Raw genomic sequence first — 246,406 nt, 5'->3', positions numbered from 1 at the left:
AATCCCTGGCCATTTCTCAATGTCGAGTACACCTGCTGCAGAGCCACTATTTCAAGTATACTACGTCATCGAGTGGCGCCGAATGCCTGGGCATTTAAACTGTCCTTCGGCGCCACTCGATGACGTAGTATCTGAAATAGTGGCTCTGCAGCAGGTGTCTCTACATTGAGAAACGGCCCCTGACTTTGATTCACACTCAGACATGGAGGGAAAGTAAACCAGTACTTTTTTACTTTAACTTTACGTGGTATTTTTATTCTTCATTTTATTGATTTAAAAATGTATTTCTCTACTATTGCTGTTAAAGAAATAATGAAAACTATATTTTATTTATGTAAAAAGTAACTTCAAGTGTCAAATTAATGTTGCGCAAAAAGGTCAAATATTTCCCTCTGAGCAAAGTAGAAGTATAAGTGTCAGAACATGTAATACTCACTAAAGTACAAGTACTCATAAGGACAGTTCAGTGTACATGTACTTGAATACAGTTCAGTACGGACATAGCTTAACTGAACTCACACACACACATGCAAAAAATAGTTTGAGAAGGACACACACTTCCTCCTTTAGTGGTGACACTTCTCCCCACAGCCCTGGTATTAAAATGTGTCCAGAGATATATTGGATAATGTGTGATAAAGAAATAAATCACACAGAAGCTTCAGCGTGACAACGGTGCTGTTCTCCATCCATTCTGCCATCATAACGTGTCACGAGCGACTCATTCAAAGTATCTGAGAGTTTGATTAAGTCACAGCGCTCAGCTCGATGCTCCTCGCTTTAATGTACGGCTATTAATCAGCCTATTGTGGATGTAAGTGTGTGGTGTGTGTGGTGTGTTGTGTGTGTGTGTGTGTGTGTTGTTGTGTGTGTGTGTGTGTGTGTGGGTGTGTGTGTGTGTGTGTGTGTGTGTTGGTATCGACTGCTTTAAATCCAACTAATTCACCATCAAACCTGTCATAGTGCTGATGCTGGAGACGTGGTTTGGTGAAAGATGGACTTTCAGAGATCATTGGTGTGTGTGTGTGGTGTGTGTGTGTGTGTGTGGTGTGTGTGTGTTGTGTGTGTGTGTGTGTTTTTGGTGTGTGGTGTGTGTGTGGTATAGGGGTCAAGAGTCAAGGGAATTGAAGCCGATGTTCAGGGAAGCACAAAGCTCAAGATCAAGCGTCGCTCGTCCCTCAGATGGGCTTGTTGTAATCCCAACGACATCAAAAACCTCAATGCATCCATCCATTTATCTCACACACTCTCTCTCTCTCTCACACACACACACACACACACACACACACACACACACACACACACACACACACACACACACACACACACCACCACTCCTCCCTCTTTCATGCACCTCACTCCACCGTCACACCCGTGTCTGCTGCCCGCTCACCTCAAGTGTGTGAGGCAAGAAGCCCCCCTTAAGCGATTGCGTTTAATAAATTTATTATGTGCGGGGAGCTAATCCTCGAGGGTAATCTCTCCCTGTAGTCCTAAAGGAAAGCTGGATTACTCACTTGCTATAATCCCAATGAAATTGTTAGGATTTAGCTTGCGCTGCACAGCAGATGGCAACAGGCTTTTTCCTTCAACCTTGGATGCTTTAACCCCTCAATTTCTACATGCAACAACCTCCCAAATCCTCAGGGTAGTCTTGGTAAAAACAAAAAAACAAACCAGCGGGGAAAAACATCCGAGACATTTTGAGAAAACAAAGATGGGGTCAAGATTTCTGTTAGTGTGATTGATAGGCCTTTAAAGAGTCCTCTCCTGCTGATGTTCAGGTGTATATCAGTATGTAATGTCTCTACTTTAAAGAGTCCTCTCCTGCTGATGTTCAGGAGTATATCAGTATGTAATGTCTCTACTTTAAAGAGTCCTCTCCTGCTGATGTTCAGGAGTATATCAGTATGTAATGTCTCTACTTTAAAGAGTCCTCTCCTGCTGATGTTCAGGTGTATATCAGTATGTAGTGTCTCTACTTTAATGAGTCCTCTCCTGCTGATGTTCAGATGGTATCAGTGTGTAGTGTCTCTACTTTAAAGAGTCCTCTCCTGCTGATGTTCAGATGTATATCAGTATGTAGTGTCTCTACTTTAAAGAGTACTCTCTGCTGATGTTCAGGTGTATATCAGTATGTAGTGTCTCTACTTTAAAGAGTCCTCTCCTGCTGATGTTCAGGTGTATATCAGTATGTAGTGTCTCTACTTTAAAGAGTCCTCTCCTGCTGATGTTCAGGTGTATATCAGTATGTCGTGTCTCTACTTTAAAGAGTCCTCTCCTGCTGATGTTCAGGTATATCAGTATGTAGTGTCTCTACTTTAAAGAGTCCTCTCCTGCTGATGTTCAGGTGTATATCAGTATGTAGTGTCTCTACTTTAAAGAGTCCTCTCCTGCTGATGTTCAGGTGTATATCAGTGTCGTGTCTCTACTTTAAAGAGTCCTCTCCTGCTGATGTTCAGGTGTATATCAGTATGTAGTGTCTCTACTTTAAAGAGTCCTCTCCTGCTGATGTTCAGGTGTATCAGTATGTAGTGTCTCTACTTAAAGAGTCCTCTCCTGCTGATGTTCAGGTGTATATCAGTATGTAGGGTCTCTACTTTAAAGAGTTCATCTCCTGCTGATGTTCAGGTGTATATCAGTATGTAGTGTCTCTAGCTTTAAAGAGTCCTCTCCTGCTGATGTTCAGGTGTATATCCGTATGTAGTGTCTCTACTTTAAAGAGTCCTCTCCTGCTGATGTTCAGGTTGTATATCAGTATGTAGTGTCTCTACTTTAAAGAGTCCTCTCCTGCTGATGTTCAGGTGTATATCAGTAATGTAGGTGTGTCTCTACTTTAAGAGTCCTCTCCTGCTGATGTTCAGGTGTATATCAGTAATGTAGTGTCTCTACTTTAAAGAGTCCTCTCCTGCTGATGGAGAGGACTCTTTAAAGTTTCCCATAGTGATGTCACTATGTTCCTGAACTTTGAGATTTCAGCCTTGCAGACCATTCACATGCACTAACATCTAGAGACACCACTACAGGAAAGGGAAACGCCCCAAAACGCAGAAAAGGGCCTCTTTAAAAAAAACAGATTCCTCGACACATGATGGTAGCATATAAAAGCAAAGAGTCTTTATCAAAAATAATTTTATTGATTCAGACAGAAGCAGTGGAGCCCGCAGTGTTTTGAGACGAGCCAAAAAGCGAATCCTGCTTATTCTAATCCCCGTCCTGTGAACACAAACATCCACAGCATGTGATGTCATGTATTAAAAAATGGGACACAGTGTAAATGAACCAGAAAACCAACGAGAAGCAGCGGAAAAGTCACAGTATTCAACGACGTGAAGAAACCCTCAAGAAACTGTAACAACCCCACAAAGCATTTACAGACTTTTTAAACATCTGATTATTAAATGAAATGCACTCACTTTAAACTCAATGCATGAAAAATGAACACAAAATTAATTGGAGGGAAAACGGTTCATCTGTAATTTAAGATGCAACAGCAGATTTTTTAAATCAAATAATAAAAAAATGAAGTTAAGTGTAAATATAAAAAATATGATTTAAAAAAATAATAATAATTTGGTTGTATGAAAGTACTCTAGGCACATTTTCACCATACTTTGGGATAATACAAAATATCTATAAATCAAATGAATCATTAGTACAACACACACATTAGTTGCATTGACTTCCTTCAAATTCCCCAAAAGCAATTAATCTCATTTTGGGTTTAATTGTATCCTTCATCAGTGGATCAGCTCGCATCCAACGCATGGAAATAAACATTAATACTCACACATTTCCACATTTGAGCTCCAGAGGCCATTGAATTATTAAATTGGAAGTTAATCTCTTAATTTCTCCTCCTCTTGTACGACGTTCAGTATAAACACGCTGCAGGGGAGAGTTAAGTGGACCACTTAAGATCTCCTTAATCTGAACACACCCCCTTACAGTTACCCTTAAGACAGCGGTGGATGAAAAGTAAGTAATACCACACTGTAGAAATAAAGTCCTGCATTCAAAATGTGATTTAAGCAGAAGAACAAAAGTGTTAGCGTCCAGATATACCAGAAAGTACTCGTTATCCAGATATATGATATATTGTATCACTGTTATTATTAATGCTGCAGCTGGTTAACGTGGCGCTAACTTTTTCTACTGCCAGAAGACTTTCCTTTTGCCGCTGCTTTCAAATAAATCAAAAAGTCTTATTCTTGTATTTTAGACCTTTGTTATTCTACTTGATCTAATTGTATTCCCTTGACTGTTGTACTTTACCGTAATGCTCATAATTGTATTTGTTGTTTTAGATGAAGCACTTTCCTTGTGTTTATATGTGCCATATAAATAAACTAAATCCATAATAATACCATGTTTTTCTTTTAATATGAACCTGCATATTCACTTTTGTGGTAAGATAAATGCAGTGGGGTAAAGAAGAACGATATTTGTCTCTGATTTGCAGTGGAGTAAAGCATATTTTGCATATATTTCTGTATAACACTCCCTATTTTTACATCTGCACAGCTCTCCACTTTAAAGTCTGTATTTTGTATATTAAATTGTTTTATTTTTACATCTTCTTCTTATAATCGTTCTATTTGTGATCCTTCTCTTACCACTAATTATGTGTGCAGGTATACACAAAATAAAAGTCATTATCTCTGGAAATCTTCTTTGCAATAATCCTGGTTCTGATTCCTAAACTGGGAATACTCCCTCAAAAGAGAGCGCAGTACGTGAGAAAAAGTACTTTCCACCACTGCCTCATCACTGCTGATTGTTAAGGATGAATGTTTCAACTCTCCTATCTTCATGTCATGGACACTTTAACCCTCCGCAGCTTGTGGCGGTTCTTGAAGAACAGGTACATGGTGAGGAGGCACATGGAGGACAGGAAGTAGAGGATGACACACAGGCTGATGTCCACTGTGGAGAACCCGATGCTTATCGTTGAAATCCATCGTCCCCCATGACTCCTCTCCGCCTCCTCTCTGACGTTGAAACGCCCCGTCAGTTCCCTCTTTCTCCTCCGATCCACATCCGGCTCAAAGTCCTCCTCCACGGGCTGAAACGCCGCCATGCCGAGACCGAAAAGAGGCTCCTGGTCCTCCTCGTTCCTCTGTAAGGAGCGGCGTTTGACCCGGTTGAGGCCAGAGCTTTGACCCTGAAGTGCTGATTCACAAAGGAGTCCAGATCCACGATGTCCTCCGGCAGCTCCCGCATCCTCATCCCCACGATGCTGGCTCCCCTGCGCCGCCGCACTGCTCAAAGACAAATAAGTCAACTTTATTGTCAATCTTTCAGTTTGTGTGTACAGACCATAGACTGTATATATAAATGGACGTAGTGTCCTTGACGTCACCCATCGGGTTGCGTTCCGATAATCCAAAAATCAGCTCCTAAATTCTAACCCAATCTCCTATTCCTTGACCTCTGAGTGAAATGTCACGGGGTTAAGGGATAGTGGATAGGAGGATTCAAAAGGACTTAGGAGAAGAGACCGCGGTACTTTAGAGAATCGAATGCACTTTCACTATCCGACGTGTTTCTGATGCGCCAGCGGACGTCCTGAATGTGCGTCTGCTGCTGTGGGGAAACTATGGAAACTACAGTTCTCTATACAGCGGACTACAACATGGATGTTCAATAAGAACGAGGGACTCCTGTGAACTCATCTAGAGACTCTGTGCTCTGACGCTGCTGCTTTATGCTTTATGAACGGGGACAACAGAGAAACAGATTCTTCAGGACCAAAGCTGGAATTGAAATAAAAAAGGAAAGTGAACCTTCTGCTCGTCCCCCTCTCCCTCCGGTCCTCATTAATACAAATGATCCCAATACGTATGATTGATGAAAAGATCTTAAATCAATACAGATGTATTTATTATAAACGTTAGTCCTTAACATCTATCACTGTGTATATCACCATTCAAACATCTTTTAAAAGTTGAACAAACCACACAGCTCAGTAAAGACTGTGAAATGTTGACTTTATTTGATCATTTCAGTAAAAACTAACGTTCATATTTCTCTCTTTGATTATAATACTGATGAACGTCCAAAACAAAGCACTTTGGCAACTTACCACATACGTTTTAAAATGCTTAATAAGCACCGTAACTTTCATGATATCATTTCTCCGTCATAATCGGTTGTTTCCGTGAACTAGTGATGTGTCGGTCGCGAACGAGCCGGCTCGAAGAGCCGGCTCTTTTAAGTGAACGACGGGAGCCGGCTCTCGCCCGCGAACGAGCCGGTTTTTTTTGTTTTGTTGCGGAGGGATCTAGATCGGATTGAAGGCACATTATGCAATGTGCACTGTGCACATTATCCCGCTTATTACATGGCCACATTCTCAACAAAGTAACGACATGACTCCCAATATTAATTTAAATGCTTTTATGGATTTAGAAAATGATTTTATTGATTTAAAAAATAGTTTTATGTATTGATTTAAATTGACATGCATCCGCTAAGAAAAGTAGTCCGTTGTTACTGTTTGAACTAACGTAGCAACGGCAGGAACTGCTTCGATAGTGTTTTTGAGGAGCTTTTTTATTACAGATTTGAAAACATCGTTGCTTGCTTTAAAAGTAGCACACTTCATGATGTCAGACCTTGGAAAGTATCTAGATATCCTGCCCTAATGCCAAAGTAACTGGCAACTGAATATGTGTCGCCGTTTGATGTCTATGTCTGGACCGCTGCGTAAAAAGGAGGGTTTCTGCCCCGTTACTTCTCTTCTTACTTCGATAAGAATAAAACACGGAGGACGGAGATCTCTTTTTCTCCCCCTCTTCTGACAGCCCAGCAGCTGATCTCAAAGCACGCTCCCCTCTCCTACAGGGGGGCGTGGTCAGCTGCAGCTCACAGAATCAGCCCTCTGCAAAAATAGCCCTGCAAAGAGCAAATAGAGCGAAATGAGGCATGGCTAAAATGCAGGATCTTTTATATAGGTCGATACAGTAGCCCCTTTTTTAAAATAGTTTTTATAGGTGTTGCCATCTGTTTTGTGTAGCGTGGTTCTACAAGCAAGTCAATGCATTCATTGGGTGGTATCGGAGAGTTACACGGGTCTGTAAATGCAATGAAAACAATTGGCCACAGCAAATCATTTATATTAAACATGTAATTTTTACTTTTGAATACTTCAGTACAAAGGTTGTATTAAATAATTTAAGTGATATATGTGTACACATATAATTAGTCAAAACAGGGCTACATTTGATTTAATTAAAAGGTATAATATGTGGTAAACTGAAGAGCCGTTTGGGAGCCGAAAGAGCCGGCTCTTCTTGGTGAGCCGAGCCAAATAATCCGGCTCACCAAGAAGAGCCGGAATTCCCATCACTACCGTGAACGGCCGACTGTTGAGTGACGGCAAATGCTGCGGCTGCAATGCATTGTGGGGCAGCATTTTCTCCTCTCCTTTCGGTAAGGGAGGTCCAGTGGTTCCTAAGCTAAAGGAGGTTATAAAGGAAGTTTGAAACCTCCTTTCCTTTCATTTGGAGAATTGGAACGGCACTTATCATGGCTGCCAGTGACGTACTTCCGGGTCATTTCACTTGGTTAGGAAGGTTCCTAAACTAAATGGACTATTGGAATGGGCCCTCGGAATCTGCAGAGTTGCCGAGAAACCCTTGGTAGGCGGAGTCGGCCTCTAACGGCTCGACTGTGACGTCAGAGTCTAATCCCGCCTGCTCCAAATAAGGGCAAAGAGGCGGAGCCGAGGCGGGACCTGCTGCCTCCGAACTGGAAGTAAACAGAGCTAGCTCAGGCTAAGAAGCTAAGCTAACATGAAATACATGCATACCAAGTTACTGCTAACAGTGTAGTTCCCCTATATAAACGTTACATTCATAATCAAATGAGACAATCTGCAAGAGAATTAGCTATATTTTGTTATTCTTAATGCTTGTCATTCACACGTTGAGAAAAGACGGACTCCTCCGCCCGGACCTAACGGAGCCGCAGGGGGCTAGCTCCGGGACGCCGGCTGGAGCTAGCCCCCTGCGGCTCCGTTAGCTCCGGCGGCCACCACTGGGATAATTGGGTCCCCTATTAACATTTGCTCCCGTTTAGCATTATGGGCGTCATAGCCATAGACTATAAAAGTCTTACCCAAGGCTGAATCATAAACTAAAATGTATATGTATGCATAAAGGGTTACGTCCTTAGCTGGCTAATAAGTAGCAAGCTAAGCTACCAAGCACACAAACACCTGCGAACGGGGTTAACATGTATAATATTATCATTTTAGACTTCTTGGAAGTTCTGTTAGTACATTCAAGCGCACAGCACGACATTTTAATTGTCTGGTATTTGTAACAATATTCCCTAAAAGGCACGATCACCACGAACACGGCTAAAGGGTCAAGTACAGTAATTACAACTAACTAACGTTGTAGCCTCTATGGTTGTAGCCTAGCAGAGTGGACAAGTTGCTGTTAGCTGACAGTGAAGCATGTACGTGTCCATCAAAGTGACCACGCCCTAATTTATGCAAAAGCTTTAAGGCTTAATATTAATTAACCAGATGAGTTGAGAAAAAATGCACCCCCCACACAGTAGTCATGAAGGGGGAATCTAACTATACAGAGAATATGGTTTTTTGAACCACGATGTAAACATGTTTATTTCTGCTGTAAAGTTGGGCATTTTAACATGGGGGTCTATGGAAATTGCTCCCTTCTGCAGCCTGCTCCTACTGGCCACTAGATGAACTGCAGTTTGAGGCACTTCCTTATTGGCCTCCCGGCTCTTCCCCAGAGTTTGCCGCTTGGTACAGACAGAGAGATCGAAAATACCGTTTCCCACAATCCAGAGGAATACAAAATACAAATATATATATACCTACATATACACTAGTGTTTCCCAACCCAATCTTTTTCAAAATATTATGATTTGTGTGGAGACATTTCATTATTAAGATTTTTTTTTTCTTGAACCTCTTTTCCTTTCTCTTTCTTGATCCTCCTTAGCAATGGTCATTACAGTCCTTGACAGCGGTCTGTTCTACTGGATTAACAACGTGTCACATGTTCTGAATTGACCGATCAGAACTTTATTTAGCTCCGTATTAGGCGCATTCACACCGCAGTACTTTTCCCACAAAGGTTCATGAGAACTTAGTTCATGAGAACTCTTTAGTTCTCATGAACTAAGTACAGATCGCGTTCACACCGGAATAAGTCCCTGAGGGTGGATTAGGCAAATGAAGCCGCTGACGTCACTTCTTCTTCTTCTGCTTTGGGTTTACTGGCAGGCCGCAAACCACTTCACGGCGTATACTGCCACCCGGAGTCCCCGGCCGGAAGTCCCCGGAGTTGGGGAAGGCTTCAGTAGAAGCTGCTGGGACTCCCAGCAGCTTCTACTGAAGCCTTCCGAGTAAATCGCCAGAACGCCGACACCTCCTCATCTCCACCGCTCCCATGTTTTATTTTGTGTTGCCATAAGTTAGTCTCTCTGCGTTTCTGCACTGGGTTAATGCTAATGCTAATAATGCTAATGCGAGGATAATAAAATGGTGGCTTCACAAAACTTTTTGGGAGTTTTACGGGGCGTGGTTTGCAATCCGCCCAGCCAATCAGACACAGGAACCTTTTTCTCCCACGAAAGTACCTGCTCTCTAGAAGGGACGGAAAAGGGGGTGAAAAGGTTCTCATGAACTAATTTAGTTCCGGCTCTTTTTGGTGTGAATGCGACAAAAGAGTTCTCATGAACTAAGTTCTCATGAACCTTTGTGGGAAAAGTACTGCGATGTGAATGCGCCTATTGTTTATGGTTGAATGTGGGCCGCAAACATTTCTTAGATTCTTAAGTGAGTTGAAAAAGGTTGGGGATCGCTGATATACACAATCAACAGACACATATATATATATAGGTATACGGCCTCACATTTAACCAAGGGCGTTGTCTCCTGTGGTGCTTCCTCCTCCTCTTCCTCATCCTCTTCCTCTTCCTCTTCCTCCTGCTGTTGGGTGGGCTGTGGAGGAAGAGGATTCGGGATGGAGTCCAGCGCCTCCCTGGTTTTCCTCTCCAGATGTTTCAGAGCCTCTAACGTTCGCTGACGACTCTCGTGTTTCTCCCGCTGGTTTTTCAGGACCTGGCTTTCGTCTTCGAGGTAATCTGACAGGGCGAGGGGAGGAAAGACACGGGGTATTATTTAGAAAATCATCAAAATAACATGCTTTACTAATTATCTTCAGTTCATCTGAAATCATTAGTGAACGCTAATTCAGTACAAACTCTTTACCGCATATTGAAATAAAAATGGGATTTAATTGTAAAACTCGGAACAAAATGATGTAGAAATAACTACATGCTGATACTGGTTAGTACAAACTATGACTTAATGCTTTGACAAGTAACAGCGGGCGGAAAAAGTTTAAAATGTGTGTTTTCTGAATGGAGTTGGGATGGATCAGGCTAAGCTAACATGTAGCTTCTCCGTCCACAATCACAACAACGTCATACAGACAGAAATAAAGCAGTGACTGTGTTCACCATGCCGCAAACAGTCTGTAGTTTGTACATTTATTTTCTCCAGTTTCTGAACAGATATGAGGAGCTGTGAGCTCTGTGTGCTAACGGCTAACAGCTAACGGCTAACAGCTAACGGCTAACGGCTGCTGTTTGGTTTTCTGATCCAACGTCAGTGACAGCGAGCTCAGACTCTCAACGCTGATGGGCATTAAGATCAGATAAGATGAAACTTTATTTATCCCCTGGGGAAATTCAGGCGTTAATAGCAGCAACGAGTTAAACAGATTAAACACTGGATTCAAAGGAAGGTACAAATAAAGATAAAATAGAATACAAAATAATAATACAGCAAACATAGAGTGATAAAGTGAAGAAGTAACTATTAATACAAGATATCACAGTAAAAAGTTGTGCATTTGTATGAACATGTTAAATATATTTACATAAGTGTGCAGGTTAAAGTCTTGTAAAACGGTGCAGGTGTTATGTTTGAACATTCCTGGTTACTATTTGCGAGAAGACACATCGTGACATGAGGTGAACTCTCGCCAGCGTGAATTCGCGTCTATCCGCCTATTTGCATTGACTTTACATGCAATCAAAGCTCCTTTAAGCAGGACACATGTCTGACGACCAGGGTAAAACACGCTGTGGTTTGTCGGTAAGTGGACCTGATCAGATTAACTAAATATAATCAAATCAAATCAAGTTTTATTTATATAGCACATTTATAAACGATTTTTGGTGGAGCCAAAGTGCTGTACATAAAATAAAAATAGCCTACAGTAGAGACACTTTACAGCAAATACAACAGCACAGATTGTTCAGAATATCAGTATGAGAAAAACGACACCCTCTATCCTTAGACCCTCTGTCCTTAGACCCTCTGTCCTTAGACCCTCTGTCCTTAGACCCTCTGACCTTAGACCCTCTGTCCTTAGACCCTCTGTCCTTAGACCCTCACATCGTACAAGGAAAAACTTCCAGAGAAAACCCACAGTTTAAGGGGAACATGGGAGAAACCTCAGGGAGAGCAACAGAGGAGGGATCCCTCTCCCAGGACGGACAGACGTGCAATAGATGCCGTGTGTAAATTGAAGAGATAATACATTTTACAGCATATAGATGTTAGCTACAATCCTGTGGAAGCTATCAGGGAAGCAGCATGGCGAGACCCAAGGCAGGACCGCAGAGACAGGTTCACCACTACAATGACCTTTGTGCTCTTCATTAAATAAACCGTGGTGTTGATCTGCACCTGTGAGGATGCTGCTGGAGGAGAAGTGAGCCAGCAGGAAGGGCAGCACCTGGTCCTGGATCCACCGGTGCTCCCCGTTCTCCTTCAGTGAGTGGCAGCCTGGGACACATCTCGGGAGACGGCCACTGGATCTTTGGGAAGTTCGGGTCTTCACTCAACGCACCTGCAGGGACAAACACCGGAAGGTAAAGGTAATGTAGGGTCCTTTCTTAAAATAGTTTTCTATCTGTGTTTTTCATTTTTGTTTTACTTTTATGTTTCCACCACAACATCAAATCAAATTCCTCGTACGTGTCAACCTACCTGGTAATAAACCTGTTTTTGATTCTGATCACGAGAACATCAAGCACACAAACACATGGGGTTTAAAGGATGGTGAAGGGTCAGGGTGAAGCTACGTTTCTTTTTCAGGAACAAGTCCTGTTTCTCGCTTGAGGCCAGGAAGAGGTCTGTGACCTTTTGACCTGTGCTGGACTATGGGGATCTGATCTAGATGAATGCCAGTGGCGAACCGTGTCTATCACAACTGGACCTTCTGTAGACACAGACACCCCCCGCCCCCCCTCCGCAGCATTTTAATGTCCGTCTTTTCACTGAATTGTCGTCTTGAAAATGGTACTCACAACAATTCCGCAACAACTTCCTCTTCACCTGTTGCACTTGTCATTTCAACGTTAAAAACAATAAAACGGCATGAATTGCTTCGTCGCATTCATCTAGATCCTCTGTCTCGAGCCAGTTAACTAGCGGGCCTTCTAGAATACCTGGAACCGAGGGAAACTCTGAAAGAATACGCCCATTGGCTACAAATCAATATCTGATTGGTTGATCAAACTGTCAGTCCAAACGTACGCTCTCATTCAGTGCAACGGCTAGGGCCTTCGATCAAGGATGTAGAATACCTTGTTGAAGGATATTCTACCCAGAGACCCAGAACAAGATCTGATTGGTTGCAGGGCTCAACGCTAACTTTTAAAAGTGGTTGCCCGGCTGGCAACCAGGCATCAGCTTTTGGTTGCCAAAACGGAAAATACGGTTGCCATTTTTAGTCACCTTGTATTTTAAATAATTAAGATACTATACAGTTATACATCAATTTAATAATGAAAATGTGACTGAAAGGAATGTTCGAATACTTTACAATAAGTAATTAACACAATTAATTGAAACTAAAGTGGTAGTAAACTGGTGCACCCTCAATTGCTGGTATACAAAATACCAGTAGTGCAGCTGTTGTCATGTTCTTCACAGATCCCTCACAAATGAATTGAGCAAGTCACTAGTTTCTTGGTCATCCGTTGTCTTCCTTTCAAATGTGGGTTTTCCTGACCTTTATGCTGACCCCCACCATAGATCCATTGGCCCTTCAGCATTGAAGTCTTGATTGTGGTTCTGTCATTGGCCAGACTATTACATTTCTAATGTTAAATAAATTAAAACCATTCACAGTTAAGAATTAGATATTAATTATTAATGCTGTAAATTACCTTTAATATGTCTAACTATATTTAAAATGTGTTACCTTTTTATAGAAGTGATTATAATTGTATGCCAATAGTGTCCTATGGTAAAGTTTCGTTTAGCACTTTTATTTTGGTAGTAATAAGATCGGGACTCTTATTTTGAAGGAACTTTTACCGGAAGTGAATGGAAAACGGAGCAGAATGTTTCGCCTCCCAAGACTTTACACATTTCCTCTTTGCTTTCGTTCGGGTTCACCTTGCGCTTTATCAGTTGAATCACTTTGAACATTCGTTTGAGATATTTACGGGAACTTTTTACCGCACAGTCAAACAACTTAATTTGCTTCACCATTTTTTGTAAAACAAACACACGGCGCACCGCGCACGCGAGTAAATCGCTTTCTGGCTCCGTAATCACACCAATGCACGTGCAACTTAAGTATCATGTTCCGACTGGTCACAACAATAATTAAATATCACTCTTAATACAACAAATAATTAACATTGATCTATTTTGGGGTGCACATTTAGCTGTTTGCTGTCCTTATTTATTTATGTTAAAAACTGGTTGCCACTGATGGCAACCAAAGGCCAAGAAGTGGTTGACATTTTTACTGAATGGTTGCCAATGGCCGTTACTGTCGAGCCCTGGGTTGCTTTCTTTTCTAACACAAAACCACTGAAATGCGTAGAGCATGGTCCGAGAAGGACAAACAAATCAACGTAACACTGTAATATTACAGATCAACAACACGGATACGATTCTCATTTATTCATTTTATTTATAGGCTATAATTAAATCGATTTTTGTTTTGTTTTATCTGAGTGTTCCAGGATATTCTCTGAATACCTTGAAGGCCCTGACGGTTCGCCACTGATGAATGCACCTGCCCATTGCCTGATCAAGTTAGATGCCGCCTATCACAGTGCTCTGAGATTTGTTACTAACTGTAAAGCATTAACTCATCACTGTACCCTGTATGCCAGGGCAGGTCTGCCTTCACTCACTGTACGGAGGCTCAGTCACTGGTAGGCTACATGTTCATCTACAAAGCCCTGTAAATGTCGTTAGGTATGTACATTGTAAATCCCTGTATCTATGTTGTATGATGTCCTTTTTGTTTTCCTGTTGTTTTTCTGTCTTCATGTGGAACCTACTTGCAGCAGGTCTCCCTTGAAAAAGAGATCGATGATCTCAATGGGATTCACCTGCTTAAATAAAGGTTTGAAATGAAAATGGACTGTGATCATAAAAAGTAGTCAAATATATGAATGCACATGTCAGGTGTTTTTGTCCCCTCATGCAGACTTTACTTTAGCACATACACCGTGTTGTGCAGGGTTTCTGCAAAAACACGATGACACCAGACGACAGTAGTATATTATTATGACCTAAATAGAGCCATTAGGAGACATACTGTCCAAAGAGCAGCATGAGAGTTAGCTAATCTCCATCTGTGGCAGGAACACACATCACAGATCAACACACATTAAATACATCTCCTATCATAACAAATAAAACAGATCAAATACATTTGCCAATTTAATATAAGTAAATAAGGGAATGATGTAAGGTTATGCAATATCTGTGACTTTACAAAGACATGGTTTTGGATGACTGGTTTTCTTGCAAATAAACACCCGTCTTTTTCTTCATATATCCAGAAATTATTCAATTATCAGCTTTAGAGGAGCTCTTTACCGCTCTGAGCACAGGAGTTCAAACTAAAGGGGCCGATCTCTTCCACTGATACCACTTTCTCACTCACTGATCACCAACTACATTATGATATATATATATATATATATATATATATATATATATATATATATATATATATATATATATATATATAACAAGGTCAGAGAGAGTTGCATGTGTCCATATTCATGCAGATCATAAAGCGCACAGTCAGCGGCTTTCTCTCATTGTTGTTTCTTTTATTTTTTGTGTGTGTGTGTGTGTGTGTGTGTGGGTGTGTGTGTGTGTGTGTGTGTGTGTGTGTGTGTTGACTGGAGGATGTAAGTGCTCTGAGGACTCGGTGCAATCTGAGCTGAACCCATTTGATCTTGTCACAGAGATCGTAAAAACTAAGTGTCCATATGCATATGTGTATGTATGTGTTTAAGTGTGTATATGTAAATCATCTGTCTGTGTTTGTGTGCAGGTAATCTAGGGATTGATGTGTGTGTGTGTGTGTGTGTGTGTGTGTGTGTGTGTGTGTGTGGGAGTGTATGACAGGGTCTAACAATGATCAATGGGCTTCTGGGATGTCCCAGTGGGAGGGGTGGTGAGATAATAGATGTGGCCAAAGTGGACAGCTTCCCCACACACACTGACACACACACACACACAGTTTTGTGCGGCAGACCTCCACCACCTGTCTTGTCGCTTCACACGCTTTCAAAGCAAAGTCCAATCTCCAAATTGAACATGAGAGCAGCAGAAACCTCGCAGGGGAGCTGCCCCGCTAATGAATTAAACTTTCTCCTTTAACATGTTTTCTTTCATGTACCCGCCCCTCACACACACATACACAAAAACACACACACACGAAATCCATGCAAACACAGAAGAACTGGCAGATGTACAAGAAAACCCAGGTATTTATATGAATATACCTGAAAAAACGCAAGTTGTATTGTCATATAAATACTTGAGTGTAATGGTGCGTTTCCACTGCAGCGGGTAGCTCGCTTTAAGCGTGCCGAGCCGTGCGGGGCCCGTTTTTGGTTGCGTTTCAACTTGGCCTAGTTTTGGCCCGGGGCTACTTTTTCACCTTTTTTCTGGCCCGACTAAATCGTGGTTCTAGGGCCAGGAACAACCAGGCTGAGTCGGGCTGAGTATGCTAAACTAGAGAGAGAATCGCTGGCAAGGGGCTACAACTACAACAAGATGAACATATTTGACCGTGAATTAATTGTAATACACGTTTCAAAATGATGCCGAAGTAACAACATACTGATACCGGTTAGTAAAAACCATGAATTAATGCTTTGAGTCTGCAGACAGACGGCAGGCGAAAAACCCTTTTAAAATGCGTGTTTTCTAAATGTAGCTTGGCTAAGCTAACGTTATATATGCTCCGACCGTCCACACTCACAACAACGGCCTATACAGACATAAATAAACCAGCGACTGTATTCTCCATGACACAGGCAGTCTGTGGTTTGTACTTGTTTAACTTTTGTCTAGTTTCTGAACAGATATGAGGAGCTGTGAGCTCTGAGTGCTAACAGCTAACGGCTGTGTTGTTTTTCTGGGGCTCTCATTGAAGATGACGTCACGGCTCCGCCTACACTGCGTTACTATAGTAACTACCCCAGTTCCTAAACTGTAATGGAAGCGCAGCATTAAAGTGAGCCGGGCCTAATAAGGCCTAACCAAACCGAGCGAGGCCGAACGAGGCCTGCAGTGGAAACGCGCCATAATAGTAGACCATCTTCTATCCTCAAATATATCGGTAGAAAGGACACTTTAGGTTTTAAGGGTCGAGTAGACACATTCTTCTCTTGGTTTTTTACATCTGTGGCTTTGAGTGTTTTAAAGTATTGCAAGTGAAAGTGTTTGTCCTCTGCTCTAAAGTCAAAACTGCTCCACTAAATGGAAATATGCTCAAATATTGTGGGTCAACCCGTGAGAAACTGTGCATCAAGCAGTGCTGCAGATAATTAAATAAACCAGGGAGATCTTTCAAAAGTGCTTTAGTATAAGTGTAGCTTAGTGTCTCAAATGCTTTCTGTTTAAAATGTAGTGATTAAAGTGACTAAAAAAGCTGGGAGGAAGTTTCTCAATTGTCAATTTGAGTCAAAGACATAATGAAATACTAAAATCGATCCAGTGTTTGAAATTCGGTGGTAAATTCCTTCGCTGGAAATGGAAAATTCAAGTTGCTAACAGGCTTTTTTGTAAATATATGGACCCAGACGAATGAATAGGGAAGTCTTGGTGCTTGTTTCTAGCTTTAACAGATTGTTACAACTATCTGCTGCAGTAAGCCTACCAACATATTAAAGAGCTTCAAGGCAACTTGTCACACTTAACGCTAATCTCAACCTGAACATCAGCAGAATAACCCCCTTAAAGGGTCTTGATCATATTGTCTTCGCTTGTTATTAATATTTATATATGTGTCCTTGTTGATGTTGAAACTGCTGTGATGCAAGAAACATTTCTGACTTGATCTGACAATAAAGTATTATCGTATGGTATCGTAAAATACTCTTACACACTCTGCACAAATACCACAAGGACACACACAGGGCAGCTTCTAGTAATACATGGTCACACCAACAGTCACCATTGTGTGTGTGTGTGTGTGTGTGTGTGTGTGTGTGTGTGTGTGTGTGTGTGTGTGTGTGTGAAACGGCAGCAGCAGGTCTGTCACTTTACAGCACTGTCAATGTACATCCTCCTCCTCTTCTTCACCGCTCAAGATTAATCTCAGTCATATGCATGTGTGTATGTACTCTGCATACTTTACATACACACACACACACACACACACACACACACACACACACACACACACACAACACACACACACACAACACACACACACACACACACACACACACACACACACACACACACACACACACACACACACACACACACACACACACACACACACACACACACACACACACACACACACACACACACACACACACACACACACACCACTGATGCCTTCCTTATTCTAATCAGCGTGCCACGTTAGCAGCCAGGGTGACTTTAGCCATAGCGGCCATATTGAGATTGCCACAGCGGGCTGTCAGAGGATGTCATCGCCGCGGCTCATACATATTCATCAGGTATAAATATGTATTGTTCAGCGCGTCGAACGAGCTTCCTCAGCACTAATTCAGTAAGTGAGGATCACCTGCAGCGCATACTGAGCTGCTGGGAGTGATGTCATTTAAACAAACGAGACTAAACATGAACTCTGATTGTTGTTTGACAGATTTAAAGGAACCTATTCTACTTTAAAGAGTCCTCCTCTGCTGATGTTCAGGTGTATATCAGTATGTAGTGTCTCTACTTTAAAGAGTCCTCCTCTGCTGATGTTCAGGTGTATATCAGTATGTAGTGTCTCTACTTTAAAGAGTCCTCTCCTGCTGATGTTCAGGAGTATATCAGTATGAAGTGTCTCTACTTTAAAGAGTCCTCTCCTGCTGATGTTCAGGTGTATATCAGTATGTAGTGTCTCTACTTTAAAGAGTCCTCTCCTGCTGATGTTCAGGAGTATATCAGTATGAAGTGTCTCTACTTTAAAGAGTCCTCTCCTGCTGATGTTCAGGTGTATATCAGTATGTAGTGTCTCTACTTTAAAGAGTCCTCTCCTGCTGATGTTCAGGTGTATATCAGTATGTAGTGTCTCTACTTTAAAGAGTCCTCTCCTGCTGATGTGCAGGTGTATATCAGTATGTAGTGTCTCTACTTTAAAGAGTCCTCTCCTGCTGATGTTCAGGTGTATATCAGTATGTAGTGTCTCTACTTTAAAGAGTCCTCTCCTGCTGATGTTCAGGTGTATATCAGTATGTAGTGTCTCTACTTTAAAGAGTCCTCCTCTGCTGATGTTCAGGTGTATATCAGTATGTAGTGTCTCTACTTTAAAGAGTCCTCTCCTGCTGATGTTCAGGAGTATATCAGTATGTAGTGTCTCTACTTTAAAGAGTCCTCTCCTGCTAATGTGCAGGTGTATATCAGTATGTAGTGTCTCTACTTTAAAGAGTCCTCTCCTGCTGATGTTCAGGTGTATATCAGTATGTAGTGTCTCTACTTTAAAGAGTACTCTCCTGCTGATGTTCAGGTGTATATCAGTATGTAGTGTCTCTACTTTAAAGAGTCCTCTCCTGCTGATGTTCAGGAGTATATCAGTATGTAGTGTCTCTACTTTAAAGAGTCCTCTCCTGCTGATGTTCAGGAGTATATCAGTATGTAGTGTCTCTACTTTAAAGAGTCCTCTCCTGCTGATGTTCAGGAGTATATCAGTATGAAGTGTCTCTACTTTAAAGAGTCCTCTCCTGCTGATGTTCAGGTGTATATCAGTATGTAGTGTCTCTACTTTAAAGAGTCCTCTCCTGCTGATGTCCAGGTGTATATCAGTGTGTAGTGTCTCTACTTTAAAGAGTGCTCTCCTGCTGATGTTCAGGTGTATATCAGTATGTAGTGTCTCTACTTTAAAGAGTCCTCTCCTGCTGATGTTCAGGTGTATATCAGTATGTAGTGTCTCTACTTTAAAGAGTCCTCTCCTGCTGATGTTCAGGTGTATATCAGTATGTAGTGTCTCTACTTTAAAGAGTCCTCTCCTGCTGATGTGCAGGTGTATATCAGTATGTAGTGTCTCTACTTTAAAGAGTCCTCTCCTGCTGATGTTCAGGAGTATATCAGTATGTAGTGTCTCTACTTTAAAGAGTCCTCTCCTGCTGATGTTCAGGAGTATATCAGTATGTAGTGTCTCTACTTTAAAGAGTCCTCTCCTGCTGATGTTCAGGAGTATATCAGTATGTAGTGTCTCTACTTTAAAGAGTCCTCTCCTGCTGATGTTCAGGAGTATATCAGTATGTAGTGTCTCTACTTTAAAGAGTCCTCTCCTGCTGATGTTCAGGAGTATATCAGTATGTAGTGTCTCTACTTTAAAGAGTCCTCTCCTGCTGATGTTCAGGAGTATATCAGTATGAAGTGTCTCTACTTTAAAGAGTCCTCTCCTGCTGATGTTCAGGTGTATATCAGTATGTAGTGTCTCTACTTTAAAGAGTCCTCTCCTGCTGATGTTCAGGTGTATATCAGTATGTAGTGTCTCTACTTTAAAGAGTCCTCTCCTGCTGATGTGCAGGTGTATATCAGTATGTAGTGTCTCTACTTTAAAGAGTCCTCTCCTGCTGATGTTCAGGAGTATATCAGTATGTAGTGTCTCTACTTTAAAGAGTCCTCTCCTGCTGATGTTCAGGAGTATATCAGTATGTAGTGTCTCTACTTTAAAGAGTCCTCTCCTGCTGATGTTCAGGTGTATATCAGTATGTAGTGTCTCTACTTTAAAGAGTCCTCTCCTGCTGATGTTCAGGAGTATATCAGTATGTAGTGTCTCTACTTTAAAGAGTCCTCTCCTGCTGATGTTCAGGAGTATATCAGTATGTAGTGTCTCTACTTTAAAGAGTCCTCTCCTGCTGATGTCACTAAGTTCCTGAAGTAATGCTAATGAACAGGATTCTGAGTCTGAGATCTTCTTATAAACAGCAGTGTGCCGTTTCTCTCCTGCATGAGGAAATACTCACACTCTGTACAGCTGTGTGTGTGTGTGTGTGTGTGTGTGTGTGTGTGTGTGTGTGTGTGTGTGTGTGTGTGTGTGTGTGTGTGTGTGTGTGTGTGTGTGTGTGTGTGTGTGTGCAGTAATGTGAATCGCCTGTTGACGAGCAGCAACAGGACTCGGGCCTCTTTGTTGGTAAATTAATTGTTGGGCTGCTTTTACAAATCGCTGCTCTTTCATGCATGGCTGCTCCTGAAAGGGAGGAGGGGGGAGGGGGCTGCTAAAGAGCCCCTCTTTAGTAAAAGAGAGGAGGGGGGAGAGTGTGTTTGGAGTGTGTGTTTGGAGTGTGTGTTCTCCTGGGGGAGACGCCGCCTCTCATTCCTCCCTCTCTCTCTCCTCAAGACTCACCCGACTTATCCCCTGTGGGACTCCCCCACCATGACTCACCCCCCCCCCCCTCCTTTCTGCCACACGCCACAACTTGACCCATGCTTGGGAAGCCTGTGTGTGTGTGTGGGGGGGGGTGCGTGTGTGTGTGGGGGGGGTGCGTGTGTGTGTGGGAGGGGGAGCGTGTGTGTCATGGTGTTTGCCACCTGCTGTCACACAATACCTTGGGAATTGTCTGTGTGTGTTTCTGCGTGTGTCTCCATGTGTGTGTGTGTGTGTGTGTGTGTGTGTGTGTGTGTGTGTGTGTGTGTGTGTGTGTGTGTGTGTGTGTGTGTGTGTGTGTGTGTGTGTGTGTGTGTGTATGTTTGCAGGGCTCGACATTATAAATGGCCCGCTGGCCCGGAAGCACTATTTAGACACCCCGGGCAGCATAACGTTCTTTCCACTTGCCCGCTCGGCCACTAAAAATATTGCTTAAAATAAACAGTAAGACATCAAATCACATTGTCCTGTGGTAGAGGTATTTAGTTAAATAGTTTCGTTTATTAACGCGACAACATAGCGTTTCGTGAGGCGGTTGTCGTTGTTGGGTGAAAAGCAAACAGCTGTTTGCTGCAGAGTATAGTGCAGCGCGAGCAGGCTCCCGTGCGCTACAGACTTTCGCCCCACCACCTAACCATTTGCCAAACATGTTTTAATACCAGCGGTAACCGGCCAAGCGCCGGGCAAAAAACAATCTTCAAATAAAAGAAAGTCACCGGAGGAGTTAAAGGAGAGTGACAGGGAGCATGAGAAGAAGAGGGAGAGAACGTTGGCTTCTATATGATGATATCAACAAGGTCTTTAGTCGGCTGTACATCCATGCCGACCTCTGACAAGTGAGCGAAGAGTAGAACATATAAAGGTATATTGGCTTTAGGGAAATGTCCCAGCAGTTTAGGATAAGGAAGGTTCTAATCTATTACATGTCTAACTCCTGATGACAGGAAGGCAGAAAGTGTATTATACAAATAATAATACTCTTAGCAGAAATGTCACCCTCCTTTTCTTCTTTAACAATGACAGCAATATAATAATTTTAATAAACCAAATATGAACAATTGAGGGAAATAGGAAGAACTGACGATTCAAATGTTGTAGAAAAGTAGTAATGTGTTTGTGCATAAATTACTATTACAACAAATGTGTTCATTTCTTCATTATTAGAGTCGATTTTTTTGACCCTTAATTTCTACCCCTGTGTGTGTGTGTGTGTGTGTGTGTGTGTGTGTGTGTGTGTGTGTGTGTGTGTGTGTGTGTGTGTGTGTGTGTGTGTGTGTGTGTGTGTGTTAGATCCAGTGTCTGGCTTATATATAATTTTTTTCTACTGATGTTTTATACAGTTTTATCAAAATTGTTAGTTTTCTGTTTGTTTCGGTGTGTGTGTGTGTGTGTGTGTGTGTGTGTGTGTGTGTGTGTGTGTGTGTGTGTGTGTGTTAGATCCAGTGTCTGGCTTATATATAATTTTTTTCTACTGATGTTTTATACAGTTTTATCAAAATTGTTAGTTTTCTGTTTGTTTCGGTGTGTGTGTGTGTGTGTGTGTGTGTGTGTGTGTGTGTGTGTGTGTGTGTGTGTGTGTGTGTGTGTGTGTGTGTGTGTGTGTGTGGTGTGTGTGTGTGTGTGTGTGTGTTAGATCCAGTGTCTGGCTTATATATAATTTTTTTCTACTGATGTTTTATACAGTTTTATCAAAATTGTTAGTTTTCTGTTTGTTTCGGTGTGTGTGTGTGTGTGTGTGTGTGTGTGTGTGTGTGTGTGTGTGTGTGTGTGTGTGTGTGTGTGTGTGTGTGTGTGTGTGTTAGATCCAGTGTCTGGCTTATATATAATTTTTTTCTACTGATGTTTTATACAGTTTTATCAAAATTGTTAGTTTTCTGTTTGTTTCGGTGTGTGTGTGTGTGTGTGTGTGTGTGTGTGTGTGTGTGTGTGTGTGTGTGTGTGTGTGTGTGTGTGTGTGTGTCTGTGTGTGGGCTGATTCCTGGGGGAGCCATCCTACAGGAGGCTGTGATACGACTTGTCAAGCGCAGGATATGAGTCCCTGGAGACGGGGGAGTCGGAGGGAGAGCGAGGGAAGACGGATGATGGAGGCGGAGGGTCTGAATGTGTGTGAGCGTCGGGGGACTCGGGGGTCCCTGCTGTTCGGGACACAAGCTGTCCAGCAGTCAGAGGAGGGGGCCGTCAACACAAACAAAAGACAGTGATTTAACAAAGTGGGCTGTTAATGACGGCGCCTCATGAAGTCATATGAACACAGACGGGGGGGGGACGGGGGCTGTTTAACGCTGATACAGGAAACAGAAACTTTCAACGCAAAGAAAAGTAAGAAAATGAAGGAGAAACTGTTCGGATGCAAAACAGAAAGGTGTGAACAGACCATCAGACTGTTAAACACCTGCACTTTTGAAAGAACATCCAGAACATTCATCTGTTTGCAACTTATATCAATATTCCAATTACTGTATATAGACTGTTCTATTATCAGTTGTATTACTCGGAAGAATGTTGCAGAGAAGGCAACACCAGAGCATGTTTACTCTAATGAGTGATGGACGGCCTGTTTTGGATTTTTATGTTGCTGTTTAAATTGTGCTGGTTCCGTTTTTTTGTTTTGTTGCTGTTATTAAAGTTTTGGAGCTTAACCCGACCGACTAGGCCAGTGTTTGTGAACGGACAAATAGAGCCCCGTCACTGTTCATTGTCATAACTGCACTGTAGCTAAGCACAAAGGACAATAAAAGCCTTGAAATATGAATTGTTTTTCATGGCCACTCAAAGTGAATAAGTGTGTGATTATTCTGCAACTGGATGAAGAGGATATCAAGAGAGCCCTCTGAAAGACGCAGATCATCAGCAAAGTGTTCTGATGCTTAAATACAGATGCAAAGATATTAGTTTTTGTACAGTTTAGAAAACAACTTTCGTTATATACTCTATCTTCATGTACTTTGCATTTAGGCTGCAAAACTCAATCATATTTATTGGCAATTCATCCGGCTATTATCTTCAAACAGTCACAAAGCCATAGATATTACATTCTGTAGGAGCCACATGTGAGGTCTCTGTTTCTCACTCATTATCGGTAGTGTTCACTTAGGGCTGGGTGCCCCTTTCACACCAACGCGTTTTCAGCGCCGGAGCCTGAAAAGTACCGTTTTTTCCTGTTCACACCGCAGCGGCGCCGCCTCTTAGCTCCGGAATCCGGTTCACTTCCAGCTCCAAAAAATTGTCGGTCTAGAAGCAAGAGCTTCGGAGCTAAGAGGCGGCGTCGCTTACGTCTCTCTTAGTCGAGGCGTGCAGGAAACTAAACCCACCTCCCCTGAACATGGGTCGACTGTCATGCCTGCCTACAAGCAGTAGTGCTTATAAACACACTTTATAAAGTCAGGCAACACTAACCAGGCTTCGTGTGATTCTGTTTATTTGTACCTTACTTTGACCATCCGTTCACTGTCATTGATCATTGTGGAGAGAGGCAGACGTGTTGTTTTGTATTATAGCAGCTATCGGATGGAATCAATACATGGGCTGCACAGGTTGTCGTGTCCGACTATCACAAGTAGAATCATAATAAAAATACGCCGGTAAAATGTGCGTGTAGAAAACGGTTTATGCCACAATAGGATAGCAATAGCAAGTAGTCAGTTTAGCTTCGGTTGCTATGCTAACATCACCCATTTTATACCAGAGACACTTTCATAACAGCGTTGTGATACCAAACAGCGTCAATTCAGACTGACACACATTCACTTAGGCTAAGGGGAACTGGGGATATGTTTCAGCTGCTTGTGTGAGTCGGACAGTGAATACTTTAGAGCGGCCGCTGCAGTGTGAGCTAACCGGGAGCTAACGGAGGAGAATAAACTCCCGTGGAAGAGCAGCCAACACTGCAGCGGTCGGTAAATGCTGCAGAAACACATTAATAAACAATGAACCACGGCACTCTGGAGAAAAGCATAAGGTTGGAGAAGTCGTTATTCAATTTAATCTGGCTTCAACACGATCATCGACCCGACGCAGTTCCCCGTTGTTGTTGTTGTTGTTGTTGTGAGCGCCGTAACGCCGTTGGGGAGCAAATCAGCGATGTAAACGGTGACATAATGACGCAGCAGCGGCAGCACCCGTCGGGCTCTGGGCGGTGTGAACAGAGCGGGAGCAGAAAAGGGAAACCGGAGCTGAACCAGAAAAGCTCTAGCTCGGAGCTAGAAAGGGGAAAGCGCTGGTGTGAAAGCCGCATGTGGTGCTTCTGCATGGACGGAGAGAAATGAATCTGAAACCAAAGTTACTTTTTTATTGAAGAATGAGAAGCTGTTTAATACTCAGTAGAGACGGATGTGCACCAGTGGGATCTGCTATAAAAGAGGAACTTTGTACACTTATATATAAAGTGTGGACTTAAGGAATTTGAGGGGAATATCTGATGCAAATACACCTTTAGCATGACCTACGAAAAGTTAGTTAGCGGGGCATTCCAATGGATGTTTTAAGGTTATTTGTATAGTTACATTTGGTTTAAATACTTGTCTTTAGCATCTCTCTTTTTAATACTAAATTGTTTCTTAAAAATACTTACTTTTTAATATCCTTAGGCTATATATTTTTTTTTTTTACCTACTTTTCAACTTTTGTTGTTGATTGTTTACGTTCGTACCACATTGACTCTTCAAAGACACACACATTTAATTGTAATTTCTTAAAGTTATAACTGTATTGCATTTTGTTTCTGTAACAATACCTATCTTTAAAATGCAAATCAAAGATAAGGAAATAAATCACAGAGTGGCGTGAAGGGGTGGGATTTGGGGGAATACGTCTTGACGTCTTGAGGATATGTGAATACAAAGTTTGATGAATAACAAGTGTGTGAGGCGTTGGAGGTCAGAGAGGGTGTGGGAGAGAACCAGGGTGAGGAGGAGGAGGAGGAGGAGGAGGAGGAGGAGGATGTGGGGGTCAGGAGGCAGAAGCAGATGATACTCTGAGGACTAAGACGGGGGGACAGCTGGTGTCTGATCTGGGGATACATCCTTACATCCTCACCCCTCCTCACCCCCTCTTAGTCCTATTATGAAGACCAACTGACCGTGAGAGGAAACGGAACATCGACAATAAAAGGTTCTTAAGGTGTGGAAAAAAGAGGAGTGAGGAAAGGATGAAAAGGTGAAGGATTGAAGGACAGTACTTGAGTAAATCATGTACTTAGTTACTTCCCATCTCTGTTGCTAAGTACCTAAGAGGAGTGAGGAAAGAGGAAAGGATGTGTTAAAGAAACACGTGAGTTGTCTGACTGAAATGGGGCGAGCACTTATACTGCATTCATACATAACGCCCCTTGCTGCTCTACAACCAACCAAGCAGAGTCTCCTTAATATGCCGCTCTATTGAACCTGCCTGATCTCTCTCTATGCTTTGCTTGCTGCTGCTATTGCTGCAGCTACTTCCACGTCGCTGCTGCTTGCTGCCCCACCACCACCCCAGCTGCCCCCCCCCCAGCTTCCACCCCCAGCTTCCACCCCAGCTTCCACCTCCAGCTTCCACCCCAGCTTCCACCCCCAGCTTCCACCCCGGCTTCCACCCCAGCTTCCACCCCAGCTTCCACCCCCAGCTTCCACCCCTGCTTCCACCCCAGCTTCCACCCCTGCTTCCACCCCAACTTCCACCCCCAGCTTCCACCCCAGCTTCCACCCCAGCTTCCACCCCCAGCTTCCACCCCTGCTTCCACCCCAGCTTCCACCCCTGCTTCCACCCCAACTTCCACCCCCAGCTTCCACCCCCAACTTCCACCCCCAGCTTCCACCCCTGCTTCCACCCCAGCTTCCACCCCAGCTTCCACCCCAGCTTCCACCCCCAGCTTCCACCCCAGCTTCCACCCCAGCTTCCACCCCTGCTTCCACCCCCAGCTTCCACCCCGGCTTCCACCCCAGCTTCCACCCCAGCTTCCACCCCAGCTTCCACCCCAGCTTCCACCCCAGCTTCCACCCCAGCTTGCACCCCAGCTTCCACCCCAACTTCCACCCCAGCTTCCACCCCAGCTTCCACCCCCAGCTTCCACCCCAGCTTCCACCCCAGCTTCCACCCCAACTTCCACCCCAGCTTCCACCCCAGCTTCCACCCCAGCTTCCACCCCCAGCTTCCACCCCGGCTTCCACCCCAGCTTCCACCCCAACTTCCACCCCAGCTTCCACCCCAGCTTCCACCCCAGCTTCACCCCAGCTTCCACCCCAGCTTCCACCACCCCACCTTCCACCCCAGCTTTCACCCCAGCTTCCACCCCAACTTCCACCCCAGCTTCCACCACCCCGGCTTCCACCCCAGCTTCCACCCCCAGCTTCCACCACCCCAGCTTCCACCACCCCGGCTTCCACCCCAGCTTCCACCCCAGCTTCCACACCAATACCACCCCAGCTTCCACCCCAGCTTCCACCCCAGCTTCCACCCCAGCTTCCACCCCAGCTTCCTCCCCAGCTTCCTCCCCAGCTTCCTCCTCAGCTTCCACCACCCCAGCTTCCACCCCAGCTTCCACCACCCCGGCTTCCACCCCAGCTTCCACCACCCCGGCTTCCACCCCAGCTTCCTCCCCAGCTTCCACCCCAGCTTCCACACCAATACCACCCCAGCTTCCACCCCAGCTTCCACCCCAGCTTCCACCCCAATACCACCCCAGCTTCCACCCCAGCTTCCTCCCCAGCTTCCTCCCCAGCTTCCACCCCAGCTTCCACCCCAGCTTCCACCACCCCGGCTTCCACCCCAGCTTCCACCCCAGCTTCCACCCCAGCTTCCTCCCCAGCTTCCTCCCCAGCTTCCACCCCAGCTTCCACCCCAGCTTCCACCCCAGCTTCCACCCCAGCTTCCACCCCAACTACCACCCCAGCTTCCTCCCCAGCTTCCACCCCGGCTTCCACCCCAGCTTCCACCCCAGCTTCCACCCCCAGCTTCCTCCCCAGCTTCCACCCCAGCTTCCACCCCCAGCTTCCACCCCAGCTCCACCCCAGCTTCCACCTGTAGCCTCGGGGGTTAGTTATCTAATCATCACTCATGGTGCTATGTATATCTGTGGAGTGATGAGGCCCGAGCCGAGACGCCAAACTCAACTATACGATGCTTCTAATAAACATGTTGAAGAAACACGTGAGTTGTCTGACTGAACTTTCATAAAGCACGCTATCTTATCTTTCAACTGGGGGCTGCAACTCACAAATACGTTAACCAACGATTCATTAATCATCTTTTTTCAAAAATCATTTTCCAGTGTTTCCGTCTATAAATTGCCAAAGGATAATAAAAAAATGCCAACCATAATTTCTAGGAAACCAGGTTAACTTCTTCCAATTGCTTGGTTTGAGATATGAACGATGATGCTGATCAGGTAATAATAATACAAGATACAATTTGCATAGCGCCTTTCAAGGGACCCAAGGCCGCTTTACATGGTGAACAAACAAACAAACGATGTTAGTCAGTATTTCTGGGCCCAGTGACGTCACGCCACGGACTGACGGAAATCTTAGTACCGCCGTTTGGCCACTATGACTATTTTCCTCAGAGTCCAGAGCACTTCCTGGGGGCTTGGCTGTGACGGGTTAGGGGTCAAAGGCCATGGTGAACAGGTGAGTTTTTGATGGTGCCTCCTACCTGCCACTCTGTTGTTGACGCGGTTGTGTCTGGACCACAGCCACAGGACGGCGGCTGAGAACGTGTTCACCTCCGACAGACTCTCCGTCGCCATGGTCTGAAAGTGCTCGGCACAATCCCTGCAGCCGAAGAAGCTGTGCACGTAGTTTCTCATCGCACTTAGCACCTCCTGGGGGTCTGGAGGGGAATCACAGGGTATTTTGTTAAGCACCAGTTATAAGGTCACAATGAGGAATGTGGCTTTAAAAGTAAAACAAAAAGATCTTAAACTCCTTCTATTTCCTGATATTGTTACTTTATATGAGTTTGGTTTAATGTCTTTGGTAAAAGTGCTGCAGTAATTACATATTTGTGTAGGCCAACCCCAAAGTAAGCATAGAACCAGTTCCTTCCACAAAAAGGTGAATGGGATTTTCCCCTAGGATTTTAGATTACCACAGAAATAAAATCTCATGACTTCACTTCACCACCGCTAACCTAAAGGCGGCTAATGTTGAGCTATAAAGGAACTACAGCACGGTCACATGACTTCACGTCACTACCGCTAAGCTAAAGGAGGCTAATGTTGGGCTACAAAGGAACTACAGCACGGTCACATGACTTCGCGTCACTACCGCTAAGCTAAAGGTGGCTAATGTTGGGCTACAAAGGAACTACAGCACGGTCACATGACTTCACGTCACTACCGCTAAGCTAAAGGTGGCTAATGTTAGGCTACAAAGGAACTACAGCACGGTCACATGACTTTGCGTCACTACCGCTAAGCTAAAGGTGGCTAATGTTGGGCTATAAAGGAACTACAGCACGGTCACATGACTTCACGGCACCACCGCTAAGCTAAAGGCGGCTAATGTTGGGCTATAAAGGAACTACATGCACGGTCACATGACTTCACCTCACCACCGCTAAGCTAAAGGTGGCTAATGTTGGGCTATAAAGGAACTACAGCACGGTCAGATGACTTCACGTCACCACCGCTAAGCTAAAGGCGGCTAATGTTGGGCTATAAAGGAACTACAGCACGGTCACATGACTTCACGTCACCACCGCTAAGCTAAAGGCGGCTAATGTTGGGCTATAAAGGAACTACAGCACGGTCATATGACTTCACTTCACCACCGCTAAGCTAAAGGCGGCTAATGTTGGGCTATAAAGGAACTACAGCACGGTCACATGACTTCACATCACCACCGCTAAGCTAAAGGAGGCTAATGTTGGGCTATAAAGGAACTACAGCACGGTCACATGACTTCACTTCACCACCGCTAAGCTAAAGGCGGCTAATGTTGGGCTATAAAGGAACTACAGCACGATCACATGACTTCACATCACCACCGCTAAGCTAAAGGAGGCTAATGTTGGGCTATAAAGGAACTACAGCACGGTCACATTACTTCACTTCACCACCGCTAAGCTAAAGGCGGCTAATGTTGGGCTATAAAGGAACTACAGCACGGTCACATGACTTCACGTCACCACCGCTAAGCTAAAGGAGGCTAATGTTGGGCTAAAGGAACTACAGCAAGGTCACATGACTTCACGTCACCACCGCTAAGCTAAAGGCGGCTAATGTTGGGCTACAAAGGAACTACAGCACGGTCACATGACTTCGCGTCACTACCGCTAAGCTAAAGGTGGCTAATGTTGGGCTACAAAGGAACTACAGCACGGTCACATGACTTCACGTCACTACCGCTAAGCTAAAGGTGGCTATTGTTGGGCTACAAAGGAACTACAGCACGGTCACATGACTTTGCGTCACTACCGCTAAGCTAAAGGCGGCTAATGTTGGGCTATAAAGGAACTACAGCACGGTCACATGACTTCACGTCACCACCGCTAAGCTAAAGGTGGCTAATGTTGGGCTATAAAGGAACTACAGCACGGTCACATGACTTCACGTCACCACCGCTAAGCTAAAGGAGGATAATGTTGGGCTAAAGGAACTACAGCAAGGTCACATGACTTCACGTCACCACCACTAAGCTAAAGGCGGCTAATGTTGGGCTATAAAGGAACTACAGCACGGTCACATGACTTCACGTCACCACCGCTAAGCTAAATGGGGCTAACGTTGGGCATGATTACGTTTAGTCGTCTCATTTAGACTCTTGTTAGCAACCCTTTAATTCTCCAGTGGGGTATTTACTGACATATTTTATGTCATAGAACAAAACTTTAAAATCTCTTCAGCTCGTGTTAACCACAGACCTTATTTCATGCATCTATCCAAAACCTATGCAACCTTTTACTTTGAGATGAGGGAACCAGAAGTGGCAAAAGCTGAATGATCTCAATCCTGCAGCACTCAATATTAGAGTTAACATTTTTTGAGGAAAAAACAACATGATTAGAAGAGTTCCCATCGATGCCTCATCTCCTGGATTACCTCCTCTCATCAAATAGAAACCAGTCATTATCTCCTATATAAAGCACAATCACCTGCTCTTGTAAATCTGTCTGGTTTCTAAAGTGTTCTGTTAACCTGCGCTGTACCATGAAAGCTCATTAAAGCCGCTGAGGCTCCGCAGCTTCCTGGATTCCCACGGTAATGTGGGCCAGGAGTCACCGAGAGCTGGGTTAACCCCATATTGAGATGAATTATCTGTTCCAATGGGATAACCCAATCTGGAGATTAAACCCAGTTAACCCTGTGTGTGAATGGTGGCCATGCTGTTGTCTCAGGGCTGCAACAGTCCACTAACATATTTTCCTTGAGCTGTTTGCTTTTGTTGTGGTTTAGCAGGACTGTAGGGAAAATACTGAATGTCCTCTTTCAACATGAGAGTAGCATGCTAACAACGGTATCCCAACTGTAGCTGTGAACATGACAGGATGTATGATTACCTAGAAGAGCATCAGGACTGTTTGAGGCATATGATAGCTATGTGATTAACATGATGATTCAGCCTCTATGGAGAGAGACATCAAGCATGTTCATTTCTGACGTGGAGCTAATCTGAAGTAAACATTGAATACTGCTTTCTATTCCTCCATCTTGTGACTGTGTAACTCCCTCTCTTGGATATCAGCATGTGAAGGACACTGTTCAGGAACTAGTTGATGCTCTGTATGTGATGACTCCTTCCATTCTGGAGAGGATCACAGATACATGGATCCTGAGGTTCAAGCTCAAGCCGGGGACCAGGGATATTTTTCTAACATGGACCTTTCACATGAACCGAGCTCAAAGTGGGAGTGTGCGTGTGCTCTTTGCGGTAATATGGATGTGTTAAAAGTGTGTTCACACCGTTAATAATGTGTGCAGCGTGTGTATATGAATGAATGCTTTATGTGTATGGTCATTTATGTACAGTTTGTGTGTATTTGCACATTAAGCTGGTGGTCTGTGGGGGGCCAGATGGACGCCCCTTTTTTGGCCGGTCCATCTGCAGGTCACATGACGGTCCGTAAACCTCGGGATTAACCTCTGTGTGTGTGTGTGTGTGTGTGTGTGTGTGTGTGTGTGTGTGTGTGTGTGCGTGTGTTGAGGGGAGATTAACATCCCTGCCTCCAGTCTTCTGTCTGTTTTATTAACCACTCACATTCCCCTAATCTAACATAAACCCTTTTCACACAGTCACAATTAGGCTCAATTTGAGCTGTGACAAAATGACAAAACAAGCGGGAAAAAAAAGTGAAAAATAATTATGGTAAAAACATCCTGTGTGTGTGTGTGTGTGTGTTTGTGTGTGATGTGTAAATAAGGTCAGTTTGAAAGAAAAGTAGTCAAAAATCCTGAGCTAATTTGTTTACAAAGCATCGTCCACTTTTTAACGGCCTTTTAAATGAATAAATAAAAAATCTAATTGTATTTTTTAATTTTAGTATCTGTTTGTGTGTGTGTGTGTGTGTGTGTGTGTGTGTGTGTGTGTGTGTGTGTGTGTGTGTGTGTGTGTGTGTGTGTGTGTGTGTGTGTGTGTGTGTCTGTGTGTGTGTGTGTGTGTGTGTGTGTGTGTGTGTGTGTGTGTGTGTGTGTGTGTACCTGTGCCTCCTGTTTCCTTGGCCCGGACGGTGAGGACGTGGAACAGAGTCCAGATCCCACAGGGATAGCGTCTCAGGTGGGGAACAGACCCCTGGCAGCCCACCCACCTCTCACCTTCAGGCAGAGCAGTGTCTAAAGACTGAGGCACACACACACACACACACACACACACACACACACACACACACACACACACACACACACACACATTAGTGACGGAGGGGAAGAGGGACACAAAGACAGAGCTTAACGGATCAGTGTGGAGCTATTCTGTATTTGTCTGATCGTCAACAACTCCCAAGAAAAGAGCAGCGAGTTGATTCCTATTGTGTGAGTCAGCAAAGAGGAGCGGAGGAGGGTCTGCTCTCACGTTTACTTTCTTTGTTTGTCCGCAGGATTACAGGAAAACTACCGGTTCATGAAACTTAGTGAAAGGATGAAACATGGGAATAAGCTGTTAAAGGGGCCCTATTATACCCTAGGTGTGTGTGCATGTAAATGGTCTGTGTCTCAATTTAATCCCAATATGAAAGTAATGTAACCTGATTACTTTCTGTTACTGTTGGATTACCTCAACATCAAATGCAATGCCAATAAATAAAAGGATCAGAAATGATTTTATTGATGGTAAAACCTGCCTTTCATGAAGCAGATTCAGCCTACACTGAAACACATGAGCACAGACTACAGTTTCAAAAAGCAGGAATGAAATCTGAGCTGATCAACACACACAGTTAAGCTCACACACACTACTTCATGAACATGTAGGTTCACCTGCTGAATTAAAAACAGAACAGATGAAGCAAAGAAAGTGAAAACCATGAAGCAGATTCAGGCAGAGGAGATAGATTCACACTGAAGGTATTAGAGAACAGAACAGCTCAGAGAGAGAGAACATCTGATGCTTTACAACAAACACTGTATGCTTTTTCTAGGTTTTTACTAACATTGTAATGCTGCTAGAAATCCACATTTGTAGACAGGTAACAGTAATCTGATTACTTTGTATGTATGTAAGGGAATGCAGCTACCTTCTTTTGTATCCATTACTCCCTTAACTCTGTATACAGCCCGTGTTTAGTACCTCTTTATTCCCACAGACAGCGTTGGGAAGTTGGAAAGTATTAACAGAGACGTGAACACATTAACCCTTTTGGCCTTTTCGTGCAATTTGTTGACAATTATAAAAACGCAGGGGCAGCTTTCTCCTTTAAATGAGCCTCTGGAAGTCCATCCTCTCCCAACCTGTTCAACTTAATGAAATCGGCTCCTAGTTTTCCTGATCAATAACAAGTCGATGTCAGGTTAATGGCTCAGCGCTCCGCTAATGAACCAAGCTATCCAGATCTCTATCCAGCAGCCACAGTTGAATCCAATAACATATTTTCTCTGACATAAAGTCGTTTCTCTCGCCGCATTGCATCGCCACCGCCGCTGTGATTGACAGGGTTACTCACATGTCAATAGTAAAGATTTGGTGTGTGTGTGTTTGTGTGTGTGAGTTCATTTCCTCTGAGGCCGAAGTCTATTCATACCTTCCCATTGATTCATTGATCCATTGATTTGCCTGCTAAAAGCTAATGATGTAAGTAAGTGACTCTTTCAATTTGCAGTGGGGGGGGCGGGACTAGAGGCATGCAGGCTGCGGTCCACACACACACACACACACACACACACACACACACACATACACACACACACACACACACACACACACACACACACACACACACACACACACACACACACACACACACACACACACACACACACACACACACACACACACACACACACACACACACACACACACACACACACACACACACACACACACACACACACACACACACACACACACACACAATGGCAACTGTTGATGACAATTTACTACTAGATGCTGCCCAGACCGATTCTTGAATCCTATAAACGCCAACAACTAGAAGACAGACTAAGAAAGTGCCACGACTACTTAACCTTTTGACTTCAAAACAATAAGTCCACTGCCTCATTGGTCATTCATTTCCTGTTTTAAGTCACATTCCCGCACCACTCGATTGTAAATGTATCTAAACATCTCAGTGTTGACTCACCTGGTCTTTGTTATCCAGCCACTCTCTGAAGGTCTGGTAGGAAATCTCGTTTTCAGTGTGGTTCTGCAGTCGAGTGTTCACAGACTTCAGGAGGTTCATCACCACCAGACGGCCCGGAAAGAACTGCAGAACAACAGAGAACAGTGAAAACAGGAGGTACATTTAAGGAATTACAATGAAATAAGTGGCAATTTAGAAGCAGGTGAGATGCAAGAAGGAATGAAGCCAATGATATGAGACTAGATATTGTCTTATCCTCAAACAATTGTCCAAATGAACACAAACCCTTAAACCCATTGCATTTTGTAGTGGATTGAAACACAGGGACGTTACACACACTATTCTTTGTAATGCTGAAAATATGGGTTGAACTCTCTGAATGTACAAAACACTCACTTGGAATAACTGGACTTTTCCCAACACTGTATATTTTACATTCACAAGTATATCTTATCTTTATGACTTGTTAACGACACATGAAGTTGTTATCGTGCACATTCAGAGGTGGGAAGTAGTGGAGTACAAATACTTAGTTACTGTACTTAAGTACATTTTCCTGTTATCAGTACTTTACTCCACTACTTATTTTTCTGACGACTTTTTATTTTGACTTCTTACATGTTACATTACATTGCATTTAGCTGACGCTTTTATCCAAAGCGACTCACAATAAGTACATTCGACCAGGAAGACACAACCTTGAAGAAAACAGAATCATATAAGTACATCAGGTTTCATAGAGCCAAACATTTCAAGTGCTACTCAACTGGCTTTAGATAAGCCAGTCCTTTGTTAGTATATAAGTGCATTGTTAGTAATTCTATCGCTCGAAGTGGAGTCGAAAGAGATGAGTTTTCAGTCTGCGCCGGAAGGAACACAAATACCTGTACTTTCTACTTCTTACATGTTGAACACAAATACCTGTACTTTCTACTTCTTACATGTTGAACACAAATACCTGTACTTTCTACTTCTTACATGTTGAACACAAATACCTGTACTTTCTACTTCTTACACTTTGAACACAAATACCTGTACTTTCTACTTCTTACATGTTGAACTCAAATACCTGTACTTTCTACTTCTTACATGTTGAACTCAAATACCTGTACTTTCTACTTCTTACATGTTGAACACAAATACCTGTACTTTCTATTTCTTACACTTTGAACACAAATACCTGTACTTTCTACTTCTTACATGTTGAACTCAAATACCTGTACTTTCTACTTCTTACATGTTGAACTCAAATACCTGTACTTTCTACTTCTTACATGTTGAACTCAAATACCTATACTTTCTACTTCTTACATGTTGAACACAAATACCTGTACTTTCTACTTCTTACATGTTGAACTCAAATACCTGTACTTTCTACTTCTTACATGTTGAACACAAACACCTGTACTTTCTACTTCTTACATGTTGAACACAAATACCTGTACTTTCTACTTCTTACATGTTGAACTCAAATACCTGTACTTTCTACTTCTTACATGTTGAACACAAATACCTGTACTTTCTACTTCTTACATGTTGAACTCAAATACCTGTACTTTATACTTCTTACATGTTGAACTCAAATACCTGTACTTTATACTTCTCTCATTTTCCAAACAGCTGGTTCCTTTAGTCTGAATGTGTGTTTGATGCGTGATCATTATTCTTTAGAGTCATTGCGTGCCTATTGATTTGAACACGATCCGTGTATCCATCATTTCCTGGTCTTCTCTAAAGAAGAGGGACCAATGGAAACGTTGTCATGTTGCCGTTGTTCAGCATGGAAACATTCATTAGCTAACAATGACATTATTGTTCTATTAATATAAAGGGAGGTCAGGTACTCTTTAAAGCAGCTGCTAGTTATGGGTACTTTTTACTGAAGTACATTTCAAAGCCTCTTTACTTTTACTTGAGTAAAGAAGTTTAGTCAGTACTTCTACTTTCACCAGAGTATTTTTTAAACACGAGTATCTGTACTTCTACTTGAGTAAAGGATGTGTGTACATGTTAGCGTAGCCTCGAGCTAACTGTACACAGAAGCTGTGGTTTGAGTGTTTTCCCGGGAGAGAAACTGTGTAAATGTGACAGCAGCCGCACTAAGCCTCAGCCTTCATTAAGACCACTTTCCTAAGCCACTAACAACCACTTATCCAGAGTCTCTCTCCTCCTGATGTGTGTTTACATCCTGTCAGAGCTGCACCACCATGGAAACAACCACAACGGAAAGGAAACACCACGCTGAGGAAATCCAGTGATGACAGAGTGACACACACACACACACACACACACACACACACACACACACACACACACACACACACACACACACACACACACACACACACACACACACACACACACACACACACACACACACACACACACACACACACACACACACACACACACACACACACACACACACACACACACACACACACACACACACACACACACACACACACACACACACACACACACACACACAAAACAGCTGATGTCTGAGGAGTAAAGCGCTTTAATGCATCGGTTAATGTGCCTCCTATTCTTACTGTAAGCCTGTCTGTGCAGCCGTTTATGATAATGATGATAATGGTGGCACTTCTCAGAAATACAGACGGGCAAACACACGACGTCCATGGTTACTTCTGTTTACGTCTGCAGATACTGGAACGATCATTTCCTTAGTGATCTGTGGATTAACCACTCAGTCTGATTGGAAAATTAGAAAATGTAAAATCTAGATTCTACTTGAACTCAACTAGGACACAAGTAAACTTACTTTTGTTGTGTTTATTTATTTAATTTTAACAATATTTAGCAGGTAATTTTATGAGGATTCCCTTTGTTTTACACCCTTCAAACAACAGAGCAAGGTAAAGCATAACTCTTACTATTTCTTTTTAAGTCAGAGTCTAAGTGCATGGGGGTGAAAGATTTCTACAAAGTGAATCTGAGAATGAAAAAAAAGAGCGCAGACGGCAGAGAGTTCACGTCATCCAACATGTGATGACCTGTTTTGTTTTGCATCAATGAGTCTTTTTAAATTGTCACACACACACACACACACACACACACACACACACACACACACACACACACACACACACACACACACACACACACACACACACACACACACACACACACACACACACACACACACACACACACACACACACACACACACACACACACACACACACACACACACACGTCTGTTCATCACCCTCTAACTGGATCTGTGTGTTACACCGACCACTTAACCAGACTCACTGATTTGCTTAACCTTTGTCCCAGAGGCCTTTTAGAGAGGACTCTTTAAAGTAGAGACACTACATACTGATATACACCTGGACATCAGCAGGAGAGGACTCTTTAAAGTAGAGACACTACATACTGATATACACCTGAACATCAGCAGGAGAGGAATCTTTAAAGTAGAGACACTACATACTGATATACACCTGAACATCAGCAGGAGAGGACTCTTTAAAGTAGAGACACTACATACTGATATACACCTGAACATCAGCAGGAGAGGACTCTTTAAAGTAGAGACACTACATACTGATATACACCTGAACATCAGCAGGAGAGGACTCTTTAAAGTAGAGACACTTCATACTGATATACACCTGAACATCAGCAGGAGAGGACTCTTTAAAGGAGAGACACTACATACTGATATACACCTGAACATCAGCAGGAGGACTCTTTAAAGTAGAGACACTACATACTGATATACACCTGAACATCAGCAGGAGAGGACTCTTTAAAGTAGAGACACTACATACTGATATACACCTGAACATCAGCAGGAGAGAACTCTTTAAAGTAGAGACACTACATACTGATATACACCTGAACATCAGCAGGAGAGGACTCTTTAAAGTAGAGACACTACATACTGATATACACCTGAACATCAGCAGGAGAGGACTCTTTAAAGTAGAGACACTACATACTGATATACACCTGAACATCAGCAGGAGAGGACTCTTTAAAGTAGAGACACTACATACTGATATACACCTGAACATCAGCAGGAGAGAACTCTTTAAAGTAGAGACACTACATACTGATATACACCTGAACATCAGCAGGAGAGGACTCTTTAAAGTAGAGACACTAAAAAGGAGACATAAAGCATGGAGACATGTCCCAGTAGAGACACTAATCGACTGAATATATCTCAGTAGACTTCACGGAGATGTGCACACACACTAAGGGATGTGTTTGAGGCTCAGACAAAGGCCTCTGTTGCTGCTGGAGAGAGATATAATTGGTTTATGTCTGGATCTGAGGTCCGGGTGGCGAGCGCTCAGTAAAGCTCATTAAGAGCCGTATGAATTTAACCAGGAGAGAAACGCAGGTGTTTCCTCACTTAAAGGGTTTACTGCAGCGTCACCACAGCAACAGTATTCATGAGTCGCTCTGTTTCAACAACACGGATTTCTTCTGTTGAACTCTTTGGATTTGATCGTGGATGGAGCACAATGTCAATCAATATGCCAAATATTATCACTGATTTTAAGAAGAATTATGTGTCAAAAACTGTGACAGATGATGAAAGAAAGACGGTTGAAGTGACAGCGTACACTTTCAGGTGACTATGGGAGAATATAGACTTCATTTAGGAGTGTTAAAGTAGAAAAGTACAGCAAACAGTCTCTACAAAACAGTTTCTACATTTGTTAAGAAGATTGCTGTTGCCTTTTACTGAATCAAATAACTTTTCACATAAAAAGCAGCATTTTTGTCACTTTTTACTTCTATGTTATACCTACTTTAGCTTGATTTTATTTCTATTTTGATCATAATAAGTGTTTAAAAGGGCTAAAAGTGGCTCCAAATTATAGTTTTTTACTATAAGCCTCATCCACTCTCATCCCAAATCCCCTTTACTCTGCTCTTTAAGGATAATTGTGTTATTTAAATGTGATTTTACAATGTTGTTCTTTTGTCTTGATTGATTTGAATCTTGTTTTTGAACTGCCTTGGTGTTAAAATGTGCTATAAATAAACACTGCCATCACTTAAACAACAAAAAGAAACCCTCCTGGAAACAAGACGTTATAATATCCAATTCAAATGAAATAAACCTTTAAATGATTATATAACATACGTAAGAGTCCATAATGGGAACACTGTCTGTAAACACACACACACACACACACACACACACACACATACATACACACACACACGCACACACACACACTCCTGCCCCCCGCCCCAGTTGGACCATGACAATCCCCTTCACCCAGCAATATGTCACCCTGATCCGATTAGTATCAGGAGCACTTGAGAAACCTCTCGTGGTGGAGAGGGAGGGAGGAAGACCCTCAGTAATGCTCTATGGGGGGGGGAGGAAGACCCTCAGTAATACTCTATGAGAGGGGGGGGGGGGGGGGGGCATGAGCCAAAGAGAGGAAAACACAGCCTGTTTTCTACTGTCACTGAGTGGACATTTTCTATAAGAATTGGACATTATTAGGACAGTAATTGATCCATAAAGACAGGTTTCCGCTGAGAAAAGCATTCCTCTCATCTGTTTTGGTCTACAACCGTGTCATGTTTCTATGTTTATTATTGTCCCTTTTTAATTTTGTGTATGTATGAAGTATATACATATTTGTAAATATTTGTAGTCTTGGAGACGGTGGGAAACAGCAGTTTGGTCTTCCTGTTTATACCACACACACAGAAATTGCTGACTGACTTTTGATCATAATTGGAATGATGTATATTGACTTGAGTATGAATTGAAAGTTGTTGTACTTTACCTGACTATATTCATGTTATGGTACTTCATACTTTTGCTCCACTACTTTTTAGATTTAGGAACAGTAATTAGGGCCGTCAAATATATTCATAGTCGACAAATAGCCAATACAATTTTTTTCCACAAATAAATTCGCTTCTAATGAAAGTACTCGCTCTGATTGGCTCTGACACATTGTAAGTGATAGTCTAAGGGGCGGGACATCTTTAAGCGGTTGACCAATCACAACAGAGCCGGCCAGCTAACCAATCAGAGCAGACTGGGCTCTGGTTTCAGACAGAGGGTGAAAAGAGGTGCTGCAGCACAGGCAGTATGAGAACAATAAAGAGCTTTTTGAACATTAAAGCATGGAGACACATCCCAGTAGATACACTAAAGGGGCCCCTTTAAAGAAAAACACAACAGAGTTCTTCTTCCACCTCTGGTATTAGTTGTATGTTAACTTTATGTCCTGAGTGGTGGCGTGATAATGGTGAATCCTAACCTCCCCCCCTCTCTTAATTCTTTGTTTTATTCCCGGCCCCTCTGGGCTTCTTTCAAGAAAAGCAGGATGGAGGTAATCCTTAAAAACCTCGCTGTAATGCTCTCATGCTTCCCAAGAAACACTGTTTTAATCCTCATATGCATGTAAGGCTCCATAAATCCGGCTTCAGCCTGACAAGACAGTAAATCTAGTAATATTATGAGCGGGGGCAACAACAACAACACGAAATAATAGAAGAAGAAAAAAAACAACAACCCCCATGTTTACATGTTGGGACGGAGATGCAATGATGGGAGGATTGTGGATTGGAAACAAACAAACAATTTGTGGAATTAATATTCTTGGACATTATTTTTTTAGGTCAGGATAAAACATATTAATATACATGAAGAACATGAATTCATTCGCACACAGATATTGCTTGTCCTTAAGATGCACACGAAACAGGTCATGAAGAGGATATTTAAAAGCGTCTGTTTTGATATTTAAGTCACTTTTCAGCAAAAATGGCAACCAATACCTAGCTCTAGCTTCTTAAATGTGAAATGTCCATGTTTTTCTTCTTGTTTTTCATTAAGTAAACGCAATTTTTGGACCAAAATCAATTATCCGGTCAGTGTGCTACTTAGCTAGCTAATGTTAGCTATCTATCTTATAAGCTAACTAGCTAACATACTGGCTACCAGACGTTAGATATCCATCTATCAAACTAGTGAACGTTAGCCAACTATTTAACAAGCTAACTAGCTATATATCCAACTAATTAGCAAGCTTACATTAGCTACATAACTAACAAGCAAACTACTGAATGTTAGCCAACTATTTAACAAGCTAACTAGCTATATATCCAACTAGTTAGCAAGCAATATATTATCTACATACTGTAACTAAGAAGCAAACTACTGAATGTTAGCTTACTATTTAACAAGCTAACTAGCTTTATATCCAACTAGTTAGCATGCGTACGTTAGCTACATAACTAACTAGCAAACTACTGAATGTTAGCTTACTATTTAACAAGCTAACTAGCTTTATATCCAACTAGTTAGCAAGCGTACGTTAGCTACATAACTAACAAGCAAACTACTGAATGTTAGCTTTCTATTTAACAAGCTAACTAGCTATATATTCAACTAGTTAGCAAGCTTACCTTAGCTTCACAACTACAAGCTAACTCTTGAATGTTAGCTAACTATTTAACAAGCTAACTAGCTACACTACTTTACATTAACGTCGCTATATCTAACAAGCAAATCTCTGATAACAGTTCATTAAAAGCTTAAACACAGTTATTTAGGCAAGTTAAAGGTTGATAAAGCAGATAATGCTATGCAAGTAAAAGCAAGTAAGCTCTAAAGAGAGGTACCAACATAAAATAAGACAATGTGGAAACCCTAGAGCAGACGAAGCATAAGGTAGAACACTATGATTAAATTAATCAAGAAAATAAGTGTCAGCCTTATACATAAATAACTATATAATAAAACTTTAGACTTTATTATTTTGACATAAGACTCCCCTTTTCCCCTTTTTATGTTTATGGCTCACTTAAGTAGGTCAAATTACTGAACACACACACGCACACAAACACAACACCACCCATGCTAATACACTTGTATGCTAATGCATTCTCCACTAATTATTCCAATTAGTAAAAATGGAAAGTGTGTCATGATGGAGGAAGTGTGTCAGCGCTGTGAAGTGATGACACACTCACTGAGGTCCGGACAACGTGAGTCACTCTAATCTCATCACATGACACACACACACACACACACACACACACACACACACACACACACACACACACACACACACACACACACACACACACACACACACACACACACACACACACACACACACACACACACACACACACACACACACACACACACACACACACACACACACACACACACAACACACAACACAACACACACACACACACACACACACACACACACACACACAGTTCAGGTGTCAGATATTTGCATATGACGTCAATGATCAAAGAACATTGACGTCATTTCTTATCAATCAGTCATTCGAATAAAGATGAAAACAACAGCAGAGGAAAAATGGTTCTTCTTCTAATCCGTCAATATATTTAGTTTTCTGATCATTTGCACATGAGATATAATATCAAATGTGTTTGTTACTGTATGTGCCGACAATCTCAACATTTAAAAGACAACAAATACAATGTCTCTCTTGTTTCTCATCCTGGGAAGTACCTCATTTATTACGTTCCCCAAAACTCTAGGATATAAGGGTAATAACTCAAACTGAGGAAAAAACAATGTGAAAACTGAATTGTAAAACCGAAATATGTTGTTTAGTAACTTCAGAATAAAGGCTCAGCAGCTGATTCTAAAGGCAAATTAAGAAAACGTTTCCCAAAGAACAGAAAACAGAAAGCAGCACATCCAGACACCACAAAAACACAACAACTGGTTGAATTACCCGACAAAGACAGAGAGAAAAGTGTAGATTTTCATTCGAAGATTGTCTCAAAAAACGGTGTGTGTAAAAAGCCGATCCACAAACACAGATTTGAGATCCACAAAAACAAACTGGATTCACACATTTACCTGTGTTTATTTGTAAATTCATGATTCTCAGATGTTCTTATTATATGTGGAATCCATTTGTGTATTTGCAGATGAGATTAATATTTGCAAAATATTTTGAAATCACTCAAACAAACGACAACACGACGCTCACACTGACGCCTCCTCTGCTGCACAAAGCCAGGCTACAAACCACCAGTGGGACCTGCAGCTGCTGTGGACCAAACAAACTGGGGCTAATGACACACACACACACCTACACACACAGATACACACACGCACACACACACACACACACAGACACACACACACACACACACACCTACACACACAGACACACACACACACAGACACACACACACACACACACACACACACACACAGACACACACACAGACACACACACACACACACAGACACACACACACACAGACCTACACACACAGACACACACACGCACACACACACACACACACACACAGACACACACACACACCAGACAGACAGACAGACAGACACGCACACACACACAGACAGACACTCACACACACAGACACACACACACACAGACACACACACACAGCGGCTTGCTACAACGCCTCCCCAGAGAGAGAGATATAATCAGAGAGAGTCTGGCACACTTCAGAGCATGTGGTCAGAAATATGGAATGAAAGCAGAAGCTGATAAATCAAACAAACATGGAGAAAAATTCAATACAAAGAGTAATTTGGAATAAAGTAGTAAAGGTAAAAAGTAAACTACAAAGAAACTGAAGGAACGATGAAGGGAAGACTGGTCGTTTTTAAGCAATCACAGTTGAGCGGCACATTTGCAAGAATTTACAGAAATGAGGAAGAAGAGGAAGAGGAATAGTGTGTCAGCCACGCTTCAATCCCCCGGAGATCAAACATGAAGAGGGTCAACAACACCCAGGAGAGAGAGAGTGTGTGTGCTGCGGAAGTCAATGGCATCCACTCCTACATTCAATAATATGTGTGTGTGTGTGTATGTGTCATCAAAAAATGAACAGGGGACATTGGCTAAATACTGTAATGGAGTCTGAAAGAATAAAAACATGTTTATTTCTCACGCTTTTTTCCAATTTTCCAAAGAAATGGATGTTGAGCTTCCATTAATTTGACTTGTAATGATACATGTGCTGGTATTTATATTTGATAGATTTGTACTTTCATAGGTGTTATAATGCTTAGTGTGATAGAGACTATGTCATGACTTGTTATGTGTGTACCTGCTCAAGGACTGGAAATGAGCTCATGACTCTAGTATCTCTTCTCTCTTTGATATTAATGTATTTTAATGTGTGTGTTTCCTTGTTTAATAAAGACACAGTAATGATGTGTTAGAGGGCTGTTTGAGCTACATGCTGAAACACTCAGGTCCACACATCACTCATTCTGCTGTCTCACTCCATCTAGTGGTGACCTGCCGTAACTGCAGCACTCTCAGAACTTTAAAGGTCCCATGGCATGGCCATTTCTACTGATCATAATTCCATTGTTGAGGTCTACTAAAATAGATTTAAATTGTTCAATGTTCCAAACTCACATTGGTTTCTCACAGCATCTCTGTATAGTCTGTGTATTCACTCTCTGTCCTACACGGCTTGTTGGAGCTCCTGCCCCCCCCCTCCCTGTGAGCCCAGTGTGCTCTGATTGGTCGGGACGTTGCAGAGGCTCGTTGCTGCGAGGAGCGGACAGGATTCCGGGTCGGCGATACAGAGAGAACAAGCTAAACTCACCCTGAGCACGCAAACACTCACAGCCGAAGTAAAAACAATAAGTGTGGCTTGATATTGAGAAAGAAAAAGGTTTCTAACGCTGTGAGAATGGGTCTGTGGAGAGCATTCCTCCACCATCCCAACTCGTCTATTACCAGCGTTCAGGGAGCTCTATGCAAGTCAATGGGACTCCCTGTTAGTTAGCCAAGCGATCCTGGTGTGTGAGGAGCTCCAAGGATTGGTCCATTTGGGCCAATCCGGTCATTTGTTGTTGATCTGGGTTTTCACACGTCACAGAACCCAGGAAGCAAACAATGGAAAAGGAGAATTGTCCAACGAGGCGTTCTGGGGCAGCACAGACAGGTCTTCTCTGTGTTAGAGGTTTACTCGCTACAGAGTGCACTTTGAGGGTTTGTGACTCTGCAGAGCGTTTACATGCAGAACAACCTTCATAACACAAGGGGACGGGTGATAACCGGAAAAGCATGACATGGGACCTTTAAATATGTTTTGTATTTATCAAATGTACAATATATGAAATGTTTGAAAGCTCCTGCAATAGCTGTGGTACAAACAGTCTTTGTGGCCTACGTTTTGAATATCTTTTAGAGTTAGAAGGGAGATTTAGAAAGTGTTTGAGATAGATATACATGTAAATGTAAATGATTGTATTCTGGGATATTATTCTTACACACACAGGTACAAACACAGCTCACAATAATACAAACATGATTGGATGAAGGGAGTAAATAGTCATGAAAAGACAAAGTACATCGTATAATAAAAAAGTAAAACATATCTAAATTGTCATAGTATGTCATATATACATAAAACAAAAAAAGGTCATTTCATAAAAACGCTTTAAAATAGTTATGTCAAAGTATTTCATGTCATAAAAAATGGAATGTGTGTGTGTGTGTGTTCCTAGTTGTCTTACCTTAGTCAGTACAGATATGTATTTCCTCAGAGAGCTCAGGGCATCTTCTCTGATGTGTGTGTGTGTGTGTGTGTGTGTGTGTGTGTGTGTGTGTGTGTGTGTGTGTGATCCTCTCTCTCTTACCTTAGTCAGTACAGAGATGTATTTCCTCAGAGAGGTCAGCTCCTCTCCTCTGATGAGTGTGTGAGCAGCGAGCTCCACCCTCAGAGAGTAATGCATCGCTGACTCCAGATCAGCCATGTACATTCTGGACCTGACACACACACACACACACACACACACACACACACACACACACACACACACACACACACACACACACACACACACACACACACACACACACACACACACACACACACACACACACACACACACACACACACACACACACACACACACACACACACACACACACACACACACACACACACACACACACACACACACACACACACACACACACACACACACACACACACACACACACAACACACACACACACACACACACACACACACACACACACACACACACACACACACACACACACACACACACACACACACCATGTCAGCAGGTGATCCAGATGAGAGAAGGGCAGTTTTTGCAGTGTGTAGATGAACCCCTCTTCAATGGTCACACAGCACACACAGTGACATGTGTTCTCTGCTTTTAACCCATCCTAGCACCAGGAGTCTAGTACTAGGAGCAGTGGGCAGCTATTGTACAGCGCCCGGGGAGCAATGGGAGTGGGGGGGAAGGGGGTGTCCGGTGCCTCACCACGGCAGGGCAGGAGGTGAACTGGGACCTCTCCAAGTAGCAATCCACACTCCATATTTAGGTCTGGTCGGGGACTTGAACCGGCGACCCTACAGCTCACAGTCCAAGCCCCTACTGACTGAGCCACTGCCGTGAGTGTGTGTGAGTGTGTGTGTGAGTGTGTGTGTGTGTGTGTCCTCACCTGTTGAAGGGTCTCCATGGCTCCTCGGTGTTGTTCCTCAGAACTGCCACATCTACCGGAGGAGGCTTCCCTGAACGCACCACCCCCGGCAGCCTCTGGAGGGCGTAGGAGTAGAAAACACGAGCCTCCATGTTCCTGAGGGAATAGACATTTATTTATTAGGATAAACCCCTTGAGATGCACCATCTCGTTTTCAAGGGGGTCCCGACAAAAACAACATGTTACAGACATACATGAACAAAATGACAGAAAGCAAAGCATGACAAACCACGTACCGTCTGTTAAGTACAATTCATGAAGTAATAAAATCAATCATTACAATTTGATACACAGTAGTGTCTAATAGATCAGTTTCATCAAGAGCAGAGCAGCTGAAAGTGAGATGATAATGCATGCTTAAATATACCCAATAATATATAATAATAATGATAATAAGGATGTGGTTTATGTTCACACCACCACACCCCAAAGCAAATTCCTTGTATGTGTAAACTGGGAATAAACTTGATTCTGATCATTTATTTTATATTAAATGTATCATATTAATTGTACTTGTTTTAGTTAATGAAATAATTATTTAGCTTTGGGCACCTCGTGATTATGTATGAATTGAACACATATGTATTTGTACGCGTTTGTATATAGGTACATTTTAATATAGTAAATAAAATGCATTTTAGCTGGAGCAGGATGGTAATAAGGAGGATGGATACTAGCCCAGTACTGTATTACACGTGTGTGTGTGTGTGTGTGTGTGTGTGTGTGTGTGTGTGTGTGTCTGCAAGCGTGTGTTTTGAGTGGGAGTCTACAGATGTGTATAGAGAGTCATTCATCCAGCATCGAGGGCAGGCATCAAATGCATTCACCTGGGACCTGCACACATTACATGCATGACGGATATGAGACACACACACACACACACACACGATCAATCAGACATTCAGCGATGATGGGAGGCCATCTGTCGCCGTGCGGCCGCCTCTTGTTTGGCAGGTGAAGCCGGGAAAAGCAATGGCTTTGTTTTCATGCAAGAATTAAAAAAGCTCCCCTCTGTACAGTGATGGAGATGAGGGGGGCTGAAGAGGAGGGGGTGAATAAATAAATCAGCAATAAATCATTTCCTTTTTGCATTTGTCAACTAAAAAGAGTCCTCTTTGCATGCCAAGTTATTGAAACAGCCAAACAAAGAGGCGGGAACAGCGGTGGATTTGCAGGCTTTATGACGGAGAATAATGGGAGCGTTCTGATGCTCTGATCCCATTAAGAGGCCAGATGTTTGAAGGTATTCCCGTGAATAGGGTTCAGGTAATGAGAAGGGATAAAAAGCTAAGATGTCGTGAGTGGAACAAAAGGATGTTTGTGGATTTCAAATCAAGCTGAATGGAAATTACTGTAAAAAGCTTGATACATGCAAACATATTGATATATACGAGGTAGAGAACATAAAAGATGTATACATCAGCATCTCCCTGGTCCAATGGGATTTCTCCATGTGATTTTGGATTATTGCAGAAAATAATCTCAACGTTTATGATATTTACACGTTTTGTTCAGCAGGATAATCTCCACATATTAACACCACTTTATGATTTCTGAAGTAAAAAGCTAATGTTGGGCTATAAAGGAACTCCAGCACGGTCACATGACTTCACGTCACCACCGCTAAGCTAAAGGCGGCTAATGTTGGGCTATAAAGGAACTACAGCACGGTCACATGACTTCACGTCACCACCGCTAAGCTAAAGGTGGCTAATGTTGGGTTATAAAGGAACTCCAGCACGGTCACATGACTTCACCTCACCACCGCTAAGCTAAAGGTGGCTAATGTTGGGTTATAAAGGAACTCCAGCACGGTCACATGACTTCACCTCACCACCGCTAAGCTAAAGGTGGCTAATGTTGGGCTATAAAGGAACTCCAGCACGGTCACATGACTTCACGTCACCACCGCTAAGCTAAAGGTGGCTAATGTTGGGCTATAAAGGAACTCCAGCACGGTCACATGACCTCACGTCACCACCGCTAAGCTAAAGGTGGCTAATGTTGGGCTATAGAGGAACTACAGCACGGTCACATGACTTCACCTCACCACCGCTAAGCTAAAGGAGGCTAATGTTGGGCTATAAAGGAACTACAGTACGGTCACATGACTTCACGTCACCACCGCTAAGCTAAAGGAGGCTAATGTTGGGCGTGATGACGCTTAAGGCCCGGACACACCAAGCCGATTTCGGCCGTCGATAGATGTCTGGCCGTCGATGAGCGTCCTGTCGCTAGTGATGTTACGTATTGCGCCGAGGCTTTGGAGCGTGTATCGAGTAATCCCCGAAGCTTTTTGTGAAGCTTATATCGAGGCTTGTAGCGTTTTGAGCCAGTGACGTCACCGATGACAAACGAAGCCTCGCTGCCAGTCGATACCACGTGACTGCTTCAGGAAGTGCTTTAGATCAGTTGAACCACAACGCTCATATTACCCATGGATGTGTAATAAGAACGATATTACCCTTCCTGTACCCGGGCCCGGTGACACGATGAAATCAAGAGAGCTCAGACCCTCACCTATAGAGGTCGGAACATGTCATCAGTATAAATGAATAAAAGCATAAATAAAAGTAGGAATAAAAACATCAATAAATAAATAAATGAATAAATACAGGAATAAGTACTCTCCAGTGTTTTCAACTAGATTCAGTGTGTGTGCTGTGGCTCAGCCGGAAAGCAGGTGACTCACACCTGCAGGGTCCCTGGTTCAACGACTCGTCAATACGTCTTTTTGTTTGTTTATAAAAGCTACAGCTAAATGAGATAATGTAGTTAATAAATATTTGATATGGTTTAGCCTTTCTCAGGCTACAACATGGTTAAGCTTACGAATATTATTAAGGCTACCTATGGAGTTAGCCAGATGTGTGTCAATTACTGTTCATGGTCATTTGAAAACAAATGCCGGTGTCGGACAGACACAAACACAGAGCTGAGCAGAGCACACACACACATCATGCGCCTTGGTGATCTCCTTCACATCTCCTTCATAAAACTAATAAAAGGGGGAGTAATCGGGCAGTTCGATGTGTGTAGAGATGTGTGTAGAGGTGTGTGTAGAAGTGTGTGTGGTTAACACCTAGTAGCCTGAACTCGCTGTTCTGATGAAGGTAAACACAGCGAAGGCGGTGCGTAAAAAGGCACCGCTCTCGGCGCGCTGGTGCTGCACTTCTCAGAGGCGGAGTTATACGTCCCGCTGCCTCCTGATGCTGCCTGCAGCCCTTTCATGAAGTGAAGGAGGTTTTCCTTCAAACAGCTGCGGGCAGCAGATACCGTGAGAGTCCCGGACACAAATTCATAGATCAAAGCAGACTGGTTTACTCTCCTGTTCTGCCAATTCGGTGCTTAAACAAAGGCAAGGCAAGTCTATTCATATAGCACTTTCCAACACAAGGCAATTCAAAGTGCTTTACAAAAAAATGAAAGACATTAAGAAAATGGCATTTAAAATCAGTCATTAAAAAGAAAAGCTATAAAATAAACATATAGCTCTACACCCCTGGCCGACATGTCCTTAAAATGAAGTCTGAGTTTGAAATATATCTCAAATAATGTATGCACTGCCATTTCCCCACATAAACATAACAGTCTGCAATGAAACGGTTGTCTCCTGTGCTCCTCTTCCTACTTGGAGCACCGGTAACTTTCTCGTGCGAACAAGAGGCTGAGACCAGGCTGAGCCGCCGAATCCCTCGGAACATCATAAAAGCCATTTTCAACGGTTTCCTGGTGAAAGATTAACTAGGCTACTGGATGAAATAATATGACTGGTATAGGTGCAAAAATTAAACACTTTTTGAAAAAAACATTATGATAAAAATATTTTTATATATTTATAATTCTGCAAATATTACGATAAACTCACAGCTATTTCGCGGCCCGGCAGTAACACCTCCGCGGCCCGGTACCGGTCCGCGGACCGGGGGTTGGGAACCCCTGAGATAGAGCACACTGTTGAGATGTCCAATCTGCCTGTTTTACACACTTTGACCAACAGGGGGGTTTGTGTTCAGATGAAGCCGACCTCCCGACTGAACATGGGGAATCGGGAGCGGAGGTTGTCGGCAAAATAAATCACTCTGATTGGCTGTTCAGCTTAGCGAATCAGTGCATGAGAAGCGAAACGGAAGTGAGGTACGCAAACAAACGAAGGAACTTATTTTACATCATGGCGATCTGGAATGAAGAAACCGAAGACCAACTCATCAGCTTGATCCAGGAGAGGCCAGCTCTGTTCGACATCACAGAGAAGCGGTACGCGAGCCGAGCAGCGAAAAGCGGACTCTGGCGAGAGATCGCAACTCAACTTGGTTTCCCAGGTAACAGTCTCTTGTTTCTCTTTAGCAGAAACCTACAGTGACGTTAACGTGAAATATAATTAGTTATTTCAACCTTGCGTTGTGTTGTTATTTGTTGCTAGCTGTTGCTACTTGTTTGGCACTGCATGTAGAGATGAATTGGACATGCTAACGAGCCACAATGCTTAAATGGTTTGTGTGCTTCAGAGAAAGAGCTCAGGATGAAGTGGGATTCTCTGCGAACCCAGCACACCCGGTACAGGAGACTTGCACCTTCGGGTAGCTGTGGAGCACCAACGACGGGCAGACAGCAGTGGATCCTGACCAGGCTGCAGTTTCTCGAGCCCTACACCAGGAGGAGAGAGAGTACTTCAAACCTCACCGTCACGGTAACTATTTGATTTGTTGAGTAAAGATAAGTGTGTCTTGCTTCTTTCATTTAGAAACATGAATGTTGCAGCTGGTAAAGGAGGAGCTGATTGAAAGACATTACATACAGCTGGGTAGCTTATGAATTCACCATGGGACCAATAACGTTTTTATCTTAACCTAGAATAATACATGATCAAATATTTCTTGATTATATTTTGTATTGTTCTGAATCTTCAAAGTGACTAAAGTTATCAAATAAATGTAGCACAGTATAAAGTACACTGAGTGGAGCAGGACAGTACTTAAGTAAATGCACTTTGTTACTGTCTACCGCTGTTCAAGATTGAAATGTACATTTGCAAGACGGTTTCTGCCCCTCTTTCCACATGTAGCCTTTCATACTGATGGTGGCTCCTTCTCCCATTATCTTCCACAATCTGTCTAGAAGTGTTTTAGCATCTGAATAGAGCCACCACAATTCATCTAATGTGCCTTCCACACTTGACCACACCCGAACGAATGGCACACACATTTCAGGGTATTGTTTTGTTATGAATGCTTAGTAAACAGTTTTAAGAATCCATGGTATTAAATCCAACTAATTGTGAATTTATTTTTAAATGTTAAGGAACCTCCGGTGGCTGCAGAACCCCCCCCCGATGGCACCAGCAGTGAAACCTGGACCAGCACCCCTGAGGAGCCCTTCCTCTTTGAGGCTGAGTCAAGGCCCCGCACTCCCCTGGCAGAACCCACCATCTGTGGAACAGAGTCCGCACCGGCACCGCTCAGAGAGGGGCCAAGCACACTCAGACACTTAGGCACTCCAAGGCCTCGGGTGAAGCGCAGCCGGAAGATGCTGGATGAGTCCGCCAGTGAGGCGTCAGAAACGTTGATGCGTACGATGGGCAGGACCCTGGAACATTTAACTTCCACGGGTGAACATAATGACGACATCGCGGCCTACTCAAAAACCTTTGAACACAGACTGCGGCAGGTGCCACAGGATCGGCTGCCACACTTCCTGCATGACGTGGACAATAGCTTCTTCAAGTATTTAACGGGTGTTTTCCCTCTGGGTGATTGGAGTGATGAGTTCCTTCAACATTTGAAACTGAACGGGGAAAAGCCGAGCACAAATGTATCCACATGATGTTTGTCAATTTCAAAGATAATTTTGCAAGTAAAAAAATAAAACTGAAGTAACACTTTGTTTGTGTGAAACCGCTCAATGACCTACATCTCCCGTCTCGCTCCACACACCCAGACGGCCGTCACGTTGGAACATTTCACTCCTTTCTCTCAGAACGAGGCGGAAAGTATTAAAAGAGGTGGAAATCACTCCCAGTCTGGGCACGTTGAGAGCTGTGCATACACACAAGGGGAGTTAGTCGGTTCCTAAGAGCCAGCATGCGGGACCGGGACTCTGGGATCTGTAGTCTTTCTAGTTGCGTATTTTTCATAGTCTTATATTTCAACAGTTTTACGACAGACTTTTTTGACATGGAAATTATTTGTTAAGATTGACAAACATGTGTAATTTGTGTAATATCACGCAGTCTGTCTTCCGGTTGTTGCCTCTTTTGAATGACGAATACACACTACCGCCGCCTGCTGGTAAGGACATGTATTGCCACTCACGCATGCGCAGTGCGTACGTGCTTCCTTGCCGTCGAATGAAGTCTTTGCGGTGTGTTCCAGTGCGACTGTTTGGCCAGGACGCAGGAGACGTGAGGCGACACCACAGTCGGGTCCGTCTTTGGTGTCCGGACCTTTAGTCGTCTCGTTTAGACACTTGTTAGCAACCTCTGTTTTTAAATTCACCAGTGGGGCATTTACTGACGTATTATTGCCTTTCCCCTCTTAGTAAATATTGATATATTCTCCAAATCTCCCAGCCCTAGTTGCATTTCAAACGTCTTGCTAACTGATGGATAAAACTAATCGACAGCAGGAACAATGCAGTGTGTGCAGTCCGGTCCCCACAGATAACAACGGGCAGTCTGTCATTGTGCTTTGTTTGTCAGTGGGAGGCTAATGGCTGGTTTCTGTAACACAGCTCAACCACACTGACCTCATGTGTGTGTGTGTGTGTGTACATTGTGGGTTTGTCTTGTTAAGGGAGGTTCAAAGTTAGGGTGAAAAGCAGTGTGAACCAACTAGAGCATGTGATTCCTGGAGACATTGCGGTGTGAATGTTGTGTGCTGAAAAGCTGACGTTGATATGAAATGCTGGCTATGACGTGTAACGGAGCGTCCACACAGCAGCGTGCGTTGACGCTTGGAGGTGGGCGTGTCTGAAGCTTGGGGATTTTTTGCGACCAATCACAAGAATCTCCCGCCCCCGACATACAAAGCAATAGCAATGTTAAAACGAAGTAAACTGGATATAAAATCCCCAAACAGGCGAAAACCTACCAGTTCCACCCACTGTCTCTGCCACCTCCCTCCATGCCTCGCTCCTCTGGTTTGTATCCCGGTAGATGAACAGAGACTGATCATACAGCACCGGGTGATTCTCTACCGCTATAATGAATTTTCCCTCCATTTTTTGGAATATGAGGAAATGACCTGCGTAGTCTCTCCCAGCATACACGCGGTTTGATTGGCTAGCGCTTGTACTGGCAGATTTGCATAAACGGGATTTCATTGGCTGACGCCTCCGTCGAGGCGTCAAAAGTTGAACATTGCTCAACTTTTGAAGCGAGCAACGCTCCACGTCGCTTCCCACAATGCAGTTCGGCTAAAAGTGACGTCACCCCATTCAAAGTGAACGGGCAGAAGCGTTGGAAGCTTCAACGCACGCCGCTGTGTGGACGGGCCGTAAGAAGAAAGTGAACATTTGGATAATGTTATAATCAGAAGAAGGCCTCTTTACCACGCTCCAAACTAAGTGTAATATTCAAAAGGGTCTTCATCTGAAAGGATTTCTAAGTTGTGTAAAAGGAATAATGTCAGAAAGATGTGGAAGTTTGAATGAGGTTTCTGAGTAAGTATGAAGTCTAGAGGGCTGAATGTTTTAATGTTTGAACGTAATTTACACCAAATAAAAAGCGAGTCTGCACAGCTTCATACCCCTGTGTCTTTCACGGGGAAACCCTGTTTAATTTCATGTTGTGTCCTGCTCCCCCTCACAGGTGTTTTCTGGGTAATTAGACCTCAGCTCAGGTGGAAGTTTTGGCAGAGCTACGCTGAAATAAAAAAACTCAGCAAATCTCATTAAGCAAACACAATAATGAGGGTGTAACCTCTCACACCCTGATGACCCATCCAGATCAAAATCATCATTTTACTCATGTGGTGAGGACTCTTTAAAGTAGAGACACTACATACTGATATACACCTGAACATCAGCAGGAGAGGACTCTTTAAAGTAGAGACACTACATACTGATATACACCTGAACATCAGCAGGAGAGGACTCTTTAAAGTAGAGACACTACATACTGATATACACCTGAAAATCAGCAGGAGAGGACTCTTTAAAGTAGAGACACTACATACTGATATACACCTGAACATCAGCAGGAGAGGACTCTTTAAAGTAGAGACACTACATACTGATATACACCTGAACATCAGCAGGAGAGGACTCTTTAAAGTAGAGACACTACATACTGATATACACCTGAACATCAGCAGGAGAGGACTCTTTACAGTAGAGAGACTACATACTGATATACACCTGAACATCAGCAGGAGAGGACTCTTTAAAGTAGAGACACTACATACTGATATACACCTGAACATCAGCAGGAGAGGACTCTTTAAAGTAGAGACACTACATACTGATATACACCTGAACATCAGCAGGAGAGGACTCTTTACAGTAGAGAGACTACATACTGATATACACCTGAACATCAGCAGGAGAGGACTCTTTAAAGTAGAGACACTACATACTGATATACACCTGAACATCAGCAGGAGAGGACTCTTTAAAGTAGAGACACTACATACTGATATACACCTGAACATCAGCAAGAGAGGACTCTTTAAAGTAGAAACACTACATACTGATATACACCTGAACATCAGCAGGAGAGGACTCTTTAAAGTAGAGACACTACATACTGATATACACCTGAACATCAGCAGGAGAGGACTCTTTAAAGTAGAGACACTACATACTGATATACACCTGAACATCAGCAGGCGAGGACTCTTTAAAGTAGAGACACTACATACTGATATACACCTGAACATCAGCAGGAGAGGACTCTTTAAAGTAGAGACACTACATACTGATATACAACTGAACATCAGCAGGAGAGGACTCTTTAAAGTAGAGACACTACATACTGATATACACCTGAACATCAGCAAGAGAGGACTCTTTAAAGTAGAAACACTACATACTGATATACACCTGAACATCAGCAGGAGAGGACTCTTTAAAGTAGAGACACTACATACTGATATACACCTGAACATCAGCAAGAGAGGACTCTTTAAAGTAGAGACACTACATACTGATATACACCTGAACATCAGCAGGAGAGGACTCTTTAAAGTAGAGACACTACATACTGATATACACCTGAACATCATCAGGCGAGGACTCTTTAAAGTAGAGACACTACATACTGATATACACCTGAACATCAGCAGGAGAGGACTCTTTAAAGTAGAGACACTACATACTTGATATACACCTGAACATCAGCAGGATGAGGACTCTTTAAGTAGAGAGACTACATACTGATATACACCTGAACATCAGCAGGAGAGGACTCTTTAAAGTAGAGACACTACATACTGATATACACCTGAACATCAGCAGGAGAGGACTCTTTAAAGGAGAGACACTACATACTGATATACACCTGAACATCAGCAGGAGAGGACTCTTTAAAGTAGAGACCCACTCTTTAAAGTAGAGACACTACATACTGATATACACCTGAACATCAGCAGGAGAGGACTCTTTAAAGTAGAGACACTACATACTGATATACACCTGAACATCAGCAGGAGAGGACTCTTTAAAGTAGAGACACTACATACTGATATACACCTGAACATCAGCAGGAGAGGACTCTTTAAAGTAGAGGACACTACATACTGATATACAACTGAACATCAGCAGGAGAGGACTCTTAAAGTAGAGGACACTACATACTGATATACACCTGAACATCAGCAGGAGAGGACTCTTTAAAGTAGAGACACTACATACTGATATACACCTGAACATTAGCAGGAGAGGACTCTTTAAAGTAGAGACACTACATACTGATATACACCTGAACATCAGCAGGAGAGGACTCTTTAAAGTAGAGACACTACATACTGATATACACCTGAACATCAACAGGAGAGGACTCTTTAAAGTAGAGGCACTACATACTGATATACACCTGAACATCAACAGGAGAGGACTCTTTAAAGTAGAGACACTACGTACTGATATACACCTGAACATCAACAGGAGAGGACTCTTTAAAGTAGAGACACTACGTACTGATATACACCTGAACATCAGCAGGAGAGGACTCTTTAAAGTAGAGACACTACGTACTGATATACACCTGAACATCAACAGGAGAGGACTCTTTAAAGTAGAGACACTACATACTGATATACACCTGAACATCAACAGGAGAGGACTCTTTAAAGTAGAGGCACTACATACTGATATACACCTGAACATCAGCAGGAGAGGACTCTTTAAAGTAGAGACACTACGTACTGATATACACCTGAACATCAACAGGAGAGGACTCTTTAAAGTAGAGACACTACGTACTGATATACACCTTAACATCAACAGGAGAGGACTCTTTAAAGTAGAGGCACTACATACTGATATACACCTGAACATCAGCAGGAGAGGACTATTTAAAGTAGAGACACTACGTACTGATATACACCTGAACATCAACAGGAGAGGACTCTTTAAAGTAGAGGCACTACATACTGATATACACCTGAACATCAACAGGAGAGGACTCTTTAAAGTCTGCAGAGATACTCACACTCTGAGTCTGGAGAAGTTCCCTCCAGCAGAGTAAAAGTAGCACGAGGGAAACTCCGTCACTTCCAGTTTTTTCACCAGAGTCTCCTCAGAACTCAGGACTCTGCGCACCGCCACGTTCTCAAACTGCAGCAGGTCAAGGGTCACCTGCACACACACACACACACACACACACACACACACACACACACACACACACACACACACACACACACACACACACACACACACACACACACACACACACACACACACACACACACACACACACACACACACACACACACACACACACACACACACACACACACACACACACACACACACACACACCACACACACACACACACACACACACACACACACACACACACACACACACATAATAAGAGTTAGACTTTTGTTTCAAAACTGTGGCTCAAATATCCCAGAGAAAGAAGGTGCTTTTATTTAAGCAGAAATGGTGGAAAACAAACTACCTGGAGTTCCACACCAAAACTAAAAATGATACGAAGATAATGTTTGGTGTATACTGGAGCCTTATTATACTTTTTGTTACAACTCTTATTAAAAGTATAACTGAGAGTGTAAAAAAATACAATACATTATATTCCCAAACAATACACACTTATATGTTTTAATTATTTTTATATAGTCTTAATTCTATGAAGTTTATCACACACTTTCATTTTAAACTAATCCACCAAATGGACATTTAGACATCTTTTTAAATGTGTTCTTGTAAACACGCACATTTCTCTTAGTTCAAACTGATTCACTCAAATAACTCAGGACACAGTCGAAGAGTTTGATGCTTTAACATGATATCTTATTTATGCAGTTTTTATATTTCCTAAATGTCTCACCTCTCGGCCGACGTAGGACTTGGAGTCCTCGAAGATGAGCGCCAGGTGCTGGACGTTGTTCGTCTCGAAGAAGCTGTCGATCTCGGCCTGGCTGGAAAATAAAGAGAAACCCGGGAGTTAAATAAAGATCTGTGGATTAAATGACAAAATTCCCCAAATATTCTATCAGCAACTGGTCCTTCAGGGGTCGGAAAGAAATATGAAATTAGAATTAAATATTTAAAGGTCACCTATCGTGCTATTTGTAGGCAATAGCATAGGTCTTAGATATATACAAATATATTAAAAACATGTCTATGAAGTGTTTTGCTCCAAACAGATCATTCTAGCCACGCCTCTTATCCCTCTGTTTCACTTCCTGTTTCTAAAGTGCTGATTTTGGGGATAAAGCTTTAAAGAGGAGGGGTCTGAGCTCATGCAGCTACTGTCTAAACCAGTGGTTCTCAAACTTTTTTCAATAATGAACCCCCTTTGAAAAAAATATTCAGCCAAGTCCCCCTGATCAGCGCAAACAAAGCCTATATAAAGAGGTACAGCACAGCGATGCACCATCAGAGTCTGAGTTATTAAAACAACAACCTTGTAACTGAGAAACACTTAAATGCTACATTTAAAATGTTTACAATCCATCACTAAATTCATGGCAAACCAATTTTAACATCAAGCAATAACACTGAGACGACATTAGTTGCTTTGAACTGATCTGTTTAATAAGTTGTACTTAATGTAGTGAGAAACATGGGCTTGAGCTTCACTGAGGATCTGTGTCATTCTGACAGCGAGGCTAACTGCAGTTATTACACTTGAAATATGTGTAACTGTTAATATAAAACCCACACTGCTCAAACTTCCTTACTTTTCCTAAAATTGGTGTATTTATTTATTTAGGGGCGTGGGGAAGAGAAAAATATATGAGCATTTTATGAGCATGGGATTTTGACCCCTCATATAAACATATGCATAATGCTGCGCTATACTTTGCGGCCACACACCGTTGCCAAGCAACGCTTATTGTTTAGGTCCTTTGACACGCAGGCAGTCATATCATTAACTAGAACTAGCTAGATCTGATGGATTTGAACATAAACGCGAGTGAAGTCTAACCGGACACGAGAGAGAGAGAGATCAGATCAGCTGCTGCTGACGGAGAACACGCAGCTCTGCATGATCACAGCTCCGTCGCTGTGACGGACCGGTGAGCGGAGCAAAATACACTAAGAGTTAGACCGAACACACTTAGCTAGTTTATCTACTCTGGAACTAGCTAAACTAGTTATACATGTATGTATTCTTTACTGTCGGGTCACTCATTACAGGTTCAGCGAGCTGCACGAGACTGACGGGCTGTCAGGAGAGGGAGAGGAGAAGAGAGCACCCTGTTTATTTTCCCCATGTTATTATCCAGAGTTTCTGTAAACTTTTGAATAAAGTATTTCATCTACTATTAGTAGTTTGTGTAAATGCATTAATCACGTTTTTTTTTTCATTAACATAAAATAAATCTCACGTACCCCCTGCAGTACTCCAACGTACCCCTAGGGGTCCGCGTACCCCCATTTGAGAACCACTGGTCTAAACTAAATGCTGCCGTGATGAAATGCCATATCATGGATGATCAAGGATTCTCTCTGAAACAGTCTGGAGCTCAAAGGCTTTCTCTCTTGCCGGTTATACCACAAGGTGAGTTCCTTTTTACTTCCTGCTTCTTCACACACATGCTCTCCAGTACAGGTTAGCTCTGAGTGTTAGCGATGCTAATGTAAACACCGACCATATTACGTCTAAAACAGTCGGGCATTGTTTCTGATAGCAACGTTTCTGATTGGGCCGTGGGTCCACATTTCAGATATTACGTCATATCGGACGCAAATCTGGATCAGCTCCGTTGTTCCCCGTTTTTAGAGATTTGGGTACGGAGGAAAAGAGAGAGGGTTTTATTTGAATTTTGCACGATAGGAGACCTTTAAATGTTTTTTTTGTATTGACTTTTTATCTCAGTTTCATTGTATTGTATATTGACAGTTTTTTAAGTGCTTTTTTGTTTACATTTCCATTCAGCTGGATCTACATAGCAAACAAAAAAATGTTTTTATACAAATTTAAATAAATAAATAAAAGAACGGAAGATAAAAAAAACAAAAAAGTCATTACAAAATATCAACAGAAAAAAATGTCAAAAATATACAAAAATAAGCAGAATATGTATTTATTTTAAATAAATCTATGAAAATGAAATAAGATTATTACAAAAATAATAATAACTAAAGGGAAAGGTGTAAAGCATGATATGAAGGAGAAGCAACCTCTTTATTCTGAGAGGAACTAAAACACTTTCACTTGAAATAGAAAAAAGAGGAATCATCTGGACTTCCTGTTTCCTGTTCCTGCAGCAGCTGATAAACTGTGAGCAGAGTTAAAGATGATACTGGTGACAGTGTGAAGGCAGAGCAGAGGCCGAGCAGCGAACACATTTCATTCATTTACTTTTAATGAACAATACAACAGCTAATGGTGAGCTCAACGATGGGATTAAGGAGAGCACAAGACTGCATTAAGGAGATATAAATACACTGTATCTAAAAGTACAATTCACATAGCCATGGGATTCATGTGTTAGAAACTACAGGTTCATAAAATGATCAATAATGTATTTGTTTACAACTTCCCACTAGAAAATACACAACTGCAGACGATTTGGAAACAACTACTTATTGTGATCATTTTGACCAATATTGAAATAGCGATTTAGACGGAGTGATCATTTGTGTAATATTAATTAAAGATCGAGGAACGTTTCAATCAATGTTGAGTACGTTTAAAGAGGCCCTACTCAACTAGCACAACAAGAAGGAGAATAAATTAACTGCTAAAGAAAATTCACATTGACATCTAATGAGTGACAGTGTGTGTGTGTGTGTGTGTGGTGTGTGTGTGTGTGTGTGTGTGTGTGTGTGTGTGTGTGTGTGTGTGTGTGTGTGTGTGTGTGTGTGTGTGTGTGTGTTCTGTGTAAATGTGGAAGGCCCGAGCAAACCTGTTGTGATTCTACAATATTCATAATCCAATGGAAAAATCCCATTGTCTTTTTGTGGCGGGATCCCTTGTGATGCTTCCTTCTGGGTCAGCCAGCAAAAATACAGCTAATATATTAATACAAAAAAGATAGTTACTGAGCTTTATTCTGGGACAGGAATGATTTAATGTATTTTAAATGTTAAAGGTGGGGTAGGTAATTTTGGAGAAACCAGCTCGAGTGCGCTAGAATTTGAAAATACACAGCCGGAACAAATCTGCCACTTCCTCACAGAGCCCCGCCTCCAACACACACATGACCAATGAGGGCACGAGATAAGTTTGTGCCCAGATGGAAGGCTGACAGGCAGGTAGGCCATCCAGTTACTTTAGCCGGCCCGGCTCAGATGATTGGTCGTGCTTTTTACAGCGCCACGGCTTCCAGAGGTGACATTTTTTTGTTTGGATTTGTTGTCAAAGCACTTCAGATATTCATTGCTATCGGGATGTTAAGAGCATTCCATGGAATATAACAACAAGTGTATCTCGAGCCGGTTTCTCAAACTTACCCCACCTTTAAATGTACTTGTTTGAATGTATCATTTCTTATGATGTGTGGAGAGCTGAACGTAAGAGTCCCATTGTACAGTGCAATGGCCTGTTATACTGTATATAACAATGAAATATGTGTGTGTGTGTGTGTGTGTGTGTGTGTGTACCTGGTGGGCTCCAGGGGGGGGCAGGCGGGGGGCCAGGGCTCCTGATGGTTCTCCAGTTTGTCGATGACTCTGTGACGGAGCGTGGCCACATCGTGAGAGGAGGCTGGAGGTCAAAGAGCAACGAGAACAAATATGTTGATTTTCTATATTTTACTTAATTCAAAGATACCTGAGCAACTTCACAAATGTGTGTGTGTCCAGTGTGTGTGTGTGTGTGTGTGTGTGTGTGTGTGTGTGTGTGTGTGTGTGTGTGTGTGTGTGTGTGTGTGTTTGAGTGTGTCTTGTCAAACATTGATAATCCAATTATAAAATAGAAATGTGAATGTCAAATACAAATGAAATAAATAAAACAAAATGACATATATATGGGTCAGTAAATGTGTGTGTTGTATTGTGTTGTGTGTGTGTGTGTGTGTGTGTGTGTTAGTGTGTGTGTGTGTTACCTTTGAAAGCCTTTCCTGTGGAGTCAGCTTTGGAGTAAGCGTGGAAGAACTGCAGAGAGAGAGAGAGACATTTTCATTTCAAACCTTTATTTAATCAGGTGAATCCCATTGAGATCATCGATGTCTTTTTCAAGGGAGACCTGCTGGTGACATGGGTACAGGAAGTGGAGAGAGGAAGAGGAGGATGAGGAGGAAGAGGAGGAAGAACCGTGTTGGGAGGTTTAGGGGGGGGTCAACCAGTGGCAGATGTTAGAGCTTCGTTGTTCAGACAGAAGGATCCTTGTTTCTCTGAAACTCTCTCCGCTGACTCTGCAGATAAATGATGTGTTTCTGCTGACCGTGCACAAATCACTCAGCTGGGTTAAATAAACACCTTAAATAAATCTTTCATATCTAAAAATGACTTATTAACCCTTTAATAGCGTATGTGCTAATCTAAATCAAACATAACGCATCAGAGTTTAAGACAGAGGTCTCGACCTGTTGGAGGAACACTGTGGACATTCCTGATGTCCTTTCAGATACTAGTTACTTTAAGTGTTGCACTAAGATAAGATAAGATAAGATAAGATAAGATGGACTTGTATTAATCCCCCGTGGGGAAATTGTTTCTCTGCATGTGACCCATCCTAGTGTTAGGAGCAGTGTGCTGCCATTTTGAACGGCGCCCGGGGAACTAAGCACTAAAAGCTCTCGTGTTTACCTAAGGCCTCAGCTGTTTATCTGAGTCTTTGTTTACCCTCTGCGGCTCTTCGGGCTTCAATACGGGAGGCATGAAGGGAAAACCCAGCGCTGTGTGTGTTCCTGTGTAGATATAATAACAACGTATACCCTGTGTGTGAGTGTGAGAGTGTGTGTGTGTGTACCTTTACGGTGGGATACGCTCTGATGCCGTAGCCCAGGTTAATAAAATGCTCAATAATATATTTGTTGACGACTTCCCACTAGAAAATACACACCTGCAGACGATTTGGAAACAACAACTTAGTGCGATTATTTTAGACCGATATTGCGATGTGATCATTTTTGTAACATTAATAAAAAATCCACGAACTGTCCCAATCTTTTAACGTTCCATTTCATGTTGAGTACGTTTAAAGAGGCCCTACTCTACGAGCACCACACAAAGGAGAATAAGGCCCCTTTAAATCAACTGTTAAAGAAAACACACTACAGACAGTATTGACGACTGACTGACTGACTGACTGAGTGACTGACTGAGTGACTGACTGAGTGACTGAGTGACTGACTGAGTGAGTGACTGACTGACTGAGTGACTGAGTGACTGACTGAGTGACTGACTGACTGACTGAGTGACTGAGTGACTGACTGAGTGACTGACTGACTGACTGAGTGACTGAGTGACTGAGGGACTGAGTGACTGACTGAGTGACTGACTGAGTGACTGACTGAGTGACTGACTGAGTGACTGACTAACTGAGTGACTGAGTGACTGAGTGACTGAGTGAGTGACTGACTGACTGACTGACTGACTGACTGAGTGAGTGACTGAGTGACTGACTGAGTGACTGAGTGACTGACTGACTGAGTGAGTGAGTGAGTGAGTGACTGAGTGACTGACTGAGTGACTGAGTGACTGAGTGACTGACTGACTGACTGACTGAGTGACTGACTGAGTGACTGAGTGAGTGAGTGACTGACTGAGTGACTGAGTGAGTGAGTGACTGACTGACTGACTGAGTGACTGAGTGAGTGACTGACTGAGTGACTGACTGAGTGACTGAGTGACTGAGTGAGTGACTGAGTGACTGAGTGACTGACTGAGTGAGTGACTGAGTGACTGAGTGACTTAGTGACTGAGGGACTGACTGAGTGAGTGACTGAGTGACTGACTGAGTGACTGAGTGACTGAGTGAGTGACTGAGTGACTGACTGACTGACTGACTGAGTGACTGAGTGACTGAGTGACTGACTGACTGACTGAGTGAGTGACTGACTGACTGAGTGACTGACTGAGTGAGTGACTGAGTGACTGAGTGACTTAGTGACTGAGGGACTGACTGAGTGACTGACTGAGTGACTGAGTGACTGAGTGAGTGACTGAGTGACTGACTGACTGACTGACTGAGTGACTGAGTGACTGAGTGACTGACTGACTGACTGAGTGAGTGACTGAGTGACTGACTGACTGAGTGACTGACTGAGTGAGTGACTGAGTGACTGAGTGACTGACTGACTGAGTGACTGACTGAGTGAGTGACTGAGTGACTGAGTGACTTAGTGACTGACTGACTGACTGAGTGACTGACTGACTGAGTGACTGACTGAGTGACTGACTGACTGACTGACTGACTGAGTGACTGACTGACTGAGTGACTGACTTAGTGACTGACTGACTGACTGAGTGACTGAGTGACTGACTGACTGACTGAGTGACTGAGTGAGTGACTTAGTGACTGACTGAGTGACTGACTGAGTGACTTAGTGACTGACTGAGTGACTGACTGAGTGACTGACTGAGTGACTGAGTGACTGAGTGACTGACTGAGTGACTGACTGAGTGACTGACTGAGTGACTGAGTGACTGAGTGACTGAGTGACTGACTGAGTGACTGACTGACTGAGTGAGTGACTGAGTGACTGAGTGACTTAGTGACTGAGTGACTTAGTGACTTAGTGACTGAGTGACTGAGTGACTGACTGAGTGATGAGTGACTGACTGAGTGACTGAGTGACTGAGTGACTGAGTGACTGAGTGACTGAGTGACTGACTGACTGACTGAATGACTGAGTGACTGAGTGTGTGTGTGTGTGTGTGTGTGTGTGTGTGTGTGTGTGTGTGTGTGTGTGTACCTTCACGGTGGGATACACTCTGATGCTGTATCCGGCGCACAGCTTCCGGTTCTCCTCGGCAGCGCAGTCGACCGCCGCCAGCGCCACCGCCGGCTTCCACTCTGCATCACACACAGCACAGGAAATACTTCAATACATTTATTATGAATATAAACTCATCACAATGATGGGGTGTGTGGGGGGGGGGGGGGGGGTCTTGTGGGGTCTATGCACTTCAGTATATCAACACAACAGAGGCTGACCATCATGGTTTCCTAATATTCTGAGTGATTGATATATTATGGAAGGGGCTACTTAACAGATTACCATTGCTTGCTTCTCTTGGCCGGTGACTAATGACCTCTTGCTAATGTACCCAGCTGTTCTGGGTTTCATTCTCATCTGCATGAGAACTGTGAGAGGAGCTGTTTCTATTTATCAGAGCGTGATCTAATGACTGTGTTTGTATTATAAAAGCTCTCCATGGTCACAGCCTGCAGCCCAAAGAAATACCACAGAGCCGCGAGGAAGAGGAGGAGGAGGAGGAGGAAGAGGAGGATAATTATATTATTTAATTAAGAGGTGGGCAAAGTGTCTGAGGCCTCACACACTCATGGAGTACACACACATTCTTCAGTAAACAACATCTTATTGATATTATTTTCTCTTGTATTTATTTGCATTTGATGTTGAGGTAATGCAAAAGTAACAGAAAGTAATCAGATTACTTTTACATTGTGATACTCAGATTAGATGACATGTATACAGGTACCTAGTAATTGTAATGGAATACATTTATAAAGTAACTCTGACAACCCTGTTTATTAAACTGGCTCTCAGAGGTGTAAAGTAACTAAGTACTACTGTAGGTACAATTTTGAGGTACTTGTACTTCATTTGAGTATGTTAACATAATGCTACTGTGTACTTCTACTCCACTACAGCTCAGAGGTAAATGGTGTACTTTTCCTCCACTACATGTATGTAATACCTTTAGTTACTTCACAGATCTGGATGAATGATGTGAAATCTAATCAAGTGTTGAATCAGACTTTAGTTCCACCTGGAGTAAATCCACAAGCTACCCTGCAGTATACAAAGTCATTCAAACTAGCTGCACCTTTACCAGCTTTGAGAACACTTTCATGATCAATCATTATAAAACATATCATATATATTATTCTGAAATGAACCAATCTGCACAACGACTACTTTTACTGTCGTTACTTTCACTATATTTTGACGAGAATACTTTTCTACTTTTACTTGAGGAACATTTTGAATGCAGGACTTTTACTGTAACAGAGTATTCCTACACTCTGGTACTTCTACTTTTACTCAAGTACAAGATCTGAGTACTTTTACTTTTACTCAAGTACAAGATCTGAGTACTTCTACTTTTACTACAAGATCTGAGTACTTCTACTTTTACTCAAGATCTGAGTACTTCTACCTCAGTAAAGACAGTACTTCTACTTCAGTAAAGACAGTACTTCAGTAAAGACAGTACTTCAGTAAAGACAGTACTTCTACCTCAGTAAAGGGTAAAGACAGTACTTCTACTTCAGTAAAGACAGTACTTCAGTAAAGACAGTACTTCAGTAAAGACAGTACTTCTACCTCAGTAAAGGGTAAAGACAGTACTTCTACCTCAGTAAAGACAGTACTTCAGTAAAGACAGTACTTCAGTAAAGACAGTACTTCTACCTCAGTAAAGAGTAAAGACAGTACTTCTTCCTCAGTAAAGAGTAAAGACAGTACTTCTACCTCAGTAAAGAGTAAAGACAGTACTTCTACCTCAGTAAAGACAGTACAGGCAGTACTTCTACCTCAGTAAAGACAGTACAGGCAGCACTTCTACCTCAGTAAAGACAGTAAAGACAGTACTTCTACCTCAGTAAAGACAGTACAGGCAGTACTTGTACTTCAGTAAACACAGTACTTGTTCCTCCACTCTGCTGGCTCTAACTCTACGTGACTCCCAGCAGCTCCTCAGCTATGATGTCCCAAGATCTGAGTATTTGTACTTTTACCCAAGATCTGAGTACTTCTCAAGTACTTTAACTTCAGTACTGACAGTACTTCCTCCACCTCTCCGTGCCTCCCGCAGCTTCTCACCTCTGATGTCCCTCGCCAGGCTCCGGTACACCGGGGAGAAGGCGATGCAGTGGCCGCACCATGACGCGTAGAACTCGGTCAGCACGGCGGCGGTAGAGTTCACCAGAACCGGCTCCACGTTCTGCGGACTGAGCACGAAGATCTGGTCCGAGGGGGTGTAGAGTCCCGCGTGCACCGGGGAGCAGAGCACGAGCAGGCAGCAGCACCACCGGGAGATCTGGACCATCTCTCCGGGGAACCGGGACGTGGCACGGCCGCCAAGCCGCGCCATCTTCCCGTTAGAAGCTGCAGGAAACCGGGGGAGAAGTGTTCACCTCCTCCGTGTCACAGAACCACACACACGGTAACACACAACTTCTTTTGTTTTTTCTGAGTCTGTTTCCCTTTTCGGTGACCCAGCTGAATGGGTCCTCCCCCTTTAACAACACACACCTCCCTTATTAGAGCACACACACACACACACACACACACACACACACACACACACACACACACACACACACACACACACACACACACACACACACACACACACACACACACACACACACACACACACACACACACACACACACACACACACACACACACACACACACACACACACACACACACACACACACACACACACACACACACACACACAGGGGGGTCACTTGTTTCTTTACTTATAATAAAATAAAAACAAATAATAAATTAATGTTATTTACATGCAACATCCTAGCTATTTGTTATAGTAACTTTATTTTATATTATATGTGTATTCCTGTATTTCAATGCGCCTAGCTTTTAGCTTCTTAAAAATAAATCTTAACATTCATGTTGTTTTGTAAGAAAATAGCAATTACAGGTATTTCAATGTCTTGTTCACCTGATTATACCATGTTGTTCGTACAAGAAAAAATACATATGACAAATAATAATTGTACATAAAGCTATTAGTTTATTGTGAATATCTCAATGCCGGTAGGGTTAAATAATAATTATAATACATAGCTAATTGTCGTTTGATATGATCTGAATGTTGTGTGTACATGTTAATACAAAAAACCCCTCCAGACGAAAAGCAGAATGAAGTCAGCGTTCCTTTAGAAACAATGAAAGCTTTATTTACAAGTTCATTTAGTTACCAAATATATAATTTGCACATATTTGCAAAGTAAACAGTGTGTATCTTACAACAGGTTACAGTAACAGACAGAATATTTACACCCATCAAAGAATTGTACAAGTCTTCAAGTGCACTTCGCGCGCACTCGCAAAACATTATTATAAATATTAATTAACATTTCATAACAGACCGGTGTTCATTTGATAATCAAAGAATTTGTGCCTTTTTTTTTTATTAAACTCCATTAAAGGTTTTTTTCTGAATCTACAGCAGAAGTGTGATCTGATTGGTCCACACAAACAGGACCGAGTACTGCATAGATACACCGAGACCCCCCCCATTTACAATCAGTTCAACAGGACCATCCTACGGGGGGCTGGCATTAAAGCGTTTGAGGAACATACAGACGGAGAGGTCGCCGTCACATGGTTTTGGTCTTTTTCTACATTCTAGTCTGTTCACCAGCTCAGAGGGTCCAGAACATGTCGAGTACCCCGACGTTTTATGTTAGAAATGTATAGAAGGGGTCACAGCACATAGAAAGTGCCGGATGCTAACTAATTAGCATAGGTTGTGTTATTAAGCATTAGTTACAATTAAAGCCTATGTGGACAATAGTTTGAGCAAGTTATGTTCTGAGTTATGAGGATGTTTTGAAGTCCATTTCTGACATTTTCAGGATTAAAAAATGATAGTTTTAACCAGATTACGCCCATATGTGTACTCTGAGGAATGCATTTGATACATTCTGGGTCGATTTGAAGGATTTAGGGGACTCTGGATCATCTGGATGTGATAATGTTCATCTTGTGCTTTCTATATCCAACACCACTCATGGTAGTCAACTCACAGAAAGCACAAATATGGATACTTTCTAGTTAAAACTGTAATTTCTGATCCTGAAAATGTCAGAAATGGACTCGGCATCCTCAATAACCTCCAAAACAACTCCAAATCGGCCAAGCCATTTCTTAAATAATGTCTGCATTAATGCTAATTGTGCAAACTTCCCAACATGTGCAGGTTCGTCCGGCAGTTCCTATGTGCTGGAGACCCTACTCTACATTTATAACATAACACTTTGGGGTCTTCAACATCTCCAGGTTCACTAAGCTGGAAACTAGACTACGATATCATTTACAGTTTGAACAAACACTTCAGTAACTCTTAAAACATCGACGGTAGAAAAAGACAGTCAGGTTAAGGTCACTTAAGCAGCAGGACTCAAATAAGCCCTTGGACTCAAAGTGTGTGTGTGTGTGTGTGTGTCAACAATCTAGTTCCTGATAGTTAAAGTCAACACAATGACTCAACTGTGTCTATATGCACAGATGCCAGGGAGACGTGGCTCAGTGACAGTGAGTCAGCCATTTAGTTAGAAATAGGAAGTTTGATATAAGGCAGAAACTGAGGAGTTGGCAAAGCGGTGAGAATGGGAGAATACATTCAAAGGAAAACAGGTCCATAGTTTGTACTCCAAACGAGAGGCACTTGAACTGAAGGTAGACGTTCTGACGGCTGGTCGATGCATTAAACCATGTTCTCTGGGCAGATGTTCACCAGAGCGACTGATGAGGAAACAAAGAGGTTTTTTATCAGTAGGACGAGTAAAGATACAATCCAGCATTCCAGATCTGTCCTGTGATGCGATTCGAAAAAGATACGTCGGTGTTTGTGTCCCACTTTCATACTATATACCTCGTATTTAGTGCTTTACATACACAAAACGCAGAATACGTATATTACATTCCAATATATATCAGCTAAAGTATGTTATGTAATGTAATATACTTATTCTGAGTTTTCTGCATTTAAAAACACCAGCATGGAAACTGAAATGACTCGATATTTGGAAGTGCTTGCCCCGAAACACATTTGTAATTATAATAACGTCATAAAAAAGGCAAATAATTAAAGAGGCCCTATTTCTGCTCTGATTGGTTAGCTGGACCGGCTTTGTTGTGATTGGTCAACGTGCTTAGAGATGTCCCGCCCCTTAGCGCTAGCCAATAGGAGTGCGAGTGTTACGAAGGGATGTGTTCAGGAAACCCCCAACAGGGACAATAGGGCCTCTTAAACAACCTTTTCTTCATTTGGCTTCCTGTACGAGACGTTTTCTAGAACAGGTGGATGTGTAGGAGGAAAGTGGGACACGATTAGAGTCACACAGAACTATTGAAACAGCTTCGTCCCCTCTTTAATCAGGTCTTCTTTAAACGTCCTATTTCATATATTGCTGTGTTCACATTCACGTTTGTGCTTTTTTTACAATTTCATTAGATATTGTTGTCAAGATAATTTACAATTCAACCTGAATCCTCCAATCGAACCAATACATAACGTAACTATGGAGGAAAAGTGTTCCTCGTTGAATACCGTCTGTTTGAGATCTCCTGCAGCACATTGGATTTCAAATGTATAAAGTGAAAGTGCTGACAATCTTTTTTTTTTATAAATAGCCGAATCAGTTCAAGCCAAAATGAGGAGAAACACGTCCAATTAAGCATTTTCTAGTACCTCAAAACCAGTAAAAAGTCTCAAACAATCGAGAAGTAAAGACGGCTGTAACGTCCGAGTCTTATAGAGATCATATTTTAATTTAATTGACTCTTTAATAAAAAGATTCTGGATGTAAAAACCCTGTAATCACAGTTTCAACTCGTCAAGGAGTACACCGTATATTCTCTGCTACTCTATTACAATTTGTGAATCCATATATACAGTATTTATATATATTTATAGTTACTTACAGATTCAACACAACCTACTTTAGTTCCAGGTGGTTTTATATCACCCGCCCCTTTGGAACGGTCCGTTTAGCAGCATTGATGGACGTTACATACGGTGTACAAATGGTACAGTCCATCAAATGGTACAGTCCATCAAAAATGGTACAATCCATCAAATGGTACAGTCCATCAAAATGGTACAGTCCATCAAATGGTACAGTCCATCAAAATGGTACAGTCCATCAAATGGTACAGTCCATCAAATGGTACAGTCCATCAAATGGTACAGTCCATCAAATGGTACAGTCCATCAAAATGGTACAGTCCATCAGAAACATTTTCTTATTCTCCAGCCGGCGCTCGAAAAAAGGAGGCGAGACGAAGTGTGTGTTCAGGTTACAGAAGTGTGTGTGTTATAGATTATTAAAAAAAGTTAGCTGAAGGAAAATCCAGACGTTTATCTGAGAGGTAACGAGGGGTCGAAGGCATCCGAGGGTCGCTGTTGGCACGTCAGCTGGTGGAAGACGGGAAATGGCGGGAAACAGAAAGAGGTTGAAGTTCTTTAAATCAGTCAGGAAGAGGATGGCTGTTGTAGTTCTTAGTCTGTCAGGAGAGGGATGGGGTTGTAGTTCTTAGTCTGTCAGGAGAGGGATGGGGGTTGTAGTTCTTAGTCTGTCAGGAGAGGGATGGGGGTTGTAGTTCTTAGTCTGTCAGGAGAGGGTTGTAGTTCTTAGTCTGTCAGGAGAGGGATGGGGTTGTAGTTCTTAGTCTGTCAGGAGAGGGATGGGGGTTGTAGTTCTTAGTCTGTCAGGAGAGGGTTGTAGTTCTTAGTCTGTCAGGAGAGGGATGGGGTTGTAGTTCTTAGTCTGTCAGGAGAGGGTGGAGCTTGTAGTTCTTAGTCTGTCAGGAGAGGGATGGGAGTTGTAGTTCTTAGTCTGTCAGGAGAGGGATGGGAGTTGTAGTTCTTAGTCTGTCAGGAGAGGGGTGGGGGTTGTAGTTCTTAGTCTGTCAGGAGGAAGATGGAGCTTGTAGTTCTTAGTCTGTCAGGAGAGGGTGGAGCTTGTAGTTCTTAGTCTGTCAGGAGGAAGATGGAGCTTGTAGTTCTTAGTCTGTCAGGAGGAAGATGGAGCTTGTAGTTCTTAGTCTGTCAGGAGGAAGATGGAGCTTGTAGTTCTTAGTCTGTCAGGAGGAAGATGGAGCTTGTAGTTCTTAGTCTGTCAGGAGAGGGTGGAGCTTGTAGTTCTTAGTCTGTCAGGAGGAAGATGGAGCTTGTAGTTCTTAGTCTGTCAGGAGAGGGTGGAGCTTGTAGTTCTTAGTCTGTCAGGAGGAAGATGGAGCTTGGAGTTTCGGGTTGTTTTCTCTCTTGGCCCGCTTGTCGTAGATGAGCGTCAGTGTGTTGGCAGTGTCTTTCAGCAGAGCGTCGAAGATGCTGTCGGCAAGCTGCATCTTCACAAACAGCTCGTCTTCGTCGTAGTTCACCCACTGAGCCTCCTCCTCGTGGAGCTCCTGGACCTGGAGGACACACAGGATTTGATATATTTAATAAAGTAATAAAGACAGTCTATATACAAATCGATCTAAAATGCAGGAACAGAGCCACTTCTTCCTCAGAGGATAGAGAACAGAGCTCACAGTCACACTATAAAGTAGAGAGAATATCCAACTAGTCCCACCCTTAAATTCTCTTAGGCATCATCTAAAAATCCCCACCATTAAACCATAAAACCCTGCAGTCCTTTAATAATTTGCAAATCCACCTTTTGCCCTTCCTGAAATGTCAATCCTAAACAACAACAATCTCTTTTAAACAAATATTGGACTAAAACTACAATGTAACCGAGTAAAAGGCAATCACAGTATAAAACATAATCTATATATATATATGACTTAAATGATTATATGAACATTTGACACGACAAAGAGTTAGATTTTAGCAGCCAAATAGGGCTCATGATAAAGAAGTGGGAACCGATGATTGTGCAGTTTTTGACACATGGACACACTGAGCGGTGGCGAGCCGTCAGGGCCTGAGAAAGAAAGAAATCCTTCGAATCCGCCTGTTCAGTTTCTGTTTGAGTGTGAAGGGTTAAATGAAAGAAGCTCGTCTCTGCGAGGTGAAGCTAGGAGCTGATTGGTTGTCCTGCTGTAAATTCACAGAGGGCCCCGCTATAGCAACTGAACGAGAGAGTAATGTCAAATGACAGTACAATTGACCAATCATATCTTCCCTCTAAATGGGTGGGCTTTATTATCGCGGACTTTATGACAAGTTCCGCCCGCTGTGAAGTCTATGCAAGTGTTATAACAACAACGGGTCAAGCTAGGCGGAAGTAGCTAATTAGCATAAGTTCGTTCAAGTTACAATGATACACTGGAGTGGCAAAGGATGACCCGCCATCAAGTGCTTCATCCAAAAGGACAGGAGGATGGACTTTGTGTTTCAGTGATTTGATCATCAAAGGTAGGCCTAAGTCATTTTCAATGTGGGCCGCCGTGCCGACTTCATTCATTTGTAGTTGTTACTTGGCTGTGGGAGCCCTGTCATGATAGGTGTTTAGATACATGGTGTTGTTTTGTGTGGTAGATCAGGGGTTCCCAACCTTTTTGTGGAGGGGGGCGCACAAAAGCGGTAATTGAAGTTTAAAAGTCTCAAAAAAGCTACAACTACTGTCACAAACTGGATGAATGTGAAGTATTGTGTGAAAGGAGGATGAAAGCGTAATGAAGGAGCACTATTGGAGTGACTTTGATGGTTATTGGACTCGGGATTAATTCATTTGGATTCCCGCTGAATGAAGAAATTAAAGGACGGCGGAAGTGGAAACAATTCACAAAGGGATTAAACTGTTTAAAACACATGCTCAAAGTAAGCCGGATTTTGCCGATGTGTTTATGTGGATTCAAAAGTCGTAAATAATCTACAAAATGTAGGAGACCGATCTGATCGGAGCAACTGACAAATAATCCAACTGAAACCGGCATGGACAATGACTATGTTTTAAAAATACGCTTATCCAGAAAAGCCTGGTTTGGACACTTTACTGGCAGAAGAAACATTTCTATTAAAGAAACAATTATACATTTCTGTCTTTTTATGCCTTTAATAGCTACTAACTTGAATTTTTATTAAAATTAATTAATCAATTATTTTTTATATTTTATTGTAATGTAGAGGCTTTTAGTGACAATCATGTATTGCCTTACAATTATATGTTTTTATAAAAAATAAATAAAAAATAAAAAAAAAATTAAAGAAAGTCTAAATATGATATTTGGCCTCAAATCATCTGAGGCCTGGCGCCCCCCCTGCGATATTTTCGCCCCCCAGGTTGGGAACCACTGTGGTAGAGGGTCGTTGTCGGTTGTCATTGATGTGTTTTGCACCCCGGGCCGTTGTTTTGATATTTCGCTGAAGTATACGCTGTGACGTAATAACTATTTTTTTTTAGGGAAGGGGGGGGTCAGAGGGCCTAGGTATAAAAGTCGCGGCTCGCCACTGAGGTAAAGACTAGCTATCCGAGCTAAGGTATTGTAAAAGAAGATTTAATAAGGAATACATGACCATGATCTGGAGTGTGTTAAACACCTGCTGTACATCTGTTCTGCTGACGTAAAGATGTAACCCTTGATATGAAACACAACAGTTTAACGGTGAGACGTACCAGAATGTGATCGACTCGGTCTCGCTTCTTTTTGCCAAACTTGAGCATCTTCTGCCAGTCGGTCTTCAGGCTGTGATCTTTGCTCAGACCGTACACTTTCAGGACCTCTGCTGAGATGAACTCCTGGAATAAAAACACACAAAGTCATCAGGTGTGTGAAAGGTGTTACTGCATTTACATGTATATCAAGACTAACAAGACTTTATGACTGCAATCCAAGGTGAAGTATCTCTCGAGCAGCTTGGTAACACCTCCAGTTAGTTTGAAGATAACTTTAAGTAGTCAGGGTGTTTCTGTGTCTCTCCGTGTTGGTGTTGGGTGTCCCACCTGGATCTTGTTGAGGTCTCCTGAGCTTTTGACTCTGTGGAAGAAGGAGGATCTGACTCTCCGTGGTTTGACCCACTGAGGCTGATCGGAGCTCGGTTCCTCGTTGTAAATCTCCTGAAGCATCTCCCACGTCAGGTCGAACACCGCCTGGGGAGGACAGAGAGAAAAGGGTGATTAAATATGTAGTATAAACTTAGCAAATGGATTAGGCAAGGCAAGTTTATTTATATAGCATCTTTCAACACAAGGCAATTCAAAGTGCTTTACAACAATGAAAGACATGAAGAGCATTAAGAAATAGTACAACAGAAACATTTGTTTGTTCCAGATGTTTAGTTCAGGGGACAGAAAGCAGAGCAGAAGACCAGGGAGATCTGGATGGTTCATCATGTACAGGGTCTATGCAGGAATCCTGAAGTCAAATGTAAAACCTTTTAAGACCTTTTTTAAGACCCTTTCCAGACATTTTAAGACCTCATCGCAACTTCGAGTTCTAACCGGTTACATTGGCGACACACTTTACCTCACATTGACTATATTGATTGTAAGATAGCACAACTAAACAGAGTGCAGACAGACGACTGAAGCCTCCTCTCCATGAACTTCAACCTCTCTGTGAAGGTCAGGTTTAATGCAGTATGCTGCTTTGTTGCTTCTGTACTCTGTGCTCTTTCATTCCAGTCAAACCATTAGAAACCATTAGAAACCAGTATTTGACCAATAAACAAAACTATTGACAAAACTTTGAGCTATGAAATATATGAAACTTTGGTGAGCTTCAGCGGGGTAATGCCATATAGGAGCTCCCTCACAAATACCCAGGGGTTAAATTGGGCTGGGGCTGTCCGGGGCTAAGCCCGGCTGTTACAGCCGCTGCTACCTTGTGCCCTTAACTCTGGTTGTGTGTAGATGTAAATGAGCTGTGCAGTTCCTCTGCTATCATTGGCCGTCCCGACCTCTCAACATCCGCGGGGATTGGACAGACGTCACCCAATCCCTGCTCGCTTCTGCCACGTCATCCGGGGGAGGAGTATAAAGGCTGGGCACGGACACCATTCGGGAGGCTCTGTATTGTGTGACAGATGCCTCAACCCTCTCATTGTGACAAAGCCTTCGTTCTGTGATTCTGTTAGCAGTGTGTTTTGTGTGCTTCGCTCGACTGCTTAGCAGTGTGTTGTAGCATTTTGTGAGTATTGCTTAGACCCAGGTGATTAGCGCCTGTAGATCAGCATTCTTGTGTGTATTGCTTAGACCCAGGTGATTAGCGCCTGTAGATCAGCATTCTTGTGTGTATTGCTTAGACCCAGGTGATCAGCGCCTGTAGATCAGCATTCTTGTGTGTATTGCTTAGACCCAGGTGATTAGCGCCTGTAGATCAGCATTCTTGTGTGTATTGCTTAGACCCAGGTGATAGGCGCCTGTAGATCAGCATTCTTGTGGGTATTGCTTAGACCCAGGTGGTTAGCGCCTGTAGATCAGCATTCTTGTGGGTATTGCTTAGACCCAGGTGGTTAGCGCCTGTAGATCAGCATTCTTGTGTGTATTGCTTAGACCCAGGTGGTTAGCATCTGTAGACCCGCACCAGCTGTGTTCTTCCACAGTCCGTTTTGTTTATTGTTTTGTTTCCACTTTAGAAGTGAGATTTTCTTTCCTTTTGTATAGCGGGGCAACTCTCTTTTGGAGACCCCTTTTGTTGGATAGTGACAGCTTGACCCGTTGTTGGGCCAAGCTGTTTGTGTAGCCTACATCATTTTACTTACTTGCAGTAACAATTAAACCACCGGTAACGTATACCAATTCCAATCTGGTCGTGTCGTGTCCTTTTGGTCCTACTAGCCCAATTGGGAACGTAACACCGGCACATAGGACGATGCTCATCACCCTCACACATTTATCATATGTTTACAAAAAACGATATATATGTTAAGACTTTTCTCGTTCTTAATATAGACTATATTTAGGGTCGATATGTGTTGACCTTACTTTAAAATAGCAGATCTCTGTGACCGGATATAGTTTGGCTTAGACCCCGGCTCCACGAGGACGCATACAGTAAAACGCATACGCAAAAAAGTCTTCCGTTCACTTCACACGCATTCGATTCATTAACGTGTCCGTTCAGACTAGACCGCTGGAAATGCTGGAAACGCTGTAGTACATATGCCAGGCCTGTAAGTGGCGCTGCTGCCGCCACAAAATACACCAAAAGCAGCGAAGAAGACCCCGGAGCATGGTGGTCATCCCTTCTGTTTATTCTCCGCGGTGGACGGCGTGTTCTCCTGCTGTATATCTCTCAGGTATACAGCAGCTGTATATCTCCCCCCCCCCCCCCCCCCAACAGAGCGGAGCAAGGCAACGAAACTTGTAATAAGAAGCAGCATTTTATGGCACGCTATGCATGGGGCCACCTTGAGGGGGTTTCCCGACATGTTGTTTCAGTAAATTAAAGGGTGTTTCATGTTGTCGTTGCTGTGGACCTTCTTAATACCTTGGAAAATGCCGTTTAATACTTTTTAATACTTTTTAATAGCCTTAATTTTCGCTAAATTGATTTATCAACTTTTAATACTTTTTAAGACCCCGCGGACACCCTGATATAGCATCACTCCGATCCTTTCTGCCCTGCACTGGCTCCCTATCCATCTCAGAACCCAATTCAAGGTATTGGTTTTTACTAGGGACGCTCCGATCGATCGGTCACCGATCGAGATCGGCCGATACTCACTCTCCACCGATCGATCGGTGCTCTCTAAACATGCCGATCGCGAGAGCCGATCGCATGACGTAAAATACATGACACTTTTCTCTGTGTGCGGCAAAACAAGCTCGCCAAAGTGGCTTCACCGGTCTGGCATTATTTTAAGGTGTCCGAAAAAGACAGTAAAATAGTGGTATGCAACGAGTGTGTGAAGCAGAAATCCTGCAGCTCCGCCCGCCGGACCGGTGAGCGGAACACACACTGAGTGTTAGACCTAACTCACTTAGCTATTTGATCTACCTCTGGAACAAGCTAAACTAGTTATACATATATTTATGCTTCACTTTCGGGTCACTCATTACTGGATCAGTGAGCTGCATGAGATACAGACAGGCTGTCAGGAGAGGGAGAGAGAGGGGGAGAGAGAGGGGGAGAGAGAGGGGGAGAGAGAGGGGGAGAGAGCTTCCGCTCATTTCTCCCGTGTTATTCTCCAAAGTGAATGTAAACTTGAATAATGTACATCATTTGAATGTAATAATTAAGTTGATTGTTGTTCGTGGAAGCTCTAGTGAATGAGCCCCATTAACTGAGTTTAAACATCACTTTAAATGGAAGATTTAAAGTGATGTTTAAATCTTCCATTTAGGCCCCGCCCACTCGATCGGATCGGCGATCGGTATTGGCCGATACTGATTCCGGCCCCAAAATTGGCGATCGTAGCATCCCTAGTTTTTACATATAGAGCTGTCCATGGCCAAGCCCCTAGCCTCCATTAACGACCTTATCCACCCTCACAGGACGACCCGGGCCCTGAGGTCCTCTGAGCAAGGCCTCCTAAGGGACACTAATGGCGCGTTTCCACTGCAGCGGGTAGCTCGCTTTAAGCGTGCCGAGCGGGGCCCGTTTTTGGTTGCGTTTCAACTTGGCCTAGTTTTGGCACGGGGCTACTTTTTCACCTTTTTTCTGGCCCGACTAAATCGTGGTTCTAGGGCCAGGAACAACCAGGGCTGAGTCGGGCTGAGTATGCTAAACTAGAGAGAGAATCGCTGGCAGGGGGCTACAACTACAACAAGATGAACATATTTGACCGTGATTTAATTGTAATACACGTTTCAAAATGATGCCGAAGTAACAACATACTGATACCGGTTAGTAAAAACCATGAATTAATGCTTTGACAAGTCTGCAGACAGACAGCAGAGAAACACCTTTTTAAAATGCGTGCTTTCTAAATGGAGCTTGGCTAAGCTAACGTTATATATGCTCCGACCGTCCACACTCACAACAACGGCCTATACCGACATAAATAAACCAGCGACTGTATTCTCCATGACACAGGCAGTCTGTGGTTTGTACTTGTTTAACTTCTGTCTAGTTTCTGAACAGATATGAGGAGCTGTGAGCTCTGAGTGCTAACAGCTAACGGCTGTGTTGTTTTTCTGGGGCTCTCATTGAAGATGACAGTCACGGCTCCGCCTACACTGCGTTACTATAGTAACTGCCCCAGTTCCTAAACTGTAATGGAAGCGTGCAGTGGAAACGCGCCATAAGAGCCTCTGCCTCAATAGAGATTTTTAAGGGGCAGCTAAAGACTCACCTTTTCCGACAGGCCTTTGGGGCGTCAGAGGAGGCGAGTTAGTAGCTGTTTTTCATTGGTGTTTTATCCTATGTTTTACTTGCTGTGTTTTATGCTTTTTTCTACATTTTATGAATTGTGTATTGTGTACTGCAGGGCTATTCAATTGGCGGCCCACGGACCAAATCCGGCCCCGGGGTGATATTTACTGGCCCTTTGAGTATAATGTTAAAAAGTAATCATCAAATTATTATTATTTTTAAGATTTGTATTGAGTGCCTTTATTCCAGAGAGGGTGTTACATTGAGAGATAGAGGGGAAGACATTGCCTGAAAACTTGTGCGGGCTCGGGTTTCGAACCCACCTACTAGCTACTGTAGTGACAAACTGTCCTTTATTGCATCTCTGCGTGAACGGTTAGATAATTTCTCCTAAATTAAATCAAATGATATGATGTTGATGGTTAAATCAGCTTCACATGTCGGCCTACTGAGTTCTGAACTTGCCATTTAGATCTATAAAGGCCTTGGGGCTATGTTGTTTGATTGCATTAAACACAATATATGCGCTCCACTATGCTGTTGTAGTATTTACTGTATCTGAAGCTCTTAATATGATTGCTCATATTTCAAGCCATCTTTTTCCCGGCCCCTTGCTTTGGATCGTTTTCATCAACCGGCCCCATTCCAAACTAATTGAATAGCCCTGGTATACTGTAAAGCACTACATTCATGTTGTGAAGGGTGCTATATAAATAAAGTTTTACTTACTTACCAGAAATGTATTTTGGGCCTAAAGCATTCAATGCTTTATCAACCAGTATCTTTGACCTTTAAACCACTTTTCTAGGCTGTTTAAATTAAACTGAGCCTGAAGCTGCAGGAGACACTCAGGTTGAGTTATCCCATGTTAGGGGAGCATTAAGAGTTACATCATTGTCAAAGTGTCAGGAGTATTTACTTCCTTAAAGGTGTTTTTCGCCTTTAAAGCAAAGCGCTTGACAACAGAGGAAACATCCTGAACTAGAGTCAGTGTGTCGGCAGCAGAGGGACATGTCTGCTATAGCTGGTAGATATTCTTGAAATATCAACGTGCTAATCAGAGAGGAATCTGCTGGATAATGGAAACTGGTCTGGCCTTCGACCTCAGAGTAAGAGCTGCAGTTCAGCTTTTTCCACTGCATGGTACTGAATGGCTCTCTGCTGCTTCACTCACTCTAGTCAATACTGCTGCTGGTTTATAACGCACTGAATGGTTAAGGGCCAAAATACATTTCTGCTCTGCTGCTAACTGATGAACCATCCAGATCTCTCAGGTCTTCTTGCTCTGCTTTCTGTCCCCAGAGAACAGAACTAAACCTGGAGAAGTTCAGTTATTATGCTCCAAATATCTGGAACAAACTCCCAGAAACCTGCAGGTCCGCTCCAACTCTGACTACTTTTAAATCCAGGCTGAAGACTTTTCTTTTTGTCGCTGCTTTTAATTGAACTATTCACATCTTAGACTGCACTGTAACTTTCTTTTATTATCTTAGCTTTTGAATGACTGTTTTTAAATGCCATTTTGTTAATGTCTTTCATTTTTGTAAAGCACTTTGAATTGCCTTGTGTCGAAAGGTGCTATATAAATAAACTTGCCTTGCCTTAAAGGTGACATAGCATGCTTTTCTGGTTAGTACCCGTCCCCTTGTGTTATGAAGGTTTTTCTGCATGTAAACGGTCTGCAGAGTCAAAACCCTCAAAGTGCACCCTGTAGCGAGTAAAACTCTAACACAGAAAATACCTCCCCAAAACGCCTCGTTGGAGAAACGTCACTGTCCATTTGATTCAATGATGTCAACCGTACCCGGAACGAAATGGACCAATCCGTGGAGCCGCTACGTTACGTCCGCGGAGCCGTTACGTTAAGCCCCCGCTGATTGGTCCAAATTGACCAATCCACGGACTTCCTTACACACTCAGTGCAGGCAGCTCTGCTGATCTCTCCTCCCGGGCTGCAGGCTGATAACAGACAGTTGGGATCGCGGCGAAATTCTCTCTGCAGACCCGTTCTCTCTGCAGACCCATTCTCTCTGCAGACCCGTTCTCTCCGCGGACCCATTCTCTCCGCGGACCCGTTCTCTCCGCGGACCCGTTCTCTCCGCGGACCCGTTCTCTCCGCGGACCCGTTCTCTCCGCAGACCCGTTCTCTCCGCAGACCCGTTCTCTCCGCAGACCCGTTCTCTCCGCAGACCCGTTCTCTCCGCAGACCCGTTCTCACCGCAGACCCGTTCTCTCTACAGACCCGTTCTCTCTGCAGACCCATTCTCTCTGCAGACCCATTCTCTCTGCTGACCCATTCTCACTGCAGACCCATTCTCTCTACAGACCCATTCTCTCTGCAGACCCATTCTCTCTGCAGACCCATTCTCTCTGCTGACCCATTCTCACTGCAGACCCATTCTCTCTGCTGACCCATTCTCTCTGCAGACCCATTCTCTCTACAGACCCGTTCTCTCTACAGACCCGTTCTCTCTGCAGACCCGTTCTCACTGCAGACCCATTCTCTCTGCAGACCCATTCTCTCTGCTGACCCATTCTCACTGCAGACCCATTCTCTCTGCTGACCCATTCTCTCTGCAGACCCGTTCTCTCTACAGACCCGTTCTCTCTGCAGACCCGTTCTCTCTGCAGACCCGTTCTCTCTGCAGACCCGTTCTCTCTACAGACCCGTTCTCTCTACAGACCCGTTCTCTCTGCTGACCCATTCTCTCTGCAGACCCATTCTCTCTACAGACCCGTTCTCTCTACAGACCCGTTCTCTCTGCTGACCCATTCTCACTGCAGACCCATTCTCTCTGCTGACCCATTCTCTCTGCTGACCCGTTCTCTCTGCAGACCCGTTCTCTCTACAGACCCGTTCTCTCTGCAGACCCGTTCTCACTGCAGACCCGTTCTCTCTGCAGACCCATTCTCTCTGCAGACCCATTCTCTCTGCAGACCCGTTCTCTCTGCTGACCCATTCTCTCTGCAGACCCGTTCTCTCTACAGACCCGTTCTCTCTGCAGACCCGTTCTCACTGCAGACCCGTTCTCTCTGCTGACCCATTCTCTCTGCAGACCCGTTCTCTCTACAGACCCGTTCTCTCTGCAGACCCGTTCTCACTGCAGACCCGTTCTCACTGCAGACCCGTTCTCTCTGCAGACCCATTCTCTCTGCAGACCCATTCTCTCTGCAGACCCATTCTCTCTGCAGACCCGTTCTCTCTGCAGACCCATTCTCTCTGCAGACCCATTCTCTCTGCAGACCCGTTCTCTCTACAGACCCGTTCTCTCTACAGACCCGTTCTCACTGCAGACCCGTTCTCTCTGCAGACCCATTCTCTCTGCTGACCCATTCTCTCTGCAGACCCGTTCTCTCTACAGACCCGTTCTCACTGCAGACCCGTTCTCTCTGCAGACCCGTTCTCTCTGCAGACCCATTCTCTCTGCAGACCCATTCTCTCTGCAGACCCATTCTCTCTGCAGACCCATTCTCTCTGCAGACCCATTCTCTCTGCAGACCCATTCTCTCTGCTGACCCATTCTCTCTGCTGACCCGTTCTCTCTGCAGACCCGTTCTCTCTGCAGACCCGTTCTCTCTGCAGACCCGTTCTCTCTACAGACCCGTTCTCTCTGCAGACCCGTTCTCTCTGCAGACCCGTTCTCTCTGCAGACCCGTTCTCTCTGCTGACCCATTCTCTCTGCAGACCCGTTCTCTCTGCAGACCCGTTCTCTCTGCAGACCCATTCTCTCTGCAGACCCATTCTCTCTACAGACCCATTCTCTCTGCAGACCCATTCTCTCTGCAGACCCATTCTCTCTGGAGACCCATTCTCTCTGCAGACCCGTTCTCTCTGCAGACCCATTCTCTCTGGAGACCCATTCTCTCTGCAGACCCATTCTCTCTGGAGACCCATTCTCTCTGGAGACCCATTCTCTCTGCAGACCCATTCTCTCTGCAGACCCATTCTCTCTGCAGACCCATTCTCTCTGGAGACCCATTCTCTCTGCAGACCCATTCTCTCTGCAGACCCATTCTCTCTGCAGACCCGTTCTCTCTGCAGTCCCATTCTCTCTGCAGACCCATTCTCTCTGCAGACCCGTTCTCTCTACAGACCCGTTCTCTCTGCAGACCCGTTCTCTCTGCAGACCCATTCTCTCTGGAGACCCATTCTCTCTGCAGACCCGTTCTCTCTGCAGACCCATTCTCTCTGCAGACCCATTCTCTCTGCAGACCCGTTCTCTCTGCAGACCCGTTCTCTCTACAGACCCATTCTCTCTGCAGACCCATTCTCTCTGCGTTTATCAACCTTTTTCTTACTCAATATCAAGCCACACTTATTGTTTTTACTTCGGCTGTGACTTTGTGTGTCAGGGTTCATACACTTTTTCACAATGATTTTCAATGACTTCTCAATGACCTTTACCTAATTTTCCATGTCCAAAAAAAATGACCACTGAAAATGGTTTATTTGAACATGGAACAGGAAAATAAGGTCTGCATATGAAACATGTTGTGCCTATCTAAAACAAATCAAATAGTAGGCTTACTAGCTTCTACACGCTAAAGCAACTGTAGTCAGGGATGCAAAGTCATCAGGTATGAAAAAGGTGACAAGGATCCGAGCCCCCGACCCCACGGAATATCGGCTTTAAAATAAAATGAGGAATAACAGGATGTTAGCAGTCAGAACAACTAAAGCAGCAGTGTTAATAATAACAGAAACGCTAAAGAGTCACATCTAATAGAAATATATAAAAGCATTTATTTTAATTGTGTAGCAGTCAGTTTATAATTCTGGCAGCACTGTTGAGCATTTTGAAAATGTATTTTCATGCCTCTGTGCAAGGCTTAGTCTTTCTATCTTTATAGCCACTGGTGTAAAGTAACTAAGTTCATAAACTCAACACACTTTTTAGTGTCAGGATGGAACCGTTGTCTTTTTCCTCTGCAAACAATCTACCTACGGGTACAAATAAATAACCTGAACCTGAAGGTACATGGTGTACTTCGACTCCACTACAGTTCAGAGGTACATGGTGTACTTCGACTCCACTACAGTTCAGAGGTACATGGTGTACTTCTACTCACTACAGTTCAGAGGTACATGGTGTACTTCTACTCCTCTACAGTTCAGAGGTACATGGTGTACTTCTACTCCACTACAGTTCAGAGGTACATGGTGTACTTCTACTCCACTACAGTTCAGAGGTACATGGTGTACTTCTACTCCACTACAGTTCAGAGGTACATGGTGTACTTCTACTCCACTACAGTTCAGAGGTACATGGTGTACTTCTACTCCTCTACTGTTCAGAGGTACATGGTGTACTTCGACTCCACTACAGTTCAGAGGTACATGGTGTACTTCTACTCCTCTACAGTTCAGAGGTACATGGTGTACTTCTACTCCTCTACAGTTCAGAGGTACATGGTGTACTTCGACTCCACTACAGTTCAGAGGTACATGGTGTACTTCTCCTCCACTACATGTATTTAATACCTTTAGTTACTTCACAGATGTGGATGAATGATGTGAAATCTAATCAAGTGTTGAATCAGACTTTAGTTCCACCTGGAGTAAATCCACCAGCTACCCTGCAGTATACAAAGTCCTTCAAACTAGCTGCACCTTCACCAGCTTTGAGAACACTTTCATGATCAATCATTATAAAACATATCATATACACTGAACAAAAATATAAATGCAACACTTTTGTTTTTGCTCCCATTTTTCATGAGATGAACTCAAAGATCTAAAACATTTTCTATATTCACAAAATAACCATTTCTCTCAAATATTGTTCACAAATCTGAAAGAATCTGTGATAGTGAGCACTTCTCCTTTGCCGAGATAATCCATCCCACCTCACAGGTGTGGCATATCAAGATGCTGATTAGACAGCATGGTTATTGCACAGGTGTGCCTTAGGCTGGCCACAATAAAAGGCCACTCTGAAACGTGCAGTTTTGCTTTATTGGGGGGGTCTGGGGGGGTCCGAAAACCAGGCAGTATCTGGTGTGACCACCATTTGCCTCACGCAGTGCAACACATCTCCTTCGCATAGAGTTCATCAGGTTGTTGATTGTGGCCTGTGGAATGTTGGTCCACTCCTCTTCAATGGCTGTGCCAAGTTGCTGGATATTGGCAGAAACTGGAACACGCTGTCGTATACGCCGATCCAGAGCATCCCAAACATGCTCAATGGGTGACATGTCCGGTGAGTATGCTGGCCATGCAATAACCGGGATGTTTTCAGCCTCCAGGAATTGTGTACAGATCCTTGCAACATGGGGCCGTGCATTATCATGCTGCAACATGAGGTGATGGTCGTGGATGAATGGCACAACAATGGGCCTCAGGATCTCGTCACGGTATCTCTGTGCATTCACAATGCCATCAATAAAATGCACCTGTGTTCGTCGTCCATAACCTACGCCTGCCCATACCATAACCCCACCACCACCACGGGCCAATCGATTCACAACATTGACATCAGAAAACATGATTATTGCACAGGTGTGCCTTAGGCTGGCCACAATAAAAGGCCACTCTGAAACGTGCAGTTTTGCTTTATTGGGGGGGTCTGGGGGGGGTCCGAAAACCAGTCAGTATCTGGTGTGAGGGGTAGGGGTAGGGTAATGTTGTGAATCGAGTGGCCTGTGTTCGTCGTCCATAACATACGCCTGCCCATACCATAACCCCACCACCACCATGGGCCACTCGATTCACAACACACAAACCGCTCACCCACACAACGCCACACACGCTGTCTGCCATCTGCCCTGAACAGTGAAAACCGGGATTCATCCGTGAAGAGAACACCTCTCCAACGTGCCAGACGCCATCGAATGTGAGCATTTGCCCACTCAAGTCGGTTACGACGACGAACCGGAGTCAGGTTGAGACCCCGATGAGGACGACGAGCATGCAGATGAGCTTCCCTGAGATGGTTTCTGACAGTTTGTGCAGAAATTCTTTGGTTATGCAAACCAATTGTTGCAGCAGCTGTCCGAGTGGCTGGTCTCAGACGATCTTGGAGGTGAACATGCTGGATGTGGAAGTCCTGGGCTGGTGTGGTTACACGTGGTCTGCGGTTGTGAGGCCGGTTGGATGTACTGCCAAATTCTCTGAAACGCCTTTGGAGACGGCTTATGGTAGAGAAATGAACATTCAATTCACGGGCAACAGCTCTGGTGGACATTCCTGCTGTCAGCATGCCAATTGCACGCTCCCTCAAAACTTGCGACATCTGTGGCATTGTGCTGTGTGATAAAACTGAACATTTTAGAGTGGCCTTTTATTGTGGCCAGCCTAAGGCACACCTGTGCAATAATCATGCTGTCTAATCAGCATCTTGATATGCCACACCTGTGAGGTGGGATGGATTATCTCGGCAAAGGAGAAGTGCTCACTATCACAGATTTTTTCAGATTAGTGAACAATATTTGAGAGAAATGGTTATTTTGTGTTGATAGAAAATGTTTTAGATCTTTGAGTTCATCTCATGAGAAATGGGAGCAAAAACAAAAGTGTTGCATTTATATTTTTGTTCAGTGTATATTATTCTGAAATGGACCAATCTGCACAACGACTACTTTTACTGTCGCTACTTTCACTATATTTTGATGAGAATACTTTTCTACTTTCACTTGAGGAACATTTTGAATGCAGGACTTTTACTGAAACAGAGTATTCCTACACTCTGGTACTTCTACTTTTACTCAAGTACAAGATCTGAGTACTTCTACTTTTACTCAAGTGCAAGATCTGAGTACTTCTACTTTTACTCAAGTGCAAGATCTGAGTACTTCTACTTTTACTAAAGTACAAGATGTGAGTACTTCTACTTTTATTAAGTACAAGATCTGAGTAGCCTACTTCTACTAAAGTATAAGATCTGAGTACTTCTACTTTTAATCAAGTACAAGATCTATACTTATACCACCTCTGTTTATAGCCTATGAAAAAAACTATTCGAAAACGAAGGCTAAAGCTAACGTTAGCAGACAGTGACAATGTATGCTAGCTAGCTAGCTCAACGATTCCTTAAATAATATTGCGACAGAAAAACGTTCCAGTTCACATCACGCTCTGCCGCTCTGCTCTGAACACCTGAACGGCCCGTTCTAACAGCTGTTCACCAGCGGCTCAGTCTGTGCCGCAGTGACTCCGCACAGTTAACGAACGCACCGTAGATAATGTAGCTGACCCTCATCCCGGAGCAGCAGAGTTCAGCCGACAGGCAGGAAGACTCGAGCACACAGCTCGCGCTTCATATATTAAAAAATAACACCATGCGCGTCATGATGGCACAGAACAGCTCGCGACCGCAGATTATTTCAGCGATTAGATTAAATGTAAATTATATTTGACGCAACTTTAGTTACATTTCCATGACTTTGGGAAAAATATTGTTTTCCATAACTTTTCCAGGGCCTGGAATTTGCATTTTCAATTTCAATTTCCATGACTTTTCCAGGTTTTCAATGACCGTACGAACCCTGGTGTGTGCTCAGGGTGAGTTTGGCTGTGTTTGGCTGTGTATCGCTAAACAAGGAAATCACACCTCCACGGAGCTCAGCGCGATTCACAACGTCCCGACTGGTCCCGACCAATCGGAGCACACTGGGCTCACAGCGAGGGGGGGGGGCAAGAGCTGCAACGAGCCGTTTAGTGGAGAGAGTGAATACACGTACTTTACAGAGATGCTGTATGCGAAACCAATGTGAGTTTGGAAAATTGCACAGTATAAATCTATTCTAGTAGACCTCAACTATGGAATTATGATCAGTGGAAATGGCCATGACATGTGACCTTTAAGTTTTCCTTTAAGAATAGTATCCGGTACATTCGTTTGGTAGAATCTCAGTCGAGGTTTTAATAGAACCCAGGCGTATATATTCATCACTAGTGCAACATTCTGCTGATATTAAATAACTCAACCCAGAGTTAAAGAGGCCCTATTCTGCTTCCTGTAGTGTGTTCTATAGATTTCTAGTGCATGTAAATGGTCTGCAGAGGCTAAAATCCCTGTGTTCCTCCAGAGGGAGTTTTCTCTCCCACAGATTTTCGCCAGTAGTCGAGGATGTTCTCTTTAAGCTTACTGATTGGGGTATACCGTATTGACCCGAATATAAGACGAGTTTCTTTCCCTAATCTGAAAAAAGGGGTCGTCTTATATTCGGGGTCTAGACTTTTTGATGTAATTACACAGTCACAACAACAGATGATGTTGTGAGTGTTTCCCCAAGCGAGACACCGTCTTAAAGTACGGTAACAGTATCAGGAGAGATAGAGATGGAGAGACACAGGGAACAACTGGAACAGAGTGGATTAAAAGTAGGCGAGTTAATAAACAAGAGAGGCGAAGTTACGAGAGAGCATCATAAATGGGTTCAAGAAATGCTGCGTATCAAATGCCATGGATGGCAGCTGGGAAGACGTGATGTGAGAGGAGACGCAGCTGAATGAGGAGACGTCTGATGGGACGAATAGACGGCACATTTGAGCACAATGTGTGTTATCATTATTTTCAACAAGATTTGGTCTTCAAAAAGGTATTTTTCCAAAAACGAGTCTTGAAAAAGAGGGGTCGTCTTATATTCGGGTCGTTACGGTAATACACATTGCATTTCTCTGTGGGCTAAATATGATGTTTTTGTGAGTTCCTCACCTTTCTGTAGCTGTGGATGCAGACTGCCTCCTGCTCCTGGCTGCCGGCCTCCTTCCTCCCCAGATACTCCTGCGAGGGTTGGGGGGTGGGCATCTGAGCGAGGCTCCGTGCCCCCCCCTCCCTCCCCAGGCCAGAGCTCTCCCAGATCTCCTGCGTGGCGACGTGCACCATCTTCTCCACCTGATTCAAGATGCAAAGGTTTTAACGTCACATGTTGATGTGGAAGAGACATGAAGAAGAGGGGACACATGTTGATATAGAAGAGACATGAAGAAGAGGGGACACATGTTGATGTAGAAGAGACATGAAGAAGAGGGGACACATGTTGATGTAGAAGAGACATGGAGAAGAGGGGACACATGTTGATGTAGAAGAGACATGAAGAAGAGGGGACACATGCTGATGTAGAAGAGACATGAAGAAGAGGGGACACATGTTGATGTAGAAGAGACATGAAGACGAGGGGACACATGTTGATGTAGAAGAGACATGAAGAAGAGGGGACACATGTTGATGTAGAAGAGACATGAAGACGAGGGGACACATGTTGATGTAGAAGAGACATGAAGAAGAGGGGACACATGTTGATGTAGAAGAGACATGGAGAAGAGGGGACACATGTTGATGTAGAAGAGACATGAAGACGAGGGGACACATGTTGATGTAGAAGAGACATGAAGAAGAGGGGACACATGTTGATGTAGAAGAGACATGAAGAAGAGGGGACACATGTTGATGTAGAAGAGACATGGAGAAGAGGGGACACATGTTGATGTAGAAGAGGGGACACATGTTGATGTAGAAGAGACATGAAGAAGAGGGGACACATGTTGATGTAGAAGAGACATGAAGAAGAGGGGACACATGTTGATGTCGAAGAGACATGAAGAAGAGGAGACACATGTTGATGTAGAAGAGACATGAAGAAGAGGGGACACATGGTGATGTAGAAGAGACTTGAAGACGAGGGGACACATGTTGATGTAGAAGAGACATGAAGAAGAGGGGACACATGTTGATGTAGAAGAGACATGAAGACGAGGGGACACATGTTGATGTAGAAGAGACATGAAGAAGAGGGGACACATGTTGATGTAGAAGAGACATGGAGAAGAGGGGACACATGTTGATGTAGAAGAGACATGAAGACGAGGGGACACATGTTGATGTAGAAGAGACATGAAGAAGAGGGGACACATGTTGATGTAGAAGAGACAAGAAGAAGAGGAGACACATGTTGATGTAGAAGAGACATGAAGAAGGGGATTTTGCATAATAGGTGACCTTTAAGACAAAATCAAATACGGTTTAAAAACTGTTCCTCACCTCGGTGGCGGAGTGAGGAACCACCATGGCGGGTTGCTCGGGGAGTTTTGGAGGCAGAGGGAGAGGAAGCTCAGGTCTGGGGGGGATCTTAACCTGCTGCTCCCCCCCTGAGGATGAGATAAAACCCCCCAGGGATGATGAAAACCTCCCCAGCCTCTCCTCCTCCTCGTCCTCCTCCTCGTCTTCCTCCCTCCGTTTGATTCTCTGCTGCTCTCTGCGGGAGCTGAGGCCAAAGTCCTCATCGAACCAGTCCTGGTCGTCGCCCAGATCCTCCAGAAGTCCACGGCTTAACTCCAGCTCCGCCAGGCGCTTCACCAGCTCCTCCTGCCCGCTGACCCCCAGGATCGGACTCTCCTGTGGGGAAGGACGTAGAAAGAAAAACATTAAAACCATGCTCACTTTATAACAAGATCATTTAGAGCAGGGGTGTCAAACTCAATTTCATCGTGGGCCACATTCGCATAAAGGTTGCACTCAAAGGGCCGGTTGTAACTATATAAATATATAATGTATACATCAAATAATGTATTACATTATTGCCTCTGAATTGGATTATTATCGGATAGGAACATAACTTAGTAATTAACTACGTCTGAAAGCAGAAGTCCAGGGCAAATAATTGCAAGTCTCTTCAGTGCGCATGTCACAAAACAAGATGCATTGTGGGACATGTAGTTTATGGGCAACCTGCTTCTGTAAAGTGGCATGTAACCGTATAATAAACATATTGTATTCTTTGCAAGCTCTTGCGGGGCCACATGAAATGAAGTCGCGGGCCTTGAGTTTGAGACCCCTGATTTAGAAGATCCTTCTCTTGTGGTGCAAACAAATTGCTATTAAGCAACCAGTCAAGCCAACATTAACTACACTGTAATCTGAGTTTTCCAATTTCAACTGTATTGTAATATTATCTTTTAACTGTACTATGTATTATCTTATTGACCTGTACTTAAACGGTGGGGTTGGTAAGAATGGAGAAACCAGCTCGAGTGCGCTACAATTTGAAAATATGCAACCGAAAAAAATTCCAGACTTCCTCACAGAGCCCCTCCTCCAACACACGAACGCACACATGACCAATGAGGGCACGAGATGAGTGTGTGCACAGATGGGAGGCTGACAGGCAGGTAGGCCATCCAGTTACTTTAGCCGGGCCGGCTCAGATGACATTTATTTATGTATTATTGTCAAAGCATTTAATGTATTCATTGCTATCGGGATGTTAAGAGCATTCCATGGAATATAACAAAACGTGTTTCTGAAGGGAATGACCTACCCCACCTTTAAATCGTGTTTTCTAATTGTGTGTGTGATGGAGATGATGCAATGTTGTTCGTGGTTGTTGGTTGTTGTGAACCTGCCTGAGGACTGCAGGTGGAAATTAGCTATTAGCTCAAATCTGGCATAAATAATATCTTCTCTTTTCTGAGATGAATGTATTTGTATGCATGGTCCTCTTTCAACGTGTGAGAACAAGTCCGGTTTTAAATCTTGGTTTCACTTTAATGACAATATGTGGTTTGCTTACTGCACATATTTTATATTTGATTGCACTCTATTTCAATGTAAATTACTGCTTTATGTTATTCTCTATTTTTTTAATGTAATTATAGTGTTATTAAAATAGTTCTCTGTGTTTTTATTTATTTACTTTTACGCGCTGCACGATATTGAAAAAAAACTGACATTTTGATATTTTTTCCTGCGAAATGAAAAAATACAGGAATTGAAGAAAAGACAGTTTTTTTTGTCCGCAAACCTTTCTTGAACTTTAATGCTATACAATTAGTATACGGACAAAAAAAAAAGTATTTTCTTATATCAAACAAAACAATAACAACGACTAAAGCAATCCATTCACTGCCAGAGAGCCTCAAACACTCTCATATGTTTCTTAATGCTCTTAATGTCTTTAACTGGCCTTGTGCTGAAAGATGCTCTATAAATAAACTTGTCTTGCCGTAGAATATCTAGCCACAACGTGTGAGAATAATCTTGGTTTCACACTCTAAAGATGTGTCTTTCTTGCTGACGGCGTTTCCAGCACCAAATCCAATAAAGAGTGCGGACGCAGAGAGCTGGACTTTGTCTGAGCACACATCAGAAAACGAGGCTTCTTCAGGTCAAATCAACACGTTCTGTTTGTCAGGGACTTCAGAACGGCATGACTGGCTGGAGTCTCTACATCAGGGGTTCCCAACCTTTTTTCCCTAGAGCCCCCCCAAATGACTCCTGTTGGAAGTTGCGCCCCCCCACACACACAAGGGGGGGGGCGCAACAGCGGTAATTGAAGTTTAAAAGTCTCAAAAAGCTACAACTACTGTCACAAACTGGATGAATGTGAAGTATTGTGTTAAAGGAGGATGAAAGCGTAATCAAGGAGCACTATTGGAGTGACTTTGATGGTTATTGGACTCAGGATTCATTCATTTGGATTCCCGCTGTATGAAGACATTAAAGGACGGCGGAAGTGGAAACAATTCACAAAGGCATTAAACTGTTTAAAACACATGCTCAAAGTAAGCCGGATTTTGCCGATGTGTTTCTGTTGATTCAAAAGTCGTACATAATCAAAATGGAGGAGACCGATCTGATCGGAGCGACTGTGACAAATAATCCAACTGAAACCGGCATGGACAATGACTATGTTTTAAACATGCGCTTATCCAGAAAAGCCTGGTTTGGACGGTTTACGCACAGAAGAAACATTTCTATTAAAAAAAGAATTATGCATTTCTGTCTTGTTATGCCTTTAATACTAACTTGAAGTATAAAAAAAAAAAAAAAAGTCTAAATATGGCCTCAAATCATCTGAGGCCTGGCGCCCCTCCTGCGACCTTGGGGGGGCGCGCCCCTCCTGCGACCTTGGGGGGGCGCGCACCCCAGGTTGGGAACCACTGCTCTACATCATCATAATAATAATTCCACAGTTTCGGAAGATTGGAAAAAGTGGAAGAGATATTATTTGTTTGCGTTGCTGGAATAAAAAAACAGCCATTTTGTTTCTCTTTTCGCTCTGATTGTGTTCCTTAGAGGATTATGGACGCGTGATATATATATTTTTAGATCTGACCTAAAGCGATTTTTCTAAGATTCATGTTTTTCTCAGAATTCTGAAAATATATATTATTTTCTGAATTCTGACTTTTTTCTCATAACTCAAAATATAACTAAATGTTTGTCAGATCTAAAAAATAAAACATTTTATTTGATATATTTGGTCTTTTTGTTCCATTTATACACATTATTTGATCTCTAAATTGCATTATGGTATTAATAATGGACTTAGACTCAGAGCCTTTAGATTCTGACTTTGTTGTTGTCCTGTCGCAGTCCATTTTTTGTTTTGTTTTATTCATTTATTTTGTCTTTTTTTATCCTGTCGGACTCAAATCACACTGTTGTCATCCTAACTTGTTTGCCAACTGCTATTGCGTTGTCTGTCTGGCTGTTTGTTGATTAAAAACTAAAATAAAAAGTTATTATTGGTCTTAATCCTCTTCCACAGTTGTGTGTCATCATACGGACAAAATCTATAAAGATGGATAACTGTATAGCGCGATATTAAAGTGTGCAAACTGTAATATTAATTCTCCAAATTAAGAATACAACAATTGTTTTACACTATAACCTTAAATTAAATGTATATAACATGTTTTATTTGACTAAACTGAGTATCTGAGTACTGAATATAACTTTACTACAGTCACTTTAAGACGTTAAGATGCATTTGTTTTGTGTTTTCTGTATTGCTAGCTGAGCCAAATGAGCCTTTTCTGGAAACCTAATGGACACTAAAGTAATCTGAATGACACATTTGAGGTTTACAAATGAATACAACAATTTAGTTTTACATGTAAAGCACTATCACCTAATTTCAATGTAGACTCAATTATTTATTTGACTACAACTGAGCATCTAAGGACTGAATACAACGTTACTGCAGCCACTTTAGTCATTTTAAGATGCATTCTTTGTGTGTTTTATGTTTTATACTGTGTACGAGTTGTTTTATTTGCAAAATGAGCCTTTCCAGTAAATATAGTGGACACTAAAGTCATCTGAATGACGCATGTGGGGTTTCTGCTCACTCACATGTTGTTACGCGTCTTATTAGTAGAATGGTACAATATGTGTATATTTAATGATAACGTCAGAATCAGATGTTCACACTCACAGGTTGGTTGCACAGCTCTGGAGACGTCATCTCCTCTTTCTCTGAAGGCAGGAAGAAGGGCAGCCCGTCCTTCTGTTGAACAGATGGGAACCACTCCTCCTCCTCTTCATCAACACCTTCCTCTCCGTTCATCTGATTGGAGGCGTCTATCTTTTGCTCTTTAGCCCTTTTAATTTCAGCAAACTGCGCCACCGTGTCCGTCATGAAGTTGTTGAGGAGCTGGTCTGCGACCGAGTCCAGTAACGCTTTCTGTTTCCCCTCCTCAGACACTTTCACCTCACGTGAGTCGACCCTCCTCTCTCTCCGCACGGGGGGCGATCTCCTTTCTCTCCGCACGGGGGGAGATCTCCTCTCTCTCCACACGGGGGGCGATCTCCTTTCTCTCCGCACGGGGGGAGATCTCCTTTCTCTCCACACGGGGGGAGATCTCCTCTCTCTCCACACGGGGGGCGATCTCCTTCTGGTTCTGCTTCCCCAGGTCGATATCAGAGATGAGGAGGGTGGTGGGTGCATCTTCAAAATGCAGCATAATGTCCGTGCCATTAGAAATAGGATGCTTGGATTCTTTGACATTATTGTTCGATATGTCCGTAACTCTTTTATCTCCGGAGTTATTGAAATCATTAGATGTTGGTTCATTTTCATTCCTCTTTTCGGAGTCCCGCCCCCCCTTTTTTGTTTCTTTATCCCCTTTCTCCGACAGAGGGTCACAGAAGGAGTCCTCGTCCTCCGTGGTGTCGGCGTAGATCTCAAACTTGTCCGGCAGGTGTGAGATTTTGTCCGGAGGAGCGAAGATGCCGTGGCTTTTGTCGCATTCGAAGTAAACCACGTCGTCGTAGGTGCCGTTGTTGCTCCCTTCGGATTTATCTAACTCCACGCCGGCCCAATAACCGTTAGCAAAGCTGGTCGGCCCTTTGAACCTCAGCGTTCCCGGCTGAACACCGCCGACAAGAACTCGATCCCCGATATTAAAGCTAAGCATTTCATCTCTAACGGGAGAGGGAGGCGAGTGGAGAAGTTTGGATTCTTCTGCGTTGTTCTGAAAATCCAGCAGTCTCGCAGAATGACGGCTCGCTCCACTCGTCCCCGAACGGTGACTCAGATCTTCAGATACTTCCTCCTCCACTTCCTCCTCGTCCTTTCTGGAGATCTGAGAAGCAGGTTTGGAGTCGTGATCCCTAGGAGAAGAATCCACTGAAGACTCAAAGTCATCGTGATAAGCGTCTGCTCTGGGAGACGAGCCTTCCACGTCTTTAATGGAGAAGGAGTCACTGGATGCAGATCTATCGTTTAGATTGAGTTCCTCTGCAGCTGAATTATTATTAGAGGTGATGATGTTAGATTTCTCAGCTTCAGATGCTTCCCTCGTCTTTAACTCTTTGTCTTCCTCTAGGGTCACAGATGCTTTGGAGACGAGGAGACGCTCAGACGGTTGATCCTCAAACGTTGAGCTCACTTTCACCTCCGGCTCATGATAGGATCTCTGAGGGCTGCCGTGCACCGGGGTGGGAGTCACAGTCGGGGGATCTTCATCAGACAACTCTTCAGGAACTGAGGAGGGTCTGCTGAGGTCAGGCTGAGGGACGGCATCTGTCGCAACGGGAAGAAATCACAGTATTATTAATATTGGAATGTCTTTGTAAAAGGGTTACGGTACGTCCACACAGCAGTTTTAAAAAAATCTTGAAAATCTTGGAGCTGGGCGTGTCTGAAAGCTTGGGGATTTTTTGCGAGCAACACGACCAACAACCAATCACATGAATCTCCCGCCCCCGACATACAAAGCAAAAAACCCCGGGGATTTTATGCGAGCAATATATATATATATAAACTCCCCAAACAGGTGAAAACCTACCAGTTTCACCCACTGTCTCTGCCACCTCCCTCCATGCCTGGTTCCTCCGGTTTGTATCCCGTTAATAGTTCTGGTCGTAAAGAACCGGGTGATTTGCTACCGTAACTTCTCGTTTGGAATATGAGGAAATGAACTGCGGTCTGGCTCTCCCTGCTTACACGCGGTTTGATTGGCTAGCGCTTCTACTGTCAGATTTGCATAAACGGGATTTGATTGGCTGACGCTTCCAGCTCAGCTTCAAAAGTTGAACATTGCTCAACTTTTGAATCCTGGAAATCCTGGAAATCTTCGCTTCGCTCCCCCACAATGCAGTTCGGCGAAAAGCGAGGCAAAGTGACGTCATCCCCATTCAAAGTCAATGTGCAGAGAAGCGGTGGAAGATTTGTTTAAAGCTGCTGTGTGGACGTACCGTCAGAGCATTATTTTAGGAGGGGGTTCCAGAGATAATACCCCTTGTCCACCCGTAGGACCGCCATTGGATTCGTTTTGATTCTGAAATCGTTTTGTCTTTTAAGAAAAGCTTGTTAGCAAACTGCTCCTCATTATGATCAACAAGCAGCAGCTTCTTGTTCACAGAAATCCATCTATTGCAATGGTTAGGTTAACTTTATGCTGCTGTGACGAACTGGGATCAATAAACGTAGATCTGATCCAACACATTTTCAAGCTAGCAGCTTCGAGGAAGAGGATGTTTTTTACTTGAATGAGGAAAAGTCAGGCGTAAGAAAGTGTGTGTGTGTGTGTATTTCCTGAGAAAACACACACGAGAAAACAAACACACCCGTGGTACATTTCTATTACAGAAATGCCTCTGCCGTTAAATAGCTCCGTTCCTCACTCGTCATCGTACGGCGATTATATTTTTTAATCTGAAATCAAATCCCTTCCGTTTTTAATATCATTCCTTATTTGAAGGAGACGTCGGGATTGCAAGGAGACGCTGAACCCTGTCGTTATAAGCTTCCAGAATGTATTTATCGTCTGAATTTGGCGATAACATTTTGACATTCTGAAAGCTAAGACTTTGTTTGTTTAAAATCAACCAAAACCCCCAAATTACCAAAACAGTTTTTGACGTAAATCCACGATAATCTCGGAATAAGCCGTTAGGAAATACGACTGCTTTCAACAGCGCGGGTCTCATATATTAGTTATGATGATTATATAACTCACTGTGATCCAATGAAGCCTCAATGTGCGTCCTTCCAGAGATGGTGCCGGTTTCACACCTGAGAGAGAAGCGTTTAATTGAACACCCACGTGATATTACAGTAATAGACATGTTGTTGTGTTTCCAGGTGCTTCTGTTACCTGTCAGCAGGTGTTGTGATGCTCGTCTGCTCTGCGACTGAATCTCTGATCTGGGAGTTATCAGGCGTTGAGTCCGGCTTCTTGTTCAGCTCTGCTTTAGTTTTCTCTATGAAGTTGTTGTAGCTCTGAAAGGAAAACGGGAGAATCAAAGTTAATCAAATCTTTATTTATAAAACACTTTTCATACACAACAGGTATTTCCCTCTTCACAGGTAACACATAGCTTTGTGACGGGAAAGAACACTTCGTGGAAATGCAGAATCATAACATTTTTTATAAATACAAAATAATAATAAAAATGAAAAAAACTATTATACAATTATAATAATACAAATAATTAAAAATATGTACATTAATAATTTAAAAAAATGAATAAAACTAATTAAATTAGAATAAAAAAAGATATAAATTAATAATAAAAAAAGAAATAAAACAAGAATTAAAATTATACTAAAATATTAATAATACAAAAATAAATCCATAAATAATAATTTTTAAAAATCCATAAATTAATAATAATAATTAAAAAAAATAAAAAAAATAATTACATTATTATAATAAAAAAATATATATATGTGAATAATCCGAAAAAAGGAAGAAAATAAAGAGATCAATTAGAATGAAAAATAAAGAAATAAAATCTAAAATAATAATAATTAAAAAAAGGAATAAAACAATATTAAAATGAGAATAAAATGCAATTCAAAAATCTGCTTATAATACACACACACCCCCCCCACACACCCCCCCACACACACAAACCTCCAGCTGCTTCAGCAGGCTGGCCTCCTGCGCCTTCAGGTGCTCTTTGTGTCTCTTCTTCTGCTCCTTCTTCAGCTGGTAGGCCATAAACTTCCTCTTCCTCACTTCCTCCTTCAGACCCCGGATTCGGCTCTCTATGTCACTCTGGTCTGAAATGTGCTCTGGAGGAAGGTCTTGATCAAAAAGAGAGAGAAAGAAATCACAGTGAGAATGTGAGAGCAGAGGCAGATCTGTGATTAGGAAAAGTAATCCAACTCTGTGCCGACTCGAACTCAAACCCAGTTCTTAAGAGCTTACAGGACGTTTGATTAGTTGCACGATGCTTTGGCTCGTACACGATGAAGTAGGTATCACAAAGATTTGAAAACAATACTTTTGTGACCTGCTCAGTCACTTCAACACCCAGAGACATTCTGACTAGGGATGGGAATTTGAAAGCAAATGTATATTCGAATATTCGACCCCCCAAAAAACGGTTAACCGGTTAACCGAAATGTACATATCCTATAAAAAGGGGCGGTTTTGGCGCAGTGGTTAGAGCGTTGGTCATCAGATCAAGGGGCGTTGGTGAACTCCAGTTCGAATCCCGCCTCGGCCGCCACTGCGTCAGGCCGTTGTGTCCTTGACACTTTACCCGCATTTGCTCCTGTGGGTAATGTCCGCCGTAATGACTCTTACATGTCTAATATGTGTAATGTGTGTAAAGCGCTTTGAGCACCTGTAAAAGCGCTCTAATAAAAAATGTAATGCATTATTATTAAAAAAAAAAAAGTTGGGTAAAAAAAAAAAATTCCCCAAATTTTTTTCCAACATTTTTTTTCAATAACTTTTGGAAAAAAATAAATACATGTTCAAATAAGTATAGAAACCAAGTCAAATTAGTCAAATGTATTGAACTGGTGATCACAGTTTGACAGCTATAGGCTTTCATGTGCGGAGGCGATTCACAATCAGGCCAGCTGTAGAGAAGACCCTCTCAGCTGGAACGGAGGTTGCGGGTATAGCAAGGTATAGCATGTATAAGTTTAATTTGGCATAGTTTGACCTCTACACCGCACTCACTAACCTGGTCCAAATATTTCCACACATTACTCCTTTTTGACGCCATGTCTGTTGTGTAGGACTCTTCTTAGAGTGTAAATAATTACCGGACTATGACTGGTAAAATATGTTGAATACCGGCAAAACTAAATCTCTCCTGTCAAAATGTCTATGTACTTTGCCGTCACACACGGTGCCAAGCAGCGCTTGTGTTGTCAGGGGGCGGGGGAGCACGCTCATGAACTGTTAGCGCCGGAACCTCGCAACGGCTGCGGAGCGCATTTGGGCATAAGATGAGGTTTGAGTCTGCGTGATCTGTGTGTAGGGAGAGGCAGCAGCCATATCATTAGCTAGAACTAGCTAAATCTGATGGATTTGGACATAAACGCGAGTGAAGTCTAACCGGACGCGAGAGAGAGAGATCAGCACCTGCAGCTCTGCCCGCTGTGAGGGACCGGTGAGCGGAGCAAAACACACCTTTAGACCTAACACACTTAGCTATGGCAATGTCGTGTACATTGAATTATTCAATTTGATAATATGTAATCAACTTAGGCATCTCTCCCAACAAAAAATAATAAATAAAAAAATTAATAATTATTCGAATACCTGAATAATTTTGAATATTCGTTCCCATCCCTAATTCTGACTAGGGATCGCCAATTTTGGGGCCGATCGCCGGAATCAGTATCCGATCCAATCGAGTGGGCGGGGCCTATGGGGATCTTCCATTTCAAGTGATGTTTAAAACTCAGTTTAATGGGCTCATTCACTAGCGCTTCCAATCTATCTATATCTATATCTATATCTATATCTATATCTCTCTCTCTCCAGAGGTAGATCAAATAGCTAAGTGTGTTAGGTCTAACTCTTACAGCCCGTCCACACAACCAATCACATGAATCTCCCGCCCCTGACACACAAGCAGCTGTTTCCCACAATGCAGTTCGGCGAAAAGTGACATCACCCGGTGAATGGTGAAAATGTATTTATGTAAAGTTTGATATTCTGAAGGCCGAGATTTTGTTTATTACCAAAATGACCAAAACTAAATTCACGATTGTTTCTGAATGCGCTGTTACGATATCTGACTGATTCCAATAGAGCGGGTCTCCTTTTTCTACAGTACTCTGCAGAACTGTATTTCCTCATGCAGTAACTGACTCTTTTGTAAAGTGTTCTCTCCTCCAACATCACACAGCTAAGCAGGTTAGGAATCAGCCAAGTGCTTCCATAATGTATTCCTGGCAGCATTACATTATGCTGGACTACACAGCGCCAGCAATACAGCTGCATCACATCTTTTACCATCTCTGAGAGGTATAATACACCGCTCAGATACAACACTTCCTGTCTCTGTGTGTGTGTGTGTGTGTGTGTGTGTGTGTGTGTGTGTGTGTGTGTGTGTGTGTGTGTGTGTGTGTGTGTGTGTGTACAGTCTATGCTTTAACTGCTTCTCTGAGAAATACCTGGAGGTATAGTACACCCCTCAGATACAACACTTCCTGTCTCTGTGTGTGTGTGTGTGTGTGTGTGTGTGTGTGTGTGTGTGTGTGTGTGTGTGTGTGTGTGTGCGTGCACAGTCTATGCTTTAACTGCTTCTCTGAGAAATACCTGGAGGTATAGTACACCCCTCAGATATAACACTTTCAGTCTGTGTCTCTGTGCGTGTGCGTGTGTGTGTGTGTGTGTGTGTGTGTGTGTGTGTGTGTGTGTGTGTGTGTGTGTGTGTGTGTGTGTGTGTGTGTGCCTGTGCATGTGTGTGTGTGTAACTCACCAGTCCGGTTGGAGGCTCGGAGCTGCATCTTGCTGCCGTGTGAAGGAGAGGCTGCGGGGGCGAGGCTTCCTCTCAGAGACTGGAGAGAGGAGGAGGAAGAGGAGGAGAGAGGAAGAGAAGAGACATTAGGATATAACAACACAGTCACATGGACTATTACAACCATCCCTTAATTAATATTTGATGTGCAACATAAACTAGCAAATGCATCGTCCCCGGTATAACATGATGGACTATTAATAACCCACACAGCATCATATATGAGTTTTATTGAATGAATTTGACTGAAGTTCGTCCACGTCAGAGTTTCAATCCTGGCAATTAGTCATTTCAAAGACGATTGATATCCTAATTAGTATTTAAGCTATTTGTTTTTTACAGTGTTTTGTAAAAATCATGGTAAATACTTTCCAATATCGACCAAAGTAGGTTTCTTTGCGACATGGCGGCATCACAGACTCAGGCCATAAGACCACTAAACTCCTGCTACCTGCTCCTACTTATTCCAACACATTTAAACAATACGCCATAATACTGAATACTCTGGTAATATAACTAGTATCTCTCTTTTAGCGAGGCTGTACCCAAAGAAATGGATGTAAACACTGCATTATATTCACAGTCTGCGTACCTGTCTGCTGGGAGAGGTGAAGTCCTGGCTGTAGTTTGCAGGGCTGTTCTGCACGGAGGTTCCTGAAGGAGTTTCAGGGTTTGAAGCAGGTGGATCTGAAGCTGGACTTCCTGTCTGTGGTCCCTCCGTGTGGACGCTGGAGTCAGGAGTCACTGAGGAACAGTCCTCACTCACATACTCTGAAAACACAAGAAACAAGAAAATATTAAGCTCTCTCTTCTCTGTAAGCTGTTCTGTTCTCTCTATACGCCTACTGCCTGAATCTGCTTTTTTCACAATCATTTAAAATTCCCCATTTTTTCTAAATTCAGACTTTTTTTACTTAAAATTTCTATATTTTTTACAAATTCCTGACTATTTCATAATTCTCACTTTTTTACAAAAATAAAATGATTGATAAAAAGTTCTGACTTTTTCAAAAAAAATCGGATTTATTTTTCAAAATGGTCACTTTTTTTAAAATTATTGACTTTTTACATATTTCTAACTTTTTAGAAAATATTTCAGTTTTTTGATAAAAATGTCACTTTTGGAAAAATTCCTGACTATTTTCATAATTATCACTTTTTTAGAAAAATCAACATTTTTAGAAAAAGTGTTCACTTTTAAAATGTCCGACTTTTTACATATTTCTAACTTTTTTGAATGTTTGGTATCAGCTGTTCTCTCTGTAAGTTCTGTAGGATAATACTTTGAGTGTGAATCGATACGCCTACTGCCTGAATCTGCTTTATGGAATCTATTTTATTTTGTTTACACGTGGCCCTAATCATCTTATTTTAAAAATTCCCCAAATCCAGTTATTTTCCTCAAAATTATCAAAATTTCTCAAAATTCTGACTTTTTTCTTTCTCAAATTTCGGTAATTATTTTTTATTTCTGATTATTTTCATAATTCTCTCATTTTATAAAATCTGAGTCGATCAGATGTTATCTCTTCTCTGTAAGCTGTTCTGTTCTCTAAGCCAGGGGTTCCCAAAGTGGGGGTCGCGAGATGATTACAAAATCAAAATTGATAATTAAAAACAATTTATTAATTATTTTTTTATCATTTATAATAACGTGTGCATAGACATTTGTCAGGGGCGGACTGGCCATCTGTAGAATTTCCCCGCAGCGAGGCCCCCCACCCTGTTGACAAATCCCCCCCCCCCCACGTTGACAGGGGTCGCCAGTCTCTGGCACTGTTATTTTGGGGGTCGTGGGCTGAAAGGTTTGGGAACCCCTGCTCTAAGCTAATACTTTAAGAGTGAATCTAAACTTTACACGTGGCCCTTAACATCTTCTTTTAAAAATTCCACAAATCCAGTTTTTTTTCTTCAAGATTCTCAAATTTGTTCAAATTCTGACTATTTTCACAATTCTCACTTTTTTACAAAAATAAAATGTTTGAAAAAAAGTTCTGAGTTTTTCAAAAAATTCGGATTTATTTTTCAAAATTATCACTTTTTAAATTCCTGACTTTTTACATATTTCTAACTGCTTTGAAAAATGTTCTCTTCTCTATAAGCCGTACTGTTCTGTTCTCTAATACCTTGAGTGTCATGAAAGGCAGGTTTTCCTATAAATAAAATCATTTCTGATCCTAAATATCTTGGTTTCTTATTTTCTAAGGTCACAATGTTCTGTTGTCAGAGGTGGAAAGTGAATTTACTTAAAGGGGACCTATCATGCAAAATGCACTTGTGTACGTCTTGTATACATGAATATGTGTCCCCACAACCCTCTCTTTTCCTCCGTACCCAAATCTCTAAAAACGGGGCTGCAACGGATCTGATACAGATTTGAAATTGTTCTGACGTCAGAAACGGGGAGCTCCGCCTATATGGGCAACTCTCCACCTATCAGGGGAATGAGAGACCGCTCGAAAGCGCTGGAGACGCTGTAGTACATATGCCAGGCCTGTAAGTGGCGCTGTAGCCACAGAATCAGCCTTTGCAAAAACAGGGCTGGAAAAGAGCAAATAGAGCGAAATGAGGCACGGCTAAAATGCAGGATCTGTTTGGTATTTTGAAAAAAAAACTTCACAGGCATGTTTTATATAGGTATGGCCCTACAATATATGTTTCAAATATAGCATGATAGGTCCACTTTAAGTTCACATTTGAGGTACTTTACCTGAGTTCTTTCATTTTATGCTTCTACTCCAACATATTTTGGAAGCAAATGTTGTACTTTTTTAGATATATATTTCATGATATTTAAAAAAGGGCTTTTTCTGCAATGACTGTCACTCTGAACATATTCCTCATCGAACCTAAATACTAGTACTATTCTCGATACAGTACTTTTTTAAGGTTGTAATGAATCCATTTCTAAAGACACCCTGCTGTGTTCACCTTTCTCGCTGTCAGTCCTGGGCTCTGAGCTCTGACGGAGACTCGGGCTGATGTCATAAACCTCGTTCTCCCGACTCTCCGCCCCGTCTCGAGATGTTGTTCTGTCCCACAAAGCCAGCGCCTCCTTCTCCATCCTCCTGACCTCGGCCTCCTCTCGATCCAGGCGCTGTTTCCACTGCAGCAGCTCCTCCGCATGGTGCCGCCTCTGCATCAGCACCTGCTCTCGCTTCGTCAGGAACCTAAAAAGGTGGAGGTCAGAATGAAGGAGGGAAGGTAATGAGGAGGTGAGGAAGTGAAAAAGACGAGGGGTGATTGGTGAAGGAGGCAGTGAAGAGAGAGAGGAGAAGTAGGAGATTTAGCATAAGGGATGTTTAAATGTGACATCGCTGAAGCAAGCAGACCCGAAACACCTGGAGACACACACACACACACACACACACACACACACACACACACACACACACACACACACACACACACACACACACACACACACACACACACACACACACACACACACCACACACACACACACACACACACACACACACACACACACACACACACACACGTCAGGTTCATGCGTCAGACTGAAACCCAGGAACACACACCTCAAACATATGAGTTTCACAAGATAGGAAAGGTTTAAAAAGGCAGTTACATCTGTATGAATGTCTCTTTGATAAACACAATGGAGCAGATCTATTCAGTTCATATCTATAGTGATGTTTTAGTCTGTTCTTACTACGTCAGCAGCTGGAAGCTAATAACAAACATGTCATCTGTTTATTACAAGATGCATACACCAACAAGCTCTACAGCCTGTTGTGATAAATTAATGATGATTACATGTTGACATTAATTTAATGCAGTTCAATTGTTTTTTGGAGTTTTTGATAAATTTGTGGAAAAATGTCATCCGATGGTTTACTGTGCTTTTGCAGCATAAATATATAACATTACTCGTGATACATTTGATTACAAAATGTAAATAATAACAGGGGAAAGAAGGTATATAACTATAATATACAACAATTAGGTTTGACTGAGGGATAAGCAATAATACAGATGTGTTCTTTTTATTTTGGTAATTAGAACTTCTCAAGCGAAATTGTATTTCAATATTTTGAAAGGCGCTTTATAAATGAAATGTATTATTATTTATTTGTTTAATTAAAAGTAATTACTGTTATTAATATTGCTTTAAAAAGGTGTCTTTTTTTTGTACTATTTACAATATATTTCTCTTTCTTTTGGACACCCAGGCTGTGCAGAGTGTCTGCCTGGAACAGCGTAGCAGGTATCGGTATCTAGACTTAAATAATAACAATATGAGTGCATTAGTCATTAGTATTGACTTCCATTTACTGTAAACCCCTGACCAATGAGGGCAGGAAGCCTTAAACACAGCCACTCTTTTGTCTTGCAATGCAAACATCATCTGTAATCCTAAAATCCAACTTACCCCGAGTCTCTTATAAATACATATATCTCTGGTGAGGTGTAATGTGCTCCCCCACAGCTCTGGGTGCCGTTACACTGCAGTATTATTTAGCCCTGATTTGATTTAAAGGCCTTTCTCTTGACCCTAATGTTTACTGATGACAGGACAGATACAGAGGAGACGGACAGAGGGTCTTTTAGTGCCTTCCCAAACTCCATTACAGCCACTGGCCATCTGTACTTGTTATCCAATTCTGTGCAACAGTTACCTAATAAAGAGTTAGTTAAGATGGACTGGGCTCATTGAAGAGATGGAGCACTCTGTCTGCTCCGTGTGGTTCAATCTGAAAACATTCTGTATCAATGAGCAGCCGCAATATGAAGGACGTAAAGAGAGATGCACCGCAGCATTCATTAGAAGAAGAAAGGAGGGGAGAAGAGTCACAGATGGAACACCACAAAAACCAGAGACATCCCAGCGCTGAGTCTGAGATTCCCATCCAACAAGGAAGGCTCCTATCGAAATAGACGTAACCTTTAACCTTCAGGAGATCAAATGTCACCCAGAGTGTTTAATGCATCAGGTAGGGCTGCAGCGTTGAGAACAAATAACTTATTCATTTTTAAACATTATTCAAATTAAGGATTGAAAAATACATTAAAATGGTAATTGTGCGATTATTTTAAAGGGGCCCTTTTACGTCTTTTCACCCTCTGTCTGAAACCAGAGCCCAGTCTGCTCTGATTGGTTAGCTGGCCGGCTCTGTTGTGATTGGTCAACCTGCTTAGAGATGTCCCGCCCCTCAGCCTATCACTTACAATCTGTTGGAGCGCTAGCCCAACAATAGCACGAGTGTTCCATAGTGATGTCACTATGTTTGTGGACTTTTTTTGCTTTGGGATTTTAGCCTTTAGAGACCGTTTACATTCACAAAAACCAATGGAAAACACTACAGGAGAGGGAAACACCCCAAAGAGGAGAATAGGGCCTCTTCAAAGACAATCTGTGCCAAACAAGGGCTTTTAATTCAGTCTGTAGAATACTGTTCCTACACAGCTCCAACAAACTGAATTGGATATTGCACTAGTCCATATTGCGATTTAGATATCATTTTAATTAATTGGGCAACCCTACCTTGAATATTTGATTTAACAGGCTGTTTTATTTTGTTCAAAGTCACCCAAAACCAGAATGCTTTGCAGACAGTACAGGCAATACATATAGCCTAAAAAATATGTTTTAAATGTTGGGGTAAGGCCAGTTAAGCATGTTGCCTTCTTCTCCATTTTCTATCTGAAATTAAATGTATATTGCTTATTAAACGTCTGTTGTATCTGATGATAATTATTGTTGTTAAAAGGTACGTTTATTTGACAAAAGGCAGCCTTCCTTTGGCCCTTTAAGCTTTCACTCAAACTCCTCCCCCAACTTCCTGGAAACAAACCCAATCAGTCAACAATCACCATCCCACCCCTAAAGGTCCCAGTGCCAGTGGGTGAACACAAGCATGTTCCATGGGGTGGGGGGAGGGGGTTATTAGGTGGAGGTGCTGGGATAGAGGTAGAGAGCTCTGTACAGTACCTGACCAAATGGTTGTAGATAAAAATCTGGAATTTAGGGTGGAGGTTGGGAAGACAGACACTGAGGGAGGCCCAGTGGTGAGCCGTGAACACAGAGAAGAAGCAGTGGACAGGAGAGCAGAGTCTACAACACACACAGTCACAGGAGACACACACACATGGGCATGGAGACACACAACACACACAATGTGAGAGGAGGGAGAAACATTAAGAACACAAAGAGGGAACAGACACGTAGGGAGGAGGGAGAGAGAAGAGTGATATGAGCAAAGGTGAGCTGATACGCCCAATGTGTTCTGCTTTTAATATGGATATGTATAGAGTGGTGCAGGGAGGACATGTTATCGTAGGACAACCCGGAAGTTAGCATAGTAAGGACTCTCGACAAAAAATGTTCCCCCATAATTGCAGAAACTAATCTCTGTGCCGAACAAACGTTTATGAAACATACAGCAGGATAATCTCCAAATATTAACACCACCTTATGATTTCTGAAGTAAAAAGTTAGGATATAAAAGGAACTACAGCACGGTCACATGACTTCACGTCTCCACCGCTAAGCTAAAGGAGGCTAATGTTGGGCTATAAAGGAACTACAGCACGGTCACATGACTTCACGTCACCACCGCTAAGCTAAAGGAGGCTAATGTTGGGCTATAAAGGAACTACAGCACGGTCACATGACTTCACGTCACCACCGCTAAGCTAAAGGAGGCTAATGTTGGGCTATAAAGGAACTACAGCACGGTCACATGACTTCACGTCACCACCGCTAAGCTAAAGGTGGCTAATGTTGGGCTATAAAGGAACTACAGCACGGTCACATGACTTCACGTCACCACCGCTAAGCTAAAGGTGGCTAATGTTGGGCTATAAAGGAACTACAGCACGGTCACATGACTTCACGTCACCACCGCTAAGCTAAAGGTGGCTAATGTTGGGCTATAAAGGAACTACAGCACGGTCACATGACTTCACGTCACCACCGCTAAGCTAAAGGTGGCTAATGTTGGGCTATAAAGGAACTACAGCACGGTCACATGACTTCACGTCACCACCGCTAAGCTAAAGGTGGCTAATGTTGGGCTATAAAGGAACTTCAGCACGGTCACATGACTTCACATCACCACCGCTAAGCTAAAGGTGGCTAATGTTGGGCTATAAAGGAACTTCAGCACGGTCACATGACTTCACATCACCACCGCTAAGCTAAAGGTGGCTAATGTTGGGCTATAAAGGAACTACAGCACGGTCACATGACTTCATGTCACCACCGCTAAGCTAAAGGTGGCTAATGTTGGGCTATAAAGGAACCACAGCACGGTCACATGACTTCACGTCACCACCGCTAAGCTAAAGGTGGCTAATGTTGGGCTATAAAGGAACTACAGTACGGTCAAATGACTTCACATCACCACCGCTAAACTAAAGGTGGCTAATGTTGGGCTATAAAGGAACTACAGCACGGTCACATGACTTCACGTCACCACCGCTAAGCTAAAGGTGGCTAATGTTGGGCTATAAAGGATCCACAGCACGGTCACATGACTTCACGTCACCACCGCTAAGCTAAAGGTGGCTAATGTTGGGCGTGAAGATGTTTAGTCGTCTCCTTTAGACACTTGTTAGCAACCTTCGTTTTTAAATCCACCAGTGGGGTATTTACTGACGTATTTTATGTCTTAGCACAAAAAGTGTAAATCTCTTCAGCTTGAGTTAACCACAGACCTTATTTCAGGATAACAACCATTCAGAAAACCATTGACCTCCAGACCAGGGGACAGGAAGTGGTAAAACGCTGATTAATGTCCGGGTTTTAGGACTCATTCCTGCACCACTCTATTAGGAGATCATGAATATTTGAGCTAGCATGAGGGCATCAAGCATAGGGGGTTGGTTATCCCACTGATCACTGCCAAACCTGTTTATTGAGGGGGTTAAAAGTTTTCAGTCGTTTTTTGAACAAAATACAATGCAGGGATTACAATTTGTTAGTGTTACGTCAAGACAAATATATATCGTACATGTTTGCTTCGATTAACAGCAGGACAGTGGTAATAAAGACTGAAAGAGGATAGCCCAGAAGCATTTTAGTTTGATAAAAAAGCAAGCAAGCACAAGAGCATGCTCTGACACAAATATCTGTTTTTGAGTTTCTGTTTAACTTCGACATTCCTTAGGTCTAGATTTGTTCGAAGTGCTACCATCGAGGGTCTGTGATCTGTTGCCAAGTTATAAATCCTAAATAAATAAATCCTAAAGCCCAGAACAATTGACCCACTTGTTGGAGCTGCGCTGGCACGAGAGGCTCTGCAGCACCTGAGCTGTGAGAGGGTAACAGTTTGCACAGGAACCACCTGCACATGAAGCTACTCGTCGAGGGGAAATGAGTGCAATGAAAATGATTGAATGCACAGCCAATGTTTTTCTTATCTGGAAAATAACGGTGCCTTTGACATGTCAAGTTTCAGTTCCAACGATTGCGTCTTTCAATATTTTTACTTTCATTTTGTTCCAGATCTATATAGTCTTTTAAAAGGTTGGATTTAATAGTTTCTGATGTTGTTGCTTTACTTTATGTTTCAACAAATATTCCTACAAAGGGTTACAGGTTAAAAACTCAAGTTAATGGGACGGGCTTTGGATCAAAGGGAGAACAACATGGAGCATGCTTCTCTTCCCATCCACACAATCCAGCAGAAGAAAGATGGCATGCACTGATTAGTCTTCATTAGTTTAGTTGCCTGTTAAAGTAAAGACTCTATGTTTGGGATTTTAGCGTTTCGGACCCGTTGGACTGAATACATAGAAATTGCACTTTTTAACGAGGCAATATTCCCTACTTACTGCGGGCTACAGTGAGTGTTAACTGTGCAGAAGTGTTATGGAAGAACTGAGTCCTTAAAGAGCATGCTACTTTGGTTATTCTGCTGCTCCTTCACTCAGCAATAATCACACCTTCATATGTTCATTAAACTCTGCTCTTTATTTCTCACCATGCATGAGTGCCTGTGTGTCTTTATCTTTATGTGTATTGATAGAGGATGCTAGCTGTCCTTGTTTTGCCTTTTATCTGCGGTGTCACTTCTTCTGTAAAACTCTGAATCATTTCCCAGATGCGGGACATGGAAAGGATTTCTGATTCTGAAATTCTGTGTGAACATATAATATGTGTTTAAAGTTAATTGAATCAGGACCAAGACAAAATCAAAACTGAAAGAGTTGGAAAATATTCTTATAAGCACAGAAGGAGCTGACATTAAGCGTAAAGACAGCACCACAGGGCTGGAGTTAAAAACACTTATGATGAAGCATGACTTGAGATAATTCACCTCTCAAACCAGAACAGAGAAAAAACCAAATAACTGTTTAAAAATAAGAGAGTTTACTTCTCGTCCGTGTGGGAGCGCATCTTCTTGAGCTTCTGCATGATGCTGCTGGTCTCACTTCCAGAGATGGAGAGCGGGGGGGAGGGGCTGCGTCTCATGTTGGGGGAGGCTGACTCTGAGAGGGGGGTCTCTGACACGGGGGTCTCCTGGAGGGAAGGAAAACACAGAATTATGCATGTATACATATATTGGTGTATGTGTATATGAGTACGTACCAGAGTTTCCGTTAGTTTCCGGACTTTGACCGGTAAAATATGCTGAAGACCAGCAAATCTAAATCTCTCCGTTAAAAATAATTTCCCCTTAACACAATCAGTTGCGCCACTTATGTGACAGACAAGAAGAGTCAATTCTAATGTCTAACACTTAATGTGGAGAAAGAGATGTCCTGTATGGGTTGATTGTGCGTTGATCTGTTGGTAATGCCTCGGGGCTCCGGCCTCACCCGGTTGCATAGTGACGCTTGTTGTTTAGGTGTCTTTTAATAAGCAGGTAGTCATATCATTAACTAGAACTAGCTGGATCTGATCGATATGGATATAAGACGGGAAAGAGAGATCAGCTGCTGCTGACGAGTCGACACGCAGCTCTGCATGATCACATGCAGCGGTGAGCGGAGCAACACACACTTCAGGTTAGAATATCGCGAGCTGCATGATACTGACGGGCTGTCAGGAGAGAGAGAGAGCTCCGTTTATTATTCCCGTGTTATTGTAAATTACTGTTCACTTTTGAATAATGTAGTTAATCTAAATCTACTATAATTAGTTTAATATCGAATCATATAAATTTGTTTTAAAGCTCGATAAATAACAAAGAAGACCTTTGACCGGCACTTTTCTCATTTTGTCCGGAAGATTTCAACTTTAACGGACATTTTGGCGGAAACTCTGGTACGTACATGTATATATATGTATGTGTATGTGCTTGTATATATATGTATGTGTATGTGCTTGTATATATATGTATGTGTATGTGCTTGTATATATATGTATGTGTATGTGCTTGTATATATATGTGTGTGTGTTTAAGTTGATACATGTGTAGATATTTGTAATTTCAAACGACCCCTATGTACTTTTTCGTTTTTATTTTACCAATTTTGTTCGGGTCTCTAGAAATATATGATTTGCAAAACTGTACTTTTAATAAAAATGTGACCGCAAATAAATAAAGAATAAAAAGAAAAGGCAGAATTAGAGAGAAGCCAATAAAAGAAAGTTAAGAAGAATAATGCAACATCATCTACAATGTGTTTTTTTCCCCTTAATTTAATTAATTTGACTTTATTTAAAATACCTTATTGTTATATTTGCTCAAACTGTCACTATATACTGCCACGAGAGTCATGAGGAAAAGGCTTGTTACTGGACTTATAATGCTCACACTGTACATTCTATATTTATATTTGATTGAATATCCCATATCTCCTGGAGGGAATGAAAACGCAGATAAGGCATTAAAATAAAGATAAGAGGAGCAATGCAACTTTGAGCAGCTTTCCTCTCACTGATCCTGCTGCAATGTTTGTTGTTTGTTTGTCATGTATTGTGTCTCGATGTTTGTCTGTTGATGTTACACGTGGAGCTGCTGTGATGCCAGGAGCATTTCAGACTCGATCGGACCATGGATGTATAATAAGAACTGGATACAGCGTGGGAGGCGGGGCCTCGTTCATTCCTATGAGAGCTGCTCATGAAGACAAAATGGCCCAACTTTTGAGAGAGCGAAACGTCACGAAAGTATTCATATAATCCTATAATCCGTTGTTATTGTGCGTCCATGGGTAAAGGTAAAACTCATGTAGTGCTGAACACGTCACATGAACGTGCCGGGCGGCGCGGTCCCGTGGGTTGGATGCGCGTTCATAATGCAGAGGAAAATAACTCAGAATAACGTTATTAGCACATTTTACAACTTGAGGACCGAATGTTTTTAATGAGGGCTATACAAACGTTCATACTGGGTAGTTTATTTAGTTTAAAAACAATTATCCAACGAGTTACAGACGTCTCTTTCCCAATGTTAGTCAATGGGAAAAAGTGTTTCTGGGCCCAGCGACTGATACGGAAGTGTAGTACCGCCGTTTGGCCACTACGAATATTTCCCTCAGAGTCCGGCGCACCTCCTGGGGGCTTGGAACGGACCAATAAAGTATTATCGTATAAATCAAACTGTGGCCCTTTAAAGTGATCCCTGTGGAGGAGATTAGTGACTCACAGGTGGAGTTTCCCCCCCGGCGCTCTTCAGACGCTCCTTCAGGCGGAGGGTGGAGTTTCTCATCCGCTCGATCTCCTCCTGCTGCTTCAGCAACAGCTGCCGCTCCTTCCTGGCCGCTTTGTTGGCCTCCTGAAGCCTCTTGATCTCAGCCTGGGAACAAACACACAGAGATGGGTGGTGAGTAAAGTAACGGTTAATGTGGATGAGACCCCGCTCTGTCAAAATCAGTCGTAACGGCTAATTCTGAGATAAACAAGCATTTATGTCAAAAACTTGTTGGGTTTTGGTGGATTTTAACCAAAAAAAGTCCTTTGAACAAACGATACAACAAAAAATGTGTTTCATAGGAAAATGGATGAAGACCATCGTCTCAATTGTGACCCTGAGTGTTTCTCAATGTCGAGGAAGGATGCTCCAGAGCCACTATTTCAAGGATCATCATCGAGTCCCGTCGAAGGACTGTTCCAATGTCCAGGATCCTTGGAATTTTACCGAGGACTGAATCCTTCGTTGCGGGACATTTCGCGGATGCACATGTGTACCTTCCGGTCTTAAAAATCCCCACAATGCTTTGCGCACGGACCAATTTCCAAAATCTTTAGCGGAAAATGTAAGGCAGGGCCTCTCATATGACGCACACCTGCTAGCCTGTTCCACTCTTCGTTCTCCGAATTAAAGGAAGGATTCTTGCCTAGCCTCTGAAGGACCTGACTCGGAGGACATGTCCTACCAAGGAAGCGTCCTCGACATTGAGAAACACCCTCGAATGGACCTGACTCGGAAGACATGGAAACACCCTCTGATGGACCTGACTCGGAAGACATGTCCTACCAAGGAAGCGTCCTCGACATTGAGAGACACCCTCTGATGGACCTGACACGGAAGACATGGAAACACCCTCTGATGGACCTGACTCGGAAGACATGGAAACATCCTCTGATGGACCTGACTCGGAAGACATGTCCTACCAAGGAAGCGTCCTCGAAATATGTATTTTATTATAAAATAAAATAAATAAAATAAATAAAATAAATAAAATAAATAAAATAAATAAAATAAATAAAATAAATAAAATAAATAAAATAAATAAAATAAATAAAATAAATAAAATAAATAAAATAAATAAAATAAATAAAATAAATAAAATAAATAAAATAAATAAAATAAATTAAAACAATAAAATAAATGTAATGTGTTTTATAGAGCAGGTCCCATGAGTCAGGATAACTCCGCCCCCTCACCTGCTCCTGCTGCAGCTTCATCAGGAGGCCCCTCTGCTTCTTCCTGATTGGAGGCATCTTGTCGTCCTCTCCTTTGTCCCTCAGTCTCTTCTTCTGGTGCTCCAGCCAGGCCAGCTCAGCTTTGGTCTTCTCTTTGACGGCCTTCTGTCGGAGGTGCAGCAGCGAGCTCTGGTGCTGCAGACGCACCTCCTCGTCCTTCATGTACTGACGCACCATGTCCATCGTGAACTGAGAGAAGCTGTCCTGCCCGCCCGCGAACGACATGCTGGTGTCCTGAGGCTGCAGGGGAACGAGGGAGAAAGATAGACGTTAGATCGTTATACGATACCATAATACTTTATTTGTATTTTATTTATTTAATTTTTTAATTGATCTATTTTAATTTTTTTAATTTATTTATTTATTTTATTTATTTATTTAATTTATTTATTTAATTTAATTTATTTGTATTTATTTAATTTTACTTTATTTATTTAATGGTCAGATCAAGTCTGAAATGTGACATCACAGCAGCTCCATGTGTAACATCAACATGGACACATATCAAGACACACTTTGCTTTATTTTAAAGTATGCCTGTACCTCTCTGCCCTCTCACCTTTAACATGTGTTGAACCCCTGAAACCACTGTGGCGTTGTGATTGGCTCCGTCATCCTCTGACTCATCGTGGGGGCGGGGCTTCTTCTCCATGGTTCCCCTGCGGTGCGCCTCAGACGGCAGCAGAGAGCGAAACGAGCGCTCCTCGATCTCGTCCTCCGTCATCGACTCGTCAAACTTCAGAGAGTATTCCGTTGCCACGGACGTAGTGTCTCCTGGAGGACAGAAATATAATAAACTCAAGAGTTATTTTAGGTACAAGGCATCTTCGTATCTGCCACTACGTTAGTTTGCACTACTCAATACTACTCGCAGAGACACATCCTTTACTCAAGTAGAAGTACACACATCCTTTACTCAAGTAGAAGTACAGATACTCGTGTTTAAAAATACTCTGGTGAAAGTAGAAGTACTGACTAAACTTCTTTACTCAAGTGAAAGTAAAGAGGCTTTGAAATGTACTTCAGTAAAAAGTACCCATAACTAGCAGCTGCTTTAAAGAGTACCTGACCTCCCTTTATATTAATAGAACAATAATGTCATTGTTAGCTAATGAATGTTTCCATGCTGAACAACGGCAACATGACAACGTTTCCATTGGTCCCTCTTCTTTAGAGAAGACCAGGAAATGATGGATACACGGATCGTGTTCAAATCAATAGGCACGCTATAGAGTGCCACAGTGACGCGTCCTAAAACCCGGAAGTAAACTCTTTCCGGTTCCTTCGTCAAAAACACAATGGGATCTCTCCATAGGATTTAGGAAAATAGCTTGAAATCAGGTCTGTGGTTGAAACACATTTAAGAGACGGATCACGTTTTGTTCAGTCGGATAATCTCCACATGTCTACCCTACTTTTATAATTTTCTAATCATAAATCTAGTCGCCAGAAGCTAAATGCTAACGTTATGCTATAAAGGAACTACAGCAGGGTCGCTGCTTCAACGTCACGCCGACTTCAGATCCATATTCAAACATACAGATTATAAATGGAACGAGTTGAAGCGTTTGTTTGAACAGTCTGCAGGAGGCAGGGACTTGCTTTCAAGCAGAACAGAAACTAACTTAGAGGAGTGTTCACGTGTTCGGCGTAATGACGCACAACGGCCTCCACGACTTCTGTAGTCCTATTCAGCCACTTGGTAACAACCATCGTTTCTCAGACACGTCAACTCTTCAGAAATCACCAGTGGGGTCACTGCTGATGATTTAATGTCCTAGAACAAAACGTGATCCGTCTCTTCAATGAGTCTCAACCACAGACCTTAGTTCAGATAGTTTCCAGAACCCTATGGAGAGATTGCTTTTTGTCGAAGGAACCGGAAGTGGTGACATGCTAACTTACTTCCGGGTTTTAGGACGCGTCACTGCGGCACTCTATGACTCTAAAGAATAATGATCACCCCACCAAACACACATTCAAACTAAAGGAACCAGCCTGTGTTCAACATGTAAGAAGTAGAAAGTACAGGTATTTGAGTTCAACATGTAAGAAGTCAAAGTACAAAGTAGTAACGAAGTATTTGTACTCCACTCCTTCCCACCTCTGTGTTGTATATTTGTCGAATGAAAAATAAAGAGATTCTTTTTTTCAATAAAAACATATATAAACCTTTGTTATCCACTGCAGAGGGGATGCTGTCGCTGCAGAGAGAATCATTGGCTGCTTTTTGAACTTCTTCCTCGATGGAGCTGCTGCCTTCCTCCTTCCTCGTCTCCTTCCTCCTCTTCCCTTCTCTGGCATCTTTCTTCGTCCGGTCTCTGGTCTCAAACGCGGCGTGTGAAGGGCTGTGGTGGCTGCTGGAGTCCGCTCCACTGATGGAAAAGAGGCAGACTTTAGTGCCTGTTCAGATTTCTCTGGAGGAACTAAAGCTAAAGGAGATGTGAGACTGGTACCTGATGTTGGGTCTTCTGAAGGACAGAGAGTCAGAGGGACTGAGGCTGTTCAGGGAGGACAGCGTCTCCTCCGGCCTGGTCCTTCTGTTGGAAACCTCACTACTGAAGCTGTGAGAGGATGCAAAAGAGATGTGAATGATACAGTGTTTATTATGAGCCCAGTATGCAGGGTTCTTTAAGCTTAAAGACATTATGCTAATGTTCATGTCAACCTTTTGGCTTTTTTTTCCAGACCATTTACATGCACAAAATAAACTTATATAACACACTACAGGGACAAAAGGCCTCAAGATTTAAATGTGTTTAAATCTTACTAAGAATGAAAAGTAAAAATCACTCATTCCTAATATCTCTTACAAAAAGGAAATACAGGATCTATATACCCACACACATGCTTGACCATTTTGAGGAACAGAAATCCCTCCGATCCTCCAAGGGGCATTTTATTAAATAGATTTAATGTAAGAAAACATAAGAAAATAACCCTTAATAAAATCCTTCTTGGCATGTTGATGTTAAGCTTATATCATTAAATGCTTTAAAGACTTTTTAAGCATATGTGCGACCCCGAGTGTAAAAGATCAAGAACGTTCACAATATTAAAAACATTACCATCACTACAAAACTCTCTGCTATATAAATGTGGAATATTATTAATAATGTTCTACAATAACGTGCAATTACATGCCACTACGTTTGTATGCACTGTTCAACACTGCTCGTCAGTTTTTTACATTAATGATGATGTGTTTCTTGTAGTTATTTAATTGTTATTTTTTCCGCACTGTTAGTGTACAGTTTAATTATTATGCTGTTGTGTTTATTGTATCTTTGTAACTCTGGCACAAGCATTTCCTTCGGGATGAATAAAATCCACTCTTATCTTAACAGGTGTTTTTACCTGTCGGACTCGTTTCTGTCGTGTCGCTGCTTTGAGTAGGAGCTCTGCTGTTCTTCCCGCTCGTCCAACATGGAGGAGTCAGAAACATCACGAGGGGCCAAAACTCCAGATATCTGCGAGCGCGCCAACTCTGCCATCTGACGAGAACACAGTACATACATCAGATGGTTTATCTTAAAGGTGGGGTAGGTAAGAGTGGAGAAACCAGCTCGAGTGCTCTAGAATTTGAAAACACGCAGCCGAAAGAAATCTGCCCCTTCCTCACAGAGCCCCTCCTCTAACGCGCACATGACCAATGAGGGCACGAGATGAGTTTGTGCACAGATGGAAGGCTGACAGGCAGGTAGGCCGTCCAGTTACTTTAGCCGGCTCAGATGATTGGTCGAGCTTTTCACAGCGCCACGGCTTCCACTGATGACATGTTTGTATGTATTTATTGTCAAAGTATTTAATGTATTCATTGCTGTCGGGATGTTTAGAGCATTCCATGGAATATAACAAGTGTTTCTGAAGTGAATTACACACCCCACCTTTAACGAGTATATAATAAAATCCAGTTCATTCAATCTGCTGAGATGTTAAAAGAGCTTTGTTTTAGAGATTGATTTCATATTTAAAATAAATATTTCTGTGCTTAGTCTGTCGGTTTATTTTGTCAAATATTCGTAAATAAGGCAACAGTGCCAGTGTACTGTTTGCTTCATTTATTTTTAATAACTATAGCAAGTTGTCTAAAGCATCTTTCTTGTCTTCAAAGGTTTTTCACCTAAAAGACCAATTCAGCAACTAAATGGAAATGTGTTTCAAGTTAACTGCTCAAAGTAAAAGACTGAAAAAGTAACAGTTGCTGTTTTTAATATTATCCAGACGCTCTTTGAGCTTAAGCTTATTTTAAACGTTGATAAATACTAAGGTAATGCTATTTTCAAAAGGCAAAAAGACACCGGAGACCGCTTTGGATATTGTTACTATGCAAGGACAAGTACTTGAAGTGGTTGCCTGTTATAAATACCTTGGTATCTGGCTTGATGATAGAGTGCCACAGTGACGCGTCCTAAAACCCGGAAGTAAGTTACCATGTTACCACTTCCTTCGCCAAAAAGCAATCTCTCCAGAGGGTTCTGGAAACTATCTGGAACTAAGGTCTGTGGTTGAGACACATTGAAGAGACGGGTCACGTTTTGTTCTACCACATTAAATCATCAGCAGTGACCCCGCTGGTGATTTCTGAAGAGTTGACGTGTCTGAAAAACGATGGTTGTTACCAAGTGGCTGAATAGGACTACAGAAGTTGTGGAGGCCGTTGTACGTCATTACGCCGAACACGTGAACACTCCTCTAAGTTAGTTTCTGTTCTGCTTGAAAGCAAGTCCCTGCCTCCTGCAGAGTGTTCAAACAAACGCTTCAACTCGTTCCATCTAGAATCTGTGTGTTTGAATATGGATCTGAAGTCGGCGTGACGTTGAAGCAGCGACCCTGCTGTAGTTCCTTTATAGCATAACGTTAGCATTTAGCTTCTTGCGACTAGATTTATGATTAGAAAATTATAAAGTAGGGTAGACATGTGGAGATTATCCTCTGAACAAAACGTGACCCGTCTCTTCAATGTGTTTCAACCACAGACCTTATTTCCAGCTATTTTCCTAAATCCTATGGAGAGATTGCATTGCGTTTTTGACGAAGGAACCGGAAGGAGTTTACCGGGTTTTAGGATGCGTCACTCTATTGTCTCTCTTTTAAACCTCAGGTCAATAATCTGCTTAGAAAGCTGAGGGTGAAGCTACGTTTCTTTTTCAGGAACAAGTCCTGTTTCTCGCTTGAGGCCAGGAAGAGGTCTGTGACCTTTTGACCTGTGCTGGACTATGGGGATCTGATCTTTATGAATGCACCTGCCCATTGCCTGATCAAGTTAGATGCCGCCTATCACAGCGCACTGAGATTTGTTACTAACTGTAAAGTATTGACTCATCACTGCACCCTGTATGCCAGGGCAGGTCTGCCTGTACGGAGGCTCAGTCACTGGTACGTGTTCATCTACAACGCCATGTTAGGTAAACTCCCTTCTTACATCTGCTCTCTGACCACACGGAGAGCTGAAAGTAGCTATTGTTTTGTTAAATGTGCCAAGTGCTAGGACTGTCTTAGGGACGAAAGCTTTTAAGTGCGCAGCTCCTCTAACTTGGAACAGTCTGCAAAAATAATGGAAACTGAGCAGTTTGGTTCCACTGCATGTTTTTAAAGCTCGGATAGATGCTATGTAGGGATGCTCCGATCGATATCGGCCGATACTCACTCTCTACCGATCGATCGGTGCTCTCTAAAAATGACGATCACGAGAGCCAATCGCATGACATGTATATAGACTTTTTGCACTACTTTGTATTTGTGTATTTTATTATATATGTTGCATTGTTGGAGGAGCTCAGGTCAGAAGAATTTCATTGCCATTTCTACACTGAAGCTGCTGAGCATATGACGATAAAACCTTTGAATCTTGAATTGAATTACGCCTTCCTCCTCTGCAGTCATTGTGTTCCCTTTACTGAAACTCAAAAATCAATCAGGAACACAATAGGGGTATTTATTGATCTAAAAAAAAGCCCTTGATACCATAGATCAGGGCTATTCAATTGGCGGCCCGCGGGCCAACTCCGGCCCCGGGGTGATATTTACAGGCCTTTTGAGTATAATGTTAAAAAGTAGTCTAATTATTATTTTTTAAGATTTGCTTTTGTGGGCCAGAGTGCCTTTATTCCAGAGAGGGTGTTACATTAGGCGCTTTCACACCAAGTACTTTGCCGTACTTAATTCATGTGAACTCTTTAGTTCTGATGAACTAAGAGCCGATCGCGTTCACACCGGAATAAGTTCCCTGAGGGAGGATTAGGCAAATGAAGCCGCTGACGTCACTTCTTCTTCTTCTGCTTTGGGTTTACTGGCAGGCCGCAAACCACTTTACGGCGTATACTGCCGCCCAAAGTCCCCGGCCGGAAGTCCCCGGAGTTGGGGACTGGCTTCAGTAGAAGCTGCTGGGAGTCCCAGCAGCTTCTACTGAAGCCTTCCGAGTAAATCGCCAGAACACCGACACCTCCTCATCTCCACCGCTCCCATGTTTTATTTTGTGTTGCCATAAGTTAGTCTCTCTCCGTTGGTGCGCTGGGCTAATGCTAATGCTAATAATGCGAGGATAATAAAATGGCGGCTTCACAAAACTTTTTGGGAGTTTTACGGGGCGTGGTTTGCAATCCGCCCAGCCAATCAGACATAGGAACCTTTTTCTCCCCAGGAAAGTCCCTGCTCTCTAGCAGGGACGGAAAAGGGGGTGAAAAGGTTCTCATGAACTAAGTTCTAGTTCCGGATTTTTTTGGTGTGAACGAGACATTTTCGGAACTATATCGGAACTATACTGGAAAAAGTACTCCGGTGTGAAAGCGCCTATTGAGAGACAGAGGGGAAGACATTGCCTGAAAACTTGTGCGGGCTCGGGTTTCGAACCCACCTACTAGCTACTGTAGTGACAAACTGTCCTTTATTGCATCTCTGCGTGAACGGTTAGATAATTTCACCTAAATGAAATTATGTTGATGGTTAAATCAGCTTCACATGTCGGCCTACTGAGTTCTGAGCCATCTAGATCTATAAAGGCCTTGGGGCTATGTTGTTTGATTTCATTAAACACAATATATGCACTCCACTATGCTGTTGTAGTATTTACTGTATCTGAAGCTCTTAATATGATTGCTCATATTTCAAGCCATCTTTTTCCCGGCCCCTTGCTTTGGATCATTTTCATCAACCGGCCCCATTCCAAACTAATTGAATAGCCCTGCGATAGATCATAACATCCTGATATCTAAATTGCACACTTACGGAATGAGAAGAATAGCTCAGAACTGAATAGGAAGTTATTTGAAGAATAGACAACAGTATGTACAATTTCATGGTAATACGTCTAATTATATGAAGATTAAATGTGGAGTCCCACAAGGTTCAGTTTAGGGTCCAAAACTCTTTCATTTGTCTATTAATGACATTTGTGACACCTCAAAGTTACTTCAATTTGCCTTGTTTGCTGATGACACACGTTTTTTCAGTTCAGTGGACGATTGAACTATTTGGGCAGAAAGTATTACAAAAGAAATCAGCTGTTGTTCCCGGATGGAGCCCCAGAGGGACGCTCACCTCTCGGATGTGTCGGGCGGTGTCGGCCGTGTACCGCGCCGCCTCCGCCTGATGACTCATCATCTCTTTAGCCGCCTCCTGGAGACCCTCCAACGTGTCCTTCTGATTCGACGCCAAGTTCTCCTGCAGTTGATGAGCCTAGATTGAAAAGCAGCACAGCACAGATTAAAGATAAAATAAAATGATATCCATGAATGAAAATGAACATAAATACATATTTGGGTCATATATACATAAAATATACATTACATGAATGTGTGCCGGTTAAGGGAGGACAAGTTGGAGAGGAAACTGACTGATGAAATTTGTATGTATGAGTGTGTGTGTCTCTGTGTGTGTGTGTGTGTGTGTGTGTGTGTGTGTGTGTGTGTGTGTGTGTGAGGTGTATGTATGTATGACTGAGTGAGAGAGTGTGTGTGTGAGAGGTGTGTGTATGTATAACTGAGTGTGTGTGTGTGTGTGAGTGTGTATGTATGTATGACTGAGTGAGTGAGACTGTGTGTGTGTGTGTGAGGTGTATGTATGACTGAGTGAGAGAGTGTGTGTGAGAGAGGTGTGTGTATGTATGACTGTGAGTGTGTGAGTGTGTCTGTGTGTGAGAGGTGTGTGTATGTATGACTGTGTGTGTGTGAGTGTGTCTGTGTGTGAGAGGTGTGTGTATGTATGACTGTGAGTGAGTGTTTGTGTGTGAGAGGTGTGTGTATGTATGACTGTGAGTGTGTGAGTGTGTCTGTGTGTGAGAGGTGTGTGTATGTATGACTGTGTGTGAGTGTGTCTGTTTCTGTGTGTGTGCATGTGTGTGTGTTACCCTGGCCACTCTCTGTCTGTTCTCCTCCAGCTGTAGTTGCGTCTCCAGCGCTTCTCTCTCAGCTTTGATCTTCAGTTCGTAGAGGTCACGATCGTGAGCCAGCTGCCGTGCCTGAAGGGTCAAAGGTCAGAGAGCAGGTCAGTTCAGAGCGTCAAGATTCAAGGCTTTTATTGTCATTAGCTACAGTGTAGAAATGTCAATGAAAATCTTAGGTCAAAGATCACCTCTAACAGTGCAACACATATAGAAACAAACGTTCTATTTCAGAGCATCGATACAGACATACGTCACTGAAGTGCATGAGAGTTATTCATACTTTCTGTACTGTTTTTATTCTTCTCATGTTGAGTATATTGTACGCTGCACAGTTGAAGGGACTTTGCATTTTCATTGCCAACAACTCCACTGTAGCTATTGTGCAGATGACAATACAACCTTTGAATATTGAATGTACAGAATCCACACACTACAGGAAAGGGGAAACACCGAAAAAGCACAGAGAACTTCGGACGTGCTAAAACTCTTTTTTGTAGTGCTGTACGACACAATTATTTGATTTGATTTATTTCGAATGTGTAAAACAATAATACAAAAGAATTACAAGTATAATGAAATTTAACATGAGAATTATATATAAACAAATGATCTACTTAATTACACACCCGAAAAGGGGTGGGAAGAAGTGTACACTTATTTAATCCCACCCCTTCTCCCAAATACTACATTAACAAAGAAATATATTTGTTATTGAAAAACAAAAACATAAAATAAATAAACAGATAAATAGACAAACAAATACATAAAAGAGCTAAATGGTAATCAAGAAAAGATAAAATAACAAACCAAATGAATAAACCGTAAACACCCAGTTATGATTAAACTACTCCTCCTACTAAATTACTCTCAGCATCGAACCCCTTCCTCACCTTGAGCATCTGGGCCAATGAGACGCTCTCCTGCTGAGCCATGGACACTCCCATCACCCGCTCCACGTCTCCCAGCTGACGCACCGACTCCTCCATGGTCTCCAGGTGATGAAGCTCTGCGGCCATTCGCTGCTGAAGGACAGCAGGGGAGTACTGCAGGTCACCTGGGAGAGGAGAGGGTACAAGTACACACATCCTTTACTCAGGTAGAAGTACACACATCCTTTACTCAGGTAGAAGTACACACATCCTTTACTCAGGTAGAAGTACACACATCCTTTACTCAGGTAGAAGTATACACATCCTTTACTCAGGTAGAAGTACACACATCCTTTACTCAGGTAGAAGTACACACGTCCTTTACTCAAGTAGAAGTACACACATCCTTTACTCAGGTAGAAGTACACACATCCTTTACTCAGGTAGAAGTACACACATCCTTTACTCAAGTAGAAGTACACACATCCTTTACTCAAGTAAAAGTACACACATCCTTTACTCAAGTAGAAGTACACACATCCTTTACTCAAGCAGAAGTACAGATACTCGTGTTTAAAAGTACTCTGGTGAAAGTAGAAGTACTGACTAAACTTCTTTCCTCAAGTGAAAGTAAAGAGGCTTTGAAATGTACTTCAGTAAAAAGTACCCATAACTAGCAGCTGCTTTAAAGAGTACCTGACCTCCCTTTATATTAATAGAACAATAATGTCATTGTTAGCTGTGTGACATTATTGCGTCAGAAATGAGCATGCTTGATGTCTCTCTCCATAGAGGCTGGATCATCATGTTAATCACATAGCTATCATCTGCCTCAAACAGTCCTGATGCTCTTCTAGGTAATCACACATCCTGCCATGTTCACAGCTACAGTTGGGATACCGTTGTTAGCATGCTACTCTCATATTGGAGGAGGACACTCAGTATTTTCCCAACAGTAAGTGTCTGTCTGGAAAGCTTTTGTAGCACAGTTGAAATCACATATTTTTCTAGGTACGCTCTAATTCATATAACATGTGTTGTTTATGATATTAATGAGTTTTGTGTACCTGTGGTCTTGGTCTCGGCTCTTCCACTGCGCGCTGAGGTGTTTGGGTTATTGCCCCCCAGAGAGCCACTCCTCTCACCGGGAGAGTTTCCTCCTGGAGGAGAGCCGGAGGACGAAGGAGACGCCTTCCTGTGTCTGAGCGCTGAAGACTTCTTACTGTCAAGTCCCAAACAAAGAGTATGATTAATAAAGGAACAGAAAACAAAGCTCAGGTAAGCACACACAGATCAAGTGAAGTGGATATGTTTGTAGCATCAACTTTATTTATCCTGAAGGAAATTGTTGTGCCAGAGTTAAAGAAATACAATAAACACAGCAGCATAATAATACAACTGTACACTGACAGTGCCGTAAAAAGAGCAATGAAATATCTACAGGAAACACAGACGGTCACATCATTAATGTAAAATATTCTACAGTGACGAGCAGTATTTAGTAGGGATGTAACGATACCAAAAACTCACGGTACGATATTTATCGCGATATTGAAAAATAAAGAAAAAAAATGTTATACTTGAATTTTTTTTTCTTGATTAAATAATAAATCTGATTCGTACAGCATTTTAGTAGATAGTAGTATTTTAAAGTGTCAACAATATAATAATCAGACCCTGCAATAGAATAACTCAAGTTTCACTTTAGTTTTTCAAGTAACTCAACTCTAACTCACTCACTCACTCACTCACTCACTCACTCACTCACTCACTCACTCGCTCACTCGCTCACTCGCTCACTCGCTCACTCACTCACTCACTCACTCACTCGCTCACTCACTCACTCACTCACTCACTCACTCACTCACTCACTCACTCACTCACTCACTCGCTCAGCGTCATCAAGGTTATCCTTTAGGAATATGAGCATGTCCACATTTCCAGGTAGAAGCTGGGATGTTTGGGCGTTTGCAAAATCCCCTGCTGTGGAAACAACTCTCTTGCTTGGTACTGATGTTGCTGGGACAGAGAGATATGCTTTGGCCATGGGTGACAGCAGTGGGTCAAACTGTGCATTGTCTCTCCACCACTTCAAAAACAATACAGTTGTTGCCAAGAAGGTGAGGCTTATTGACAGAGATATAAACCTGTTGGTACTTGTCAATGTCTCTAGGTATGAACATGTAGCCCTGTAAATACCATGTCCTTTTGTTTTATGTTCATGTTGTAACCTACTTGCTGCCATGTTGGACAGGTCTCCCTTGAAAAAGAGATCGATGATCTCAATGGGACCACCTGGTTGAATAAAGGTTTAAAAAAAAATAACGCGGTAGATTTTGTCAGTCTCACGACGGTATTGAGACATTTATTTACTGCGATATTCGATATATCGTTACATCCCTAGTATTTAGTAGTGCAAAAAAAACGTACTAGAACAGTGCTTCTCAAAGTGTGGTCCGCGGAACACTGGTGGTCCGTGAGCACCCCCTAGTGGTCCGTGAGTATATTGGTAACATTTCACATTTTAAATAAATAAATAAATTTAAGTTTTCCGCACTCTCGCGGGAATATCTCCGCAATGGAGCGAGCTTAAGTTTCACTTTCGATTGCATGATATAGCCCAGCGCCACACCTTCATCACACATGTTGCCACTTGTTTGTACCATGTTCAGGCGATTTGAAATCTGTTCTAGAAAAACGATGTGTTTTTGGATATTTGTGGAGTTAGGTGGTTAAGTGGTCCTTGGTATGACAGTTTGAGAAACACCGTTATAGAACATTATTTATATTAATAATAATATTGCACATGTTAAATAGCAGAGGGCTTCTCTGCATGGGAATCATAAATAAATGTTTTAAAGATGTTTTTAAAACAATATACATTTAGTCAAAGAGGTATTTGAATAGGGCTGCATGCTCTTCAAGATGTCTATTTTAAAAAGTACGACCCAGCACTTCCTCCATTTGTATTCAACAGGAAATGTGATGTTTGAATCTTACTAGTGTTTTGTATTGTTTGGACGTCACGTAGGAGTTTCTCAGTCGGTGGCTTCTGATCTGGTTTCATCGTCTCGTGTTTTACTTTTGTTTCATGTCCCGTCTCTTTCTCATGTATTTATGCTATGTGTTTTCTACAGTTGTTGATGCACAGCACTTTGTTCAACTCTGTTGTTTTTAAATGTGCTACAGAAACAAAATGATTGGATGTATTTTAAGCAGCGCAAATAAAGAAGAAGCTAAACTGAGTAAACATTTAATGTTCCTCCAGATTCTGAAACTATACAAGAGAGAGAGATTGTTTATAGCTTTGCAGAGAGGGTTAACCAAATGATGAAGATAAGAGGGGCCCTCGTCCTGAGCAGCAGTGAGGGAGGATGATGAAGAATGAATGGCGTTATTGTGCTGCTGGGAAGCCCAACGTCTCAGAGACCAGGGTCTTTCACTTTGAGCAGAGCGCTATGAAAGATACGCACAGAGAGGGCAGAAGTACACACATTCTTTACTCAAGTAGAAGTACACACATCCTTTACTCAAGTAGAAGTACACACATCCTTTACTCAAGTAGAAGTACACACATCCTTTACTCAAGTAGAAGTACACACATCCTTTACTCAAGTAGAAGTACACATCCTTTACTCAAGTAGAAGTACACACATCCTTTACTCAAGTAGAAGTACACGCATTCTTTACTCCAGTAGAAGTACACGCATCCTTTACTCAAGTAGAAGTACACACATTCTTTACTCAAGTAGAAGTACACACATCCTTTACTCAAGCAGAAGTACACACATCCTTTACTCAAGTAGAAGTACACACATCCTTTACTCAAGTAGAAGTACACACATCCTTTACTCAAGTAGAAGTACACATCCTTTACTCAAGTAGAAGTACACACATCCTTTACTCAAGTAGAAGTACACGCATCCTTTACTCAAGTAGAAGTACACGCATCCTTTACTCAAGTAGAAGTACACACATCCTTTACTCCAGTAGAAGTACACGCATCCTTTACTCAAGCAGAAGTACACACATCCTTTACTCAAGTAGAAGTACACACATCCTTTACTCAAGTAGAAGTACACGCATCCTTTACTCAAGTAGAAGTACACACATCCTTTACTCAAGTAGAAGTACACACATCCTTTACTCAAGTAGAAGTACACGCATCCTTTACTCAAGTAGAAGTACACGCATCCTTTACTCAAGTAGAAGTACAGATACTCGTGTTTAAAAATACTCTGGTGAAAGTAGAAGTACTGACTAAACTTCTTTCCTCAAGTCAAAGTAAAGAGGCTTTGAAGTGTACTTCAGTAGAAAGTACCCATAACTAGCAGCTGCTTTAAAGAGTACCTGACCTCCCTTTATATTAATAGAACAATAATGTCATTGTTAGCTAATGAATGTTTCCATGCTGAACAACGGCAACATGACAACGTTTCCATTGGTCCCTCTTCTTTAGAGAAGACCAGGAAATGATGGATACACGGATCGTGTTCAAATCAATAGGCACGCAATGACTCTAAAGAATAATGATCACGCATCAAACACACATTCAGACTAAAGGAACCAGCTGTTTGGGAAATGAGAGAAGTAGAAAGTACAGGTATTTGAGTTCAACATGTGAGAAGTAGAAAGTACAGGTATTTGTGTTCAACATGTGAGAAGTGGAAAGTTCAGGTATTTGGGTTCAACATGTAAGAAGTAGAAAGTACAGGTATTTGTGTTCAACATGTAAGAAGTAGAAAGTACAGGTATTTGTGTTCAACATGTAAGAAGTAGAAAGTACAGGTATTTGTGTTCAACATGTAAGAAGTAGAAAAGTACAGGTATTTGAGTTCAACATGTAAAAGTAGAAAGTACAGGTATTTGAGTTCAACATGTAAGAAGTAGAAAGTACAGGTATTTGAGTTCAACATGTGAGAAGTAGAAAGTACAGGTATTTGTGTTCAACATGTGAGAAGTAGAAAGTACAGGTATTTGTGTTCAACATGTGAGAAGTAGAAAGTACAGGTATTTGAGTTCAACATGTGAGAAGTAGAAAGTACAGGTATTTGTGTTCAACATGTGAGAAGTAGAAAGTACAGGTATTTGTGTTCAACATGTGAGAAGTAGAAAGTTCAGGTATTTGAGTTCAACATGTGAGAAGTAGAAAGTACAGGTATTTGAGTTCAACATGTAAGAAGTAGAAAGTACAGGTATTTGAGTTCAACATGTGAGAAGTAGAAAGTTCAGGTATTTGAGTTCAACATGTGAGAAGTAGAAAGTTCAGGTATTTGAGTTCAACATGTGAGAAGTAGAAAGTACAGGTATTTGAGTTCAACATGTGAGAAGTAGAAAGTACAGGTATTTGAGTTCAACATGTGAGAAGTAGAAAGTACAGGTATTTGAGTTCAACATGTAAGAAGTAGAAAGTACAGGTATTTGAGTTCAACATGTGAGAAGTAGAAAGTACAGGTATTTGAGTTCAACATGTGAGAAGTAGAAAGTTCAGGTATTTGAGTTCAACATGTAAGAAGTAGAAAGTTCAGGTATTTGTGTTCAACATGTAAGAAGTAGAAAGTACAGGTATTTGTGTTCAACATGTAAGAAGTAGAAAGTACAGGTATTTGTGTTCAACATGTAAGAAGTAGAAAGTACAGGTATTGGTGTTCAACATGTAAGAAGTAGAAAGTACAGGTATTGGTGTTCAACATGTAAGAAGTAGAAAGTACAGGTATTTGAGTTCAACATGTGAGAAGTAGAAAGTACAGGTATTGGTGTTCAACATGTAAGAAGTAGAAAGTACAGGTATTTGTGTTCAACATGTAAGAAGTAGAAAGTACAGGTATTTGTGTTCAACATGTGAGAAGTAGAAAGTACAGGTATTGGAGTTCAACATGTAAGAAGTAGAAAGTACAGGTATTTGTGTTCAACATGTAAGAAGTAGAAAGTACAGGTATTTGTGTTCAACATGTAAGAAGTAGAAAGTACAGGTATTGGTGTTCAACATGTAAGAAGTAGAAAGTACAGGTATTTGTGTTCAACATGTGAGAAGTAGAAAGTACAGGTATTTGGGTTCAACATGTGAGAAGTAGAAAGTACAGGTATTGGTGTTCAACATGTAAGAAGTAGAAAGTTCAGGTATTTGAGTTCAACATGTGAGAAGTAGAAAGTACAGGTATTTGTGTTCAACATGTAAGAAGTAGAAAGTACAGGTATTTGTGTTCAACATGTAAGAAGTAGAAAGTACAGGTATTTGAGTTCAACATGTGAGAAGTAGAAAGTACAGGTATTTGTGTTCAACATGTAAGAAGTAGAAAGTACAGGTATTTGAGTTCAACATGTGAAGAAGTAGAAAGTCCAGGTATTTGTGTTCAAACATGTAAGAAGTAGAAAGTACAGGTATTTGTGTTCAACATGTAAGAAGTAGAAAGTACAGGTATTTGTGTTCAACATGTAAGAAGTAGAAAGTACAGGTATTTGTGTTCAACATGTGAGAAGTAGAAAGTACAGGTATTGGTGTTCAACATGTAAGAAGTAGAAAGTACAGGTATTTGTGTTCAACATGTAAGAAGTAGAAAGTACAGGTATTTGTGTTCAACATGTGAGAAGTAGAAAGTACAGGTATTTGAGTTCAAACATGTAAGAAGTAGAAAGTACAGGTATTTGTGTTCAACATGTGAGAAGTAGAAAGTACAGGTATTTGTGTTCAACATGTAAGAAGTAGAAAGTACAGGTATTTGAGTTCAACATGTAAGAAGTAGAAAGTACAGGTATTTGAGTTCAACATGTAGAAAGTAGAAAGTACAGGTATTTGAGTTCAACATGTAAGAAGTAGAAAGTACAGGTATTTGAGTTCAACATGTAAGAAGTAGAAAGTACAGGTATTTGAGTTCAACATGTGAGAAGTAGAAAGTACAGGTATTTGTGTTCAACATGTAAGAAGTAGAAAGTACAGGTATTTGAGTTCAACATGTAAGAAGTAGAAAGTACAGGTATTTGTGTTCAACATGTAAGAAGTAGAAAGTACAGGTATTTGAGTTCAACATGTAAGAAGTAGAAAGTACAGGTATTTGAGTTCAACATGTAAGAAGTAGAAAGTACAGGTATTTGAGTTCAACATGTGAGAAGTAGAAAGTACAGGTATTTGAGTTCAACATGTGAGAAGTAGAAAGTACAGGTATTTGAGTTCAACATGTAAGAAGTAGAAAGTACAGGTATTTGAGTTCAACATGTACGAAGTAGAAAGTACAGGTATTTGTGTTCAACATGTAAGAAGTAGAAAGTACAGGTATTTGGGTTCAACATGTACTAAGTAGAAAGTACAGGTATTTGTGTTCAACATGTAAGAAGTAGAAAGTACAGGTATTTGGGTTCAACATGTAAGAAGTAGAAAGTACAGGTATTTGTGTTCAACATGTGAGAAGTAGAAAGTACAGGTATTTGGGTTCAACATGTAAGAAGTAGAAAGTACAGGTATTTGAGTTCAACATGTAAGAAGTAGAAAGTACAGGTATTTGGGTTCAACATGTGAGAAGTAGAAAGTACAGGTATTTGTGTTCAACATGTAAGAAGTAGAAAGTACAGGTATTTGGGTTCAACATGTAAGAAGTAGAAAGTACAGGTATTTGAGTTCAACATGTAAGAAGTAGAAAGTACAGGTATTTGGGTTCAACATGTAAGAAGTAGAAAGTACAGGTATTTGAGTTCAACATGTAAGAAGTAGAAAGTCCTCATAAAAATAAGTAGTGGAGTAAAGTACTGATATCAGAGAAAGTATTTGTACTCCACTACTTCCCACCTCTGGATACGGATATGAATGCTCTCTGCTTAAAGTCTATGTAACTCTGAAAGGTGATGCACGAGCCTTTACTAAAGAAGCACACAAAATCCCCACTCAAGTTCAACAACAACCTGCTTTGTGAACACTCCCGTCTGAAAGTCTGAAGTGCCCCGATAAACATTCATCCGTTTGTCATCATGCAATCTACTTATTTATATAAATAGTTATCACCGCAATAAACCGTATTTAATTGTGTCTTAATGTTCATTATTTAATATTCTGTTCTCGAACATATCATATTCTATTTACATGTAGATAGACTTCTTGCACTATTTTGTATTTTATTATATACCGTGGAGGAAATAAGTATTTGATCCCCTGGAGATACTCATTCAAATTATAGACTGTTCATTTATTTGCAAGCGGGCAAACTTACAAAATCTGCAGGGGATTAAATACTCGTTTCCTCCACTGTGTGTTGCATTGTTGGAGGAGTTCAGGTCAGAAGGATTTCATTGACATGTCTAAACTGTAGCTGCTGAGCATATGACAATAACACCTTTGAATCTTTGAAAATGGCATGCCTTCACCCTGAGAGGAATCTGCCACCTGGGCTTTGTGAGCAGCGTCAGACGTCTCAAATATCACTACCCGGCGCTGAGATTAAAAGGAAAATAACTCTCTCCTTCCCTTGGCTTTGGCCCAGGACCCTGAGGGCCTCCAGAACAAAACAGCCTCTGTCTCTGGTCCAACTGCGGCAGCTGCTCAGACCCTCCAGCAGTGTTTAGACTGGCAGGCTGCACTCTTAAAGGTCTCCTATCCTGCTATTGTTAGGCATATATTATAGGTCTCAGATATATATAAAAATGGTAACACTTTATTTTTAAAAAGGTACACATCTTCACCATCAACTAGTTGTTCATTAACATGCATTTTAGCAGTATATTGGCTCTTTATTAGTCATTATAAAACACTTATGAATGCCTTATTCTACATGACCATATTCTGCAAGTACTAGGCCATTAGCTGAGAGTTTGTCCTCAATAACCCTCCAATAATTAGTGCTTATTTATCGCAAGCAAGGAAGTTGTTGTACAGGCGTTAGGGTCTTAATGTGCTCAATATGGGCCTAATGAGGCATTCTCTCATAACACCTAACAAATATGATCTATTCTTATGCAACAAGACATGAAACTAAAAGTGTTAATTGTGTCAAAATAACTCAGAATGTGGTTTTTCTAACTCAGAATATGTTCCCTATTTGAAAGTGAAGTCTTGTTCATAACTGATAAGCTGGTAGTTTGACTCCAATATGTTAAAGAACAACTAGTTGATGGTGAATATGTGTAACCTAAATCTAAAGTGTTTCCATAAAAATATATATAAAAAACATGTCTATGAAGTGCTTTGCTCAAAATACCAAACTAGCCTCAAACCCCTCTATTTCAGCTGTTACTAAAGCGCTGATTCTGGGTCAGTAGCTACCAGCAGAAACTCAGCTGCCGGGATTAAACTCCATCATGTTCCAAACCACATCAAGGATTCTCTCTGAAACAGAACAGAGCTCAAACTCTTTCTCTCTCTCAGGTTTACCACAAGGTGACTTCCTTTTTACTTCCTGCTTCTTCACACACTCTCTCCAGTACAGGTTAGCTCTGAGTGTTAGCATGCTAATGTAAACACAGACCATATTACTTCTAGCACACGTCTCATTGTTTCTGACAGCAACGTTTCTGATTGGCCCGTGGGTGTGAAGCCCGCCCACATTTTAGTAATGTCGTCATGACGCAGCAAATCTGGATCAGCTCCGATGTTCCCCCGTTTTTAGAGATGTGGGTACGGAGGAAAAGAGAGAGGGGTTTATTTTGTGACACTTTGTGAGTCTCCTGTCACCGGGGACAGAAGGTGATGGATATAGGACATAAAAAAAAGTGCATTTTGCATGATAGGAGAGCTTTAAAAGCGCAGTTTACGGACTTCTGCATCACTCTGTTTTCAAGAAGACCCACCTGTCCTGCACCGCATTTTACTGACTGTCCTTTGTTATATAACCATATTTGATTCAATATGCTCCTGAGATAACTTTATATTTTATCGTATTTTCTCCTCATTGTGAAGCACCTAGAGATGACGTCGTTTTTAAAGTGTGCTATATGAATGAAATGTATTATTATTATTAGTTTAGAAATGAGTCATGCCCAGATAGATGAACCTCTGGGTGATTACAATATGTACAAAGTGGAGGTTTCTGAGTGGGAACGCTGAGTTGACCCAGCGATGAAAAGATCTCATTCAGCTCCGAGTGCACGTAGATTTTATTTAAGCTCGACATACATTAATTTGCATCCAGAGAAAAGGAAATAAGGCAGATACTATCATGCTGGCAGACTAATACAAATAGTCAAATGCAGCAGTTCTGCACTCGAGGTAACAGAAACCCAGGAAGGAAGGAAGTACCAGAGACACCAGGATGTGCAGGTTATTTTAACCTGTAGCAGGGCTGCATATTTCATTGAAATGTTATCAAAATGGCAACGTGGGCTAGAGCAAAGTTCAAATACAAGGAAGCACAATATTTGGTCAAGGCTAAATACAAGTTAAAGGTCACCCATCATGCTATTTGTAGGCAACAGCATAGGTCTCAGATATATACAATATATAAAAACATGTCTATGAAGTGTTTTGCTCCAAACACCAAACAGATCATTCTAGCCACGTTTTTTGGTGCGTTTCCACTCGGGGTAGTTCCGGCTAGCGGGTACTTTTTCACAATTTTTCTGGCACTCCAAAATCATGGTTCTTTCCGGGCCAACAACCGGGCTGAGCCGGGCTGAGTATGCTAAACTAGACAGAGAATCGCTGGCAACTACAACAAGATGAACATATTTGACTGTGATTTAATTGTAATACACCAGGGGTGCCCAACCTTTTTTGAACCGAGAGCTACTTTTAAAGTTGCCAGTCTGCTGAGATCTACCAGTCTAAATAGAGAGGTGTAGCCATTACTGACAGCCTACTACCAGGTGAATACACACTTCTACTTGTATAAAACTGACCTCTGTACGATTAATACTTCATAAAATACTCAGATCCTTTATCTTACCTCTTTCTAATCTACACACATACAAGTATTTAACTGAAGTTACACAACAGTGTTGTTGATACAGAGTTGGAGTTTATCCACACGTCACATACTACAGTGGGTAATGTTTAAGAAACATTGAACAGTGCTGCCACATATGACACAGGAAGAAAGACTCTGAACCCTTTCTTTGACATTATATAAAAATAGTGTTGCTACAAAAGTATAAATTAGGCTTACTAATAAGACAACTCAGATCTGAAGCTACACAGGAATCTGCTGCCAAAGTGCAATAAAAAAAGATTATCTAAAAAATTAATAGAATCAAACCCTTTTTTTGTTGCATTTTAGTAGATTATAAAAATAAATGCCTTTAAAATAGGAAGCCAGCAACACTAGTTTCTTAACCTGAATTGATAATAGACTATATTTGCATTCTTATACCATTTTGTACAATAATTGTAATGAATAAGTTCAAACAAACTCAAACTTACAGCTGATTAATAACGGTATCTAACTTGAGTTTTTATTATATCAAAAACCTGTTGAAATGCTTCTGTTATTTTTACTGTCCCCAAAAAGCGCGTCGGCAGCCTCCAGGAAAGCTTCTTTCATAACTTCGCCGTCTTTGAAAGACTTCATGTGTTTCTCAAGAACGTGCCTGACACGATAAGATGCTCTGGTAGCAGCCTTGCTCTTGTTGTTGGACCTGGTGAAAATGGACTGCTGTGCATTTAGCTGTCCTCTCAGGCCCCTCCCCTTTTGGAGCGTAGGGCAGAATTAGGAGGGAATTCCGTCTCGTAGCGTTTGTGCACTGTTTTGAAATGCCGCTCCTAAATTACCCTTCTTCGATAAAGCCACGCTCGCATTGCAGATGAGAGACAGAGGACTTTGAATTGGAATAGATACAAAAATAATCATCCTCCCACTCGGAGTGAAAATTATATATGTTTTGCTTCTGCCATAATTGCGGTCTTGTGTGTGTGCGGACTGTCACTGCACTGCCCACTAGCCACGCCCCAACACATGGGGTCACGCCGGCCAATCACAAAGCTTTGATGCGTTCAAGTGCATTATTCTGGCACAGGAAGATTATGTTACAAGACATTAACGATAAAACAGAATATTGTTGTTCTATTTTTAGACACATCTCGCGATCGACTGGGAATCTCCCCGCGATCGACTGGTTGGGCATTCCTGTAATACACGTTTCTAAATTATGCCGAAGTAACAACATACTGATACCGGTTAGTAAAAACCATGAATTAATGCTTTGACAAGTCTGCAGACAGACGGCAGAGAAACACCTTTTAAAATGCGTGCTTTCTAAATGGAGCTTGGCTAAGCTAACGTTATATATGCTCCGACCGTCCACACTCACAACAACGGCCTACAGACATAAATAAAGCAGCGACTGTATTCTCCATGACACAGACAGTCTGTGGTTTGTACTTGTTTAACTTGTGTCTAGTTTCTGAACAGATATGAGGAGCTGTGAGCTCTGAGTGCTAACTGCTAACGGCTGATGTTGGTTTTGTGGTTCTCATTGAAGATGACGTCACGGCTCCCCCTACACTGCGTTACTATAGTTACCGCCCCAGTTCCTAAACTGTAATGGAAACGCAGCATAAAGTGAGCCAAGGCCTAGCTATACCGTACTAAGCCGAGCGAGGCCTGCAGTGGAAAAGCGCCATAATTGTGGAAACACCTCTTGATCACCGCTCATTTGCTCCAGTTTGATACCTTTGAGATGCTTTTACATTGTCAAAAAGAACACAAACTCACGTTCACTTCAGTGTGATTTAATATATATATCGTGTTACCTGTGGTGAGAAAGCTCTGGAGTTTCCCCTGAAGCCTCGTTAGAGCGGACGCTTCTGGCCTGGCTGTTGGGAGAGCTTTTGTCCGAGGCTCTCCTCCTGGAGTCGGAGGATAAAGCGTCTGAAGGAGGAGAGCAGGAGCTCCTGTGATCTTCCACCAGAGTGCCATCGCTGTGGTCTGATGCTGCGCCTGCAGAGGACCAGAGGTTATGAGAGGAGTTTGTAGCACAGAGGGTTAAAGTACACACATCAAGTAGAAAGTACAGGTATTTGAGTTCAACATTTAAGAAGTAGAAAGTACAGGTATTTGTGTTCAACATTTAAGAAGTAGAAAGTACAGGTATTTGTGTTCAACATGTAAGAAGTAGAAAGTACAGGTATTTGAGTTCAACATGTAAGAAGTAGAAAGTACAGGTATTTGAGTTCAACATGTAAGAAGTAGAAAGTACAGATATTTGGGTTCAACATGTAAGAAGTAGAAAGTACAGGTATTTGTGGTTCAACATGTAAGAAGTAGAAAGTACAGGTATTTGAGTTCAACATGTAAGAAGTAGAAAGTACAGGTATTTGGGGTTCAACATGTAAGAAGTAGAAAGTACAGGTATTTGAGTTCAACATGTAAGAAGTAGAAAGTACAGGTATTTGTGTTCAACATGTAAGAAGTAGAAAGTACAGGTATTTGAGTTCAACATGTAAGAAGTAGAAAGTACAGGTATTTGGGTTCAACATGTAAGAAGTAGAAAGTACAGGTATTTGTGTTCAACATGTGAGAAGTAGAAAGTACAGGTATTTGAGTTCAACATGTGAGAAGTAGAAAGTACAGGTATTTGTGTTCAACATGTGAGAAGTAGAAAGTACAGGTATTTGTGTTCAACATGTAAGAAGTAGAAAGTACAGGTATTTGGGTTCAACATGTAAGAAGTAGAAAGTACAGGTATTTGAGTTCAACATGTAAGAAGTAGAAAGTACAGGTATTTGAGTTCAACATGTAAGAAGTAGAAAGTACAGGTATTTGAGTTCAACATGTAAGAAGTAGAAAGTACAGGTATTTGGGTTCAACATGTAAGAAGTAGAAAGTACAGGTATTTGAGTTCAACATGTAAGAAGTAGAAAGTACAGGTATTTGAGTTCAACATGTAAGAAGTAGAAAGTACAGGTATTTGAGTTCAACATGTAAGAAGTAGAAAGTACAGGTATTTGTGTTCAACATGTAAGAAGTAGAAAGTACAGGTATTTGAGTTCAACATGTGAGAAGTAGAAAGTACAGGTATTTGAGTTCAACATGTGAGAAGTAGAAAGTACAGGTATTTGAGTTCAACATGTGAGAAGTAGAAAGTACAGGTATTTGAGTTCAACATTTAAGAAGTAGAAAGTACAGGTATTTGTGTTCAACATTTAAGAAGTAGAAAGTACAGGTATTTGAGTTCAACATGTAAGAAGTAGAAAGTACAGGTATTTGAGTTCAACATGTAAGAAGTAGAAAGTACAGGTATTTGGGTTCAACATGTAAGAAGTAGAAAGTACAGGTATTTGGGTTCAACATGTAAGAAGTAGAAAGTACAGGTATTTGTGTTCAACATGTAAGAAGTAGAAAGTACAGGTATTTGAGTTCAACATGTGAGAAGTAGAAAGTACAGGTATTTGAGTTCAACATTTAAGAAGTAGAAAGTACAGGTATTTGTGTTCAACATTTAAGAAGTAGAAAGTACAGGTATTTGTGTTCAACATGTAAGAAGTAGAAAGTACAGGTATTTGTGTTCAACATTTAAGAAGTAGAAAGTACAGGTATTTGTGTTCAACATTTAAGAAGTAGAAAGTACAGGTATTTGTGTTCAACATTTAAGAAGTAGAAAGTACAGGTATTTGTGTTCAACATTTAAGAAGTAGAAAGTACAGGTATTTGAGTTCAACATGTAAGAAGTAGAAAGTACAGGTATTTGAGTTCAACATGTAAGAAGTAGAAAGTACAGGTATTTGAGTTCAACATGTGAGAAGTAGAAAGTACAGGTATTTGAGTTCAACATTTAAGAAGTAGAAAGTACAGGTATTGAGTTCAACATGTAAGAAGTAGAAAGTACAGGTATTTGAGTTCAACATGTAAGAAGTAGAAAGTACAGGTATTTGTGTTCAACATTTAAGAAGTAGAAAGTACAGGTATTTGTGTTCAACATGTAAGAAGTAGAAAGTACAGGTATTTGAGTTCAACATTTAAGAAGTAGAAAGTACAGGTATTTGAGTTCAACATGTAAGAAGTAGAAAGTACAGGTATTTGAGTTCAACATGTAAGAAGTAGAAAGTACAGGTATTTGAGTTCAACATGTGAGAAGTAGAAAGTACAGGTATTTGTGTTCAACATGTAAGAAGTAGAAAGTACAGGTATTTGAGTTCAACATGTGAGAAGTAGAAAGTACAGGTATTTGTGTTCAACATGTGAGAAGTAGAAAGTACAGGTATTTGAGTTCAACATGTGAGAAGTAGAAAGTACAGGTATTTGAGTTCAACATGTAAGAAGTAGAAAGTACAGGTATTTGAGTTCAACATGTGAGAAGTAGAAAGTACAGGTATTTGAGTTCAACATGTGAGAAGTAGAAAGTACAGGTATTTGAGTTCAACATGTGAGAAGTATAAAGTACAGGTATTTGAGTTCAACATTTAAGAAGTAGAAAGTACAGGTATTTGTGTTCAACATTTAAGAAGTAGAAAGTACAGGTATTTGTGTTCAACATTTAAGAAGTAGAAAGTACAGGTATTTGAGTTCAACATGTGAGAAGTAGAAAGTTCAGGTATTTGAGTTCAACATGTAAGAAGTAGAAAGTACAGGTATTTGAGTTCAACATGTAAGAAGTAGAAAGTACAGGTATTTGAGTTCAACATGTGAGAAGTAGAAAGTACAGGTATTTGTGTTCAAAATGTAAGAAGTCAAAGTAAAAAGTGGTCAGAAAAATAAGTAGTGGAGTAAAGTACTGATACCAGAAAGATGTACTTAAGTACAGTAACAAAGTATTTGTACTCCACTACTTCCCACCTCTGGTTGTAACCATGTGTCCATATAGAGAGCATTTGATTGATTTCCTTTTATATGAAAAAAGAAGAATGATCTAAATCGCTCACCTATTCTTCTGGCAGAGTGTTTTGAGGAGGCAGGGGTTGATCCGGAGGAGAGATGAGGGGAGTGAATAGACGAGTGAATAGACGAGTGAAAGGATGAATGCTGGGAACTGATGCCTCCTGTACTTTTGTCATACGGTGACCTCCTCATCAGCTCCTCAAAGTGACTGTTCACACTGACAGAGAGCAGAGAGAAAACACACGATCAATCACTTCTAAAACACAGATCAGTATCCGTGACACAACACAAAAATATATATATATATATCCTTTACCCGCCACTGAGCCTGCAACCCCGTTTTGAAGAAATGTGCAGTGCAACACAGCCACTAATGATAAGACATTTATTTAGCATTTTCTTTCTTTTCATTTTTTTGCACAGATTGCAAAGTATCATAACTTATTGTTCTCGCAAAGGGATTGCACAATTGTATTATGTATTTATTTTTTAGAGCACACAGACTTATGGAGCATTGTTTCATTATCACTGTTCTAGCAAAGGAATGCTCACGTTCATATTGATGTATTTTAAGAAATGTTAACTTGGCCCATTACGTGACTATTTGTGTTGGGGGGGGCGGCTTTTTTTTCTTCTTTTGCCTGACAGAATTGTTTTGAGAACCACTGCATTAGTGTGACGTGACTGCCATCTAGTGGTCACTTTAAAGACTGCCTTCCACTCATTCATTTTCCTTACCTGCGTGAGTTGGAGCCTCTCTTTAACTGTGCGCTCGCTCCGCTGCTGTGCAATGACACAAAGTCGTCTTCATACACCGCTGCGTCTACATGGCCGTTAGCAGAGGGAGGAGGGAGAGCAGAGGGGGGGTTCCTCTCACTCCCTGCAGGAAGAGAGGGAGACACAGCAGACAGAGCAGAAATATTAAGGATCTTATAGCAGCCAGGTATATATTGTACAGTTATTAACGGCATATATATATACAGTGATTCCCACAGAAATGAAATATACTTTGGGGGAACGACTCGGGGTGGGTTGGGGGGGTTGCGTGAAAAAAAATCTCCTCAGAAATCTCTCAAAAATGTAGGAGCGGGGCTAGTCCTGGTGGGCTACCCAGGCTGAGTGACAAGGTGGCATCCAGGAAACTGAAATTTGCAGGTCACTGCCATCGACACCAGGAACTTCCAGCTGGCAAGTTAGTACTCTGGGAGCCAACACACGGGCACCGACCAAGAGGGCGCCCCACGCCAACATACGTGGAGGTGCTGAGGAAGGATGTGGGGGTGGAAAGCTCCACAGAGCTGGCCGGGTGTATGGAGGACCGTGAGGATTGGCGAACCCGTTGGCAAACTCGTCTAAGGACGACCTAGTAGTAGTAGTCCTTGATTGGCTCAAGTTCACACCTTTTTAGGGGCGGGGCTAGTGATGTTGTCCCGGGATGCTTAGGAGTTGATAAAGGAGATAATCCCACTGACGTCATCATTTGATTCCAAAAGTGGGTCTGGACTCGCGCCCATAGAGGCTGTTTACCAGTATAATGGCTCTCCCCAAAGTATCATTTATGGGTGGCTCCCCCCAAAGTATAATTTATGGGTGGCTCCCCCCAAAGTATAATTTATGGGTGGCTCCCCCCAAAGTATAATTTATGGTTTTTTAAGTTTTTTTTACTCAGTGAGCACTCATTGCCACCAATGCAAATGCAAATGAGTGCTCACTGAGTAACAAAAAACACACAAATTATACTTTGGGGGGAGCCATTATACTTTGGGGGCCCCCCAAAGTATAATGGCTCCCCCCAAAGTATTAACATGCTGTGGGAATCACTGATATATATATATATTGCACATCATTTGTATTTCACAGCAAGTTGTTGAACACTACAGTTTGATGCGAAGCTCTCTAAGTTACACATTTCCACATTGATCCAACACCAGGTTGAGTTGCACACAAAAAGGATGTGGAACAAAAATACATATATACACATCTTCACAGGTACAGGCAACAATAGAAATGGATAACATAGCAGGAGGCAGAGGAAAGGAAATGGATGTGCAGTATTAACAATATCTACATAGGCTAGAAGGAGGGGACTGGATTTTATTTACAAGTCAAGGTAAGACGATGTAATGTGTGTGTTTTACAGAATGCTGATATAAAATATAAAAACATACAAAGCCGAACCAACAGGCGGAGTAAAGGTGGTTTTAAGAGCTTTTTGGGGTTCGTGTGTGTGTACATCTGGCTCTGACACCAGCCAGTACCTCCCAATCCATAGACCTCAGTGGAAAGGTACTCGTATGTTTACTAATAGGGGTGGGGGAAATCATCGATACAGCAGAGTATCGAGATGCTTTGCGATATTGTATCGATACACGGACGCCAAGTATCGATATTTTATTATATGTAACTATTCATATTGCAAATCCAAATGAACGTTTTTGCTAACAATTGCTTTCTCAATCCACTAGATGGTGCTGAGCTTCTTCTTGTGCGGTCATGGCCATGGCTAAAGTCAGTGGGATTGGCAGGAAGATAGTCAAAACAAAGATGTAAATATATATATCGTATCGCAATACTTAGCATATCGTAGAATCACAATACTATACAATACTATCGTGGCTTTCTTGTACATATCATATTCTTTTTATTTTTTATGTTGCATTGTTGGAGGAGCTCAGGTCAGAAGCATGTCACTGCCATTTCTAAATTGCAGCTTTGTGCATATGACAACGAAACCGTTTGAATCTCGAAAAAGTATTGCAACAGTATGGTATCATTACTAATAGTGGTGCACGATAATTATCGGCCCGATATTAGGAATTATGACGTCATCCCGATAAACCCGATAAAAGTATTAATAGCCCCGATAATATACAATATATTTTTTGGGTAAAAAAAAGAAAGACATACTGCGGTGTGGGTGGATTGGGATGAGGGGCGCTTGTTTTTCACTCGGCTCCTCCCGTTTTGCCAGTACTGTGGTATTAGTGGTTTAAAGGAAGAGGGGAGTTCTTCACAAATCCAGCGTTCCCTAACTCATGCCTGGCTGTGACGTAAATGGTGTGCGGCCGTGAAGCCAGGACAGTAAACATGTCGTCGGTAGTATGGGACTATTTCAAAGTTTCAGAGTTAGATAGTTCGCTTGCTATTTGTATTAACAAATGCAGAAGTTCCACGAGGAGGGAAAAAGCAACGAGCTATAATACTTTCAACCTGATTAGTCACCTGAAACATCGCCATCGCTACGACGGTGTGTTAAAAGCGCACGAAGACGCCTGCGCTGCTAAACTAGCGGCGAATCCAAAGCCAGCTGCAAAGGCACCGGGGCTTTTACCTATCCACGAGGCTTTTGAAAAAGGCAAGAAGTTTATTTGGGAAAATAAATATGGTCACTTTGCAGAGTCAAAACTGTTCGTGGCTTTGTTTTGTTCATAGTAGTAATGCTCATGTCATTTGCTCACGAGTAGTCTTTGTTTTACCACCAGGTGTGCAAAAACTACAGGTACATTTAATATATATATTATATTATTATCGGTTATCGGTATCGGTCTTGAGAAGCAGGAAGTTATCGGTATCGGTTTCAAAAAACCAATATCGTGCATCCCTAATTACTAACCTGGAAGTCTGCCCTGAAGGTTCTTGGTGTAGATGTTGATGACGCTCAGAGGGCTCCCTTTGTTCAGCTCCTCCCAGGGTGCTTTGCTGCTGTCGTGCTGCGTGTAGCTGAGGGTTGAGCACTTGGCCGCCTCCCTCTGAAACTCCGACAGCCTGTGGTAGTCCTTCCTCTGCCCCGCGCAGTACTCCGCCGCCTCCAGACGCTCTGCTGCTGCTCGGGGGAAACGACCGTGTGAGGAGGAGGAGGGGTGAGGAGGACTTACATCATCCTCAGAGAAACTCCCCTCACTCAGCAGAGGACCCTCGCTGATGGACCCGGCACTGGAGTCAAGAGTCCCATTCTTATCCTCTCTTCTTGACTCTCCGTTATCCATTCTCTCCACTCTGTCCAAGCCGTTGACCAGCCTCTCCCTCTCATGTGTGTTGAGCCCTGTCTCGTCTGCAGGTGTGTGTGGATTGTTTGTAAAGGTGTGTGTACCCTTGCTGTCTCTCTGTCCCCTGAGTGCATGTAGATGTCCTGCTCCTGGTAGAGCCGTGCCATTGTATGAACTTGTATGACCTGTGCTGGTCAGAATCCTCTGGATCCTCGACGCCACGTCATCGTTTTCAGCCCAGCTTCCAGCGTCAGGATCCCCCTGAGAGGGTCTTATAACATCCATGGGGGTTTCTAAATCTAAATCAGAAAGAGAGTTAGTACCAGGTGGGTTGACACGTACGAGGAATTTGACTTTGCATACATAAAAGTCAAACAAAAAAGTAAAACAAAAATGTAAGAACTATTTTAACCTGTTAAACCCCGAGCCTGTTTTTCAGGTCTCAGGCTCGAAAATGACATTCCCAGAACAAAATGACCATATCTTCTAAAAGGGTTAAATTAATAATCTTTTTTCTCAAAGTAAGGATAAACCTGTGAGTTGGATGTAGAAAAGTCAGAATCAATATAGATGTTTTTTATTTTAAAGAAAATTCAGATTGAACATGGTAAAAAACTGTAAATTATAGTGTCCGTCCAAAAGATATTTTGTAGTTATAGTGAAAACTAACCTTGGATGATGGTAAGGTAGACTACAAGCTTTAGGAATCCAAAGTACAACATATAATAAGTACCCTGTATCAAGATTGATGCAAAACAAGTGATATTTGACCTTTTTAGACAGATTTAGCAAAAAAAAACCTCTTCTGGGGCCATTTGGGTGGATTTTCCATATCTCTGGCCCCCCTTGCTGGATTTTGACATCTCTTCCTGACCGTTAGAGCCAATAGAATCCAAGAGAAATCGTCCCGCACACACTCAAAAAAAAAAAGTGGCGTCTCTGCGCATGCTAGCTTGCAGCAGAGGGGAGAAATATCCTGCTCTGATATCAAGCAACGGAAAAGCAGTTTTATTGCTTATGGATTATCAGAACATTTCAAAGGGGGCGCAGTCCCATTGGATTAACCTATGGATTAACTTCAGCATCGTTTTTATTGTTTTAATGCCATTGAAGACCAGTTTAGACCAGACAAAGACGAAGGTAAACCATGTTAGCGTTGTGGGCTACCTAGCGCCACTTGTTTTGATGTACGTTTTTGTTGATGTGCAGCTAGGATAAGTAATAAGGGAGCTAGGAGTGATTATCGGTGCAGTAATAGGTTAGCATTTTTCGCTCAGGGGTCATTTAGATGCTTCTTATGAGACTTGTGTTTTGTTTTGGTAAAAATGGTTTGTATCGGCAGTTAGCTGAGATTATTCCCGTTAATCTGGTATAACACATTAATAGGTTCTTAAATATTAAGATCCCCTGAGACACAGTGTGGTGAAAAAAAAAACTAAAGTACCCGCCGGCGGGGACCTTCGGGCTTAACAGGATTTATGAAAACAATAACAGCATAAAAAAATAATAACAAATATAGCAGTATTTACATTGAAATATTCAGGAACATTATATTACGGAGCAACTGACCTTCTCTCTGAGACATGCAAAGAGAACATTTGAAAAGTACTGGAGGAACTGGAAATGTTATGTGAAACCAAACGGATGTCCGATCACCTACTTGCTGTGTTTTGAAAATGCACTATTGTATGATGTGTGTGCAAGTACGCATTATATTATGTTGTAATATTTTCTACAACATACTTTTTACCCAGGATGACCCTGTCTTGTAACAAAAACGAAAAAACAATTGAAGTGGACCTATCATGCTATATTTGAATAATATATTGTAGGGCTATACCCATATAAAACATGTCTGTGAAGTTCTTTTTCTAAATACAAACAGATCCTGCATTTTAGCCATGCCTCATTTCGCTCTATTTGCTCTATTCCAGCCCTGTCTTCACAAGGGCTGATTCTGTGGCAAATGAGCTGCAGCTGACCACGCCCCCCTGCAAAGGAGGGGGGAGTGGAACGAGGGTCATGTTACCATGCCACGGCAACCTCTCATTCCCCTGATAGGTGGAGAGTTGCCCATATAGGCGGAGCTCCCCGTTTCTGACGTCAGAACAATTTCAAATCTGTATCAGATCCGTTGCAGCCCCGTTTTTAGAGATGTGGGTACGGAGGAAAAGAGAGAGAGTTGTGTTTTCTGACACTTGGTGAGTTCCCTGGAACACCGGGGACACATATTCATGTATACAAGACGTACACAAGTGCATTTTCACGATAGGTACCCTTTAAAAAAAAGTTTTTCAAAAAAGAAATACAATCAAATGTGTGCAGTAATAAAAAGAACAGTACCGTAGTTGACCCCGTCCCCAGCGATCTTGCGCGCCTCGCTCTCGATGCGGTTGGAGAGGGAAGCCGCGGTGGCCTTCAGGGCTTCGATGCGGGACATCTTAGAGTTCGGCCTGATGGAGGGAGATGGTGTCGGACGCTGCTTCACCGCAGACTCCATCCTGAGCAGGTGGGACAGGAAATGGTCTCCATAAGGAGCCATGGTGCTGCTGCTCAGGTGCTCCGGCTGCAGCAGAGAGGCAAGGCCAGTATCCAGATCATTCCTGCAAGAGGGAGGGAACAAGGGACGAAGTCAGCAGAATTACAAATACAACAACATGCAGGAAAAGTGTTTTTAACAAATGTAAAATAACTGGTTTTCTTTCAGATATTGAGAGAGAGTAAAACCCTGTACTCAATGTTACATGTCACTTGTTAGACGCTTTTATCCAAAGTGACTTACATACTCAATAGAGAACCGCAGTGACGCGTCCTAAAACCCGGAAGTAAGTTAGCATTTTACCACGTCTGGTTCCTTCGACAAAAAGCAATCTCTCCAGAGGGTTCTGGAAACTATCTGAACTAAGGTCTGTGGTTGAGACACATTGAAGAGAGAGATCACGTTTTGTTCTAGGACATTAAATCATCAGCAGTGACCCCACTGGTGATTTCTGAAGAGGTGACGTGTCTGAGAAACGATGGTTGTTACCAAGTGGCTGAATAGGACTACAGAAGTCGTGGAGGCCGTTGTACGTCATTACGCCGAACACGTGAACACTCCTCTAAGTTAGTTTCTGTTCTGCTTGAAAGCAAGTCCCTGCCTCCTGCAGACTGTTCAAACAAACGCTTCAACTCGTTCCATTTAGAGTCTGTGTGTTTGAATATGGATCTGAAGTCGGCGTGACGTTGAAGCAGCGACCCTGCTGTAGTTCCTTTATAGCATAACGTTAGCATTTAGCTTCTGGCGACTAGATTTATGATTAAACAATTATAAAGTAGGATAGACATGTGGAGATTATCCTCTGAACAAAACGTGATCCGTCTCTTAAATGTGTTTCAACCACAGACCTTATTTCCAGATATTTTCCTAAATCCTATGGAGAGATCTCATTGTGTTTTTGACGAAGGAATCGGAAGGAGTTTACCGGGTTTTAGGATGCGTCACTGCGGTTCTCTATTCTGTGAGCAATCCCCACAGGAATACATTTGGGGTGAAGAGTCTCAGGGACACAACGACATGCTGACTGCAGAGGGGTTTGAACCTGTGACCCCCTGATCTGAACACCAACGCACAACTCACTGCACCACATGCCTCCCTCCCTCCCTCAATCACTTTATTAATCCCGCAAGGGACAATTAATAAAGTTTAATCAAGTTAAAAGGTTTTTTAACTTGATTATTTATTTATTTATTGTGATGCTACAGACTATATGGTGTAAATTGGAATGATCCACATCCAGGCTCCTGGGTGTATCCGTGTGCTTCCTGCCTGTGGACATAAACTGCTCATAACAAAATGAATCCTTGCGGGATTAATAAAGTTGCTCATAGATAGATTGATTGATAGATTGATAGATTGATTGATAGATAGATAGATAGATAGATAGAGAGATAGAGAGATAGATAGATAGATAGATAGATAGATAGATAGATAGATTGATAGATAGATAGATAGATAGATAGATAGATAGATAGATAGATAGATTGATTGATTGATTGATTGAGGTTCACCAGGAGTGACAAATAAAAAAACATGCAGGATGAAGAGAAATTGGGTGAGAGCGAAAGACCTGAGGAACCTTGTAAGTGTTCTTGTTTGTTTGTTAAGTTCTCGGTTTCCATTCATAATACAGGCAACAAATAAGGACAGTATGAGTAAACAATAGCTTAAAACAAAAATAAATAAATAAGTGATTAAATCCTTATTAATGAATAATAAATAAGAAGTCTACCGGTAGACTGACAGGACATCGATCCTCTTGCAGTGGTTCTCAAAGTGGGGTCCGCGACCCCCCGGGGGTCCGTGGCACTCTGCCAGGGGGTCCACCAGCCAGTCTGACGGCGATCAGAAGCTAGCCTAGTTCTACCTGCTAAGGCTAGCCTGCTCTGGCCACCACCGGTGCTCCTCTGCGGCAAACGTCTTCAACTTCCACCATCTCTCCTCAGTGCTGTCCGTCCTTGAGTCGCTACCTGGACAGGCTGCCTGCTGTCCTGGTTCATCTGTACTCTTGGCTGATAGCGCATTCTCCCCGGCCGATCCGCGACCACAGCTAACGCTGTGCTAACGTTAGCATCATACCATCGTGATGCTTCGTTACTCCGCCTCGCAACTTTTTAGGATCAACCACTTCACTACACCCTAGGGCTGTGCAATTAATCGTATTTTAATCGCGATTACGATTATGAAAACAGCATAATTGACAAAATACGATTATTTTGCTGGGTGCGCTTTCGCCCCTCCCTAAAAGCCCACTCGGCCACGTGGGAGTGACATGTGTTGTGAGTGTTCAGCGCGAGCGAAGATGTCAGAACAAGAGCAGCAACTCGTTAAAAAGAAGGGTCAAACTATTTCCACTATTTGGAAGTACTTTGGCTTTCAGGAGTCCGACGTGGAGCAAAACAAAGTACAGTGCAGAATTTGTTACCAGGTTGTGTTGGCAACACACGCTAACACAACCAATCTCTTTAATCATCTGAAATACAACCACAAAGTGCAATACGACCGGGCAGTAATACAACAAAAAGCAGATGCCCGATCGACTTCATCCACAACATCATCACAGTCATCGATTCAGGACGCATTGTACAGAGCAACGGCCTACGCGACGAGCTCTCAGAGACACAGAGATATTACAGGTGCCATTACATTTCACATCGCTAAAGATATGTGCCCAGTTAGCACTGTTAGCAACCTGGGCTTTAAGCAACTTGTCAACACGTTGGACAAGCGCATAGCCGCGGGAAGTCATTTTGCTCAGGGGGTGCTGCCAAAAGTGAGGAGGGAGCCGCTTAAAAAAAAAAAAAAAAGGCGGTGCCCGGGCCCAGCTGTCAGCGATACGAGCCGCATACATTGTTTGTTAAAGGCGAGACACGGCAGGCAAAAACATCGTTTTTCATGCACTGGTCAATTTTGAGATGTTGTGCTATTTTGATTCCATAACATGTTTTCTTTCAGGCTTTTGGAAGGAAAACGTACAAAATACACATTTAAGTGTTTATTTTACTATAGTTTGTCTATTTGCGTCTGTAGATGTCTCCTAAATTCACCAAAAGTTAGCATTCTAACGTAACATAAAGTACCGCGACCGCTGTGTGCACCATGTCAACAGAGGTATCGCTGGAAAGCTCCGTCTCTCCTGCACAATCTCATCGGATCCAAATATGGTCATTTCCTTTGTATCAGCAACCAATCGTGAAAGCACAAAGGGGTCTGAAACCAAGAAACGAAATCTCATTGGCTCGTGTCAACTTCTGACAACGTGATTCGTTCAGATGCGTCACGTGATGTGCTAAAACACTTCCTGGTTAGCTTTCCGCTAGAAATTGAAATCTCAAAATGACAAAGGAACGGCGAAAAAAACGTTCACAGAGAAGACGACAACAATTGTCACTTGCACGAAGCAAGGTTATAAAAAACACAAATGACCCCGAACATGAAATACCTTCACGGAGTGCGTCGATGCGCAAGCTGTCATCCAAAGAACAGAGGGTTTAGCTAGCGCCTCACTGCAATCTTTAAAGGTCCTTTTCTCAAAATGAGTTTTTTCTCCTACTCTGAGTTCGAAATGTCCACTTCAGTAGCACGTAGAGACACCAAACCTTCCAGTTATATTCCTATCAATATTATGAAGGCTTTTACAGAAGGGTTTGTTCATAGATCATTCATACATGTTATACCTAGAAACATGGCGAAAATTGATATTTTAGGGCTGTTGACAGTATTTTCTGATTTATGGAGTGATACAAAGAGATATCCAAAATCCCTTCTGTAAAAGCCTTAGATGCTAATATGACTACAAAATGAAACGAGCATTTTGAACCTGGCTTTATCCAAAGTTCAGATTTCGGTTCCTGAAATGTGTTAAAATATGCGCAAATTTAATGAGTTAATGGATAATTTGCATATTCAGAAAACTTGTAATATAAGAAACAATTGCCTTATTGTAGGTAATTAACTGGATAAATTACCCTATTCACCTGGGGTGTCTCGCCTTAACTTTAATAAACCATTATAGACCTTAGCAACAGCTGCACATGCCCACATGCTAACTATGGGTCTTACAAACCTACATAACATTACAAATAGTCAGAAAATATTATTTACAATATTAATAAAACTATGAATTCAATTTGAACTGATTGACAAGGCAAAACACTGCACAGCGGCAGCAACATTAAAGGAAACATCGTCTTACCTTGTGTTGGGGCTTCACAAAACTCCAAATGTAGCCTGGGGTGGCACTAATGAAGACCCTCATTAGAGCAGATACATCCACATTGTCCAAAATGTTACTATGGACATGCATTAAAGTCAGATGTGTCAGTCTCTTCTGTGTCATATTACTTGTAGAGGTGGTGGGCTGAGGAGTAGCTGGTGGTCCACTCTTTTTATTGGGTTGTTTGTTGGAGACAAAAATCCAAAATCCTTTTTTGCGCCATTCTATAAAGTTGTCACTCTGCAGTGTGTGTGTCGCATCAATTACGTCACTCTCCCACGACCTATGACCTAGATGACTCGGATTTTATTTATTTGGAAAATAAATTCAAGCCACCTGATATATACAAATATATACTATGACTATTATATGCTACTGTATACAGCTAATTTTATTTTAAGTAAAATCATAACTATTTTATGTAGTTTAATCATTTTTATTTAGGTGGTCACTCAGTTTTTCAAATGTATACCACTCGCCAACAGGGGGTGCTGCAGCACCCCCAGCACCCCTACTTCCCGCGGCTATGGACAAGCGTTACGCGATGCCGTCTCGGTATTATTTCAGCAGGTCTGCGCTGCCTGCACTATATGACAAATGCCGTGGGGAAGTTGAGAGAGATGTGGCTTCAGCTGACTACTTTGCTACCACAACAGACCTATGGTCTAGCCCAGGGGTGCCCAACCAGTCGATCGCAAGATGTGTCTAAAAATAGAACAACAATATTCTGTTTTATGTCCTATAACATAATCTTCCTGTGCCAGAATAATGCACTTGAACGCATCAAAGCTTTGTCCGGGCGTGGCTGAGGGTCTTCAGTACAGGTGGCAATATCGTCACCTGCCTGCGCTCATCTCTGAAACCAGACCATGTAAACAGCCTGGTGTTTATTGCAAAACATCTTTAAGAGATGACATGAGCAGCCCTACCAGCATTTGCCATGGTGGCCTAAACATTTTTATTTGGTCTTAAATTGTAGTTCAACATTTATTTCCTGTTACTTCTGGACCATGACGGTTGGCCAGCCTTCAACGTTTAACTGAGTGGAATATGTTGAATATGTTTTACCAACATGTTGGCTATATGTTAAGGAGTGTTCAGTAGGTTGTGACAGTGCACTGCATCATATTTGATTTCATTTATTTTGGTCTAATTTATTTTTATTTATCATATTAATAATATATGTTTAGTATGGTTTTGGAAGTGCGCTCCAACATATTTGTTGATCTTGTTTATTGGTAAAATATTATTTGTTTTAAAGTTCAATAAATGGTCAATGAATAATCGTCAAAATAATCGTGATATCAATTATTGACCCAAATAATCGTGATTATGATTTTTGCCATAATCGCACAGCCCTACTACACCCCCTCTATGTCTGTCAGTCATTGAATACCTCGGGCTGTTACGAGTTGGCAGACCCAGGTATGTCCACAGAGGTTCCAAACGTGGGTTAGTTTACACTATCCCAACTGTGTGGTCCCGGCGCCCCGTCACCGCCCACTTACGTCATCACAACAAACCACACGTGTGCAGTGTTAACCTGAAGCCCTTGGCCTGTGTTGATAGCATCACTGTTTTACCAGCCATTGCAACATATAACAACTCCCACACATTCATGTAGTTAAATACCCGCTCCCTTAACAACAAAGCATCACTTATTAATGAAATCATCATTGATAGGAAATTGGATTTTCTCTGCCTCACTGAGACATGGCAAAACCAACAGGACTTCCTCACACTCAACCTAGCCACCCCCCCAGGTTTATCTCCAACAGCCCCGCTCCATTGGTCGTGGTGGTGGGCTGGCAGTCATCCACAGAGCAGATATCCCTGTCAAACAGCTGCTTGTGACGAATAAAATCTCACTTGAGTGCATTGCCTTCTCAGTGGCTGCCCCTTCAAAGCAGCAGGTCGTCCTCATTTACCGCCCCCCCAAACCTTCCACCTTATTCATGTCTGAGTTGTCTGAGCTTCTCACCTCAATCTGCTCCATGTCCCCATCCACACTACTGCTAGGTGATTTTAACATCCACGTGGACTCCAGCACCTGCACCTTTGCCGCTGAGTTTCTGTCACTATTGGAGTGCTTTAACATCACGCAGCATGTCCAAGGTCCCACCCACACTAAGGGCCACACCTTGCGTGTCTTCACTTGCAGAGAGAAGCAATCAGCTTCATGGACTGCCTTGCATCACTCCAATAGTGTCCAGAGCTGGCTGCCATTACAAGTAGTGGTTTGGGATTGTAGCAATGCAGTTGCAGTTGTTTTGCAATTTACTTGATATATGTTGCAATGCAGGCATGTGTTCAATTGTTTATAGCCTGCATTTATTTTGTGATTAGACTTTTATAAATCATTTAACTAAGAGTGAAACACTTGATGTGTTATCTTTATGTGTGTGTGTGTGTATGTTCTGAAATGCACTTCAAATTATCACTTTTCTCTTGATTTCCCTTTGATATTTTCTTTAGGTTACTTGCAGCTAATTGATTGATTGTTTTATGGGTATTCTGTGTTGAGATGGTGCAAATATTTTTAATACATATCTAATATCTTTCTAATACATTTCTCTTGTGTTGTTCTTTCACATAAGACTATAGAAGTGTAAAAAATAGGCTACGTCAGATTATTCCAAGGGACATACATGTCTGTGGGTTTTCTTCGGAAGTTTTTCCTTGTACGATGTGAGGGTCTAAGGACAGAGGGTCTAAGGACAGAGGGTCTAAGGACAGAGGGTCTAAGGACAGAGGGTGTCGTATTGTCATACTGATATTTCGTACAAACTGTAAAGTCCACTGAGACAAATGTAACATTTGTGATATTGGGCTATAAATAAACATTGATTGATTGATTGATTGATGTCAAATCAAGTCAATTTTTATTTATATAACCAAAAATCACAAATCAGAATGAGGGGGTCCTTGGTGTATTCTCTATCTTGTAAGGGGTCCTTGGTGTATTCTCTATCTTGTAAGGGGTCCTTGGTGTATTCTCTATCTTGTAAGGGGTCCTTGGCTGAAAAACAATTGAGAACCTCTGCTCTACAGCTTTCAATGTAACTTGATATGATCGTCACGCATCGATCTCCAATGACATCATTTCATTGTTTGCCTGTCTGAGCATTTTAATTGGGCTCCTCATAGAAAATAAATTGCACAGTATTCTTAATTTCCCGAAAATCTCCAAAACTGTATTTGCTGCCGGACAAACTACAGCTAATGTTTTCACCCAAAAAGGGGATCATGATGTGGAGGGAGAGTACTTCAGGGTTCATACACTTTTTCACCAATGATTTTCAATGACTTCTCCAGGACTTCTCCAGGACCGTTACCTAATTTTCCATGACCAAAAAAAGTACTCTTTCTCTGCGGTTCCACTGAAAATGGTTTATTTGAACATGGAACAGGAACGGTGCCTTGCTCAGGGACACCTCGGTAGCACTTGGTCTTTCGGGGACTTGAACTGGTGACCTTCCAGTTACCAAGCCAAGTCCCTATGGACTTCGCCACCACCGCCCAATGGAGTGAGCTTACGTTTCACTTTTGATTGCATAATAAAGCCCAGCGCAACACCTTCGTCACACATGTTGCCACTTGTTTGTACCATGTTCAGGCGATTTGAAATCTGTTCTAGAAAAACGATGTGATTTTGGATATTTGTGGAGTTAGGTGGTCCGCGAGTGTTTTTTTATTTAAGTCGTCCTTGGTTTGACAAAGTTTGAGAAACACTGCGCTAAAGCAACTCAAATCTCTCACCAGCAAAACACCTCATCAGTTAAATGCCATTTTTTACGTTTCATTACTAAACGATACAGTATTTATTATCGTTATAGTATTACTATTTCGGCGATTAGATAAAATATAAATTATATTTGATGCAACTTTAGTTACATTTCCATGACTTTTCCAAAACTTTGGGAAAAATATTGTTTTCCAGGGCCTGGAATTAGCATTTTGAATTTCCATGACTTTTCCAGGGCCTGGAATTAGCATTTTGAATTTCCATGACTTTTCCAGGGCCTGGAATTAGCATTTTGAATTTCCATGACTTTTCCAGGGCCTGGAATTAGCATTTTGAATTTCCATGACTTTTCCAGGGCCTGGAATTAGCATTTTGAATTTCCATGACTTTTCCAGGTTTTTAATGACGTAAGAACCCTGTGGAACACACGCATACAAAGAGCATTATTACAAACCACCGGAGAGGTCATGTCTTTTTGTGCAGGGTTTGTTTGTCTAAAGCAGGGGTGCCCAATACGTCGATCGCGATCGACCGGTCAAAGGTAGTGTGGGTAGATCGCATGGCATTGAAAAAAACGAAGAAAATAAACAAACATTTAATTTCTTCTTCTTTTTTTGAAAGTTAGCCGACATCCTTACTACGTACGGGTAAGCCAGTCTGACTTTTTTTTATTGTGCCATATGGGTTCATGCAGTTATGAGGGGGCCTCACCTCCTCATCTGAAGCGCATATGCGGCACCAATATTATACGCTTATGCAGCGCAATTTATCCGTCGTTTAGGCCACTAGCACCCCCCCCCCACGCTCACGACACAGATTGGGCAGGGGCGGACCTGTAGGTAGATCATTTGGGTGTGGTCATTTTAAAAGTAGCTCCCAAGCTGAAAAAGTGTGGGCACCCCTGGTCTAAAGGATTAATAAGAACAACGTTTGGCCCAATTTGCACGAAATGAAAGCAGCATTTGTGCCGGATACAGGTATTATTTTTAACTCAACACAGAGAAACAGAGCATTCGGCCTTGATGGAGGTCTAAGCTCGAACATCACATGTGAGTCAAATCACTGCCCTGCTTCCTCTTCCAGTCATTTATCTGAAAGTTCTTTCATGCATCTCAAACCGGAGCAGTGACTGTAAAAGTGTCCTTGTTAAATCCTGCGCTGACATGCAGAGGAAATAAAGCTCCTGGGGCTCCTACAGGGGGGGGGGGGGGGTCTCATAAAAGCCAGCCATCTTGGAACAAACAGTCTCTGTTGGGTGCAGTCAGGTGATTTCAGAGAGCGTATCACCAACAGTGTTTCCAGTAGATACCAGAATACATGTGAGTGCAGAGAGCTGTTTATCTGGGTCAATAAACAGTTTGTCTGTTACTCTGGGGAGGGGTGTGTGTGTGTGTGTGTGTGTGTGTGTGTGTGTGTGTGTGTGTGTGTGTGTGTGTGTGTGTGTGTGTGTGTGTGGTGCACAAGCAGATTTTTAATATGGCTTTTAACTGAATTGCATTTTATTCCAGTTTAATTACTGTTTTATTCCTTATTATTATTATATTCAAATGTAATACTTATTTTGGTCCTTTTTTATTATTAATATGTATTTATTTTTGTTCTAATTAAATTATTCTTTTTATTTATTTTTATTATTAAAATATATATATTTATTTTTATTAGGGCCGGGACTCGATTAAAAAAATTAATCTAATTAATTAGAGGCTTTGTAATTAATTAATCGAAATTAATCGCATTTTTAATCGCATAAATATTTGACCTAAGAACAGTGAGAAGCAATTTTTTTCACATGGATTTGAGTATACCATTAGGCGCATTCACACCGCAGTACTTTTCCCACAAAGGTTCATGAGAATTTAGTTCATGAGAACTCTTTGAACCTGGGGGAGGATTAGGCAAATTAAGCCGCTGACGTCACTTGTTCTTCTTCTGCTTTGGGTTTACTGGCAGGCCGCAAACCACTTCACGGCGTATACTGCCGCCCAAAGTCCCCGGCCGGAAGTCCCCGAAGTTGGGGAAGGCTTCAGTAGAAGCTGCTGGGACTCCCAGCAGCTTCTACTGAAGCCTTCCGAGTACATCGCCAGAACGCCGACACCTCCTCATCTCCACCGCTCCCATGTTTTATTTTGTGTTGCCATAAGTTAGTCTCTCTGCGTTTCTGCGCTGGGCTAATGCTAATAATGCTAATGCGAGGATATGGCGACAATGGCGGCTTCACAAAACTTTTTGGGAGTTTTACGGGGCGTGGTTTGCAATCCGCCCAGCCAATCAGACATATAGCTCTCTTCTCACAAGAGAGCCGTACGAAAGTCCCTGCTCTCTAGCAGGGACTTTCGTGGGGTGAACTAATTTTAGTACCGGCTCTTTTTGGTGTGAACGCGATAAAAGAGGCTAACGTCCACGCTAGCTTCCACGCTAGCTGCTATATGTTTTGCATTGAGGTGATACTTGAGGCTTGATGTGCTGCGGTGATATGCGAATTCCTTTTTGCATAATTTGCACACAACCGTGCTCTTATCGACGCTTCCATCCGTCCGTTTTTTAAAACAACATTTCCCACTGTTGTTCACTGTGGTTTGTTGTTGTCTGAAGTCATGAACGTTAGTTGGTGCTCCAGTATAATCGGTACGCCTGAAACTCATCCAGTGAGAAACGTTCCGCGGTGCAAAAATAAGTGCGATTAAAATGCGTTAATTTTTTTAACGCGTTAATTAAGATTAATTAATTACACAAAAATTAACGCGTTAAAGTCCCGGCCCTAATTTTTATGTATCATTTTAATTGTAATTGTATTATTCCTTTTTAATATTATTTTGTCTTTTACTCTGGGGAGAGATGTGTGTGTGTGTGTGTCTGTGTGTGTGTGTGTGCCTGCGTGTGTGTGTGTGTGTGTGTGTGTGTGTGTGTGTGTGTGTGTGTGTGTCTGCGTGTGTGTGTGTGTGTGTGTGTGAGTGTATGTCTGCGTGTGTGTGTGTACCTGGATAAAGGAGCAGGATGCTGATCGTTCAGAGACCTGTCGCTGCTCGAGGGGCTCTGAGGGGCTTCCAGTCGTTTGTTCTCTTTGTCCGACTCTCCTGAGGGCTGGTACATTGGCCTCTGTGGAGAAACACATGACAGAAATAACGTTTATTTTCTTCTTACATTCAACTTTATTCATTAATTTCACTCATGCTGGGTCTTAAATTGGGTACTTCTGTACTTAGACTTGCTGTTTTGAGTGCATACGTGCGTTCTTATGTGCCAAAGTAGGGCACAATGAGTTTTAAGTAGAGGGCTTGGGCAGTTATAACGGTGACGAGAACGAAAGTCTGGACACGTCTCACACTCAACGACCGCCATCTAGGCTTTTTGAAGAAGATGTGGCTCCTGTCAACACAGCACTATATGGATAAAAGGCATACATCTCCCAATTTGGGATAAATAAAGTTTCTAATCCATCCATCCATCCATCCATCAACTATCCATCCATCCATCCATTAGGGGTGTAACGGTACACGTACCCGTACCGAACTTCGGTTCGGTACGGGTGTGTACCGAACGAATATAACGTTAAACGTAAAAAATTGAGAACGTGAACAACTTTTTGGAAGTAATCTCAGGTGCTGCGTCGCAGCATTCAGAGTAATTTGCTCACATTGGGTTCAACGCGTCATGGAGCGAGCAGGTCATTTCATTGGATGAGAGGCATACTATGAGAGCTGGTCAGAGGGTAGTCAGTAATTTGAGGAACCAGGGCTCGACATTAAGTAGGGGTGCACCGAATGGGAAATTCTTGGCCGAAACCGATACCGAAAATAGGAAACAGTTGGCCGAAAACCGAATGCCGAAAGGCCGAAAATGATTAATAGAAATATATATATATAATGTATACATTTTTTACCAATGTTGTTCAGCTACCTGATTATGGAAATAGACATGATTATGGCAAAACTTAACTTAAATAATAATCACTATTATGGGTCCATAAAACATTTATTCAGCACTTTTGAATGCATACAGTACATTTATATATGTCATGTATTATTGCTAAAAAACATTATATCGCAGTCTTAGTGTCGCCAACTCGTTTCTAATATGCAAGACAACAAATGCGTCTATGATGTATTTTCGATCAGACGAGATCTCTCTCCCGTCTGTGTGCGAGGGGGCGGGGCAGTTTACACACACGCAGCTGCTACATGCAGCGGAGCACACTGCGGAGATGGCGGAGAGAACGCGCTCCGAGGTGTGGTTAAACTTTACCCGTCTCGATGTGGAGAATACTTGTTACCATAAGTGCAATAAGAGTTTAGCATGTAAGCACGAGCAATTTGTCTAAACATTTAGCAAAAGTGCACCGCATGCAGACGGAGGAATGTACCGGGTTCGACTGTCTTTCTAGCAGCTCTGTAGCTCCATCACGAGTAACGTTTCCACGTCAGGTGTTATGTATGCTAGCAGCAACACACGGAGTTAACTACATTATACAAACATGGGTTAATGATTAGAGGAAACTGAGTTATTTAGTTTGTTAAAATTTCAGCTATTCTGTTTACAGTCTGTCATCAGATTATTTAATACGTTTTGTTAAAGGCTCAGGGCAATCTCGATGACAAAGGTCAATGTCGTCGTCGTCGTCGTCGTACCTCCCCCCTCCCCCCCTCTGTGAGCCAGCCGCGAGCATGGTCGCCGCGTCTTTATTACGTCATCACAACAACAACACGTTAGGTTACCAACGGAAGCCTGTTCTGACATTCGGTCGAAAGCCGAAAGGGCCTTTTTAAACCATTTTCGGCCGATAATTTTCGGTGGCCGAATATTCGGTGCATCCCTAACATTAAGGACTGCCCGATGGCCCGGGGCCATCTAGTATTTAGCTCGGGCAATGAAGCCTCACCTGCTGGTTGCCCGATCGGGCAATCTATTATGCCAGTATCATGCAGCTCGTGGATCCAGTAATGAGTGAGCCGACAGTAAAACTAAACATATCTATAACTAGTTTAGGTAGTTTGAGAGGTCATTAAAATAGCTACGTGTGATATTCTAACCTGAAGTGTGTGTTTTGTCCGCTCACCGCTGCATGTGATTATGCAGAGCTGCGTGTCGACTCGTCAGCAGCAGCTGATCTCTCTCTCCCGTCAGATTAGACTTCACTCGCGTTTATGTCCATATCGATCAGATCAAGCTAGTTCTAGCTCATGATATAACTACCTGCTTATCAAAAGACACCTAAACAATAAGTGTCGCTATGCAACCGGGTGAGGCCACAAAGTATAGCGCAGCATTATGCATTTGTTTACATGCCCATCGGAACCTCGAGGCATTACCAACAGATCAACGCACAATCAACCCATACAGGACATCTCTTTCTCCACATTAAGTGTTAGACATTAGAATTGAGTATTCTTGTCTGTCACATACACTTCTTGTCTGTCACATACTCTTCTTGTCTGTCACATACTCTTCTTGTCTGTCACATAAGTGGCGCAACTGAAGCGGTATTGCGCTAAAGGGAAATTATTTTGACCGAAGAGATTTAGATTTGCCGGCTAACGTCGCCATTTTGTGTGCTTCGCGGATGCGCTCGGCTCCTCTCGACTGCTGCTCGGGTCTGCTCGGTCAGCTTCCGGATGAGGAGGCATTCGTTCGACCAACTTACAGTAGATAACATTACAAACATTTTTAACATAATAGTGTAAATAACGTTTGTTTTGGCAGTTATAACTGAATGTAATGTTTTCTACTCTTTTACATCTGGGAAGGCATTTGCCTTCATCAGATGGAAAGTGTCTTGACCAACAACTTAAAAGAGTGTGGCACTCTGACCCACTCAACCCTGTTACTGATATTATCAGAATAAAGCATATTAATTTCAGTTATCTTTCTTGCATTAGATATCCAAGTTTGTCCTTGCCTTGAAAGTAGCATTACATGCTACATCTAGCAATACTTCCTGAGGTTAAAGCTAAAATTATCATTGATTTTCAACCCTGTTACTATAATTAGAGTAACGGGTCATTCTTCATTGGAAAATATTAATTTGATGCCTAGCTGGGCAAATCACTTTTTTTGATGGTTTATTATCTGTTTTTCCTAAATACATAAAAAAACATTATAAAATAAAAGGTTCATTTTTCAAAAATGTTGGTGTCTAAATTGTCCTCCAATTCTGGAATGACCCTTAAGTATTTATTATAGCTATGCAGGGCATGCAAGCGAGCAAACACAAACAAGAACAAACAAACAAGTGAAATGAAGAATAAAATTGAAATTGTACAATATAATATTGTGGTGGTTCATCTTATAATTCAGTCTAGAGAATGCACCAGGCAGCATCTAAGACCTGCAAACATCTACACGTTCTAGGGGGAGGCCCCCCAAACCCTTCGTGCGTCATTTCGTCCGCGCGCATTTTTCAGGGCAATCTCTATTGGGCTCAGGGCCATCTGTAAATTAGCTTAGATGGCCCTGTGCCATCTCCCAAAATCCTTAATGTCATGCACTGGGAACTGTCGAAAATTAATGGCGAATGCAGATAAAGTTGAGCTCGAAAATCCTCCAGCATCATTGAAGTCTCCGGTTTGGGAACATTTTGGTTTCGCAGTTACGTACAAGGATGACGGACAAAGACAGGTGGACCCAACCAAAGCTGTTTGTCGGCATTGTTCAACTAACATTGGTTACGCGGCTGGCAATACATCAAACTTGCACACTCTTGAAAAGGCATCACCCGAACGTGAATATCACCGGTACCAAAAGAAAAAAGACTGAAGTGCAAACCCAACTCCCGCTAGCATGTAAGCCTCCATCACTCGCAGAGAGTTCAGACCGAGCCAAAGCTATTACAAACGCCAAATATCCTTATGCTGCCATGTTAGCAAAGCGCTACCTGGCTATATCTGCTACCTCTGTCCCTAGAGAGAGGGTGTTCTCCACAGCAGGAGACATTGCTAGTGCCAGCAGATCTGCCCTTTCGGCAAGCAATGTGGACAAGTTCATCTTTCTTTAGAACAACATGAAAATAGAATGACAAGCAAGTCATAATGTCAAACTGGCTGCTCAGGGTACTAGTACAGTTCAAATACAGATTATTTCAGTTCATCGAAATGCTGCACCTTAATGTTTATTTTATTATATTTTGTATTTATTTGAGTGAATACATTATTCACAGTTTAATAATAATAAAAAAATATATATATATTAGTGCTGTCAAAATTATCGCGTTAACGGCGGCAATTAATTTTTTGAATTAATTGCGTTAAAATATTTAACGCATTTAACGCATGTGCAGAATGGCCCGCCCCATACGTGCCACCAGTGGCAGCGCCAGGGTATGGCTGGGGTAGGCTACACCCATACCAATAAATGGCTTAGCCCCACCATGAAAAATGATGTTAAAGGAAGCAAAATAAAGTCTGCCAACTCGCGCGGAGTAAATTGCACAGACAGCAGTTAGTAAGATTGATTTCAGTAGCCACGGTTTTGAAAACTTTTGTCACGTAGTGATCGTCTTCTCAATAGAACATCTTTGATAACGGCGTGGTGTTGTTGCAGGAAGTCCTGACGGAGAATACTTTTGCTGTAGTACAGGGGTGCACATAACTGGTACGCAGGTTATGTGGGTAATCTGAAATGCGTACCGTCACTTGTGTCACAAAGCGCATTTGCGTACCGACGTACTTGTGAAGCTTTTCCAGAAGGCGGTTAGATCACCGGACGACAGAGTCGGTCTCCGTGTGCACAGACAGGGCTGCTGTTAACGTCGGTCTGTACAACGGAACTGTGCCAAAACTACGCCAACCGACTGCGGAGGGAGACTCCCCCCTTCACTGGAGAACTGCACTAAAACAGCTGATCACAACGTTCACACTCTGTGGTCACGAAGTACTCCACTAGCCGCCCCCCCCCCCTCTGTCGACTTTCCTGAAGTACTCCACTAGCCGCCCCCCCCCCTCTGTCGACTTACTACGTACTCCCCCGTTGATAGAAATCAACACGTAATGAATTAAGACCCCACGGTTTGATGATTGATAGGTGTGTGGGTTGTCTTTCATTTTGACACGCAGAAAAACGTTATAATAAACATACATACTGTATGTTAAATGGATATATCCGCCTTCTTTCATTTATCTTTCCATTCCCAACAATATACATAAAGAAATGGCATATTTTGGACATAGTTCGAATGGTGATTAATCATGATTAATTAATTTTTAAGCTGTGATTAATCTGATTACAATTTGTAATCGTTTGACAGCCCTAATATATATATGTGTGTTTTGTTTTGTGAAAAAAAATTCTGCTGTACCGAAAACGTACCGAACCGTGACCAAAAAACCGAGGTACGTACCGAACCGAAATGTTTGTGAACCGTTACACCCCTACCATCTATCCATCCATCTATCCATCCATCTATCCATCCATCTATCCATCTATCCATCTATCTATCCATCTATCCATCTATCTATCTATCCATCCATCTATCCATCCATCTATCCATCTATCCATCTATCTATCCATCTATCCATCTATCTATCTATCCATCCATCTATCCATCCATCTATCCATCCATCTATCTATCTATCTATCCATCTATCCATCTATCTATCCATCTATCCATCTATCTATCTATCCATCCATCTATCCATCTATCTATCTATCCATCTATCCATCTATCCATCCATCTATCCATCTATCCATCTATCTATCCATCCATCTATCCATCCATCTATCCATCTATCTATCCATCTATCCATCTATCTATCTATCCATCCATCTATCCATCCATCTATCCATCTATCCATCTATCTATCTATCCATCCATCCATCTATCCATCCATCTATCCATCCAACCATCCATCTATCCATCTATCCATCCATCTATCCATCCATCTATCCGTCCATCCATCTATCTATCTATCCATCCATCCATCTATCCATCCATCCATCCATCTATCCATCCATCCATCCATCCATCTATCTATCTATCTATCTATCTATCTATCCATCTATCTATATATCTATCCATCTATCCATCCATCCATCTATCTATCCATCCATCTATCCATCTATCTATCTATATATCTATCCATCTATCTATCCATCCATCTATCCATCCATCTATCCATCTATCTATCTATTTATCTATCTATGTTCTTTTAAACTATTTAAGTGGCGTATCACTATACTGGCAATCAAACATATGCCAGCATTAATTGTTTGGGTTATTAAAGCCGCCTCTAATGAGTTTGTACCGCAAACAGTGCTAGAAAATCACGCAGGTAGGGTCAAAGTTGAGACACAGCATCAGTTTTATTCTACCTAATAAAGTTTCCCGATTTAAATAAGGTTATTATTGTAGTGTATATTTAGATAATTTACAGATATATATCTTTCACGGTCAATGTGCATATACCTTAGTTTTAAGTTATTTTCCATTTTGAAACATTTCACATTTGTTTATTTTCTACTCTTTTTCCTTTTCACATGATGTGCGATGCCATGCTACAGTTCAGAAAAACTGTTATTGAAGCTCAAGCCGGTGACGAGTGATATTTTTCTAACACATATGTACTGTACCATGTGAATAGACTCAGCAGCAGGCTGCGTCTGCGTCTCCTCTCCCAGCCGGCTGTCCTCCAGCAGCAGTTTGTCGTATGTCTCCTGCAGTCGTCTTTGCACAGGAGCCTCAGGAGCCTCAGCAGTTATCACTGCCTCTCTCTGCTTCCTGTAGAGCTCCTTTAGTCTCTGGTTCCTCCTCTCCGCCTCCTCCTTCATCGCCCTCTTCTCCTCCGCCTGCCTCCTCTTCCTCTCCTCCTGCTGCCGGCTGATGTACTGCCGCACAGAGTCTGCGTCGTAGTGTCTCTTTTTGGGGTCCTGTGTTTGGTGTGAGGTGGGGATGGGGCTGGCGCTGCGGCAGCCTCTCGAGGAACTTCCTGTTGCAGCAGTGGCCCCCCAAGCAGAAACCGGAGTCCTGGTTCGAGAGCCAGACCCCCCTCTTCCTCTCCGTGCACTCCCCCCTCCTCGAGCTCTCTGCCGGGCTCTTTCCTCCCGCTCTGCCGCTCTGCACTCCAGCTGCAGGTCGTCGAGGATCCCCTGGATGTCAGCTGACAGGAGGTCTGTACCGACACCCGTATTCTGGGCCTTCTCCTGGGGGGTGGAGGTGGCTGTGCAGCGGCTTTTTGATTTAAATCCAGCGCTGGGTCTCTCTGAGCTGCTGGGGCGGTGCCGGGGGTTTGATTCTGAGCGCGGTTCTGAACTGGAGCGGTGACGGGAAGCTGGGGGATTATTAGAGAAAGAAAATCAAACGGATACAGTTAGTTATTGGTAATGGAGTGACCAACAGCAGCGCACACGTACAGAGAGTCACCTGCTAACGAACCAACTTAAAAAGTCTGCTAAACTCTGCACTCACTGACCACGAATGTCATCTTATAGTTGTCTCTCTCACCCCCCTCCCCTCTCCGCTCAGTTTCTTCCCCTCCGCTACCGGCCTCATCAACAAGGCCCCCCCCACTGACTTTCTGTCCACCCCAAAAACATTATGCATGTGAACATCTTGTTTTTGTCTTTTCTTAATACTGTGAGCCATGTTCATGCTCAACTATCCGATTGCTTTTTGCACACGTCTGCACAGCCCTCCACTTTACATGACATGTTAGACGCTTTTCTCCAAAGCGACTTACACACTCAATTCTGTGGACAATCCCCACAGGAGCACTTTGGGGTGAAGAGTCTCAGGGACACAACGACATGCTGACTGCAGTGGGGTTTGAACCTGTGCCCCCCTGACCCCAACACCAACACACAACCCACTGCGCCACACGCCTCCCTTTAAAAAATAATAGATTGTAGCTTGCTCATTAAGTGTTTTAGTTTTTTACAGTTATTTGTAAAGGTACATTTAAATTTGATGTAAATACTTTAGCATCCTTTTTTAATGCTAAATAGTTTCTTAAAAATACTTATTTTGTATTATCTTTGTATATTTCTTTTTTCTTTTGTATTAACTACTTTTTTTATTGTTTATGCTCTCACCACCAGAAAGCAAAGCAAGTTGCTTGTATGTGTAAACGTACCTGGCAATTGACTTGACTCTGAGATGTAATTGTGATTGCTTTGACCCATTTGTGCGCCGCTTGTAGCTCGTAGTGCCGTGAGTGTTCTTGCATGACTTCATATTGTTTGTACGCTGCATTGTTTGTTATTGTGTTGTCTTTGTTCTGACCTGCCACGGGACTACTGTGCAAATTCACTAAATGCTATAATCTGTTACGCTTCATCCAACACTTACAAGGTCCCTTTCAAACACATCAAATTAATAATAAATATAAAAAGCATTGAAAATGTCTAATTGTCTCCATCTATATCCACACTGCCTTCTTTTAAATCGCTTCTTAAAACCCACCTCTTCTATCTATTTGCCTGTACAGCACTTTGGTCTGGAGGTTTAAAGTGCTTTATAAATAAAGTTGTATGTAGTTGTATCTCACTGCTGATGTTCTGGAACTAAATATAAATGTTAAGTTTCAAAATATCTACAGTGAGCTGGAAGAAAATGTTTGGACCTTGCTTATAACTCCGTAAGAATAACAACATGTGTGTCTAAATTCCTTCATTTTTAAACGAGTAGAAATCTATAAAAATCATTTTGACTGTTTCCTGTCCATCTCTTCATCTTATCTCAGAAAATCCTGTCTGCATCAACAAGTGACTGCAGCAGATTTATAATAAAAACAGCACAGCTAAAGACCCAGACTGAATGCTAAATGAGGCTTTGGGGGGGGGGGGGGGAGACGGCTTGCCATGGCAACTGTAATCTGTGCCCCAAATTGAACATTTACAGGATCTAATCCAGACAGTTTGTTTTTTTCAGATGATGGCTGCAGTGCGCCTCTGGAAATCAGGCCATGTCTCATTGTGCAGCCGACCAGAGCAGCCAGTCCATCTCCATTCCTTCCGGTCAGTGGTAACCAGTACAGATGCAGCTAACTCTGTGTGTGTGTGTGTGTGTGTGTGTGTGTGTGTGTGTGTGTGTGTGTGTGTGTGTGTGTGTGTGTGTGTGTGTGTGTGTGTGTGTGTGTGTGGTGTGTGTGTGTGTGTGAGAGAGAGAGAGACTGTCTGGCAGTCTAACTGTGGGTCTCAGACATGAACAGTCTCTATACGTCTGGAGATATTTCTTCATCAGTTTTTAACCGTTCAACTACCGTTTAAATTACCAGATAAAGTTATACAACTCTTAACATAGAAAGAAAGACAGAATACCTACGTTTTTTCAATTGATTTTGTTTGATTCGGTTTGACTATTGTAAAGGCCTGTTTTCTTTGTTAGCTGTGTGAAAACTTTGTCATTATATTTTGAGCAAACCCATTTCACAATATCATCCAAACCATCGGAGGTCAAGCAACTCATCAACTGTGAGTAACACAACAAATATGAAGGAAAGAAAACGCGTTAGAAATGTCTGTTTAAGGCGTCTAGTGGCTTCATGGAAAATAAGGAAGGAAGCCACGACAACATCTTCCAATTACATACTGTAGGTCTACTACAGGTAATAACACCTAAAGGTGGGGTAGGTAATTCACCTCAGAAACACTTGTTATATTCCATGGAATGCTCTTAACATCCCGATAGCAATGAATACATGAAGTGATTTGACAACAAATCCATACAAACATCTCATCAGTGGAAGCCGTAGCGCTGTAAAAAGCACGACCAATCATCTGAGCCGGCTAAAGTAACAGGATGGCCTACCTGCCTGTCAGCCTTCCATCTGGGCACAAACTGATCTCGTGCCCTCATTGGTCATGTGCGCGTTCGTGTGTGTTGGAGGAGGGGCTCTGTGAGGAAGTCTGAAGGAAGGATTCTTTCGGCTACGTACTAGGGGTGCAACAACTAATCGACTTAATCGATGACCAAATTAGTTGCCAACTAATTCACTCGTCGATTCGTTGGTGACGTCATCACGTGTGTTTTACGCGCCGTTAAGCTCCAACGTTATCGGTCTTTTTATCGGTACTGGAGACATTTAAAACGTATGTCTATGTATTATTGCTACAAAAACATTATATCGCAGTCTTAGTGTCGCCAACTCGTTTCTAATATGCAATAATACTACAAAATGCATCTATGATGTAATTTCGATCTTTCCAATCCCCGTCTGTGTGCGCGGGGGCGGGGCAGTTTACACACACACGGAGGAGATGGCGGAGAGAACTAAGCGATCCGAGGTGGTTCAACTTTACCCGTCTCGATGCTCGTTGCCTAAAGTGCAATACGAGTTTATCATGTGAGGGCGGTAACACGAGCAATTTGTCTAAACATTTAGCAAAGGTGCTCCACGTCCAGACGGAGGAATGCACCGGGGTCGACTGTCTCTCTAGCAGCTCTGTAGCCCCGTCCACGAGTAACGTTTCCACGTCAGGTGTTATGTATGCTAGCAGCAACACACGGAGTTAACTCCATGATACAAACATGGGTTAATGATGAGAGGGAACTGAGTTATTTAGTTAGTTAAAGTTTCAGCTATTCTGTTCACAGTTCTGTCATCACATTATTTAATACGATTTGTTAAAACATTGTTTCTTTTTATGTGAAATATTATTTATTTAATTTAAATAAAAAGCAATGTTAATTTTGTTCACAATTTGTTTAGTTTATTTACCTTTTTTTAATTTTAAGAGTAGCCTACCGCTAAAGGACCGGATCGATAAGCAGTATAAAAGTAATAGTGCAGTTAAAACCTTAACGATCCGAATAATCGATTCATCGTTTCATTAATCGATTATCAAATTAGTCGTTTGTTGCAGCCCTGCTGCGTACTTTCACATTCTAGCGCACCCGAGCTGGTTCCTTTAATGCAGAATCAACAAAACTGCACATATTTATTTTATTATTCTGAGTATTTTGTCACAGTATACTGCTCGTAGTTTGTTAGTATGTAACAAATAAGTGTTTATGTATGCACTACAGACACCAAGGAAAATGTGTCGTATGTGAAAACTTACTTGGCAATAAACCTGATTCTGATTAATTTGAGAGGCGACTGTTGGATAGCAAGGAGAGAGAACAGATGAAAGTAAAATGAGACGGGAGACGTCTGAACGAAGGGGGGTTGAAGGTAGACGAGTAATTCCCACGTTGGTTTGCATGCAGGCGTGTAAATAATGCAGAGAAGACATTTTTGACACCGAGCTGACTCTTCAAACCGCAGCTAAAGCTAATCACCTTTTCTATTTGTGTCCCTTTCACTTTCCTTCTACCTTTTGACACGTTGATGAGAGCGTGTGAAGCACTGCGTGAAGCCTTAAGAACTATTGGTGTGTGTGAACATCTGGAAAACTAGATGGTCGTGAACCAAACCATCATAACCAGTGACATTATTATCAAACATGTACCTGCAGAACTGAGAAGGAGACGCCTTGATGAGTACAATAAAGTATTAGCTGGGTGTGCTGCTGGTGACCTGACATGGTAATATAAGACAGAGTGAGTGTAGTGGCGTGTACAGAGGGAGAGAGAGAGTGTAGTGGCGTGTACAGAGAGAGAGAGAGAGTGTAGTGGCGTGTACAGAGGGAGAGAGAGAGTGTAGTGGCGTGTACAGAGGGAGAGAGAGAGTGTAGTGGCGTGTACAGAGGGAGAGAGAGTGTAGTGGCGTGTACAGAGGGGAGAGAGAGTGTAGTGGCGTGTACAGAGGGAGAGAGTGTAGTGGCGTGTACAGAGAGAGAGAGAGAGAGTGTAGTGGCGTGTACAGAGGGAGAGAGAGTGTAGTGGCGTGTACAGAGGGAAGAGAGAGAGTGTAGTGGCGTGTACAGAGGGAGAGAGAGAGTGTAGTGGCGTGTACAGAGGGAGAGAGAGAGAGTGTAGTGGCGTGTACAGAGGGAGAGAGAGAGTGTAGTGGCGTGTACAGAGGGAGAGAGAGAGTGTAGTGGCGTGTACAGAGAGAGAGAGAGAGTGTAGTGGCGTGTACAGAGGGAGAGAGAGAGAGTGTAGGGGCGTGTACAGAGGGAGAGAGAGAGGTAGTGGGTGACAGAGGGAGAGAGAGAGTGTAGTGGCGTGTACAGAGAGAGAGAGAGAGTGTAGTGGCGTGTACAGAGAGAGAGAGAGAGTGTAGTGGCGTGTACAGAGGGAGAGAGAGTGTAGTGGCGTGTACAGAGAGAGAGAGAGTGTAGTGGCGTGTACAGAGAGAGAGAGAGAGTGTAGTGGCGTGTACAGAGGGAGAGAGAGAGTGTAGTGGCGTGTACAGAGGGAGAGAGAGAGTGTAGTGGCGTGTACAGAGAGAGAGAGAGTGTAGTGGCGTGTACAGAGGGAGAGAGAGTGTAGTGGCGTGTACAGAGGGAGAGAGAGTGTATGGCGTGTACAGAGGGAGAGAGAGTGTAGTGGCGTGTACAGAGGGAGAGAGAGAGTGTAGTGGCGTGTACAGAGGGAGAGAGAGAGTGTAGTGGCGTGTACAGAGGGAGAGAGAGAGTGTAGTGGCGTGTACAGAGAGAGAGAGAGTGTAGTGGCGTGTACAGAGGGAGAGAGAGAGTGTAGTGGCGTGTACAGAGAGAGAGAGAGTGTAGTGGCGTGTACAGAGAGAGAGAGAGTGTAGTGGCGTGTACAGAGAGAGAGAGAGTGTAGTGGCGTGTACAGAGAGAGAGAGAGAGAGTGTAGTGGCGTGTACAGAGGGAGAGAGAGAGTGTAGTGGCGTGTACAGAGGGAGAGAGAGAGTGTAGTGGCGTGTACAGAGGGAGAGAGAGTGTAGTGGCGTGTACAGAGGGAGAGAGAGAGTGTAGTGGCGTGTACAGAGGGGAGAGAGAGAGTGTAGTGGCGTGTACAGAGGGAGAGAGAGAGTGTAGTGGGCGTGTACAGAGGGAGAGAGAGAGTGTAGTGGCGTGTACAGAGGAGAGAGAGAGTGTAGTGGCGTGTACAGAGAGAGAGAGAGAGAGTGTAGTGGCGTGTACAGAGGGAGAGAGAGAGTGTAGTGGCGTGTACAGAGAGAGAGAGAGTGTAGTGGGCGTGTACAGAGAGAGAGAGAGAGAGTGTAGTGGCGTGTACAGAGGGAGAGAGAGAGTGTAGTGGCGTGTACATAGGGAGAGAGAGAGTGTAGTGGCGTGTACAGAGGGAGAGAGAGTGTAGTGGCGTGTACAGGAGGGAGAGAGAGAGTGTAGTGGCGTGTACAGAGGGAGAGAGAGAGTGTAGTGGCGTGTACAGAGGGAGAGAGAGTGTAGTGGCGTGTACAGAGGGAGAGAGAGTGTAGTGGCGTGTACAGAGGGAGAGAGAGAGTGTAGTGGCGTGTACAGAGGGAGAGAGAGTGTAGTGGCGTGTACAGAGAGAGAGAGAGAGAGAGTGTAGTGGCGTGTACAGAGAGAGAGAGAGAGAGAGAGAGTGTAGTGGCGTGTACAGAGAGGGAGAGGTGTAGTGGCGTGTACAGAGGGAGAGAGAGAGAGTGTAGTGGCGTGTACAGAGGGAGAGAGAGTGTAGTGGCGTGTACAGAGGAGAGAGAGTGTAGTGGCGTGTACAGAGGGAGAGAGAGAGTGTTGGCGTGTACAGAGGGAGAGAGAGAGTGTAGTGGCGTGTACAGAGGGAGAGAGAGAGTGTAGTGGCGTGTACAGAGGAGAGAGAGAGTGTAGTGGCGTGTACAGAGGGAGAGAGAGTGTAGTGGCGTGTACAGAGAGGGAGAGAGAGAGAGTAGTGGCGTGTACAGAGGGAGAGAGAGTGTAGTGGCGTGTACAGAGAGGGAGAGAGAGAGTGTAGTGGGCGTGTACAGAGAGGGAGAGAGAAGAGAGTTGTAGTGGCGTGTACAGAGGATGGAGAGAGAGAGAGTGGTAGTGGCCGTTGTACAGAGAGAGAGAGAGAGCAGAGGAGAGAGTGTAGTGGCGTGTTACAGAGAGAGAGAGAGAGAGAGAGAGAGTGTAGGTGGCTGTGTACCAGAGGAGGAGAGAGAGTGTAGGGGCGTGTACAGAGGGAAGAGAGGAGTGTAGTGGCGTGTACAGAGGGAGAGAGAGATGTAGTGGCGTGGTACAGAGGGAGAGAGGAGTGTAGTGGCGTGTACAGAAGAGGAGAGACGAGAGTGTAGTGGCGTGTACAGAGAGAGAGAGAGAGTGTAGTGGCGTGTACAGAGGGAGAAGAGAGAGTGTAGTGCGTGTACAGAGGGAGAGAGAGTGTAGTGGGCGTGTACGAGAGAGAGAGAGAGTGGTAGTTGGCGTGTACAGAGAGAGAGAGAAGAGTGTATGGCGTGTCAGAGAGAGAGGAGTGTAGTGGGCGTGTACAGAGAGAAGAGAGAGTGTAGTGGCGTGTACAGAGGGCAGGAGAGAGTGTAGTGGCGTGTACAGAGAGAGAGAGAGTGTAGTGGCGTGTACAGAGAGAGAGAGTGTAGTGGCGTGTACAGAGGGAGAGAGAGTGTAGTGGCGTGTACAGAGGGAGAGAGAGAGTGTAGTGGCGTGTACAGAGGGAGAGAGAGTGTAGTGGCGTGTACAGAGGGAGAGAGAGAGTGTAGTGGCGTGTACAGAGAGAGAGAGAGAGAGTGTAGTGGCGTGTACAGAGGGAGAGAGAGAGTGTAGTGGCGTGTACAGAGGGAGAGAGAGAGTGTAGTGGCGTGTACAGAGGGAGAGAGAGAGTGTAGTGGCGTGTACAGAGGGAGAGAGAGTGTAGTGGCGTGTACAGAGGGAGAGAGAGAGTGTAGTGGCGTGTACAGAGGGAGAGAGAGAGTGTAGTGGCGTGTACAGAGGGAGAGAGAGAGTGTAGTGCGTGTACAAGAGAGAGAGAGAGGAGTTGTAGTGGCGTGTACAGAGAGGGAGAGTGTAGTGGCGTGTACAGAGGGAGAGAGAGAGAGTGTAGTGGCGTGTACAGAGAGAGAGAGAGTGTAGTGGCGTGTACAGAGAGAGAGAGAGAGTGTAGTGGCGTGTACAGAGGGAGAGAGAGAGTGTAGTGGCGTTGTACAGAGGGAGAGAGAGTGTAAGTGGCGTGTACAGAGGGAGGAGAGAGAGTGTAGTGGCGTGTACAGAGGGAGAGAGAGAGTGTAGTGGCGTGTACAGAGGGAGAGAGAGAGTGTAGTGGCGTGTACAGAGAGAGAGAGAGAGTGTAGTGGCGGTCAGTCTCCCACCTGCTCTGCTCAGTCTGTCAGCTGGCAGCTCCTCTTCACGGGGCAGCTTGGGAACCGGACCCAGAACCATCTTCACCAGCTTCTGGCCGTCCCTCCACGACGCAGGGCTGATCACTGCAGAGAGACAACATTATTATTTTTTATTCTCAACAGTCGTTTGTATTTTCCACATGTATATCTTTACTTTTTAATTAGGGCTGTCAGTCGATTCAAATATTTAATCGCAATTAATCGCAAATTAAATCACACATTTTTTATCTCTTCCAAATGTTCCTTAGAGGGATATTTTTCAAGTTTTTAATACTCTTATCAACATATGAGTGGACAAATATGCTTTATGCAAATGTTTGTTTATTATCATTTGATCAATGACAAATATTCTCATGAATATTAAACACAACAACCTGGAACCTCTCTCATACAATACAGTGTGTGTGTGTGTGTGTGTGTGTGTGTGTGTGTGTGTGTGTGTGTGTGTGTGTGTGTGTGTGTGTGTGTGTGTGTGTGTGTGTGTGTGTGTGTGTGTGTGTGTGTGTGTGTGTGTGTGTGTGTGTGTGTGTGTGTGTGTGTGTGTGTGTGTGATGGATCGTTGGAGCTATGTGCAACTCAAGGCATATGCTCGAACCGGAGCTGCCTGGACGCTGCAATCATGTTGCGCACTATCCGTGCTGAGTGTGCTGACTTTTCGTACAATGTCCCACTGTCTGGCTTCCTGCATAAAGTCAAGTGCTCGGCGCAGTTGTGGCGAAATGTCGCTCCTCTGTTTTCATTTAAACAGCTCCTTATATCTGTTAGCGCAGCTAGCTAGCACCAGATGCTAACAACAACAATGTACGTAAGGTCTCTCTCTCGCTCGCTCCGGCCACACATACACACACCCTCCCGGTCCTCCCAACAGCCAGTCGGTGCCTGCCGGTGAGCGTGGAAGTGTGGTCTGCAGCAAGCGGGCGGCAGGAGCGGGGCTGTCAGCATCAGCTTGTAGACGGTATTTTAAACTCGATGCGCTCTGAAACTACGGGGCGGCCGAGGACAAAAAATGCACATGCGTTAATCGCGTTTTTTTTTTGCGTTAACGCGTTAACTTGACAGCCCTAATTTTAATGCTATTTTATTTCTATTTCTGAAATATTGTGTCTTAATTTCTCTTGTTTTTTATGCTGCTGCAACGCAAACATTTCACAAATTGGGATCAATAAAGTATCTATCCATCTAGAAGATCATATTAATAATACATTTACTTATAAAAAGGCACCTTTCAAGGCTCTCAAGGTCTATATGTAATATAATCAATCAATAAACACTATGTACTATCCTTTGTTGACATTGTTTAAAGGCCCGGACACACCAAGCCGATTTTGGCCGACGATGAGCGTCCTGTCGCCCTACTCAGATTGGTGTGTCCCGCACCGTCGTGTCTTGCCGACACCTTTTTGGCCGAAGCAGCCGGCCAAAGGCTGTCTGCAAAATAAATCACTCTGATTGGCTGTTCAGCTTAGCGAATCAGTGCATGAGATGCGTTACTATAGTAACTGCCCCGGTTACTAAACTGTAATGGAAACGCAGCATAAAGTGAGCCTGGCCTACCAAGGCCTAACGATACCGTACTAAGCCGTGCGAGGCCCTGCAGTGGAAACGCGCCGATGCTGCTGGGGAAGAGCGTTGCAATTCAATACAGTCCATGTTGACCTCATGGCTGCAGACATGCCACCACAAGCAGCACAGACTCACTTCAACACATTCAAACAGTGATTAGAGAAGGGAAAAGACACCATTTGATAAACAAGGTGCACTGCTTTAGTGAGACTAATCTAAATGGTCACTTGATCTAAACCCAGTGATGTGAAAAACATGAAGACTGTGTACTTTGCATGAAGGTTATGAAACAAAAAGGAATTGTTTTTGCAGTTTGCCGAAATCCCCTCCAGTGCATTTTCCTCTTTAGTGACTATCTGGCAGACAAATGTGTTTTTTTATACACACTGCTATCCCTGCTGATCAGAGAGTCAGATGTGTGTGGCTGCTTAAGAGCGTAGAAAACCTTTAATATCAAATGTCTCTTTACATGGACTGATCCCACAGGCCATGAGACCGTTAAACACCTGAACGTTCATCTGTCTGCAACTTATATCAATATTCCAATTACTTGTATATAGAATATTCTGCACTGTTTGATCTGTTTGATTGTGTTGCTCTGTTGGAGTGACCTCAGCTGTTCATGGTCATATCTACACTGTAGCTGTGAACACATGGCAATAAAAGCCTTGAATCTTGAATCTAGAGCTATCACCCCGAGAGAGGTCCCTGGTAGTGAAGCCGTGCGCTCACCAAGCAGCTGTTTGTGCTGCAGACTGAACCTGGCCACAGACTTCAGTTATTTATAGAAACCAGCCAGACTTCAGGGACAAGTACAAGAGTTGGAAGAAACCCAAAGCAGAAACCAGGAGTGAATGAAAGCTCCGGCAGAGATATCCATCTGCACTCAGCTTTGACGCTATCCACAATTCATCTGAATTATTTCTGCGATGTTTTTACCAAAAACATATTTAGTTAAATCTGAATAATACAGTTTGTTGGCGTGGATATCTCTGCAGCGCAACAATGTTGGAAACTGTATTTTAACACATATACACTTTAGGAAATATTGTGCTCCTGCAAAAAGAGAGCTTGTTAACTTCGCTTGTGTTAACCAGAACTCTCTGCTCTTAGCTTCTCTTGGATAACTGGACTTAAACTCCCATTGTACATTTTAAATTGAGTATGTAATAATCCATTCCTTACACAATTAATGTATATATATATATATATATATATATAATATCCTGCTTTATATTTTGTTACTGTACATTTGTATTTCAACATGTATATTCTCTACTTTTTTAAATGCTATTTGTTTACATGTTGGATTGTTTATTTCTAGTCTTTTAATTTCTCTAATGTTCAATGCCTTGTGTTTTTATGCTGCTGCAACGCAAACATGCCGCAAATTGGGATCAATAAAGTACTTCTTATCTTGCCGTGTGTCCATTTGGGAGCATCTTTGTAAATATGTGTGTGTGTGTGTGTGTGTGTGTGTGTGTGAGCTGTGCAGAGTAACAGCAGTATGTGGCTGTGACTTTTCTATGTGTGTGTTACACAAACTGCATGTGACACATACTGAACATTTCTTCAGGGGATCACACACTTGACACACACACACACACACACACACACACACACACACACACACACACACACACACACACACACACACACACACACACACACACACACACACACACACACACACACACACACACACACACACACACACACACACACACACACACACACACACACACACACACAATCTGCCGAAACCGATGTTTCCCGATCCGATCTTTATGCAATGCATTAAGAGGAAAGAAAGGTAACAGCTAACGGCTGGTCATCCAACGCGATGAGTTCAGCTCTCTTGGCTGTTTGGCCTTTTCACTGTTCTGGGGCCGTTTCTCTTTCCTTTTGAAAGCCTCTGAAAGTGTCGGTTGCTTCCGTGCCGTTACCCGAGTGGCCGCTGTGCACTCGTCCTGTTGTTGGTGTTTGTTTCTCAGGTGGCGTGTTAGATTGGTCGTGTTGAACGTAGCTCTGTTCTTTCCACCACGCGGAACCTCCGCCTTGCAAACATTGCATCTGGCTGTTACACTGCCTTCGCTTTCAATTTCATAATACTTCCAAACTCCTGACATTTTCTCTGTCCCGACTCCCGAGTCACCAGCTGAACGTAGCCTCTCGTTAGCTGCTACTATTAGACACTGCGCCCACTCTGTTGCTTTGAGAGGAATAAGCAACCAGGTCTGAAAACAAGCCCAACAGAAGCAACACATACATGATGTTGAGTCATTTTGAACCAAAGCTAAGGCCTCAGGATGACTTTAAGACGTGAACATGGTCATTTTAGTTTTGTAACATTAAATAAAATAATACAAATATTTTATTTAAAAAAAAGAATTCCTGATCCCCGATTTTTTTCTCCCGATCCCGATCTTTTGAAAATCACGTGATCGGCTCCGATCCCCGATCACGTGATCGGGACATCTCTACTTTGGTCCATAAGCATCGACCTGGGATCACTTCCTGCTAGATGGTTCCACTTAGTAAACTTCCTTATTGTCACAGATCTGAGGATTACCTGGTTTGGCGGTTGCTTCAGAGGAAGGGGCCGCTCTGTGGACCTTCCTCACTGGTTTGGGGGGCCTCCTCTCTCTGGATCTGTCTGCTCTCTGTTCCTTCTGGTGCTGCTGTCTGGATCTGGTGCTCTCTGGACACAGACAATAAGCAACAAAATATATTTCTTTATTCAACTAAAGAAAATTGCTGATGAGTTTTAGCTATCCGGCAAACAGTAAGACTGTCACTGACCGCACATTCTAGGTGTTAAATAAACATAGAATACAACTTAGAAAAACAAGCCCTGGGGCAAGGTAAGGTGCCTCTGATGTAATAAACCAAAACTAGAGAGGCACTGATCGATCGGCTACTGATCATATCCATTTTCTTCATGTCTAATTGAAACAGAAGTGGCACATTATGGCAGCACAGCAGTGTGGAAGTTGAGAGCGAGTGAAAAATACATTAAAGGTCCCGTGTCATGGCCATTTCCACTGATCATAATTCCATTGTTGAGGTCTACTAGAATAGATTTATACTGTGCAATTTTCCAAACTCACATTGTTTCGCATACAGCATCTCTGTAAAGTATGTGTATTCACTCTCTCCACTAAACGGCTCGTTGCAGCTCTTGCCCCCCCCCTCGCTGTGAGCCCAGTGTGCTCCGATTGGTCGGGACGTTGTGAATCGCGCTGAGCTCCGTGGAGGTGTGATTTCCTTGTTTAGCGATACACAGCGAAACACAGCCAAACTCACGCTGAGCACACACAAAGTCACAGCCGAAGTAGAAACAATAAGTGTGGCTTGATATGGAGTAAGAAAAAGGTTGATAAACGCTGTGAGAATGGGTCTGCAGAGAGAACGGGTCTGCAGAGAGAACGGGTCTGCAGAGAGAATGGGTCTGCAGAGAGAATGGGTCTGCAGAGAGAACGGGTCAGCAGAGAGAACGGGTCAGCAGAGAGAACGGGTCAGCAGAGAGAACGGGTCTGCAGAGAGAACGGGTCAGCAGAGAGAACGGGTCAGCAGAGAGAACGGGTCTGCAGAGAGAACGGGTCTGCAGAGAGAACGGGTCTGCAGAGAGAACGGGTCTGCAGAGAGAACGGGTCTGCAGTGAGAACGGGTCTGTAGAGAGAACGGGTCTGTAGAGAAAACGGGTCTGCAGAGAGAACGGGTCTGTAGAGAGAACGGGTCTGCAGAGAGAACGGGTCTGCAGTGAGAATGGGTCTGTAGAGAGAATGGGTCTGCAGAGAGAATGGGTCTGTAGAGAAAATGGGTCTGCAGTGAGAATGGGTCTGTAGAGAGAATGGGTCTGCAGAGAGAACGGTTCTGCAGAGAGAACGGGTCTGCAGAGAGAACGGGTCTGCAGAGAGAACGGGTCTGCAGAGAGAACGGGTCTGCAGAGAGAACGGGTCTGTAGAGAGAACGGGTCTGCAGAGAGAACGGGTCTGCAGAGAGAACGGGTCTGCAGAGAGAACGGGTCTGTAGAGAGAATGGGTCTGCAGAGAGAACGGGTCTGCAGAGAGAACGGTTCTGCAGAGAGAACGGGTCTGCAGAGAGAACGGGTCTGCAGAGAGAACGGGTCTGCAGAGAGAACGGGTCTGCAGAGAGAACGGGTCTGCAGTGAGAATGGGTCTGTAGAGAGAATGGGTCTGCAGAGAGAACGGTTCTGCAGAGAGAACGGGTCTGCAGTGAGAATGGGTCTGTAGAGAGAATGGGTCTGCAGAGAGAACGGTTCTGCAGAGAGAACGGGTCTGCAGAGAGAACGGGTCTGCAGAGAGAACGGGTCTGCAGTGAGAACGGGTCTGTAGAGAAAACGGGTCTGCAGAGAGAACGGGTCTGCAGTGAGAATGGGTCTGTAGAGAGAATGGGTCTGCAGAGAGAATGGGTCTGTAGAGAAAATGGGTCTGCAGAGAGAACGGGTCTGCAGAGAGAACGGGTCTGCAGTGAGAACGGGTCTGTAGAGAGAATGGGTCTGCAGAGAGAATGGGTCTGTAGAGAAAATGGGTCTGCAGTGAGAATGGGTCTGCAGTGAGAATGGGTCTGTAGAGAGAATGGGTCTGCAGAGAGAACGGGTCTGCAGAGAGAACGGGTCTGCAGTGAGAATGGGTCTGTAGAGAGAATGGGTCTGCAGAGAGAACGGGTCTGCAGAGAGAACGGGTCTGCAGTGAGAATGGGTCTGTAGAGAGAATGGGTCTGCAGAGAGAATGGGTCTGTAGAGAAAATGGGTCTGCAGTGAGAATGGGTCTGTAGAGAGAATGGGTCTGCAGAGAGAACGGTTCTGCAGAGAGAACGGGTCTGCAGAGAGAACGGGTCTGCAGAGAGAACGGGTCTGTAGAGAAAACGGGTCTGCAGAGAGAACGGGTCTGTAGAGAGAACGGGTCTGTAGAGAGAACGGGTCTGCAGTGAGAACGGGTCTGTAGAGAGAATGGGTCTGCAGAGAGAACGGTTCTGCAGAGAGAATGGGTCTGCAGAGAGAACGGGTCTGTAGAGAAAACGGGTCTGCAGAGAGAACGGGTCTGCAGTGAGAATGGGTCTGTAGAGAAAACGGGTCTGCAGAGAGAACGGGTCTGTAGAGAAAACGGGTCTGCAGAGAGAACGGGTCTGTAGAGAGAATGGGTCTGCAGAGAGAACGGTTCTGCAGAGAGAACGGGTCTGCATAGAGAACGGGTCTGCAGAGAGAACGGGTCTGCAGAGAGAACGGGTCTGCAGAGAGAACGGGTCTGCAGAGAGAACGGGTCTGCAGAGAGAACGGGTTCTGCAGAGAGAACGGGTCTGCAGAGAGAACGGGTCTGCAGAGAGAACGGGTCTGCAGAGAGAACGGGTCTGCAGAGAGAACGGGTCTGCAGAGAGAACGGGTCTGCAGAGAGAACGGGTCTGCAGAGAGAACGGGTCTGCAGAGAGAACGGGTCAGCAGAGAGAACGGGTCTGCAGTGAGAACGGGTCTGCAGAGAGAACGGGTCTGCAGAGAGAACGGGTCTGCAGAGGCAGAGAGAACGGGTCTGCAGAGAGAACGGGTCTGCAGAGAGAACGGGTCTGCAGAGAGAACGGGTCTGCAGAGAGAACGGGTCTGCAGAGAGAACGGGTCTGCAGAGAGAACGGGTCTGCAGAGAGAACGGGTCTGCAGAGAGAACGGGTCTGCAGAGAGAACGGGTCTGCAGAGAGAACGGGTCTGCAGAGAGAACGGGTCTAGCAGAGAGAACGGGTCAGCAGAGAGAACGGGTCTGCAGAGAGAACGGGTCTGCAGAGAGAACGGGTCTGCAGAGAGAACGGGTCAGCAGAGAGAATGGGTCTGCAGAGAGAATGGGTCTGCAGAGAGAATTTCGCCGCGATCCCAACTGTCTGTTATCAGCCTGCAGCCAGGGAGGAGAGATCAGCAGAGCTGCCTGCACTGAGTGTGTAAGGAAGTCCGTGGATTGGTCAATTTGGACCAATCAGCGGGGGCTTAACGTAACGGCTCCGCGGACGTAACGTAACGGCTCCACGGATTGGTCCATTTCGTTCCGGGTACGGTTGACATCATGCGTACCCGGAAGAATCAAATGGACGGTGACGTATCTCCAACGAGGCGTTTTGGGTTAGAGTTTTACTCGCTACAGGGTGCACTTTGAGGGGTTTGACTCTGCACACCGTTTACATGCATACAAACCTTCATAACACAAGGGGACGGGTACTAACCAGAAAAGCATGCCATGTCACCTTTAAGCTTATTATCTGTAACACAATAAGGCTGCGGAGTCACCTTAAAAACAAGGTTCTAATAAGTCTCATAACTTGGTGGGGTTTTGGAGAAAATGGAAGTTATTTAAAAGTGAATGTTTAATAATTAAGATACAATTTTATCTTCCATTTAAGAAAAGTGTTTAATTATATTGCACTGAATGAAAATTGGAACAAGCTAAATGTGGAACATGCAGCTCAGACTTAAATAACAAAAAATCAATTGGTGCATCTCTACCAGAGACTTTGAATAAACATCGTGTTTATTTATAGTTGATACTATGGGCACTTGTAAACGTCTATAACTATGTAAATGTATCCTGTAAATATAATGTATGATGTCCTTTATTGTTTTATGTTTCATGTGGAACCTATATGCTGCAGGTCTCCCTTGAAAAAGAGATCTATGATCTCAACGGGACCAATCTGGTTAAATAAAGGTTTGAAATTAAATTAAATGAATGCAACACTCCTCTATGGAAAACAGCTGATCCAATCTATCTAGACCTCGTACAGATCTATAACTCCATGCCATGCATTCAGTGCAATCAATAGTTTGCTAATGCATCTTTACAGTCAGCTCAATATACTCCAGGCCAGAGGGTCCAAAACAAACTGGATAAAAGCTCGGGAACATACAAGAACCAGAGCAGATCAGAGTTACCGATCGCTGTAGTTTTCCACATAAAACTCATTTCATGATCCCCGCTCTAAGCCCAGGTGAAATATCATAAACAGGGTTCCTGCAGGTTTCACCAACTCAAATGTAAGACTTTTTAAGACCACTTTGAATAGAATTTAAGACCCATTTCACGGCAAGAAAGTATGAAGGAAAATTGCTAGGAAAGAAGAAATACCGCATAACAGTACACAGAACTGTGTGTGTGTTTGTGTCTCTCTGTGTGTGCGTATGTCAGAGCTCTGCTGTATTCATGCTGTTGTATGATTGGTGTTCAGCTACGGTATTTAGCGTCTACAGCACTTCCGCTTTTAGGGTTGACGTAGACTCAAGCGTCGCCCAGAGGTCCCCCGGTGTTGTTGAGGGAGCTGCTGCACTAGCTAACGCTGCATTAGCTGCTGCTGCACTAGCTAACGCCGCATTAGCTGCTGCTGCTCTAGCTAACGCCGCATTAGCTGCTGCTGCACTAGCTAACGCTACATTAGCTGCTGCTGCACTAGCTAACGCCGCATTAGCTGCTGCTGCACTAGCTAACGCTACATTAGCTGCTGCTGCACTAGCTAACGCTGCATTAGCTGCTGCTGCACTAGCTAACGCTGCATTAGCAGCTGCTGCACTAGCTAACGCTGCATTAGCTGCTGCTGCACTAGCTAACGCTGCATTAGCTGCTGCTGCACTAGCTAACGCTGCATTAGCTGCTGCTGCACTAACTAACGCTACATTAGCTGCTGCTGCTCTAGCTAACGCTGCATTAGCTGCTGCTGCACTAGCTAACGCTGCATTAGCTGCTGCTGCACTAGCTAACGCTGCATTAGCAGCTGCTACACTAACTAACGCTACATTAGCTGCTGCTGCTCTAGCTAACGCTGCATTAGCTGCTGCTGCTCTAGCTAACGCTACATTAGCTGCTGCTGCACTAGCTAACGCTGCATTAGCTGCTGCTGCTCTAGCTAACGCTACATTAGCTGCTGCTGCTCTAGCTAACGCTGCATTAGCTGCTGCTGCTCTAGCTAACGCTACATTAGCTGCTGCTGCACTAGCTAACGCTGCATTAGCTGCTGCTGCTCTAGCTAACGCTGCATTAGCTGCTGCTGCACTAGCTAACACTACATTAGCTGCTGCTGCACTAGCTAACGCTGCATTAGCAGCTGCTGCACTAACTAACGCTACATTAGCTGCTGCTGCTCTAGCTAACGCTGCATTAGCTGCTGCTGCTCTAGCTAACGCTGCATTAGCTGCTGCTGCACTAGCTAACGCTGCATTAGCTGCTGCTGCTCTAGCTAACGCTACATTAGCTGCTGCTGCTCTAGCTAACGCTACATTAGCTGCTGCTGCTCTAACTAACGCTACATTAGCTGCTGCTGCACTAGCTAACGCTGCATTAGCTGCTGCTGCTCTAGCTAACGCTACATTAGCTGCTGCTGCACTAGCTAACGCTACATTAGCTGCTGCTGCTCTAGCTAACGCTGCATTAGCTGCTGCTGCACTAGCTAACGCTGCATTAGCTGCTGCTGCTCTAGCTAACGCTGCATTAGCTGCTGCTGCACTAGCTAACGCTACATTAGCTGCTGCTGCACTAACTAACGCTACATTAGCTGCTGCTGCTCTAGCTAACGCTGCATTAGCTGCTGCTGCACTAGCTAACGCTGCATTAGCTGCTGCTGCTCTAGCTAACGCTACATTAGCTGCTGCTGCACTAACTAACGCTACATTAGCTGCTGCTGCTCTAGCTAACGCTGCATTAGCTGCTGCTGCACTAGCTAACGCCGCATTAGCTGCTGCTGCTCTAGCTAACGCTACATTAGCTGCTGCTGCTCTAGCTAACGCTGCATTAGCAAAACAAACGCCAATTTATTTTTGCAAAAGGTGCAGCGGGCTTCAAACACGTTCCCTCCACTGGTTTCAACCAAGCACTAAAATCGATGTTTTCCAACCAAATTCGGTTGAACTGACACTTCCCCATATTTATTTGTAAGTAGATTCGAAGAGACATGAGTTTGACTGCAGCTAGCTGAAGCTTGGTTGCTAGGTTACTAGCTGGGTGTTCTCCGATAAGGGGCGGGGGGGGAAACAAAGTTAGTGATTACTGGTTCCAGGTTGATTTATTTCAATACAGATTGTTGGGGGAACTGACACTATTACCGTACTGGTTACTTTGCAACCCGGACATTCCCCCAAAACACATTTAGACGCGATCGAAACACAGAAGTACCTTTCACATCCCATCATCTTAAGACCTTCTAAATCATATTTAAGACCTTTTTAAGGCTTTAAATTCTGATTATCAAATGTAAGACTTTTTAAGACCCTGCGGGAACCCTGATAAACAAGTCCATGTTTTGAAGTGAAACAGTGACACCCTGACCATATCTGAAAATGCGAATGATTGTAATGAAAATAAAGTGTGTGTGTCCCGAGCTCACCAGCAAACTGTCGGGACAGGTCTCTGTATATTTCTCTGCTGAGGTTATGGAACTCCTCCTCCTTCCAGACTTTCCCATCAGGAGTCTGGATCTTCGTCTCAGTGCTGTTGAAACCTGGAAGTAAAGACATTAAAGGTCACCTATTATGCAAAATACACTTTTTCATCTTCTCCATGTCTCTTCTACATCAACATGTGTCCCCTCTTCTTCATGTCTCTTCTACATCAACATGTGTCCCCTCTTCTTCATGTCTCTTCTACATCAACATGTGTCCCCTCTTCTTCATGTCTCTTCTACATCAACATGTGTCCCCTCTTCTTCGTGTCTCTTCTACATCAACATGTGTCCCCCTCTTCTTCATGTCTCTTCTACATCAACATGTGTCCCCTCTTCTTCATGTCTCTTCTACATCAACATGTGTCCCCTCTTCTTCATGTCTCTTCTACATCAACATGTGTCCCCTCTTCTCCATGTCTCTTCTACATCAACATGTGTCCCCTCTTCTCCATGTCTCTTCTACATCAACACGTGTCCCCTCTTCTCCATGTCTCTTCGACATCAACATGTGTCCCCTCTTCTCCATGTCTCTTCGACATCAACATGTGTCCCCTCTTCTCCATGTCTCTTCGACATCAACATGTGTCCCCTCTTCTTCATGTCTCTTCTACATCAACACGTGTCCCCTCTTCTACATCAACATGTGTCCCCTCTTCTCCATGTCTCTTCGACATCAACATGTGTCCCCTCTTCTCCATGTCTCTTCGACATCAACATGTGTCCCCTCTTCTTCATGTCTCTTCTACATCAACACGTGTCCCCTCTTCTACATCAACATGTGTCCCCTCTTCTTCATGTCTCTTCTACATCAACATGTGTCCCCTCTTCTTCATGTCTCTTCTACATCAACATGTGTCCCCTCTTCTTCATGTCTCTTCTACATCAACATGTGTCCCCTCTTCTCCATGTCTCTTCTACATCAACATGTGTCCCCTCTTCTTCATGTCTCTTCTACATCAACACGTGTCCCCTCTTCTTCATGTCTCTTCTACATCAACACGTGTCCCCTCTTCTACATCAACATGTGTCCCCTCTTCTTCATGTCTCTTCTACATCAACATGTGTCCCCTCTTCTTCATGTCTCTTCTACATCAACACGTGTCCCCTCTTCTACATCAACATGTGTCCCCTCTTCTTCATGTCTCTTCTACGTCAACATGTGTCCCCTCTTCTTCATGTCTCTTCTACATCAACATGTGTCCCCTCTTCTTCATGTCTCTTGTACATCAACATGTGTCCCCTCTTCTTCATGTCTCTTCTACATCAACGTGTGTCCCCTCTTCCTCTACATCAACATGTGTCCCCTCTTCTTCATGTCTCTTCTACACCAACATGTGTCCCCTCTTCCTCATGTCTCTTCTACATCAACATGTGTCCCCTCTTCTTCATGTCTCTTCTACATCAACATGTGTCCCCTCTTCTTCATGTCTCTTCTACATCAACATGTGTCCCTCTGGTCCCCTCAATGGTCTCTTCATGTCTCTTCTACATCAACATGTGTCCCCTCTTCTCATGTCTCTTCTACATCAACATGTGTCCCCTCTTCTTCATGTCTCTTCTACATCAACATGTGTCCCCTCTTCTTCATGTCTCTTCTACATCAACATGTGTCCCCTCTTCTTCATGTCTCTTCTACATCAACATGTGTCCCCTCTTCTTCATGTCTCTTCTACATCAACATGTGTGTCTCTCTCTGTATGTCTCTTCTACATCAACATGTGTCCCCCTCTTCTTCATGTCTCTTCTCTACATCAACATGTGTCCCCTCTTCTTCATGTCTCTTCTACATCAACATGTGTCCCCTCTTCTTCATGTCTCTTCTACATCAACATGTGTCCCCTCTTCTTCATGTCTCTTCTACATCAACATGTGTCCCCTCTTCTTCATGTCTCTTCTACATCAACATGTGTCCCCTCTTCTTCATGTCTCTTCTACATCAACATGTGTCCCCTCTGTGGAAAGAGACTCTGAAAGTCTCAGGAACAAAGATTCTCTCTCTTTTTGATCCATTTCTATAAAAACCTGTCTGAAAATGAGCTGATCAGATTTTGGCCACTTGATGATGTCATAACGATGTTTTGTCTTGTGTAACCGTTAGCCAATCAGCAACCAAGGTACCCCCCCCCCCTTATCACCTGAATCTCCTCCTAGAGCTCCATTGAGTTATTTGTAACCAAATGTCTCTCAGAGGGGCGTGGGGAGGGGCTCCTTATTTTCATCTAAAGTAACAGACAGAGAATCAGCACTTTGGAAACAGGGCTGAAACAGAGGGGGTTATGGGTAATGCTGACATGATCTGTTTGCTGTTTCAGCCAATCAGAGACAGGCTCTGGATATATCTGAGACCTGTGAGATATTGATGAGATACAGTGTAATAGGGGGCCTTTACATATGTAAGCTGTATTCCCCAAAAGGTCAAACAAAGGATGTGACACAGCTGCAGGTACCTTTGTATATCGGAGCCGGTGGAGCAGCTGCTACTTTCCGTATTATTTTGTGCATGTTGCTGGTGCCGGCGTTGTTGCTCCCCACAGCTTCTACGTCCGGCTGCTCCAGGTTGAACAGCAGCTTCTCTCTCTCTGCCGCCTCCTCCAGATGTTGCCTCTGCCTCCGGATGCGCTCTTTGAGTTTCTCCAGCTTGTCGTCAGGCTGGTGCCGCCGGAGGTTCTCCAGCCGCTGAGAGGCTGATCCTGGGCTCGACGAGGGGGTGTTCTCCTCTCTTTGTGCGGATCCTGGAGCTAAACTCGGGCTCGACTCCTGTCCCTCCATGCCTGGTTGTGCTTTGGGAGTGTTGTCCTGCTCCCATGCAGAGACTCTGACCCCCGCGGTCCTCATGGAGTCCAGGGCAGGCTGTTCGTAGAGGAAACAGAATCCCTTTATTAGTCCCACAGAGGGGACATTTACATTGTTACAGCAAGAACAGAGCTCAATGTTACCTAAGAAGCATGCATGAAACAAATATTAAAGATAAAACAATTACGTGTGTTATTTACGTTCTCAGTGTTATTATTGATTTGATTTCTATACGTTTTGTTTTTCATATTCTCATAAGGATCGTTTGGGATTTAATGGCGGGTCTTTGTTGACCCGGTGAGGTGGTGTTCTTGAAGTATCTTTGTAATTACATTTTGTTATCATTTCATATTCCAGCTATTCCTCAAAAAACATGTTTTGGATATCAGGCCGTTCAAAGTTTTGATTTGCATTTTAAGTTTTTGTATTTCTACCCCAAGCTTCCATTAGTGGGTCAAAAATGACCCGCATGCATTTCTTATGGGATCCTTTGATTCTTATCACCTGTTGCTGTCAGGAATACATTCACTGTGGAACACACAGACGACATCACAAGTGACACCTCTCAGGAAGATTATTTTACACAGCAAGATCTGATACCTGTCAGTATAATAATAATACATTATATTTGTATAGGGCTTTTCAAGGACTCAACATCGCTTTACAATATAAGGGAAGGTTAGGGTGGGGGGGGGGGGGGGGGGGGGGGGGGGGGGGGGGGGTATAGGACTATCTTGATCAACCGGCATGGATTGATGGGGGGGGGCTTTGAGTAGACAAGAGGAGAAGAGGTGAGTTTTGAAAAGGGACTGGAATACTGTGAGGGTCTCAGAATGTCTAAAATTATAATAAGTGAAAAATTAAATATAAAATATTTCTAGTGTGAACCGAAATATAATACTAAATATTATAAAACGGACAAGTCAAATCAAGCAATCTGATTGGTTCTTAGCCGTGATATACTGAGCGTATACCACGGGTAGAATTGTAAGTTACTTTTCACAACAAGTCAGTATCCCTCCGCGCCTGAGAAAAACAGTATACCGTTGGGCTTTTCAAACTGGAACAAGAAAGCAGCGGAGAAGTAACGGGGCAGAAACCCTCCTTTTCACGCAGCGCTCCAGACATAGACATCAGACGGCAACACATATTCAGTGTGCAGTTCCTTTGGCTTTAGGGCAGGGATATCTAGATACTTTCCAAGGTCTGACATCATGAAGTGTGCTACTTTTAAAGCAAGCAACGATGTTTTCAAATCTGTAATCAAAGAGGTCTGCAAAAACACTATCGACCAATCAGATCGCTTGATTTGACTTGTCAGTTTCTTCCGTTACGAAACTAACTTACAAAGCATAAGATGGAAACATTTAAGGTTAACTTGGACCTCCGGGGGGTCTTACTATGGAGGAGAGGATTGAGCAGTGCCTATCTCCAGAGAGCCCCTAAACGACGACATGCAGAGCTACGTGAAGAGCAGGCAGACCAACTGGAGAAGTAGCACCATTCAAAAGCTTTCTGATGGGGTCTTGAAACAAAGCAGAGACATGATGACCGTTAGTGGCCACAGGTGCGAAAGCTCTCTCCAGAGCTGCTGGAAGCCCAATCTCGGGGACCGGAGAAAGTGAAGCAATATTCTCGCCACGCCAAGCAACAGCCTAGATTCCTCAACCTACAAGTAACCTCGTAAGCATGCTACTGATGCTGGACAGGTTTTCAGTGGCTGCACAATAAACAGCAACATACACATGAATGTAAATAAATAGCCAAATAATGGATCAACGCTCTCTGTCTAATATGTTCGCTAGCTGTTAGCGTTGTTGCATAGCAACCACCTCGCACTATGTTTCGTACAGAAGGCAACGGAGGGACTATTTTATCATTATTTACTAATAAAAAATAATTAAATTAGAGTGTGTATTTTTCTTTCATATTGCCACACTTGGTAACCGTTTTATAAAAGCAATAGCTCACTTCAGGCCGTGATATATGCTCATTATATCACAGCTAAGCTTAGCTGTGATATAATGAGCATACCACGGCCTGTCATGAGCTATTGCTTAATTAAAAAGTGATTTTGAACCAAAATGGCATAAAAACACATATTATTCAAATACGGGTCCTTTTTGACCCACTTATGGAAGAGTGTAGGGTCCAGTCACTCGGGCATGTAAGGGTTAAAGAAACTGTTCATCTAAATTGAAGTACTATTAGATGTAAAGGGGAATGTGAGAAAATAACTAATAAAGAATAAGAACAAAAAAAAGATTAAAAAAAATTATAGAAATTACACAATTTACAAAATACACATTCTGTATTTAGCAGCCAGGTATATATATATAGCACAGTTATTGACGGGATATATTTATATATATATATATATATATATATATATATATATATTTATATATATATATATATTGCAGTTATTGACGGCATATATTTATTTTACTTTAGGGGTGTTGTCCTGCTCCCACGCAGAGACCCTGGCGGTCCTCATGGAGTCGAGGGCTGAGCGGTCGTTGAGGAATCGGACCTCCGTGCCCTCCAGAGCCGAGGAGCGAGTGCTGTCCTGGTCCCGGTCCGTCTGAGAGTCCCTGGTGTCTCTGTGGTAAACCATCTGGCTCAGCAGGGGGTCTGAGGGGGGATTGGAGGAGGAGGACTGAAAGCTGAAGGCCTCCAGCTGAGAGGGGGGGTTTGGTGGAGGGGTGGCCTCTCTGGAAACAAACCAGATTACACAGGGGATCAGGAAGGGGATCAAGACTTAGTTCACTGTGAGCGTACAGAAGAGCTCATGTATGGGGGGTCGGAGACTGTGAGGAAGGAGGGACACATTCACTCAATATGTGGCTTTCATTCAACTATGAAACCTTTTAGAAATGTAGAACTAGAATGATTATAATAAAATGTGGATTTTAATTCTGTCACACTTCCCTCGCTAACGGGCATGAAGCAGGAAAGATTACTGATGGCACTATAAGTCAAACAAAAAAGATATCATCCACTGTTCTGATTATAACGATATTAAAATAATGAGGGATAATAACCAAGACGTGTATAACTAATATACATTTTCTATAATTGTTGGGGCAGAAGAAACAACATTTCTCTTAAAATGATCACCTTTAAATTTACAACATGTTGCTTTTATAAACACATTCAGTAAAACCAAGCCGCAGATCGTGTGTGTGTGTCGAGCCGTGTTTCTGGACATCTGGTGGATGTCTAATATTCACCTCCCTTTAGCTCCGCCCTAAGCCTTCATCAACTCTTGAGAATATATTCACATTGAGGTCCAGTAAATCTGTTACTCTGAGACCAAACTGCAGAAGGAGAAGGGACTTCTGTATCGTTGCTAACCTCTGAGCTACTGAAGTGTCTGTGAGCCTTTCAGCTGCAGACACTAAGGAGATGTCAGGAGCACACGGTGTCTGAAGGGAAACCTTTAAGAGCCTTTAAGGACTGAGTGGAAGCGCTCTCTTTGAACTGTGAACATATATGAAACTTTGCTTCATGCCACATAGGAGCTCCCTCACAAATACCCAGGGGCACGTAGGACGATGCTCCGACGTCATCACCCTCGCACATTTGTGATATATATGTTAAGACTTTTCTCGTTCTTAATATAGACTATATTTAGGGTCGATATGTGTTGACTTTACTCTAAATAGCAGATCTCTGTGACCCGAGAGGGTTTTTTTGGCCTAGTGAACGTGTGTCTCTTCCTTGGAGGAGCAGCAGGTGTGTGTCAGCGACGTGCAGTCAGGGGAGGCACGGATTGGCCATCGGGAGAGTCGGGACTTAAACGCCAACCTCCCCCCCCCCCCCCCCCCAATTCACGAGCGTCGAACTCGCCCAGCATCACTCGGAGGTCAGCAGTAATGTTATATGAACCGCCGATGGTGGGTAGGGGCGGTGATGTGACCTGCTGTCTGCGTCCCACAGCGGCTTTGTGGCTAGCACTTAGCATCCCCATAACGATGCTGTTTAGCAACCGGCGTAAACGGAGCTTCGCGCTATCAAGCAGTGAGCGTGCGATGTCCTGTTCAGATGACGTCAAACCCAACGGGATGCCATCAATAAACTACACAGAATCACACTACACACCTACGCCATGAGTACATTCAGGCACACTGTAGAATACAACCTCTTTGGACCATTCATATACTTATTGAAAACAAGATACAAAATGTAATACCTTGGAAAATGCCCTTTAATAGCCTTCATTTTCGCTAAATTGATTTATCAACTTGTAATACTTTGTAAGACCCCGCGGACCCCCTGTCATTTTGTGTTATAATGTTTTTTAACGCACGTTGTCTGATGATATAATCATATGCCCCGTCCACTAGAGTCTGTTGATCTCCAGACTAACAGCAGCATGAGAATAACCTGCAGAAAGTGCCGATGCTCCATGGCGCAGGCTCCGCTAGAAATTGCCGGGATTTGCGTTGTTACCCCCTTAATGTCTGACCAATGGTTGAAAAGCATTTCCGCGCACATGACTTGTGTTTAAAGTGTATAGTCCATTTGCCCGTGTGAACGCAAACCGAACCTTCTGAAAAGTGAAACAATGCAACAAACAGTGGTCTGGTGCGCAGCAGAGAGCGGACCAGTAGGTGTGAATGAGACCTCAGGCTGTTTGCAGAGTGCATCTGAAGCAGAGTGCGTACCTGTAGGAGGCCAGCGGCTCCCTGAACTCCACGCTGTTGTTCCTCCGCACGTTGCTGTCCTGCGTGGCGTTCCTCAGCGGGCTGCGAGAGCTGCTCTTCTCCGGACTCTGCTGACTCCGCCCCCGGCGCTTAGAAGACCCCGCGGTGACGTCAGCATGTTGTCCATCTGGGAGAGACGGCAATGTTTAAAAAGGTATTATTCAGAATCAGGATATCTTACTTGGTCCCACAGAGGGGACATGGAGAGTTGCAGGAAGGGTGAACAGCCAAAAATAGCGTTATATTAATGAATTAACATATTAAACATATATTCCTGCTGCTATACACCGTATATCGTTTACATTTGATATACGATTTCTCATTTAAATGTTTAATTGTTCACACTTTTCCACTTTTTAAGCATTAGTATTTTAATGTTGAGCACACTGGTGCTGACACTAAATCATTTCCCAGTTTAGTTAAGTATCTATCTATTAAAGATAGAATTTAAAATGTACATAAATACATATCCAGGTGGACTACAAGCAGCCGTAACAGTAGTTCTTTTTTTTTTTAAATAGGTGTAGCGTGTATTAAGTAGTGTGATAGCAGCCAGCTAACACTAGTAAAAGTATATAGTGCACAGTCATTTAGAGTTAGGATTTATTACAGTAGTTGAATTCTCTAACTACGAGATAACAGCCAGCAAAGTGTATATATATATATATATATATATACACACACTTTGCTGGCTGTTATCTCGTAGTTAGACAATTATATTGCACATAAGTGATATTGCACAACAGAGGTGATGTAACGGAGCAGGAAGGAGCGCCGGAGGAAATGTAGCATTTGATCATAAAGACGTTTGGAAATGACCCACCTCTGCAGCGCACCGTCCTGGAGGACTTCTTCTTGGGGTCCATGACCGATTCCAGGACAACACCTGAACCTGGAGCGGCTTCCAGGCGGTTTTCTATATGCCGCAACTAAAGAGGGAGAACACACATGTGAGCCTGGAGTCATCCTCATCACCATTCGATATCCCACTGACTGAATACTTACAGCAGCTTTGGACTGAGTTAAACTCTTCCATGCCGTTGTCAGCTCTGAAGGTGAGGAAGAGAACGCATGATTTATTAAGTGGTAGAAAAACCCGATGCCATAAAAGAAATGAGTGTTGGTAAATAGTTCTAACAATCCCTTTTATTGTAACTCATTCCTGAGACATGTCACACGACTTGTTTACATACACACCTGTGCCAATAGTGTGATCAGTCAGCTGCTGAGCAGACACCTCCGGCCTCCTGCTGCTCCTCATCGCTCTCATTCACCTGGAGGCAAGTTTAAAGGGAGGAACGAGGTCAAAGTCACACAGAAGTATGAAAGTATATACTGTTGTTTTCCTATATTGCATACTTTACACACAGACTGAAGACACCGGCAGTTACATTTCAGTTCTCAGGCAACCAAAGGAATAACACACACTAACAAAGAGCATCCAGCACTTTAAAGAAAGACAATTACTGTGACAAGAACCAGCTTTAAAGACAACGGTGTAAAAGCAGAGATGTGATAGAAGAACAGCATGTTCCCATTATGAACACATGCCGTTATTCTGACAGCATGTTGACATCAGATGAATGTCACCCTGTTATTTAAAACCGGTTCCACAACAGCACAGTCCTGTAAGTAAAGGGAGGTAAGCCGGACTGAAGGCATGTGATGTTTACTTAAAACACCTAGCTGCGCCTGTTGCCCTAATCCTGCTTAAGACCAACAATATGTGTGCTGTGTACATATAGTAAAGCCCCTGAGGAAAAGGAGTTATTTGTGATATTTAGATGACATTTGATCGACCATTAAGCTCGACTGCAGGAGTTACTTAGTGTTTGGAAAACCCTGAACGTCCTCTTCCAATCTGAGAGTCACATGATATCAAAGGTATCCCAACTGTAGCTGTGAACAAGTGTGAGAAAAGGTTTTTAGAGAGTACTGGTCCATGGACAAGTGAGTTTGGTGATGTACTTGTCCGAATACATTTTTCACTTGTCCAGAATGGACAAAAATTGGGGCCACTGGAATCTTCTTCTTCGTCATCGTATTTGACATTTTCCCACGGTGTTTACGACAGCGCTAACGTAGGTGAGCGGTGAGATTTTACTGCATCACACATAGGGTTGGGTATCGTTTGGATTTTAACGATTCCGGTTCTGCTTTTCGATTCCGGTTATTTTCGGTTCTCGGTTCCGGTTCTTTGAGAGGGTCAAAATAAGTAAATTATATTTATGAAAACATTAAGTCAAATCTGTATTCCTATTTACAAATCACTTCATACTGTTTAATTTCTTACAGTTATTGAATACAATTATATACAAATAATCTCTGCATTGTTTAGTTAGTTCTAAGTGGCCCAGTGTCCTCTGATGTTACACTGCAACCTGCCTGTGAGACACAGTCCAACCACACATGTCCAACACATAGGACATAACCTAATAATAATGACACATTAGATGTATAGCCTATAGGCCTAGCGCTTTTCTACAAAACTCAAAGACGCTTGCACGCTTACACATGTCCTGCAATACACATGCTGCAGCGGCCCAGCTGCTCACTGTTTGTAAAAGTAAATAAATAGTATTTTCATTTCAATAATGTACTTTCTATACCCTGCTTCATAAAACAATACTGACATCCCTGTGCTCCTCTGAGTCTGGGGGTCCGGGGATGTGAGGACAGCACGAGGACACAGACAGGGAGGCTGCTTTACTTCATAAAGGAAATGGCGTCAATATTAACAACACAGGAGCTAAAACGCTTAATAACCTTCATTACGTGTTAGAGAAAGAACATAAGAACGTTTGACAAAGATGAGGCTGTTAAACGGGCAGCGGATCTGCTGTGTGTAGAGAGAGAGAGAGAAAGAGAAAGAGAAAGAGAGAGAGCGAGAGAAAGAGAGAGAGCGAGCGAGAGCGAGAGAAAGAGAAAGAGAAAGAGAAAGAGAGAGAGAGAGAGAGAGAGCGAGAGCGAGAGAGAGAGAGAGAGAGAGAGAGAGCGAGAGCGAGAGAGGCTGAGCTGCACCATGCAGCGATCAGCTGATACGGAGGAGAGAGAGAGAGACAGAGAGAGAGAGCGAGAGCGAGAGAGACGCTGAGCTGCACCATGCAGCGATCAGCTGATACGGAGCATAGAGAGAGAGAGAGCTGCAGTCTGCGGGGCTCGGCCTCCTGTCCTCACAACTCTTATTAATCCCGGTACCGGACCATTGTTATTTGTTCCTACTCGGAACCGAGTTTTGCTTCCCAACCCGGCCACTGTGCTACACTTCCCGCCCCGCCCCCGTCTAACTGTACAGAAAGCGGCGAGATGCATTTCCTTAGGAAACGACAAGCAGAACCGAAACTAACATTTCTAAACGAACAATGGCGGACACGGACAATTTGCGAATGAGTTCTGCCTTTTGTAAACTGAATGTATCATTTGTCAATAAATGAGGGCGAAAAACGTCACTTGTCCGCCGGACAAGTCAATTGAAAGACCTACTTGTCCGATGTCGTAAAGCACACGTCCCGGACGGTGGGACGTGTGCTTTTTCGCACACTGTGTGACTTGTGGGATGACCTAGAAGAGCATCAGGACTGTTTGAGGCAGATGATAGCTCTGTGATTAACATGATGATTCAGCCTCTATGGAGAGAGACATCAAGCATGCTCATTTCTGACGTGGAGCTAATCTGAAGTAAACATTGAATACTGCTTTCTATTCCTCCATCTTGTGACTGTGTAACTCCCTCTCTTGGATATCAGCATGTGAAGGACACTGTTCAGGAACTAGTCTCTGTATGTGATGACTCCTTCCATTCTGGAGAGGGTCCTGAGACTGAAGCTCAAGCCGGGACCAGGGAGAGTTGTCTAACACTTAGGTACTGTTCTTAGAAAGGTAATGACACAATGAGGTTTTGTTCTGATTAGAGAACCCTAATCAACAAACAACAGAGGGTCAACTTTTCCACTTTAATCAGAAAACGTAGCCATGGATCTATTTGCAAACCTATCCTAGATACCTAGCTCATGATGAGTGTTTTGCATTCATATGTAACACCCTGTGAGTCACGAGGAGTTGTTAAGAAGTCATGCCTTTACTCACAACCGTCACGTGACTCAGTCCTGAGGCGAGCATGACCGGCAAGAGAGCAAACAGGAGGGAAATGACACGTGTCAGGGAGACGTATGGACTAGTGCGCTGGTGTTGGGTTCAGGGGGTCACAGGTTCAAACCCCACTGCAGTCAGCATGTCGTTGTGTCCCTGAGACTCTTCACCCCAAAGTGCTCCTGTGGGGATTGTCCACAGTGTTGAGTATGTGAGTCGCTTTGGATAAAAGCGTCTAACAAGTGACATGTGATGTAATGTGTGTATATGTCTGTGTCTTTAACAGATATTCAGAGTAACAACGCTCCCCGTTTACATGTGTGGCGGTACACTGATGGTCCTGGTTAGAACCTCAAAGCAACAGTGGCATTTTATTGTGTTACAAAACCAGCATACTTAAACACTAGTCTGGGTATTCCCTTTATCTGAATACAAATGGGACTGAGACCAATAGAGGTGGGAGTAAAAGTACTAATGATGCAACGTAAAAATACACAGTTACAAGAAAGAGTTTGGTGTTTAAGTAAAAGTATTGAAGATGTAATGTTTTTACACAAAAAAGTATTTAAACAACTTGTTAAATTGCTGCCATCTTTTTGTCAACCCATTCATTACTTAAATATTATTTTGGATAGTTTCGTCTACATCCAAACCTATTATTTTAAAAGTCCACTAAGTACTCCACTACAACCCAGAGGTACATGGTGTACTTCTACTCTACTACAACCCAGAGGTACATGGTGTACTTCTACTCCACTACAGTTCAGAGGTACATGGTGTACTTCTACTCCACTACAGTTCAGAGGTACATGGTGCACTTCTACTCCACTACAACCCAGAGGTACATGGTGTACTTCTACTCCACTACAACCCAGAGGTACATGGTGTACTTCTACCCCACTACAACCCAGGGGTACATGGTGTACTTCTACTCCACTACAACCCAGAGGTACATGGTGTACTTCTACTCCACTACAACCCAGAGGTACATGGGTGTACTTCTACCCCACTACAACCCAGAGGTACATGGTGTACTTCTACTCCACTACAACCCAGAGGTACATGGTGTATTTCTACTCCACTACAACCCAGAGGTACATGGTGTACTTCTACTCCACTACAACCCAGGGGTACATGGTGTACTTCTACTCCTCTACTGTTCAGAGGTACATGGTGTACTTCTACTCCTCTACTGTTCAGAGGTACATGGTGTACTTCTACTTCACTACAGTTCAGAGGTACATGGTGTACTTCTACTCCACTACAGTTCAGAGGTACATGGTGTACTTCTACTCCACTACAGTTCAGAGGTACATGGTGTACTTCTACTCCTCTACAGTTCAGAGGTACATGGTGTACTTCTACTCCACTACAACCCAGGGGTACATGGTGTACTTCTACTCCTCTACTGTTCAGAGGTACATGGTGTACTTCTACTCCTCTACAGTTCAGAGGTACATGGTGTACTTCTACTCCACTACAGTTCAGAGGTACATGGTGTACTTCTACTCCACTACTGTTCAGAGGTACATGGTGTACTTCTACTCCTCTACAGTTCAGAGGTACATGGTGTACTTCTACTCCACTACTGTTCAGAGGTACATGGTGTACTTCTACTCCTCTACAGTTCAGAGGTACATGGTGTACTTCTACTCCACTACAGTTCAGAGGTACATGGTGTACTTCTACTCCACTACAGCTCAGAGGTACATGGTGTACTTCTACTCCACTACTGTTCAGAAGTACATGGTGTACTTCTACTCCACTACAGTTCAGAGGTACATGGTGTACTTCTACTCCACTACAGTTCAGAGGTACATGGTGTACTTCTACTCCTCTACTGTTCAGAGGTACATGGTGTACTTTTCCTCCACTACAGCTCAGAGGTACATGGTGTACTTCTACTCCACTACAGTTCAGAGGTACATGGTGTACTTCTACTCCACTACAGTTCAGAGGTACATGGTGTACTTCTACTCCACTACAGTTCAGAGGTACATGGTGTACTTCTACTCCACTACAGTTCAGAGGTACATGGTGTACTTCTACTCCTCTACTGTTCAGAGGTACATGGTGTACTTTTCCTCCACTACAGTTAAGAGGTACATGGTGTACTTTTCCTCCACTACAGTTAAGAGGTACATGGTGTACTTTTCCTCCACTACAGTTAAGAGGTACATGGTGTACTTCTACTCCACTACAGTTCAGAGGTACATGGTGTACTTTTCCTCCACTACAGTTAAGAGGTACATGGTGTACTTTTCCTCCACTACAGTTCAGTGGTACATGGTGTACTTCTACTCCACTACAGTTCAGAGGTACATGGTGTACTTTTCCTCCACTACATGTATTAATACCTTTAGTTACTTCACAGATGTGGAGGAATGATGTGAAATCTAATCAAGTGTTGAATCAGACTTTAGTTCCACCTGGAGTAAATCCACCAGCTACCCTGCAGTATACAAAGTACTTCAAACTAGCTGCTCCTTCACCAGCTTTGAGAACACTTTCATTATCAATCATTATAAAACATATCATACAGTTGCAAGAAAAAGTATGTGAACCCTTTGGATTCTCCGCACATAGCGTTGTGTGTTTCTTCCAAACATCTCAGCGTTGGTTTCATCTGTCCACAGAATGTGTTTCCAGCAGGGCTGTGGAACATCCAGGTGCTCTTTGGCAAACTTCAAACGTGCAGCAATGTTTTTTTCTGGACAGCAGTGGCTTCCTCCGTGGTGTCCTCCCTGGTGTCCTCCCTGGTGTCCTCCCTGGTGTCCTCCCTGGTGTCCTCCCTGGTGTCCTCCCTGGTGTCCTCCCTGGTGTCCTCCCTGGTGTCCTCCCTGGTGTCCTCCGTGGTGTCCTCCGTGGCGTCCTCCCATGAACTCCATTCTTGTTCAGTGTTTTACGTATCGTAGATTCGTCAACAGAGATGTTAGCATGTGCCAGAGATTTCTTTAAGTCTCTAGCTGACACTCTAGGATTCTTCTTCACCTCATTGAGCATTCTGCGCTGTGCTCTTGCAGTCATCTTCACAGGACGGCCACTCCTAGGGAGAGTAGCAACAGTGCTGACCTTTCTCCATGTATAGACAATGTGTCTTACCGTGGACTGATGAACATCAAGGCTTTCAGAGATACTTTTGTAAACAGCTTTATGCAAGTCAACAATTCTTAATGGCAGGTCTTCTGAGAGCTCTTCTGAGCGAGGCATGGTTCACATCTGGCAATGCTTCTTAAGAATAGCTCATTCAAAACTGGTGTATTTTTTATAGGGCAGCTTTAACCAACACCTCCAGTCTCGTCTCATTGGTTGGACTCCAGGTTGGCTGACTCCTGACTCCTTAGCTCTTGAAGAAGTCTTTAGCCGAGGGGTTCACATACTTGTTCCACCCTGCACTGTGAATGTTTACATGGTGTGTTCAATACAAACATGAACACATATCATTGTTTGTGTGGTATCAGTTGAAGCAGACTGTGTTTGTGTATTGTTGTGACTTAGATGAAGATCAGAACACAGTTTATGACCAACTTATGCAGAAATCCAGGTCATTCCAAAGGGTTCACTTCCTTTTTCTTGCAACTGTATATATTATTCTGAAATGGACCAATCTGCACAACGACTACTTTCACTGTCGCTACTTTCACTATATTTTGATGAGAATACTTTTCTACTTTTACTTGAGGAACATTTTGAAAGCAGGACTTTTACTGTAACAGAGTATTCCTACACTCTGGTACTTCTACTTTTACTCAAGTACAAGATCTGAGTACTTCTACTTTTACTCAAGTACGAGACCTGAGTACTTCTACTTTTACTCAAGAACAAGATCTGAGTACTTCTACTTTTACTCAAGAACAAGATCTGAATACTTCTACTTTTACTCAAGAACAAGATCTGAGTACTTCTACTTTTACTCAAGAACAAGATCTGAGTACTTCTACTTTTACTCAAGAACAAGATCTGAGTACTTCTACTTTTACTCAAGTACAAGATCTGAGTACTTCTACTTTTACTCAAGAACAAGATCTGAATACTTCTACTTTTACTCAAGTACAAGATCTGAGTACTTCTACTTTTACTCAAGTACAAGATCTGAGTACTTCTACTTTTACTCAAGTACAAGATCTGAGTACTTCTACTTTTACTCAAGTACAAGATCTGAGTACTTCTACTTTTAATCAAGATCTGAGTACTTCTACTACAAGATCTGAGTACTTCTACTTTTACTCAAGTACAAGATGTGAGTACTTCTACTTTTACTCAAATACAAGATGTGAGTACTTCTCCCACATCTGACTACAATCCTTGAGTAAATGTACTCAGGTACTTCAACCCCCCCCACTGAAGACCAATACCTATATCCAAGAGAAGCTAAAATGATGTACTGTTAAACTACTAACGTCATACACGGAAGTAAATCTTTCCTCACTGTCAAGATAAGCTGTGGGTCAAAGTTGGGACTTGAACTGAAAACGCTAATATTAAATGAAACAACTTTCTTATTTAGTTAAAAGATGTGAGAGAGACTTACTTCCGAGGTTAGCCTCCATTACCAGCTTGTTTACAAACTCAAGTTGCCATCCAGAAAGTCTACAAACAGCTTCTTAAAGACTTCCACAGCCTAAAGGTCCTGTGTTGCTCTCGGTGTAAAACCATCCAATTCAGGCATTTAGAGCTCAGAAAGTTTGTCAACGAAAGTATTTTAAAATGTCAAACCCGTCAATAAGAAGGTGAACTCATCAGCGACCAATCGGCATAATAATAAAGGTTGTTTATAAAGGTTTAAGTAACATAAACACACTTATTGGAAAGCTATTCGGTCATTTCCATTCAATCATAAACAAGCTGTGTCGAAACCAACATGGCAACATTCTTCTTCGCTGATTGGAGCGTTATTTGGGGCTGTTTCTTGCTCAGTGCTGCCGCCTGTGGTTGAACGCTATACTATAAAAACCTCCATGCAGAATCTATGGCTGCATTATAGATCCCGACCACTGAAGACCCCTCAATGCTACTGGGTTCCCAACGCAAGATGAAGAAGAAGCACCTTGCCATCTTTGACTTTAAATGGTTTGTATTGATGTGATCCACCCTCACTGAAGTGAAGTAAATCGTGATTATATTCCTTTTACACCAACCTGACATTGCCTCTGAGAGCTCACTGAGAAGCCTACCTTCAATTCAGCAACTTCATATTGTCTATATTATTATTTTTAACACACTTAAACAGCTGGGTTCACACTGAAGCTACAGCTGGACCTGTATTGGTTGGGATATTGAAATGCTAGCTTTTAATGTTTAAAAAACAGTGATGGAAAGTCAATAAGAATATTTACTCAAGTATTGTGCTTACGTATTTTTGTTGACATTTGTACTTAAGTATTTCGTTTTAATACAACTTTATACTTTTACTGCACTACATTTCCGAGGCAATCATTTTACTTTTGTAACCACTACACTTGTTTTAAAACTCACAACAACTGTGTACTAAAACACATTACATGCTGATATGGTAAAATCATAGACAGTGTAATATACAGTCTATATATTAAATGCAGTACTGTACTACTAACCTACACAGTGGTTCAAGTATCTAAGTTAGGTTCACATTGACAAACTACAATATTAAATGCTGTTACTTGGATAAAAACAGGAGACCATAATAAAATACATTCTGCAAAACGAGTACTTTTAATACTTGAAGTACACTTATCTGATGATTCTTCTCTACTTATATTATTCTGAAATTGTGTCTGTATAATTACTTTTAGTACAATGTAATGCTAATGCTTATGTACTTGAGTAACATTTTGCATTCAGGACTTTTACTTGCAATTGAGTATTTTAAGACCATAGTATTTGTACTTTTACTGGAGTAAAGGATCTTAGTACTGTATTAAAGTGCTAGATGAATAATACATTATAAGAATACTAGATGAAACAACAACTAATGGCATTTTAACTTTCGAAGTGAAACTGGAGAAATTAACTGTGTCAAGGCTACGACTATTACTCCCTGTCCAGGAATTAGTCGCCCAATACACACAAACATAACCATGATTAATCTACTTTTAGCTGCTAACTAACAAACAGACAGTAAGTTATTGTTTTCTAAACATCTAATAAATACTAAAAACAACCTCGACTTATCAATGGTCGTTTTTAACTTCCTAATGTTGCCTAAAACATGATTCAACACATTCCTGCCTCAGACTTCAGGATGACTTATTTAACAACGTCTCGCTCCAGGGATTAGTCGGAGCCGCTAACTCCGGACAGTTGACGTTAGCCGACAGGAAAGTCATGAATTAACTTAGATGTTTTCTTCTTAAAAGAGGCAAAATACATACCTGTAATGAAAGGAACCGATGTATCTAGATGTCCAGATTCATGTTGCCGTCCTCGTGATAATAAAATCCAAACTTCATCAGACTTCTTCTTCAGTTTCAGCTGTTTGCTAACGTTAGCATTAGCCGGCTAACGTTAGCAAACCAATGTTAGCTAACTAAGATAGCAACTTTTTCTAACGACATTCATCCATTGTTGTCGTGTCGGTGTGTGTCTGTGTAACAAAGTATCCAGATCCGCTGTGAGGTCCCTAAAGAGAAACGCCGCTCCCCGCCTCTGAGGTCTCTTTCCCGGGTAACTGTGTTGATGTTTCTCAGAGAAACTGCTGGGTATCCAAGACGGGTCGGTAACCGAGACCGAAATATCGCGAGAGTTTGACCACGTCGTCAACGCTCAGAAAGCCCCACCCCGTAAAATACACACACACTGGCCCTTTCTAATTTCTCTGATTTCCCCTCCTCGACTCGTTTCCTCGTGTCTTAGATGCGAGTGGAGGAGAGAGGAGGGGAAGCTGCAGGCGGTTAGAGAAATGAGAAATCCTCCATTAATGATGACAGGAGGCACAGCAGCACTGTCTGATGGACAGAACTGTATGACTTATATATTTACTTTTAATTAATTGACAGTGCGGTATAATGAGACAATAACAGGCTACAGATGCGGACACACACACACACACATATATATTTGTATAAATATATACAATTTCAGATTCAAACAAGTTTGACAGCACTCTCATAATAAGCAGAGACTTATAGAGGAAATGAAATTACGGGCCAAAAGTTTCACTTACAAGTATTCAAAGTAAGCATAGGACACCAAACCAACTGAGACCTGTCTGTACGCCGCATCTACGCCTGTAGCCTTCAACACGCAACAACACAATGTACAACACACACCTAGCTCCTAAAGCATATCATATCAGGATACAGCCGTTGTGTATTTTATTATGTGAAGCACTAAATGGTTTTAGAAAAATATCGACTCTTTGTTTGTAGAGTAATGTAGGCAGGGCCGTCCCTCCCTAGGCCGATCATGCAGGCATTGCGCAGGGGGCCTCGGCTTGTGCGCAGTTCTCAGCGCAGTTGTCAGCGCAGTTCTCGGTGCAATATATATGTACAGGAGGAAGAGTGATAAACTGTCTGTCTAGTTGGCTTACATAACAGTTAAAGTTTACAGCCAACAAAACATGGAGCATTTTTCCCCCTTTTATTCATTTTATGTCAATTTGCACATTTCATGGTGATGCTCAGCCTCCCCCCTTAACTCCTAACAGTCATCATCATGTCAACCACAACACAGAGAAATACTGATAGAAATGTGTGAAGTTGTTGATACATTAGGCGCGTTCACACCGGAGTATTTTTCCCCGTACTTTTCCCGTTTAGTTCCGTTAGTGCCTGGAATTTTGCGTTCCCACCAAAAAGAGAACTTAGTTCCGAGAACTTTTACCCCCATTTTCAGTCCCTGCTAGAGAGGTGGTAGGCTACTATCCTGGGGAGAGAAAAGTACCAATTTCGATTGGCTGGGCGAATTGCAAACCACGCCCCCTAAAACTCTGAAAAGTTTTGTGAAGCCGCCATTGTATTTGCTGGCATTAGCATTATTAGCATTAGCCCCGCGCACCAACGGAGACAGAATAACTTATGGCAACAAAAACAAAAAAATGCAGCGGTGGAGTGAGGTGTCGGCGTTCTGGCGATTTACTCGGAAGGCTGGGAGTCCCAGCAGCTTTTACTGAAGCCAGTCCCCAACTCCGGGGACTTCCAGCCGGGGACTTCGGGTGGCAGAAAACGCCGTGAAGTTGTTTGCGGCCTGCCAGTAAACCCAAAGCAGAAGAAGAAGAAGTGACGTCAGCGGCTTCATTTGACTGAACCTCCCTCAGGGACTTATTCCGGTGTGAACGCAATCTGTACTTAGTTCCACGGGGGTACTATAAGTGCTGGCACTAGGGCACCTAACTACGGCAAAGTACTTGGTGTGAATGCGGCTATTGCTGACAGAGGGAACTACATATGAATACAGATTTAAGAAATCTCAGTTTTTGAGCATGTCATAAGCATGTTTTGTCTTGACTATATTACAACTATATTATAATAAAATAATATAGTATTTATATTATTGAATTGATTCTGATTATTAGTTTATTTGCATTAATTATATTTTAATCTTTTTGAGGCTAGTATTTGGCAGGAAATGCAGACGTATTCACCTGTTAGCGCACACTGAATGATATACATTCACTCCTGTCGGTTGGGGGGGGGCCTCATCTCACAATGTCGCTTGGGGCCCCAAGTTGGCCAGGGACGGCCCTGAATGTAGGCCGATACTGAGTGATATATATTATACACACTACTCTGCTTTCTGCACGGACCTCACAGCTGTTCTCACTGGAAACATCGATAAATACAGGATGATAATACCCCCAAAACTAATGCCTAATTTATAAAAGGTTTGATTTATTTTTAAAAAAAGGTCAAATACACAGTAGTTGGAGAACAATTCATAATTGTTAAGTAAAAGCAGCCTACCATACTGTAAAAAATATATATAGATTTTCACATAAAAACTCCATATTCAAAAACTACATCAATTGCATTGATAAAATGGATTATGCAGATAGGCCAATTTCAGAATAAGACATATCATTTTACTGGATAATAAATAATGATGCATTATAATGTATTTACATTTAATGTGGCAGCTTTTAAAGGTGGAGAAAAATGTTCTTTCAATATTCTACCAGGCACTTTAATATATAATAACACCACATGTTAAGATTTGACATTAAGTGATTTTTTTGTTTATTTCTTATTAATAATCCGAATCTGCAAAGTTATTAGTAACTACTGTCATGAATAAAATACTATTTGTATCATAAATTAATATAAATAATAATACAATACAAACAAATGCATTACATAAAAGCAATCTTGATTGTAAAACATGTTTTTGAAAGTTTAAAGGGCCTTGAATAGTAGAAGTAGAATCTTTTTGCAAATAATTTAGTTTTTTCTTAAAGATCCAACCGATAAAATAGACTAGAGTCCTTGCCTGTAACTAAATGATTTCAGACAGAGTACGGATTATTTTCTCCACCAATACTCAACATTTCCCCACTCAGTATTTGTTTTAATGATATTAAATTATACAAACAAATAATTAAATGGTGCAAAAGTAAACAAAATAAACCCAACAATTTGACCAAAAACACCTTAATTCCTTGAGGGACCACTTTTTTCTTCTTCTGTGTGTGCTGTTCATAATGACCTTGGTTTTGAATTATTGTAATAAAAACTGTTTTTGTGTCTTTTTTCTGATTCAGTATTGGTTCAATAAAGTACGAAAAACTGCGTCTCTATCAATACGTTTTCTATGCATGTACTGCCCCCTACCGGCCTAGTTGTGTATCACACTCGCATCCAAACTGCATTGTTTCCCCCATTACCTTGCACTACACGCTCCAGTCATTCAAAAATGAATTACCACAGCCCACTAACCCCGACTCCAGTTCATTTTTCATCACAAGAGAATTGCTTCAATTTGTTCATGTGACTGACTTTTATTACCAGTCCCTATGGCAACAAATGGACTGCACATAGTAAAATGAAAAACGGGAGAAATATTTCAGAGATTCAGGATGTGTGCTCACTGTTAAACAGATAAGTCATAAATATATATCATATGTAGGTTTCCGGGTTATGCTGGATTGTTGATGTGCAGAAAGCAACAAGTAGGTTAGAACTCACGTGGAGCTACACGCCAGCGTACATTTAATTTCATTAACATTTCAAAAAAGGCATACAAAAGAGGGTTACATTGTGTTTTCTGGAGTCTTTTCAATTAGAGATGTTGTAACTGGCAACTGCTCCAATTCCCCTGACTCCCCTCCGGATAATAACCTCTCTTTCTCCCCCTCCCCTCCTTTTCTTTCGGCACTTGCAGGGGGATGTAACCCCGGAGACGTTTTTCTATCTGCTGACACATTTCCTTCTTCTGTGGAAAGGTGACCGACATGGAAAGGAGTTCTCTCTTTTTAGGTAAGAAACAGAGCGTGATTTCTCTTTTTTCCAACAGGTGCATTGAGCTATCATGGCTTCTGTCGCAAACAGGGTGGTGTGTGTGTGTGTGTGTGTGTGTGTGTGTGTGTGTGTGTGTGTGTGTGTGTGTGTGTGTGTGTGTGTGTGTGTGTGTGTGTGTGTGTGTGTGTGTGTGTGTGTGTGTGTGTGTGTGTGTGTGTGTGTGTGTGTGTGGTGTGTGTGAACAGTGTGCAGAGTCTTGAGAAGATTGTATGTGACTTGAAACACGTAAGTCTGCAGTTTTGCTTTTTTTTTAAACTGTAAAAATTAACAGTTTTTGTGGCAAACTTGTTTTTGCCTTTAAGACAAGGAAGAGGGCATACATCTTATTTTACTTTTCTTAAGGCAACTGTATTTATATTCCACGAACCTTGCCTTGTTGTATGCATAATATTTGTTTGCTCTTGCTCTATTTCTATTGTTGTAAGTCTTTAAATATATATGTGTGTTGCTTTGTATGTGGAGCCGAGGACTTCAGATGCTCCTTGTCAAAACGACACTGAAGCCAAGCCGTGCATATGACAATACAACCTTTGATGTAACCTGTACATTAAACCAAATGAGCAGTGTGCAAAGACAATGCTCTTTACTTTGACCAGTGCAATGAGACATGATTAGACTTGAATTCAGTGTGTTGCTCAGAGCGGATGTCAGAGGAGGCAGACATGAAGTAGATACATGAAATACGTTCAATATAATGGTAAATGTGGAGAAGGAATGCACCTTTATTGGATCTGAGATGTTGGGAAAGGCAGCGATCATTACTCCAAGGAGGGACTAATTAATGAAAGATGGAAACAATGGAGACTACATTTGCTGCAGGGAATAAGAGAGGAAGTGTGTGTGTGTGTGTGTGTGTGTGTGTGTGTGTGTGTGTGACAAGTTGTTGATGAGGTTTTAGATTATAAGATGTCACGATTTGATTGTATCATCCATCTTCTTGTTTTCTATTATGTCTTATATTTGAAAGACGCAGGTGGTGATGTTTTTAGATCAACTAATCCATCAGACGTAGAATAATTTTTTTTGTCAAGTCATGGGAGTTTGACGGTGAAAAGAAGAGGCAGTTTGTATAATCAGTGTTTGTGTTGTGGCTGAAACACTGCAGTCTCTGTTTCTCCTGAGGTGCTGTCGAATGTAACAACACCCCGTTACCTCTTAAAGGTCCCCTGTTACACTGTGTCTCATCAATATCTCACAGGTCTCAGATATATACAGAACCTGTCTCTGATTGGCTGAAACACCAAACAGATCATGTCAGATTACCCATAATCCCCTCTGTTTCAGCCCTGTTTCCAAAGTGCTGATTCTCTGTCTGTTACTTTAGATGAAAATAAGGAGCCCCTCCCCACGCCCCTCTGAGAGACATTTGGTTACAAAGAACTCAATGGTGCTCTAGGAGGAGATTCAGGTGATAAGGGGGGGGGGGGGGGGTTACCTTGGTTGCTGATTGGCTAATGGATACACAAGACAAAACATCGTTATGACATCATCAAGTGGCCAAAATCTGATCAGCTCATTTTCAGACAGGTTTTTATAGAAATGGATCAAAAAGAGAGAGAATCTTTGTTCCTGAAACTTTCAGAGTCTCTTTCCACAGAGGGGACACATGTTGATGTAGAAGAGACATGAAGAAGAGGGGACACATGTTGATGTAGAAGAGACATGGAGAAGAGGGGACACATGTTGATGTAGAAGAGACATGAAGAAGAGGGGACACATGTTGATGTAGAAGAGACATGAAGAAGAGGGGACACATGTTGATGAGAAAGAGACATGAAGAAGAGGGGACACATGTTGATGTAGAAGAGACATGAAGAAGAGGGGACACATGTTGATGTAGAAGAGACATGGAGAAGAGGGGACACATGTTGATGTAGAAGAGACATGAAGAAGAGGGGACACATGTTGATGTAGAAGAGACATGAAGAAGAGGGGACACATGTTGATGTAGAAGAGACATGAAGAAGAGGGGACACATGTTGATGAAGAAGAGACATGAAGAAGAGGGGACACATGTTGATGAAGAAGAGACATGAAGAAGAGGGGACACATGTTGATGAAGAAGAGACATGAAGAAGAGGGGACACATGTTGATGTAGAAGAGACATGAAGAAGAGGGGACACATGTTGATGTAGAAGAGACATGAAGAAGAGGGGACACATGTTGATGTAGAGGAGACATGAAGAAGAGGGGACACATGTTGATGTAGAAGAGACATGAAGAAGAGGGGACACATGTTGATGTAGAAGAGACATGAAGAAGAGGGGACACATGTTGATGTAGAAGAGACATGAAGAAGAGGGGACACATGTTGATGTAGAAGAGACATGGAGAAGAGGGGACACATGTTGATGTAGAAGAGACATGAAGAAGAGGAGACACATGTTGATGTAGAAGAGACATGAAGAAGAGGGGACACATGTTGATGTAGAAGAGACATGAAGAAGAGGGGACACATGTTGATGTAGAAGAGACATGAAGAAGAGGGGACACATGGTTGATGTAGAAGAGACATGAAGAAGAGGACTTTGCATATTAGGTGACCTTTAATGCTTCATCAATGATCTCCTTTTAAATGAGGGTAACTATTTTGTCTCAGCAGTCTTGTTAATGAACACGTGTCACATACCATCCTGATCGAGCCTGGATGTATTTTCCTGTTGTGTTAATCTTTCCTTGCTCTGATGCTCCTGGACGAATGACAGCGCTCTCCTTGAAGGGGCTGCAAATTGGTTTTCATGGTGTATAAATGATCCACTCAGCGTAAAACAGATCCTCACCTGATCTGAAACCAGCTGTGTGTCTCAATGCACATTCACAATCCTGAGTAATAGTGATGAATGATCTGCAAACAGCCATGAGTGACACATAAAGACTCACAGCCACAAGCTGTGAGTCTTTATGATCATTTTAGTGAAAAAACAAGATTCGAGACCTTCTGAGATGTTGACATTATAAAACAGTGTTTGCTTTATTTAAATATTTCCATTTGAGCAATATATCTGAGTAAATGTAATTAGTGTAACAAAAACATCATGATTAAATCCACCTTTTAGATTAATTTAGGAAAGATCAACTCAGCAGCAGAGGACTCTTTAAAGTAGAGACACTACATACTGATATACACCTGAACATCAGCAGGAGAGGACTCTTTAAAGTAGAGACACTACATACTGATATACACCTGAACATCAGCAGGAGAGGACTCTTTAAAGTAGAGACACTACATACTGATATACACCTGAACATCAGCAGGAGAGGACTCTTTAAAGTAGAGACACTACATACTGATATACACCTGATCATCAGCAGGAGAGGACTCTTTAAAGTAGAGACACTACATACTGATATACACCTGAACATCAGCAGGAGAGGACTCTTTAAAGTAGAGACACTACATACTGATATACACCTGATCATCAGCAGGAGAGGACTCTTTAAAGTAGATACACTACATACTGATATACACCTGATCATCAGCAGGAGAGGACTCTTTAAAGTAGAGACACTACATACTGATATACACCTGAACATCAGCAGGAGAGGACTCTTTAAAGTAGAGACACTACATACTGATATACACCTGATCATCAGCAGGAGAGGACTCTTTAAAGTAGAGACACTACATACTGATATACACCTGAACATCAGCAGGAGAGGACTCTTTAAAGTAGAGACACTACATACTGATATACACCTGATCATCAGCAGGAGAGGACTCTTTAAAGTAGAGACACTACATACTGATATACACCTGATCATCAGCAGGAGAGGACTCTTTAAAGTAGAGACACTACATACTGATATACACCTGATCATCAGCAGGAGAGGACTCTTTAAAGTAGAGACACTACATACTGATATACACCTGAACATCAGCAGGAGAGGACTCTTTAAAGTAGAGACACTACATACTGATATACACCTAAACATCAGCAGGAGAGGACTCTTTAAAGTAGAGACACTACATACTGATATACACCTGATCATCAGCAGGAGAGGACTCTTTAAAGTAGAGACACTACATACTGATATACACCTGAACATCAGCAGGAGAGGACTCTTTAAAGTAGAGACACTACATACTGATATACACCTGAACATCAGCAGGAGAGGACTCTTTAAAGTAGAGACACTACATACTGATATACACCTGAACATCAGCAGGAGAGGACTCTTTAAAGTAGAGACACTACATACTGATATACACCTGAACATCAGCAGGAGAGGACTCTTTAAAGTAGAGACACTACATACTGATATACACCTGAACATCAGCAGGAGAGGACTCTTTAAAGTAGAGACACTACATACTGATATACACCTGAACATCAGCAGGAGAGGACTCTTTAAAGTAAGAGACACAACATACTGATATACACCTGAACATCAGCAGGAGAGGACTCTTTAAAGTAGAGACTCTACATACTGATATACACCTGAACATCAGCAGGAGAGGACTCTTTAAAGTAGAGACACTACATACTGATATACACCTGAACATCAGCAGGAGAGGGACTCTTAAAGTAGAGACACTACATACTGATATACACCTGAACATCAGCAGGAGAGGACTCTTTAAGTAGAGACACTACATACTGATATACACCTGAACATCAGCAGGAGAGGACTCTTTAAAGTAGAGACACTACATACTGATATACACCTGAACATCAGCAGGAGAGGACTCTTTAAAGTAGAGACACTACATACTGATATACACCTGAACATCAGCAGGAGAGGACTCTTTAAAGTAGAGACATTACATACTGATATACACCTGAACATCAGCAGGAGAGGACTCTTTAAAGTAGAGACACTACACACTGATATACACCTGAACATCAGCAGGAGAGGACTCTTTAAAGTAGAGACACTACATACTGATATACACCTTAACATCAGCAGGAGAGGACTCTTTAAAGTAGAGACACTACATACTGATATACACCTTAACATCAGCAGGAGAGGACTCTTTAAAGTAGAGACACTACACACTGATATACACCTGAACATCAGCAGGAGAGGACTCTTAAAGTAGAGACACTACATACTGATATACACCTGAAACATCAGCAGGAGAGGACTCTTTAAAGTAGAGACATTACATACTGATATACACCTGAACATCAGCAGGAGAGGACTCTTTAAAGTAGAGACATTACATACTGATATACACCTGAACATCAGCAGGAGAGGACTCTTAAAGTAGAGACACTACATACTGATATACACCTGAACATCAGCAGGAGAGGACTCTTTAAAGTAGAGACACTACATACTGATATACACCTGAACATCAGCAGGAGAGGACTCTTTAAAGTAGAGACATTACATACTGATATACACCTGAACATCAGCAGGAGAGGACTCTTTAAAGTAGAGACATTACATACTGATATACACCTGAACATCAGCAGATATGTTTGAATAAGTTCACAGATGTGGTGATGTAGTTTACTGTTGAGCTGAAACTAGATCTGAGGGATGAGTACAATGTGGTTTCCCCTCAGCATTGTGGATGAATTTGCCTTATTGCTATGCTTCCCTGTGGAACACCCTTATGAACAGCATGTGATTTGATTTATCCTATAAAAGCCTGCAGATTTTAAGCTGTTATGCTTTGACAATCAATTTATTCTGTGGTAGGATCACATCAGTGTTTGTTATCTATATCAATATTTAATTTTCTGCACAAAAGTGAGACTCTCTGTTGAACTGAACAAACATAAATGCAACAAAAACCCTTCAGATGTGAAATAATAAAGCATGATTGTATAAACCGCAGCTGCAGAGATGGACATGAGTACAGGCTCAAGGTTGAAGTAAAAATACCTTAGTTGGCCTCCCTTTTCACCGTCAGAAAATAATGTTAACTTCATAAAAAAATGATATTTGCAGCAGAGAAAAATGTGTGAGTGTTTTCTGTTTTCCTGCCCTCCCCATGAGGCTCCCTTTTCTTCCAGTGATTGAACCATAACAGTGTGGCGGTCCTATTAGTGCTGTTGATCATTACTGATAGGAAGTGTCACTTTATGTAAGGTAATGGTCTTTCTTTAAGGTCAATCACAGCAGAGGGATCCCTTTGAAAGCATCCATCATGTATACCTGCTGCAGTTAAAGACAAAAAACCTGCTGCCTTAATCCTTACGCAGCGTCCACACGGCGGCGTGCGTTGAATCTCCCGCCCCGGACACACAACCACGCGGTTTGATTGGCTAGAGCTTGTACTGGCATATGATTTGATTGGCTGACGCTTCCGTCGAAGCTTCAAAAGAAGCGACGGAACCACAATGCAGTTCGGCAAAGCGTGACGTCACCCCATTCAAAGTGAATGGGCAGAAACGTTGAAGCTTCAACGCACGCCGCCGTGTGGACGGGCCGTTATAGTTGTGCTCTTATACAGTATTTGCTTGCTTGCATATGGCAAGCAAATACCCAATGTTCTACTGCACCCAATGCAGTAGAACATCCTTGTATTTGTGGCTTAATGCAGTTGACAGGCCATTTAAAAGAGTTGTTGAGTGATGACGTATTTTTGTAGGCCATCCCTGAAGTTAGTTGATACTTACACGTTTAGTTCAGCAGGTTCATCTCCACATTAACACCACTATATGATTTAAGTAAAAAGCTAATGTTGGGCTATAAAGGAACTACAGCACGGTCACATGACTTCACGTCACCACCGCTAAGCTAAAGGAGGCTAATGTTGGGCTATAAAGGAACTACAGCACGGTCACATGACTTCACGTCTCCACCGCTAAGCTAAAGGTGGCTAATGTTGGGCTATAAAGGAACTACAGCACGGTCACATGACTTCACGTCACCACCGCTAAGCTAAAGGTGTCTAATGTTGGGCTATAAAGGAACTACAGCACGGTCACATGACTTCACGTCTCCACCGCTAAGCTAAAGGAGGCTAATGTTGGGCTATAAAGGAACTACAGCACGGTCACATGACTTCACGTCTCCACCGCTAAGCTAAAGGTGGCTAATGTTGGGCTATAAAGGAACTACAGCACGGTCACATGACTTCACGTCACCACCGCTAAGCTAAAGGCGGCTAATGTTGGGCTATAAAGGAACTACAGCACGGTCACATGACATCACGTCACCACCGCTAAGCTAAAGGCGGCTAATGTTGGGCTATAAAGGAACTACAGCACGGTCACATGACATCACGTCACCACCGCTAAGCTAAAGGTGGCTAATGTTGGGCTATAAAGGAACTACAGCACGGTCACATGACTTCAGCATGCATCTGCTCTTTTTCTCTGGAGATGGAAAATACTTTTTAGTGTGGTTTGTATAAACATCATCATGATGCTACATTCAGAAATGTTTAAAATACACTTTATTTATCATAGTCTGTACATTTGCATGTTTACTGCGCCCATGTTTTCATTGAAATGCACCACAGTGTGTGATAAAAGATAGTGTATTTGCTGGCACTGCACTCTGTATAAAACTGAACAATAATGTGCAGTAGCTGTATTATGAGAGAGTCACGGCTCTAAATTACAGGCAGGATAATATTACACGTCTCATTGAGAGGAGTCATATAGTGTACCCGCTGCACAGTATTTATGCCGAGTCAGCGTTCTTTACTCGGTTCACTTGGTCTTTGTCCTTCTGCTGTACAAGGAAAACACCGCTGTACTTTCTGTAATATGAAAAAGCACATTAATCACAATCATAATACTTATTTATCCCAGGGGAAATGTGGTTTGGTGGCAGTTCCTCCCATTTAGACTGAAATAAATGAATAAAAAGACTTATTCAAGCATAAGAAGTTGAAGTAAGAAGGTGCAATAATAAGATAAAATGAATGGGAAATATTATTAGTAGCTTGAAAAAAGAACATCTGCTTGACCGTTTAGACATCGTCAGGCCTAATTTTCTGAGATTGACGATGTCTGTTCAGATTCACAGCATTTGTATCACATGTTGAATGTAGCTGGGACTGTTATTCAAAGCTACGTACAATAAGTGCAATCAACCATGGGGGTAGAAACGGAAAAACAATAAGAATCCTGGAAATAATCAGAAATTCTTTATTCGTGCCGCAAGGGGGAATGTACGTTAGTACAGCAAAGGGGAGTGCAGATATAAAAGAAACACATTAAGTACAGCTTAGATTTCGCATGTAGGCTAAATCTGGATATATAAAAGGTAACTGTAATCAGATGACAATGTTTCTAAGGTCACATTGTTCTGTTGTCTTCCATAATAGAGAGGCGAAGTCCCGCCCATACTTCCGCCCCATGGAAAATGATCTTTTAAAGTGACAAACATCATATGTGTAATTCGTGGCACAATTCAAACGGGATGGAAAGATAATCTTTCTCTCTCCATTGACTTCAATACATCATTTTTAAGAATGTCAGAAGGCTCAGGACCCAAACGCACAACACCAAAAACAGATCAGGATTAACAAGGTCTTTTAATTAAGGTCAAAACACAAAACGCTCACTTGGAGGATCAAAACTCTAAACAAAAACATCTACATGGATTATCAAACATGAAACCAAAAGAGTCTATCAAACATATACTTAACACGATCAAGGAATGACTGGCAGGCTTGACGAGACGAACTGGCACAGGACAAAGGGAGACGCAGACTACATATGGGACACAGCAACAATTAAGGGAGAGGCTGACAATCACACTGGAGGGAAAAACACACAAGGGCAGGAATGCTCTGAAACGAGAGGGAAAGGTTACTACAAAATAAAACAGGAAATCCCAAGACAAGGCAAAAGGACTGAACTAAATCAATTAACTTAACACAAATGTCGAGACACCACAATAATTTTTCCGAAATAAGGTCCCATGGAGGTCCCGCGGAAAGGGAGGGACTTCGCCACTCTATACACTTGTATTGTTATTTATTTTCTCTTTTGTTTATTTGCATTTGATGTTGAGGTAATACAAAAGAAACAGAAAGAAATGAGGTTACATCAGAATCAGAATTTGACATTTTGTTTGATTAAAATAAAAAGTATTTAACATTAAAGAGGTTAAAGACAAGTATTTAAAAAAAGGAGTACAATGAATTTATGACAACTGCAGTATATTATATTTTATAGTGGAAGGCTGTGATTTAAAGAGAGGTAGCTATATATAGAAATGTGCAACTATACAAGATGAACATACCTTTTTACAGGTAACTAGCAATTGTAATGGACTACATTTGTATAGATACCCTTCCCCCCTTCAAACTGTCCTCAAGATTTCCTACAATTCTGGTTGAATCACCTCCTCCTCCTCCTCCTCCTCCTCCTCCTCCTCCTCCTCCTCCTCCTCCTCCTCCTCCTCGCTTTGGTTATTTTCAGCTGGGCTCAAATGTAACGGCAGATTTCCTAATTTAAACGCACGGTTCCAGGTGACATAACACTTCCTGACATATATTTGGCCCCTGATTCAAGTTGAGGGGAGGATGTGGTGAAGAGTGATGGGTAATCAGTGTGCGTGTATGTGTGTGTGTGTGTGTGTGTGTGTGTGTGTGTGTGCGTGGGTGTGTGTGTGTGTGTGTGTGTGTGTGTGTGTGTGCATGCATATGTGTGTGTGTCTTTGTGGGAGGGGGACAGCAGGTGTGAGAAGGTTCCTCTCCGTCAGTCCTCATTAGTAACCTCGCAGACACCTGGCCTTCCAAAAAAAAGTGTGTTAAAACGATTCAGCCCTCTCATATTAGTTTGTCTGCTGGAAAATCTCTTGCAGGAATAAGTCCTTAGTTAGAATGTAAGCACCATGTGTTTTGTTTGTTATCCTGAAATAAGGTCTGTGCTTAACTCAAGCTGAAGAGATTTTGTCCTATATAAAATACATCAGTAAATACCCCACTGTGAATGAAAAAAACGGCGGTTGCTAACAAGTGACTAAATGAGACGACTAAATGCCATTACGCCCAACTTTAGCCACCTTTAGCTTAGCGGTGGTGACGTGAAGTCATGTGACTGTGCTGTAGTTCCTTTTATAGCCCAACATTAGCCGCCTTTAGCTTAGCGGTGGTGACGTGAAGTCATGTGACCGTGCTGTAGTTCCTTTATAGCCCAACATTAGCCTCCTTTAGCTTAGCGGTGGTGACGTGAAGTCATGTGACCGTGCTGTAGTTCCTTTATAGCCCAATATTAGCCACCTTTAGCTTAGCGGTGGTGACGTGAAGTCATGTGTTGTAATTCCTTTATAGCCCAACAATAGCGGCCTTTAGCTTAGCGGTGGTGACGTGAAGTCATGTGACCATGCTGTAATTCCTTTATAGCCAGGGGCGGTTCTAGGGGGGGGGAAGGGGGGCCAGTGCCCCCTAACACTGACTTTGGACCCCCCTGTGGCCCCCCTAAAAATGAAAAAAAAAAAAAAAGTTTATGATGAAACGATTTCTTGGCTGACGGAATAGGCGGAAGTAACTATTTTTGTCATTCTAGTCGGACCCATTAGAGCAGGGGTCTCCAACACGTCTATCACGAGCTACCGGTATCTCGCAAGCCCTCAATAGCCCCCACTTTACAAATATGTTTTTTTTTTTAACGCAAGCAATCATCGCCACGGAGGAGCACACAGCCTCTGTGAGCGAGCGAGACAGAGAGAGAGAGAGCACACCTTTATCTATTTAATGTGTTGTAAAAAATAAATAAATCATTCCAAGATGTACTATAGGACAGTAAAAAAAAAAAAAATACAGTTTGAAAGGGGAGTGATTAGTAAAATATGCATAAATAAACAGAAAGAATACTAACTATAGGTAACACAAGATAAGAATAAACTAGTTTAAATAATTTGTTATTGGTTGTGATCATATTCTAAAGATCTTTTGAGTATTGAAAAGTATACAGCTCTCTTTGAGTGTTGAGAGCTGTATCCATAAATTCATTTTGTGCTCAAAGTGCACCAGATTGATGCTTTTAACTTCAACATTTCAAAAAAAATCTTCCCGGGGCTGCATGCCCCCGGACCCCACTAGAGAAGGTTAGGTCCACCCCCAAATAAAGCAGGTTCAAATAATTAAATTGCATACATTTTCTTTTAGTAAACACTGAAAACGGGTCCCACAGACCCAAACAGCACACAAAGGTAAGCATATAATAATGTGTAATGAAACAAATACCAATAACTGTATTGCATTGTTTTCTTAGGTGTATGCGCAATTACTTCATACTGTCTTTGTCTTTTTCGTCCTGCATTTATTGGGCCCCCCTCAGAAAATAACTGGCCCCAGCCTGGCCCCCCTAGTCAAACTGGTCTAGAACCGCCACTGTTTATAGCCCAACATTAGCCGCCTTTTGCTCCCTGTTTCAATGAAATAAATCTAATTGAATCAGGGAGATGCTGCCTTCAGGGAGCGACTCAGAAATATAACACCCCTGCACCTCTCTATGGCATTGTTTGTGAAGAATCTAAAATGATGGCAGTCTGAAAGCTCTAATCAACAAACAACCTCTTAAAAGTTAATTAGGAGAATGAGATGGAACCACAGCCAGCTTTCCTGACAGTATGGTTTTGATAACTGTGCTGAGAAACCAGTGAAGTGCAGATGAAGCCGCTGAGCGTTGATGTTTGACTTGTGGCAATGCATTGTGGGTGTTTTTTCAGACCTCTGTGCAGTAGCTCTGAGTTTGGACTGGCTGCAGTAATGGTTCTGATAATAATCACACAAAGGAAGTGGAATAAAACACAGATGTTTTCCAAAATGTCAGCCTTTATCTTCGTCTAAATATACAAATTACTTCCTCTCCTTTCTCCTCAATGCTGGTCACAATGTTCATTTGACTTTTTCATGGTAATATTAATGGAAACGTTTTAGTAAATAGACTTTCTGGTGTATCAAATTAGATGATTGATACCAGAGTGCTTTCGAAATAAAATATAGTATGTAATATGTTTTCTGAAACGTTTTCAATAACTACCCCATGACATATTTTTCCAGCAAGTACCACCTGACTAGTACCAGACATGTCATCACTACGTAACACTCTCCTATTGGCTAGCGCTCCAACACATTGAACGTGATAGGCTAAGGGGCGGGACATCTCTAAGCGGTCGATCAATCACAACAGAGCCGGCCAGCTAACCAATCAGAGCAGACTGGGCTCTGGTTTTAGACAGAGGGTGAAAAGAGGTTTTAGCATGGACACAGTAGAGCCACTAATATGAACCTGAACATTAGCATAATATGGCCCCTTTAAATGCATCAATAATCATAATTTAATATATATGATTCTGAAATGGGACATTAAATAAAATACTTTTGCATTTTTACACAATTAAGATTTTGAATGCAGGACTTAACAAAGTATTTGTACCAGTGTTTTTATTTGTATCTCCCTGTTGCGATCTCACAGACAGATGGTAGACGACCATGAACAAATCACTTAGGAGCGGCAGTATTGAATATACTGGAGACTACATATGTTATGTTTACACAACGTCTAAATGACCTTTACATTTGCACTGCTGATCCCTCGTTGTTTGCTGATTAAATCTGGAGAGACTTAAAGAGCATCCTTGTGGTGATTTATAATTAAAGTCATATGCTTTCTTATCTGTGTGTAGCTTTGGAAGGCCTATATTTAATTCAACCCTATAATAACAATATTTGTCTAAAAAAAAGCGTGTTTGTTCCACCCTTTTTATTACTATTGATCCACATCTCTCTCAGTGTATTTCCCTTTTTGTGGTGTTGGTAGTTTTATAGATTGTGTAATCAAACAGTCCTGTGATCTCCATTGTGTTGGCATTCCCGTTCAGCCAGTTTGAAAACATAATTTACAAAATGGATTCAGTGAGCACCGGATCAATGGAAGCTCTCTCGCCATTTATCAGACAGAGCTCACCCTGCCAGGAAACACACAATGGACCAACACGTTTTATATATTCATCATAACTTATATTTAACAAACCAATGTTCAACTTCAGTGAAAGGATTAACAAAGACACAGATTTGTTTTACCATGATACTAGGTCTAACATTGAAGTTTAACCTGTTAAGCCCGAGAGCCCCCGGAGGAGGGGGCTGAGGGGTTTTTTTTGTTCACTAAACTGTGTCTCTGGGCTTCTTAATATTTAAAAACCTATTAATGTGTCATACCCTATGGTCATACCAGATTAACGGGAAGAAACTCAGCTAACTGACGATACGAACCATTTCTACCAAAACAAAACACAAGTCTCATAAGAAGCGTCTAAATGACCCCTGAGCGAAAAAATGTTAATGCACTTAGCACAGAACTCAAGGTAAAAATACCCTTATTGCTTATCGTAACTGCACATACAAGATATACGATTAAAGCTGATATTCCACAGATTTTATTACATTTAAGAAAGAAAAAAATGTTTGTAACATAAATACAACATGGCAAATCATTATTTCATAAACAAAATAATGATCTTTATGAAACTTTTCCTGGATGTTGCCAACATATTTCAGCATGCATGATCCTTCCCATGTGTCTCATACTTGTGGAAGAAATTGCTCTGGAGTCCAGTTACATTTACCATGTCTTATAACTCTGGACAAAAAAGCTATTGCATTTTTATGACCCTTCTTTACACATGACTTATCAAGAATGTCCTCTGGATTGCACCATACCGTTTTGCTGCACTGCATTGGGGCAATAATCTTATATTTCCACAAATCATAATGTGCTGCAGCTCCATCAGCACTTTCAACACCAACTAATAAAGTCTGTTAAAAGCTGCTTAGCTCTGTACTTACTGAACAGGAATACTTGCATTCTGGCATTGCATCAAAAAAACATGGCTTTTATCTGCCAAGGGTATGAAATAAAGCTGTCATTTGGTACGGTGGTTACATTTCAATCAGGATCAGGAGAGACTTGTTTGGATTTAACAATGTATATTTATGCCAAGAATACACAGATGAACGTAATGGTGTTTGGTGATTAGACCTCGTTGTGTTACATACCCATCATCAGTGGCGGAGTGGCCATCGGGACGTTCGGGATGGGCCGGTCGGATAAGACACTAGCAACCCCCCCACTAGCAACCCCCCCGGGTCGGACGATGTGGGCCGGTCGGATAAGACACTAGCAACCCCCCCACTAGCAACCCCCCCAGGTCGGACGATGTGGGCCGGTCGGATAAGTCACTAGCAACCCCCCCCCGTTGACAATTTACTAGTGGTAGCGAAGTGGGCCTAGTGGTACCGAAGTGGGCCGGTCGAGATGCCCCGGCTGATTTTTACTCTCGGTCCGCCCTTGCCCATCATATAGGATGACTTAAAATTCCCATTATAAATATTTATCATTAAGTTTTCCTCACACTCAAGTAACCTTTTGGATGCAGGATGTCAACGTAGAGGTAATTTAGATTGAGGTCTTTCTACCTTCACTCATGTAAAAGATCTTTTATCATAATATAAAGTCCTCACATTTGGCTTTTTTTGCTTGTAAAATTACTCAAACTAATGAATTAATCACATACAAAGTTAACTGTTGAATAATTAAAGGTTATTTATAACATATTTTTTAAGTCTGTGTCTCCCTACATTAAAGGTGGGGTAGGTAATTTTGGAGAAACCAGCTCGAGTGCACTAGAATTTGAAAGTACGCAGCCGGAAAAAATCTGCCACTTCCTCACAGAGCCCTTCCTCCAACACACATGAACGCGCACATGACCAATGAGCGCACGAGATAAGTTTGTGCCCAGATGGAAGGCTGACAGGCAGGTAGGCCATCCAGTTATTTTAGCCGGCTCAGATGATTGGTCGTGCTTTTTACAGCGCCAAGGCTTCCACAGATGAGATATTTGTATGTATTTATTGTCAAAGCATTTAATGTATTCATTGCTATCGGGATGTTAAGAGCATTCCATGGAATATAACACAAAGTGTTTCTGAAGTGAATTACCTATCCCACCTTTAAGGTCCTCCAAACTCCGTCTCAAACATTTTATTTTTTGCCTAAAGGTTGTCCCATTAAAATATATTGAAATACTCATCATGTATAATGTGCTTTAAAGTTCCAATAATGAACACTCATTCTCTATAATTAATCATTAACTTTGTTCGTCTCCAAAGTATAATTTCACTTGCAGGACTTTTACTTACTTTTTTCTCCTGAAGTAAATGATCCGAGTAGGCGTCGTTTAGCAGCACTCAGTAAAGAGAAGAGAGAGAGGCCATGACTTTGCAGCACTTGTTGTTTCTGTCATCTTAAAATCATTAAGTAGCTTCAATTACAGCCAACCTGAAGTCTGCTTTCTGGGTTGTCATTATAAACCATTAACCCCCCCAGAGAGCGGGAAATTAACAGTGTCAGTGTGGTAATGGACATGGTCAATCAGAGGCTAAATACACTTCAGACCAGAGTCCTGCACGGGTCTGATTTTCAAGACCCGCTTCCGGAAACCGACCCATCTCGTCGGCACAAGATCCCAAACCGACCCGAACCCGCATATCCTATGAGCAGTGAAAACGTGCAATTATTAACACACGCAGTTGCATATTTGGCTCAAAAAGCGTGGGATCGGATGTTGGTTCTTTTCTCCATCTAGGATGTCACCAAAAGCCTCCCAGACGTTGGATTTTGCTCTTGAGGAAGTGTTATTGAAAATGCTGTATTCTCCGCTAGAGAGCTTCTCCTCAGCCATTTCGAATGCGGCGCGCTCAGCAGCAGATTGATGCGCTGCAGATTATGATTATGCGCGGTCCCGCGGGGGAGAGGTCTGAGGATTTAAACATTAAACTATTATTATTTTAATATATTTATTATGCAACACCCGCGAGCCGACCCGCATAATCTTTGGTTGACCCAGAACCGAACCCGGAAAAAATACCACCCACGAGTCACTTTTTTTGCGGGTCACCCGTCGGGTAGGACTCTGCTTCAGATTGCATATACAATCAATTATCTTGCAGGGTAGGTTTGGAAGGACCCTAAGTGCAGTTATTACATTTGAGTCCTTCTCTTTATTGCAATATTCCAATTTATCGGTAACTCAGTTAAATATATTTATAATGCATATTTTAATAGAGGAAAGATTAAGAAAGGCAGACTCCTTCCTGTATGTATTGAACGTGTTGCTGACTGTCTGATATCTGTCTAATTATGTTTGCATGTTATCAATGACTAAGCGCAGAAATAATTGGTAGAAATATTGTAGTTATTTTACTCGTTTTGCATCTCATCACTAGAGATTACATTATTACAAACTTGTTATTTTAGGAATGTACCATCATACATATACATATTCATTATTCATTACTATAGTGATACTAGTTTTGTTCGCAGCACAACCAGCTGCAAACAAAACATCTGCATTGATTGTTTTGTAAAGTTTTTGTGACTAGGTTGCTAGCAGTAGCTTTTTGCGCTATCGGACCAACATTAGCGTTCATTTGCTGTTATATTGTTCGTTACCTCACACCATTGAATATTCACTTTTCAGCTCATTCTTTTGTCTCTACTAACTCCTGAGTAAAATATATCTCACTCTTTAGCTGCTAAATGCCCCACAATGTGCACCACTAACTTGGTCTGTTAGCTGTGCGATGCTAAGCTGCTAATGCTAGCTTACAGAGGGTTACATCTAAAAGAAACAAGTGTGGTTACAAACTGTAAAATAAAACTGGACAGTAAGACAAAAACAATGAGTTTAAAGATGCGAAAAGACAGATGTTTATGTGTCACTTGGCAAAACATAGTTCATCTGAACAACAGTTAACATGTGCACTAGCATTAGCAGTTATATTAGCCATAGCCAGTATCCTTAGCCACAGTACATGATGAATTGGAAAAGGGGGACCCTGATGTAAACGAGACGAAAGTCTTTCTCTGGTCTGCATCCCCTTAACAATTGTATGTTTTGAGCTGTACTGTACTGTACCCAATATACAAGCTGTTAATAAACTTTTCAATCAATCAATCAATCAATCAATCAATCAATCAATCAATCAATCAATCAATCAATCAATCAGTAAGATGTTTGATGCATTACAGATATTTTCGCATTTTTCATAGTTTCTTTCCTCTAAATTGTATATCTGGATCTGGATCTGGATTAATACTGAGCAGAACCCAGAGGTATCACGCTCAGTGGGGGATGGATGATCCCCGCTAAATGTCTCTTAAAATTTGCCGGAAGCACTCCACGGTTTCTGCGATGACAGCTTCTTCTGGTAGCAAGTTCCACTCTCTGATTGTTCTGGGAAAGAAGGAGTATTTAAGTCACTAGTTGCGAAAATTCGCTCGAAGTTCAAAGAGTTGGCTTTGCGGGTTCTTCTAACTGGCTCTAGGTATATGGATGCATCAATGGCTGAGATGTTATGGACAATCTTGAAGAAGAGAACCAAACGAGCCAATCGCCGCCTTTCACTTATGCCCCGGCCACACGAGGACGAAAACGGCCGTTTGCGTTACTGTTTAGTGTCATATAGACCATTCGGCCATACGAGGACGACCGAATACGGCACTAAACGACTGAGGAAACGACAACGGGTCCCAAGGTGGATAGAACGGCATACGCAACGCTCTGGGGAGTCAAACGGCTCCGTGTGTGCGCCCTATACGAACATGTTCTGATAGTGATTGCGCAATAGCAATAGCCCCGCCTCTCCCCACCTCTGCTGCTCACCTCCGCGTACCCCGCGCCATTGCTGATGTGTTTCGCCACCAACAACAACAACAATGGCGGATCGCAGAGTTGCTATCGTGCTCCGGACGCTACTGACCATGCTACAGTTCTTTGTGCAACATCTACAGCAGACTTACACATCCGGGGGGGATCTTACTCGCTGCTTTTGTGGATATGTACTGCAGCTTCAGCGATCATTTTCTGATACTAGGCTTGTTTGAGACACATTGCGGCTCGCCTCGAAAGTAGACGAGAGTAGCCGATCGCAGCCGGGGGAGGTGTCAAAAAGCTCGTCTTAAGTCGGACAGCTCGGAGTCGGAGTCGGCTTGACTGGCTGGGTTTGCAATGGCGGAAATTGCGTTGGCGTTTTTCGTTGCAGATGAAGTGGATGCAATAGAAATCCCACAATTATTATATCACTACAAATGAATGACTCAAGTGTCAGTTCATTTTGAAACAAATCAGTACAAGGGGGGTTGAATACATGTAAAAGACAGAACCACTTATTACTTTTCAAAACTACTTCCGTCAGTGGTCTTGACAAGTTTGCATTTATAAAGAATGCACAAATGTGTATATTCGTTAATGTCAGATATGTACTAAGTAAATGCATTTGTTCCTGCTCAAGATTAGATTCAACTTTATTGTTATTGCACATATTACAGGTACTGAGACAACGAAATGCAGTTTAGCTTCTAACCAGGAGCAACAAGCAGTAAAGTGAAAAGTAATGTACACAACCTACAGAATAAAAATGAATTGAATGATGAATAAACAGTGAGGGGTATGAATACACTAGATATCAGCCTGTGAGCAGCATGAACAGTGTGTATGAATATGCTAAGATATATAAAGTATAAAAACGGTAAGCAGTATAGTATAAAATATATAGATATTAATTTCATGATGATAAACATTGTGGAACAATGATGAAAAATGGGAATGGATGTGGCGACGTAAAACTGACACAAAACAACAACAAACTTTTGCCAGCCAATTGGAGAGTTTCATCAGCAGCACGTGGTAACAACCACCAATGAGCGCTCAGCTCGAGATACCAGCGAGCCGTTTCCCATCAAGCATTTCGCTTCTGCAGCCCGTGGAGAGCAACTGCGCCAACTCGCCTCGCCTCGCTCTCAAGGCTGCGGGCGTCTTTGTCCCGCGAGATTTCAAAGTCTCATGTGGGCGGGCCTCCAGAGCAAGTCGGACAAAATGACTAACCATCATGCAACGCACTAGCAAGACGTTGATCGCAACTGCGCAGGTCTGCGCAGGTCTTGCTTGTCTCAAACAAGCCTAATGATTGCGCAATAGCCCCGCCTCTCCCCACCTCTGCTGCTCACCCCCGCGTCAAAGTAAACTGCACACTGAATTCAGATTATTTATCTTTCTCTCGATATGGACATAAACGCGAGTGAAGTCTAATCTGACAGGACGGAGACACCTCTCAAACTACCTAAACTAGTTATAAATATGTTTATTTTTACTGTCGGCCGGGTCACTCATTACTGGATCAGCTGCTGCATTAAACAGACACTGGCGCTGTCCGAAGAGAGGGAGGAAAAAGAGAGGCTCCGTGTATTTATATTATTATATTATATAGAGTCGTTATTCATTTGTTTTAAAGCTCAATAAATAACAAAGAAGACATTTGACCGGCACTTTTATAATTTTGTCGGAAGATTTAAACTTTAATACACGTTGACTGGCGAAAAACTCTGCCCGGTTCCCTCGGCCCCCACCGCGGAGAATAAACAGAAGGGCAACCATGACAACCATGCTTCTTCGCTGCTTTTGTGGAGGAAGTTACAGCGCCACGTACAGGCTCCTGCATGTACTGCAGCTTCTCCAGCGGTTGGAGCTAAACGGAGCGGTCTCGTGTGGGCTGTAGGGATGTGCATCTCCATCACTGAGGCCGATGCGATGCGCATCTCGATACGTTGCCACGATACGATACATTAATGATACATTTGAAACACCAGGCGATGCGATACGATACGATTCACCCCTGTTGCGATACAGTTAGATACGATTTGATTCAACATTATGTGATTTGGTGCGATACGATGCGATTCAACACGATGCAAAAATAATGATACTTCAATATGGTACGACAGAGGATTTTTGTTTTATTCCTTATATGCAGCAAATCATACATTAACAAAAAAGTGCTTTACATATTTGGTACTGCACATCCCATCATGCCGTTTATTTTTTTTACCTTTAAAAGCTCTCCAGAGTACAATTCTATAACACCTCACAGTCCACATCCAACAATGTAAGGATGCATTGCTCATGATTAACAATGTGAAAATAACAGCTACCATAGTGCAATGCCCATACAGCTGCCATCCTGATGTGCTTAACACTCATTCATAGGCTAACTCACCAGTGAGCAGAAAGCAGTGGGTTCTATATGAACAATAAAGAATACAAATAACCTTTCACAAACAGGTATTTCATAACTGCTTACAGTAAGGAAGACATTTACATTATTATTGGCCGTCACAGGCTGCTGTAAACTAAACACCACTCTCTCTGACAGAACACCTCACTGAGTGATTTAACTCGTATGTCTAACTTTCAGGTTTATCTTTTCAGCCGCAGACCCCATGTCGCCTCTTTATGTGCGTCGCTAAGTTCCTCGTACTACTTGTGTACTTTAAAGCGGCTCGGCATCGTTAACAATTTGCGAGCGATTTTTCAAGTTGACCGTCTGTAGTATATAGTGCCGCACACATATACCATCAGGACGTTACTGATGGGGTGCGGCTGCGGAGTGATACTGTGTGTATGCAAGCCCGCATCTAGGACGGATCTATGTATCATGGCTGTAGACCTGTTAAGTAATAAAGATACCTCATACAAAGGTCTACGGATACCTTATTACTCTCCATGACCTGCGGTCAACTATATAGCATAAAGGACTATTACACCGTCTTTCTTGAACAATCCGAAGTGTTGCCAAACGTTTGATTTGTAGGTATTTTTCGGTGCGCTGTGTTTCTCTTTCTCCTCGACTTCCGTGTGTGTTGATAACTGAGACTCTCGGCCTCCGTAGTGGCAAAGCAAATATCAAAGATCGTCTCTGCTGAGCGTTGACAAGATGAGGGGATTTTATATGAATGAATCGGTTTTTTACCGATGCAAAGACGCTACGCAATCGATGCATCGCGAGTTCAACCCGGTTCAACCCAAACTGTAGCCGATGTGCACTCTTTCAACCGGTGCACTCGCATCTTGAACGTTTATGCCGGTGCACCGATGCGAATCGGTGAATCTTAACATCTCTAGTGGGCTGACACTATCCGGATAACTATTGCGTGTGGACGGAAGCTTGTTTGCGTTTGCGTTAATCCTATGCGTTTAGCCGTTTTCGTCCTCGTGTGGCCGGGGTCTTAATTCCACCCAGTTCATCCGCTTGAGCATTTATGTGACACTGCTGTCCCATTCATAATCTCCAAAAATGAATCTTGCACCTCTTCTTTGTACTGATTCCAGGGCATCACTGTCTTTATCAGTGAAGGGGTCCCAGACCGAGCTTCAATATATATATATATATACTTCAATATGCAATAAATCAAATTGCTACTGTTTATTCGTGCTCTTATAAACACATTCCAAAAAGTACTATTACAACCTCTGTTCTGCTGTTTCTCAGGCGTTAGCTTCCAGATATTCCCGGGGTTTTGCCTTCTTCAGTGCACACATGCTAGTTGTTCGTGTAAAATGTTTGCATCGTGATACAACTCAAGAGCTGCTCTAATCATTAGTGCCTCGTTTATAGCAGTGCGTCCTTTTATTGACAGCAGTCTAATTAAGAGTGCTTTAGCGGTCTGATAGATTTCATGCATCTATGCTCAAGAACACACCAAATAGCTCTCATCCTTTCATCCAGTCTTCTCTGTGCAACATCCTCTTTTACTCAGACTCAATATCTTCAACCCCCTACGTTATTTAGAGGCATTTCCCTCTGAGGGGCCGTTCAACCAGAAATCTATCACTAAAATGGCGAGGGCTCCGTAAAGCAAGAGTGGGGACAGCAGCAGCTAAACTGAGGCTTTTTTACTGCATGGCAGGCAATATTATTAGTATGAAGTATTGTGTGCATGTGTTGCTTTACACCAGTAACTACACTCAGTGTTTCTACCACATAAAGGGAGAATATTGGTTGTTAAAATTACTTTCCCTCTCTTTCCTCCCGCTTTGTAATTGCACCATTAGGCACAGCGCTGGAAGTATTGTGTGATATTTGTTTTGAGAGGTTGCACTGCAGCTCGTGTAATTGGTTCTGACGCTCAGAAGACTGGCAATATTTTAAACTGACTGAAGACAGTGAAGGGAGAGCTGAAACATTGCATATTTACTTAAAATCTGGATGTATTCAGGCTTTTGACTGATGTAATATAACACTAACGCAAAGAGGTGTGTGTCTGCACATACAGTGGGAGTGGTGTTAATAGATAGAATAGAAGGCATGAAACCCTCTGTAATGGTCTCACATGCAGAGCACACAGCAGCACACACAGTGACATGTGTTCTCTGCTTTTAACCCAAGTACCAGCAGCAGTGGGCAGCTATTGTACAGCGCCCAGGGAGCAATGGGAGTGAGGGGGGTGTCCGGCAGGGCAGGAGGTGAACTGGGACCTCTCCAAGTAGCAGTCCACACTCCATATTTTAGGTCTGGTCGGGGACTTGAACCAGCGACCCTACGGCTCACAGTCCAAGCCCCTACTGACTGAGCCACTGCTTGCTTGCTCTCTGCACTATGTTGGGAGTGAACAGGGTTAAGACAAGAGAAGATGTACATGTGAAACTTCATTTGATTTGAGCTGCATATTCAAAATGTCTGAAAAGTTGAACTCAGAGCTGTGCAGTTGTTCATGTTTTGGATGGATGGTAAAGAAGGTTTTAATAGTGTAAAATAAATGTCATTGTATCTTTATGATGATTTTTTATTTTTAATGTCATTATTATCTCATAATAGTTTTTATTTCCTAATATTTTAGGGTTACTCTTACTGTTCAAATGTTTTCCCTCCAAATTATACACCAAAGCAAACCGCTATATGTGTACAACTATTCGGCAATAAATATGGTGGTAGGATTTTAAAGAGTGTTCATTTATTTAGACCACATGTGTCAAACTCGAGGCCCGGGGGCCAAATCCGGCCCTTGGTGGGTTTAATTTTGGCCCGCAGGATAATTTCTAATTCCTATTAGATCTGGCCCTCCGGTATATTGCACGCACACCTTCACTCCATCCTGAGGGTCTCCTCAGCTCAGAGCCTGAGCCCAAACATTGATGACCTTGCACCCAAGATGAGATGCCAAGTATCTGAGCTAGCATCACAGAGCAGCACACTGAGTTCAATGGATGCTTCCTTCTGCCCTTTCTCTCAGGACAACAGGGCATGTTTGGTTTTCTCTTTGAGGGGAATAGTTTTGTTGAAGCTGTTGTTGGCCTGTGGGAAAATGTACTCATAAGAAATGACTCTGGAAAAGCTGCAGATAGAGCCATAAGAAATGAATGCAACTGATTATTTAATGTTGTTTTTATAGGCAATCATTGAAGCTTTGTTAGTTCCAGGTTTAATATGTGCAATAAGTTCATTTCAATACGTTCTGCAATAAACATTGAACCAGTCCGGCCCTCCACTAGCACCCATTTTTTTAATGTTGGCCCACTGTGTATTTGAGTTTGACCCCCCTGCTTTAGAGAGAGAGTTTAGCATAGCCCAGCACTGTGAATTCTGGGTCAATACAAAAAACTGTCTTCTGCCCTTGGGTCCTATCTGCTCTCCAGCCTTGAAATGGGTTTAGAGAAAACATTTTAAAAGGATTAGAAAACTGAAATAAAATCCGAAAAAGTATATTGGCCATTTGTCAGTTTCCACTTTCTTATATCTGATAAAACATCCTGTGCTTGTGAATCCTTCATTTAAATGAAAGTTTGTGCATTAATACCTCTCACCTCTCTTTTCTCCCCCTCTCCTCCTCTCTCCCCCTCCTTTAGCACTATGCTGAGATCCCGTGCAGGTTTCCCACCATGCTGGAACTGGGCTCGTGTTCGGTCACTTCTGCCTCTCTGACAGGGGATCGCCATGCTTTGGGGCGACAAAGACCCCCATCAGGTCCTCAATCAGAGTGTCCTGTGGGGGGTCTGGATGTGGGGACAACCCCGAAAAAAAAGCACCACATCCTGCGTTCCTCCACCCCAACAGACCCTGAGAATTGGCAGAAACGTGGATCCGGAGAAACCCCCACCCTTTTGGAGCCTCGGAGCCTTTCCACCTGTTTTGACACCCTTTATCTCCCTCAAATGCCGGGCCACGAGCCTCCAAACCGCCTGGGCCTCACTCTGGACGTTGGTTCCACTTTTGATGTGGGTGGGGGGATAGATGGAGATCCTGCAGTCAGTCCCAATGTGATGAAGAGACGTCGGGGGGGTCTCATCGAGCAGAGGGACATCGTGAAAGCCCACCAGGCTCACAAGATCCACAGCACGCCTCAGGCCAGACGCAAGGAGTGGGAGTGAGTATATGAAGCTGATTTACCTCCACACCGACTCTCTGTTTCTGCTACCTACATTATGAGAGCTCTATCCTCATTAAATATATATTATTTAAGCTGAATCTTTTATCCAAAACAAGTGCAATTAATCATGAAGATCCAATTCCAAACACCAAGTATCCTGCAGGTATTAGAGAACAAAAGCTGTAGTTTATGCTGGTGTGGTTCACTGAACATCTCAGGTGGTGTGCACACGTTGTGATTGATCAACCGCTTAGAGATGTCCTGCCCCTTAGCCTATCACGTACAATGTGTTGAAGAGCTTGCCAATAAGGGCGCGGGTGTTACATTGTGATGTCGCTATGTTTGCTATGTTCAGGAAGTAAATACACATTAAGTCCCCTAATAAATCCTCCCTAATTGATCTACTATTAACTAATGTTCCCTATAAATACTCATCTGTGGGAGTATTTGCGAATGATCTGAGTGATCACTGTGCTGTAGCCACAATTAGGGACACTGAGGTCCAAAAGGGTTAAACCTCGCATTATCATTAAGAGAGACATAACACATTTTGTGGAGCAGGGTTTTGTTCATGACCTGTTTGGCTTTGATTGGGGTAAAATCGATCTGTGTGCTGATGTAGAAACTGCATGATCTTATTTCTATCTTGGTTTTATGGAGATCATTGATAGACATGCACCCCTGCGTACATTTAGAGTGAAGGGACGAGACAATCCTTGGTTTTCTGCTGAGCTGTCCAGTCTCCTACATGAGAGAAACAAGGCCTGGGCAAAGGCTAGGCAATCAGGCTCAGAGGTAGAATGGCTTCGTTTTAGGCAGCTAAGAAATAGCTTCACTTCACATGTCAAAAGTGCTAACTCTAAGTATTATTTGTCAGTTACCACAGAGAACCTGAACAATCCTAGAAAATGTTGGAAAGCCATAAAATCGATATCCACCGGTGAAATCCGTAATGAGCTACCTCCGTGCATTACCACAGCATCTGGCTATCGGACAGGGCTACTATGCTAAATTGCTTTAATGAGCATTTTGTGTCCTGTGGCTCTCTGTTTGATTCTGTCACTAACTCCGTCTCCATGAACACCACCGAAGCAGACTCTGAACAATGTGATTTGGAAAACACTTTTAATTTCTCTCCTTTTACGATTGATGTTGTTCATGAAGCCTTGACCAAGTTCCTAAGAAACCGGCTGGCCCGGACAACGTACCTTTCTTTTTAAAGATAGCTGCAGATTTTATTGCACCACCTCTGTAGACTTTCCGCTGTCCTGATATAAACTGACATATAGTCATGCAGAAACAGACTTCATATGAAAACAACTGTATGACCTCAAAGATATAATGTGTTGATTACAAGCTTTAGAGGTGATGGTTTGTTACCTGTATCTCCTGCTTCCAGTCTTTTTGCTAAGCTAAGCTAACTGGCCGTAGCTTCCTTAGTGTACGAACATCACAATGTCTACAATCAATTATAAGCACATTTCCCAAATGTCAAAACTATTACTTTAAATGTTACCCAAACATTTGCTTTGTGTGTGTGTGCCCTGCTGTGGAGAAAATAGCATCTCATATCTAAATAATTTCTTTGACCTTCTCATTATCGGCATACTGTTTCTTTGTGTGTATGTGTGTGTTACCTGTTTGCTCCTTGAACATGCATGCATGCGTGTGTGTGTGTGTATATGTGTGTATATTTAATGGTTTCCTGCCCTGTGGCGTTGTGGAATTTCTAGCTGATTACTGACTCTGGTTCCCTGCTAAAGCTGGAGATTCACCGCTGTGCCCTCCCCACCCGAATCTCCACAGGCACAGGATGCCTCGACTCTTACTGAGTTATGTCTTTATCTGAAGACAGAGAAAGAACGAGGAGGTGCAGAGGAGAGGGGGAGATATCACTGTTTTTTTTATATTTAAAGAGGACATTCTGCTGATGTTCAGGTGTATATCAGTATGTAGTGTTTCTACTTTAAAGAGTCCTCTCCTGCTGATGTTCAGGTGTATATCAGTATGTAGTGTCTCTACTTTAAAGAGTCCTCTCCTGCTGATGTTCAGGTGTATATCAGTATGTAGTGTCTCTACTTTAAAGAGTCCTCTCCTGCTGATGTTCAGGTGAATATCAGTATGTAGTGTCTCTACTTTAAAGAGTCCTCTCCTGCTGATGTTCAGGTGTATATCAGTATGTAGTGTCTCTACTTTAAAGAGTCCTCTCCTGCTGATGTTCAGGTGTATATCAGTATGTAGTGTCTCTACTTTAAAGAGTCCTCTCCTGCTGATGTTCAGGTGTATATCAGTATGTAGTGTCTCTACTTTAAAGAGTCCTCTCCTGCTGATGTTCAGGTGTATACCAGTATGTAGTGTTTCTACTTTAAAGAGTCCTCTCCTGCTGATGTTCAGGTGTATATCAGTATGTAGTGTCTCTACTTTAAAGAGTGCTCTCCTGCTGATGTTCAGGTGTATATCAGTATGTAGTGTCTCTACTTTAAAGAGTCCTCTCCTGCTGATGTTCAGATGTATATCAGTATGTAGTGTCTCTACTTTAAAGAGTTCTCTGCTGCTGATGTTCAGCTGTAAATCAGTACGTAGTGTCTCTACTTTAAAGAGTCCTCTCCTGCTGATGTTCAGGTGTATATCAGTATGTAGTGTCTCTACTTTAAAGAGTGCTCTCCTGCTGATGTTCAGGTGTATATCAGTATGTAGTGTCTCTACTTTAAAGAGTCCTCTCCTGCTGATGTTCAGGTGTATATCAGTATGTAGTGTCTCTACTTTAAAGAGTCCTCTCCTGCTGATGTTCAGGTGTATATCAGTATGTAGTGTCTCTACTTTAAAGAGTCCTCTCCTGCTGATGTTCAGGTGTATATCAGTATGTAGTGTCTCTACTTTAAAGAGTCCTCTCCTGCTGATGTCCAGGTGTATATCAGTATGTAGTGTCTCTACTTTAAAGAGTCCTCTGCTGCTGATGTTCAGCTGTAAATCAGTACGTAGTGTCTCTACTTTAAAGAGTCCTCTCCTGCTGATGTTCAGGTGTATATCAGTATGTAGTGTCTCTACTTTAAAGAGTCCTCTCCTGCTGATGTTCAGGTGTATATCAGTATGTAGTGTCTCTACTTTAAAGAGTCCTCTCCTGCTGATGTTCAGGTGAATATCAGTATGTAGTGTCTCTACTTTAAAGAGTCCTCTCCTGCTGATGTTCAGGTGTATATCAGTATGTAGTGTCTCTACTTTAAAGAGTCCTCTCCTGCTGATGTTCATGTGTATATCAGTATGTAGTGTCTCTACTTTAAAGAGTCCTCTCCTGCTGATGTTCAGGTGTATATCAGTATGTAGTGTCTCTACTTTAAAGAGTCCTCTCCTGCTGATGTTCAGGTGTATATCAGTATGTAGTGTCTCTACTTTAAAGAGTCCTCTCCTGCTGATGTTCAGGTGTATATCAGTATGTAGTGTCTCTACTTTAAAGAGTCCTCTCCTGCTGATGTTCAGGTGTATATCAGTATGTAGTGTCTCTACTTTAAAGAGTCCTCTCCTGCTGATGTTCAGGTGTATATCAGTATGTAGTGTCTCTACTTTAAAGAGTCCTCTCCTGCTGATGTTCAGGTGTATATCAGTATGTAGTGTCTCTACTTTAAAGAGTCCTCTCCTGCTGATGTTCAGGTGTATATCAGTATGTAGTGTCTCTACTTTAAAGAGTCCTCTCCTGCTGATGTTCAGGTGTATATCAGTATGTAGTGTCTCTACTGGGACATGTCTCCTTGCTTTAATGTTCAAAAAGCTCTTTATTGTTCTCATACTGCCTGCCATACTGACCTCTTTTCACCCTCTGTCTGAAACCAGAGCCCAGTCTGAAACAAAATGTTGAAATAAGTGGAGTAATTTTCTGAATGAGAATCCTTCATTTGCATTTGATATTTAATCCCATGTGACAGTGGTATTGATGTGGTTGATTATTGGATCTCTAGAGCTGTTCTCTCTCCTGCCTCATGTCATTATCACAACACTCAAAATGACAGATATACACTTGATGATGACCAAAGTGAGTCAGGATCATTACAGCCGTGAACACCCACCTCTCAGGAACATTTAGCAGGAAGCAGATGAGATGAGTGAACACCTGCTGCGGTTTTTCTCAGGAAATGAGTCTGTTTTTCCATCAAGGAAGAGCTATTTATTAGGGAGAGGAAATATGATTCTGATGGGAGGTTTATTCCAGTGTTTGATTTGATTTGATTTATTTCAAATGTGTAAAACAATAATATAAAAAAATCAACAATAATAATAAAATGAAACATGAGAGTTATTATACTGCACACACTCAAGCAGTGTCAAGTTGATGAACAAAAATATTCCATCCATCTTCTCCCGCTTATCCGTGGTCGGGTCTCGGAGGTAGCAGTTCCAGCAGAGAGTCCCAAACGTTCCTTTCCCCTCATCAACCAGCTCTGACTGGGGGATCCCAAGGCGCTCCCAGGCCAGCGAAGAGATATAATCCCTCCACCTGGTCCTAGGTCTACCCCTTGGTCTCCTCCCAGCTGGACGTGCCTGGAACACCTCCCTAGGGAGGCGCCCAGGTGGCATCCTTACTAGGTGCCCGAACCACCTCAACTGGCTCCTTTCGACGCGAAGGAGGAGCGGCTCAACTCCGAGGCCCTCCCTGATGACTGAACTTCTCACCTTATCCCTAAGGGAGACGCTAGCCACCCTGCGGAGAAAATCCATCTCGGCCGCTTGTATCCGCGATCTCGTTCTTTCGGTCATGACCCATCCTTCATGACCAAATAATACTGAAACTCTAAATTATGTATAAACAAATGATTTATTTAATTACACATCCGAAAAGTGTTCATCCAGAGGTGGAAGAAATATTCAGATCCTTTTGAGTAAATTAAAGTAAAAATACTGCAGTCTCAATATACTCCATTACAATTAAAATCCTGAACTCATTATTATGTAAAAGTACAGGTAAAATCCACCTAAATTATTAAAAGTAAAACACTTTATAAAATGATAAGAATATTATTTAATACTTCATAATAATCGGATTATACTAATACTGTAGAGGCAATGTTAGGATAAGCTTTAGTTACCTTAACAATAATATGTAAAAAAATAATTAAATATAATAATAATAACATGCAGGATGTTTAGACAAAAATTGCAAAATGCAGATTTTCCCCATAAAATGTTAAAGCGATGCCAGAAAACAATAAACTGAATGTGTGTGGATTGAGCCTCGTGAATGACTCGTAGTATGTGAAGCTTTGAGGGGTCTAATGGCGCATTTCCACTGCAGCGGGTAGCCCCGTTTAAGCGTCCTTAATCGTCCTCAAGCGGCCAGGCCAGTTTTTGGTGGTCTTTCCATATAGCGCAGCACCGGCTAGCGGGTACTTTTTCCCTCTTTTTCCAGCCCCATAAAATCGTGGTTCTATCAGGCCAGGGCTGAACTAGTGACGTCAACACTCTCGACTGCTGATTGGTCAGAGAGAATCGTCACAAGATCGCGGGCGAGATCATCCCTAGCGTCGCATATATATCTAGAAGCAAGCTTGCAGCATTTTTATACACAGCATTTTTGTAAACGGAGGAGTTACAAAAATGGCAACGTCAAAGAAAAGCACACCGTGGTCGACCGAGGAGGTGACGACGTTCCTACATCTCATTGGGGATGATAAAATCCAGCGGGAGCTCGACGGGAGCCCCGCCTACACTGCGTTGCTACCCCAGGTCCTAAACTGTAATGGAAATGCGCCACGGCCTCGGACGGCCAGCGAGGCAGCCCGAGGCCTGAGCGAGGACGCTTAGGGACGCTTAAACGGGGCTACCCCGCTGCAGTAGAAATGTGCCATTAGCTCCGGAACCCGGTTCGTTTCAAGATCCAAAAAATTGTCCGGCCAGAGCAAAAGCACCGCATACGTCACGCTTACGTCGAGGCGGGGGCGGGGGCGGGGGCGGGATCAACTCCTGAACAACAACAACAAGCCGGCGTTTTATCCAGTTTGTACACAACGATGGAGAAACGTAACAAGCAGCAGTGGTCCACTGAAGAGACCAGCTACCTGCTGGGAATCTGGTCTTCCGAAGAGGTACAGAGGAAGCTGGAGCACAATCGGCCATTGTTCTTGTTGTCGGTGTCAGCTGTGAGGGGTTTCCGTGCGGTTTGGCTTTATGAAGCAGGCACGCAAACGGTTACGTCATGACGCAAACGATGACGCAATGACGCAGCACCAGTCGGACTCTGGGCGGTGTGAAAAGAGCCTCCGCTAAACCGAAGAACCGGTTCTGAACCTGAAAAGCTCTAGCACGGAGCTTGAACCGGAGTTGCATTGGTGTGAATGAGGTAAAGGACTGGTTAAAGAGACATAGGTATTGGAGTACAAATACTTTGTTACTGTACTTAAGTACATATTTCTGGTATCAGTCCTTTACTCCACTACTTGTTTTTCTGATGACTTTTTACTTTGACTTCTCACATGTTGAACCCAAATACCTGTACTTTCTACTTCTCACATGTTGAACCCAAATACCTGTACTTTCTACTTCTCACATGTTGAACCCAAATACTTGTACTTTCTACTTCTTACATGTTGAACTCAAATACTTGTACTTTCTACTTCTTACATGTTGAACACAAATACCTGTACTTTCTACTTCTCACATGTTGAACTCAAATACCTGTACTTTCTACTTCTCACATGTTGAACTCAAATACCTGTACTTTCTACTTCTTACATGTTGAACTCAAATACCTGTACTTTCTACTTCTTACATGTTGAACTCAAATACCTGTACTTTCTACTTCTTACATGTTGAACACAAATACCTGTACTTTCTACTTCTTACATGTTGAACCCAAATACCTGTACTTTCTACTTCTTACATGTTGAACTCAAATACCTGTACTTTCTACTTCTTACATGTTGAACTCAAATACCTGTACTTTCTACTTCTTACATGTTGAACACAATACCTGTACTTTCTACTTCTTACATGTTGAACTCAAATACCTGTACTTTCTACTTCTCACATTTTCCAAACAGCTGGTTCCTTAGTCTGAATGTGTGTTTGGTGCGTGATCATTATTCTTTAGAGTCATTGCGTGCCTATTGATTTGAACACGATCCGTGTATCCATCATTTCCTGGTCTTCTCTAAAGAAGAGGGACCAATGGAAACGTTGTCATGTTGCCGTTGTTCAGCATGGAAACATTCATTAGCTAACAATGACATTATTGTTCTATTAATATAAAGGGAGGTCAGGTACTCTTTCAAACAGCTGCTAGTTATGGGTACTCTTTACTAAAGAAGTAAAGAAGTTTAGTCAGTACTTCTACTTTTACCAGAGTACTTTTAAACACATTACATTGCTTTTAGCTGACGCTTTTATCCTGAGCGACTTACAATAAGTGCGTTCGACCAACAAAATACAACCTTGAAGAAAACAGTATCATATAAGTACATCAGGTTTCATAGAGCAAAAACATTTCAAGTGCTACTCAACTGGCTTTAGATAAGCCAGTGCTTTATTAGTATATAAGTGCTTTGTTAATAGTTCTATCGCTCGAAGTGGAGTCGAAAGAGATGAGTTTTCAGTCTGGAAGGTGTGTAAGCTATCTGCTGTCCTGATGTCAATGGGGAGCTCATTCCACCATCTTGGAGCCAGGATAGCAAACCCACGTGTTTTTGCTGATGGGAACTTGGGTCCCCCTCGCAGTGCGGGTGCAGCGAGTCGTTTGGTTGATGCAGAGCGGAGTGCTCGTGCTGGGGTGTACGGTTTAACCATGTCCTGGATGTACGAAGGGCCAGATCCATTCACAGCATGGTACGCAAGTACCATTGTCTTGAAGTGGATTCACGAGTATCTGTACTACTTGAGTCAAGGATGTGTGTACTTTTGACATCTCTGTAAAGATATTTATATATATATATCTATATATACAGTCCATTTACCATTTACAGATGCATGTGTGTGTGAGTCTATGTACATTTTTGTGGCATCTGACACGTGTCGGTCTGGACCAAACATCCTGTCGGAAAAGCTGGATGAAATAACAGTGCTTAGTGATGGTGTGTAAAGAGGCTCTAATGACAGTGATCAGAGAGGATCAAACTGGCATTTCAGCGGCATCAGGAGGCTGGTCACAGATAGAGGAGAGCACTACAGCTGTTTTCGTCCCTGTTTGACCTTGTTGATATGTATGTAGCCAAATTTAAGGAAGAGATTCCACCAATACTTAACTCGATAGCATGTCTGCATGTAAGGGAGGAAACTTATACAAAATGTACACCACCCCAAATTGATCATGTTGTTGATAGTGCTACAGATGCGCTGCGAATAAAATTAGACTCTGTTGCTCCTTTGAAAAAGAAGAAAATAAAACAACATAGATTAGCTCCATGGCATAATGCCCAAACCCGCAAAATAAAGCAAAAGTCGAGACAACTTGAAAGGATATGGCGTTCCACTAAACTTGAAGAATCTCGTTTAATTTGGCATATTACTCTCAATGAATATAAGAAAGCACTGCGTAAAGCGAGAGCAGCCTACTACTCTTCATTAATAGATGAGAATAAGAATAATGCAAGATTTCTTTTCAGCACTGTAGCCAGGCTGACAGAGAGCCACAGCTCGATTGAGCCTTCTATTCCCATAGCACTCAGTAGTAATGATTTTATGTGCTTTTTTAACGATAAAATTGTTACTCTTAGAAACAAAATTAATGACCTCTTGCCTTTGACCAGTATAGTGTTATCAACAGCTCCCGGAAACGTAAGTTCTAATATTACACTAGATAGTAAACTAGAATGCTTTTCAGCCATAAACCTTGAACAATTAAATTCAATGATTCTCTCTTCTAAACCTTCAACGTGTATGTTAGACCCAATTCCAACTAAGCTGTTGAAGGAAGTTTTTCCATTAATTAGCACTTATTTATTAAATATTATGAATATGTCTTTATTATCAGGCTATGTTCCACAATCATTCAAAGTAGCAGTGATAAAAACCGCTTCTTAAAAAGCACAACCTCGATCCAGAGGTTTTAGCCAATTATAGACCTATTTCCAATCTTCCGTTCCTCTCAAAAAATTCTTGAGAAAGCGGTCGCAAAACAGCTGTGTGATTACTTAAAAACAATGATTTATTTGAAGATTTTCAGTCTGGCTTTAGAACACATCATAGCACAGAGACAGCTCTGGTTAAAGTCACAAATGACATTCTAATAGCCTCTGACAAGGGACGTGTCTCTATTCTTGTTTTGCTCGATCTCAGTGCTGCATTTGATACTATCGACCATGATATCTTATTGCAAAGACTAGAGCACTTAGTTGGCATACAGGGAACTGCTTTAGACTGGTTTAGGTCCTATCTATCTGAACGCTCTCAGTTTGTACGTGTCATTGATGAATCTTCCACGCAAACCAAAGTTAGCCATGGAGTGCCACAGGGCTCAGTGCTCGGACCTATTTTGTTCATATTATATATGCTTCCATTAGGCAATATTATAAGGAATCATTCTGTACATTTTCATTGTAATGCGGATGATACTCAACTATATTTATCAATCAAGCCTGATGAAATTAATCATCTAAATAAAATTCAAGACTGCCTTAAGGACTTAAAAACGTGGATGACCTTAAACTTTTTGATGTTAAACACGACCAAAACTGAAGTTATTGTACTTGGCCCGAAGAATCTACGAAACAAATTATCTAAGGATATATTAACCATGGATGGCATTAATTTGGCCTCCAGTGAGACTGTAAGGAATCTTGGTGTTATATTTGATCAGGATTTATCCTTTAACGCCCACATAAAATCAATTTCAAGGACCGCCTACTTCCATCTACGTAACATTGCAAAAATCAGGCATATCTTGCCTCAAAACGATGCAGAGAAACTAGTCCATGCATTTGTTACTTCAAGGCTGGATTATTGTAACTCTTTGTTATCAGGGTGTACCAAGAAGTCAGTCAAGTCGCTTCAGCTGATTCAAAATGCTGCAGCTCGTGTACTAACCAGAGTTAGGAAAAGGGACCACATTACTCCTGTTCTGGCTGCCTTACACTGGCTCCCTATAGAACACAGGATAGAATTTAAAATTCTTCTTCTCGCCTACAAAGCCCTTAATGGGCAGGCGCCATCTTACCTTAAAGAACTCATTATTCCATACTGTCCTACTAGGGCATTGCGTTCCAAGAATGCAGGGTTGTTGGTTGTTCCTAGAGTCTCTAAAAGTACAATGGGAGCCAGAGCCTTTTCTTATCAAGCTCCACATTTGTGGAATCAGCTTCCAGTTTGTGTTCGGGCGGCAGACACCCTATCCGTTTTTAAGAGTGCGCTTAAGACCTTCCTTTTTGATAAAGCTTATAGTTAGGGCTGATTAGATTCAGCCCCTAGTTTTGCTGATATAGGCTTAGTTTGTCGGGGGACATCTTACTTCTTCCTTCTCTCTGTCTATACTTGTGTACTCTCATGTTCCGATTAACCCAGCTTCCCCAAATGTCTTTCTTTTTGGTGTCTGTATACGCCGGGATCCGGAGTCATGGATGATCCTGCGCTCCTCTGTCCTGGATCTTGAGTCGTGGCTGTGGTCCTGGATCATAGGTCCTGGATGGATATCCTCGTGGATTCATCTTCCTATTATACACACATGCATTTCCAAACATTTGGACTACCTATGTTGCAAATGTATTATCTTTTCAATTTACACACATCATCTATTGCACGTCTGTCCGTCCTGGAGAGGGATCCCTCCCTCTGTTGCTCTCCCTGAGGTTTCTCCCATTTTTCCCTTTAAACTGTGGGTTTTCTTCGGAAGTTTTTCCTTGTACGATGTGAGGGTCTAAGGACAGAGGGTGTCGTATTGTCATACTGATATTTTGTACAAACTGTAAAGTCCACTGAGACAAATGTAACATTTGTGATATTGGGCTATATAAATAAACATTGATTGATTGATTGAATGTATGTATGTGTGTGTGTGTGTGTGTCTGTTTCTGTCAAGTGTGTGTGTATTTCAGAGGGAAAAGGTTACATAGAGAGGAGGGGATGGTTCCCAAAATGCTCATGATGTTTGTCCACTATTTTACACAAAAGTAACACACAGATTCTGGGGATTTACGTAAATAATGGGTAACGAGATTTACAATATACCAAATATGATCATGTTATAAGACTCTATAACACTTTATAGTCAGATCAGCTCTATATCAGGTCCGTGGAGTGGATCTGGTTCATTTGAGACATTTAGCTGGGATTATTCATCGCGACACCTCTGGGTTTAGCTCAGTATTAATCCAGATCCAGATATAAAAACAATACAAAACACTTGATTCATTAACTCATTAAAGGTTTTCCTGATGACTTTATGTTCTCAATCTCTAGCTAGAAGTCTTCTTCAATACAGCACGATGTTCATTTAGTTAATTTTCTATCCAATATAGAGTTAAACAGACGATAAAGTAGGTTATGCAACTGTCTCCACGAAAATAATTCTTGTGTCACTACTAAAAACCAAGCTGGCGATAGCTAAAAGATAAACTCAGTGGCGTAGCCAGGAATCATTGTGTGGGTGGGCCTGGAGAAATGTAGGTGGACCAGGGGGAGACTTATTAAGCGTGGGGTCTGAGTTCACTTCATTAAGGATTTCTTTTATTTTTTAATGCACTAATTAAACATAAGCATAAACTAGCAGTGAAAACAAAAACATATAGGCACGGCAGCCTCACGGCCACACAGCAGCGTGCGTTGAAGCTTGCCGGCGGGCGTGTCTGAAACTCGACCAACAACCAATCACATGAATCTCCCGCCCCTGACACACAAGCAGCGGTTTGATTGGCTAGAGCAGGGGTGGCCAACCAGTCAGAGGTTAAGAGCCACATTTTTTTCTATGTTACTGCAAAGAGCCACATCAAACACACAGTCACTGATACCGTTTGTTTCAGTTTTTTGTTTTCTGGAGACAAGATTTCAACCACGTCACTGATGCATTTTTGTGGCATTGGGATATTTTTTTTTTTAAATCCTCTGGAGCAGAGAGGAGCTGTGGATTATTGTTATTGATTAATGCATCAGTGTTTCTTAGGGTCAAAAACACTAAACTCACAACTTCAAATGAAAGCGTTTAGTTTATTTAATAAAAGAGCACATGTTCAATGTGAAAAGTGACAGTAGTTATAGATTATTTGCAATTTGGTGCTATATATATATTTAAAAAAAAAAGTATATATATATATTTTTTAAACACCTTGAATTTCAGGGGGGCGCGGGGCTCCGTTGGCGGGGCTCCGTTGGCGGGGCTCCGTTGGCGGGGCGCAGCGCCCCTCCAAGACAATGGCAGGGGAAACACTGGATAATGTTTAATCAACGATAGGTTTTCCCCCCCTCAAAAAGTGATTGGTTCACTGCATCGCAGGTATTATTGTGATTGGCTCTTGGGCCACATCAAAATTATACGCGCTGTCATCCTCTCACACTGACACCACACATACACAACATACATAACACAGGACGAAAGTAACGGAGCGATTTTATCCGAGTCCAAACAACTTTGACCGGCCAAATTACGTCAGAATTATCAGCATTCAATACTCAACAGACCTACTAAATATCAGGTTTAACTGTCAGGAGTAGTGTTGTCACGATACCAACATTTTGGTTTTGATACCAAGTCAAGAATTGCGATTCCGATTCTTTTTCGATATTTTCTTAAAAAAAGGGAAACGGTCTTAAATGTAATTATTGTGCTTTATTTCACACCAGAACCAGAACCATAACACAAACGTTTAAACAATGAGAACAATAAATAAAATAAATGACAAGAATTCGTATTAAATACAATTAATAAATGTCTTACAGACAGGCCTCGTGGTGTCCGTAGGCTTGCCCTCACTGTCAGACATATAGCTCAAATACTTCCAAATTTCGCTCCTGGCGTCTTTTTTGTCAACAAGCCGAGGCGCAGCGGCAGTTGCACTCCCACTTGCAGCCATGCTTCTCGTTTTCTCACATGCTCTGGCAGCTAGCGCGTGCACGAGAGAGGGGAGGCACTTAGAGCGTGCTTGAGAGGGGAGGGACTTAGAGCGTGCTTGAGAGGGGCGGGACTGCAGGCACGGCTGCAGTGCAGGGAGTGGAAGCAGAGCGCTGAAAACACACGGCTCTTATTAAAACGGCGCTTTCTCACCGGAGTACTTTTCCCCGTCATTCTTAAAGTACCGATATTAATGAAACGGAGGAATCGTAACGTTTTTAACGGCAGGGTATCGCGGTATACCTTTCAAGTATCGGTACACCGTGCAACACTAGTAAGGAGTCAGTGTCTCTCCCCCAAACTCACACATATAAAATTCGATATGAACTGAAGAGCCGCATGAAACTAGGCAAAGAGCCGCATGCGGCTCGAGAGCCGCGGGTGCAAAATGCAAAATGCACTCCCTATTCCATTGTAATGAAGATGGAATCTAACTATATCCAGAATAAGTTTGATTGGATCCAGGCTAGAAACATGTTTATTTCTGCTGGGGGTCTATGGGAATTGCTCCTTTCTCCATCCACCCCCTGTCGGCCACTAGAGGAACTGCAGTTTGTGGCACTTCCTTCTGGGCTTGTCAGGAACGTCAAAATCACTATGACGCGCTGATTGGCTGTGGGTGGGCCAGACGTGGCCCAGGCCCACCCACATGCCCGTCTGGCCCACACACAGCTACGCCACTGCTCCAGGCTTTAAAACCACGGACCACAAACCAGTGGGTGACGTTACGGTGACTGTTTCCTCTCTTTATAAACACTTCGTGGTCCAATGTCCTTCCTGCGATTGTGTTTGTCCTCTTTTCCTCTGAATGACTCCTCTGTCTGAAGCCCTCACACACATTCACATTTAAAGAGGATCAGATGAATGAGGCTGGAGTGTCTGAGTGCAGCGAGGACACAAGAGCAGCTCCATTCAATTAGACTGTAATTGCTAAAGCATCATCATGGTGTGATTAAAAGAGATTTCAAAAATGAGTAAAATGCAGATGTCCCTCCTCTTCACTAACACAACGGTAAACATGTTCGTCTGAAATCGTGTTTAAATCCTCTTTTTCGTACTGTTTCACTCAAAGCATTTATATTTTATAGTCTATATACTTTGAAAATGACCAGCAAATAAAGTTTATTCCTCCTGTTTTTATTAGAAGTTTGTTTAACTTTATGAGATGTGTGGGGAACATCATTAAAACATTTGGACCAGTGCATTTAAATGACACATTGCACTATTTACTATCAATCAATCAATCAATCAATGTTTATTTATATAGCCCAATATCACAAATGTTACATTTGTCTCAGTGGACTTTACAGTTTGTACAAAATATCAGTATGACAATACGACACCCTCTGTCCTTAGACCCTCACATCGTACAAGGAAAAACTTCCGGAGAAAACCCACAGTTTAAAGGGAAAAATGGGAGAAACCTCAGGGAGAGCAACAGAGGAGGGATCCCTCTCCCAGGACGGACAGAAGTGCAATAGATGCCGTGTGTAAATTGAAAAGATAATACATTTGCAACATAGGTAGTCCAAATGTTTGGAAATGCATGTGTGTATAATAGGAAGACGAATCCACGAGGATATCCATCCAAGACCTATGATCCAGGACCACAGCCACGACTCAAAATCCAGGGCTCGCGATCCAGGACAGAGGAGCGCAGGATCATCCATGACTCCGGATCCCGGCGTATATAGACACCAAAAAGAAAGACATTTGGGGAAGCTGGGTTAATCGGAACATGAGAGTACACAGGTATAGACAGAGAGAAGGAAGAAATAAGATGTCCCCCGACAAACTAAGCCTATATCAGCAAAACTAGGGGCTGAATCTAATCAGCCCTAACTATAAGCTTTATCAAAAAGGAAGGTCTTAAGCGCACTCTTAAAAACGGATAGGGTGTCTGCCGCCCGAACACAAACTGGAAGCTGATTCCACAAATGTGGAGCTTGATAAGAAAAGGCTCTGGCTCCCATTGTACTTTTAGAGACTCTAGGAACAACCAACAACCCTGCATTCTTGGAACGCAATGCCCTAGTAGGACAGTAGGGTATAATGAGTTCTTTAAGGTAAGATGGCGGCTGCCCATTAAGGGCTTTGTAGGCGAGAAGAAGAATTTTAAATTCTATCCTGTTTTCTATAGGGAGCCAGTGTAAGGCAGCCAGAACAGGAGTAATGTGGTCCCTTTTCCTAACTCTGGTTAGTACTGCTTTAATGAGGTAACATCAGTCATACATTTGTCCCCGAAATGATGACTTCAAGCTAACATCCATCACAGAAGTGTCACACACACACACATACATGTATACAGCACTTCAGGGGACATTACATTGACTTACATGCATTTCCTGGAGACCAAGTCTTCACCCTAAAATTAATGACTCTCCTCATGGGGACCTCCATTTTGTCCCCATAAGGGAGGCGAGTCCCCACACGTGACTGTGTAAACAGATTTAGGTCCCCACAAGTATAGTAATGCTAGGTCACACACACACACATATACACACGCACACACACTCACGCACACACTGTAGGTATAAGAAAATCTGCAAGGCATGTTGAGGGAGGGATGTCAAATCCACGGGGCGTGTAATACTTCACAGGTGATGTTTTCTGCAAATGCTGCAGGCCTCAGTGGTTACAGATGAAAGATGACACCAGTGTGTGTGAGTGTGTGTGTATTATTGTGTTATCAGTGGTTATCTTTCTGTGTTGGCTCTATGCTCGGCAGGGGTGTTTACAGACTCGGACACAGTGTGTGAGATCCTCATTTCTTCTGATCACAGACTGATTGGCCGTCCACAGAGCGTCACACTTCTCAGCTGCAGATGGAAAATTGCCTGTTTACAGCAGTCGCAGTGTTTTTGTTCTTTACACACCGAACACTGGCCTCATTATTCTTCCACCTGAACAAAGGGTAGGGTTCTGAGTTCAGTGGAAGCAGCAAGGCCATAACCAGAGGACATTTGTATAGTGGCTTGGCTCTAGTCTAGAGATAACAATGTCTGTGGACCACTGTAATGCAGGTTAAAGTATCTCAAAAAAATTATCTCTGTGTCAAACAAACGTTTATAATTCTTACACGTTTAGTTCAGCTGGATAATCTCCACATATTAACACCACTTTATGATTTCTGAAGTAAAAAGCTAACTTTAGGCTATAAACTTTAAGGAACTACAGCACGGTCACATGACTTCACGTCACCACCGCTAAGCTAAAGGAGGCTAATGTTGGGCTATAAAGGAACTACAGCACGGTCACATGACTTCACGTCACCACCGCTAAGCTAAAGGAGGCTAATGTTGGGCTATAAAGGAACTACAACACGGTCACATGACTTCACGTCACCACCGCTAAGCTAAAGGTGACTAATGTTGGGCTATAAAGGAACTACAGCACGGTCACATGACTTCACGTCACCACCGCTAAGCTAAAGGTGACTAATGTTGGGCTATAAAGGAACTACAGCACGGTCACATGACTTCACGTCACCACCGCTAAGCTAAAGGTGGCTAATGTTGGGCTATAAAGGAACTACAGCACGGTCACATGACTTCACGTCATCACCGCTAAGCTAAAGGAGGCTAATGTTGGGCTATAAAGGAACTACAACACGGTCACATGACTTCACGTCACCACCACTAAGCTAAAGGTGGCTAATGTTGGGCTATAAAGGAACTACAGCACGGTCATATGACTTCACGTCACCACCGCTAAGCTAAAGGTAGCTAATGTTGGGCTATAAAGGAACTACAACATGGTCACATGACTTCACGTCACCACCGCTAAGCTAAAGGTGGATAATGTTGGGCTATAAAGGAACTACAGCACGGTCACATGACTTCACGTCTCCACCGCTAAGCTAAAGGTGGATAATGTTGGGCTATAAAGGAACTACAGCACGGTCACATGACTTCACGTCACCACCGCTAAGCTAAAGGAGGCTAATGTTGGGCTATAAAGGAACTACAGCACGGTCACATGACTTCACGTCACCACCGCTAAGCTAAAGGTGGCTAATGTTGGGCTGTAATGGAAGTACAGCACG

General features: G+C 42.5%; 3 protein-coding genes across 7 annotated transcripts; 1 reads left to right on the top strand and 2 right to left on the bottom strand.

Moving 5' to 3' along the window:
- Positions 1-3,114: 3,114 nt before the first annotated feature.
- On the bottom strand, positions 3,115-68,119 carry LOC117547177 (sulfhydryl oxidase 1-like). The gene is given in 16 exon segments (XM_034217730.1): positions 3,115-5,148; positions 5,151-5,261; positions 9,898-10,128; positions 11,744-11,846; positions 11,848-11,906; positions 28,515-28,691; positions 32,500-32,638; positions 34,593-34,715; positions 46,240-46,369; positions 47,081-47,215; positions 57,768-57,913; positions 58,633-58,723; positions 62,361-62,463; positions 62,804-62,852; positions 65,618-65,718; positions 67,715-68,119. Coding segments are annotated over 16 exon segments (2,307 nt in total). The 5' UTR covers positions 67,986-68,119; the 3' UTR covers positions 3,115-4,810.
- On the top strand, positions 51,209-53,000 carry LOC117547178. The gene is made up of 3 exons (XM_034217731.1): positions 51,209-51,441; positions 51,628-51,809; positions 52,421-53,000. Exons 1-3 carry the CDS (start codon positions 51,234-51,236, stop codon positions 52,940-52,942), a joined length of 912 nt encoding a protein of 303 aa, XP_034073622.1. The 5' UTR covers positions 51,209-51,233; the 3' UTR covers positions 52,943-53,000.
- Positions 68,120-68,781: 662 nt separating the features above from the next.
- cep350 (centrosomal protein 350) lies at positions 68,782-201,491 on the bottom strand. Of its 5 annotated transcripts, XM_034217728.1 has the most exons (42): positions 201,138-201,491; positions 191,896-191,972; positions 191,704-191,747; positions 191,522-191,627; positions 190,660-190,825; positions 188,439-188,703; positions 185,644-186,046; positions 183,140-183,253; positions 176,343-176,471; positions 172,178-172,291; positions 163,674-164,371; positions 157,093-157,211; positions 145,959-146,218; positions 143,243-143,914; positions 140,368-140,509; positions 139,674-139,846; positions 136,566-136,752; positions 124,966-125,120; positions 123,920-124,083; positions 122,994-123,104; positions 122,186-122,323; positions 118,004-118,140; positions 117,103-117,210; positions 116,819-117,021; positions 115,206-115,420; positions 114,608-114,886; positions 113,367-113,516; positions 111,147-111,292; positions 107,759-107,881; positions 104,734-104,972; positions 102,395-102,573; positions 101,764-101,842; positions 98,946-99,118; positions 98,184-98,308; positions 98,046-98,101; positions 95,435-96,607; positions 95,018-95,316; positions 90,841-91,194; positions 89,515-89,694; positions 75,544-75,690; positions 75,217-75,339; positions 68,782-73,066 (listed from the first exon to the last, which is right to left on the bottom strand). In XM_034217728.1, the coding sequence occupies exons 2-42, from the start codon at positions 191,966-191,968 to the stop codon at positions 72,875-72,877; spliced, it is 8,913 nt and encodes a 2,970-aa protein (XP_034073619.1). In that variant the 5' UTR covers positions 191,969-191,972; positions 201,138-201,491; the 3' UTR covers positions 68,782-72,874. The 5 variants fall into 5 exon arrangements, with proteins under 5 accessions (XP_034073619.1, XP_034073615.1, XP_034073616.1 ...); XM_034217724.1 differs by lacking the exons at positions 68,782-73,066; positions 75,217-75,339; positions 75,544-75,690; positions 89,515-89,694; positions 90,841-91,194 and having other exon boundaries at positions 95,018-96,616; XM_034217725.1 differs by lacking the exons at positions 68,782-73,066; positions 75,217-75,339; positions 75,544-75,690; positions 89,515-89,694; positions 90,841-91,194 and having other exon boundaries at positions 95,018-96,616; positions 111,147-111,289.
- Positions 201,492-246,406: the final 44,915 nt, after the last annotated feature.

Source organism: Gymnodraco acuticeps, unplaced genomic scaffold (genome assembly GCF_902827175.1).
Source record: "Gymnodraco acuticeps unplaced genomic scaffold, fGymAcu1.1, whole genome shotgun sequence".
NCBI lineage: Eukaryota > Metazoa > Chordata > Actinopteri > Perciformes > Bathydraconidae > Gymnodraco > Gymnodraco acuticeps.
The sequence above is the reverse complement of the archived record's forward strand: the minus strand, read 5'-3'. Positions and strand labels throughout refer to the sequence as shown.

Coding starts and splice junctions, on each gene's coding strand:
- cep350 (XM_034217728.1), bottom strand. CDS start 191,968: ATGAGAGCGATGAGGAGCAGCAGGAGGCCGGAGGTGTCTGCTCAGCAG. Junction 125,121..136,565: donor CCAGAGCTTTCTCACCACAG/GTAACACGATAT, acceptor GGGACTTGACAG/TAAGAAGTCTTCAGCGCTCA. Junction 75,340..75,543: donor GAGACCTCAACAAGATCCAG/GTGGGACACCCA, acceptor TTTTTATTCCAG/GAGTTCATCTCAGCAGAGGT.
- LOC117547178 (XM_034217731.1), top strand. CDS start 51,234: ATGAGAAGCGAAACGGAAGTGAGGTACGCAAACAAACGAAGGAACTTA. Junction 51,442..51,627: donor AACTCAACTTGGTTTCCCAG/GTAACAGTCTCT, acceptor TGTGTGCTTCAG/AGAAAGAGCTCAGGATGAAG. Junction 51,810..52,420: donor CTTCAAACCTCACCGTCACG/GTAACTATTTGA, acceptor TTAAATGTTAAG/GAACCTCCGGTGGCTGCAGA.